The sequence below is a fragment of the Mchenga conophoros genome, linkage group LG11 (assembly GCF_057382185.1).
Source record: "Mchenga conophoros isolate Kocher_MC1m ecotype Shallow Benthic linkage group LG11, M_conophoros_male_GT1.1, whole genome shotgun sequence".
Taxonomy (NCBI): Eukaryota; Metazoa; Chordata; class Actinopteri; order Cichliformes; family Cichlidae; genus Mchenga; species Mchenga conophoros.
In genome coordinates this window covers 25,263,596-25,544,855 of record NC_140536.1, presented here as the reverse complement: position 1 = coordinate 25,544,855, position 281,260 = coordinate 25,263,596, and the positions used below count along the sequence as shown (strand labels likewise).

At 41.3% G+C, this 281,260-nt stretch overlaps 24 protein-coding genes and 1 long non-coding RNA gene across 41 annotated transcripts in view; 11 read left to right on the top strand and 14 right to left on the bottom strand.

The window, feature by feature from the left end:
- The window catches only part of cacng8b (calcium channel, voltage-dependent, gamma subunit 8b), a 28,457-nt gene extending 7,854 nt beyond the window's left edge, over positions 1-20,603 (top strand). Inside the window, exons 2-6 of the mRNA XM_085291870.1 lie at positions 10,601-10,890; positions 11,688-11,912; positions 14,780-14,863; positions 17,296-17,436; positions 18,768-20,603. Of these exons, the coding sequence (XP_085147996.1) occupies positions 11,690-11,912; positions 14,780-14,863; positions 17,296-17,436; positions 18,768-19,570 (1,251 nt within the window). The 5' untranslated portion in view covers positions 10,601-10,890; positions 11,688-11,689 and the 3' untranslated portion in view covers positions 19,571-20,603. The remainder of the gene's footprint in view (positions 1-10,600; positions 10,891-11,687; positions 11,913-14,779; positions 14,864-17,295; positions 17,437-18,767) is intronic.
- Positions 20,604-29,670: 9,067 nt separating this feature from the next.
- Positions 29,671-38,580, bottom strand: cacng6b (calcium channel, voltage-dependent, gamma subunit 6b). Its single transcript, XM_085291869.1, has 5 exons — positions 38,469-38,580; positions 36,172-36,884; positions 33,600-33,674; positions 32,032-32,169; positions 29,671-31,913 (listed from the first exon to the last, which is right to left on the bottom strand). The coding sequence occupies exons 2-5, from the start codon at positions 36,527-36,529 to the stop codon at positions 31,693-31,695; spliced, it is 792 nt and encodes a 263-aa protein (XP_085147995.1). The 5' UTR covers positions 36,530-36,884; positions 38,469-38,580; the 3' UTR covers positions 29,671-31,692.
- Positions 38,581-43,603: 5,023 nt separating this feature from the next.
- u2af2a (U2 small nuclear RNA auxiliary factor 2a) lies at positions 43,604-52,487 on the bottom strand. 4 transcript variants are annotated; one of them, XM_085291865.1, is made up of 12 exons: positions 51,887-52,487; positions 50,525-50,666; positions 49,114-49,149; positions 48,734-48,837; positions 48,210-48,361; positions 47,964-48,080; positions 47,703-47,859; positions 47,523-47,602; positions 46,939-47,061; positions 46,766-46,852; positions 45,805-46,053; positions 43,604-45,705 (listed from the first exon to the last, which is right to left on the bottom strand). In XM_085291865.1, the coding sequence occupies exons 1-12, from the start codon at positions 51,933-51,935 to the stop codon at positions 45,571-45,573; spliced, it is 1,431 nt and encodes a 476-aa protein (XP_085147991.1). In that variant the 5' UTR covers positions 51,936-52,487; the 3' UTR covers positions 43,604-45,570. The 4 variants fall into 4 exon arrangements, with proteins under 4 accessions (XP_085147991.1, XP_085147992.1, XP_085147993.1 ...); XM_085291866.1 differs by having other exon boundaries at positions 47,721-47,859; positions 51,887-52,486; XM_085291867.1 differs by lacking the exon at positions 49,114-49,149.
- Positions 52,488-53,625: 1,138 nt separating this feature from the next.
- Positions 53,626-58,419, bottom strand: ccdc106a (coiled-coil domain containing 106a). 3 transcript variants are annotated; one of them, XM_085291859.1, is made up of 8 exons: positions 58,264-58,419; positions 57,753-57,845; positions 57,565-57,663; positions 57,225-57,446; positions 56,960-57,016; positions 56,568-56,846; positions 56,280-56,444; positions 53,626-55,581 (listed from the first exon to the last, which is right to left on the bottom strand). In XM_085291859.1, the coding sequence occupies exons 2-8, from the start codon at positions 57,820-57,822 to the stop codon at positions 55,265-55,267; spliced, it is 1,209 nt and encodes a 402-aa protein (XP_085147985.1). In that variant the 5' UTR covers positions 57,823-57,845; positions 58,264-58,419; the 3' UTR covers positions 53,626-55,264. The 3 variants fall into 3 exon arrangements, with proteins under 3 accessions (XP_085147985.1, XP_085147987.1, XP_085147986.1); XM_085291861.1 differs by having other exon boundaries at positions 57,753-57,840; positions 58,264-58,396; XM_085291860.1 differs by having other exon boundaries at positions 57,753-58,400.
- On the top strand, positions 58,292-60,390 carry LOC146564238 (transmembrane protein 238-like). Its single transcript, XM_085291863.1, has 3 exons — positions 58,292-58,478; positions 58,695-58,830; positions 59,558-60,390. The coding sequence occupies exon 3, from the start codon at positions 59,560-59,562 to the stop codon at positions 59,887-59,889; it is 330 nt and encodes a 109-aa protein (XP_085147989.1). The 5' UTR covers positions 58,292-58,478; positions 58,695-58,830; positions 59,558-59,559; the 3' UTR covers positions 59,890-60,390.
- Positions 60,377-72,386, bottom strand: LOC146564237 (C-Jun-amino-terminal kinase-interacting protein 4). Of its 3 annotated transcripts, XM_085291857.1 has the most exons (29): positions 72,164-72,385; positions 71,107-71,224; positions 70,867-71,002; positions 70,570-70,764; positions 70,361-70,481; positions 69,227-69,297; positions 69,054-69,118; positions 68,490-68,562; positions 68,212-68,381; positions 67,833-68,092; positions 67,383-67,440; positions 67,034-67,186; positions 66,898-66,940; positions 66,677-66,804; positions 66,491-66,544; positions 65,935-66,075; positions 65,203-65,335; positions 64,844-64,930; positions 64,298-64,345; positions 64,012-64,153; positions 63,806-63,848; positions 63,591-63,671; positions 63,416-63,483; positions 63,149-63,297; positions 62,880-63,051; positions 62,097-62,210; positions 61,907-62,005; positions 61,698-61,787; positions 60,377-61,591 (listed from the first exon to the last, which is right to left on the bottom strand). In XM_085291857.1, the coding sequence occupies exons 3-29, from the start codon at positions 70,963-70,965 to the stop codon at positions 61,473-61,475; spliced, it is 2,976 nt and encodes a 991-aa protein (XP_085147983.1). In that variant the 5' UTR covers positions 70,966-71,002; positions 71,107-71,224; positions 72,164-72,385; the 3' UTR covers positions 60,377-61,472. The 3 variants fall into 3 exon arrangements, with proteins under 3 accessions (XP_085147983.1, XP_085147984.1, XP_085147982.1); XM_085291858.1 differs by having other exon boundaries at positions 60,377-61,588; positions 70,867-71,224; positions 72,164-72,386; XM_085291856.1 differs by having other exon boundaries at positions 70,867-71,224; positions 72,164-72,384.
- A 1,574-nt stretch (positions 72,387-73,960) lies between these two features.
- On the bottom strand, positions 73,961-76,844 carry LOC146564236 (uncharacterized). Its single transcript, XM_085291862.1, has 2 exons — positions 76,309-76,844; positions 73,961-75,674 (listed from the first exon to the last, which is right to left on the bottom strand). Exon 2 carries the CDS (start codon positions 75,605-75,607, stop codon positions 75,173-75,175), a length of 435 nt encoding a protein of 144 aa, XP_085147988.1. The 5' UTR covers positions 75,608-75,674; positions 76,309-76,844; the 3' UTR covers positions 73,961-75,172.
- Positions 76,845-77,348: 504 nt separating this feature from the next.
- On the bottom strand, positions 77,349-90,162 carry LOC146564234 (germ cell-specific gene 1-like protein). 2 transcript variants are annotated; one of them, XM_085291854.1, is made up of 7 exons: positions 90,092-90,162; positions 87,778-88,472; positions 84,518-84,700; positions 84,339-84,386; positions 84,078-84,230; positions 83,826-83,937; positions 77,349-83,725 (listed from the first exon to the last, which is right to left on the bottom strand). In XM_085291854.1, the coding sequence occupies exons 2-7, from the start codon at positions 87,971-87,973 to the stop codon at positions 83,353-83,355; spliced, it is 1,065 nt and encodes a 354-aa protein (XP_085147980.1). In that variant the 5' UTR covers positions 87,974-88,472; positions 90,092-90,162; the 3' UTR covers positions 77,349-83,352. The 2 variants fall into 2 exon arrangements, with proteins under 2 accessions (XP_085147980.1, XP_085147979.1); XM_085291853.1 differs by lacking the exon at positions 90,092-90,162 and adding an exon at positions 89,854-90,077.
- Positions 78,675-82,248, top strand: LOC146564235 (visinin-like). The gene is made up of 4 exons (XM_085291855.1): positions 78,675-78,830; positions 78,925-79,466; positions 81,333-81,444; positions 81,833-82,248. The coding sequence occupies exons 2-4, from the start codon at positions 79,086-79,088 to the stop codon at positions 81,919-81,921; spliced, it is 582 nt and encodes a 193-aa protein (XP_085147981.1). The 5' UTR covers positions 78,675-78,830; positions 78,925-79,085; the 3' UTR covers positions 81,922-82,248.
- Positions 90,163-90,449: 287 nt separating the features above from the next.
- Positions 90,450-95,062, bottom strand: atg12 (ATG12 autophagy related 12 homolog (S. cerevisiae)). The gene is made up of 4 exons (XM_085291852.1): positions 94,932-95,062; positions 92,685-92,821; positions 92,516-92,578; positions 90,450-90,657 (listed from the first exon to the last, which is right to left on the bottom strand). Exons 1-4 carry the CDS (start codon positions 95,023-95,025, stop codon positions 90,598-90,600), a joined length of 354 nt encoding a protein of 117 aa, XP_085147978.1. The 5' UTR covers positions 95,026-95,062; the 3' UTR covers positions 90,450-90,597.
- An 8-nt stretch (positions 95,063-95,070) lies between these two features.
- On the top strand, positions 95,071-98,140 carry isoc2 (isochorismatase domain containing 2). The gene is made up of 7 exons (XM_085291850.1): positions 95,071-95,228; positions 95,412-95,524; positions 95,888-96,012; positions 96,102-96,314; positions 96,882-96,952; positions 97,074-97,191; positions 98,004-98,140. Coding segments are annotated over exons 2-7 (594 nt in total). The 5' UTR covers positions 95,071-95,228; positions 95,412-95,523; the 3' UTR covers positions 98,070-98,140.
- Positions 98,141-98,280: 140 nt separating this feature from the next.
- foxj2 (forkhead box J2) lies at positions 98,281-104,920 on the top strand. The gene is made up of 10 exons (XM_085291849.1): positions 98,281-98,622; positions 98,936-99,302; positions 99,415-99,489; positions 99,589-99,681; positions 100,253-100,411; positions 100,500-101,001; positions 101,091-101,252; positions 101,345-101,446; positions 102,597-102,932; positions 103,250-104,920. The coding sequence occupies exons 2-10, from the start codon at positions 98,979-98,981 to the stop codon at positions 103,360-103,362; spliced, it is 1,866 nt and encodes a 621-aa protein (XP_085147975.1). The 5' UTR covers positions 98,281-98,622; positions 98,936-98,978; the 3' UTR covers positions 103,363-104,920.
- On the bottom strand, positions 104,476-122,095 carry epn1a (epsin 1a). Of its 7 annotated transcripts, none has more exons than XM_085291845.1 (15): positions 122,002-122,077; positions 121,212-121,261; positions 121,009-121,054; positions 117,446-117,606; positions 117,080-117,181; positions 116,546-116,704; positions 115,091-115,219; positions 114,640-114,760; positions 114,378-114,535; positions 114,140-114,211; positions 112,864-112,947; positions 111,354-111,633; positions 110,555-110,719; positions 110,077-110,319; positions 104,476-106,530 (listed from the first exon to the last, which is right to left on the bottom strand). In XM_085291845.1, exons 5-15 carry the CDS (start codon positions 117,146-117,148, stop codon positions 106,064-106,066), a joined length of 1,947 nt encoding a protein of 648 aa, XP_085147971.1. In that variant the 5' UTR covers positions 117,149-117,181; positions 117,446-117,606; positions 121,009-121,054; positions 121,212-121,261; positions 122,002-122,077; the 3' UTR covers positions 104,476-106,063. The 7 variants fall into 7 exon arrangements, with proteins under 7 accessions (XP_085147971.1, XP_085147972.1, XP_085147967.1 ...); XM_085291846.1 differs by lacking the exon at positions 122,002-122,077 and adding an exon at positions 121,774-121,995; XM_085291841.1 differs by lacking the exon at positions 121,212-121,261 and having other exon boundaries at positions 122,002-122,095.
- A 9,322-nt stretch (positions 122,096-131,417) lies between these two features.
- On the top strand, positions 131,418-136,167 carry sbk3 (SH3 domain binding kinase family, member 3). The gene is made up of 4 exons (XM_085291840.1): positions 131,418-131,785; positions 133,451-133,598; positions 133,996-134,198; positions 135,117-136,167. Exons 1-4 carry the CDS (start codon positions 131,780-131,782, stop codon positions 135,900-135,902), a joined length of 1,143 nt encoding a protein of 380 aa, XP_085147966.1. The 5' UTR covers positions 131,418-131,779; the 3' UTR covers positions 135,903-136,167.
- Positions 136,168-140,452: 4,285 nt separating this feature from the next.
- Positions 140,453-143,935, top strand: mfap5 (microfibril associated protein 5). The gene is made up of 7 exons (XM_085291839.1): positions 140,453-140,565; positions 141,503-141,577; positions 141,689-141,721; positions 141,816-141,842; positions 141,923-142,010; positions 142,821-142,894; positions 143,388-143,935. The coding sequence occupies exons 2-7, from the start codon at positions 141,535-141,537 to the stop codon at positions 143,498-143,500; spliced, it is 378 nt and encodes a 125-aa protein (XP_085147965.1). The 5' UTR covers positions 140,453-140,565; positions 141,503-141,534; the 3' UTR covers positions 143,501-143,935.
- Positions 143,936-144,008: 73 nt separating this feature from the next.
- Positions 144,009-152,085, bottom strand: LOC146564227 (adaptin ear-binding coat-associated protein 1-like). The gene is made up of 7 exons (XM_085291837.1): positions 151,900-152,085; positions 150,874-150,974; positions 148,777-148,881; positions 148,226-148,307; positions 147,994-148,102; positions 147,647-147,794; positions 144,009-145,599 (listed from the first exon to the last, which is right to left on the bottom strand). Exons 1-7 carry the CDS (start codon positions 151,998-152,000, stop codon positions 145,487-145,489), a joined length of 759 nt encoding a protein of 252 aa, XP_085147963.1. The 5' UTR covers positions 152,001-152,085; the 3' UTR covers positions 144,009-145,486.
- Positions 151,853-158,048, top strand: LOC146564225 (uncharacterized). The gene is made up of 4 exons (XR_014894411.1): positions 151,853-151,951; positions 153,196-153,303; positions 153,516-153,592; positions 157,913-158,048. It is a non-coding gene; the product is annotated as an uncharacterized LOC146564225 (long non-coding RNA).
- aicda (activation-induced cytidine deaminase) lies at positions 152,506-153,952 on the bottom strand. Its single transcript, XM_085291838.1, has 4 exons — positions 153,503-153,952; positions 153,110-153,392; positions 152,856-152,968; positions 152,506-152,742 (listed from the first exon to the last, which is right to left on the bottom strand). Exons 1-4 carry the CDS (start codon positions 153,665-153,667, stop codon positions 152,692-152,694), a joined length of 612 nt encoding a protein of 203 aa, XP_085147964.1. The 5' UTR covers positions 153,668-153,952; the 3' UTR covers positions 152,506-152,691.
- Positions 157,413-159,435, bottom strand: nat14 (N-acetyltransferase 14 (GCN5-related, putative)). Of its 2 annotated transcripts, none has more exons than XM_085291836.1 (4): positions 159,244-159,435; positions 158,641-158,854; positions 158,227-158,532; positions 157,413-158,143 (listed from the first exon to the last, which is right to left on the bottom strand). In XM_085291836.1, exons 2-4 carry the CDS (start codon positions 158,719-158,721, stop codon positions 157,700-157,702), a joined length of 831 nt encoding a protein of 276 aa, XP_085147962.1. In that variant the 5' UTR covers positions 158,722-158,854; positions 159,244-159,435; the 3' UTR covers positions 157,413-157,699. The 2 variants fall into 2 exon arrangements, with proteins under 2 accessions (XP_085147962.1, XP_085147961.1); XM_085291835.1 differs by having other exon boundaries at positions 158,641-158,808.
- Positions 159,436-162,044: 2,609 nt separating this feature from the next.
- On the bottom strand, positions 162,045-172,307 carry znf628 (zinc finger protein 628). Its single transcript, XM_085291834.1, has 9 exons — positions 172,175-172,307; positions 171,158-171,722; positions 168,524-168,596; positions 167,498-168,436; positions 166,715-166,885; positions 165,420-165,753; positions 165,116-165,270; positions 164,482-164,724; positions 162,045-164,377 (listed from the first exon to the last, which is right to left on the bottom strand). The coding sequence occupies exons 2-9, from the start codon at positions 171,541-171,543 to the stop codon at positions 162,380-162,382; spliced, it is 4,299 nt and encodes a 1,432-aa protein (XP_085147960.1). The 5' UTR covers positions 171,544-171,722; positions 172,175-172,307; the 3' UTR covers positions 162,045-162,379.
- Positions 172,308-172,700: 393 nt separating this feature from the next.
- Positions 172,701-178,958, bottom strand: il11a (interleukin 11a). Its single transcript, XM_085291833.1, has 5 exons — positions 178,278-178,958; positions 177,369-177,526; positions 174,645-174,740; positions 174,360-174,521; positions 172,701-174,261 (listed from the first exon to the last, which is right to left on the bottom strand). Exons 1-5 carry the CDS (start codon positions 178,282-178,284, stop codon positions 174,082-174,084), a joined length of 603 nt encoding a protein of 200 aa, XP_085147959.1. The 5' UTR covers positions 178,285-178,958; the 3' UTR covers positions 172,701-174,081.
- An 11,480-nt stretch (positions 178,959-190,438) lies between these two features.
- On the bottom strand, positions 190,439-198,767 carry rasip1 (Ras interacting protein 1). The gene is made up of 16 exons (XM_085291832.1): positions 198,502-198,767; positions 197,707-197,828; positions 197,009-197,460; positions 196,575-196,835; positions 196,224-196,465; positions 195,980-196,144; positions 195,246-195,450; positions 194,701-194,999; positions 194,434-194,595; positions 193,470-193,510; positions 193,037-193,191; positions 192,776-192,888; positions 191,684-191,978; positions 191,313-191,476; positions 191,084-191,225; positions 190,439-190,981 (listed from the first exon to the last, which is right to left on the bottom strand). The coding sequence occupies exons 2-16, from the start codon at positions 197,826-197,828 to the stop codon at positions 190,803-190,805; spliced, it is 2,997 nt and encodes a 998-aa protein (XP_085147958.1). The 5' UTR covers positions 198,502-198,767; the 3' UTR covers positions 190,439-190,802.
- A 2,297-nt stretch (positions 198,768-201,064) lies between these two features.
- Positions 201,065-204,133, top strand: cox6b2 (cytochrome c oxidase subunit 6B2). Of its 2 annotated transcripts, none has more exons than XM_085291829.1 (4): positions 201,065-201,188; positions 201,599-201,768; positions 203,305-203,405; positions 203,776-204,133. In XM_085291829.1, exons 2-4 carry the CDS (start codon positions 201,663-201,665, stop codon positions 203,827-203,829), a joined length of 261 nt encoding a protein of 86 aa, XP_085147955.1. In that variant the 5' UTR covers positions 201,065-201,188; positions 201,599-201,662; the 3' UTR covers positions 203,830-204,133. The 2 variants fall into 2 exon arrangements, with proteins under 2 accessions (XP_085147955.1, XP_085147956.1); XM_085291830.1 differs by lacking the exon at positions 201,065-201,188 and adding an exon at positions 201,226-201,246.
- A 17,312-nt stretch (positions 204,134-221,445) lies between these two features.
- On the top strand, positions 221,446-232,484 carry slc2a3b (solute carrier family 2 member 3b). Its single transcript, XM_085291828.1, has 12 exons — positions 221,446-221,664; positions 222,118-222,186; positions 222,325-222,440; positions 225,927-226,031; positions 226,556-226,716; positions 226,823-227,063; positions 227,453-227,615; positions 227,803-227,990; positions 229,731-229,835; positions 229,931-230,032; positions 230,127-230,330; positions 230,442-232,484. Exons 3-12 carry the CDS (start codon positions 222,417-222,419, stop codon positions 230,691-230,693), a joined length of 1,545 nt encoding a protein of 514 aa, XP_085147954.1. The 5' UTR covers positions 221,446-221,664; positions 222,118-222,186; positions 222,325-222,416; the 3' UTR covers positions 230,694-232,484.
- A 2,186-nt stretch (positions 232,485-234,670) lies between these two features.
- Positions 234,671-278,136, top strand: ephb6 (eph receptor B6). Its single transcript, XM_085291827.1, has 19 exons — positions 234,671-234,770; positions 245,635-245,699; positions 251,633-251,905; positions 255,960-256,129; positions 256,217-256,512; positions 266,868-267,023; positions 267,426-267,697; positions 268,050-268,131; positions 268,806-268,930; positions 270,348-270,510; positions 272,092-272,206; positions 272,293-272,348; positions 272,599-272,715; positions 272,809-273,056; positions 273,149-273,367; positions 273,458-273,607; positions 274,684-274,868; positions 274,980-275,138; positions 276,649-278,136. The coding sequence occupies exons 1-19, from the start codon at positions 234,713-234,715 to the stop codon at positions 276,752-276,754; spliced, it is 3,015 nt and encodes a 1,004-aa protein (XP_085147953.1). The 5' UTR covers positions 234,671-234,712; the 3' UTR covers positions 276,755-278,136.
- The last annotated feature ends 3,124 nt before the right edge of the window (positions 278,137-281,260 follow it).

Sequence of the window (281,260 nt, the reverse complement as noted above, 5' to 3'; positions counted from 1 at the left end):
GCCACTGCCTCCTCAGGCACTTCTGCTCAGACAGGCAAAGCCTTGGTCACATGGAGTCAGAGGATCTTAGCAGACTCTTCACGAGGGCTTAATGGCAGTTCAGCTACACTTTAAAGTACCTTTTAAAGATGACCTATTTTATGCATTTGTTGTCATCATTTTGACAGTTGTGGGTGTTAAAGGCCGCATATGTGCTTGGTTCGTTTGCATGTGGATTTCTTCCTATTTTTCTTTTTTTTTCCCTGTGCATTCACGAGTGTGTTTCTGCATGTGAGCGTGCAAAGATGTAAATGTGCGCCTGCCAGATGTGGGAGCTCAGCAATGAGCTCAGGTGTGTAGCTCTTTCTCATGATTAAGGGGAAAAATCACTGCGGCTACCAAAAGTCACTGCTCTGAATATTTGTGCATGTTTTCCTAATGTTCACTGCCGCCATCAGCACCTCAGAATAGAATACTCGGCTTGTATTTTTAGATCTGCCATCATAAGTAGGCCTAGTGCATGTTTTTGGTCAAGCACTCACTTTTGGTCAAGCACTCACTGTTAGCTTATGTCATTTTCAATAACTACAGTCCCGATTCTGGTCCTGTGGAGACCAGACATAATTCTTCTTTCCATGTGATACCCTTGTGTGTGTGTGTGTGTGTGTGTGTGTGTGTGTGTGTGTGTGTGTGTGTAGATGCTGCACTGAAAACTTCCACACTCGCCCATGCAGGACCACTGCCTTTCACATGTGTGGAAAAACTTATTACGGCTGTCATCATTTATTCAACAAGCAGTTTGGTAGCTGATTTATGCAATGAATAGCTAATGGAGCAGCTGCTACAAAATTCAAATCTCCTGTGTGATTTATGGCTGTGTTATTAGCGCCACAACTCATTGGGCATGCTTGTATTTCATACAAGCAAGGTGGCCTGCCTTGCTGGGAATGAGTCACACAGGTAGATCTGATTATATCTGAAGTTTTTTTTTTAGGCAAGTGAGAGCCTGGTTCTGTAATGGTCCCTGCAGCCGCTTGCTTCCAAAGCCTTTGTTTCTGCAGTAAGTCCAGCTACAGCTAATTGCCCCTAGCTAGCAACATACAATGAAGGCATCACTGTGAGGGTGTTAGGTCCGGGATGCTCAGATTTATGGCAAAGGGGAATGTGTATATTACATCCACACAAACTCCAGTACTATCCAGAATTTATCACCACTCCTGCAATCATTTGCTATTACGACCAGTGTGAACATTATTGCCGAGAAGAGTGGCTCTGAACCCACTATTTCATAATGTAAAAAAGGTGATGCTGCAGTGCACTCTTATGACATCGTCAGGCTTGCAACAGTTTAAAAAAGGATCAGAATTGAGCTACAGGTACTATCTTATTTATTTCTCACATTCTTCATCCTTCAACCTGGCACCTGCATTAAGCACGGTACACAATGGCCGCTGACAGTGTGTATTTGAGATTCAGGTCTGCTATGTTAGTTGTGGTTAATGTTGCTTTGATCTGCTAGCCTCAAGCAGGGGTGAGGAGAGAGTTAGAGGTCTGGCTAAGCTCACCTCTTTCATATTCAAACTCCCCCCTCCTCCTTTTTTTGTATTCCTCAGCTCAGATCAGCACTGAGTCAAGTGAAATCGCTTGTCAGATCTTGCGCAGCCCCCTTGGGAGCCACAGAGGGCATTTGTACAGATTTCTGCACATATGCAGTAGGACCCCACAGGACCTGCAAACAGAACTAAATGTGTAAAATCTTTTGTCCACATTAACGTTTGAACTAATCACTGTGACGCAACTATTGAAATAATACTGCCACTGTTAATTATCCACTATTTCCTCAGGGTGCAGTTAGAAAATCTTGGCCTTTAGAAGTCATCTACTCTTCAACCAAAAAACATATACAGACTTTCTATATATGCCACAAGGCACTTGAGTGCATTGTGGCCTAAACTTGAGTGCACTCCACCTGTGAGCCCTCCTGGCCTAAATGAATTATAAACAGACATTAAGCTTGCATTGGTGCATCATAAATCATTTTAACCTTGTTATCTTACACAGAAATGATAACAACAGACCTGTCCATATCTTAATAAAATACACAAAATCCTTCTGCCTGCCTGTCTGTCTGCGAACTTCTACCAAGTCAGAAGTTGAGCAGCCAAACTTGGCACACAGGTACATCATAGACTCCTCAAGGTTCTTCTATATCTATATCATGTGTCACTATAATTTTATTCCAATAACATTTAAGAATTTTGATCCACAAAACCTGAAGTAAACATGATATATTATGACATCAACGTGTTTTCTGCCAACCACCTAACAATGTAGTAGAATTGCAGAGCATACACTACTCCAACATGTGCTCATTACATTCCAAATCTGTATCTCTAAATATCCAGAGCAACAACACATCTGACATTTCCTATCATGATATAAATTTTACTTTTTGATGAGAGAGAATACTTTACATCCAGCTTGGTGTAGGTGGACTGCTGCTGTTGCTGACAGCTGTTGCCCACTGCAAGTATTCCAAAGAGCAATTATGGGACAAACTATATTAAAATACGTTAATTCTTGATTTACAGAACATCCTGTTACTGAAAATGTAGCCTACGGTTTTTAGAATACATACTTTGTTGGTTGTTGCCTCGTTGCCCTGTGATTGGAATGTTGTCTCTTTGATTTTTTATTTTATTTTATGAAATGCAGTCATGCGGACAGTTTGTAAAGGTTAAGTAAGTTAGACTTAGAAATCTCGTTTAGGTTGGGTAAGTTCAAAGTAGTAAAGATGCCCAGTTTGTTGCAGATGGTGTATTCTTTCGGTAACACTTTGCAATACGGCTCGTTACTACGGGTTTAATTTTCCTGCAATAAAAAGGGAGTTCGATGGATTTTATTCAAAATTACATTGTAATTATATTTACATGAAAATATATAAAGGCATTACACAAGAATAAGAGGGTAACAAGTCAAACAAACCAGAAATTATATTGCAAGTAAATGTATGTAGTGCATAAGTAATTGTAAGTACTGGATAATTTCCCAGTAATGTAGACAAAGATGTACAATAAACAAACAATATTTTCCCATCTTACATTTTGGGGCAAGGTCCATATTATGTAGTGACTTCATCTTTCCTAACTTCCAGCTATTTTGCAAGGAGAGTGACACAAATTATACTGTATGTAATTTTAAGTAATGTGTGTTTACCTTTGAGCAAATGCAATATTTTCCCATTTTATGTCGGGAATACACCATATTATGGAGTGACTTAACTTTACCTTTTACGTCTTTATTTTTTTTACATCATTATTTAATATTCATTTAGCTAATGTGCATGATGAATTTTGTGTTATGCAGCTGTCCTTTTTTACTTACACTGTTCTTAAAATTACTTCAAATACAATGTGTGTCTCCTTTCTTATAAAATACCCAGAAGTTAAGCCACTTTATAATACTGAAAAGTCTTATTCTTTCCCCATCTCGCATCGTAATTATGCTGATGTATTACCACACTTAAAATAACTTAAGCTTACAGTATAATTTGTATTTCTTTTCCTGCAAAATACCTGCATGTGTTGTTACGTATGCAGTACTTAAAATGACTTACGCACTACTGAAATTTACCTACAATATAATTTTTTCTTGGTTTCCTGTAAAAAGCTGACTGAGCCCCTTAATCTAGTTTACTACCTTTAAGTTTGTCCATCTAAACATTATTACAATGTTATTTACATGGAACAGCAAAATACATGGAAATTCCATTTAATTACAGAAGAATTATGTCTTTGGTTGCAGGCTGTATTATAAAGTGTTACCGTTCTTTCTGCTGCAAAAATGGGTTAACTCTGGCATGTAACTGATGTCCCACTTGTGTCAGTAACACAGTAGATCATCGAGTGTATGGATCGGCCAATCAGCAGTCAAGAGTACAACCCCAGTGCTTGCAAGATTAACAACACTGTCAGTTGCAAATGTCTGCTGACAAAAGACTCTGCAGAGCTCAACACTGACCACTAGGGGGTGGATGCTGTAGCCTCAAAATTATATCATGATATTTGCAATAATGGTATTTATCACTAATGATAATGATATTTATGATGATATAGAAAAGCAATACTGATTACATGATATATTAATGATTGCAGTTTGCAATACAGCAATATGTATTAGTGTAAACAAAACAAAAGATATATTCCATTGATGAAAGACTGCCTAAATCAAACTGTGAATCTGTTGCTGCAAAGTTTCAGCAGCACCACCAGAGTTATAGTCAAACAGTAGCATGTAGCCAGTTCACAGAGCTCAGGTAGTGTTTTCAGTGGAGAAGTAAAAGTGTTAACATAACTGTTTAACACTTTAACAGTAACTAACCTTGTAAGGCTTCAGGAGCCGCACAATATTGTCACATAATATAACTGAAAAAAAAATTTCAGCCTGGGATGTTACATCTTGGGTCAAGGTTTTTAAAGCTGTTTAAGACCATCACCATATAATGTCATCAATATTTCCCATCCACTGTTTGCTCTTTCTGTCATTTGGAGTGCAACTAACCAGAGTTACAGAGATTAATTATTTACTCTGTGGTTTGTTAGGATCTTCTTCTCACATGCCATCATAGCCTGCTTATGCTCGACATTGTGTTTTTGCCTCAAGTGTTGAAACAAGTTTGTTGTTTCCATCTTTAACAAACAGTTTTGGGGGGAAAAGTATTGGAAAATATCTTGCAAATTGTTGAAGTAGTGCTTGGTTATGATTACTACCTTTTTAGGTAGAAATGATCATTCTGCCTAAAAAGAAAGGCTGGTGTGGTGCACAAGGGCGTGTAAATGCATGCCATCCCTATATTTAAATTATATTGTTATATGACACTTTTATTTTACGTAAAAGTTTATACCGGTATTTTTACAGACAATAGAAATTCCACTTTTATAAGTTCTCCATTTCCACAAGTGAACTTGCTGTTTGTACCTTCCTTACACTGAAAAAAGCTCTGTAAAGTTACAATATAACGTACCATTGTGTTTTTTCTGTATTTTCTAACCAGACATTGAATTTTTTAAAAAAGATAATACTGGTTGTCAGTTGTATCGTGACCATAAAAAAAATATTTGGATCAAAAAAGAAGAAAAACAAAGCAAAAAAAAAACTTTAAAGGACCGAACTTAATTATTTTAATGGTGAAGGAACTACTCCTTAAATAACCAACTGTGAGTCTCTAATTCCATAGCAGTTGAATTGACTCCTTTTCATTATCGTAGGGTTTGTGATTAATGTGATTAATAATAGTGTTGTATAATAACAGTACGTAGGTTTTTTTTGTCAATAATCAGGCCGTAAAGTAATATAGCCTGGTTATGGTACAGTGCTTCGCTCCTGAATGCAATCACCGCTCTGATGGTTTTTGAGGTTTTGTGATCAATAAGTGACATGATGCTACAGGGTTTAAACATTTCCACAGTAACAGCAACTCCCATCAGTCAGAGATTATATCAGTTTAGGATTGTAGGTAGAGTAGTTCTTTTCTGCAACATTTCAAATTAAATGCATTTTTGTCAAAGATTGTTAACATAATACGGACTTGTTGTTTCCACAGGAGCACAAAGCATTGTGGTGTCATAGCTTATAATAAGTCTACTTTGCATGGTTACAGCAGTATGGCTCATTATCAAAATGCCAAAGTGGGGTTTCATAGAGCAACAAAATCCCTGCATGGAGGAGGTTTTTGGTAGAGACAGTGTTATTGCAGTCTCTTTTTTTATTGTTTTACCTGATACAACCTAGCCTAAATCAGTATATGTTTCCCCAAAATACAAAGTCTTCTCATTTTAAACTGCAAAAGAAGCATGTCATGTTCACATACCCTTTTAACTACACCATAAAGACTTTTTTAAAAAAAGCAAGACTCCTGTTAGCCTAAAGAAAAGTTACAATGCCTTCTCCCTTATCTGACCTTGAACCCCTTTAATATTTTTTGTGCAGCTCTTTAATTTTTTTTCATGGCCTCTTGTTCTTTCACGCTCTCTTGCTCTAGCTTCTGTGCCATTCTCTTCTTTCCCCTCTTTCTTAATTATTGCTGGAAAATAGAAATTACAGATAATTAAATGACAATTATGATCTCCGCCCACGCAGGGGAGTTTTTACTCGGGAGAGTAACTTTGTAGGTTATTCTTAAGGTCATTCATTACATGGAGTCAAAGACTATACACACACACACACACATACACGTACACACAGATTAGATACTGTATTTTTACGCCTTGGAGATAGTGTAATCCCTTCTAGAAATTTATTTTCCACAGGGAGAGGCAGCATGTTGATAGGGTTGGAAGGTCATACGGCACACTCACACACACACACAATCACTTTCGCTTGTTTGCTTACACATATTCAACCACAGTGTATAAATAATAAGCCACACTGTGGTGGTGTCATTTGACAGTTTACATAATAAGATGCCTGAAAGCAGAGATACAAGGCTAACTGTCTAACCAAAGGGAGCTGAGGGGAACATTGCTGGGATTCAATAAGATTGGACTAGACCCATCCTCAGAAGCACTGGAGAGAAAATGTGCACACACACACACACACACACCGTTTCTCCTTCCATGTCTCTTTTTCTGTCTCTGAGGCAACCTATTTTGATCACGGTGCCATATTGCATCATCAAATATTAACAGACTTGACTGCACTGCATTATGTCTGCTAAATAATGTTTGCTGAATAATGTGTGCTGCTTCATCCTACTCTCGTGTTTGTTTCAAAACCCATCATACAAAGACGCTGAGAAAAGGAAATACTTCCTGTGCCCTCGGTAACGGATGCCGTTTAGTCTTTATTCATGTGTATTTATGAGCGTGCGTGTGTGTGTGTGACCCAGAGCATCTGTGTTGCTGTGGTCACACATTTATCTATTGATAAAGCTTTAGCACGCTCGTCCTTCTGCCCCGGCCTCAGAGTCAACACGCCGTTAGTGTCTTGAAATATCTGCCTTATTTCTGCCTCTTTCTTTCCCATCTCTGCCCCTTTCTCCCTCTGTCTCCCCCCACTACCCCCCTCGCTCGATGCTGATCCAGACTTTGGAATTCAATGTTGCTATGGTAACAATGTCGGGTTGGTCCTCCCTGCCTCCCCCTCTTGCTCCTCTTATTCAGAGTAGATGCAGTTTCCTTGCTCTGGATTCATTCTCTCTTTAACCTTTAAAGCTGTCCCTCCTGTGACTACACTTTCTGTAAACAGTGTTAAAACACACAACAGAGCAGAGCTGAAAATGGAAAAACTAATTTGGCCATAACCCTAAGCATGGAAAATAAATCATAACTCATGTCATACACTTCACTTCCATTAATTTACAAACCGTCGACATTCCTGAATGCCACACAGGTCTGTTAGGCAGCAGTCGAGCTAAATGCTAACATCAGCATGCCTCACGGTGTAGCGATGGGATTTCCGGCTCTTTCGGCTCGGCTCACTAAAAAGAGCCGGTTCTTTCGGCTCCGAACCGGCTCTTCGGGTTATTTTGTTGCTTTAATTAATTTATTATTACCAATAATATAAAATTATGCACAAAATGAATTACTAATGTAAAAAAAAAGTGGTTTAATTTATATATGTTTATATATAAATATATGTGGTGGCCCCTAGACCTAGAGACAAAGCACGTACAAACTCCAAAACACATTTCTAGCGTTAACTGAACTTCCAAAACAGAGCTACCTAGATCACTTAAATTACACAATTGAAGGCATATGTGTATTGTTTGTGTATTTATACACAAGCACACATATATAATCAAATAATTTAAAAAAATGTTCATTTACCTGTTACTACCACACACCAAATCCGGTCGTTGGTACTTGCTGGCTTGTGTAGCCACTAGGTAACAAAAACTCAACACTGCGCCCTAGCATCCTGGAGCACTTCTTTTGTCTTTTGTACGTGTTTTGGAGTTTTTATGTTCTTCTGAGTTTTTACGTGTTTTGGAGTTTGTACGTGCTTCAGAGTTCGTACGTGTTTTGAAGTTTGTATGGGCTTTGTCTCGAGGGGCCATCGTAGATAGACTTTTATTTATTCACTCCACATAAAATGCAATAAATAAATCATATAATACAAAAAACAACTATTTATATTTCAACTTTTAATTATTTAAAATTTCAGCTTTTTCCTTTTAAACAAATTTAAAGTGAAACAACACAAAACACTGCAAACCACAACACAATTAAATATAAATTAAAATATGAAAACAAAAAGAAGATGAACATTCTCTGTCATATGGGCCTGCATGAATAAACTTTCTGAATCCTTTAGCATCTGCAACTGAAAATAGTTGTGGTTGATTACTATACCTTTCTAATGTGAGGTTGTTGTCCCTGGCTCTCTTTCTCTGCCTCTCCCTCCCGCTCTGTTCCTGTGCTACTGCAAGTGTAACTACTGCCCCTCTCCCTCTTCCCAGCGCAAAGCACAAGGCTCACGTGCGGAGTGAAGCGGAAAAAAGTGCGAGAGAGGGTGAGAGAAAGAAAAAAAACCCCACAGCTCGCGATAAGGAGCCGGCTCGCGTCATTCACGTCAAAGATCCGGCTCTAAGAGCCATTTCGTTTGCGACGACACATCACTATCACGGTGACAGTGTGCCGATTTCAAGTACATAAAATGTTGTTTCACCATTTTTAATTTCAGATTCAATAACCAAGGTTGGAGTGCTAATTTATCCATGAATGCTAACAAGTAAATGGCCTGTATTTGTATAGTCCCTAAGGACCCAAAGCGCTTTACACTACATTCAGTCATTCACACACACTGGTGATGGCAAGCTACATTGTAGCCACAGCTACCCTTGGGCGCACTGACAGAGGCGAGGCTGCAGGACACTAGCACCACCGGGCCCTCTGACCACCACCAGTAGGCAACAGGTGAGGTGTCTTGCCCAAAGACACAACGACCAAGACTGTCGGAGCTGGGGCTCGAACTGGCAACCTTCCGAATACAGGACAAACTGCCAACTCTTGAGCCATGATCGCCCCACGCTTAGCTAGCTGAGTGCATATCACATACACCTGCTAACTGTGATGTGTAATTAAATAAACATAAGACATTCACTCACCAAAGGGGATGCACAGAATTTTTGGGAGGTCCATTAGTACAATTAAATATATAAAAGGCCAAACTGTAAAGAGGTCAAGCTCAGTGAATTAAAAACAAATTGGTGAATCCCAGCAGAAGAAGCTAGCAGTTAGCATTGGCTAGTTAAGGCAGCCATGGCGCTAATAAATAAACTTTAAGCCTGAATAGACTGAATAAACAGGTGAGCTGAATACTTTGTTGATGTTAGAGGTCAGAATAGAATGGCCAGACCACTTCAGGATAATAGGAAGGCAGCCAAAGTTCAAACTGTTGCCTTCCACTTGTTACAAGCACGGTATACAGAAGAGCATTTCTGATAACACAACATCTCAAACCTTCAAGAAAATGTGCTACAACAGCTGAAGACCACACCAAGTGCCATTCATGTCAGCTAAGAACATGAAACTGAGGCTACAAATCCCACAGGCTCATCAAAATTAGACAGTAGAAGATTAGAAAAACATTGCTGCAACATTCAGAAGGTAAGGTGAGAATTTGACATTAGCAGTGTGAAAGTATAAATAGTAAATTAAGTGGTTCTTGTAGACCACCCTTCTGTTCTACTCAAAGTGCTTTATACAACATGGCACATTCACTCATTCATACAAGTATTGTTTGCTACACATAAGTGCGTTCTATCTAACATACTCCATGGAAGACATGGGAGAGCCACTTGGGGTTCAGTATCTTTCCCAAGGATACTGAGACATGCAGACTGGAGACCAGAGGAGCCAGGGATCGAAACACCAACCTTCCGATTGGCCTCCTGAGCTACAGCCACCCACTGATAAATTATTAAGTATTAATGGTTCAGGCTGCTGCTGGTGGTGGGATAATGTTGTGGGGGATATTTTCTTGGCACACACCAGCTTTAAGAAGGTCCAACCCATTACTCTCGAGATGGACCTTACAAATAGGCTGGTGAATGTATAACGTTGTTGTAGAGCTGTGCATTTGAGGAACTGCATGTTTCTATTTCAATCCACAGAGGTTGCGACTTGGTTCCAAGCAAATATTGAGCATATTATAAATCTTACTTGGGATAACTTAAATTAATTCATAATAACTTAAAGAATTTTATGGAAGTCTTCCCAAATGACCACATGCCAACAGAAATATCATTTTCCTCAAATATAAGGATACGAAGGATACCCTAGCCCTAACCCTACTGTTGAGCTGGCAAAATGAAATTTTAATTTAAGGAAAGTAATGTAATGTGCCACATTTACTTTTTTCATAATATGTCGTTGACCCAAAAATCACAGCAACAATAAGAGTCCATTTACTAATTTAGTCCTAATTTATACAGCTCTTTGTTATCCATGATACCAGCTAAAAAGTCTTATAGATGCACATGTGAAAAGAAGTTAAATACAACAATGGCTCATGTCAACCGTTACATAATAGCCCTCATCTGCAGAGTCATGACTTAATATTTACTGCTGTACATAAATTTAATACAGTGCAATATATTTCTGTCTTTGTTCATGTGCAGCATCAGAGCAGTGACCATGGACTTCTATCTGCAAGTTTCCTGCTAACAGCAGACGAGCAGAGGGCGGGACAACCGTCCACAACTTCCACCAGCACAAACTTTCCAGTGAGTCGAAAAGAAAGAGAGAGAAAGAGACAGAGGCAAGAGAGAGGACAAGAGCAAGAAGGAGAGAGGAGAGCGGGTGAACACAGTCGATGGATGCTGTCCGGATCGAGGGGACAGCACGTTCTTCACTGACGAGGAAAAGAAAGATTTCAAAATTGAGTCGAAGGATAGAAACTCGCCGTCAGGTAGGTCTCACTTTGTCACTCTCTGCACCGTCAGGTTTAGCACATTTGTGTCTGTGAAAAGGAAACTTTTAACACAACAGAAATATCTGTGGAGGTAACTCTGCGATACTGAGACAACTTTCTGTCTTTCACACTTGCCTGGTTCAATGTGAAAGGCTGTAAGTGAATTATGTAATGTGTGAGTGTATACATGGATGTTTGTATGTAAGAGGTTCACCAACATTGCCTCTGTAATAGAAGTAGGTGCAAGGTGATCCCATGTTTCATCTGCTGTGTGTGTGTGTGTGTGTGTGTGTGTGTGTGTGTGTGTGTGTGTGTGTGTGTGTGTGTGTGTGTGTGTGTGTGTGTGTGTGTGTGTGTGTGTGTGCATCGAGCCCTGCTGATACCGAGGGGGAGAACATTGTCAGGGTCATGAATATGGAGTAGACTGAGTTTGGGAGGGTGAGATCTGTTGTGCTTCACATCAATTCTGTCTTGTTAAGCAGAGTCAGCAGAGTCATCAAACTCTCCTCCAAGGACACATCATAGAGCCACTTATGCACCTCCCACATCCGCCTACACCTCGCGCTCATCTTTTCTCATCGCCTCCCTCTCTCCCTCCCACCGGTGCCCCTCGCCTCCTCCTGCTCCTCATCATCTCACCTTGTTTGTTTGCTGTCTTTTTTAATAAACTGCACTTTGTTAAGTTCTTCCTTGTTCTCCTACTCTTCGATAAATGCTTTTTATTTGCACTCCTGATGCCCACTCTCTCCAACTTCTCACTCACCTCTTCCTCCACTTTCTGGTTTCCCTTAAAGGCATGGTGTGTGAGAAGGGGATCCAGATCCTTCTCACCACCGTGGGGGCATTCGCTGCCTTCGGCCTGATGACGGTGGCAATAGGCACGGACTACTGGCTGTACTCCCGTGCCCTCATCTGCAACAGCACAGCCAACGTGACCCAGGATGACCCTCATAATAAGGACAAGAAGGACCCTGGTGCTCTCACCCACTCCGGTCTATGGAGAATATGCTGCTTGGAAGGTAACAAAAGAGCTTTCATCGACAGGAATCTGTGTGCGGGATTTGGACTTAAGTAGACGCATGTTTGAAAAAGTTTGAAGTTTATAGCTACTTTCTGGATCTTTAGGTTCATATTCAACTGAGAGATATAATAGAGTTGCAGGGTGGAAGGGCACTCACAGTATTGTGTGACTTTAAGTTATGGTCGTGGCGGTTTCAGACTGGATGCTGTGCAGGCAGCAGATGAATTGAACCACTGTTTAAATCACATTAATCACTGCACGCAGTAATTTTGATACTCTGTTTATTATACTGTATTTATTGGCTCTTTTTTTAATTTTCTATATTCAAATATTTAACCTTCAAGCTGGTGGCCTGAAACCCGCTCCTGAGGTCCAACGAGACAATCGTATCTCATTGAAATGTTAAAGCTTATAAATGGGAGTACATTTCCCATTATTCAGTCACATATTTTTAATAGTATGCATTGTTCTTCTGTTAAATGGGATCAGAGTCTAACAGCAAGAACCTCTCACTTGACTTTAGAAAAACTTTGTTCAGGAGGGCGCAGCACTGCAGCAGCACCAACATACACATTTCATTTGTATTTGGTCGACCGTGCCACAGGGCCAAAAAAAACAATTTTGCATAATTGCAATATAATTACGTGATACTGAAGCGTAACCCTCATCCAAAATAATCCATTAATCATTGTCTGTGATTCAGGATGCATTCATTCAAGTCAATTGCTGAAACAAAAGCCTCTGTTCACCCATCGGCTTCTCATTTCAAGTGGCGGAAGATACAGAATCTGGCAGCAACCATCTCTCAATCTTCACTTCTTGTGTCACTGCAACACAAGCTGCTAATTCATTATACATTACACTGCCTGCCTGACACTCTACAGTAAAAGCTGGGATGGAGTTAACAGTGAAGAAGCAAAGGGGTGGTGTGAGTTTGCGATCTGTGCCTTTGCTCACATGCAGACTGAGGTAAAAGCTTTTTTTTGTCTCCGGGAAAACCGCTTGGCTCTCTTTATAAAGCATCCCTGGCCCATCCTGGGCTTGGTCATTGTACAAAGCTAATTTGTCCTCATCTCTAAGCTTCCTGATAGCAAAGCAGCCAATTAGAGATAAGCTCTAGCCCTTGCAGCTCTGCTGCAGTGCACCCCCACCCACTCTTTCCCTCACCGCTCTCTCTCTCAGTTTTTTCCACTTGCTATCTCTCTGCCTTCCTCCCCCAAACATTTTTACATTTCATCTTTCACTGGTTTGTCCTCATCTTTGCCTCCTTGTAGTTTCCTCTCGTTTTCAGCCTTTTCTGCTGCAGTAAAGCTGACAGAGTCTTGGCGTGGCTTAGAGGTCAAGTATCCTTGATGTCTGTGGAGTATTCAGCCAAGATAGATGCTCAGTAGTTGTGCAGTGATGCAGTGAGGTGTAGAAGGGGTGGAAATGCAGGACATGCTAGCTCCAAAAGATTTATGCCTGCAGGTGGGTGGCACATTGTGCTGTGGATATAGACGTGTCCTGTCCTCTTCTCCCCTCTGCAGACTCATTCAAGGTGGGGTTGCACTGACTTACCAGTCAATGAAGATTTTATCTGTCTGTGTGATTTTTTGTTAGATAATTCCACAAATGTGTGAGCCCGATACTGAACATGTCAGCTGCCAGAGTCACTTAGCACAGCTGTGTTTGAGGTCATGTAGTGAGATAATATTGGAAGCACGTTCACATACACTCATTGAATACTTTATTCAGTTGCCCCTTTTGTCTTCAGAGCTACCTTAATTATTTCCTGGCACAAATTCAACAAGGTGCTGGAAATGTTCCTCTGAAATGTTGCTCCATATTGGAATGACAGCGTCACACAGCTGATGGGAATCCATGAAATGAATTGAGAGATGTATATATTGGTTGTAATGAGGTTTATTACACGAAGCAGTCCTCTGTCCTCTCATATCAATGAAGCATTTTCACCTAAAGAACTGCTGCACATTGGATGTTTTCTGTTTTTAAGACAATTCTCTGTAAATCCTAGAGATGATTGTGTAGGAAAATCCCAGCAGATCAGCAGTTTCTGAAATACTGACTAGCCTATTTGGCTACTGAAACGTTTTATTCACTCTCTCTGCCTCTTAGGGCAGCAGACCACATGAACCAGTGTTTCTAAAACTAACTCTTACATTTATATAAGACTATAGATATAGAATACTCTAAGAACGTGTGTGCATAAGGTGGTATTTTCACAGTCCTGGATTTGTGGTTTAATAAAGGACGATGGAAAATGCCAACATAGACTAATGCAGGGTTTCAAAAATGCCTGATCCATGTGGCTCATCCAGTATTTCCCTCCCATTGTACCACCATCTGTTTCTTTACAGACCTACCTGTGGAAATGTAGGAGCACTGAGAGACCATCTCACCCCACATCTGTTCGTCTCTCCCTCAGTCTGTGTCTCTTAATTTCATCACTCCACCTTTCTCAAAATCCATCCACCAACAACAGTGGTGGGCTGTCATCATCGTTCCGTGCGTCCCTCCGTTCGTCTGTCTGTCTACATTCAAGACCCCGCCGGGTAGTTATCGGTCTGCCTGTGTGTCTGCTTGTATGTATTTACGTTGTGCCTGTGCGTTCACTGTGTTTGTGACATTACTAACATAAGCTGTAATTACAACGAGAGTCATTAACCTCGATGATGTTCCTAAACAATATACCCAAATTTACCATTCAGCGCATTTGCTTGGATTCATTTTCAAATCACGGTACAACATTTTCCAGGTCAATCAGTCTTTTCATCAAGAGGATAGAAACTGTTCTCATAAGGCTTCAGCTTTGAGTTGTTGCCTTTTGTTGAGTCTGGTCACCATTTTTCTTCTTGTCTGTCTCAGGAGTGAAGAGAGGAGTGTGCTCTCAGATTAACCACTTCCCAGAGGATGCAGACTTTGACCATGATGGGGCAGAGTACGTCCTACGTAAGTTATTACCTGAAGTGCCAGATGTGGGTGATGTAGAGGGGGAACAAAAAAACAACCTGAAAACAAATTAAGAGCAAAGTATAAAATGATGCCTTGATGCTTTAAACTTGGCGTTTTATTGCTCATTCTCTCAATCACATTAAGAAATAAACACGTGACAAGGTTTACAAAGCCATGAGAGAAGGGGTGCCCTAGTTCATGCTCAATGCCCTGCAGACATGTCTTTCTGCACTGATATGATGCATGTGTGCCCGTGCATACGTAAAGAAAAGCTTGTGCTCTGTTTACAATGTTGCAGAGGCATTTTGCTGGCATTTAGGTGGCATTTTCTCTCCTGTGGCCTAGTTGTCCTAGATGAGAGAGGCGTGTTAATGTGTGTGTGTGTGTGTGTGTGTGTGTGTGTGTGTGTGTGTGTGTGTGTGTGTGTGTGTGTGTGTGTGTGTGTGTGTGGTTGGCAGACCTCCTGAAAGGACCGGGGGCCACATGGGAAGGGTTTGATTCAGTTGGGTGCCTAGAACTGAGTAATTAATTTCCTCAAAAAAGTATTCTGTGTATTTTATTTAAAGCAAATTTCAACATATTTAATTATTTCATAGCATTTTTACCCATTTTTCTCACATTTTCTAAGCCTTGGTTAACAAGGACATAGAATGTTTTTCTCCACCTGTCACTACAGTAGGAGCACAGAAACAGGTTGGCTATAATTTCTTCCTTGTAATCCTTATAGGGAAATATGCTTCTTACAGTTTCAATGTTAGATGATCATATTAAGCATAGCGAAAGAAATCCCAGTGAGCCAAAAGGTCAGGGGTCAGACAGCACTAAACGCTTGGTTTCCAATGGGTTTTCTACTCTTGTGTCGAGTTGATGTCAGCTCAGAACGATTTTCCTTATATTTCTTATTTTAACATGGCTTAGGTTACCATGCCATACCACTTTATTTATAAAGCACTACAGTGCTGATCAAAGTGCTGCACAATAACAGCAAACATAAAAGACCAAAGGGTAAAAGTTAGAGAACACACTGGGTCAAAGGCCATGGCGTAAAAATGTGTCTGTAAACAAGAGTTAAAAACAGCAAGTGAAGGAGACTGCCTGAAGTGCGATGGCAAATTGTTCCACATACATGGAGCCGCAGCTGTGAAAGCTCTATCGTCTTTGAGTTTGTGTTGCATCTTTGTAACAAGCGAAGTCGTCTGGTCTGCTAACCTGAGAGAACGAGACGGGATGTAAGGATGTAACAGCGCACACAGCTGAAACGGGGGAAACAACCACTTAGAGAATTAAAAACAAATAAAAGGATTTTAAAGTGGATTTGTAAAGGCTCTGGAAGCCAGTGTAGAGAAACTAAAATTGGAGTGTTATTGGTTGCACCAGATAAAAATCTAGTGTTCTGCACCAGTTGTAGGAGGTGCAAAGGAGCGTGAAGTCAAGCTAATTCCTATGAAAAGTGCATTGCAGTAATCGAGATGAGACGTAATAAAAGCATGTATTAATGTTTCAAGGTTTGCATATGGACAGGAGAGGCTTGATTTGTGACAGCAGCCTCAAGTGGAAAAGGCAGGAATTAGACACTGTGTTCCCATGAGGATCGAACTATAGAGAATGATTCATTTTCACACCTAAATTAGTGAATTAGTGATTAGTGAATTTCTTATATAAGGTCAAGAAGAAAATGTGACACAGGAGGTGCATTTGGTGCCACTGGAACAACATAACTTCTGTCTTGCTCTCATTAAAATTTGGAAAATTTAATCAATAAGCCAGTTAAGGAAAGGCTGGACAGGACATGCACCAATGTGTTTCACTATAAAAATAAACTTGACAGTCATAACAGTTAAAGCAAATATTATGTGTCTGGAAAATAGTGCCAAGTGGGTACAAAGAGAAAGATGAAGGTCCAAAAATGGAGCCTTGTGGTACTTTTTTCAGACAGAGAATAAATGTTTTCTTTAAATGTGAAAGTGCTACAAATGAGCATAAAAGATTTAGTCCTAGTTGTCGTAGTGCCAGGATGCACAATAAACACTCTCTGAGCACCTACTTTGTCAAAAACACATCAGAAGAGCAATTTGTAAATTTGCCTGCAGCACAGGCACAACAATTGCATGCTGATTTAATGAAGAAGCCAATCACAGTTGCAACAATGATCTTATTTTTTGTATAGGGTTTTTCTAACAGACCTATTTCAGAATAAAATGCTTGTGATACTCTGTTAGAAAACCTATGACATAATTGACTGTTCTGTCCTGTATACAAGAGCTAAATAACTTGTGCTTATTTAGGTAATTTGATTATATTACACAAACTTTATCAAAAGCAAGTTTTGATCTGGTGAAAATCTTCTATTCATTAAGTTTCTTGATGTCATGTTGCACAGTAATAGCTTTTTGCTTGTTTCATTTACTCTTCATCTTCCATTCTTTTAGGGGTAGTCAGGGCTTCCAACATCTTCCCCATCCTTAGTGCCATCCTTCTGCTGATGGGAGGAGTTTGCATTGCTGCTAGTCGTTTCTATAAAAGCAAAAGGAATATTATCCTGGGGGCAGGGATCCTCTTCGTGGCTGCAGGTAAGTGAGGACTGTTTTACGTAACTCTGTATGTAGCTCAGTATCTGTGCTTGTGTGCACATGTCTTCATGTATTTATCTACACTGCTATAAAAAAATTACAGGAACACATTTTTATAGTAGTGCCAAGTCAGTTACACCTCTGGGATATTGATCTGGTCGGTTAAGTAGCAGAGGGGGTTGTTAATCAGTTTCATCTCTTTTGGAGTTAATGAAATTAACACGGATGCACTAGAGGGACAACAGTGAGACAATCCCCTAGAGAGGAAATTACATTTTTCCCTCCTTATTTTTCCTGACTGTTTTTTCACTAGTTTTGCATTTTGCTAGGGTCAAAAATTACCTACAGCAGGCCTCTAGTGTGAATGTGCCTGACCAAATAATCAAAAACAGGCTTCGTGAGGGTGGCCTCGGGGCCTGACATTGTCTAGTGGGCCCTGTCCTCACTGTTCAGCGCTGTGGAGCCCGATTTGGTTAGCATTTGACATAGAATACTAGAATTTGCAGGTCCATCATGGGCACCATGTGCTTTTCATAGATCAGACCAGATTCACCCTAAACACATGAGAGATGTGAAAGGGTCTGGAGAAGAACGTTATGCTGCCTGTAATAGCATTCAGCATGACTGTTTTGGTGGTGGATCAGTGATGGTCTGGGGAGGCGTATCCATGGAGGGATGCAAGGACCTCTACAAGCTAGGCAACAGCACCCTGACTGCCATTGGGTATCAGGATATAGTCCTTGGGTCCACTGTCAGGCCATATGCTGGTGCAGTGGGTCCTGGGATCGTCCTGGTACATGACAATGCTCATCTGCTGAGAGCATGGAGGCAGTTCCTGGAGGATGAAGGAATTGATACCATTAACTGGCTCCCACCATCACTTGATCTAAATCCGGTAGATTTAATGTGTGTGACATTCTGTTTCAGTCCTGCATCATTTTTTCACTTTGGTTTTGCAGTGTCTTTGAATTCAGCTCTCTGTAGGATGACAATTTTCTTTTCCTTGAAATGATGTAGGATCCGTTTGTACCTATTGCATTACCCAGTCCATATCAGTGTAGATATCCTGCATTTTTTTCCATTGAGATCTGATTGTTTTTAAATGGTTGTTATACCTTTTTTTAGCAGGGTAGATGTGTGAACAGTGTTCTGGAGAATATCATGTGGCACAACAGTTTCTATGCTTTGTTTGGGGGTGCCTGTCGCTGCCAAATTAATGGCTACCTGTTGTTTTTATTAACAAATGTCAGACAAATTTATGTATTAGCACTGTATGCAGGCCCATGTTTGTGTACATCTTTTATAAATATCGTATTTCTGTGCTGTCGCAGGTCTGAGCAACATAATTGGTGTGATTGTCTACATCTCGGCTGCGCTGGGGGACATTTCTCCGAAGAAGGATGAAGATAAGAAATGGCAGTACTCCTATGGTTGGTCCTTTTACTTTGGAGGCCTTTCCTTCATTATGGCTGAAATGGTGGGGGTGCTGGCTGTCAACATCTACATCGAGAAGAACAAGGAGCTCCGCTGCCGTTCTCGCACCGACATTTTCAAAAGTACCACGCACGCCATGCTCCGCCTGCCCAGCTACCGCTTCCGCCGCCGCTCTCGCTCCTCATCCCGTTCGACTGACCCTTCCCGCTCCCGAGACCCCTCGCCTGTGGGGGGAGGTGGAGGAAAGAACTTCGGGCTGCCCCCCTCTGCACTACTTTCCCAGGGCCCCATTTCAGTGTCCACTCTACCCAACCCGCACTCTCGCTCCCACACAGCCCTGGCTGGAGGAGACATCTCCCTGTACACGTTGTCCCGTGACCCCAAGTTGGGAGGGTTGCCGCCCATGTATGGAACGGTGGACAGGGCCACGCTCTACCAGCTCCACAACTGCTTTCCAAAGGATGGAGGCGTAGGGGGAGGGGGGGTGATGATGAGCGGCACTCTCCCATCACTCAAGTCCCACAACCCTTCCAATTCTTCCAACTCCAATCCACCAATTCCCAACTCTGTGGGCTCTGGCCCTCCGCCCTTCACCTCATCCACAGTCGACAGGGAGCGAGGGATGGGGACTCTGGACAGGCTGAAGGGAGACAGGGAGAGCAACTCTAACACCCTCAATAGAAAAACAACACCTGTTTAGAGGAAGGGTATTAGAGGGGTAGGTGAGGAGGGAGGAGGATGGGTAGTAAAGAAAGAGGGAAGCCAGAAAGGAGCACTGCAGGCTCAACAGGAGGTAGAAACACAGGTAAAACGCTACATCTCTCCCTCCATGTTCACTGTTATTTAGTCTACTCAATCTCACTGAGGATAAAAAGAAGAGTAATAACAGAGCGATAATAACAACAACAATGAACTTTCACAATAAAACTATTTTGATATTTTAATGTGCTAGAAATGATTTATTTTGTTAATGATCAAACGCAATTAACCTTGGGCTATTATGAAAATGTTTCACATAATTTTTGTGCAATATTACCGCTAATTTAACCAGGCCATCATTGATGTAAAATTGTTGTTGTGATTATTCTTAGAGTTATTACAGGCTAGCTGTATGTGCAAACACTATAATTTAGAATGAAATTTTAATTTTCACATTTTCTTTTCCTTTATGACTTTTACTGTGAATCTCTTCCATGCAGAGCCACTGGGACTAACAGTGAGCTGTAATATGTCAGTGTCCAGCATGAGTGTGCACAATAACGTGGGAGAATGAGAGCCTGTATAATTATTTTTTCTTTTTTAACCCAAATGTTGTATGATTTTCATTTATATGATGAAGTCAGATGTGAATACTGTAAATTGTCTTCCAATATTGATACTGAAAGAAATGCAACAATAATGTGAGTGACTGCGACAGCTCACCAACTTCATTGTTATTATGAGTCTGAGTTTTCTATGGGCCTCTGTTAGTCTTATTTCCATTCTAATCAGTGTGAACAGTAGTAATTGTAGCTCTAGTCGTGTTGAAGATGTTTGTTCTTGGGCATTAACAGAACCTCTGCTCAGACGTAGCAGGAAAAAAAAAAAGAGACATAGAATTACACATTTGTACAGAATCAGGTGAAGGTTGCTGCCTGAGGAGAAAAACAAAACAAAAAAAAGCAGATTTTTTTCTATGAAAAGTCCCAAAGTGACACATGCAAATCATCATTTTCAGTGGCAAAAAAGAAAAACACTCTGTATATGTGGGTTAAAGGGTTTAAAAAAGATACCTGTACATTGTAATTATGCATACATATATTTGTAACGTCTATAGACATGTTTCTCGGGACCACTGTTCAAAATGGGTATGCATTTTGGAACGAGCCGGTTTGGCTTAAGTGTTTTGCTCCCAGTGCCGTCCCTGGACTCTTGTCGGGTGGTTTCAACCGCCAACCCTGGCCCGCCATATCTGCCCGTTTACGGCCACACGATCAGTGTTTTCCCTACTTTATCACCAATGGCGGCTTCACCACAGACAACCCCTTAAGCTCCCCAAAGATTCCTTTCACTGTGCTTCCCCAGTAACTCCTGAGTCTGAACTCTGCGCTGTTTATGTGGATGAGAATGTAGACACATGTAACACCCAGCCATCCCACCCTCTTCCAAACTGTCCCGAGTGACTGCAGATCTAGGTGGAAACTGTGGATTCACCTGCTACGTGGTATAATGAAGAAACAAAAACAATGACCAGATGCTTCCAGATTATTTTCATTTCGTTGATTTCATTTCAGAAAAAGAAAAAAATGTGATTAAAAATGCACACAGATAGCATTTATGTGGGCAATATGAATAGTATGTAGTTGAGAATAGATATATCTAGATAAATGATTATGGTTTATCTAAATGTGTGATAAACTTAAAACACTGTATTGCACGAAGTTTATAAAAAAAAACAATAACAGAAATATTTACAGAGTGCTGTCTTTTTTTTCCTTTTTTTGTTGTTCAGTAGAACCTCCAAATTGACTGAAAAAAAAAGGTGGAATATTCTGGTTTTTTACCCGAGTAAATGAAGCAATACAATATTTTACAAATACTGCACTAAAAAAAAGTCCTGCAGTTAATTTGTGTTTCATGTTCTTTCTCCTGTTGTTGCGCTACAGTAGAAGGCTGTGAAAAAACACAGTTGAATCATAAAGATTCAGATTTAATTCCGTTCATATTCAGTGCATATTCATATATAAAATTATTTAGTTTATTTTAATTTGTTATGGTGGTTGACAAAAACAAGTTAATTAGGCATTAACTTGATAGACACTTTATTATGTTGTCAACTCAAGTATCTAATCAGCCAGTCACATGGCAGAAATTCAGTGCATTTAGGCATACAGATATCAGCGAGACAACCTGCTGAAGTTCAAATCGAGCTTCAGAATGGGGAAGAAAGGCAATTTAAGTAACTTTGAAAGTGGCATGGTTGCTGTTGTCAGTCTGTTTCAGAAAATGCTGATCTACTGGGATTTTCCCACACAACCACCTCTAGCGTTTACAGAGAATGGTCTGCAGGTATGCAGGTGAAAGGTATGCAGAGGAGCATCTCTGAACATGCATCATGCCAAACCTTGAAGCAGATGGGCAACAGTAGCTAAACGCAGCACTGAGTATGACTCCTGTCAGTTAAGACTCTCCAGTCCATATAAGTGGATCAAAAAGTTATAAAAACAACAACAACAAGAGTTCCCTATAGACAACTTACACCGTGACCTGCAATTTGGCAGAGGTCATGGACCTTATACCTGAGAGCAATCATCAACTTCTGTTTCAGACTCACCTAAATATTGTGCGGAGGATAACTGCTGATTATGAAAGCTGGGGTGCTGGGTGAGACCAAGTGGTTTTCAGTTGTTCTGAGTTGAGTCTGCAGATTTCAAGATTAGTAGTGAGACTATGTTCATCTTTTCTTTTTCTTTTCCTTTTCTTGGGCTCACCATTGTGAATTCAGCCCCCAGGGACAGGCTGTAAAGATGGAGTTCTGCTGTAACGTCTTAGGGAGAATATTCCATCTTCTTAACTGTAGGGCATACGAGTGTGACACCTCGTGCTGGCTCAGAGTGCACTAAAAAGCGCAAAATTTCTTGGCTAGACAAACACAACCTTTTTTATTTTTTTATTGTGTGGATGCTTTAAGCATCCACACTATTGAGTTCCTGTTTCTCTTTATTCTTTATACTTTATTATTATTCCAGTTGCTTCCGTACACTTTTTGGCACTTAACTACTTCCACAATTTTCAGCCGATTTTCACCGTTCAAATTTTAAACTATTCTGCTATTTTTGCTCTTTCTTGCTATGATTTTTGCTATTTTTAACTATTATACTTTTTAAAATATTCCACTTTTTTCCTTTAATTTGTCCCATTGAAATGAATGGGAAACTTCTGCAATTCTGCTAAAATTTGCTTGTTTTTGAAACTTAACTACTTCCTCATATTTTCACCTAGAACAACCATTCAAACTTTAAAATGTTCATAAATTATTGGGCTATTCAGGTATGATTCAGCTTTTTTAAATCTTTTACTGTTTTACTTTTATGCCTCTTAAAGTTTTGAGTTGGAAAATTGTGATTTTTCACAAAATACATGCGTTGTTATGGTTGCTATGCTCTTGGCTTCCAGTGTGTCACTGAAGCTTTTGCAGTCTTCTCTTCATGTCCGAACAACTGTTTGCTACTTGCTCAATTTTCACTCAACTTCCACAAATTATACATCAAAACGTAGGTATTTTTGCTGGCTTTCAGGAAATGTCACTATCATTGTTGTGGGATTTATAGAATTTTCGCAAATCTCCTCAGACCAACACAATGTCAGAAAACTCTCCATATAAAGTGAATGGAGAGCTTGTTCAAAATCACCGCTGGATTTCTGTAATGAGAGGCATATTCGAATCGTCATATCTCCTTAACGAAGCAAAGTTAAGACATGAGGCTTGTCCCCGAATATCTTCAGACACCCCTGACGCTCACAATTCAAGAATTTCTTTCTCACCTATTACCGTTCTGAAATGAGTTGGACTTGTTTGAGGGTAGGAAATTTGTCCTTCGCTCAGATTTCTTCAGATTTCAAACTGTGGAAATGAACCACTTTTTTCTCTCGTCATAACTTTTTGTTGGATTTCCACAGAGACCTGAAAATTTCCATGATTGTTCACCAAAGCCTGCTGTCTCTTACGGTGAAAGAATGATATCGATACTCCAAATAGATTTAGAGTTAGAAAGCGTTGTTTGAGGGCAAGTCAAGGCAGTTTTTGCTTCGCTCTGCTCAGTTATGGTGCATTAGAAGTCTAATATCTTTAATAATTCATATTTTAATGATAAATTGTTAACACTGGAAGATTCCCCCATCTCTTCTGAACAAAACGGTGTAAGAATGACCGCTCTAGCCCCTACGGTTAGGAAATTATGGTCATTTGTTTGAGGGGAGTCCTCACTATGAGAAATAGGCTGCAATAATCCTGTGCCTCTCTGTCCTGCGTGTGTAAAAAGATGCACCTGTTTTGGCGGGAAAACGTAAACAGCCACTCTGATTGGTGGATTTAAATTCGGCAGCTCTCTCCCTCTGTGTCTGTGTGTGTGTGTGTGTGTGTGTGTGTGTGTGTGTGTGTGTGTGTGTGTGTGTGTGTGTTTAGTGGGAGAGAGAGGACCCTGCCCTTATTTGACAGCATGTCATTGTAGGATTTAAATTGAACATAGTTAGACTGGTTGACTGGATTAGAGCCTGTGTTTGTGTGTCCCTCTGTGCATTTGTGTTTCAATAAGTTATTACTATTCTGCTAAATCATAGTATTTCTGGTACTTTTCGGTACTTGTGCTAAATACAGTATTTCTGCTAAATCATACTATTTCTGCTTTTCATAGGATTTATGCCTAATATAGTATTTCTGCTAAATTATAGTATTTCTGCTATTTTATAGGATTTGTGCCTAACATAGTATTTCTGCTAAATTATAGTATTTCTGCTTTTTATAGGATTTGTGCCTAACATAGTATTTCTGCTAAATTATAGTATTTCTGCTTTTTATACTATTTGTTCTAAATTATAGTATTTCTGCTTTTTATAGGATTTGTGCCTAACATAGTATTTCTGCTAAATTATAGTATTTCTGCTTTTTATACTATTTGTTCTAAATTATAGTATTTCTGCTTTTTATAGGATTTGTGCTTAATATAGTATTTCTGCTAAATTATAGTTTTTCTTCTTTTTATAGTATTTGTGCTAAAACATAGTATTTCTACTAAATGTAGTATTTATGCTTAATAATAGTATTTCTATATATTTCTGCCAGGTCCCCAGGCAGCCAATCCTCTGTGAGGACTGAGACATTCAAATTTTCAAATCAGGGCCTGCACAGTTTCCCAGCCAATCAAATAAGTGTCCTGAGGCATTCAAATTTGCATATTGGGGCCTTCGTGGCTTCTAAGCCAGCCAATCATATCTGAGGGCTGAGGAATTCAAATCCACAAATCAGGGCCTGCACGGCTTCCCAGCCAGCCAATCACATATGTGGTCTCAGGCATTCAAATTTGCATATTGGGGAATTCGTGGCTTCTAAGTCAACAAGTCATCCATGTCATATATCTCTAAAAATTCATATTTTAATATTAAATTGTCAACACTTGAAGATTCCCCCATCTCTTCTGAACAAAACGGTGTAAGAATGACCGTTCTAGCCCCTACGGTTAGGAAATTACGGTCATTTGTTTGAGGGGAGTCGTCACTATGAGAAATAGACTGCAAAAATCCTGTGTCTCTCTGTGCTGCTGCGTGTGTAAACAGATGCACCTGTTTTGGTGGGGAAAAGTGCACAGCCTCTCTGATTGGTGGATTCAAATTCACCAGCTCCCAGGCTGACCTAGAAACTTACTTCTCTCTCCCTGTGTGTGTGTGTGTGTGTGTGTGTGTGTGTGTGTGTGTGTGTGTGTGTGTGTGTGTGACAGAGAGAGAGAGAGAGAGAGAAAGGCTTTTAATGGGATGATCTTATTCTAAGATTTAAATTCAATATATTTAGACTGGTTGACTGAATTGGATCTTGTGTGTGTGTCTCTCTGTGCATGTGTGTTTCCTCATGTGTACATATTTGTGATTGTGTGGCTGTAATAAATTTTTTTGCAGATTTTTGTCATTTAACAAGTATATTTGAGGGACCCTCAGCATGTTCAGCATTTTTTCAGCTGTCCATTTTGCTTTTCCAATTTTTCTGTTTAACTTATTACTATTGTGCTAAATCATACTGTTTCTGCTATTTTATAAGATTTGTGCTTAATATACTATTTCTGCTTTTATAGGATTTGTGCTTAATATAGTATTTCTGCTAAATGTAGTATTTATGCTTAATCATACTATTTCTGCTTTTCATAGTATTTGTGCTTAATATAGTATTTCTGCTAAATTTAGTATTTCTGATTAATTATAGTATTTCTACTAAATCATAGTACAGTATTTCTGCTTTTTATGGGATTTGTGCTAAAACAAAGTATTTCTACTAAATGTAGTATTTGTGCTTAATCATACCATTTCTGCTTTTTATAGGATTTGTGCTTAATATAGTATTTCTGCTAAATTATAGTATTTCTGCCAAATTATAATATTTGTGCTAAAACATAGTCTCAATTTAAAATTACAATATTCATAGTTCATCACAGTGTCTCTGGTAAATCACAATATTTCTGCTCTGTTGTACTATTTTTCTAAATCATAGTGTTTCTGTAATGTTTAAGTATTTTTGGCTAAATATATTCTTTCTGTTATCTTATACTATTTCTCCTAAATTCTTGTATTTTTGAGAAGTTATCATGTTTCTGGTAAGTTATAATATTTCTGCTAAATTCTGCTATGCTATTGTATTTCTGCCAAGTATTATGTTTCCTCTAAGATATTGCAGTTCTGCTAAGTTATTCCATTTTAGCAAACTTCTTTTGCTTCTGCAAAGTTTTTACAATTTCTGCAACTTTTCAGCTTTTTCAGCTACTTTTTGCATACAGCTTCAGCTTTAAGCATCCACACTGCATTTTCGCAGGAAATGCAAATTTTTCTAGTTTATTTTATTCTTCTTGCCTGTCCCGTTTGGCTCTTTTGCCATCAGAATTATTGTCTAAAGGCAAAGAAAGATGCCCAATGGATTTACTTTACCAAATTGACCATCCCAGCCTTGCCATAATGGTCCATTTGATTCACCTTTTATTGTTTATTTTATTTTCACTTGCTGAATACGGGACAGACTTGACTGGCGGAAAGAAGGGGGAGAAAGAAAGAGGGAAAGAGAAACAGCTGAGAAGAGGGACGGGGAAGAAGGGCAAAAAACAAAAACCAACAGAATGGGCAGAAAAAAAATGCATATATCAATCACCTGGATCACCTGTTGAGAAAGAAAAAAGAAAACAAGCAGAAGAGAACAAGAGTAATAGAATAAACAACATCACAATGATATATGGGAATATGACAGTAAATACTAAATATTAAACATTATTGTGCAGCACATAAGATCAACAGAACACAGTGTGCTTTGAGGTAGGAGCCAAAAAGGGTGTAGTTTGTGGGTGTGATCACCCGTGTGTACACCTGTGAGCATGGACGCGCTTGTTTTTTGTTTTTTAAAAGGTTCCTTCATGTAATAATCTGCTAGAGGGTGTGGGGGGGCCACAGCCCCGTCCTCCAGGGCATGAAGCAGGTATGGAGGAGATCAAGACTCCAGACATCCAGAGGCCCCCAGAACACAAGAGACCAAGGAAGACCAACAGAGGGGCAGCCGTGCCACTGTCCCACTCAGAGTGCACTAAAAAGCGCAAAATTTCTTGGCTAGACAAACACAACCTTTGCTCACCACCAGATTTGGCTCCTTGCAACTTCATCCACTTCCCAAAAAGGAAAATCAAGTTGAAGGATCCCCATTTTGACACACTGGAAGAAATCCAGCACCCACTGCAGAGAAACAAGTGCCAAGAGACACAGTGGTACTTGTAAGGAACAATCTAAAAACAGAATGCTGCTGAAAACCACCCAGAAGTGCACCAAACTATGACCTTGAAAGTGAGATCTGCAAGTCTAGTTCATGACTGAGAATGGACTTCTCAGTTAACTAGAAGATCCTTTTTTGCACTTAATACTTTGAAATAAGCGAATATTTGCATAATTTTAAAAAAAATATTTTTTCAATTACAGCTAAGGAGAGCAATTGATTTTTCTGCTCACTCTGCAAGTGACAAAATGGTAAAATGCCAAAGCTTGGCCAGTTACATTGTTGCAGAGTTGAAGTTAGTACTTCACCGTATCATTAGAGAGCTAAAAAATTAAGGAGAACCCAGCTTTCATCTCTACACCATCATGACTGTCACCGAGCTCCAAGTGTTGTGCGACAGTTTGGCACGTTACATCACATGCCTCCACTGAACGTGTCTTGAAGCCAGTAGTCTGAACACGATGTGAGCATATTCAACTGTTTGGTCAAGAGACCATTTCACAAACTCTGATCCATATCAAAGTAATCTAAAAAAAGTGCCATGAGATAAGGTATTTACAACAACATTTACTTAAAGCATCAAAACTAAAGGTACTCATGATGGCCTCTGTCACTTTTATGTTATGAAATAGTTGGATTATTATCATACTGCGATTGTGATGGACATTCTGACAGATGAGGTCAGACAAGAGTCTCTGAGGACTGTGATGTTTGCAGATGACAATGTGATTTGAAGTAGGAGTAGGGACCAGGTGGAAGAGAACCTGGTGACGCGGAGGTATGCTCAAGAGAGAAGAAGAATGAAATTTAGTAGAAGTAAGACTACATGCGTGTGAATGAGAGCTAGACAGAAAAGGTAAAGTTGCAAGGAGATGTAGTGAAGGTGGAGGTGAGTTTAAATACCATGCAAAGCAGCATATAGAGCACAAAAAAAAGGTGAAGAAGAGGGTGTAAGCAGGGTGGAGTGGATGGAAACGGGTGTCAGGGTGGTTAGTGGCAGAATTATAGCAGCAAGAGTGAAAGTTTATAAAACAGTATTAAGACCTGCTATGATCTATGTTTTGAAGACAGTGGCACTGACCAAAAGACAGGAAACTCGAGGTGGCAGATTTGAAGATGTTAAGATTTTCACTAAGCGTGACCAGAATGGCCAGGATTAGAAATGAGAAAATCAGAGGGAGCAGTTAGGTTGAGTAGTTGACAAGTTAGACACGCAAAGTTAGGATGGTTTGGAAATGTTCACATAAGGAATAGTGGATAAATTGGACAAAAGATGTTTAAGATAGAGCTTCTAGGCAGGAAGAAAACAGGAAGACCACAGAGAAGATTTATGGATGTGTTGTGAAGGATATGAAGAGTGTTGGTATGACAGGGGAGGATGCTAGGGATAGGCTGAGATGGAGGCAGGTGAGACCCCTCAAGCGAGCAGCCGAAAGACGAAGAAGAAGGATTATTATCGTCATCCTTTAACTAACATACAGGCGCAATTTTAATGCTGCAGTTTAATCTGCTAAAGCCAGATTTAACTGTTTGACGTATTGGAGCAATCGTTGCATTATTTTCCATAAATATTTGGTAGAGTAGAATTTTAAAGTGAGTGCAGTACATTACAGCAACTGTGATATTTCACCACTTGTCAATAACACACACAGTTTGTCATAAACACTGCTCTTAGTAGTTACTGTGGCTCAAGGACTCTTAGCTAATGTTTTGTTTGCTGTGATCCTAAAACGATTTCAACCTTCCCTGTCAGTCTTGAGGCTCCTAATATTTGCAAATATATGGATAGTGCCAGATGGGTGGTACTTGCCAGAGAAGATAATGAGAAGAGCAACTGAAAGTTAATTCACTGAGCCCTACCTCCAAATAACTTTTTTCCGCCTCATAGGGCCATCTGGTACCTCATGCACGTTTTTTGCATGAACGATTACAAAATACTGTAAAGGTGTGCTTCGGTCACTACTCTCCTCAGAGGGATGCAGAGGAGTGGCAGCTCAAAGACTCCCATTACTGACAAGAGATGATACTCCAGATGCATTAGAGCAGGAGGAAGCAGTGACATCCTTGACAAGGGGCCTGAGAATCCTAGAAGTGCTCCAGCACCCTGAGGATTAGTGAGTGTCTTTCCCTGCATATTATCATACTTACTGCAACGTAGCTGCAGTCACAATAAGGATGACTGTGATGAAACATTTAAGGAGAGGGACTGCCAAAGCAAACAAATCTACTGCACAAGCACCATTAACAGTTTATCATATATATCATATAGATACATATATATTTATATATACAATCAATAATGACAGCCCTTCATCATTTCATGCTCTTTTACTTGTCACATTCAGTCTACAGGTCCATCATAAAGAATTCCAGGAAGCATTTCTCCATTTACAAACACGTAACAAGTGCCTACGAACCACTTTTCATGCAGTCTCAGTAGAACTATTAAACAGCTATATATACAACCCGGATAGTGTGTCATGTGGATTCAGTTTCTGCCCACTGGGGAGGTAAAAACATGTGAGTCTACATGCACACATGCATGCATGGGAATGTATGTGACTGCCAGGATGTCAAGTAGTCTCTAGAGAGATGAGTGTGAAGATTTGTTATTTCTGAGATAATCAGTCGGTTTTTGGATGGAGCAAAAAACTCGGGTGGCATGCTGGCGGTGACGCAGTGAGGTCGGGGTGGCAGAACGAGACGGGGAGGCCCCATAGGTATGAGGATAGGGGTACATAGTTAAAATTCAAGTATTAAGTTTCCCAACCTCTGCAGTGAAATGCATTGCGATGAGCTCTGGCCTAATTATAGAGGAGTGGAGTCTGGGGGAGGGGGGTGTTTGGCAGAGGGGTTAAGAGTCACTCTGCAAAGGGGTGAAAATGGGTGAATGTCAAATTGGAGGGCAGACATGGTGTCGTGCCAGCAGAACAAAGGAAGGCAGCTATTTTATGTCAAATCGTTTTAATAATAACCAATAGTGGTGCCATATACTGAGCACAGTTTACATACTGTAAACCAATGTTTCCTGTTTGAGACGTTAGCATCCTATGACAAAAATAAATTGTATTTACTGCATTGCACATAGAGTGATTAGAGACAACACCACAAGCATTGACCATTCATAAAGCACAAAACAAATCCTTTTATATACACAGGACGCATGCCCACATACTTCTCTGATATCAACATAGTGTTTCATCTGTTTCATTCAACTTACATTCATCTGCTACACTGAAGCAGCATTTACACAAGTGTAAAACACAGGTAATAAAATAAATAGTAATACATAAAATATTAAGATTTAAAAAGCTTAACAGAATTTCCTGCATGTACATGTAATCATATAACATGTACATGATATAATTACTAGCGCTATCAAAACAAAGCATTTGCTACTGTTTAATGTTGATATATGTCAATTTAAGCATGATATAAATAGAAATAAAAAATAACAATATTAAGCAGCCTGATTCCAAAGTTTTCACTTGTTTATTTATAATTCGAACAGATTAAAGTCCAAATTTGGTTTTGCTATTGCATTATTTTGTGTCACATGCTTCCAAGAACAGCAAGCGGAGATTAGAAAGTCAGTTGACATTAGTAGGCATGAGAAATGAGTGAGTGTGTAGATCAACAAAACATTTTCCCCTTATCTTAAATTATTGTTATACCAATCTAGGTCATGTAAACGTTCTAACTTGTGTCATGATCTAACCTAACTGTGCCCTCATCAAACTTAAACTATGGTGTAATGTAATGAATTCTTCAAATGCACAGCTAAATATTGTAATTTTGCCAATAGTCACATCAGAAAACATTAGTATGAGAAGAGTTTCTCCAGGGCATGGACTACACTGTATATTCTAATTTAACTGTGTTTTTAGGGAGAGGTGAGCTTTCATACAAAGCAGACTATGAACATTTTCAAACCTCAAAAAAAAAGTCTTAGCAATTAAAAAGAAAAGCATCTGCACGACTTATCCCAGTATAAAGGTTGGGTTTATATGTTTGTACAGCTACAGGCGGACTAACAAACCTATTTGTGACGCAGGTTTGAGTAAATACTAAAAAAGTCAGCAGTAGCCCCGTCAGTCATTCGATTTTATGCTAAAATGAACAAAAGCACTTCGTTGCAAAATCTACCTCTGCAGGCCATGCTGTGTTGTGTATGTGTTGTTGACTCCCTTTCATAAATTTAAGACCAAGTTAGTATGGCTTCTCTGGCAAAACCAATGCCAAGAGCAAGCTTGACATCACAGCTGTCAGAAATCAATTTCTCCTTCCTCATAAGCAAAGACGTCGTGAATACTGTGTGCAGCATCGGAGGGCTAGGTGTCGCTGTTCTTGTGTGGAAAACATTTCTGCCATGGGCTGAAAGGAAGAGCGAGAATGATGAAGAGGACGCCTCCAAAAATAAGAATGCCTCCCGCTGAGCCCACGCAGGCCACAGACCAGGACAGTTCATGGTGTAAAGGTATGGAGTGGTCACTGGACAGTAAGGCCAGCACAGACTGGTGGAATATGAGGACAGAGAGCAGGACCAGTACACCTGCATGAGAAGATAAAAAAGTAACAGTAACATTTAAAAGTTCAATCAGCAGTTACAATCCTTAAAATACTCATGAAAATATTGTCCTAGCATGACTAAAAAAAGAGTCACATCCCACCTGATAGGATGAAGCAGAAGGAGGCTGGCTTAAGAAAGAATTGCACTCCTTTGCTGAGCGACATGGCGATGCATATGGAGCCCATCACCATCATGGTCAGACTCAAAAGGGCCAAGACAGCTGCTGCTAGATTCAGACCTGTGAGGGAGAGCAGCGAGAAATAACAAAATATAAAGCGCAGATGTTCAGAAGTGCATGCAGAAAGAAATCTGCAGCACAAAAGATGGAGGAATTATTGTGAGGTCTGGAAACTAGTTATGTTACACCACCTCACACATGTTTGATTCCTCTGGGATTTTGGTTAAATCTGGATTTTTGTTAAAGAACAAAAATGATGTCATCTGTGCTCCTTCCTGTACTGGCTCTGCTTAAAACAGATTTTCCTGGCATTCCAAACCTGAACAGGTGCGACCCCAAAAAATAGCCTGTGCCAATTGTGCTGTTTTTGTTTTGTTTTTTTGATTCTCCAACACGTGGATATTATTTCATTAATAAAAGCATTGCAGATAACAGGAATGGTCATAGTTGGTCAATTCCTTCCGTCAGAGTAACGAGTAACATCACAGACTAGCCACCTCTTATTATCATTTTTTATTCTCTTTTTAAACAAATAAATAAAATCATATAAATATGTAACTCTACATACTTGTGAGTAATTTCAACAGAATTTCTGTTATTACTGTAGCCCAGTTGCAGTACTTTCGTAGCCCACCCCAGTCAACACTTTAGGAATCTATGCTTTGAAAAATTGCCACAAAGTTAGCATAAACTGTAAACACAGTACAAAATAGATATGCTAGCTTCCCGGTAGCTCAGAACCTAAAATGTACTTTTCTGTAATAACCAGCAGGGGGCGACTCGACTCTTCTGGATGCAAGAAGATTTGTGGTTGTGCCTATGGGTAAATGACCATCAGCTTCCTTTCCTATTTGACCTCTGTAAAAAAATTACTGAAACGTTTATGGGCTCACTCACTAGTTTCGGGTCATATTGAGTAAAAATTAAGTACATTTTGTAAATTAAGGTCACTGTTAAAGTCAGAAAGGGTTAGATGGGATATGCTCATTGGCTAATGACTTATGATTGAGAAGTGGTATACCCTTACTTATTTTTCACAGGACTGTGCATATCTGTTGGTGTGATTATGTCAAGTCTACTGTGCAGCCACTGACAGCAAATCTTTCCCACAGCTCATATGTCAAATGCCGCCTTCTCTTTAACCATATCAGCAAGCAAATTTTCAAAACAGCCTCTGCTCACAACTTACGACCAAAAGATAAAAATGACTGATGTTTGCTGTGATGTAAGTAGCCTATTAATTCTCATCCAGCTTATCTCCAAACTACACTGAAACCAGTGGCTCCCTGGGCAGCACAGCAAACACATTAATCAGTCTGATAGCTTATGGCTTGCTTTGGAAAAGGGGTGGCAGTGGAAGTTAATGGTCTAAAACATGCAAAAACCACCAGTACGGTCCTGTGAGCACCGCAGTGAGCATCTTTATTGAAAGAAGAAGCTGCTGGTGTAACTGCTAATGTGTATGTCCAGGGGAAGGTGTAACATCTCACTCTTCTTAGTTGTCTTCTTGAATATGACTGCATTCTCCCCAGAGGTGAAGAATTTGAAGTAAGTACAGTTGGATTCTGTGGGCATAAAGAAGAGATCAGACAAAGAAACACACGTGCACCCACGCGCTCGCACACGCACTTACACACTCACTCTCCTATGGACGACTTCTTGTCTTCTCTGATGTGCCTACTATGCATCCATGCACTCTGTCCTTCCAGGCATCATTCCTATTTATATCGAGCATTAGCTGGAATACCCAGAGACACACACCTCTTCGCACACAAACACACACACATACGCACACTCCAGCACTGCACATATGGTGCCGCCAAAGAGGGTGAGAGACAGCAAAACACTAAGGGTGGATGGCAGAGGGGAGAAATAGTGGTAGACAGAGAGAAGGGGCAGATGGAGGCTAATGAAGGGACATGGCTACAGAAGACGGGAAGAGGATGTGCCGGGTGAAAAAGAAGGAGGAAGATGCGAGAAGTATGGATACAGGCTCAGAGGATGAGAGCGGTGAAAAGGAGGAGTGAGTTGCTGGCAGATGGAAGGGTGGTGAGTGAAGGGAAAGAGAGAGGGTAGCCGCAGATGGAGAAGGAGGTGAGACGAGCGAGCAGGAGATGTCAAGAGGGGGGGGGGAAACACAGGGGGGTTAGTTAATACTGCATTAGTTATACACTCTCACTCGGTCCCTGCCTGTCCCCCCTCGTTTCCCCTTCTCTATATTTAGACAAAAACTGTGAAGTAGTCAGATTCCGTTTGGCTTCACAAGTGCATAGTGATGACTTTCACCCACTGAGAATTATGTGCTCCAAGATGACCACGTGCATGTGCACACACACACACACACACACACACACACACACACACACACACACACACATATTCTGACATCCTTCCTCACCACACAAATATAGCTGTGGCTGAGGGCATTTGCAAACATTTTTTAATGAAGCAGACCGTCCATTTGTCAACCATACTGATTTTGTAACACATTATGCTATCACAGTCAACTGGTTTTGCTCCCACTACCCCCGCTGAGACTGTAATTATTGAGCCGCCATGTTTCTCTCCAGCAGGCAGCGAAGATGGATAGCTGGTGTCGGGATGACAGACACGGCATCGTCAGGCCGCACTTTGAGCGGGACGGGAGCCAGAGGCATGTAAACAGGGATGTGAAATGGGGAACCATAGATGGCAAAAACATTTGTTTTCCTGCAAACATGATGAGCCCACGGCCATCTGTGACAGGCGGCGTGGGCCAACAGTGTTGGGACGTGTGATGAAGATTGTCAGAAGCATACTGGCTTCTCTCAAACACCAACAGAGCATCTTGGAATCATATCTGCCAGCTCGAAGCAGTCAAAAAGGCACAAAAGATAAATTAGCAAAGGTTAGATAAATAATCCTTGAAAACTGGATCATTAAGTTGTATATGTGAACCACTTGTGTCTCTGAAATTTAAAGAGACTTTGTGATTTCTTCAGACCGCTGCTGGGTCCTGGCAGAATCCACGAGACATGTGTGATTCCAGGAGCAAGTCTTTCTCCTCCAGTACCTGCCTCTTTCCATCTCCAGACTCACTTTTCAGACAGAAATAGGTCATTGTGCAGATAATCGGCGCACTCCGGAGAACATAACCATGGTCAAGTTGAATAAAGTGCTTTTAGAAAGAACCTGTCACTACTCTAAACATGAATGTCCGTCAGCACAATAAACCTCTGGTTTGCCCCTTTATCACCTGTCTGCACTCTTGGTAAAACAGGAGATGATTCGATGCTTAGTCAGGAGAAAATATTAATATTAATAATGCCCTGTTACACAGATCATGTTATGACTGCCAACAAATATGCTGTATATTGTATCTGCATGCTGCTGTGTGTTGGTCCAGCAGGATCCAAACTGATAAAGCACCACTGTGTTTATGCACTTGAATGCATTTTCACGCTTTATACTTTTTAATGATTCAATTTGCACATTATCTGTAGGATGACCTAGATACATACTGTATCTACACAAGCGGCTTCAGATACCCAACTCTCATTATTCCTTTGCAAATCCACACAAGTGTACATACACACAAGGAATACATTTATTTTTAAATCTATATCAAAACTCAGAAAAATGTTGCTCAGAAAAATGAAGACTGTTCGCGTTGGATGCAAATGACTTTTTTAAACAAAGTGGCAACAGAGCTTTTTTCAGCCTCTTATGAGTTCAGATACAAATGTATTCCCAGGGGGCATACATTATGTCAGCTATGACAGCTCACTCTTATTTTACAACATTTGTCATGGCACAGAAAACCTACAGTGATTAAGGGTGATGTCAGCAACTTCTTTCCACAAACAGTCTCTGACCCCTTGCTGTTAATCCACTTTGATACCGATACACATACTGTAACATGGTGGCAGCTTCAATTCAGACTTGCAAGGAAAGCAGACAGGGAGTTAAACACAAAATAGTCCCTGCAGAAACTCACCAGCTCATCTTGTGCAGATCAAACAGATTTACACAAATTCACACAGACACACACACACACACACACACACCACTCTGAGGTCTCACCTCCAGGTAGATCAGCAGGACCACAGCTTGTCCTCTCTGGGTCTATTTCATCCACCCGTAGGGTGCGGATGCAGCCCTTCCAAAGGCCGTAATGGGCCAGCTGGCAGGTCTGGTTGCCGCTGAAATTCTTTGGTTGGGCCAGCTCCACCCAAAACTCTGTCCCCATGCCGAGCACCGTGAGGGTCACACCGACGATAGAGACAAAGAAAGCCAGCTTGATCTTTCCCTCCTGGCTGTCGCTCAACTTGTGGATCCGCCTCTGTCCTCTACCACCTTTCATTCCAGCCAAACCTCCACTCTGTCCTACCACCCCTGTGCGACCCTCCTCATCCTGTTGTACAAAGAAGTTGGACCACATACTGATCTAAAGTGGCCAGAACCGAAGAAGTACAGGGGATGGGACGGGACACCTCAAATGAAGATTAGAGAAGCAGATAATAGATGAAAAGTGTTTTAATTAGAATCAAATAATGAGATGTTTTAGGTTCGGAAGGCGAAAGTTTGCAAGAGAGCTATCAGTTGTCCTGTGATGGACGGGAAAATTGAGCAAAAGCAGTGAGAAGATCAAGTAAAAATAAATGGGCTGGACATAAGAGATATGAATAGAACTACTGTGAAGTGGAGAGGGGGGCAGATGAAGTGAGGTAATGACAAAATGGGATAGATGGAGGCAAGGACCAGGAGAGCTGTCTGTCTGTTTTCCGTCCAGGCTTCTGAAAAAGAGAGATGAAACAGGAAGATGAAAGAGTAGCCAGCATATGCTTCACCAGAGCAAAATCCTTTCATCACCAGCGTAATATTTAATTTCCAACAGCTTTATCAGCATCTACAGTATTCCCTCCCTAAAAGCCATATGAAATGCTCTCAGCCAACAATAGATAAGCCATATGGCAGATTTTGCAGGAGATGTAGAAACAATTCGACTGGAAGAGCTACTGGAGTAGGTTTGTGCAAGGTCAAGGTGAGAGATAACACCGTAGTGTCACACCGGACCACCCAGCTTCCAATTTCCCAGATGAGTTGACAACCCATCGTCTCTCTGAGCAGGTACACTATCTCTGGCTTAGACACAGATCCCCTTTGATCTGAGGGGATAATGGATTGCCACAAATACCTCTCAGGCTGCATTACTTATACCAGGAAAACTGGGAATATGTAGCAGCGGCTGTGCACTTGCACATGTGTGCTTCAGCACGAGTTTGGTCCCAGCTTACAGAGACTTTCAACTGTGAGCGAGGGACCTTTGGAGCGATTTAAACAAAGTGAGTGACGGGGCACAACGGTGTCGATGGTCTGCACGAGAGGTGATAATTCAATCCTGAACCCTCTGACAGAGAGAGGGGGCTATAGTAATTAACTCTGCTGTGAGGTCCAACAGGTCACAGAGTGGAGGCGAGAGGCCTGGCCAGTTAGGAAAGCAGCACCAGCAGGCCACGCACAGTTGGCGAATCACCTAATTCAGAGCTTTGGGCTGACAGCATCAGAGGTTTTATTTAGGCAACATGTGCAAAGTCTCACCGCAAAGCCTTTGTCTTTGATACTTTGTAGTATGTGAGGAGACATAATAATAAACATAATAAACATGTAACAAAAAACATTTCATTGTCATTTAGTCGTGCTGCGTGTCGTCTGCCCCGCAATAATCACAATAATAACAATTCAGTAAGAGCAGACAGCATTTACACAGAGCATGAGAAGATGGTTCTGCAATGTCAATAAACAATAATATCAGCTTATCAACAAGCACTAAGTGACAGTTGGGGTAAAAATCATTTTATAGCTAACAAAAGGCAGGTACATACGTGTGACTAGTGAACCAAAGGTATGGAATAGCAACCGTGCATTAAAATAACCCTCCAACATTAACTGTAATAGAGGACATCAATACTGCAGCTGCTGACAGCCAAATTAGTGGTCATAGAATTACAAACCTTGATCACATTACATTCATATTAACCACAGTGTGATCAGACGGCTCAGAGGAGCCAAGCTGCTCTCAGGGTGGGCGACACAAACAAGTGCTTACTTTGCAGTAAGTGAAGGATTATCCTTAGCAGGGTATATAGAGCATGTATACAAAGTTATATACTATAATGCAACGAAAACTTTGGTGCAGTAGCCTAAATTCTAAAGCGTCTGAACACAGGATATAACTTCATGCTGCATTTTCTGTCGTGAAAATTAGAAATTCTCTCTACTGCTTGACCGGTGACAGCCACCGCCACCTGTGTGACACGTGGGCGTAAGAAAGCAACAGCTGGCTAATGCACTTGATTGAAAAGAAGAATAAATCTGACCTGTGTCGTGTGTGTTGTTCAGCTCGAGAGGAAGAGAAGCATGAAACTTAATAGAGGGGGGAGAGCAGTGATGTGAGAGTGAGTGTGAGAGAGAGAGAGTGAGAGAGAGAGAGAGAGAGAGAGAGAGAGAGGGGAAAGGGGTGGGAGAGAGGAACGTAAGAGTTATGGAAAGTGAGTGTAAAGGAGTAGAGGTGGGGGATGTGAAGGGGGTTGGAGTCTGGTTGGTTAATGCTGTTGCCCATTAAATGCGTGTGCATCTGTGTGTGTGTGTGGGTGGGTGTGTGTCTGGTGTTTGGCCCCCAGACTGTGCTTACACCTCACGTTTAATCTCAACAGCATCCAGCTCATGCTCCATAAATGTTTCAAATTTTAAATCAGCAAGGAAAGTTGCTGCAGGGTGGTCCGCTCACATGATGACAAGCCTGCCAGCATGATAAAAAACATCTCTGTATCTGCGACAGCCTTGCTGTTTGTGTGTGTGTGTGCGTCTATTTCGGACAGCCACCTGTTAATGACATTAAGTAAGAGTGAAGGAGGAGACTGTGTTTATATGAGAGGGACCAGAACAGCATTTTACAGCAACACAATACACTGTGAAGAGGTGAAAATCTAACAGAGAGACAGATTGAAAGTGTACTCGGGGTTTAAAAAGAGCCACAGCATGCAGGGACGCATATAGAAGGGGGAAAAAAGACGTATGAGAACAGGAGATAAAAGGGGAGTAAAAACTGTAAGGGAATGCTGAAGTCTGAGGCAGCTGCCGAAATGGACAACACTGGCTGAAATGAAGCGGTACAGAGAGGAAAATGAGAATGTGCAGCCCCCATTTCATTCCTCACTGAACAAGGTCCAGGGAGACTTCAGAGGCTCAGGCTGATCTTGTGGAAAGCTTTTCTCGTGGCCCATCCCTGCTTGGCCGTTCCACAGTTTAGGTTACATACGTGGCACAGCGAGAGAGAGAGAGAGAGGGAGGGAGGCCAAACCCTGCAGCCAGCAACACTAAGGGAGGGCGGGGATGGGTGGGGGATGCAAACCGAGAGTGAGTCGGGGACAGAAACACATAACAGGAGACAATTGCAGAAAAGGGACAAAGTAGGCCGCAGGCTGTGACAGGGAAATAAACACCTGGAATGTCCAAAAAAGTCAAACTCTGCTTCTCTTTTCCTTTTTTCAGTCTGCAGACGGCCTCTTCAGACAGAGGTCACATGCTAAATGCGTGACATCCATGATAGATTAATTAATGTGGAGGACAGCTATCTGTTTTAAGGCACACATGTGTGCCAATTCTTTAAAATCGCTTCCTCTAATTACACACACCACCACTGCTCATCCATCATATAAGATAGATCCAAAGTGTCCACAGGCAGTTGGAGGCCATCAATATTCTACATTATGCTGATGTGAACAGTCTTGTTCATATGTCTTGTAGTGCCCCTGTCAGCAGTGCTGATTTATGCTTGTACTGTACGCTCATGTATGCACTCATGCGCATGCCGTTCACACTTATGATTACAGCTACAGAAAATTCTTAGTTTCATGCTGCTAAGTAGTACTGACTAAGAGTATTTGCCCACTTGAAGCATCTGATGATTTTCCTACTACGAACAATCCTGCAAAAAGCTTTAAAACTCAATAATGAACTTGATAAAACAAAAAAAAGGGACTGCAGAAGTATCCTGAGTATCCGGTAAGGGAAAGGGGGGACTTTTATATCTGTTCACCTGCTGGTTAACACAAATATATAATCAACCAATCACATGGCCAGTGAGCGGTAGTTCTCTGGGTGTCTCTGCGTTGTTGATGCCAGAGGTCAGAGGAGAACTGCCAGACTGTTTCGACCTGACAGGAAGGCAACAGTAAGTCAGATAAGTTCCCGTTACAATCAACGTATGCAGAAAAGCATTTCTGATGGAACAACAGATCGGACCTTGAAGCAAATTCAATGTACCACTGTGTCACATAAAGAGATACAGGTTCCTTCTATTAGGTAGTAAATTGTTGTTAATCAATCTAATTTTTGAACAGATCAACGAGTAACTGATCTGATACGATGCTCTATGATATCTTCCTGGAGAAAAAGACACATTTTTATTAACAGCAGCTGTCAAGGCAGATGCCACTGAGACAGCAAAAGATAAACTGACCTTTTGGTATACGCCTGGAGATCACTGAGAGCGATGTGGACAGTTAGGAAAAAACCCTCAATCTTTTCAGGGGTAAGACTTAATAACTAGATTAAAGTAAAAAATTAATGTTCAGTCATACTGCTGGATGGCTTTTATTAAGATATATTAATGTATGTGTCTTGGTACACATTAACAGCTATACACCAAATCTATATGTGCACTTAAACTTTTAATAAGTGGTGCTGAAAGGTCTCGAGAGCCTTTTAACACCACAAGGGCAGGGTAGTTTCTCTTTTCCAGCATGCAAAGGATTTGTTTGACGTCACTCTTTCGACTGACCAATGCTGGGAACAATGGGAAAGTGCAAGAAAGTCAATGAAGTTATAAGAAGGAGAACTGCAGATTTAGAGAAGTTGTGAAGGTCTCTTGAAGCTATTTCCAAAAAAACATTCCAAGATCATCCATTATTTTAAACATGTAAATGTAAGTACAAGTAATTCAGGTATATCAGCACATTTCCACGGTCCACATTCTTCATCTTCACCTCGAATCAACAGCAAGATGGCTGAAACTTGGACACTGTTGGGTCAATAATCAAAAGCATGTTCAGGAACAACCCGAACAAAAGCAAACCAAAAGTGGTTTTGAAAAGCAGGCTAACATTAGCTAATGCTAAACTAAGCCATGCTAATGGACTTACCAAAGCCCTGAACTCAACCCTATTGTATATTTGTGTATTTATGCTTAAAAGGTGTCTGTGCCAGGAAACCAACCAATTTTAATGAACTCTACCAATTCTGCCAAGTAGAGTAGTAAAATATCCAACCACAAAATGCGAGAAGCTTGTTGATGGATGTTGATGGAATTTACTAATAGACCAAATATTAATATGATGGATGTATATATCTGATGCCGTATATTCCCACCCGGGAAAAAGAACAGTTCAAAGTGGTCATTAAAAGCCCATAATTACCATAACATTGATGAATGAATGTATGTAAACTACAACTATAAATTCCCAAATTTCATCACCACCATTACCTTATACATTAATTCATGCATCCTGGGATAAGCTGCCTGCAGTCTTTGTGCAGTTTACATGTTCTGTTTAGTAACAGTTATGTTACTCTGTAGATTCATATTTTAAAGTTCCAGTTTCCTGCCCATTGACCCTTTTCTAAATGATAAACACTACAAATATGGCTTGTCTGCATTGCATTAATGTTTGATCTCTTCTATTGCAAATCATTGACATTTTTACACAGGTGGAAGAACATCAACAGGACACATTTCTACTAATGTTTTTGACATGTACGTATTATTAAGTTCTTTCTTGTGAGGTGTTTACTTCGTCTAACCTCCTGTGGATTAAATACAAACTGGATCATGTACTCAATGTGTCCATTCTATTCCACTGTTGCACTCTCCCACTGCTGCAGTGTTCTATCTTTTTGAATGAAGATCAATGGGGATGCACTGCCTAGAATGACAATGACCATCACCAGAGTCTTGCATCCGCCACTAGAGGGAGATAATGTATTAACAAGCCTTTACTGCAGCGTTAGGCCTGGGGAGGGCATACAATGCACTTGAGAGAGGGCTGCCAATAACATTCAGCGGCTTTCATGACAGACAGCCATCTCTAAAAGACTCAGGGTCAGCTCTCCATTTTTGCTCCAGTGGACATGGTTTCAACTGCATGAGAGAGCTGCTGATTTACCTTTGTCCTGAGGGAACTACTGGGTAGTGAGTGTTGCATCAGAGGCCCTGCTGCTGCTGGGTTTTGTGCAGTGAGGTGCAGCGATGCAGATAGAGATGGGTAGTATAGAGCTGACACAGGACATTATTGCATGACAGAGTGTAGTTGCTTTCCTGTAACCATTTTACATGAAATCCAGGCTGAATAAGACAATCCAGCTTTTGCTCTGCCTTACTCTTTGTACCTTGTGAGATGTAGAAAAATAAATGGGTTAATTGGAAGAACATAAATGACTTGGCTCAAAATAAGCCTGAATCTATCATCAAGATTGATATGATTCAGTTGGATTTTTTATATATATGAAAACTATATGCTCACGGTCACTTTATTAAGTACACCTGTTCTAATCACTCATGGCAGCAACTCAGTGCATTTAAAGCTTGAGAACGTGGTCAGGATGACCTGCTGAAGTTGAAGCTGAGCATCAGAGGAATGGGAAGACAGGCAATCAGTCACTTGTTACAAGCGAGCTATGCAGAAGAGCATTTGTCAATGCAAAACACACAGAACGATGAAGCAGAAGAGCTATAGCAGCCGAAGAGCATGCTCCTCTCTGTTAGCTAAAAACAGGAAAATGAGGCTACAATTTACACCTAGATTGAACAATAGAAGACTGGAAAAACATTGTCTCGTCTGGATTTCTACTTCAACATTCGTTTGGTAGGATCAGAATTGGGCTTAAACATAAAAAAGATCCGGTCTTGTACAAGAGGTTCAGGCTGTCTGGGTGTGGTGTAATAGTGTGGGGATATTTTCTTGGCATACTTTGGACCCCTTAGAAGCAACTGAGCTTCAATTAAATGCCACAGTATTCCCAAATATTGTTGTCCATCCCTTTATATCTATTCACTTTTGATGACTTCTTCCAGCAGGTTGACACACCATGTCACAAAGCTCAAATCATCACAAACTGGCTGCTTGAACGCAACTATCAGGTCAGTATGAATCAAAATCTCTGAAGAATGCTTCAAGCATCTTGTTGAATCTATACCATGAAGAACTGAGGCAGTTGTGGCCCCTGTGTGTGACCAATGTTTATACTACTCTTACGTAAAAGTCAGTCTAGTGACTGTGAAATAGCACCATCATTTGGACATTACCAATAACTACAGTTTGATTAATTATGCTATCAGGTCAGTAAAGCTGACTGTAGCTCCAGTCTACTCCATCTCCATTATTAACTGTGCTACGGTGTGGTGAATGGATGTGGGCGTGCACAGGAAAAGGAAGCACAAAGGGAAGAAAAGCAGTCATGTAAATTCATGTTTTAATCAACATTTGAAAACAAACTGGACAAATGAAAGACTGCTTCTGCTTTTATAAACTATGTGTGGCTTTTAGGTTTTAAATCATTTAAGAAATCACATTTTTTTCCAGAGAAAAAGAAACTAAAAGACACTTAAAAAAAGAAAGAAAAGAAAAGCAGATTTTCAGAAAGTAAGGAGTAACATCTCTAAAGTGTTATCACTGACACAGTCTCTCTTTCAGCGCTGTAAAGCAAACCAAAGGATCAAATGAAAGCACAGTCTCAAGCCCATACAGTTTGAACATGTGGTCCTCAGAGGATACAGGGCAGAAGATGAGGGAGATGAGCGATAAGCAGATTGTGTCTACGTACACAGGGACTGTTTTCTATCAACCCAACCGCTGACCTCAGATTTAGTGAAATTACCAAATAGTTCAACAGCAGAAAAATGACTAACAGTGAACACTAAAATTTAAAAATCAGGTTACTTTATTTGTTTTCCCTAAATAATCTCCTCAAAGCCCCCAAATTTCTGAAGGAGATTGTAGTATTAGTTTTACTTTTAACTCTGATTTTAATTTTTTGAAAGACAAATCTGGCATTTTGTGATTTTAGTTTCACTCTGCAGTACAACATGAGTCGTGGGTATTAGTCTCATGTTTATTTGGTCTTGTCAGAGGTGAGACGCTGCACAAACAAACAACTGGGTCCAACACATCTTACATCCCAAATCTGCTGGGAAACAAGGAAAAATGTGAGCTGGCTGAAGGACAAGACAGTAACATACATGAATATATAGACATCATTGGTAGAGGGGTAAGCCATATTTCTTTCAATAGCAAATTGACATGTAATAACATTAAGGCTTGTTGGTAAGGAAGAAATATATATCCCCCCATGAAATCCCCTCCCAATCTGTCTTTATTGTCTCTTAAACTAAATCAGGGCTGAACTGCTGAGACGAAACAATCTCACCTTTAAAATGCTGTTCACAAAAGATGGACGTGACAGAAGTTGCAAAAATTTGAACAAAAACAAGAAAGCGCATAATTTTAAAAAAAAAAAAATTCTTTTTTTTTGCAGTTTGTGTTATTCTAAGGGACTGAATGCAGGGTGATATTACAGCTGAAATCAGTGAAGCTACACACAGTATCAGAACAATTACAGTTGACATTCAGATAGAGTCCAATCAGACAACAGATTTTCTAGAGATCATCCTGAAGGGTGGGGGGCAGCAGTCTGATGAAAATGAAGGAACATAAGGAAAGGACAGAGTCCAGACAGGGGGTGGAGGAAAAAAATAATAATAAGAGTGTTCTTTTGCCTTTCTAATGATGACAGAAAAGCTGAAGTGGATGTTACAACTACTGTGTATCTACACTGGATGGTCAAATGAAAATGCCCTCCCATCTTCCTCTCCATCTCCCCAAAACCTCCCTGTCACATTTTTTTTTTTTACCCCCCAACCAGAATCTTCCAGTAAGTGCCCTACCGCGGCTCCTTCCTAATGTACTTAAAACAGGCTAACTCCATTTAAATACAAACCTTAAAGTGTGGCACCCCCCCTCCCACCCAGAAATGACATCCCTGTCTCACAAAGTATAAAAAATGTTCGCCCAACCCCTGGACCTATTATTAGACACTTTTTTTTTTCTCAAAAATCTTTAACTTGCCCACCCACCCAGCGACACCACTAGCAACCAAACCTAGCCCCCTTTTATTATGTACTGAAAACAAACCCCATAAATTCTCCTCCTCCATTTCCAATTCTGTCTTAACTGCTGAATATTTCGTGAAGATCTCCAATGATAATCTGGATATCACCACTGCCAAACAAATAATACTCCCAGATCGACCTGCAACGTTGCGCTACACACACACACACAAAAAAAAATAAAAATCACTTTGGGGGCTGATTTGGAAACTGGCAGTGCACACCCTCCCCATTCCCCTCTTCTCGTCATGCGCCCTCTACCAGAAATCCCGGCGGTGATAGGCGTCTGGATCGCAGTATTTGGTCACCACCACCCTGTTGGCAAACTTCCTGCCTGTCAGCCCCTGCATGGCCTTCTGGGAGTCAAAAACTGATGTGAACTCCACAAAGATCTGAAATTTTTTTAAAAAGATTAAAAAAAAAAAAAGCAGTGAGGGCTTGTAACATCTCACAGCATTGTTTACCACAAGTCAAATGTAAACGGCTCCTACCTTGCCGGTTCCAGGCACTTCCAGGCCATCGACAGGTCGAGGTATCTCAATGCTTTTAACTTGGCCGTACTTGCTGCACTCATCCCTGACGTCCTCCACAATCTCCTCGTACTCTTCGTCATCCAACAGCTCTTCAGGGGCCACCATGTTCATCAGGCACAACACCTCCGTGGGCAGACCGCCCATCTGAGTCACGGAGCTGTTCAGACCTGGCACCTGCAGCGTCACTGGAGTCTGGTTTATACTCGACTGGAAGGAGACACACAAAGGTTGGATGAGGCATTTTATAGCACAGCTTTCTCTACATTTTACAGTAAACTGTATAAAGCCAACAATTTAATATTCTTTACATCCATTTTCACAGCTAAAAAAAAAAACAAACAAACAAACTACTGGCCACTGCCACCCACCAGACAAACAATCTCAGTCCAGCTTAAACTCAGTTTGGTCTCCAATCACCGTTTTCGTAAGTGTGGTTGCAGCTTTAACCCTAGGTAGTGTCGGCTGCTGGTTCATAAAATATTGAGAAAATGTGTTTTCGGGTGAACACGTTTTAACTGATTTCATGCAGAGCTTCAGTCAGCAGTATTTCATTGGCCATAGCCGATTAGTAATAAATACGATCTGTTTCATATTTTATTATTATTGTACCGTATCCAATTGAATCCGAATGGATGTACTACACAGAGATTAGTTCAGGCAGTGATAAGGAAAGTGCTGCTACATGCATTTTTCCTGCTTTTATTATAAAATAATAATTATAAAATAATAATAAAAGCAGGGGGAGGCAACTAAAAATGTACTACATTTAGATGTGCACTTGTAAATGGTTAAATTTAAGAGTAACTTCATGAATTGCTGGAGAAGAGTGGCCAAACAATCTTTATGCATTTTACACTCTCTAAAAGAGCATCGATCCTCCCACCACCCGCTGTCATCTGTCCAGCTCCTGGACACTTACCAGAGTTGCGTTCTTCGATCCCACACTGGCTCTTTGCACCAGAAGCTTCTTGTCTCCCAGCTGCATGCCGTTCAGTCCAGCAATAGCCTATAATGACATAACAACGTTGAAAACCATGCCTTCAAAAACTCATACTACAGAGATAGCATTGTATATTCTGTTGGACTGGTTACCTGGTCATTAAGGTTGACATCAACATATTCACAAAAGGCATATCCTTTGGATAGGCCTGTGGCGCTGTCCTTCACCAGGTTAAAAGCCTTCAGAGGGCCAAATGACGTCAACAGCTCTTTCACCTAGCACACATGATGCATAAAGGTCACTGCAAGGCATTTCCAATGGTTTCCAACAGGTCTCATGAACACCAGACACTCCCAACATGACACCACTGTTCAAGATGTGTTACTGGGTAACATGACAGCAAACATAAAAAGAATAACACAATGCTCCTTCTCTTTCGCTTCTTCCAACAGTAAGTATAGTGTCTCTATGTTTCAATACTAGTGGAAATTATATGCCGATGTATGCACATTTTTTTTTCAGAAAAGCACAAGAAAGAACAGAGTACACTCTGGGGTTCTTTAACCTTTAGTCATGTGAGAAATACAGGACTCAAAGTATAACAGAATGCAATGTAGTGTTGTTTGGGCCATTTTGCAAGGTGAGTGTGTAAGTGTATTGTGCAGAACAATTGATACTGAACAAGCTGTACTGCACTTATAAGAAAATATGAGCTGTTTAAGGCACAAACACTGACCTGGTCATCATTCAGGTAGTTAGGCAAGCCACCAATGAAGAGCTTGTGAGCAGAGTCTGGGACTACTGTGGACACCACACCTGCAGGAGCAGCAACAGACAGAAACATTAATGGAGAAATTGAGTTCACACAGATTACAATTTGCTGAGAATTGTGCCAGAAGTAATTAGAGTTAAAAACCATTAATTGTCTGTATACCAGGCACATAGACACTGGGGTTCTCGCTCATGCCGGGCAGGGGCTGGTAATCGTGGGGACGGCGAATCTTAAGACTCTGGCCTTGAAAGATGATGCCATCAAAGGCCATTGCCTGTGTTGTTTCATCCACAGAACGGAACTACACAAGACAAAAGATGGCTGACTTCAAAACTGCGTATTTTAATAAGGTTTTAGTATTATACCAAGAGAGAACAATCAGTGTTCATGGGAAAATTGACTCACCTCAAGGAAGGCAAAGTTCTTATCCTGATTGATCTGTACTGCAAGAACGGGATTGCCGGGGGCCTGAGTAAGACCACCCAAACGCATCTGGGCATTAAAGAAGTCCATCATTGACTCCTAAACATAAGGGAGGGGAAAAAATAATAGATTGTGTTAATTTGCACAATAACAACCAAACACAAGTATAAATTACTGCAGGATGTTTATAGGGCAGGAGCCAAAGTCAAATGCTGTCCTGTTACTCACCTCTGTGATACCAAAGGGGATATTGCCCACATAGAGCCGACGAGCCTGTCGGGTCATCTGGCTACCCACTACAGGTACTGGGGTTGGAGTAACAGCCAGGCCATCTGGAGTCATGGTCGGCAGGAGGGCTGTAGCTGGGATCTGGCCTGCAGCTGGAGCGTGAAGACAGGAAATATTTAACAACCTCATTCTGTTGTTTCAATAAAGCCATGTGGCAGATTAATACGCACATAAACGTGGAACTATTATGCTCATTTCTATTCTTCATATTTTGCATTTTTGGATTCCATTAATCATTTTTCATCTTAAGCTGGGCCTTGGTATAGCCCCTTAGTTCTACTATGTTTCTGTTAAGGGTGAAAACGGGTAATTTTACACACACTGACTATGTTTAAAATATGATGGGAAAATAAGGAAGAGCATAATAGATCCACTTTAAAGGTGTCTTTCATTCAAGTAAGGCAGAATCAAATATTGTAGTAAACATATAAATAGATGAGACGAGAAGGAAAATGGATGGTTACCTTGCATGGCTTTGTACTGCATGGGAGTGATGTGTTCAAAACCAGGTGGAGGGACATCCCAGTACTTCTTCACCTTCTTCTTCTTCTCACGGTGGGGAGAACGGCTGTTTGAGGAACACACAATCATCATGTAACATATCTCTCATTAGCTCACACTGGACTACTACAGGAAACGATGGTTTGATTTCAGAAATGAACAAAACAGACTACATTTCAATCACAACACTGTAAAACTCATGTTAAAGATGATAAAAGGGATAGAAAACCCTCATCCAGGCAGTTATTTACATACTAAACGGTAGACAGAATCTAAGAAGATAATTAAAATCCAGTTGCTGCAGTAATGCACAAACCAGCTTTGTGTTAGTTTGCTGTATTACCTTCCAGCATTGTCCTGGGGGAAGCTGGATGGTGAGCTGAAATGACATCGGAAGGGTTTCACATTTCTCTCAAATAATAAACACATTAACCAACATTTCCACTTGACAAAATTAGAGCTTCCATTTTGAATACAAGTCAGTCACTAAGTGAGCCTCACAGCTGGCACGAATTCAAACTATTAATGAGGCAATGAAAGCATAAATTACATCGTTAAAAATTGAGGAGCCAGATATTACATCTTTTTAACTACTCACACTGCATATCTGCAAGTAACGCGTTTTATACTGGTACCGAGAAAGAAAAGAGTCAAGCAGCAGTCAAGCAAAGAGGTCACATTCACAGCCAATAAGAAGCAGGAAACTGGAAAACTTTGCAGAAGTCCGCAAGAGAGTGAACATAATGAAGCAGTCACAAAGGAGATGTGTGACTTCAAATGAGAAGTTATTGTATATAAATGCAATCCAAAGGTGAAAGTGAAGGAAAGACTGGCTAATCGTGAGCATAAACACATACGGTTATGTGTTGCCCCGTCAACAGGCAAGCTTTCATCTCTTTGGTATCAAAGATGATGTTCTTAGAAGAACGGACAATTTTCCCACAGCAAGAAGCTTAACGAGATTTGATCAAAGACTGCAGATCAGGCTTGTCACGAGAAAAAGTGGGAGCACATTTCAGAGACACCCGATATTATGCAACTTCAGAGTGAATATGCAAATAATCTACGTTTCAGAAAAGATTCTTTCTGGAGTTTTATTAATAGACCTGAAATTCTTTTTAAAAAACAGTTTTGACTCTTGATATTCTGCATGATGAGTTCCACAGTCGACAGGAAGTGGCAGAAGCTCATTGCCTAAGCTAGTTTTTAGTTCTGATTAATGTGTTTAAGTGCATTTGTTGTCCTGAACAGCAACACAATATGCTATTAAGACAGAAAAACCAAACAAACAAACAAAAGAAAAAGAACAGATGACAGCAAAAGCCAGGAAGGAGAGGGCTGCATTTTGCAAACATAACAAATTTTTATAGTGTCAGTTTTTTGTGCGCATGTGCTTGAGTTTGGAATTTGCAGCCACCTACTGTGCGGCACGATGTCAGTGCAAAGTCGAGGGTGTTTAGACAAGCTGGTGTTTCAACACATTTGTATTGCATATATATAGGGCAATTTAAAACTTCAAAAATTTAGTGTTTACATGTTTGTGAGATCCAAGTTTACTTGGACTCACAAGTAGCTTTCATCATTGTACTAAGAAGGTGTCCAGAGGTTAATATAATCTGATCTATTCTTTGCAGATGCTTTATTTTCGGCCAGTGTGATGACTATACAATGTACACTACATTCCAGTATAGTGGGGCGATTCTTGATGCAACACAGTAGCTTTGACTGCTTGTTGGCCCAGATGTGGTACTAACCTGCGTCTGTGTCTCCGCTCCTTACTGTCTCCACGGCGGTCTCTGCTGCGTCTGTCCCTGTCTCTGCTCCTCCTCTTCCTCTCTCTGCTGCGACTGCGGGACGAGGACCGACGGTGGTGGCGGTTCTCTTTGTCCCTTTCAGCTGTAGGAATTAAATATTAAGTGTTTAATAACTTGCATGACTGCACATAAATGGGATACATAGCTAGCTGGGGATATACACCAATTAGCCACAGCATTAAAACCAGTGAGAGGTGACACTTAACACTGATCATCTTGTGGATGTTTAATTGAAATGTACAATCCACATCCAACTACACCTCGTTCCCACTGCCTTGCACTCCTAGATAGCAAAAGAAAAAAAAAAAAACTGCAAGGGCCATGAAGAATGGCTCAAAGGATTAACACAGCCTCAAAACTGCATCATAACAATTTGAAAGAGTATTTGTAGGATCCATTCAGACAAGCTGGATACAGAATATCCACTCACAACCTACAGGACCCAAAAAGATCCACTGCTCCCTGTCTATGGTTGAACAAAAAGCCCATGTCCATAGGCCACAAGGTATTTCTGAAGCCCTATGGAGACCACACAATATTAGTCCTGTGTACCGTATGGGTGTACACATAGCTTAATTTACAGATTGGTAAAATAAACCAAATAAACTTTACATAGACATAAGACCATAAGCCTTGTAGTGCTATACAGCAGGATATTTGAAATTATAAGGAAATGCTAAAGTGGTTACGTTAGCATTTTATAAATAAATACTGGTTATGGTAGCATTTTAAAAACAAGACCACAGCTTTTATAGATTAATAACGTGAATAACAGCTCGTAGAATTTAATAAACCCCATCCACTACACGGATGCAGCTCATAGTGTGCGTGTATCTATACAAATCTACCTTGAAAACGGTCTGTGTCGGATAAGTTTTTTTTTTAACTGGTACAGTTACTGGTTGTGTGTCGAAAAGTTAGAGGTAATAATCTAGTAGTAATAGTAATCTGGATTAGAAACGTTCAGTGCACGCAACAGCTGCAAAGAATGAATGCTAGCTGCACCAATTATTCAGTCAGCTGGTCTTGACTCATGATATAAACTTACAATGCTTTAAAGAAACAGTAACCTTTATTTAGTTTGTATTTGGTTACCGGTAAACTTACAGAAAAGTCGGAAAAATGCTCATCCAACAGAATAAAATGACGAGCAATATTCCCGTAAAACTGTAGGCTAGTAATTTGCTAATACTGTTCCAGTAAATAGACATGGCCACAGTAGGATACACTGATGGCGGCCTGTACAAACAAAGGCACCATTGGCGTTTCTAAATGCTGATGCAAAAAGAAAAAGTGATTTACCTTGTTTGTTTTCAGATAACTGTCTTTCGAATTCGTCGAAGTCCGACATCTCTCTGCTGAAGCCTGCTACGCTTTCGGAGATTGCGTTGCTCAGTTGGCGGTGGCTAGCTTAAGCTAGCAACAAAGTGAACAACACTTTTAAAAACAAGTGTCTTGCAGATGCAGCTCCGGAAAGTTAGCCTCGACTAGTAGCTTACCTAACGACAGATTTATCGAAAATGTTTAACTAGAACATATATTAGCGGCAAAGTATTTGTTTACAACGTAACAGCAGAATCATTGATAAAGAAAACGTGTTCGCATGGGTTAGCCTGCTAACGTTAGCTAACTAGCTTGTAGCAAAGTCCAGAAGAATAGTGGGCCCGTGGCTCCTAGCTAGCTACCAACGCCGAATGAATGAGCTTCTTTTCGGAGCCCAAAGCGGATCCGGGGAGTTAATGATCCACGGGAGCCAGTTGTTCGGCTTTACAAGACAAATATATGCGCTTTCAAATATTTCGAAGCTAGAGAAAACAATTAAGACTTCGGTATGCCCGCTTTTTTTGCTCCGTCTCCCTGGAGCTCCGTGACACAGGAAGTTGATGAATGCCTTGTTTCCGGTGAGTGAGAAAGAAGAGACGCTCCGGTGTCCGTTTTCGCTTGTTTTTTATTCTTTTCCCATCAGAGTTAATTTATCTGCTAAGGACATGCTGAGTCCCAAAGTGTCAAAGTTTTATTTTGTAGTTCAAGTGAAGATGAAACCTTTAACTTCAGTCTTAAACTGCTTTTTTTTTTTTTACTTCTTCCTTAGGGGTCGCCACAGGCCTCCATATCACTCTCTCTTCTTACCTTCAACATCAGCCCAACACTTGAAATAATCCCACCCACACTCTGAACCCATCTGTCACTCCTACTGCAAACCTGACTGCTGTCTTGTCTTCTGGCTCAGGACCTGGACAACTTGCTGTAATTACTGAAATCATGAATTCTACCAAAAAATCCTAAAGCAAAACATTCTGTCCATAAGTTTGTGCCCTGAGGCTTACTTGGGTTATGGAGCAGGGCAATGATCTGAAACACACCAGTAAGTCCACCTCTAAAAAAGTTTTGGAGTGGCCTATTTAAAGTCTGGATTTAAATGTGATTGAGATGCTTTGGTATGACCTTAAACAAGTCATTTCTGCTGCAAAACTTTCCAAGGTGGCTGAATTAAAACAATTTGGCAAACAACAGTGGGCCAAAATTCCTCCACAGCGATGTGAATGAGTCAGTGCCAGTTATTGCAAACACTTGATTGCAGTTCTTTTTTCCCCTTAATAAATGAAATATTGTATTTACTTGGGTTGTCTTTGGCTAGTATTAAAACATTTTTAATGATCTAAAACACGCAAGTCTGACAAATGTGCAAAAAACTAAGAACCGAAGAAGAGGGAAACACTTTTTCACAGCACTGTGAGCTTTGACAATCACACTCACCCGTTTTCACCCATTTAAACATCAATTTGGAACTTTTTGGACTGACATGTTGGACAGTATCAAAGCAGTAAAAATGAGGAAATATCTTTGGAAAAATTATCCTCCATCCCTTCAGTCGAATCTCTGAGACATAGAAGCTGGTCTGGTATCTGGTGGTACCACAATAACTTACTAAGACATTTTATCACCTATTTATTGTAACCTGACGTCTCCTCACATCTTACCCAGCACCAGCAATGCAACAAATCCATTAAAGTAGAAATAAAATTAGAAGTTCGCACTACTTATCAGAAATGAAATCTTTTAATTAGTATTATGTTTTAACAGTAGAGTTCATGAGTCATAAACAGTGGAGCTGTGCAATTTTACAGACAAATAAATCTACATTTTCGTATGAAATCTATGCTGTAATGAATTCTGAGTCTTACTATACATTAGGTGAATAATACGTTACATTATTTAAACACTGCACACTGGTATGACCTTTAAAAGGCTCTGCAGCAGATTCACTGTCTGCTCTTTAGCTCCACAACCAAACACTAAAATGGCTTGAGTTCCACAAATTGGAGTACTTATCACTGTTAGGAAAACAGGTTATTGAGATATGAGGTCACAGTATTCCACTGTAACTTAGTCTGTTTTATTCTAACAGAACTTACTGTCTCACTTCACTGGAACACACACTATACATTACTGTACATTATAGTCAATGTGTGTGCCACTTTGAAATGTAAAAGATCCCTATAAACTACAGCTCACTGAAGATCTCTTTAACATGCACTTGCAGCGGCATCGAGAAAGCATTGAGAAGGAATAAAACATCTTTTGTCATCATGAGAAAGCTGCTTTTGCTAAAGTTGTAAGTGACACTGTAAAAATGTTTCACAATTTTTCACAAGGAACCAAAAGTTACACAATGTTACAGAAAACCAGTATAGTAATAATCATTTTAAAGGCTCCAAAACCGTATTTTACAAAAATGTGTTAGTGTCACAATGCATTACAGAAGCCTCGGTATCAGAAGCATAAGAAATGACATCTACTGTAATTTAGTGCAGGTCATGTACAAAAAAGGATTAGTGCACTCCTCAGTGAAACAACAGAGTAATGCAGACACAAGAGCAGCTGGAAGTCATATTACTATTATTACTAACCCTTAAGCAACCAAGATATTTTAATGACTAACATGACAGAGTGGTCATTTATGACCCTATTATTGATATTTACCATACCTAAGCGGTTTAGATATTCTAATTTGTTCCAAGGTCAGATCCACCAAAGCTTTATGCCATAGTTGGCTGGTTTAGAAGGAATGCATTGCCTGAAACTCCACCTGCCTCTGAAATCTACCAAGTGTTCATTCATGCTGCAAAATGATCTTGACAGTAAAACACTGAACCCGTAACCTCTAGCTGATTCAGATTTTGTAAACAGAAAAGGAAACAACAGTGCAGCTCTGCACAATAAAAGCTGAGCCCTAAATGAGGTAAGCTAAAGACGCTCATTTAAGTACTGAAAAAAGCAGTCTCCTCTATAATCCTGGTAAAGACACATTGTTTTTCACCAAATCTGGATCACACAGACATACCCTCCTGGCCTCAACAACAGAAGCGTGTTTTTTTTCTTTCTGTCTGCAGCAGGCACCCCACATCCTCAATACCCACTGCAGTGAAGATTTGTCGAAGGACAAACAACAAACGTGTAGGATGTTTGTAAAAGTAACACGTGAAGGGTTTGTCCCAGGTTACATGGCCACAACCAGATTGCTGAGATAGCAAAATAATAATAAATAATAACAATAAAATGATCTTAATATTGTTTCTTGGGAGTGAGCTAGCCAGCAGAACCTAACTGCCTTTCCTTTTACTACTCAAACCACAGTTGTTGTTTAGAGAGATCTCCCATTATTCTCTCTTTCTTTCCTTAGTGTCTGAACCTGTAGGAGATGGGCAGAAGCAGGTTATTCTTCTTCAGGGCTTGGACTCTGTTAAGTGTCTCTTCATCCAGGGCAGTGTAGCAGCGCCGGGCATAATCCAGCAGCTTCTCCTTGGATGGATCGAACTCCCCCACCTCTGCCACCTTCTCTGGGGCGACTAGCAGCAGCTCAGCAATGGGCGTGGTAGACGCCACTGTGTTGCGGTCAACGCCATGAATTTGGAAGGCTTTGGACATATTTTTTAGTCGCTGGTATGTAAGTAGGATCTTCTTGTAACGGAAAAGCACTCCAGCAGCATCTTTCACTGAAGAAGAAAAACACACAGGTGAGTCAGCTACAATCTCATGAGCATTGTGGTAACTCATGACCATAGTATGTAAAAGACAGATTAAACAGCCAGGATGTAACACAGCGGTTTGTGAAATACTATTTTTAACCATTAACTTGACATTTTTGTGGCCAGATGTCACAAATCTGACTGAGAAAGAGAGGGCAGTGCACACTCACACCACAGGTAGCGACTTGTACGTCAAAAGGCATCCACACACTAAATCATAACTACATTTTATCATCTATTGTATTTTAAATGGGACCACATTTTACAGAATTAACCTAATGCTGTATTAAACAAGATTAGAAACTAACGATTGAAACTATCAGCTCATCAGGAATCAAGTGTATTCTTTTTATGGGTTAAATTTTTTCAACCAGGAGTTGCAGCCTGCTGGTCATTAGAAAGAACACAGATTTAAGACACCCAGTATCGTAGTCCCTCGGTCTTGGACCCAAGGCTTTTGTGATTTGCTATCAGTTTTGTGATTTGTTGCACTTCATGTTGTGTGTTTTGTTGTTTTAATCACCTCTTGGTTTCAGTTAGTTTGCTCCTGCTCTGCTCTGTCTTTATGTTTTGTTAATCAGTCAACAACACCCAAAAGCCATGTCCAGCTTTTATATACAGTCAGTATTAAGGACACTGCAATGTTGAGATTTTCCCTTCCTCACCTCTTTGTCGCTCTCTTGGAGGTCTGAAGACCCGCCTTCTTTTTAACTGTCTGTTGCTGTTAATGGCGTCTGACATCACATCTTCCCCTGATATCATTTCCTCCTCCTCAATGTAGCTATCCTGCTCAAGATACTCATCTGATTCTCCCAATAGTGAAAGGGAATCTGACGAGACAAAAATGTTCTATTTAACTAAACCCAATAGTTAAAAGACAACATGTATAAAGCACTGATTGCATTCAGTTAATTACGGTGATTCAAAGCTTTATGCCGTGTCATGTATATTACCTGGACGTACGTTGCTATGCCCACTCATTTCATTCATGGATGACCTTGCAGCACTGCTACTGTTGCCACTGCTGCCACTGGCTGTACTGGAAGTACTATGGCTATGGCCTTGCAGAATGGCTTGGGATTGTGTGGAGTTGAAGAGAGCATTCATAGATGCAAGCTGATTGGTCAATGGACTGGACACGTGGTTTTTCGAAGTCACCATAGTTGGAGGACCAGGCCTTCGCTGCATAAAGTGACGTGAGGGGAAATGCTGAGAGTCGGTCTTCTGTTGTTCTACAAAAAGAAGGAAACCTGAGAATCTGCAAGCTAAGCCCAAATATATGAAATAAAGTATAACATTAACAGGCTGTTTGGGTATGTCTAATTATGACTTTTCAAATTTTTACCAGCAGGACGATCTTCCTCTCTTCTTGCCCTCCAGTTAAATCGTCTTGATTCATATCCTTAAGAGAAAAAAATAACAAGAGATAAAAAATTATTTTTGATTCTAATAGACTTGCTAAAAAATCAGTTTCTCGTTGACCAACTAACATTAATGAACCCATCTTCTCCCCCAGTGACAGATAGGATAGCTGCCAGTCCCCTACATGGATTAACCACGGGTAAAACTGTTGGATGTGTTATTAACTCACACCTGCCCCCTGTCCTCACCATTACTGTATTGGCTCTGACTCTGCTCCTGTCCATGGCTCTTTGTGGAAAAGATGAAGCGGTCCAGCTGGCAACGGAGAAAGTCCCTCTCCTCTTCCAAGTCCTCAATTCTTTTCTGAAGCCAAGAGTTTTTCTCTAGAGAGATCTGCAGCTGGGTCCGCAGGTTGGTGATCACCATGTAGGAATTGTTGACTGGAGATGGTCCAGCAGATGACGGTGACTCTGAAGAGTATCGATGGATAGTTAGTCTGGCCAATAACTAATAATGCACATCAACAGATTGTGTGTATGGAATTAAGTTATTGTAGAGTAGATTTAAAGTATTGATGCGGATGTTCACCATCAAAATTTTGATCACTCTGGTTAAAAAATCCCTGCTGCTCAAAGTTGCCCTCCTCATAGGGGATGGAAATTTCATAGGCGTCCTCATTTTTTGGCGCTGAGAAGAGACAACGTAAACAAATTAATTATCATGCTTGACCCAAAGACAGGACGGCCATATGTGCTGGGACCACTTCTAAATCTTACTCTGCAGGTGGAGTGAGCCTGCGTGGCTCTTGGATGTGGACGCAGCATCATTCCTGTTTCCGTCTTCCATCTCACACCACAGACAAACCTTTGCTTGGTGCACAGTTTAAAAGGTGTCTTCAGTGACTTTGTTACATTTAGCGATGATGTGCTCACATTTATCTAAACAGCTACAGCTCACCGGAAACCTTTCACAACGTGGGGGTGTTGTGCTTTATGCATACGCAGTGAGCCTACAAAGCATAGCTAATTTTATCACACAGCTCTCTCCCATGCAATTAGAAATTAAAACAGTGAAACTGATTGTATTACTCAAACATAAGTTTGTAGCGCCCTGCTACGGCGCTCAGAAGAGAGCCCTATGTTAGCGTCCTGTAATATTAGCACAAAAAATTAGCTACAATATAAAATTACAATCCATTTCTTTCTGCACCCTCAAGTTTAATGATTTCACTCTCACATTGTTAAAATCCCCGAGTTACGAATATCATCTGCAGAAACTGTTACATACCACTTTATGTTTGTAATAACTTAGTCTTGCACATGTAATAAGACGTTATAACTCCGTCATATCTCCATTTCACCAGTTCGTCGGCTAGCTAACAAGCTAACAATAACAATTATCGGGGTTTTTTTTTTCTACCGAGACTCTGACGTCACTTCCGGATGACCGCCCGCTGCAGATACTTTTATTTTAGGAAAAGTGTTGGGGTTTTTTGAACGACGGTATTTAATGCGTGTGTATAGTTAAATATATAAGTAAATATAAACGTTTAGGTATATTTATATAAAATGTATATATTATTTGAAGATATTTGGGAAACCTTTTACTTTTAAACTCATGTTTCTTGACAAAATGTTACTTGTAAAAAAACAAAAATAAAATACCGTAACTTCCACTCACTTGTTTCGAAACATTTCATTGTTTTTCCTCTGGTGTAGGACAGGACAGGTTGAACAGGTGACGAGGTGTCAGGTTTCAGCTTTGTCTACTGGTCGCTTCTGACAAACTGTATGCGGAAGGACAACAAAAGCGTAGAAACATTTGACTTTTAAGTACTCAACAACGTAGAAGGGGGTAAGTGTTCTGTTTTGAGTTTGTGTGTTTTTTGTTTGGTAAAATGTTTTTTTTAGCTCATGTAAACAGTAAAATCTGTTTGTAAAAGGCGTTAAAGGCGCATCCACAGGTGTTATAAGTGTGGCATGGCCGGTGTAAACAGTGCTATCAACATTACTCCCATTTTTACACACACACACACATATATATATATATATATATATATATATATATATATATACACACACATTTTTTTATATTGTTAGCTTCTTTTAAAATTCTTTTTAGGTAGAGATGTGTGAAAATCAATAATATTAATGGATTGGATTTATATAGCGCTTTTCAAGGCATCCAAAGCGCTTTACAATGCCACTATTCATTCACTCTCACATTCACACACTGGTGGAGGCAGCTACGGTTGTAGCCACAGCTGCCCTGGGGCAGACTGACAGAAGCGAGGCTGCCATATCGCGCCATCGGCCCCTCTGGCCAACACCAGTAGGCAAGTAGGGTAAAGTGTCTTGCCCAAGGACACAACGACCAGGACAAAGAGCCCGGGCATCGAACCGGCGATCTTCCGGTTACAGATACGCTTCCCAACCCCCTGAGCCACGGTCGCCCCAATAATATGTTGTAAATATGACTTTGTTTAAATATTTTATGTATCTATTTTTAACAATGGAGTCAAAAGATATAAAAGCTGATATGTTAAAAGAACAAGCTTCCCTCCCTCTCTCTTTCAGTGCAGTAATGGCACCGAAGTATGATGGGTTGTCCCACTGTAAGCTGGCTCTGGTGTTTGCTGTGCTGATGGACCTGCTCGGTGTGATATCCCTGCTGCTGGGGGTCTTTGCCCCACTGGAGATCAAAGGTCAAGACTTTGGGGATCTGCTGGTGTACTCGGGAGCTCTGCTGGTGCTGTTTTCCCTAGCAGGCTGGGTCATGTGGTACAGTGGAAACATTGAGGGTCTAACCTCCAAAATAGAGCTTGGTGGAGTTGTGGGTGGAGCTGTGGACAGACTTGCCCGCAACCTGAGTCGCAGGATACGGCTGCCCAGGACCCAAAGCAGTCCATCGTAGGTAGAGAAGCCTCACTGGACCAAAGACTAACTGACTTGGGCTGTCCTTATTTAGGCAGCAGGCCAGACTGCCTGAGGCAAAGGAGTGTCATTACTGTTTGACTCTTTACAAATACTTCCTTTGCTGACACCACCTCATTTACTTAAAAACGATCTGTTGTGCTATTTTCTATAAGGAAAACTATGTTTGTTTCATCTTTACATAATATATAAAAGGAATAATTTATAGAGGTTGAAGACATGAATCTGCAACATTGTCTCACAGTGCTAATTGAAAATTATTCATTCATTTACTTGTGTCATATTGCTGGACCAGATTATGGCAGCAGAATCACTCAAAGCTAAGGATTGTACATTATTGTTATTAAAATGCCTTCAGCTGTTAATCATATTTGCACAAGGTTGAGTCAAAACATAATTTCAAAGAAGGATACAGAGCCGCTACGACATCAACATGTGTGCACAAACTGCATATAAATACTGCAAAGGACATTTGAAAGATTTTATCTCCCTTATTTTACAAGGAAAACAAGAACAGAAATCCAAACATAACTGAAATTAAAAGAATTGCATAACATCCAAAGGAAGACGTCAAGCAAACAGCCAATTGAGAAAATAAAACATTTTTAACAACAGCTTCTGAAGTTGTTCCTTTAAGCGAGGGGATATCGGATATATTTTCAATACAGACACCTCAAGCACTGTGAACAGGTAGAAATTGAGTTAACACTCATGGCAGGAATACCCAAAAAATATACATCACAAAAGATGGAGCTTTAATAAGACAATAAAATGTCTGATTGTGTTTATGGTGCGAGACCAAAAATCTGTCTCCAGTTCACAATTAACAACAAAGTATGTACACAGCAGCTACGAGAGAAGCCACATCACCAGCTTATATGTTTTTGATGCATGCACGACTCCTCTCTACATTTTTTTCCCCACCAAGCAAAGGAAAAATGTATAATTCAGTTGACAGTCAGCAATACTGCATTGATTTTTAGGGCAAAGGTATTGATCTATTAACCACCAGGGAGCTGAATTACTGACCAGTTATACAGCAGTGATATAAAATGAGATGAAGGCACACGGGAAGGTTTCACCATCCATTAGGATAATTATATATATATATATATATATATAAAATATATATGAGTACATATATATATATATAAAAATATAAATGAGGTAAACAAGTATGATTCATATCTTTAAATGGTATTTTATTGCTACCACACTAAGATGTTGGTTCATTCAGTTCCACGAAAGACCCGTTTCAATGCTTTGAGTCTGCTCCATCTTCATCATAGGTGAGAAGCATGGAACAGTTACCTCCTTTCCATCAATGCAGTGCTGGTGCTGAGGGAACAAGAGAGCTGCCAGAATTCCAGCAGGTTTAAACCTGGGATAAGTTGGGATAAACTGAGTCAGAAGAATTTCTTGCATTAGTCCCTCTCACACTCTCACACAGCTGCTGACATCAGTGGTTCAAACTTCAGGTACAGAAATATATTTAGTTGGTGTTGCTTCTAGATTGGGTACCAGCACTGCGCTGAAGGAAAAGGACGTGTGAGATGAAAAAGCTCAGAGTGCAGGGTTAGGCACAGGTGGTGTGGGAGTCTGCCAGATGATCATGTGACTACGTTCAGATCGCTGTGGCGTGGCTTGGGACACCTCTTCCGAGTCATCGCTTGCATCATCTCCTGGAAACAAAGAGGACTTTGTCAGCCTTTAAATAGACCAAGTAGTGCACAAATGATGCAATGGATGAGACAGACTTAAGTACAGTTTTATTATTCTTCAGCTTACCAATTCGAAAGTTGATGTAGCCCTCTCCTCCACTGAGGATAAGCTGAGCAGTAGTGACATGGCTGCTGCCAGGATTGGTGATCAAACAACCTGACAGGCACAAACATTTTTTTGTGGTCACTCAAACACAAAAAATAACATGCATGTGCAATCTGAAGCGTCTCACTTAATTGTTAAGAAGTTACATGTAATGCCTATCTAACTCTTACCGGGTGCAGCAATGATGAATCTGACAACTTGTCTATGTCCATGGTAACACAGCTGGGCAGATGCAGTGGAGCAATAAGGGATAGAAACATCCTCTGAAGCTGCAGAGAGTTCGTAATATGGTTAATAGTACATAGAGACCATTTATGGCCAAATAACTTTAAGTTCCAGGCATTCTTAAGCTAAACATACTTATGGACAAAGGGATGGAGAAAATGGCACCACCTCCTGTGCCCACCCACAAACGGCCACAGATAACAGTGAGAGAGGAGATCTGGAGAGGTGAGAGTGTCAGGAAGGGCTGGCCTGTGGAGAGAGAGAGAAAACTGGTTAGCAAAGCTGTGAGATTAAAGTTAAAGTGGTCGGTTACAAAACAAAATGTATGTAAAACAAAAATAATGAATAAAATATACACACAGTACTCTGCATCCCTTATTGCTTTATATTTTCTTCAGAAAATGGGGAAAAGGGGCATCAATCTATTGAAACGTACATACATGGAAATATTGTACATAAGGCAAAAAAGTGTACAAGCTTCAAAGTCAATATTTGGTGTGACCACCTTATATGGCGACAAATTACAAGAAAGCTTCTAAGAGAGTTCATTACTACATAGGACCTGTTGCCACTGACTTTCAGTTCAGTTTATGTGTAATTTGGCACATTTAGCCTTTCAAATAGCCAATGTCAAAAGAGAAATATCTTCAGAAAGCCTTCAGAAAAACTATTGCTCAAGACTGATTAAAAAAGTACAACAAAGTCTGGCTCTTTGGAAGCAAAATTTAAAGAGATGTATTACTTTTTTTTCCCAGTTACCAAATAAGAAATGATAGTAATAAATGTTCCCATTACTGTAGTCCATCAAATGATTTTTTTGCTCTAGTAGCTGCTCAGTAACAACACTTAAGTCATACATACAGGTATATGTATTGTAAGAAAAACAAAAAAAACAACAAACAAAAACGGTTCGACTACCTAATGTTTTAGTGACCAAAGCTGCAAAGTCAACTTCCTGTAGTGGCCGTCCTGTGGACCAGTCAAACAGCCTGAGGATTGGGTCCAGTCGGCAGGAAGTCCAAACCCCACTTCCACCAGCGCACAGAAAGCGAACCTGCTGTTCACTGCGCTCAGAGACTGAGAATGTTTGCTATAAAGTAGGATAAGGAATAAAGAGAGTGAGTTAAAGATATGGTAAGAATGAGACACAATAAACAATAATAGGTATCATTTCCTCTGTTTCTTACCTCCACCTTCTTGCTTTCAGTGTCTACCACGTAGATTTTGTTCCAGTATCCCACCCACAAGCGGCCGCCTTTTGCAAGGCAACAACGAATGGGCTGCACAGGATTTGATCCAAGAGGCATCAAAGAGTGTGACTGCAGATTCCAGCCATCTATTAATCACACGACTCATTGCATCATTATTCATTTCACTCACTTATGCAAATCAAACAAAATGAAGAAATTAATTAGCCGAGACAGCTGGATGTAAGTTTGAAACAAATCCATTACCTGTACTGTGTGAGAAAAAAGCCAAAGTCCCATCACCTAAACCAGCAATGACCTGACCCTGTGAATACCTGTGAGAGCGAGTCAACACAAAGTAGATCGTTTTCAATTCTGCTTAGAGACTTCAAGGTAACTCATCTCGTGTTACAACATCCAAATGCAAATGGACAGAACTCACGTGAGAGAATGAACACTCTCAGAGAGGGATACAGACCGCAGACAGAGGCTTCTGCCAGCAGAGGCCAAATGCACCAGTATACTGTGAGAGAAGGACAATGGGAGAAAGGAGCCAAGGGAAGAAGAGGCAGTCTGTGATAAACTAACAGACAAAAAAGTCTTTTAATTGTTTAGATGATATTTACTGTCGTAAACTGCTTATTCAGCTGGCACTACCTTCCTTCCTGAGTTCCAATCCACACAGTTCCTGCAGTGTTACCTTAAATAACAAGACAGACAGGCCCTGTCAGAGCTAAGTAAGCAATGTTGATTTCCAAGCGTTTCCAGTAAAACAGCACGGTAACAGGGGATAATAGAAGTACAGAATACACTCGACAAGTCATCTGTGGGCAGCTGCTGCAGCCCATTGTACCAGCACTGACCTATGGGAGGCACAGCACAGATGCAGAGGGCAGGAGCTGTGGGAGGGAGGCTGAACTGATCCAGAACTGTGTTGGAGCGTGCTGGATCAATCACTGTAATATCACTGCAGGAGGCAGGGCCAGAAACTACCCACACAGAACACTGGCAGAAAAGGGGTGGATATGAAGTTTGAAAAGATGAATGGCATGAACCAATTTGTGCCTCGACAAGTGTTAGTCATGGTTGGGTGATCATAATTAGAGGATGACTGTAGCTGCTTCTTAACTAGGATTATGACAAACTTACTGTGGCTTCGCCAGAGATCTCAGATGGGACTGCGACTGCACACTTAAGCTGAAGGGAACAGAAGTAGCTTTGAATTCATGGTTAAAAACAAAAAACATCTTGTGCATTAAACAGTGCTGTGCAAAAGTTTTGAGCCACCCTTAATTTCTTTACATTTTGCAAGGAAACTGGGTAGTAGTCTTCAGGAATAGTTCTCCAGGCATATTGAAGGACCTTCAAGGCTCTTCTTTAGATGACAGCTGCCTTTTCTTCTGTTCTCTGTCAAGATGATCCCATGCACCCCTTCAATAATGTTGTGGCCCGGGCTCTGGTGAGGCCAATGTGTATATTTGGGACCATGGTCATGTTGAAAAATGAAGGTATTGCCAATTAGACACTTTCCAGATCGTATGACATGGTGGATCAAAATCTTGTGGTACTTTTCTGGGTTCATATTTCCATCCATTTTTTTTAAAAAAAAAAGGTCCCCGAAACCACTGAGTGACATCCAGTGGGGTAGTTCAAGACTTCTGCACAGAAAATAAGCCTCCTTTGAGTGACATTTACCTTGGCAGTCGATTCTTTGTGATCCAGCAGTCTGAGCTGCATTAGAACAGGCACGTCTTTAGGCTCTGGTACTGGTTCACTGGAGTCCTACAGTAATTAACAATATTTTTACCGGAGTATTGCTTGTATAGTGATCTGCACAGTAAATATCCATATTGTGCAAAAAAAAAGTCTTGAATGAAAGCCAGACATTATTTTATTTTTTTTTTTTTATTGGTATAGTTACTATTTTCATTGTTTTAGTATTTTAACTATATAGACTCAATAACAGCAACAGGAAGCTTTTTATTCCACTGTTTCCTATTTATTCTCTATAGCACGTCACTATTTATTTGTATATAGAAATGTGGTTCTACTACCTGTGTGTTTGCTAGTGGCAGGCTCCAGCCATGTAACTGCCGCTTTCCCAGAGTTCCCCAAATCTGGGAGCGAATTTCTCTGTAGATTTCCCTCTTCCTGACACGTGGTGAAAGAGCAGCAGGAGAAGCAGACCTAGACAAAATGATTCTGGCATTTATCAGCTTCACATTAAATATGTTTTATTTTTTTAAGTGAAATACATAGAGCCACGGTAGGACAAAGAGCCTTCACTGTTAGTATCTTGCATTTCATTTACTTAATAATTTGGAAAGTGGAAAGAAGTACCCGAGGCCGGTGCAAGAGTTTGGACACTCCTGTTTCAGTACTTAGTGACCTCTCCTGTGGCCGAGGCAAACACTTGTTGTATATAAATAGAAAGTGTCTATTTATGATTTTCATCCAATGTTTCCAGCTTATCGCTTAAAATTCTGAGATATTCTTAGGCTGTCTTGTGAAGCGTGCTTATGAATTTCCCACAGATATAAAGGGAACGGATAATTTTTCATGTCTGATTCTTATTTCACTTGCATTAGCAAGTAGCTGAACCCCAACCGTGAATGAAAAATATTTATTGACAATGAGGTAATCAGCTAGGCCAGACTCTGTAGTTCAGAGAAGACCTCACTCAGATCCAATCTCTATTTTTCTCACTTGCATTTTGTCTAAATCTTTGCACACAACTGCTGAAAAACACATAAGCAGGAGTAACTTATTAAGAGACAGATGCTTACTCAGCCTGAGTTCGACTGATGGTTGGTGGTTGTGGAGAGCCCAGAGCAGTGCGACTGAGTGATGGGGAAGGTCGCAGAGCTGATATGGAAGCAGGAGGTGAAACTAATGGTTCCTTGGACCGGCCAAAGAAGCGGTTGAATCTTTAATTGAAGAAAAAATGAACAATTCTAAGTATTTTAACCATGAACAAATATACACTTCTTAATTTCAGCCCACCTAATGCCAGGTGCATTTAGTAACACCACAACACCAAAACATTTGTCCCTCTCCTGCATTTTAACTGACGCCTTTTCACTTTTATGTAATGGTTCTCATCTCGTGTTGTTTTCTGCACTTCTTGGCAACTGCTAGCTGAATGCTCAGCCAATGTGACTGCACAGCTGCAATGATGATCCTGGACTAACACTGTTATGAAGATGTCAGCTCAGATATCAGATCATGCGGCTTGCACCACCCACCTCTGTTTGGGTTATAAGAGCTTCAACATCATCTTAAGGTACAGGAGGATGGGTGTGTAACAAGTCGTAAATTATTTTCAAAGACAGATTTACTTACTTTCTCCAAACACTTGACCTTCTTTCTTCTGAAAATCTCTCCTCCTTTGTTGCTCTAAAGAAAAAGTAATAGATGAGGTTGGAGGCAAAGATTTGAGCCACTGATGTTACACGAGTTGTTGTAATCACACAACAGATTCTCAAATGTAACAATTTTTTAAATCTTCAAAAAAGGCACAAAAGTTACCTGAGTGTCTGACTGCGTCTAACCGCCTCCTGCAGTTCAAACAGACGCTGCTTATACTGGTTCTTCTCCATGACCACGCGAGCCATTTCAGAACGGGAAAAGTTACGCATGGATGCTGGCTGAGACACCTGAAGGGGAAAATAAATTAATCCATCAAACCATCTATGAGCAGCTAGAAAGGCAGTGAAGACTACACCTACAGATAGTACATCACAGCTTACATCAGAATCCTCAGACTGACAAGTTTCCAGTTCTTTCCGAAGTCTGTAAAATAAAGGGCGAGATTATTGTCAGAACGTGTATGTAATAACAACAATGAACAGGTTATTTATTGAACAGCTGAATGATCCTCTTCACCTCTTAGTTTCCTCCTCCTTCTCCTTCACCCGCCCCTCCAATCGGGAGAGTGTTTCCCGAAGAGTTTCCACTTCCAGTTTAAGAGCTGAACGCTCATCTGTCAGCTCCACTACCCGAGATATCAAAGTCTTACGAGCAGTTTCAACCAATTCACTGAGAAAAAGGAAGTATAGCATCAGATATAAAACTCAGAATTATGGTGGAAAAGAAAAACAGTGGTTAATCATATTAGATAATACAAAGCTTTCTGTTGGTATTTGGCGAAGTAAGAAATCCAAGTGTTTGGAAACTCCCCATGTCCTCAACGAATCACAATAGACTAGTCATAGAAAATAAACTGAGGACTCACTGGGTGACTTTCAGTTCCTCATACTGAGAAAGAATCTCCTCAGACTGGTCTACGCTGCCTAAAAACACACACAAAAAAATCAAACTGCGTGAATGCACATGCAAACAGACAAGTACTGAAATTAATACATTTCTAACCTGTATTAAGGACTATTTAACCTGCATTCATGTTTAAGAAGAAATCAGGACATGAGATTTTGTAGAATAGGAAAAGGGGAAGTAAAACTTTGTAAAACACATACTTGAACTTAATATAAGTAGAGTATAAATAGTCTCCCAACAGAGCCTGATTATTTTTGGATACCAACTTTCTGTCACTTCTTTTGCCTCGGATCACTTTGTGTTTCAAAGAAGCAGCAAAGATTCTATGTTTGTGACATTTATTTCTTTAAAACTCAAAAAAGCAACTCAGGAATGCAGATCTTAACAAAAAAAACAAACTTGCATTTACCTCTGACACTGGCCCCTCGGTCTACACTCTCCACATAATCGCGGCTCAGCTCAGACAGTTCAGAGAATACAGAGTCAGTGTTGCGGAGCTCCCACTCTATACTATCCTCGTCCTCTACCTCCTCTCCCTCATCCTTTTTGTCCGCCTCTTCTCCTTTTTCTTCTTCTACTTTGCTCTGCCCCAACTCATTCATCTCGTCCTTGAAGCTGATCTCCAGCTCACCTTTTAAAGGTTCTTCAGTGTCAGGTTTAACTGGGGTGCTGAAAAATTTGGAGGTGGTTGATACAATATGTGTGCGAGCAGATGAATTCAAGTAAATGTTGGCTTAGTTAATAAATATAAAGCTGAAATAAATCAGTTAATGCTTTCAGGTTAGTACCTTGCATTTACACAGCCATTAAAATGTGCCAACTCAGGAGTGGAGTTTATGATGTCAATGACAAACTGATTTGTGGAAGGCTTTGCAGCTTTATCGACCTGTTTTTCTTTCTTGGCCATGAGATCTTCCAAACAGGGGGGACCAGACTTTGAATGTGGTCTTTTAATCATCTGTAAAAGAAAAAAAACAAAACAAAACAGAACACGTAAGCTACATCTTTGGCAAAATCTCGAATTAGAAATTTGGAAGATGGTCATTTTAGGTGCAAAGCCATTTACCTTTTCAGTAACACTGGGTTCTGGCAAGACCTGATGTGACGGAAAGTCAGCATTCCTGGAACGCACATGATTCCTAAACGCAACAACTCAGTTTATGCTTTTTTAAATCCTCTTATTTTTCACCATGTTCTTGCAACGGTGTTTCTAAAATATATCCTGTGACTTTAAAAAAAAAAAAAAATTTCTAGTTAATAATCTTTTACTAATCACTTTCCACAAATATTGCATTTAACAACAATAAAGGTAGAGAATTTGCGAGTATCTTGCCAAATGCAACTAAAAAGCTGAAGTTAACGCTACAAAGTAGCTTCAGGTTTTCATTTTCAGTCACATGTGGTATACACTGTACTTGATATCCCTTTCAAACAAAGAAATACCACCAACCTGCTGTCAGAAATGCCAGAAGCATTCAACATTTAGTTTAATATTACAACAGGCTGAGAGTTTTTCATTTTGCGCATGGCTACAACACGATTCACAATAAGGCTGCTGCTACTTAAAGTCTTCCTGTGTGATACTTTATGCAGAATAGCAAATGTGTTTTAGCATAATGTTGAAAAGAACCTTAAAGGAGAATCTCTTTCAGACTCCTTCCTCTTTTCCAAAAGTTCCCGATATGTCAGGGCCAACTAAAAAAAAAAGAAAAGAACATCAGCTACATGTAAGAAACCTGACGACTTAAGAATAAGACAGTGGTTACTGAGCATACGCATGGAGGTTAACCAAAAATATCTGACCTTGTTGTGGGTATTTCTCAGTGCGCTCAGTTCTCTACTGAGATTTGCCTTCTGTTCCTCCAAGGCCACCACTGCAAGAAAACAGAAGGCATGTAAGAACAGAATACAGTCTAGACACCTAAAACTAGACTTGAGTTGCTCTTTGGCATTTATTCCTGATACACACCAGTAAGCCACAACTTTTAAACCACTGACATTTGAAGTGAAAATTGTGCTCTGTGGGAAAACTTTGCACCTTCACATTTATTTTTGTGTAATGTGATTTATTTCAGGGCAATGTCCTCTACTAAAGAAATTGTCTCGAAATGGCTAGAGAAACACAGAAAGAAGGGACTGATGTGGCCTTTAAACCTCCCAAATCCTGAATACAAGCCTATTCCATTGTGCAAACCATATTCAAATGTCCATCAATCCACCTTCTTTAGTTTATCCAATTCAGAGTCATAAGGGGGAGGGGGTGCAGCCTATTCCTTCTGTCATGGGGTGAGAGGCAAGATAAACCCTGTATAAGTCACCAGTCTGTCACAGGGGTCACATATAGAGACAAACAACTATTCAAACACCTACGGGCAATTTCAAATCAGCATTTAAGCTAACATGCGTATCTTTGGACTGTGGGAGGAACCCAGAACACCTGGAGAGAATCCACAGAGTCACAGGAAGAACTTGCAGGCTGCACCACCATGTCACCCCTGGATGGCAAACCCACACAATCTGCTGCCAACCTCATTGTGCGTGACTCTTTGTACACAGCAAAGACAGGATAAACTCAAAAGAAAAAACAGAAATGAAACCAAACAACTAAACGTCCTGGAGAAAACTGTGCATGAGAGCCCCACAAACCTGATTAACATGTTAAAATTATAACCCCCGAGTAGTCATTACTGCATTGTTACTGCATGAATCTAAGACTTTATTTTGATCTCAATACGCCTGTACAGTTGTGCTGCTGTCATGTTGACAGTATCTGTCCACAGACATATGAACACCAGCTAAAAATCCTCAAATTGCCTTTGCAGTAGCTTCTACTGCAGTAGAGGTTTCCAGAAACATATTTTATCAACAGAGACCGACGTACAGGGTCAAAACAATACCAGTGACATTACTGTTGCTGGTAAATATTCAAATACGCACACTGATCAGCTTGTTGTCTTGCTTTCTTCTCTAGATCTCTCTCTCGCCGTTCTCGCTCCTTTTCCCTGCCCCTCATGGCTCTCCTCTCCTGTTCAATTTGGTCATCCAACTCAAGATACCTCTTAAGAAAAGAAAAAGACTTGAACAGTGAAATGCCTGCTTTTACAATAAAACCTGCAATAGCACACCTTCACAGTATCATGACTCACCTCTTGACTTTCTTTCCTCAGTGTTTTCTCTGCATGATATCGCTCGAGCAGCTCTTCTCGTTCAGCTTTCTCCCTCTCAGCCTCTTCCTCCCTGTCTCTCAGCTGTGCTTTGCAGCTGGCCAGGCCCTCCAGTACCCACACAAATATGGGTACCAGAGACTCCACCACGCTTTCACCATGGATCTCAATAACAGTCTGTGATAGAGTAAAGCAGCAGAGAGAGAAAACAGGTATCTGTGACCACATGTAAATAATATTTCCACCCAGATCAACATAACATATTGTTCTCATTCTTACCTGTAATTCTGAATACAGCTTTCCTGCCTCTTCACTCACAATGTTTGGGTCCGGCTCCACCTCCCCGGTCCCACAAAGCACTCTCTCACTGTACTCCATCAGCCAAAGATTTTTTTCTTTTTTTTCGCTACCTCTGCTGCAACACAGTTGCCAAAAGCTCAAAACCAAAAGCAAACAGATCTGTGAGTCGATGGTGTGTTACAGTTTCTCACTAACAACTCGTTTGTCTAGGTTCTTAACCTTTCTCCCAACACTAGCACCTCCCATTCTCCACATGTTCATTCATACAGCAGCATCCTCGAAGACTTCACTTTCTATAGAGGTTTATCTGATGTCTGGAGGTGTTTTAGAGTCCATCCTGCAGAAAAAAGGAAGGAAAAGGTCATGTCACTTTCTTTAGAGATGATTTAACTGGAAGTGCACTGTCAGCTGTTTTGGCCATTTTCCCTTTTCAGCATTACTATAACCTTGGAAGTGACACAACACAATCATTTGGTTTTCTTGTATTCCGGTATGATTCTTTGAACTTTTTTGAGACCATGAAGCAGGCTATTAGGTTTTGATCAATTAAATATTAAAAGAAATAAGAAAAGGAAGCTATTTCCTGGTTTTGGTGTATTTTCTATTTTTAAACGCTTTGTTTTGCACTTTTACTCAGCTAAAACGTCTGCTTTCACACCAAATAAATTGATCTTAATCTATAATAGTTTCCCCAGTAGTTCAACCTTGGGATCAATAATAATTAAAAAAAACCCTTATAAATCACAACTAAACTATAGATACCTAATGTGATGTTGTCCGTTTCCTTGGTTTTCCAGGCTATAGCACAAGACACAACTATGTTCTGTGAACTAGCAAATAGAGCGAAGAATCACATACTTCATATTTGACTTTAAAGTCGAGTTGTGTGCTTCAAACTGCTGACATTTCACCTCAGTACGGTGAGGCTTTCTGTTAATTATTTATATGGATCTAATGAGGATAATACCATAGCATGCAGACCAAGTGACCTCCTGTGTGTGTGTTTTTAAAAGCTCCACAAATAGCACCAACTAAGCAAACATGACAGACTATGACAGCGATAGGTTTTATTATTCGACTCCTTACTCTAATTATTAATACTCTCGGTAAGCATTACTAGACCTAACAGACTCGAATCGGCATACTGTATAAATAAGTAAGAAGCCTGACAGTGGACACCTTGAGAGTTCGTTAGCAGTAGGTTCACAAAGTTGAAATCTAGCCAAAAATAAAGCCGTGTTTCTTCAGTTGTTCGGCTGCCGTTTTACAAACTTACCTTAGCGCCTGACTTCCTCACAACTTTCATTTTACTGCCCCAAAATAAGGAAACTCCAGCCGTCTTTTTCTTCGGGACGATATCAATTACACATAAACGAGTTTAAAGAAGGGGGTGTTGCTCGAATTTGACGTGCGCAGACATGTCCTCAGATTGACCAATGCGAGCGCTGTAACTGTTTGCTCTAACCAATGGACGGTTAAATGGGCGGGACATTGTTAGTTTTGTTTTCGAGAGGAGGAAAAAAAACGGTTTCCTGAAACTTGAGCGACGACACGTGACCAAGGAGTTTGCAGCGGACTGTCAGGTGATCTGAGGAAAGCACGTTCGAATCCGAAACCTGTCGAAATACCTTACATTCCTGAGAACAGCTCAATCTCTTTTCCCATGTTGCCACAAGTGGTTGGAACAGTTTACCGCAATGTTTGTGAGCGAATCATTAAAATAAAAACATTACAGATGTGATGTCAAATTAAAAAGTCGAAAGAGATGAAGTGTCTTTAAGGGATATTTGTGCAGGGATCTCTTTCCTAGTGAGATGGGGAAAAACAATCATGCAAACGTGTTTAATATTACACCGACGAAACTAAAGTAAAACTACTGCAAACTTGCAAAAGCTAGAATTGTCTTAGGATAAAGTACAGTTAGTTTTCCTTCCACTAGATGGCGATATTCTAAAAAAAAAAAAGAAAAAAAGAATAATAATTCAAATACTTAATATTTAAGGAAAATGTGCTTAACCTGAATGTATATCAATCGGGTACAGTTAATTGGACTCGATTTTATTAAATGTAACTTTAAACATTGTTCTTGTGTAACAAAACTAAAGGGAAAATGAAGGTAAATCAGTTAAGTCAGTATTTTGGGCAGTATTGGTCCCTCAGTACATTTCATGTTCATTGTATGTGGTTAGAGCTTTGTTATGTTTGTTTGTTTTGCTGTTTTTGTTTTCTCACAACTTTTTTACATTTGCTTTTACAAGCATAAAAGAACATTACACTTCCTCAGTGTCAATGAAAAGAAGCTACGGAAACAAAAACAAAGCCTTTCGGAGTTTTGTCCTTCCTTTTTTTATTTTTGTAAAGTATTATACTATACCTGGATGATCATGAATCCTATCTGCAGGATGTCCATCATGCAGCTACCTTCACTTTAAAATGCCTGCTCCATGAACCTTAACAGGTAAATGATATTTTACAAGGTAAATTCAGCAAAAAATTAACAATACATTTAAACTCTCACGTTAGACAGTCACAGAAACCTAATATCCGAAGTCCTGTCCCTCTTTTTGTCAGAAGATAGTCAGAGTGTTACTATACAAACATTTTTAATTGTGCTAGCCTCCTAGCTAGCTCTACAGGATTAAAATAATTAGTTGAATAATTCATCAAATTGCAAATTTTAGAGTTGACTAAAACAAAATGACTATGTGACTTTGTGTTCCATGAAATTCCCACGATATGGTCATTTTCTTTGACTAAATAAAATATTGATAAAAACAACCTGAATTGCATTGTTGGATATCAAGTATTTCATTGCTTTTGTTTATTTTTTAATGTTATTTGTGATATTAAATTAATTTTCTAAACTTTGTTTTGCACTTTATTAAGTTAGCTTAACTGTCCCTGTCTAGCTAACTTCTGTGGGTCTTACTGGTGATATAGTTTCTCTTTCACTTTTTTTTTCCTTTTCAGGTCAGTGAGCAGCAAAGACATATGGGCACATCACATGAGAAGCACAGGTCTGAAATATAACATTTATTTTGTACTTTATTTATTCTCGTTACAGTAGCCAAAACATTAAACATAACCTACAACAAAAAATTACAAATCAAGCAGGAAAGCTCAATAAAATCAAATATGATCTGACCAAAAATACAAAATAAAGGACCCCAGTGAACACAAATCTTAGAAAAATAATATACAATTTAAAATTATATTTAGTATTTTATTGTCACACACACTCCTGAGACTCCCAAAAAAGAATTAACAACTTTTTTTCTGTGTATTAGTAACTCCAGTGCTTTTTATAGTCTACCTTACTTCTGTTGGTCTGCACTTTTATGAATCATGCTCACTGTGATTTGTAAATTTGTCTGGTTACTAGTAACTTTCACTAAACCCTCAAATGACATTTGTGGTGCTTAAAGTTAAAAAAAAAATCATAAAAGGCAAAATACTAAGGATAATGTAGCTCAGGATAATCCCCATATCTGATCCTAAAAGATACGTAGACAGGAAGGTCTCTGTTATCCCAGCAACATTGTGAAAGGCTTTGGGTTATCCTCACTAACCAGTGTTTCTATAAAGATGTCGTCCTGCTGAGTTTTTAATATCAAGTTTGGGTGCAAATACAAAACCTAAAAGGTATCTGCATGCATGGGACCCACTAGGTTAAAATGAGCAATGTCCTGTATTCTGTTGTAATAAAACCCTGTCTCTCTCTTCCTTTTTTTGATTCTCTCACATTTTACCCAGTCCAATTATTGCATTCTGTTTATGCTCTGTGCACACATTACAAGCTGCAGGAGTGAAAAAAAAAAACCATTACAAGGAAAATAATTAGTGGGATTAAACATTTATATTCATAATTTTAATTAAGTGTAAGTAGCACAATGTGCATAATGTAGTCGAATAGTGTTACATTATTGGCTTATTATTATTAATGTGACATGAACCACTGCTCAAGACGAAACTCATTTTCACTGCTTTTTTTTTAGATTTACAAAGCAACAAGTCATAAGCATAAGCAATAACATATGTTGATCATTAAGAAGAACTTTGCCAGCCTACACGGCTCAATTAGAATACAAAACTACAATATTAGTGTGTAAAATTTTAATGACTGTAAGTTGAAATAAAATGCCTCAAAACTGAATAACTGCATTTCTACATTATTTAGATTAAAGATACCTAATAAGTAGTGGTACAGAGTTGGGTTGGAATGGTGATAATTTATTTCTAAAAGATCAGAGATCTTTTTTCCTTAATGTCTGTCATTAAACACTGTTTATACTGTGACTTTTTTTATTACCCTACCACTCTCTACAAGAACTTCTTTCCCATGCTGTCTCACTTCTTTTGTCATCTGTCTTTTTCTCTTGGTTAGGAGGTGAATTGTTGCCACACCCACCACCACCACAAAACTGAGGGCCAGTATCACAAGCCCCAGTCCCAGCAAATGAGAGGTTCCCCCTTTATAGAAGTTCAGCTGGTCCCACAGCCCCACAGCCAGGCAGCTGAAGCCGATGAGAGTTCCCCAAAATCCAAAAGCTAGCATGCAGGATCCACAAGACAGTTCAACGCCTCCAGTAACCACAGTGACGCCCGCCACTGACACAACTCCTCCTGGTAAGGTCACGGTTTCCGATTTAGACCCGTATCTCACAGTAGAGGTGACATCTGATAAAGTTGAAGGATCAAGGGTTTCCATTTTGGACGCCATGGTCTGTTTTTATTGCTTGGTAGATGGCCAAGAGGGCTTTTTACATGTAGCTTCTTCTCTCTTCTTTCTACGATATCACACATAGTCTTGATTAGAAAACCCCCCACTTTGCTTTCATGTCTGGTATCAGTTATGCAGCTTCAAGTTTAAAATAAATCATCCCAAGCTGTCGGTATAAACTTTATATAATTATATACTGTGTCAAATTCCCATCAGTGTGTTTGAGCTTTCCTTGAAATAACTGAACCTGTTTAGGCAGGCAACCAGAAGAAAACGTCCAAAGCTTATAGGATCTGTATTTTATAATGATAGCCATACATATTATACACATTTCATGAAAAAGCCTTAACTGATGACCGATGTGTATTTTGTGGCTGTAAAGTATAATATGCATCGATCAATTCACTGCAGGCTCAGTGAATTAAATGTAAACTAGCTCAGTACACACTTTTTTAAAGATTGGACATTGTTTTAATCTGATAATCGAAACAACCTTTCACACACGCGTTTGTCACGTCAGGTTTTCTACCAGTATTTGTAACTGTAACTCTTTACTTTTTTAATTGAGTGGACCTGAATATTAGGATATAAAAGCTTTTTATTCTAGAAAGCCAAATGAATTGTTAATATTTGTAATTTTAGACAGCCAAAAAAGTCCATTTTTTTCTCTTTTTTTACATTTTAAGTGTAACATTTCTTACCTCAGTCTTGATCCAGGAGCTTAGACGTCAGAGGAAACTTTATAAAAGTGAAGGTCCTTAAATAAAGTCTTAAAGTAAGTATCTTTTAAATATGAAACTCTCTATGATTAGACACTAAAGGCACTCCTGACTTCTCTCTGGACAGTGGGTGTAGAAATGGGCGCCAGCGGCAAAGTGCTTTTCTGAAATACATCACCTACTCGAGGCCTTGCAAAATTGTGGACGCAATCATCAAGACTTCCGTCACAGCATGTTTGTTCCCCTCTTTCCTTGTGTTTAGTAGGAAGCTGTCGTCTGTCATTACGCGTCATTATGAGCCATTACCAGATATTTATCTGGAAACAACTCCCTTCCTCCTTTCCTCTTGCTTTCAGTCTTAAGATTTGAGTTGCGTCCCACCAAGGCACTGTTTGGACTAAGATTTTTTTTTTTTTTCTTTAAACGTTTTCCTGTTTGGCATTCCTATTTCTCGAATTATTTTCTCAGTGCTGTTACATCTCAAACTTTATACTCGTACTCAACTTTGAAATGTTATTGGGGAATTTCAATCCTGAGCCTGTCTATATTAAAACAGAACTATAGGTCAACACAAATTCAAGTTATAAACGATTAACTTCAAGACAACCTTGTTTCAGAGATCTGTTACCAAATGTAGATAGTAATTAATAAGGCTGATCCTTCATTGACAGATTAAGTGTTGCAGATTTATAGAATACGTCAGTACTGACGTTTCACAGGTCAGTGCTGTAACACATGCGACACTTGATACAGCCCATTAATACCATATAATGCTGCCAAGTAGGAGGTTGTCACTGACCTAATTGTGGATATTTATAGTCATGTTATTTTCTGATACAAATAAACCTTCGAGTTTTCATTGTTTATGTTACTGTATGTGCATGTGTTCCTGCCTGTGAAAGAAATACAGATTTAATGTTGCAAAGCAATGTTAAAACTTCTTTATTAAGTTCTGACAGAATCCTAATTAATCTAAGATGCCAAACGCCCATGTTACCGATATTTTTACGCACTCTCTCCCCCAAGTGGAAAAACATCTCAAGAGTAGCTACAAATCCTTGCTCGTTCTGGCTCTAGCAATTAGCCCAAACAAGAGTAGAGATCACATGTCAGGGATTGTTCTGTAGAGAAGGGGTAATTCAGTTGACCGTCACCCTTATAGGATGAAGACGGGGGTAATTGGCTATTCTCTGGCTTGTGTAGGAGAGGGCGGGGCTTGACTAATCCAGTTAGCAAATTATAGTTTAAACATAAAAAATGAATTATTGATTATCATACAGGGAAATACATGTCCTAAATACGATAAGTGCATGCTGCTTTCATCTCTGGTGTTTATGTGTGTTTCTTATACGTGTGCATAACTCATGAAGTCTCCTTTACACATGCTATGTTGGTCTGAAACAACACCTAAGACAATCAAGATAATACTTTCGCTCTAATTAAAGTAGACACAAAGTAAACAGACTAATGACGTAAATGTGGCAGCCAAAGTGTCATGAAGTGAGTTTGTTATACTGATAATACCTGATAGCCTCCAATGAGAACATAGCTGTTGGCAATGAATATGGAAACGACAAGAAAAAGTAAATCGGAGCTGAGTTACAAGAGACTAGACAGAAAAGAGTTTCTATCAGAAAAAAATTCAAGTGAAGTCATCAGTGTGTGTTTTGTTAGTGTGCAGTTCAGTAAGCCTTTAAAACATGAAAGTACCTTATGGCGGAGAAAAGAGAATGTAAGTCATGTCCGCAACTATTAATGTTGAGATTAAAGAAATTCATACAGTCAAAAAAACATGTAAAAAAACAAAACAAAGTTTAGCTAGGTAATATAAACCTAAACTAGTGACTCAAAGGAAAGCAGTACTGTAGGACAGGAAGGAGGACGTGCACAGACGGGGTCGGCAGTGATATTAAGGGCGCAGGTGGGATTGGACGTAGACGTGGGTTGCTGGGGGAGTTAAAATTGCCTGGACAGATGGTGGAGTGGCTTTCAGTGCTCAATCAAACCTATTGAAGGTCATAACTAAAACAGCAGACAGAATTTTCTGAAACGCACCTGAAGCTTTGTTCACAGTTTGCTAGAAAGCACCTACTCACTTTTTGGTGAGTTTACCGAAGTAACGTTTGGCTCCCAGAGTGAACTGTAACTTACAGTTGGATGCACTAAAGTTCTGTTTATCGGTTCATATTCAGCAATTTAGTACTAGTAAATTAGTGAGTACAAGACTAACAGGGACAAATTGATTGCCAGAGTTCATAAGTAATTTAGCAGGGGTATAAACGTACACTAGAGCTTTCCGGAATTTTCAAACAGACAATAGATAAAATTAGGATCTGGGGTTGCAATTTGGTCAAATGCTCATCCACCTTAAATCCCGCATTAACAGACTTAACCTAGTCAACTCGTGTAGGATGTGCTTTCCCCGCCCGCCTATATCTTTCACTGTCTTACTGTCGAGAGAGACACTCGGTTCCTCAGCCATCATCTGCTCACACAACACACTGGTAAGGTTTCTGTACATTTTGCACATTTTAACAAGCAAGTTGTTATTAATTTAAAGTTAAGTGAATTATATCACAATTCAAAATTATATTTCAGATTTCTGCTTGGTTTTTGACATCGAGAGAAGACATCAAGCCAGTAAGCAATAATAGTTTGGAAAAAGAAGAGTCATTTGACACCAGAGAAGAAAGCCTATCAAGTGGCATATCCCAGCCAAGCAGTTTAACACATTGCAAAGATATTAAAAAGAAACTACAATGGGAAATGCAACCAGTAGCGCGATATCAAAGGAGATCCTGGAGGACCTGAAGCTCACCACAAAATTTACTGAGCAAGAAATCTCCCAGTGGTACGAGAACTTTCAGAAGCAGTGTCCATCAGGACGCATCTCACCAGGGGAGTTTGAGGAAATCTATGAGCGCTTCTTCCCTGACAGTGATCCTAAGAGCTACGCAAGGCATGTGTTTCGCTCCTTTGACACCAACGATGACGGCACCTTAGACTTCAAGGAGTACATCATTGCACTACATATGACCTCCACTGGGAGGACAACCCGAAAACTGGAGTGGGCCTTCTCCCTGTTTGATGTAGACAAGAACGGATACATCACCAAGGCAGAAGTGAAAGAAATATGCCAGGTGAGCGTGGTTCAGTTTATAAAAGCGACATTGATGAATGGATGAGTGGCTTTAATGGTTCTAGTGTGACAGCAAGCAGTTAATGTTAACTCATATCCCGTCAGAAAGAGATTCATTTTAAACATTGATCTTTTTTTCTTATTCTGGTTTTTATTAATCCCCAAGCCCCCAAAAACCTAAAGTGTTATTTTTCTTTCGCTATAACAACTTTGTAAATCAGAAGTTCAAACTATTCTCCCAGCCGTGGTTTCAGTGAGGAGGGAACGGAGATGTCCGATTAAATTTATTGGATTAACTGACATAAGGCAACATAACGCAAAACCTTACATTAATGCCTGTTATTGAATCTAATGTTTTTGCTTTTTTTCTATGTTTAACTGGTTTAACTCTGTAACATTAGGTCAACTAGCATTATTAATGGATTATTTTGTTAGGTTATCTCCTTATTTTGTCCACGTTCTGCAAAATCCATTAAAGCTGTGTTGCTGTTAACTAAGAATTTACTATTCTTCTCATGGTATGTAGGTCTCAGTCTTAATTGGCAGCCCTATTAGCCAGTCTATTTGAGCCTAAAACTCCTGATAATCTTGGCGATTACAGGTTTAGCCTGCAGACAATATAGGGAGCCCTACTCCTGAGCAGAGCTACTCTTAAGTTCCACTCCTAAACAAGAGATTACTCATCATCTCGATTCTAATCCACGGCTGTTTTACTTGTGAGACTGCCACTGTGGACTGAAGACTGTACTATAATAAATGTTATGAAACTTATGGAGGTTTTACACTTTTCTATATTCTCTCTTCAGACAAATGATATGGAATTGTAAGAGGTTTAGACAGATGAGCCAAGAATCCATCTGGCATTGTAATGGGATTGAATTCCTGGCCAACTGGCTTGAGTCCATAAGCACCATGTTTACAGCACACTGCATAAAATAGCTGCATTTTAAAGCCCCAATAGCAGTTCAAAAACTTACTATAAGATGAGATTCTTTCCGGTCTGTAAAACACTGAGGTAGAGGTCGACAAATACAAATTTACTGTGTGGTAAAAGGATACACCGCCTCCATTTTCCAGAAAGTATTCTTATGTAATGTATAAATAATATGTTAAATTAGAAAACATAAGTGAAAAAGGTGGAAATGCCTCAAAACCAGCCCGCAAGTACACTGTTCTGACATGTTAGACAAATCCTTAAAGACTGCAAGTGTGATTTATTTTAAGGAAACCAGCTGCTTAATTTTATTTTTATGACTTCACAACCTTGATGTCTGTCAGCGTAGATCACAGTCTGAAGTCTAAACTGTACTGACCATAACATCAGAGCAGGGGCGAGATTGAGGGATAGTCCAGGGAAAAGAGATGACATCTTGGTGTTTGGCCTGTGGCCTGAGTCTTGGCACTAATCCATGTTAATCTAGGTGTCTTAAATGTGGGAGATGAGTGCTCCCTCTCTAAGTGGGACACAAACTTAAAGGCCTGAACCTAAAGTGCACACTCAGGAGGTTTACACTCAGTTAGTCATTCAGTCCACTGTCTGAGAGATGACAGGAGAGTTGCCCTATGAAATGCTGTAGCTTGTTTGAATATTTATGTATTTGTAATAAAAGGATTTTGCAATTTGTATAAATAGTCTATGTTTAAAAACTATAAAAAAAAATACTGGCCTCCATATTTTCACTACAATACCAGTAACTCCAAATATGCACAAGACATTAATAAATTAACTGAAGAAGGCTGTTAGCATCCTCAGTTTTACTAGTGCTTACATATTCTTTGGTCAGTATCCATCTGCTTTATGTACTGTGCTGGTGATGAGAAAAATCATGCAGCATTACTTTCCATCTTATACCCAACCCCCTCTCAGGCCTTGTTTAAGCTGATCCCCAAAGAGGACCTCAGCAAACTACCAGATGATGAGAACACACCCGAGAAGAGAGCCACCAAGCTGTGGGGCTGCTTTGAAAAGAAAGACAATGGTAGGACGTGTAGTGGTAGTGCTTCTGCTCAGAGGGAGATAATATCAATGGAAGCCTCTGCTACCTTTCTTTAGCTGATGTTCCAGCATCCTGTGGGGGAGATTACATTTTACAATCAGCTGTTTGGCTTAACAGTAATACAAGGATTAATCCACCTGGGGGCAAGTCTCCACTTACAGGATCACTTGTGTCACGCAAGCTTTATTACAAATCATTGGCCCAAAAACATCTTAAGTTATACATCACATGCTACTGTGTACCAAGCACACGAGATAAGAACATGTTGTTTAGATAACAATAATCCATCCTCGTGTTATCTCACTTTCCTGGCTTGTTTTGTACTTATACGTTTCTCGTCTTAACTCCTTATTTTTTCCTCCCTTCACAGATCGACTGGCTGAAGGAGAGTTCATTACAGGAGTGATCGAAAATGAGAACGCAATGCGTCTGATCCATTACGAACCAATAAAACATTAAATCCCTTCTCATTCCTACGTTTCTCCTCTTGGACCCCTTTACAGTTTTTATTAAACTATTTTTCTTTTTTTAAAAACCCACTTTTCCCTCTTCTTTCTCTCTCCGTATCAGATGTTTTCTCCGTCCTCTTCCTTAAATTCTCGGCCCCTCTGTAAATAAGCATTCCTACAGTTTCTGTACATTTGTGTGTTACACATACTTATACACATTAAGTATCATACTTAATTATTAGCTTGTTATGCTTTTCTTGTTTTTTAGAAATTTGAAATGTCCTCCAGTATTGTAATTTACTCACTTGTACAAAAAAATTAAAGATTTTATCATTCATCTGGGCTTTGGAAATCTATTTATCTTATCTCTCCTGGAAAACAATTAAATCTCCTTTGACCTAGAAACATACTGCATATTAAAATGCTGGTAGTTGATAAAAATTTCACTTTAGGTTTTACTTTTTCAGTTGTATTAATCCCTGACAGTAAATCCAGGATTACCTCAAATGTATAACCTACAAAAATTAAAGGTAAATTTAACTACTTGTTTTTGACTTTTGTAAAAAAACAAAACAAAAAAACCTCAGTACTTATACAATTTTATCTCAAACATAGTATATGACAGGAGCTAAATGCAGTTTTTTAGAGCGTTGTTTTCCTGAAACTGGTGTCTCGGTGTTGCAGATATTAGTGTGTGCAGGCAATTCTTTCCAACTTTCATCCTGACCCCCCCACATGCTGCTCCCCTCTTGCTTCACTCTCCTCCCTCTATTCCTCCTCCCTTCCATCCAACTCGGGATTACTGGTTTACACATAATCTTCTGTTCAACATCAGAGAGCAGACTTTTCAAAATCTCTGTAATCTTTCCATCTCTATTGGTTTGTCTGTGCATCTCCAGAGAGGCTGTGCTTGTGGTAGCTTCTGCTATACATGAATTGCATTAAAACATTTTGTCTCTCAAAAGTTTCTGACCAAAGAAGTTTAAAAAAGGAAACATGTTTATGAGCAGCATGTTTCTCTATAGAACGTGCTGTTCTTTCAGGAATACACGCATCGTCCTCTGAAACGAACTGATCGCTAAGATGATGCTTTTCAAGTTAATATATAAACAATAGAATAGAGGAAGCATTTCTTTCCATTTGCAAACAAAGTCATACATTTCTTTCCTACTATGAGGCACTGAGAAATACCCAGAAAAATGCAGGCTTGCATGTGAACGAGATACATACACAGATACATACGTTGTAGGCTTAGCGTTTTGATATGTGTGGATTTCTTTGGACCTTGAGCCCAATCAGTACATCCCATGTTCACAGAGAGTCAAAGTGGACGACAAGAAAGAAAGGATGTGTCTGCTTACATTGACCTTCTCCACCTTAGTTAAAGTGTCTTTCCTTTTCAGATTTTCAGCCCTTTCAGTTGATACGTGTTACTGATTCGCTAACAAGGTGAATCAACTCGGTCCATGGCTTCCCCCATCTCATCCATCTCTCTCTCACAGTCCTCACACCCCTCAGGGCCACAGCCTCCTACTAAAACCAAAGTTGGTACATCCCCATTTCCCACTCCGACTACGCTGCCATTTGGAGCCCACGCCACATCAATCATCCCATCTGGACATTGCAATAGGCCACTGACAGAGTAGAGCCCTCCCCCTGGGACCACCTCGTCATAGGATGGAGCGTGAGTGGTGGCTCTGGCTTCCTCTAAACGTAGTCTCTGTCTGCGGCGAAGCTCGATGATGGTCTTTGTGTATGAGTTGAGCGTGACGACAGCAGCTCCCATGCAGCAGCTGAAGGACACCCAGGCGAGACTAGGAGCAGGGAATTTAACATAGTTAGGAGATGAGAAATATCAAGCTTGTAGTGAAACATTAAGTCCCGACGAAAGCTTAAATCATATCTGGCACCTACGCAAATGACCAGCCGTAGTCCCAGGATTGAGGCCTCCAGTCCTTGGGGCCCACAATTACTGTCATCTGAAACACTGTGGTGAACATCATATGTGCCACCATCCCAAGAAGACCTACACAGGAGGTGAAACAGACAAACTTAATCCAACATAAACCGGAAAGATCAGAGGAACATGCAATAAAATAGATATATCTGAATATGCACACGCGGGTTACAAAATAATGTAAAAGTGAGCATTAGACTGAGTCTGACCTGATAACACAGTGCAGATAGCTGCATAGGCATTGATTTTTAGTGAGTGCATCTCTTTATGGGAACACAAGACTTCCAGCCACATGAGTAAGAACCCCATTCCCAGCAGACCGATGTATGTAAACTCAGAAACAACTGACAGCCAGAGCACACCTGCAACATGTCAACAACAGTGTGAGCACACTGTCACAAGCTAACTTTTAATCAAATGGCAACATGGCAATATTAAGGCAGGAGACTGTTAAGCAGTTCACATCTCACCTTGAGTTTCTCCTGGAGTTAAGTCTATAAAGCTGCGACACTTCTCCCCTGCCAACAAAACGTCATGATTTAAGGATAAAGTTTTGTAGTTGAAAGTGAAAAACATCAGCTTTGATTAACAATCCAAGTCGAAACCAAACGGCAACCAAAAAAATGAACTGCCCAGGTGTGCCTCTTACCATCACTGTGTTTTTCACAGCTTTCCCAGAAGCCCGTGTGGAAGTATCTAAAAGCAAACTTGTCTTCGCCCGTCTCCCATATGTAGTGGACAGCGTTGGCCAGCTGCCTTTGTCTGATCTTAGCCAGCTCCTCTCTCCTGGCTGGAGATAGCGTGCGGTTGTATGGGTTCTGAGTGGGACTCTCTGAGAGGGTGACAGTGGAAAAAAGCAAATTTAAGGTTCGGTTCTGCACCTGCTCATTCTTAATGTGGTCAGAGTATAATCCAGCCTTCACTAGGGGTACGTTCTGTCTCCATGTAGTTTCTCAACATATGATGCAAACATTTAACAAATTCAGGAAATGTTGTTGGTGAGGCGTGAGTATTAACAGCGGATCCACTGACTGTCAAACACACAATGCAAGAAAAGGCAGTGAGAACATATAAATGACGAGGGAGTTAGACAGCAGAATAGCGGGTATCAAATTGAGGGGTAAGCATGTAAAAGTATGTGTCGTTAAAAAGAGAATGGTTAGGGGTAAACACAAAAGTCCTGCAAGTCTGCTAATTATACCAGTGCCTCAAAATCAGCAAGCCTCTGTGTACATGCAGTCTTGTCAGTGTTCACTATGATGTGCCAAACACGTCCTGAGGTTTAGAAGCATAAGGGAGAGTTAAATGGACGCACTGTACATAGTAAAAATGAAATATTTCTGTGTGAGTTCACAAAGCACGTGTAGTGTCAAAGATGATTGTTATATGCAATAAGAGCTGTCAACAACGAAACCTTTAGAAATAACCTCACACCCCACAGATTAATACTAAGCCATAACTGAGTACACTGTGGAACAAAGGTATTGGGGGGAAAGGAGATTAAAAGCAAGGACAATTGCTTTCTAACAGTTCAGTGTCAGAAAGCCTCATCCACTTTATTGTGTAAGCCGATCCAGCACCGCAAACAATCTCAGTGTGCCTGAGGAGCAGATTTGAATTCTCTAGATACTGTTTAACTTAGGATAGAAGCATAGCCTCAAAAAGCACCTAGGCATGAAGGTTCAATCTTAAACTTTAAAAACGTGGTTTCACATAACAGTGTTACCTAAGACTCCACCTGTTGAGCTTTTTTCCTTTCAGCAGAGCTTTCTTTTCAGCAAACTTCCCCCAGATGGAGTTTACTTCAGATGAAGCAGATGGAGTTTGCTTCAAGCAGAGCTGCCTCCATCTGCTTTACATGAAGCGTTCCTGAACACTGAGAACCAGAGAGAAGCTCCAGAAAAAATTAAAATTATTTTGACAAATCTGTCTAATCAAATCAAATCTTATCTATTGTCTATAAATGATAGAAATCCCTAATTAAATCCTATTTTATTGTATTGCGTTGGCGATTATACAACCTACTGCAATAAAACGCAATGAAAGACAGCATGTTTGCTTTTGAAGGTGTATCATAAGGCTGTGGCTATGATTGGCTGTACCTTTCTACTTACAGTTAAGACTTTCAAATCAACCCAGGCTCTTCAAGTGGCTAAATGCCAAGATAATATCACAACTGTTTACACAAGAATGAATCCAAGGATTTTTGCTGTTACAAGCAAATTGTGACATGTCTGTGAACGTGATGCAGCAGACTCTGGATTAGTCACCAGTGTATTTTCCCAACTTCTGTGCAGCACAGAAGTCGACTCCGATTTGATTGTTTGCTTTTTCTTTTAGTCCAAGTCAAAACCTGATGTTCTTAAATACTCCTGAACACTACTATGAAGCATAAGCATTTCCACATGGTTCCACATTTCATGGAATGTCTAAAGGTCAAAGGACGATGCACTTTGACACTGAATTTCTGCTGACGCCCTAAAGATTTAGTGATGCTATTTCAAAACTATACTATAAAATATGATGACTCACAGATCATAAAAGCATAAGTCTTAATAAACAGGTACACGATAAAAGGTTAAAGGTTACCAAAAAGCAATGCGATGAAAAAAATATTTGTCCCGTACTGATTTCTTTTTTCTTTTCTTTTTTTTTTTGCATTTTGGTCACACTTACATGTTTCATCGAACAAATAATAACATTAGACTAAGATAACCTGAGCAAATAAAAATGGATACAGTTTTTAATTGATGATTTAATTTATTAAAGGGAAAAAGTTATCCAAACCTACCTGCCCTTATGTGGAAAAAGTAATTGTGCCCTAAATCAAATAACTAGTTGTGTAACCCTTGGCAACGAAAACTGCAATCATCATTTGCCACGATTGAATTTTGAACTTTGACTAGGCCACTTCAAAACTTTTATTTTGTTTTGGGGTTTTTGGAGCCATTACTGATATGTTTTATTGTCCTGCTGCATAAGCAAAAATTCAAACTGATGGCCGGACATTCTCCTTTAGGACTTTCTAATAAAGAGCAGAATTTATTGTCCCATCAGTTACACCAAACCGTCCAGGTCCTGAAGCAGCAAAGCAATCCCAGACCATCACACTACCACCACCACGTCTGACTGTTGGTGTGATGTTCTATTTATGAAATGCTGTGTTAGTTTTACTCCACATGTAACAGGATTCAAACCTTCAAAAAAGTCCCAGCATTGTCTCATTAGTTCACATCATATTATCCCTAAGGTCTCGGGGCTCATCTAAAGTTTTTCTTTGCCGAATGAGAGATGAGCCCTTGTGTTTTTTTGGTCAGCAGGAGGTTTTCTCCGTGGAACTTGGAACTAACACTGACCTTAACTGAGAGACGTGAGGCCTGCAGTTCTTTAGATGTCGTTCTAGGTTCTTTTGTGACCTCTACAATGAGTCGCTGATGTGCTCTTGGAGTAATTTTAGTAAGCTGGCCACTCCTGGGAAGCTTCACCACTGTTCCAAGTGTTCTCCATTTGTGGATAATGATCTCACTGTAGTTCACTGGCACTCCAAAGCCTTAGAAATTGCTTTGTAACCCTTTCTAGACTGATAGATGTCAATGTGTTGGCTTTTGAGATCTTTTAGCCTTCTTCACTTTATTGACAGGAGCTATTTAAATGATCTCTTGATTCAGGTTTTGATAGCTTTTAACAAGTGAAATTAGCATCTGAAAACGGCATTGTGTTCACTCTGGTTATCTTTGTATAATATATAAAAGTTTGTCTGATCTGAGATATTTAAGTCTAACAAATATCCAAACAACTAAGAAATCGGGAAGGGAGTAAACTCCTTTTGACGATGACACTGTAAGTGTATGTACAATACATTAACAGTAAATAAATACAGAACTCCTTTGGATATGTTGAGTTTCCTACCTGTGGTGTAAGGCTCACTGTTGTTTTGACCACAGTTCTTCATTTTGACAGGCGACAGGCAGAGGGGCTTGACCACCTTGTGAGTGCCCTCACACCAGTAGGAGGTGCAGAGAGCCAGGATAGAGAGGGCCAGAGCCAAAGAGGTCAAGGTGAGGGAGAGCAGGGAGCGAGAGCGACGGGACATGCGTTCCAGCATGGCCACGCGGGAGAAGATGGAGGTACGGGTGGGGTCAGATATAGAGAGAGGAAGGTCAAAGTAAGACAAACAGGGGACAGAACGGGACAAGGCACACGCGAATAGCAGGACAGAAGGTATGAAAACAGCCACAGATGGAGCTGAGAGGGTGGGACAGATGCTTTGTGGGGGTTTTAAGAGGTTATGGGCGGCCAGGTTTAAAAAGAAAACAAATAAAAACGTGATGTAACAGTAAAGAAAGAAGATAAGAAAACAGATGGGGAACGATATTGTAAAGTCAGTGGGATTAATAGAAAGGAAGATAAAGAAAGAGAGAGAGCAGGGAGCACGACAAGATGCTCTGATTTTGATACACGTGGGAAAGAGGGACAGAAGGAACAAAAAAATGAACAAGAGGAGATTTAGGTGGATGATTTGGGCACAGTGGGAGAGAACCGAGGGATTCCAGGATATTACTCTTTGTTGCCCTGACTTCTTCAGTATGAGGAGCGATTGATTCCTGCGGGAACAGATACAGACATGCGTCCTCTGAAATCAACACTCGAAGCCCTTTTTTCCTGTATTAGATCAATTCAACTGTATCAAAAAAGCATCTACAAATACTAGAATTTATTAATAAAACTTGTATGTCTAAAGAGGACATCAAAATAGATTCCTGAACTTATTATTTTGCAAAAAAAGTTAAATGAAATTGAGAGCAAGTGAGCATAAAAAAGAAAACAGAGGGTAAAAGGAAATTGCCCATATAATGAAATCTAGCTTTACACTGTCAATCACTGCCTGAAGTCACATAAGTCCTCCAGCTGTTTAAAGGGGGGTTGTGAAAGGCTGAGTAATGTGTACTTTCCTGTGACCCCGGCTAACATCTCTGTGCTTCCTGATTAACGCACTCAAGCCCGAGCCTGCCGCTCATTATAAACTGTGGGCCTTAAGTGGAAGGCACGATGCAGGGGAGCAAAACACTAGATTACTTTTTTGATGAAATTATAGATAAGCCAGAGATCTAAATGAAATTTTACACGTAATCCCTGGAAATCTGCTTTAATCTGTTTTTGTTAGGTGTGTTTTAGTGTGAAGTACACTTTGACCATGTCTGCTGCCAATCTTTCTCTCATGCAATGTCCCCCTGTCAGTTCACAGCCCCTGAAACATAACACAGATTAAATCAGGTGAATGTAGCACATCACTCATCCCTTAGCATGGTTTCTGTCATCTGTACTGCTGGAAATAAAACTCCATCAGTATGATAATACGCTTAATGACCATTGGAGTGTTACTGAGGCAGTTAAAGCCAATGCTCAGCAGAGATAAGGCTTTCCTAAATACTTGCATTGCGTTTATTCTCAGATGTACATTATGTCCTTTCAGAACTGCACATCTTTTAAGCACTGTTTGTTTAGATTACCGCTCAGCGCGTCACACCATCACAGAGATGCCAGTTTAATTCATTCAGCACTGAAACAATTACCCCACAAAGCACCTTGATAATCTGTGTGAAAGTCTACCTCTGCATATTACTGATGGTTTAACAGCAGCCAGTGACCAAGTATTGATATTTATAAGATTATGTTTGAAATGGTTACTCTTAGCATGAACCTTACCATGTCGACTGTTGCTAAGACAATAAATATTTTCAGCCTTTACACGTCAGTAACTAGCTGATGCATCATTTTCCAGCTTGCTCAATTTTTGCAGACGTCCATCCAAAATAGCTCGTTCAGTTTTCGTTCACAAATGACAGATTTAATTGAACACTCAGTGTAATAACGACGTTTTTTTGCTATGTGTAAATATTAAAGAAATTATGTTTTTGCGATTGCTGATGAAGAATCCACAAATGACTTCAGAACAAATTATTTTTAAATAAGTAAAATACCTACCAGACTTTGTTCTCGCCCTCTGTAGTCTTTCATGTCCATCATAAAACATATTTCACTGCCTTGCAGTGAACTTACATTGTGGTTTTTCTCTGCCTTCTTGATAAGCCCTTAATCAAAAAGCTCGTTCATAACTTTAGTTCAGCTGCTCCATCTTGAATACCCTCTCTGTTGCTACTCTCTTCATCTTTTCTCTGTGCATCAGCTTTCCTTCTCCAGTGTGAGCATCAGTGGTCCTTACCTCTCCGGCTGCAAGCCCCGTGTAATCCTCCTCCGATGGAGATGCGAACCAATGGAGTGACTGCATGTCTGTCTCCAAGCCACTCTACTCCCTTTACTGTATTTCTTGGTAATTTATGACACAAACCCACCCTGAATCATGTAATCCCTCTAAGTCCATCTGTTACTATAGTGCCCCCTCTCTTCCCGTGTCTGTCCCTTTTCAGCGGTGGCCTTCACTAACCCTCCCTAAACTTTAAGCAGCAGTTTAAGTTCCACTGCATTACAGCTCTATTTTATTATTTTTATTAACATTATAGTACCTTATGTACATTTCCCCAGATTAGCAACAGAACAAAAAACAAGAACAGTGTCAAGACTTTTATGATATACACAATAATTTATTTACAGTGTATTTACAAAAAAACCTGTAAGACAGCAAACAGCAAAGGGGAAAGACAACACTATGTTGTCGTGTTTTGAAGTTAAGGATGGGGATAGGAGGGAAAATGTAGTTGTAGAAAGCAGCTAACCCCAGGCTTGAGATTTACAATAATGTAGAATCAGCTTGCCATCACTTCCAAAACACTGAAAGACAAAAAGACGGGAATACAAACGTTGAAGTTAAACTGTCAAACACAGGAGTGAGCTGTCAACAAAGTCTAAAATCAGTGTTAACTGCTGTTGTGACATCAGAAAGGACCTTTTAACTAGATATTGATCTAGCAGTGAGAGCAGAGAGGTGATCAGCCAACCACTGATCTAGACTTTGACGTTTTTACTGTTACTTGTTAAGACATTTACCAGTGCTCAAGGATTTAAGATTATGTCACAGAAGGCTTGTCTCTTATTGCACCCTCTGCTGGTAGAAGCTCTGCATGACCTGTCCAGTCACACAGGCTGAACCTGCAGAAACAGTTAGGTCTAGAAGTTTCATACGTTTTTGGACATTGACCGTTTTCTCCCCTCTGTTAATTTTGCATCTATACTCCACCACAGTGGATTTTAAATCAAGAAAACAAGATGTGATTGAAGTGCAGATGTCCAGCATTAGTTTAAGGGGTTCAACAGAAGTTTTCATTAACTGCCTAGGAACCACAATGATTTTTATACAAAGACTTCCAGAGTAATCACCAGGTGAAGCAGGTTCCCTTGTTATTTAACAACAAATTAAGTAGATAAAAGATCTGGAGTTATTTCCAAGTGTTGAACATGCATTTGGCAGCTTTAACTGGAACTCTCGATAAGATGTCCAAACAGTAGTTTCATGCAAGTAAAGGAACCTTCATTAGGCTGGAAAAACAAAGTAATGCCATCAGAGAGACAGCAAAAATTTTTAGGAGTGGTTAAGTTAACAATCTGGCTCATTCTTAAAAAGGGAGGAATCTGGTCAGGCAACACCAAATGGCCTGAAAAAACACAGACAACAACTCAAGTGGATAAAGCAGTAGCATTGTTCAGGTCCACAAGCAAGAGACCGTTTCATGAATAGAAATATAGAGGCTTTACAATAACATGTAAACCCCTCAAGAACAAGAAGGTCTGATTAGATTCATTTGTATCAGAACAATGGGAAGAGAAAAGTATGGAGAAGGAAAGAACAGCTCACGAAGCATATGACATTATCTGGTGGAGGAAATGCCAGTGGAAGCTGGGCACTGGTGTTTACTGATGATGTCACTGCTGGTAGAAGGAGCAGGACAAATTGTGAAGTGTGCAGGGTTACACTCTCTGCTCAGAGTCAGCTAAATGCTTCAAAACTGTGCAGACAGCACTTCACAGTCCAAATGGATAATGACCCAAAACGTACTGCAAAAGCGACTCAAGAGTTTCTCACGGCCAAGAAATTAGATATACTTCAATAGCCATGTCAGTGGCCTCATGTCAACCTGATAGAGCAGATTTTCAGTTATTGGTTGTGGAGAGAACCACAATGAAGCAGCAACTGGCTGCAGTAAAGGTCAAAACGCTTAAGAGAGGAAACGCAGCATTTAGTGAGGTCTCTGGGTTCTAGAGCTCAGGCAGTCTCTGACTACAAAGGATTTTCTTTCAATTACTAAAAACAATACTTATATTTAAAATGATGTTCATTTGTCCAATTAATTTTGCGCCTCTGAAAATGGATTCTGTATTAAAAAAACAACAAAAACAAAAAGAAAAAAACTCTTGAGTTAAAGCTGAAAGTCTGCACTTTAGTCACATTTTGATGGTTTGAGTTAAAAATTAATTGAGCTGATGTACAGAGGCAAAAAGAAGTGTCCAAAGAAGTTTGGACCCAGTTAAATACTTGCCTAACACTAGTGCTACTGATGTAATATTTCAGTGAAGACCAACTCGGTCTGTAACTCCAGACTGTGCGCTATTAAATTAATAAAACAACAGGGAACATAATGTTGTTGATAAACTGTATGTCTGTGTGTGCTGCCCCATTTAAAACTACACTCACATCAAAGAGGACCCCTACTTCTTGATCCGGTGAGGGGGCAAAAGACTGGTTAACATAGATGAACTGAGAAAAGAAAAAAAAGATTTAGTTTTCATAATTGGTTTTTAAATCATGTCCATTATAAGACTTCAAAAATTAACAAGCTGGTAGAAAAAAATGTCATGCTTACTAGTTGTTCATTGGCATCAAGCTTGAGGAAGCGAGATATGAATTGTGAAAGAGACTGTACTGTTCTCCCCCTGTCCACTGCCCACTTCTTTGTTTTCATTATAGGAGTGTCTCCCACTGCCTTCAACAGCACATCGACTATAAAAATGAAGAAAACAAAACTGAAAGTTATTCAACATTGTTGCAACGCCGACTGGCACAGGCAAATCTCAACTTGAATTTACAGTGGAATTTCTGGGAAGGTGCAGTCACTGATGCATAGACACTACATTATACCATGGTGGAAAAACAAAAACACTGTAAAGGCAAACCCTCATCCCAAGTAAACATCTACCTATGCAACTAAGCCAGTGCTGCACAGAGTTCAAAAATGTTACTGTAATATTTTCCCCCAATAGTGTTTTGGTGAAATATCAAACACTCCCCTGTGGAAATTTTAATTTCATATTGCTCTAGGTGTTGTTATTTTTTGTGATGTGTTTAATGTGGAATGTGCACAATAACCGCCTTTAACTTCTTGTCTTCGTGTGCTTTCACATCAGCTTTTCTGAAGGGCAGAACCCCCCCCCCCCCAAAAAAAAAACCCAAACAGTGCCTAAGCTTAAACATAACCTCTAATAGTAATATAAACAACATTCAACACCCAGATCTAATTCAATTACTAAAATCTAGTTATAAGTTACTATGACCTCATTCATTTGTTTCATTAAATTTTAGGCAGGGTATTGCAAAATTGAAATTAGATGTCTGGCTACATACAGACTAAGCTGTCTCTTTACCTCATTTTAATTTAAATTTCTGTTGTGGTATTTGTGCAAATTAGTCCTGCAAAACTACGCAGGTTAAGTGAGTTATTATCTTTACTTTTCTTATTTTCTTTACTCTTGAATGTTTCCAGTGCAGTAGGTCTCAAAAAAGAAAAATATGCATATATTTAACGTTATTTCCGTAGTTATAATTGATATAACATCTGCAAACTCCTAATTTTGTTCATTAGACTGTCTACTCATATTTCTGGTAAATCCAGCAGGAAGGTTGAAGGAAAGTAGCATTTTCTTCCCTTTTGTGACTAAGAAGTTCATGTTAAAAAGTATTATAGTCATTTTATTTTGCATTAGCTATATATCATTCAAAAATAGTTGCTGTTTGTCTCTTATTACCTATTATTATTACTTTCATTAGTATGTTCTTAGTATGGAACTTTGAACTGCTTGAATTGTTTTTTGTAGAACAAGGAAATATTCAGATCTTTTTAGATCAGTCCCAAACTACAGATATTGACTGACTTTTATGGCAAGAGAGGCCAGTGAAAACATCTGGCTTATCTTTTATAGTTTTTCGATGTTCAAACATCGCCTAAGTGAGTATCCTGGGAGTGGATTGATGGACAATTTATTAAAACAAATATATCTTTAAAAGTATTTGATTTATGAAGCTAATATTTTAACAGCAGTGGTTTGTATATATATGAAAACTTTGGAGCTTAACATTTTTAGGCAAATGGAGACAGTTGAGCAGCAAATGTAAAAAAAAATTATGAATTGAGATGGAATGTTCTATTTTTAGTGGTATGTTCAAAGTAATCGCACATCGGGAGCCAACAGAAAAAGTTATGTTTTTAGAGGTCATATTATAAAGTGATATCAATCTTTCAAAGCCTTTTAATTTCCCCTTTGTGTAGATCAGAAGATCAGTAGTAGCTGTTGTTATTCCTTTTGCAGTCCAGGATTCGACTCTATAAACTATTTTATTAGGTTTAAACTCACAGTCGTAGGCACACCATGCAAGTTTTATATATTCTAGTTTATGTTCTCTTCTTAACATATCCCAGATTTTCAGCTCCATGGATTTTGTGACATTTTAAGAGATTTGAGCCAAGTGTAGCTCCTTAAGAGCCTTGTTGCATTTGCACGCAGAATATGTTGCTATTGAGACGACTGGTTAGTATATTTGATCAAATATGGCAAAACAGAGACTTTCTGTGAACTATGTAACATATAAGAATACAAAATACATGTAATGTTTATTAGCATTAGCTTCAGCTGTTCCCCAAACCGGCAGTACCACTTGCTAGAAAACGACGCGCTTATTGGCTGAAGAGAGAACATGCTTCCACCCTAGTGGCCGACTTTCACTGTCAATCATATTGTACGTCACACATCCGGATGTGTTTTCTTTAGCATTAGCAACAGTCATCAGAAACACAATTGTTTTCCCGTAACTGAGAAGTTATTTTCCGCTCTCTTACTTTTCTTCTTCTCGTCATTTGTCGTCGAGTCGTCTGACGGCGGCTGTGTTTCTTCTTTCTGCGTCTCTGTTGGGGACTCTGCAGTGTCAGACATCTTTGGTTCACCACTCCGGGTTACTTTATGGTTTCCAACCACCTCAACATTTGCTCAGCAGCGGCGGCTATTGGCGCAAAAGAAGCGTCAATCTCTACAGCTCGCAATACTATTGGTCAATAATCGCTCCCAGGAAGGCAGCGCCTGTCAAAGAAAGGCTGAAGCCGAAGTTGAACTCCGTGGTCTTCTTAGCTTCGTGCTAGGTTAGTTTTTATTTTTTACATCCGACTATAGATGCTAATATATTAACTCTTTAATAACAAATATACTTATTTATTATTAGTTAATATGATTACATATACGCAATTTTGTCTGCAATATTAAATTCGGTCGTTCTTTTTTCTATTACAAGTAAGACATGTAAATATTTTATTTGGTTTACACAGGCGACGTCACATGGGAAATAATACTTTAACCTGACAGTTAAAGTTTCTGCAGTCCCCTTCAGCCTGTTACCCACTACTCTCTACCTCACCTCTGGACTATTAAAGCAACAAGAGTAAGTGACATTTCTTATGCTTTAATTCGCTAAAACGAGCCATGATCTTAGCAAATTCCTTTGAGTCTAGCTGTTTTTGAGTTGTCACTGGTGCCTTTGTTATCAAAACAGTGCAATATCAAAGAAGGAAATAATGTCCTACAAGGAAGAAAACGCACCATTTTAGACTCATGCTGACAGGTTAGCTAGAGTCTACGATTGTCCAAATAATGGTTAAAGACTGCAACAAGCAGCTGTGCTACAGTTGTAAGCTATAAAACTTATAAAGTTTCACCTTTATAAATTTTACTTCAAATCTCTCTGATGATAGTACAAGATGGTATTAAATCTACCTGAATGCCTTCTGTGACCTTGCTCTTGTAGTGGCAAACATTGGCAGGCTCTCCACCAAGGATGCAGTGCTTTTCCTGTGCGATATGCAGGAGAAGTTCAGACCCAACATCTTCCAGTTCACCAACATTGTCAGCAATGCAGCCAGACTGCTCCAGGTTGGTTCTCCTCATCAGCACAGTTGTCGAGGATGAATAATTTGGAGAGTCTGAATCAGATTTGCCAGGTTTCTCCTCTTCTCTGACAGGCCAGTCGTATCCTGGGCATCCCCCCCATTTTGACAGAGCAATATCCTAAAGGTCTTGGGCCCACAGTACCAGAGCTGGGAGCTGAGGACCTAAAGGCCCATGCTAAAACTTCATTCACCATGATGATAGAGGAGGTGCAGAAGGAGCTGGAGGCCCTGGGGAACCCCAAACAAGCCATACTGTGTGGAATAGAGGCTCACGCCTGTATCGCTGTAAGACACAAATGGGATTCAGCATCTGCGCCGTTAAAACGAAACAAAATCTTTCCATTGACTTGGGTATTTTGAATAGAGTGACATTCAGTATCTGTTATTCTGAGCATACAATTATTCAATGAGGCACCAACTCTTTCATATTTTTCAAATGTATATTTTATATGCGAAGCATAGTTGTAGTTATCAGGAGACAATTATATGGAGACGTTAGTCTTCAACTGGATTCTCTAACATGCACAAACAATGCATGTCACATCAGTATGTGTCTTATCAGTTGTTCCACAAAAGAAGCAACAAGCAGTTTATCTGTGACCTGGAGAAATGACATAAATATAATAATTTAAGGTGCACTTGGATGCATGCAAGATATTGTATCTTTATAATGTGGGCTAAGTGTTAAGTTTTAATCACAAAAACAGAGTGGTGGAGGTAATGATGTTAGGTGATTATTAATTTATTACACTGTCATTAAGTAACATAAATATGTAATTTTGTAACTGTGTTTGACTGAGTTTGCAGTTTTAGTTGACAAATAGAAAACTTTCCTCCTTGTCTTTTGCTCAGTGCACAGCTTTTGATCTGCTCGAGAAGGGGATAGAGGTTCATATTGTAGCTGACGCCGTGTCATCCAGAAGGTATCGGTGTATTTGAACAGTATTTTTTCATTGCAGTAAGAGATGTCACACACACGGAATGAGTGTGCCTTGGGGAAGTTACATGTGCACTTTACTATAACGTTTTCACTTCCCTCCTCAGCCAAACGGATCGTTTGTTTGCTCTGTCACGACTGAAACAGAGCGGAGCATACCTCACCACCACAGAGGCTGTTCTGCTGCAGCTGGTTCAAGATGCCAAACACCCCAACTTCAAGGAGGTACCTGCTACAGATGCTTCCTGTCGCCCTCCTGACTCAGTATTGTTTAGCTTAGTTTATTCAGTCAACACATATTAGATTCCATAAACAGTTGGTGGTCAATGTACAAAACAGACACTGAACAGGCTTAACCCCCTAAAGAAAACCAAACAAAAAAATGAGCAAAATACACATTTCTGTGTTTATATCATCATTATTAAAGTAATTACACAATAACTACAATATTAACACAAATTCCTTTAATGTTTTTTTTAATCCTTTTCTTTGGTGAGAAAAAAGAAATACACTTCAATCTGTTGCCAGTAAACCTAATTAGTTACAAAATGTTCCTCCAGCTGTTTTAATTCCAACCCTTTGTTTTCCCTCATCCCAGCTTTTTGGAGACAGTTTGCTATCATCAAATTCAAAATTACTTTATTCTTTTCTTGCAGTGATACAGCATGTCAGTTTAAATGTTTGATGATGTCTATGCTCAGACATGCATAAGATAATGTTTTGGCATTCAGGGGCTGAATAAAAAAAAAAAAAAGGGAAAATTCAAACAGAGCTAAACATTAAAGTCACACAAAACAGACAAAAACACAAACAAAAACCAGGTGTAACAGAAATGGCCCATGCACGCTCTCCCCCACTCTCTCACACACACAAACACACACACAATAAGCTGTTGTGAGTGGTAATAATTTGCGACTTATCCCCACTGACCTTTTGTTGTAAAGGGTGCAGCAATCAGACACCTGTTTTTGCGCGTGTGAACATGCCAAAATTTATACGATTACATGGCTAACCCACGTCGTAAACTGTGTTGACAGATTCAGAAGCTTCTGGCGCATCCGTCTCCTGACACCGGCCTCCTTGCTTTCTTCAGCGCTCTGTAAAGAGACCCATGTCCTACCATTGTGTCCCACTGTAAAGAGCTGTACCAATAAAGCGATGCTGCTACTTTAAATCTGCTCTGTGTGTGTTTGTGTATATGAATCAGACCCTTGTACCTTGCATAACAGCTTGGACTTGTCTTAGTGGAAAATTCAGGTGCATTATCTGTAACCAGAACCTGACAGGCAGAGAAAAGGCTGGTGAAAGAGTAAAGAGGTGGAACCAGCTCCCAGAGGCGGTGCATAGAGTGATATCACGCAGGAGGAGGAGTGAGTGACGTAATTCTGGTAAACCAGAAAGGGAGGGGAAGCAAAGAGAGGGAGGGAGAGCGAAAAAGGAAGCTGTCGGATAAGTTTTTTGTGTGTATATTTCTCCAAAGTTACACAAACTTTCACTAGCCGAAGGTATGACTGCAGCCCTGCGGGGACCGACATGCTGAGGACAGAGACCTGAAGGAGAGGACGTACAGCAGTTTGTTAGCAGCTGTGCACAGCTGATGACAACATAAGCCATTAACACTTCTGAAGGCCTTGGGCCTCGAGTGACCATACAGAGGTAAGTAAGTCATTCTTCCTTCTCAGAAAACAACACAAGTAGTTGGAATTGGCAAACATATGTACCTATAGTCATGCTATGGCTTTGCTGGTGAGTGGAAAGTTTCCTGAGCAGCACAAAGTGTCTTCTGTCTGAACTTACTGGTGTGTAATAGACGCTAGTTGGGAAGTACAGGAACAGGACTGCTGACACAGTTACAGGCAGAGGGAAATCCTCTGTGGGAGTGCTCAGTGTTTTGACTGCCTACTATATTCAGAGTAAGCAAAATGTAAAAAGACTTGTTGATCCAGTACTTTCTCTTCTGATCCTTCAGAGCCTGGACTGAGAAAAAAAACAAAACAAACTAAAACTGAAAAATGTCCTCTGACTTGGACTCCAGTCTTACCAGTATTGACTGGTTGCCCCAGCTGGGAATCAGCAGCCTGCGCTCTGGGAAAGAGAGAAGAGGAGGAGGGGAGAAGGAGAAGAAAAAAGACAGAGGGAGGGAGAAAGGAGACTTTCTACCCTCAGTGCCGGACCCCTCCCCTTCTAACTGTAAAGGGAAACCCCCTCACAGCTATGCTACTCTAATCGCCATGGCAATAGCCGCTGCACCTGAGAGGAAACTGAGTTTAAATGACATTTACACCTGGATCAGTGACACTTTCCCCTACTACAGCCGGGCGGGCCGCGGATGGAAAGTAAGCTACAACATATTATCAGTGTGGGCGAGCAGTAATAATATGTCACTAAAGTGTAGTCAGTGTAACATCTGCTTTACTGGACATTCCTGACACATGTCATTCCCAACAGAATTCCATTCGACACAATCTGTCCCTTAATAAATGCTTCAGGAAAGTTCCTCGACCGCAGAACGACCCTGGCAAGGTGAGTTACTTCTACCTACTGTTGGAGTTTTCATCATTTGAGATTGATGACTGTTTAAAAAAAAGAGCATGAATTCACAAACCTGTGGTGTCTTTCCAGGGTTCCTATTGGACAATGGATGGACCTTCAGACGGACATCAAGTGAGGGCACCTAAACGTTCCTATCCTGAAGAGGACGAGGAGAGAGAGGATGTATGTTTTTGGTTTTCGGGGTGTTTTTTTGTGACAAACCTTTATTCTCCACCTGTCAAATACATAATGAGACCACATAAAGTGCAAACACAGATGTAAATTATAGCCCATTAACGCTTAAAACTCTTAACCAAACCTCAAGCATGTGGCAGATTATTAAAACCGCCACATTTTTCTAATTATGCCATTATTTGCAATGTGTGAGAACATTAAGATGGACTAAGATATCAGTTTTGGTATGGCTACGTCCTATGAAAAGAAGTGTACCAATGTGCTTCCCCGGGTCTTTAAAAGTTCAGCTTCCGGGCCCCTCCCCAGTGGAGCCAACTCCCAGTTTGGATTTAGGAGACAAACAGCATCTCTAGTTTTAAGATTAGACTGAGCAAACTTTCTTTTTTGATAAAAGCTGAGAGCCAAAAGGGAGTTGGGTTTTTTTTTTTGAAAGGAGGTAATTTCTGGCTGTAGTGGAGGTGCTCAGTCTTATTTAACATTTAATATATATATTAGCCTGCAGGATATTGACAACTTTTTTTTTGTTGCTGTTGAAAGTATTTATGCTGTGCTGTTACAGGTTCCTCAACTGCAGGAACTAAAAGCAGAGACGGGGCTCTCTCCTCGTCAGCCTCAATCAGCTTCACACACAGACCAACAGCTCTTTAACTCAGAGTCACTTGGAGGCATCCAGCAGCAGTCACCACAGTCTGCCTCCCTCTCTCCTCCCCCATGCAAAGTACAGTCACTTTCTCACTCCTTTTATAAGGTTTACTTTAATTAAACAACACCTTGCTCTTCATAACACCTTATTCTTATCTTTACAGCAACCATCTCCCTACATGCCCACCTCTGTCTCCAGTCTCCCTGTCCCTCATCCATCCGTCTCGCCATCAGCGGTGCTCCCACCTGCAGCCCCTATGTCATCCATCACTTCTTTCCCACCTTCTCACCCACCTGGCCCCACTTTCTCCATCCCCCCTGCTTCTGCTACACCTCTGGCTCCTGCCAACATGTCTACAGCGTCTCCAGCTGCTCCCTCCTTCTCTGACGCTGCGCTGTCTTTTCCTGTGACTTCAGACCCTGTGTCTGTTCCCGCTTTCTCCTGCGCGCCTGATCTGACAGCTGTTCCCATTTGCATCGTCTCGGGACCCAATCACTCATCCGAACTGACTGTCCCATCATCAGCCGTCGCCCCTCCCGTCGTTTCAGTAAACCCCCCTACTGATCCCTTGCTGCGTTTCACCTTTGACGAGCTCAACTTACCTGATCTGTATGCGTCTTTCAAGTCTCTGTTCAGGACAGTGCGCGAGAGGGGAGGCTCGCAGTGTAAGTGGCATGTGTGTATCTGTGTTTTGACTCTGTACAGTTTAGATTCTGCATAGATGGATTGAAGGAATTGCCTCTTTTCTTTCCAGCGGATATAGTTCCCCTGGTGATCCCAAATAATGACATTACCCCACTTCACACTCCAACTCTGCTACCCATGTCCCCCCATCCTGCAACCGCACAAATTGCACCACCTGCATTGGCTGCACCAGCTGCACATCCTGCCGACACTGAGCGCATTTCACAATTAAGTAAGTCTCATGCGACTTTCTCAAACCAGAAATGCATAAACTGTATAAAAGTTCAATGCTTCTAAAGTTGCCTTCTTGCCTTCCACTTGTAGCGGTGCCAGCTGACTGGTTCAGTAACCCAGATTCTCTGAAGGAGAGTTTCCGCATTGCCAGCAACTTAGACTGGGCAAACATAGACCTCACTGGTCACCCAGGTCTGTTTTGTTCTTGTTTAAATGGGCACATTAATCAATCATCAGGGTTCATAGATCTGTGGAGTTTAGAGTCGTGAGGACATGGGTAAAAATGTTTAATCAGCCAGTTAATAGAGTGATTGGAATTCAGTCATTTTGATCATTAATTCATCATTTAATTTAATCATTATTATTATTATTATTTATTTAGTCTTTTCTGGTTTCACCTTTATCTTTGTCACATGTAACACTGAAGTATTTAGTTTTGTATTTTGGAGTGATGGCTACATAAAGCGAGCAGTTAGAAGATTTCACAGCAGGCCTGTAAAAAGGAGATTAGGCAATTTTTCAGAAATGATCAGCTGATTAGTAAAAGTAATTATTGTCCTAGATTACAGTCCTCTTTCACTGCGACCATTTACATGAAATAGTGGTTAAACACAGACATGTTTCAGTGCTACGTACATTGGCAGGAAAACAAAAGATTGCAAAGAGTCCTCTGAAAAACCATGCACACATTTACAACTTCCATAGGATAAATATCATCCCTACACTTTTAATCAAATACACTTGATTAACTGATCCTAATCAAACATTCAGTCAATCTCACAAACTTCCAAGAAGTGGATGTCCCAGCAAATCCCCCCCCAGGTGCAAGACTCAAGAACTCTGAGAACTACATCTCAGGCTCTACTGGCCTCAGGATGTTAAATGTTAAAGTTCACGGCTGTAAAATCTGAAAAACACTGAACAAGTATGGCTTGTTTAGAAGAGCTGCCAGGAGAAAGAGTCTTCCCTCTAAAAAGAACATGACAACTCAGCTTATGAATGAAGAACCAAGGTTCAGTCAGACTTCAACCTGACTGAAAGGCTGTTTCATGTTAAATGGCTGCTGTGAAAAATGGCTGTCTGCAGACTGTGTGCAAGTTATTATTAAGCCAAGAAACAAGAGTTGTCGTAGCTATATTCCTCCAGTGTTTTTATTGTCATTTGGGCGGCCTGACTCTTTAGAAGTTAGACAAGCACATCATGCACACTAAACAATCAATCCAATCCATTGAAAGCTTTTCTGTATTTTGTAAAGAAAGGCCTGTGATGTTTCATATTGTTCTTAAAAAGCCACAGACTGGACCTTCGTGCTCTGATCTGCTGTTTCATTTTATATTTGCAGACCTTGTTCAGAGCATGAGACAGGCAGAGCTCTGCGACTGGGCTCTGGACCCGGCGGTCTTCACTTCCCTCTGCGACTCTCTGAACCGCTTCTTCACTCAGAAAGGCATGATCACCCCTGGGAATAACTCCCCTGTAGCCCCTGGTGCCCCTCAACCCTTACCAGCCTTTAACTTCAACCCACCCCCTACCCTCTCCAGCCTCACTCAGCCCTCACCCCTTCCCTACCCTTCAATAGCTCCCCCTGCCAATGGTGCACAACCACCGCGGCGGGCTCTGCCCATGCAGGGACCAGGTCTTCAGAGACCACAGCTAACACAGCCTGCAAGCACAGCCGGTGAGACCTGGACTTAAAAACATATTTTCTTCTTTACTTTTATGAAATAAGACAGGATGGGTTCATATTTTCCCCAAGCCTGTTTTAGAATAATCTTCCAGATCAGTGACATGTTTCTGCTATGAGAGCTATTTATGGAAACACTGAATTAAAAACAGTTTTTCTCCTAAGATTGAACAGAAATTGTTATAAATCTGGACAGCAGGTTTTGTCTGTTTAAAAGAAGTTGTTTAGATAGAAAAATATGATTTGACATTCTCTCACTTCCTTCTTGTTATATACTCAGTCCATGTGTCCTCTTTTTTTTTCCTTCTCAGCTGGGATTCATCCTCAGCCGATGACGCCACGACAGCGTCCCCCACTAAAGAATCTGCACAGCAACAGTGAGGAGATCCAGGACGACTTTGACTGGGACTCTCTGATTGTTTGACCCTCTCGCTCTGTGTGGAAACCCCAAAATGTTTTTGAGAAAATACTCTACTCTTTGCAGAAGCTGTCTCACTCTGTTGTACATGTTTAAAGCTTCTCTGACAGCAAGTATGGGATCGAGTTTGTCACATATGACTGAATGCCCCCCGAGGTTCAAATAGTTATTTTTTCAATATTACTCAAATTCATATGCTGTAATACTGTTTGTTTAGCGTATCCTATGTAGGTAGTTGGGAGGCTGGTGTCTATTGGATTGTAAAACACAGAACTGTGTAAAGGTCTTGAGCCTCACCTCATCTTTTTATGTTTTTCTTCCAAGGAGCCAGGCTTTTGTAAAAGTGCTCCTGAGCAGTAGTTCTCCAAGATTTCTGAAGGTCTTTCAGAGCTTTTCTTTGGACATTGGCTGCTTTTTTTTTGTTTTTGATAACTCGTTTTCAGCCAAGTCCTTGTACCTGACCATTTTCAGAGGAATGTTTTTTTTGTTTTTGGTTTAGCTACTTAACACTGACCTTTAAATCATTAAAAAGACACCAAACTCAAGGGATGAACCAGTGTTGCCTACACATAACTTATAAAGAACTCAATTTAAGTTGCATCTTTAGGCTCTTTGTTACTTGCTGCCTGTCACAGATAGGGATGGGTATCGTTTAGGTTTTATCCGATACCAGTGCCAAACCGGTACTTTTGAAACAGTGCCGGTGCTTAAACGGTGCTCAAACCGGTGCTTAAAGAATGGAGAACACAAAATTGGTCCGAAAACCTCTCATGTTCAGCTGTTTTTTTGTAAAAAGATATCAATGTTAGCCTTTTCTGCAGCTATGGGGCCTATATGCTATCACTCTTGGTTGGAAGCAGTGCTTAAACAATGGAAAAAACACAAACTTTGTCCAAAACCTCTCATGTTTAGCTGTTTTCCACTTTTTCTTTGGTTATTTTAGCCTTTTTGGCCAGGGTGAAGGGAGTATCTGCCATCAAACAAGAAGACAGCCGCATGTAACTACGACGGTGTTTGCTAGTTCACCTTACATGCATTAATGCACTCATTTCCCATCTTCCTACTCAAATAATGAAACAAGATTTTAGTCACATTGGAAGAACGAAAAAGCAAAAGACATTTCGTGTTTTTGTTTTATTTCATAAATTTCTTCTGATTTTTTTCCATTTTACTTTTCAAATGTGAATGTTCACAGTCAACACCACACAAAATTCCACCTTACCCGATAAAAGAGATATTCTTCTTGTTGATATAAAATAACAATAAATTCATCAAACTAAATTAAAAGAACAGCATGAAAAGCATATTGTCGAGTCCCAGTTTTATCTCCTTCCATTTGCTGAAATAATTGTCTTTTTTTGTTTATTTCTTATTTTTAAAGAAGCATCAGTTGCCGTCCCTCTCCAAAGGAAAGGGGGATGAAACACAAGGACAGTGCTGCTCTAGGACACCTGCATGCCAGGAATCCCATATGAAATGTGTGATTAAGAAAAACTGCTTTTAATTACTGAAAAGAAGAGTGTGAAATATGATTGGCAGGGAAAAAACAAAACAAAAAAACAAAGGTGACCCTTACAACACCTCATTTGAAATCCCCACATTACATCTTATTATTACAACTTCCAAAAGCAAAAATAATCAATGTGGATTCTTCCTTTCTGAGTCACTGAAATGAGATCGGACACGGGGGGGGAAAAAAAAATGGAGACAGACACATACAAAGACATGAACATTTGAACAATTGCGTACTTGCACACTCAAAAATGAGCATTTGTGTTCTCATTCGCACTTTGCCACACACACACACACACACACACACACACACACACACACACACACACACACACACTTTCAACGAACATCACTCCCTCCCTCCCCCCATTGGATCACAGATGTCAGAGCTCTTTAGGTTTTCTACAGTAACCAGGAAGAAGCAGAATAGGGAAAAAAGGGGGGGGGAAAGGCATTTGATCTAGATGGCATCATCACACAATCCTCCTTGTTTATTTGTTCCCAAAAAGTTGGAAAAAATAAATTACATTTACCATTAAATTAAAAGTGAAACAATTTGACCACATTGTGCCTGAAATGTTAATGCAGGTTGTTCAGCCCGTATCTCAGTCTACAGTTCATTAAAAATAGCTCTTCATGCACTCGTTTCATTTCAGTGATTCAGTGTTTGTCTTCATCCTAGAGGGAGAGAAGAGGAAGAGGCAGGTACAACAGTTTCTTTGTCCAGTTTGTTAGTGGCTGTCTCCTCATCCTCCCTCTCTCCCAGTGCAGTAATGTTAGAATAGAGACACTACTGAAAAAGCCTCGAGGTATCACAGACTTACCTTCATTTCAAGACAGGACTGAAAGGACCAAAAATGAAAAACAAAAACAAATACATGAAGTACGATACAGAACAGAATTAAAACAAAATAAATAGATCTCTATTTCCCACCCGTAAAATAACCCGTGAAATGAAAGGACTAAATAAACGAAATAATTATTCTGAAATGAAATAATGCTTTCAAAAAAGGAAAAGATGAAACATTTTTTTGATTTCGTTTTTGTTTGTTTGTTTGTTTTCTTTAAATATAGAGATGTAGACATTTTTCTTTTTGGACACAAATTGCATTGGTGAGGGGGGGGGGGTGACTGAAGGGGGCAGCAGGTATGACAGAGGAGGCTGAAAGGTGAGCCAAGTAGTGGTGACACTTCCTCAAAGAAGAAATGGGTTGGTGCTTGTGCCCGTCGTTCCTCCACCTCCCACTGATCCTCCAGCACCCATCACCCCTCCTGGTCCTGTGGGCCCACCCAAAATCAGCTGAGGAGGTGGTGCGACTCCAGGTCCCATCAGACCTGAGCCTGGGGGTGCCATTGGGGAGAGCCCGCTGTACGGCATGCTCATGGGGCTGGGCTGCATCATGCCCAGGCCCATTCCCGGAGCCCCCATTCCCATACTCATTGGCACCATGCCCATTCCTGGTTGCACCATGCCCAGCATGGGATTGGGAGGCACAGGACTGGTGCGGAGGCCGCTAAGGCCGAGTGAGGAGGGCTGAGGTGAGATGGAGGTCATAGGAGGAGCCACCCCAAAAGGGTTGGATGATGCAGGTGTTGGAGAAACCCCCCTACTGGAAATGGTACTGCCCGGAGTCACTGCCATGCCAGTAGCAGGAGATGAACCTGGGACAGAAGAAACACGTACACGGGATAAATCAAAGTTCACTCGTCTAACACATTTTTAATTTAATGTTATTATTAACATTGGCACAGTTTAATGTGGAGCTGGAGGCTGTGGAGTTGTATTAAACATGCAGACGATCTGTTAACGTAGTCTGATATCAGAATGGTTAAATTACAAATACAGCTTTCTAAAGGCTGACGGCAGCTGTCATATTTTACATGGAAGGAACAACTTGCAGCAGACAGAGTGAGTCTAAAGGGGGGCAGGGGTGTACTAGACCATATTCATTACAAGGCTTTCATAACATTTTTCAGATTGAAAGTGAAATGATATAAAAAAAATATTTAGATTGCATTAATATTTAAAAAAAATAAAAAATAAAAGTTTTTTTTCATGAGCCATTAAACTGACCCGAGGGTTGTTAGGTTGGTCAGTGAATTATTGTTAATATTAATTAACGTCTATACCAGGGGTCGGCAACCCTGGGCACGCTTGCCAGCTGGGTTAACTGATGGCATGGCCATAAGTGGACTGGCCATCGGGATACCGGACATTTGCTTGATGGGTCAATGGTGATTTTTCATTTTTATGGGCCGATTATTATTATTTTTTTGTAACAGCATAAACAATGAATGGTGGTGGATTGGCCAGATGCTGGCCGATGTGTAAAAATAACTCAGTTGTTTGGTGGTTGCTGTGGCAGAGGATCCACAGAGGCCAGCAGGTGGATGAGCGAAAGGGGAAGCAGGAGGAGGAGAGACCCGAGGCGGCCGCCGGTCCGAGTGTCAGGTGAACTGAACTTCCGATAAGAAGTTATGACCTGCAGTCTATCTGGGTCAGATATAAACCAAGTTTAGGTGTAGTTTATTTTCGTTGGGCTTACTTTTTACCGTCAGTTACAATAACTCATACTGCGTACTAGCTAGCATGACTGAGTTTCTATACAGCTGGGTGGGTGCTATGATGTTACTGATAGTGAACTTTATTTTATTCATAAGGTTAGTTAGTAGAGAAAAACAGAATCGTCTCGTATTCAGAGAAAATATTACACGTTTCATATGGAGCTGAAAAGAAACAAAGTTTGTCCCGTAAAGACACAAAGCTGGAGTTATTCTGGGTCTATACGCTGCACAGCTGCCTCGTCTCTCATTCTCTCCCTCTCCCTCTCCTGTTGCTACTCCAATCATGAAACTGATCAGTGATCAGCTTTTCTCTCGTTTGTTTTTTGTCCCAGTCCAGCCCTGGGCACGACATGCAGTGAATTAATCTGAGAAGGTGCATTCAAATAAATGGCCGGGCCAGCGGTGCACATCGCAAATTAGCTCACATAGACACAGTAGTTGTGCCGCTTCTTATTGATGGTATCTTAGCTAACAACCCCAACTACCAGATTCAACTTGTAATTGGCTAAAAATAACGTAGCCTACCGGTGAGAGGGACGTTGCTAGCTTTCCACATTCTGACACTTCAAAAGCTTCAGGAGCTGTCTGCTCAGCGCAGCATCAGCACCATGGAAATACATGGCTACCTCCGTAGACTTGAGACAGAATTCACAATAGGTTTTCTGGACTTTCAGGTGTATGGACCAATGTTTTCTTTTCTGATCAAACCAGAAAGCTTTAATGAGCAGCTGGATTTGTCTCGCATTAACTGGCTGAGTTAATGCCAGTTAATGCAACATTGAAATGCAGCTGATTGAACTGGAAAGCTTGACTCCGTGGGGGTTAAAGTTTGCAGAACTACGAACGCAGCTGGAATCCACAGCTGTGCGTGTTCATGGAACTTGCATTTTCACCTGCTGGACATCACTACCTGACAGGTTTAACTGTCTTCAGAACATTGCAGAGGTCTTATTGACAGATTTTGGCTCTACATACTGTATCTGTGTGAGCAGATTTTCTCTCACACGAATAGTGTCCTCAGGTAGCCGTCTGAATGCTGGACACTCGGAGACCTGTGTCTCTGAGTGGGAGACCAGAAATCACATTAACATGTGTGTCTCTGCATTAACAAACATGCCATATTGGCCCAGTTAATTTTTCTTATCATTGTTGTGAGGAGACCATAAATAGCATTTGCATTTCTGTTGTACAGTTCATTTGCTGTTATGAAGTTCTTGTTATGGATAAAAAGTGTCTGTTTTTTGTTTCAAAATAGCTGATAACTATTCGCTGATAGCTGCCAACATCTACAAACAAATATAATTTTACAAAGTGGTTCTATATAGTGTGAAACTGTTAATATAGAGCGTTATTAAATTTATTGCTAATGCAATCATATGGCACATTGACTTCTGAGGAAAGTTTAGACGGCACACATCATCAGAAAGGTTGCCTACCCCTGGTCTATATCATAACATCATCCTTATTAACATCAGAAAGCCTTTAAGACATAGTAAAGATACATTTTTACTGGCTTAGTTCACATAGCCAGATATATTAAGATATATATGCAATGATCTTTCACAGTATTTGAGATTATTATATATTTTTTGCAATTAAGAAAATGTTTTTTTTAAAAAAAAAAAAAAAAAAAAAAAAAACTAAATGTGAATATGGCACGCACATACAATTAAAAGGGTTGCGTTTTGTCTTTGCTTTGCTAACAGACGTTTTATGGAATTAATTTTTAATACATTGCACTTTCTAAAAGAGCAGTTCATTCTGAAACTTTGTGTTTTTTGCCATTATTGTCTGTGTTTGGTCGGTAACGATGTGTGGATTGTGATTAAGAAGAAGTTTCTCGTTATCGAATCAGAAAATGCCACAAACGTTATTTGTAAACCACAATAATGAATAAAAGAATGGAGACAGTTTGACATCTCCGAGTTAAAATCTCGCAGAGAAGATTAAATCAATTTTCGCCATGTTAACCTAGAAGTTTTAAAATTTTAGCAAACAAAAAAGCAAAACAATATTTTGGACTTCAGCCTGGTTTCTGCATGTTGATCAGATATTATGATATTGTGACATGTGCATGAAAGTGAGGCAAATGCAAAAAAAATAAATAAATAAAAATGAAGAGACGGGAGCTGAATTAGTAAACTGATCGACCAAATTAATCAGAAACCACTGTGATAATCATTTTACATCTTCATTTTGTTTTTATTTCCCTGACAAGCATGTTTTAAATTCATTTTTCATCTTTCAAATAAAATACTCATATTTTGTTTCAGTCCCACAAAATAAAGGTGGAAACGCAAACATTTGCTCTTACATTTTACTTTTACAGTTACTCAAATTTTAATTTTACATTTAAACAAATAAGTTATATATTTTCTACTGATTTATTAACTCAATGATTTTCTTTCCTTTTTCAATTTCTGTAAATGCTTCCATAGGCTGATAAAAGGTACGCCCCTAAAGTTTGCAAAGCCCCATTACACAGCAGTTTCATGTTAATGTCAGTCATTTTCATATAAATGCTTACAGAAATTCATGAATATCCCAGGCTCTCCCTAAATACGAGTCACAGGAATTCAGAGAGACTGAATTTGTCTTTCTGGACACAAAATGTCGAGCTCATGAAGTTCAGCTGTAACTAACCTGTGTTCTGAAGGAAGGGGTTGTGTGCTGATGAGGACGAGATAGAGGGAGGCGGTGGCTGTTTGGGTTTGGGTTTAGACGGCACCAGAGAATCGAGATCCACCAGTGCTGCGTTGGGGCCCAGGAAGGACTCGGGAGTCTTCCGAACAGGAAGTGAAGAACCAAGAGAGGACAGGTCAAAGGGTACCGGTGAGCCTGTGCTGTCAGCGCCTGCTCCTGAAGATCCTAGTTGCTCTGGATCTCCTAAGCGAGGTAATGAGGAGCAGAAAGAGTAAATCAGACTCTTAAAAACGCACTCATAACAGCAAAAAACAATATCCGAGTACATACTCACACAAAGGAGGATGAAATGTTAGACAGGACAGCTGCTGAGTGCATGCATTTGGAAATTTGTGTGCAAAATATGTCAATTCTGTTTACAATTTTGCGCCAGAACCCGAGCATGTGAGAGTTCACGTAGTTTTAAGTGTCAATGTACCTGTGCCGTTAGTGTGTTTGGCGGAGCCACTCCAGATGTCAGAGGTGATAGGGTCAGAGGCAGGGACAGGCCCGTCCTTTGCCCAGGGGTCTACTGGCCCCCCGGAGGAGGAAGTGCTGGGAGGCAATGGAGGACCCCAGGGGTCAGCACTGGGGGGGGTCACAGCTACAGGGGAGGGAAGGACACGCAAGGGAGGGGAGGGTTAACACAACACCTTACAGGTACAACTCACAATAAGGCGGGGACAGGAAGCTGGGCTGGGCAACAACAGAGGTGTTTCTCTCTCCTCAACCTCTCCATTGTTAACTTTCCAGGAGGACTGATGCAACTGACAGCCACATTACTTACTCCTAAAGATAATCTGAAACTTATCGGAGGTAAAGGAGAGATAAGAAGCAACCTTATACATTTAAAAAAATAAAAATAAATAATAGATAAATAACTGAAAAAGGCATACAGAGGGCAAGAGAAGAGAAAGCTCTGGTTGAGACAGCCACAGTCAGTCCTGAGTAAAAACAAGAGGATAAAAATCCCTGGTTTAGACACAGAGGGGGAATGGCATGCTTGCTTTCATCACTACAAAGAGAAAGCATGTATAGACGGATGAAAAGATCAGCTATGACAGCATGGTGACATGTATGAGGGGAAATGCAACCGTGGAGTGAAGGGGAGAAAAAGTCTCCACATCCTCTTTCACCCACAGAGACAAGGTTCTGTTTTAATCACCAGCAACAAGTACAGTCCCACCCACCTGACTGCCGACAGAGGTCAAACATGACCACGGGTCGAAGATCCTTACCTGAGCTTCCCCAGGGGTCGACGTTGTTTACTTTGTTGGACGATTCACCCCATGGATCTGGAGGAGGAGCTATAACAGGCGGAGCTCCCCCACCCCAAGGATCAGAGCTTGTAGGGGATGTGGGTGATGCTACCCCCCATGGATCTGTGGTGGCTGTGCCCCACGGGCCCGAGGCGGCAGAGGCAGAAACTGTGGGTAGAGGTGAGGGCCCGGCGGAGCTCACGACAGGAGCAGCAGGGGTCCCCCAGGGGTCCACAGCACTCAGCTCCATCAGAGCGCTCTGTACAAGAGAACATTTAATGAATTAATGCTTGCACAGCTGATGGACATCATTACACACGGTTCACTATGCCAGCACATTTATCATTTTCTATCAGTCTTATTAGCCTGTTCTCTCTCTCGGGCATTCATCAATAGTGCTGATGAGATGTAAAACCACAGAAGGAGAATTGTTGGCATCTCTCCTCTGTCAGCACCAACTTTTCTTTCACTGTTTTTTGCACATTTTTAAAATTATTTATTACTTGAGTTGGGACTTAAATGAAAGTGATTTCAATCTTTGTTTCAAAAGTTTAGTTTTCCAAATAGTTTAGGGAAGTAAGCCTTAACCAAACTGCTCACTGTGTGGGCGGTTAAAGGCCTTCTTCCTCTCCATTGTTTTTGCAGAGGCTTCCATTTTTCTTATGCGTGTTTGGTCTTTTTAAGCAACTATTTTACATGAATAAAATTGGGATAATCTCAAATGTTGGCTTGTATGAACCAAGGATCAGGGGAGTAGAACCTCAGGTGACATTCTGAGGTTAGATAATAGTGTTCTGATAAAGGAGAAAATTGAAAATTAGAAATATTAATTAATTTATTATTAAAAATAATAATAGCTGTTAGTTATGCTTTGAAGACCATCTGCAGTCTCAACAAAGATGCCTTTTTGGTGGAAAATTCTGGCAACGGCTGAACTGATTTTTATTACTGTAGAGGAGAAAAAAACTGAATGAAAGCACAAAGGTATCTCACATTTCAGAGAATGATTAATGTGTCTTAAGCTCTGAAACTTGAAAGACCTGAAGGGTTGTGTAACACTGAGGAGTAGCTTTGGACCCAAAGCTTTCTTACGAACGAGCGGATTATTGCATCAGTCATGATAAAATCTACGCACTGTGCGTTTTATGGAGCACAATGTGTCTCCCCAGTACAATGAAAACCTTGTGTGTTTCCAAGCTTCATGCAAATTTGAATCCTTAGCAACACTGCTTACACATGAAGTCAAATAAGACACCTGATAATGCTTTCACGTACCATCTGCTTTTTTCTTTTTGCTGAACAGTCCATCTGTATTTTACCAACACTTTTAGTATCTGAAAGTTTTCACTTCAAGTCAAGTCACACTTTGTTAATCAGACACACAGCTAAAAAAGCTGAATTTACTCATGGAGACACACACAGACCCAAGTAAAGCAGATGATCCAATGCAGCTTATCTATATTCATTAAAACAAAACAAAAACACCCACCTCTTCTGGTTTTGGTTTCTCCCTCTTGCTCTCCTCAATAGCCATCTGCAGTCTCAGGTCATCACCTCTGCGCAGCCGCTCCTCCTGCCAATCACAAACACACAATTATATCCATCAGCAAACTCCAAAAACGCACCACAGGCACAGATTCATTAAATCCACACTGAAGGTCAGTATGAGCGAAAGAGGAAACCCTAACCTTTAATCATGATTCAAAGGCAAAAGATAAGGCTGTTCACACAATGTGTGTGAAGAGCTTGTAATTTTTACACAGCTTAACACAATTTAGATTACAAGCGCTGTCACGCGGCATCCTAAAACTGAAGACGGTGGCAGGAAGATGTCTTAGACATGGGTAGGCAAAACGGCTCCTGAGAGGGAGGATACAGGTGCAAAAGCAGCTGTGGTTCGTTTGTTTGCTATCAAATGCTGCCATGGTGAATACTCCAACTGCTGTGTGGGTTTTAACTGCCTGCACCAACAATGGTATCAGTTCGGTAGCTGCGCACAGCAGAGCTTCTTTATCACCTGAAGGACAAAACTTTTATAGTAGAAATAGAAAGCCTTTTATATGAAATCAATAACAATTAATTTCAGCTCAGATGGAGATCTTGAACATCAACTTAAGATCCTGCCTATTGCCACCTTTATTCTAACACATTTCACTGAGGACTGACAGCATAACACAGACTTATCTGCAAGACAACAGATCGTCTTTAATGCCAGTAAGCAACATTAACATTAAATCTGAAAGGCTAAACTAGTCTAGTTTTACAGTAAGTGCAGGACTGCAAACACTTGATGCAGACAAACAAGGTTAGCACTCAGTAAACACAGAAACAGGAAGTTACAACAGCAGGAGGGTGTTAGAGGTTAGGAAAGAAATGTTTCAAATCAAGACTAGGGTTAAGTGCATGCTATCAGAGACGGCAATGAGAAAGAAAGAATAATCAATACTTGCAAGCCACTCATTGTTAATAAATTATGGCAAATATTTGCAAGTGACATGCAAATTCTAGATGGCAGATGATTAATTTGTTAGGTGCACGTTTTTCTTGCAGTTTTAACACATCTTGATGAGGTTCTGAAAAGCGCCTCTTAGGATGCGACTTTTTAAACTGAATTACTGCAACAGGATTACTGCAAATACGAGCATTAATTCATTTTTTCTTGATCGATCAATACTTGACATTTGCTTGAGAAATTCCATTTGACAGAAAGACAGATAGTTGATGACTGGCTCTCCAGCCAGCTGGACACACTCTCTGCCCCTGACCTGTTGGTGAATCTCTTTGCTGAGTGTGAGTGCATAGCGGAGCTCTGCATCCTCCAGAGGGTCCGTGCTATTCTGGGGGAGTTCAGGGGTTAAATGGTGAGAGCAAAGCTAGGTGTGCTGCATGTACAATATTTGTAAAGCCTTTGTGTACATAAGTGACGTGTACATTAGACTGACTGCAAACTTATCTGAAGTAAAGGACCAGTAAGCTTAGCTCAACAGGTCTACTTGGTGTTACCTGCTCTGCCTCTTCTTTACTCATAGCCAAAGCCAGCTGGAGCTGCAGATCTTCTTCTCCAGAGCTCTGTGGCCAAGCCTGCTCACTATCAGCACCCCCAGAATGTGAGCCCAGCGACAGGCTGCCCCCCAGGCTGGGTGCTGAGGGGGCTGAGGAGGCTAAAGTGGAGATAAATATGCACAGAAGGGACCAAACCCTCTTATAAATACTGCAACTGTGACCACTGGATCAGTCTGTTAACTACTTAGAGTAGGTGTCTCACCACTGGAGGTCTGTGCCATCTTCTCTTTGGTTTTCAGGGCGTGGATCCTCTCCTCTCTTAGTCTCTCTTCATCTTTTAACAGCGTCACCAACTGTTTGGCTTTCTCTCGAACATTCACACCCTGGAAAAACAAAGCGAACCACTGTTAATTTAATACATAACATAAAACAGATACAAAATCAAGTATAAAAGCAGTTACTTACACAGCATACTGTATTGATTTAAAAAATGTTTTAACTCAAGCAAAGCTCATTTATCAACAACCAATAAAACTTTTATGGCTGGCTTTGTGTAGTTGCACAACAGGTCAGAGACACCTAGTCAAACATGCTGCTTGTAGTTTAGTCAAGGACGTTTTACAGAGTGCGCCTGCATTCCACAAACGTGGACTTTAATCACCACTGACTTCTCCTTTCCATTCAGCTTTGAATGCATGGGTGTGTCTGTGTACCTGGTCTTTGCCATCTCGGTCTATGTACTGGAAATCCTTGAGGGTCTGGACTGCGTAAATGTTCTCTCGGCACTGCTGGGCAACACGTTCTGAACCAGTTTTGATCAGGTACTCCATAAGAGTCATAGCCTAGAGAAAATGGAGAGAACTGTAAATTTTCAAATACAAAAATTCCCAAAAAGAAAATAAACATCTTACACACAAAAATAAAAACAAATATTTGAGCTTTCGGTTTTTAAATCCCACACATAATTACTGACCATCTCTGTACTACAGACATAACTACGCCATGGATTCCCATCCAAAGCCCCAAACCTTTTTAGGTGGCAATTATTCCCTGCTGCAGACACTCAGACATTGCGGATAAGTAGTTATTCCTGGAAAACTTTTTTTAAAGGGCACATAGGTAGTGCACTCTTTGGTAATGTCCTGTAAACAAACCTGCGCAGTCATAGAAAAAGAAAAAAGAAAAAGAAAAAGAAAACAGAACTGCACACAGCTTCAAGCAAAATGTCTGATGGGAGACTTTTTGTTGCTTGGACCCAAGCAGCGCACTTGCAGACACTGAAACTACAAAACATCTAAGGGTGATGTGTCTACCAAGCAGTTTTTTAAAGACTATGGCTGTGCAATTAGGTGAACCTTAATTTCGGTTTCCACGACTTATTAACACAAGCTGATTCTGATAGAAAGATTATTATGCTGCACTCTGTTTTGGACATTCCTTTCCTTTACTGTAACCTCTATATAAAAGTCCACATTTACTTCCAGCCAGGCAGCAGATTTAGTTTGGTTCACATTTATTTCTTTATTTAGTTTTTCAGTTGAATTAAAGTTAATGGAAATACACTTGTATAAAAGACATCATTCTTCTTTTACGTTTAGTCAGTCGATTTTTGCAAAACCAAAAATTAATTGTAATCTTACTATTTAATACAATAATTGTGACTATGAATTCTCCTATAATTGAGGCACTTTCCTTCCAAAGGTCTGTAAGAATTGTGCCATATTTTTACACATTTCAAAAAGGCTGCGTTCGCCACTGTCAGCTTTTACCAAGGCACCTAATGAAGGAGGGGTGGCATAAATACTATGTCAACCAATAGTCACAGTGGTGCTCTGTGTGTGTAAATACCACGAGATTAGTATGAAAATAATACTTGCAGGAACATTTTGGGTCTCTCGGTTAAGCAAAAAGACAGAAATATGCAGAAAAAAAAAAAAGGTTGCACACTGCAAAGTCCCAGATTCGCCCTTTTTATTAAACCAGATATCTGATGAACTGTTCCAAACAACTTACTTTTAAATATTCACAATTTAAGTAGCATGCTTTATTTCCTTTGGATGAAATAATGAGATAATGATATGCTATATTTTGGAGTTTTCCCATTGTGTTTACGGTCTTGTGTTTAATCTGTATTGTTATTCCCCAACTTCACTTCTGGACTCACAAACCTTGTACACATGTCTCCAATTCTTGCCGTGGTCATTGAGGCGCTTCCACACCATGCTCATGATTTCCGAGAAGGCCACGACATTGTAGGTAAGATCAGCGATCTCTGACATAAGGGAGCTGCTGGGGCCCCATGGGTCATTCGACGTTGCCTCCCTAACCTGGACACAAGAACACACAAAAGGGATAAACCATTAATTATTCCACTCAAACCGACTGAGATGGGAATTATTTCAGACATTACTTTGTGACATGTTGGTGCACAGTGTTCTGAGTAACAAAATAAATTCAATCAGATCACAAGCTGCAGAGAATAATGAATGGGTACAATATGATTAGATTAGCTCATTCTCTACATAACAAGGGGAAGAGTGAGGAGGTTCTCCAAAGAAATATTAGATTATCGGAATCCGCATAATCTCATCATCTGTGTGGCAGAGATGCATTTGCTACACTTAAGTCCTAGATACAAAATGGGAATGTGTGCAGAAAATGAAACAGAAGAAGAAAAGCCAGCTAAGAAGCCAAGAGACAACCTTGATTTCAGCCTCTGAATAGTTGTGGACGATGTTCTTTACTTGTCGCCGTAGCGATGAGGTCGACATGGCAACGGTCTGGCCACTGAGCTCTGTTGAAATCTGAACAGCAGATGGGCAAGACGAAATGTAAAGTATAGTTAGTACAATACAAATAATACAAGTTTATTTCCAGCGCACACAAATCAACAAGACTTACAACCAATAAAACAACCAGCAAGAAAGACGATGAAGACTTGAAGTGTGCGTATACAAGAGTCTGAAAGAAAGAGCAGCAGACTTTAAGAAGAACAATCAGTGAGTGGAAGATGGCATTGGTAACCCAAATCAGCATCAAACGAGGAATAAAGACAATATCATGCACACCTGTTACACAAGACTGATGCAGGAAAAGGGTCTCTCCTCTTGGTATATTGCCGTTCCTCTATCTTGGCTGCCACTCATTCATGGAGTGCTTTGTCTCGGTTTGTCTGTTTCTTCCCGTGGCAACATTGGGTCCCAAAACCACAGACTAAGGGGGATGAAAACTAGGGAGCAGGATTGAGATTAATGTAAGTGTAAATGCATTGTGACTTGGATACTTCTGCTACAGCACAGCAAGCAGCCTTAAACTTAATCTGTCACTAAATCTAAAGTAACCATTTATAAAAATTTTAAAAAAACAAAAGGACAAAGGAGATATTCAGCAACAAATATCACATGATCTGTTGCTGATCCACACATGCTTCACAGAGACACAACTTATCAGTTACAAGCTTTTTCTCTTATTAGAGCAAACAGCTTAAAAATAGGAATGCAGTCATTTTAAATATGACCATCTGACTGAAAGCTAATACAGGTTGTCTTTTTATTTACTTGTCAAGTGAAGAGAAACATTACAATCTAACTATAAATAATTATTCAGTGAGTTTTAAAGTCTGTTTTCTCTTCTTTACATCTTCTTTGAAGATTTACCCCAGGCCAAACTGATAAATAATGTTTACTGACAATGTTAAATTCCATCTTTAGAAGCAAAAAATAAAAGTAATCAGTAAAAAGAGCAAGAAAGTGTGAATGAAAACAAAGTAAATTTATGACAGAAATGTAGCAGTGAATTTAACTGGATGCGATTTTACAGAAAAAGATGGCGTTCACACTTTCAGGCAAACCATTTTGGCTCCTCAACCTTGATTCCTTAACAAAGTCAATAATTTAGTTTTCACATCTAAACATCTAGGCAACTTCCAGCTTCACACCAGACTAAATTTATACAAGAGTTGCACTAAGATAAATATTTTAGAAGGGATCCGTTTACTTAACTTCAGGTACTCTAATCATTACACTGCCACAAACTTTAATCTTGAACCCATATTTGCAGGCCTCAAGAGCAGAACCACGGATTATTAAAAACAACATATCATCAACCAGTGCTGACACTAATCAGAGACAGAGTCACGTATGGATGTCAAGAAAATGACACGCATGGTTAAAACAAACTATAAACTTGAGACGGATTTTAAATGAGTATTTTAATTCGAAGAGATTGATACCCACAAGTGTGGGAAACCTTATGGTGCAATAACGTATAGTTTCTGTTTTGCAACACCACTGACAGTTCCTGAATTTGGTCTAAGAAAAAAAAAACAAAAAACCATGGACTTATTCTGTTTGCTGATGGAGAAAGAAAAAAGGCACGCAGAATGATTTTTGTGGATCAACAGCACATCCCTCACTACCTGCTGAGCTTTTTTTAGTATCCGATTGCTCACGCATCAGGTTGAAACACTGTTGCTGACCAGATGCAAGCTCTCACTGCCACAATCTGCATTTTCCTTGCGTAACAGATGCTACCTCAGCTTGTGCCACAAAAATACAGTCAGGTCCATAAGTATTTGGACACCGACAGAAGCACTGAAGGGGCTAGCTACACTTTTCTGATGTGAACAGAGGCAAAATTACAAAAACTATCACTCTCAAAACACTTATGGATCTAACTGAATAAAGGCAATAAAACAGATCAAAATAAAGGAAGCACATTGTCTTTCCTTTATAATATAATAAATATCAAATTTTCCCCACCCACTGTATGAGGACCTTCCCCCAGGTGGCAAACCAGCACTGGCAAGAAACATTGCCGCTCTTTCCGTTTCTCCAGATTCAAGCAGATCCTTCTTCATACTGAACCAATAAAGTAAAGAAACTGACTTCTACAAACAGCATGCTGGTTACAAACTTGAGATTAGTTAAAGAACGAAAGAAAAATAAGATTTTAGCTCTGACTGCTTGTTACTTATTAAAATAAGTTGTAACTTGCAGTAATAAATCAACCTGCTGACAATGTTTAAACCAGTGGTTCCCAAATAGTGTGGCTGGATAAAAAAAAATGATTACTGTAACTGCACAAGAAGTAACCAATGAAATTCAAATGTACTACATTAGTTGACATGAAATGACCTGATTGAGAGTGAGGAGGATCAAATTTGCACAGTGGTAAAACTGATCACTTTTTTGTATAGAGAAAAACACATACAACCACTTCAAGATCAAGAACTGTTAGGAGGAAAAAAAAAATACAAAAAAATATACTTTTTTATAGCTTCAGCTGGACTGGGATGTTAATAGGCCTTTATTTTCTGTAAGGTATTAACAAATGTGAACGCTGTGCCACACAAGCAAGACACACCTGAAAACCAGATCTTGAGAGAAACTCCGACTACTAAGTTGCATGTTTGTGGAGCTTACTGGAGACCAAAAAAAAAATAAAAAATAAAAAATTGTAGGTGTCACACTTAAAAGTGCTTTCATCTGACACAACAGCTAAAACAGTCATTCACACCATTTTAGCTGACATAAAGGCTAGTTTCTGCAGATATAAACACTGGTTTAAAGTTTGAAAACTGCTGGGTCATTCCATCACAAAACAAAGTGGGCCTTCTGCTCGAACATCGCAGATATCCCTAAAAATGAGATGGTCCAAAGTTTGGATTTATATTAATATATGAAATACTTCTCTAGCTTACACTTTGAAATTTGGGACCATGTTTGAATGAGCATACCTCAGCAAATATTAAAGATAAATACCTGAAATTTACTATATCAAATGATGAATCGGGATCTGTAATTTCAGACAAATACAGAGTATTTTCTAACTAAAATATGGAGGGGGAAAATGAAAGCCATCTTGTAAATTCCCATGTTTATTCACATACTGATAAAAAAAAAAATTAAAAAAAAAAATCACATTGCAAAAGCCAACTATTAATAATTTCTGAGTGATATATAATTTTATTTCACAATTACACAAAATGAAATGTGTAGAATATTGTTTTGACATGAAATTCTTAGTTAATTCATAATCCAAATATAGTAAATTTATAGTTTCCAGAGTTTCAACTGAGAAAATTTTGTTAAATACATGCACGTTCTTAATTTTCAAGACCTACTGCCCTGTATGACTCAGGTTAGGTTTAAAATATACAAAGAATATTAAAAATGCAATGAAAATGTACAAAAAAAGACAGGCACATCGGACAAGGTTGAGCAGAAAATGTTCTTAACAATTGGATGATTTAGGATGGTTTGGCCCCAGTGTCACGTTCAAAAATGCCTTCATCTGACCACACAGCTAAAACTGTCATTCACACCATTTCAGCTGTGTGAAAACCATTCGATTACACATTTTAAATGGATTTTAAATGGCACAAACTTAAAGCCTTTAGTTTGGATACTATATGAAAAACATAACCGTTCCAAAGATCATTAAGTGTTTTACATGAGCCTGACAGCTATAAGGGGTTCAGATTTGTAGGTCAGATAAACATGAGAGCATGTTGCATAACTGAACAGAAAGCAACCATTGCAAAAGTCAGTTCAGAGACTCCTGAAGCCCAGTGCCAAAGTTCAGACACGCCAGCTAATCCGTGATAACCATGATAAGTGACATAACATACCTTTTATATAGCTCCTCTTCTCGGATATCGTCAGTCTGAAGCCACACTGAAGGGAAAAAGATCCCCCACAAAGTTTCATCAGAAGCACTACAGTACACACTTTATCAGCCTCAAGCGCCAAAAATACACAGATCTCTCACTTATATCACATACAGAACAAGCGATAAACGATCTGCTGTAGCGTTTATTTACTCATAACTCACGTCACAGGAAGCTGCTCTATATGAAGGATGGATTGTATGGTTGAAGCCAACTAAAAAAGGCGAAAAGCAGGCATAAGTGTTAACTGATTTATTCCTCCTATCACTCATATCCAGCTAACACTGCACAGCCTCCCGAAGACGTGACCCCCACCCAGATAACGTTAACGACCCTGCCAGGCAGATGCTGAGCTCCCTGTCACACCTATTAAGATAGCAGGCTAACTAAATGACATGTTAGCAACCAAACTGTCATCTAACGTTTTTCTAGCTGCAAGCAAACGATAATGCCCGCTGTAAAATGGCACACACGGGTATTAAGCGAACATTTTTATGTCGCAGAGGCTTAATTTATCGACTAAAGCTGAGCACCAAACTCTCTTATTCCCAGCTAAGCTAATCGAAACTGTTTGCGACCACTTTGCTATCAAAAAGTCTGGGTGTAGTACTAACAGGTGCACGGAGGGGTTTAGTTAGGCACAAAAAAGCGGGGTAACTAAACAGAACGAGTCGCTCCTGTCCCAGCGCTGAATTACCCCAAAATCGATAAAAAGGTGAAGGTTACCTGCCACTTTGACTGATAAAAGAAATCACTTTGCTGCTGTTGCTGTTCGGACACATTAGCCAGCTAGCCTGGTAGCAGTTAGCTGTTGCTAGTTCGCTACATGACTGGCAGACCGTATGAGCTCCAGCTTCACGTCCTGCTTTGGGACACTACTGAATACACGCATTCAAGAGTCGAAAAAGGCTGACAACCCGGCACAATAAATATCTAAAATAAATGTCTACTGACCCTGCTGTAGCTTGAATGTACGAGGAGATGGCCGAATTTCCGCTTCCGTTCTCGCCTACAGGAAAGACCGCACCCCCTGTAGCTTTGTTTTCCTGTGATGGTAGTAGGAGACTCATGAATTATTAATTGAATGAAATGAAAGTCTCAAATAAAGAGACATCGAAATGATTGTTTATTACAGTTTAATACGTAATACGGGGTACGTTTTTACATCTGAGATAAATTTCCTCTTTAATATTCATTTTGTGTCAAAGGGAAGAACTCACATCCTCTTTTTTGTCATTATTTTTGATTTGGGAGACGTTTGTTCCACGTTTTCCAGACTTCTCAGAGATTAAAAAAAAAAAGATTTTGTGTGGCTAATAGAAAAGAAAACTGTTTGATACTATACAAGGTGTCTCTCTGGTTTCATTTTTAAAAATCCTAGATGAGGAACTCGTTTTACTATTGGCAAGAAAATGGAGAACTTGCCCCTGATTTTATATTTTTACATTGTGATAGGAGGTTTAATATTAGACAAAGATTACCCAAAGAAACACAAAATGCAGTTTTTAAATGATGATTTCATTCATTAGGGTAATCCAAACCTAGCTGGCCCCTCCTCAGTAAAGGAACTGTTAATTAATGTGAACAACATTTTTTTTTTAGAAAGCACAGTTCAGTTTCTTTAGCTGTCTCCAGGACTGATTATTGCCAGCCTGTTGATTCGAGAAATCACTTAAATCGTTCCTGTCTGACCAAGTGAAATAGGCTAAAAGATCCCAAAAAGGAAAGCTTCACACCACAACCTAAAGAAATAGCTGAGAAACACAGTCATCAACATCAATCAGTCTGGAAAGAGTTACAAAGCCATTTCTAAGACTTTGGGACTCCAGTGAACCATGGTGAGAGCCATTATCTACAAATGGAAAAAAAAAAGTGGAATAGTGGTGAAGCTTTCCAGGAGTGGTCAGCCAACCAAAATTAGTCTAAGAGCACATTAATGACTCACTCAAGATGTCACAAAGGAAGTAAAACTAACAAAGCATTTCATAAAAGAACATCATACCATCATTCAAACATGGTCGTTTTAATGTGATGGTCTGGGGCTGCTTTTCTGGTTCAGGGCCTGGGCGACTCGCCATAATTGATGGAACCATGAATTCTGCTCTCTACCAGAAAATCCTGAAGGAGAACATCCAGCCATTAATTTATACCCTGAAACTCAAAGTGAATTTGGGTTATGCACCAGGACAAAGCTCCGAAACACACCAGCAAGCCTACCTCTGACGCAAGAAAATAAAGGTTTTAGAGTGGCCTAGACAAAGTCCAGATTTAAATCACATCGAGATGCTTTGACCTGACCATAAACAATTCATTCATGCTTGAAAACCCCTCTACTGTGGCTGACTTAAAACAATTCTGAGACGATAAATGGTCCAAAATTCTTCTACAGTGATGTGAAAGATTCATTGCCGATTATTGAAAATGACTGATTGCAGTTCTTCCTGCCAAGGGTGGCCCAACCCTTAGCTTTAAGGGGCAATAATTTTTTTCACATAGGGGCAGATAGGTTTGGATAGCTTTTTTTGCCCTTAATAAACCAAACCATCATTTAAAAAATGCATTTTATATTTGCTCGGGATATTGTTATCTAATGTTAAAATTTGTTAAACAAGGACTCTGGCCAAAATAACATCTCTGATGGACAGAGTCTCCCACCCCATGCATGTAAATGTTGCTGAACTGCAGAGCTCCTTCAGTGAGAGACTGCTGCATCCTAGATGCATGAAGGAGCGTTTCCGCAGGTCCTTCCTCCCTGCAGCTGTCAGACTGTACAATCAGAACGGCTCCCAACAAACACAGATGTTTACATCTGCGCTGTAACTGCAATAATTTAATCAACCGATTTGCACTACAACCTGGTTTGCCTCTTATCTGTAGTTATTTTTATTTAATTTAATAACTGTACAGTACTCTGTTTATAGCAACCATTGTCCATATGTTAAATTGTGTATGTTTCTGTCCTGTGTACTGTTTGTTTGTATATGTGTCTTTCTGGCTGCTGTTACAACCAAATTTCCCCTTGTGGGACAATTAAAGGATTATTCTATTCTATTCTATTCTATTCTATTCTATTCTATTCTATTCTATTCTTGTTTGACGATTTTGAAACATGTAAGTAAACTGTAAAACCTAATATTGTGCTTAATTAAAAACATTAAGTAGACTGAACTCAGTTTTTGTCAGCTTGTTAGAATTCAGTTTAAGTTACCAGCAGCTTTTGTTAAAAAAAAAAAAGCTGATTAATAACTCTAACTTTATTTGAATTGGCTTAAATTAGGAAAATTTAAGCTGGAAATTTTGCTTTTCAGTGGTGCAATGTAACTAAGTTAATTTACTCTGTGCTGTACTTAAGTAGGTTACATCTCACAGGCAGCTTACTTTACTTGAGTGTCTGGCCTTTTATGCCTCTCTCTATTGCTGCCTCTCTATGGATATTTTATATTTTACTTCATTATCTGACAGTTTATACTACTGTTGGAATTTTGTATGTAAAACATACAAATAAGTCACCCAACTAAAATCATTAATTATTAATTAGTTCATATATTTTTGATCGTTTTTTCTTGTTGACCTTTTTTTTTTTTTGTAGTTTGTTATGTTTTTGTTTCTAGATAAAAAACAAAGAAGTAGATTGAGAGAGTGTATCTCAGGTCAATACAAATGCCCTCATAATTAAAAAAAAAAAAACAAACATATGAAATGGTCATTTTATTTTTGTTTTAATGGTCATTTTATTTTGCGTGATTGGTGGTGCCTGTTTTGTGGTGGTAATCCCAGAAGGGAGCCATCAAGCTGAAGGAGGAGTCCTATTGGGCTTGGTCAGCCATCAAGTGGTGGTCTCCAGCTGGCAATGGAGCAGTTCACAGCTGAGTGTGAAGTGTCGGGAATGAGAAGGCCTGGACTGAGAAACAAACTATCCTTAGAACTATTACAATATACCAAGCTTCTGTGTTTAAATGCAAAACAAATATGTTGTTTGAGCTACAGACTGCACTTATGGCTGAACAATAAATACATTTTATATTTATTAATGTTACTTGCAGTACAAAGTTATGGGAAGCCTAAGTTTAGTTTCAGAATAATTATATCTGAGACCTTGTTTTATTGTAAGGTTATTCAAGTTTAAAATTGTGTAAAAATAAATATAACATTTCAATTTGATAATATTTAAATAACTCAAGCTACAATGGTTGCAGTATACTTGTTTGTTGTTCAGCAGAATGGTGTCCAGCATGTTGGCTGAAATACTGTTTTTGCATTTAAAAATAAAAGTTGGGCTGATTTTAATTGCATTACAAGAAGTGTTTTTAATTATGCTTACATACAACAACACTTAATATGAACACCGTATAAGAAATTTCTTAAGCTCCAGGATGATAAAACATAATTTGTTTAGTTTAGTTTAGTTACACTCAATTTTTATGAAAGCAAAATTTAAAGTTCTCACAAATTGTGATTTAATTTAGTTGATTTTTGTCAGTGGATAAATATTTAGTATTGCTCACTCAGAAAACTCAAGTTATACAGGAGAGGTGGAGGAAGATCTCAGCCTGGGTGTTTATTGTCTTATGTAGTCTGGAAGATGAGTGGATGGTGGGGTGGGTGCAGTTTTCTCTGTGGTGGGGTTGGGTGGACTGTCCACTGCCCACTGGGCCCCGGTCTGGATGGGCCTGGGCCCCCTTTCCCTGGCGGAGTATGGGGGTGCCTACTGGGGTCAGCGGGGGAGCTGGCCCCAGGGAGGGGTCACTTGCCCCTCCCTTCCTTCCCTCCCCATCTCCAGCTGCCTCCCCCTTCCCGCTCCACCACATCCACCCACACATGCAGGACCTTGGAGTAGGGGTATGTCACCAGGGTGCAGAGGAGGCTCCCCCCCCCCCCCCCCCCCCCTCTGTCCCCTTCTGGCTGCCTCTGCCTCAATTTTATCCCACAACTTAGACATTCACATTACTCACACTCTCATTACACATACATATAGGATCTTGGGGGTGGGCACGATGCACGGAGTCCAAAGTACCATCAGGGTGTACACCCCACCCATGGCATCGTTGCCCACCTCTCAAAGTTAAATACACGTAGACATTGAGGGCTAGCAGGAGGGACCATGCGCTTACCTGCTGCTCTCTGGCAGGTAGCTCCATGCCCTCCTGGGTTTTAAATGCACCTTAGAACACATATGCATCAACACTACAATGAGCGGGTGGAGGGAGGTTTGGAGTCTTCTCTCACCCCCATTCTCTGCGGCCTGCTGGAGCGGGGGGGGGGGGGGGGGGGGGGGGGCTAGGAGGAGGAGTTGGCCGTCCGACTGCGGTCTGGAGTGTGGGGCCTCCCTGCTGCTGCGGAGTCGGGGCGGTCTGCCTCCCCCCACCGCAGGGAAAAGGGTAACACCACCTGGGTCTGGGTGCAGTTCCCCCCTCCAGGGGCAAGGGTACCTAGACCCGGTTCGTAGAGTACGCTTGGGGAGTGTGATCGTGTGTACAGCGTCTCTTTATGTCTGTCTCCACGTTGGTTGAGTGTGGAGTAAGTGCATATGAGAGCATGAGGGGGGGAATGGATGTTTGTATATGTGTGTGCCTGTATGTCTGTGTCTATATGTCAGGTTGGGTGTCAGGCGCCACCTCTCTGGGGACATCTCAGGCCCTCCAAGGTTTGGAGGCCTATCTCCCCCTACCACCACTTCCCCTGCCAGTGGCGGACTCCCTCAGACATCGGTGCGTTGGTGGTTCTTTGTGTCCGGGGATGGGCATCCGGGTACACACCGGCTCACTCCTTGGCGGCCGCTTATCGGGGCCTGGAGCCTGGGGCTCGCTCGGGCCACTTCGGAGGTGGGGTGCCCCCGGCCTCTCAGCCTGGGGCTCGGTCACTCAGGCGCAGCTGGCTGCCGGCGGAGCTCACGGGCGCGTCACTGCAACTCCCCCTGGCTTCTGCTCCGCGGCTGCTGAGTGAGCCCTCATCTGGGACTCTCCTCAGCTCTTTCCGGGACAGTGGCGCGGCTGCCCCTCTGTTGGTCTTCCTTGGTCTCTTGTGTTCTGAGGGCCTCTGGATGTCTGGAGTTTTGATCTCCTCCATACCTACTTCATGCCCTGGAGGACGGGCTGTGGCCCCCCCACACCCTCAGGCAGATCATTACATGAAGGAACCTTTTAAAAAAAACCAAAAAAACAAGCGCGTCCATGCTCACAGGTGTACACACGGGTGATCACACCCACAAACTACACCCTTTTTGGCTCCTACCTCAAAGCACACTGTGTTCTGTTGATCTTATGTGCTGCACAATAATGTTTAATATTTAGTATTTACTGTCATATTCCCATATATCATTGTGATGCTGTTTATTCTATTACTCTTGTTCTCTTCTGCTTGTTTTCTTTTTTCTTTCTCAGCAGGTGATCCAGGTGATTGATATATGCATTTTTTTTCCCTTTTTTTTTCTCTGCCCGTTCTGTTGGTTTTTGTCTTTTGCCCTTCTCCTCCGTCCCTCTTCTCAGCTGTTTCTCTTTCCCTCTTTCTTTCTCCCCTTCTTTCCCCCAGTCAAGTCTGTCCCGTATTCAGTAAGTGAAAATAAAATAAACAATAAAAGGTGAATCAAATGGACCATTACGGCAAGGCTGGGATGGTCAGTTTGGTAAAGTAAATCCGTTGGGCATCTTCCTTTGCCTTTAGACAACAATTCTGATGGCAAAAGAGCCAAACGGGACAGGCCAAAAAAAAAGAAAAAAAGAAAAAAAAGAAAACTCAAGTTATTTTTAGTACTGTGTACCCACAATGAACAAGTTGTCCTGCCTTAGTTATCTTAAGTAAGCTTTACTACTTTTTTTTTTTAAGTTCTGGAAACGAATTTGATTTTATGGTGTATTAAAAAAAATAAGCACAAAAAAAATCAGGAAAGGAACAAATTATTTATTTATTTATTTAACAGCGCATCATTTAAGTAAAATTCCAAAGACTCTATTTTGATGTTGTGTTTAACTGAAGCTTCTTGTCAGAGTGAGAAGACCCATAAGCACACTGATGATGTGAAAAATATTGAGAAATATTTGAGCAGGAAGTATTTCACTTCTTAATGAATGAAAACATGAAAAGTGACACCATAAATTGAGTAAATCTTAAGATTTAACGTGCAGCAACAATTTCTGCCCAAAACTGCAATGACCCTCACCGTCCACAGAGAGGCATCCTCGAACTATCTGGTGTGACACCAGACCAGCGTTGCCTTCCCTGGGACCATGAAAAATACCCCGCAAGCCTCTTGGATCAGAACAACAGCTGGCATGCATGTGTGTTACAAGTTCCCCTTTAATCCTTCATCTCTTTATCCCTTTATCTTTCCCTTCTCTCCAGGGAGGAGGGGATTGAAGAAAACATTGCAGCGTGACTCAAGCAAACTATATGACTGTAATGTAATGTTACTCTGCTTTGGAAACACTAATCTTATGAGGACAAGCAAAATGCCGGCGATTATAACAAGTATAAATTATTCTGACAGGTGTCGTTCCACTATTATGTCACACTGAAACTTTATTTAGTATTTCCTCTGTGCCCACTCCCCCAAGAGGAGAGGATTGTTACTTTGTTTTAAAAGAAAGACCTGGACTCAGCCTGAGGAGGGGCTTTTGAAGAGGAGGAATCAAACAAACTAACACCGAAGCTCTCACGAGATGCTCTTTTGAAAGTCTGTGCTGTCACTTTCTGGATGTAAATAACATTCATCACTGTGGTTTCTTGTCTGACAAATGAACTCTCAGATCTGTTTCTGTTCATTTTATGTCTAGTTATTTATTTATTACTAAAAAAAACCGTTTTTTTTCTGAGTAGGTATTTGTTTTTAGGCTCAACCCTGCAACATTGTGTACGTATCAGGTCCTTTTGTCACAATCACTTGAATTAATAATTTATCATCATGCTAAAATTGCCTTTTGTATTAGTCTGTATAAGTTTGTTTTGTTGGCCTCTTTTGAGCTCCTGGCTATTCAGTAAATGCAGTTGCTTCCATTTATTTATTCATTCCTGTTTTGCCGATGAGTGAGGAGATGGCAAACCAGTTTCTTTGAAAACTGTACTTGTAATACATTGCTTATCGGCTGCTCAGTACCTGACTATTACTTTGCCACAAGACAAACTGACTAAAAGATACTGCATCAACTCAAGACTAACTGAAGTGATTCATTTTTTAGGCACTTTCATTTTATTATGAACTAGAGCGAGGTTAGAGAGAGAGAAAGAGACACAACGATTCACACTCACATTGACATCTATGGCCAATTTAGCATCATCAGTTAACTTGGCATGCTTGCTAACAGGTCTTTGGACTGTGGGAGAAACGCACAGAGGGAGAACATGCAAACAGATTAAAAAAAAACCCCCATCTCTGTTAGCTGGAGTCTCAAACACAGGACCTTCTTGTCGTGAGAAGACTGTGTTACTGAGATAAACCCATCAAATATTGCTCCAGTTGTCTCAGAGGTGAGAGGTTTTTCCTCTTTGTTTAGACTGTATCAGAGTCGCTTTGCATGGTTTTGCATACTCAATCTTGGTGAAACACCTCATTTTCATCCGCTGCCTGAAACAAGCAGCTTTAGCTTGTCGTTAAACTAACCTTATTTTGTCTGGCTGCCACAACAGTCCCGTGCCCATATTAAGACATCACTGTGACATCACAGAGATTCAGCAATAGAAAAAAATGTCATAACCCAAACCTTTAGTGCAACCTTTGGCTCATGTAGAAACATTTAGCCATGTTTAATATGAACTTTTATCAGTGAAACAGGAAATAAGGACAAAATGTCGTACCCATAGATGAAAAAATAAAATAATAAGGAAACACAAACATACCAAGTTGTAACAGGATTCTTTTATTTCAAAATGCATATAAGAAAGTCAGGCTGTGTTGTGAGGTGACTGTGCACTATTTCTGTTTCTGAAGCCTGACATAAATGATTTGGTTAAGATGATGTGATTACCATCATTATCATACTTATCAAACCCCAGTGGATAAGGGCACTGACATCCTGGAAGAGACTGCTTTCATTAGCATGGAAATGTGTCATTGCAGGATGAAGGTGACGCTGGACTATTTGTACTAATTTGCACTCACCCATTCCTCTGGGAGACAAGAAGACTAACCCGTGCCAGAAAAGATCCCAACCAGAGCATAACTCCAGCACTGCAGGAGTTATAATAAGCACAGAACATTCCCTCAAAGAACATGGAACCTGGACAAATGGGGCCCACTTTGTGTATATATATTTATCTACTGTATATTATGTAATGTGCCAGTAAAGCAAAGCTGAAAGTTTGTGTGAAACATCATCAGCAACAAAGTGGGCAATCTGTTTGCATTTTGTACATGCATGCCTTACACACAGTATTTGTGAATGAAACTGAATGCATCTTGGCATCAAAATGAGAGCAGTAAGAGTTTTGTTGGTGGAGTGGGCAAGTTGGTTGTCACAGCAGAGGCCAAAGAGCCTTGTGGTACATGCACAAACATGCAGCCCGTCGGTGATGACCAGCTGAACACAAGCAGTGGTGTTAGTAACCTGAGAAGGGACTGGCCCGTTGTGATAGCAGCCAGTGTTTGTGTTACATAATGCACAGCCAACAATCCAGTGGCAAGAATATGTCTGTAGTATGTAGTACCAGGGGAAATCTATCTGAGCAGACCGAAAGAGGAGGAGGGTGTTGAAGCTATGGGAGCTGGAGGAAAGGCCTGACCTACAGCTGGTGTTAAGTAGGAAATAAAGCTGGCATTTAGATCAAGTGCAGAATTAAGTTTTATGTTTTTCTTTTAACGCAAGGTCTCAGATCTTCTTAATATGAGTCTGATGATTAATATGTGCTTGAAAAGAGAGTAAGTCAGATAGCATTGTGTAACAAGAAGAGGAATTATGATGACCAATGAAAACCTTCATTTATGGATGTGATGATTATATTTTAGTCGATTTTAATTTTGATCAATTTTAAATGCCTCCATCAGAAAGTGGCAGATATCAAGGATAAGGAAGAGAGAACATCAATATTTAAAAATAAAATGCTCTGTAACTATATGCTGTAATCCCAGTAAGATTCAGGGATCATGGATACAGCTTGTTGGCCTATTCCAATCATTCCAGCATACCTGTTGATTAAAAGAGGAATCCTATACTGTGTGTGGATTTCACTGACTCAGACAGGCTGAGAGGGTGAGAAAGAGACATGGAAGGAAAACGAGGGGGTACAAGGTGAATGACAGCTGAGGAGAGGGGAGGCAGGAGAGCGATGGGTTAATGTGGTCAGGCTGACTGACAGATTGGAAGAGGTGGGATATTAGCAGTGCTGTGCAGTAGAGAGGGGCACACGGGGAGTAGGAGGTTTGAAATGCCTTGTAGCTGGTTCGTGCGTATTTGCCAGCATAACAGGCCAGAGGCGGAGAGAGCGGGAGTCTTGGCACAAGAGTAGGAAAAGAGAGGGAGGGAGTTAAGCATGTGTCTCATGGGGAGAAACACACAGCCAATATCCTGGTCTCCAGTAAACATCTATAAGCCTCCTTTATAAAGTCAGCTGTGCTACTGCATGGAACAAGGGAGCCAAGGCAAAAATATCCACTTTGATTATCAGTCTAGCTGCAAACATTCAGTAGATCTTCAGCCTGAACAGCAGCTCCCTAACAGGAGCCTGTCAAGTTTTCAAAGTCTCTTTGATTAGATGCTGAAAAGAGCAGAGAAAACTGAGTAGAGATCATCCAACTGAGCAGAAAATGACAGTAAGTATTGCACATTATTCCTGTCCATCCAAACCTTTACATTTAGTTTTCAGATACATATTTGTGACTTTAATCAAACTCATAATGTCAACATGTGAGTGCAGGAAAAACTACTGTCAAGAAAACAGTAATATCGTGCACATGCAGACCGTTTGCAGGTTTTCTGTAATGCCTTAATGATTTGCCTCTAGCTGATGGGATGGCATGCAGACGTTGCATGAATACACTGATGACTTTTTACTACAGCATTTCTCTTTGGCTTCAGACTGTATCATTAAGTGGTGTTTTCAACTCCCGATGCTTGACACTTCTAATGGACTTCAAATTAGTTAGTGATGAGCTACATTAAGACATTATAACACTTACTGCTTTGTGCCAAAGAGCTTTTAATTAATAATCACCTTAGTGACTTAGGACATGGCAAGTATCAGCATACAACCAGTGTCTTAGATGCTTCTGTGTGATTAATGTGTAGGAGTCACTCAGCTAAACTGTGACCTAGATAAAATAAATGATAGTCATTTTCACTTAAGCACGCGTGGAATGAGGAGCACCAAAAGAATCTGACAATGCGATAACTTCAACTCGTGTTAACAGCTCCTGGAACGAAATCCCACTGAGGCTTAAACTCGTGGAAATGTGCTTAAAAACATTTCAACATTTTGCTTTCATGCATGTGGAAGCTGTCTGAAATGTCATGTTTGATCCTCCTTGTGATATAAAATGTTTTAGTTGCGGCAGAGCAGAGTCTGTTGTTGCACCTGCAGCATTAATCTGTGCAGTATCAGTCCTCAAACGGGCCATCATTAGTCTGTTTAAAATACAGCTCATCTGCACAACGTCGTGCTCGCAGGCTGGTCAAAACCTGTTTTTTTCCAGTATTGGCTGCACATCAAGTCTATCAGTTTCCTTAAAAATGACTCAAAGCTGAAATTAATCAATTTTCCAACCATTTGGAATGATTGTAAGTGATTGGAAATGTTTTTCTGTAACAGTAATCAGGCTTATTATATTAATTCAAACCAGAAATATTGATTGGTACCAGCACAGCAAATACTACTAGGTGTTTGCAGGGACGTCACAGTTACACAACATGTGGAAGGTCAAGAATAAAAATATGTTATCCTTCTGGAGTCTCTTTATCTTTTGCGTTAAGCTCTTGTCTTAGTTGTTCACACCCGTCCTGGTGTTATAGGCTATGTGGTGGCGGATCTACTTCAAAGTAAATCATCATGCGTGAGACTTCATGAAGCAACGAATAACAATAGGGATGAACACTAAATCACGCTGCCAAATGTTCTGATCATCCTGATAAGACATCCTGATGTCTGGAGTGTCTATATACCCCAACATGTTCCAGTATTTTCTGCCAAATGTTTGCTGGGATGGCACAAACATCTTAAACTTAAATAGTAAGCCAATAAACTTGCATAGAATTAAAAAAAAAAAAAGATTTTTACTATTGCAGCTAATGTGATGTGTGAGGTTTGAAGTCCCGAGGTCTTGTCATGCCCGAGGTTCAGGTAACGCATCTGAACGTGCTCCCTCAGATTCAGACTTCATTCTCTGAAGTTATCTATCAATAACATCAACACATGCTGCTCAAGCTGCGGCTCTTATTTCATCAATTTGGATTTATGTGTGTGTGCTTTCATATGTTCCCAGGCTGCAGCAGCTCAGGAACTCGACGAGCTATGTTTCCTCTCGGCGCAATCCATGCCCAATCTGAAAGTTTCTGAACACTTTCGGATGGTGAAGCTCCTGGGAGAAGGATCCTATGGGAAAGTCATGCTGGCTGTGCACAGAAAGAGAGGTTAGTGCAAGACTCAGTTCAGTGGGAGCTTCTTTAACTAAACATTTTTCCATTTTTTTTAAACTCGCTGCCTATCTGAAGTATTTGCAAAAGTGTCCCTGAGCACCTCAGACTCAGTTTTCCTTCTAGTAAAGAAACCACATGTTTTTTGTGGGGTCAGCTCTGCAGTAACGTGAGAACAGATCCTTCTTTATTCTGTTGCTCTAATGAAGAGCTTTCTTACATTCTCTCGGATAAAGTTGCTGCAACTGGGGTGTAGACGTGAAATATGGTCTCCCCAAAGGGGAAGTTATATTTGTTCACAGTGATGGACAACACTCACATGCCACAGGTGGTGAGATTATTTATAAGGGAATTTTAAAGCTAATTAGATCTCATCTTGGTTTACTCTCATCAGGAACTCCTATGGCTCTGAAGTTCTTCCCTCGTCAGTCTACCTCGCTCACCTCTTTCCTGCGTGAATACAATCTGTCCCTATCTTACTGCACCCATCCGTCTCTGACACGAGCCCTGGGCATCTTCTTCTCCACGCCATCCTACTATGTGTTTGCCCAGCAAGCCGGTCTGTACGGTGACCTCTACAGTGTTATAGTGTCCGAGGTCAGTTTGGCTGACGTGTGGCATGAAAGAAACTATATGCACGCCCTACTAATACAACAGAAAACATATACAGCAGCAAAACTTAATACAAATGTTATACAAGCTGATATGTTTTTGCTTCATAAACCCCAGAATCCCAATATTCCAGTCATTTTATCCAAAGAACTAAAAAGCTATTACAGCTATTACAGCCTACACAGTTTATTACTTTCAATAGAATCACAGTATTGTTGTTTAAGTGTTCCTGCTGTAGTCTCCAAATATTATTGTATAATATAACTACATGTCCTCACTCACATCACCTACCCTGAATTCAGTTTCTTCTCCTTCTTAGACTATGACATATCAGCTAAAAAACACTGCAGTATTCGATACTTTAACAAAAACCCTGAAGGTGAACAGTGACCAGGTGTGATGAATCACTGCAGGAGTCTATAGCTAAACCTTAACATTCATCTCAGCCACACAAACTGCATCACATCACAAGATGTGCAGCAGCATGCACAGTGTTTAACTGTATTCATGAAGATTGGCATATTATTCCACAAATTTTCCTTTACTCTTTTGGGAGTTTGTACTTGTTGAGCGCTCATTTCTAAAAGTTTAAACATAAGACATGCTTGATAACAGCTTCCAGCTCACCTACTTCCCTGTTTGTGTCTCTGCCAATAACACAATGAAGCGCTGATAAGAATAAGAACAGCCCGCTCTCACTCAATGAAGAGAGAGTACATGAAGTTAAACAGGGATTTCCAAATGCGTCACCAACCAGTTAAGATTTTGTTGTCTTAGTGCCAGTAACACAGTCCTCCTATCAGACTCCACTTGGCCTAATTGTCTTATAAAATATTATATAAAAAATAATAATAACTGTCTGATATTGGGCCACCACTCAATCATACTGTCTGTCTGTTTCAGGCAGGGGTGAATGAGGACTGCGTGCAGAGGGTGATGTCCCAGCTGAGCGGTGCAGTTACACACCTCCACTCTCTGGGCTTTGTCCACCGTGACATCAAACCTGAGAACATCTTCCTCTGTGACAGCTCCTGTCGCTGGGTCAAACTCGGGGACTTTGGCCTCGCCCGAGCCATCGGCACCACCGTTCGAGCTGTCTGGTACGAGTCGCCTTTCTGCACGCCTGAGGTGGAACCTGCCAAGGAGGCCGAGAAGGAGATGGAGAGAAGGCGGACTGAAGGAACTGAAGAAGAGGTAGAAGACATCTGGATATCAGTAGAGCCCTGCATTGACAGCTGGGCTCTTGGTGTGCTCGTCTACTGCCTGCTAACTGGCTGCTTCCCCTGGGAGGAGAGCACTCACGATGATCGTGGCTACCGAAAATATAAGGAGTGGTTTGACCGTGAGGCCAAACGTGACGAGAAAATGCGAGATGGCGAGTGGAGGGGTGAGGAGGACGCTGATGATTACATTATTATGGAGAGAAAACAAAGAGACAATCCTCCTCCTTCACAGTTTGAGGGCCTCAGCCCATTAGTGATGACTCTGTTGAAGGAGCTACTCCACCCTGAGCCCAAACACAGAGGGACTCCAGAGGAGATCCTGAGCTATCTGGGAGGGCCGTGGCTGATGGAGACAGAGAGAGAGGAGAAGAGGAAAGCAGAGGAGGCGGAGAAGGAAGCCAGAAAAATGAGGGAGAGAGGGGGGGTAGAAGAAGAGCTTCTCAGGGAAGGAAGGGGGGAGAGATAAACTTTGTCTTTATGAAACTGTTTAAGCGTTTTCATATTTTTATAAGTACCCTTAATACTCAAAGTGCAACTTCATTGTACATATTTCTGTTTGTGAACGTTTGTAAATATGTGTGTTTGTGTGAAAATAATACAAGAAAAGTGTGATGTCTGAACAAAAAGCTGTATTATAATGCTATTAAAGACTTGTGTTGGAATGTTGGTTTATGCAAAATAAATCAGTGGTGTTGCATGTGTTATATAAGTAGCAAGTCAGGCTGACAATAAAGAGGATTTGCAGATGATGATGGTTCAGATAAAAGCTACATTTGAAGACACTACAAAGCACCCTAGACTTTATTCTGTTTAGACAGCATTGCATACAGCACGTAGAAAAGCACATCTATGGAAATTATGACATCTTGGATGTGGTGTTGAAGCAACAGGTGCAGCAGAACAGCAGGAGCACATCTAAAATTGGACTAACAATACAGTCTGACAGCGATACCAGCATGATCTTCTTTCGTGCTGGAGTGATGAAAATCACAGGCATGGCACCTATACTAGGAGAGAAAAGGATTTTAGGGCTAAAATAACCCCTTCATGCTGTTCTCAGTGATGCCCACTGTAGGTGATGTACTGACAATGAAACACACCTCATGGGAAATCTGCAAGTGGCTAGTTGGCCTCAGTATGGATTCAGGAGAGAGCTGTCCTGTATCTGTCAGAGAGAATAATTACTTGTTGAAAGATCACCTGCAAGCCTGCATACAGAACCCTCCGAAATGGATTAAAAAACACGACGCAGTCCTCACCCTGCTAGATATTAAATGGTGCAAGGACTATTTAATGTGGAGCAAATGTACCATTTGGACTGGATCCCTGCTGGTAGCGAGCTGCTAATGCGCTGTGCGTGAGTGTGTGCATGCTGGTGGGGCCTGCGCTAACCCCTGCTAAGGACCACTCCAGATGGATTTATAAATAGACTTCTGGGCCATCTATTTACAAACCATGCAAATCATCACCTCCCTCTGACTATCTGCACTTCACAGCCTTCCAAACGCAAAAGTCAGGCTGCCTTGGCGCCCACAGGCCTGTAGCAGCACAATCTGATGGAACACTTTGACCCATCTTGCCCATTTACCCTCATCTCGTTTTATCTCTGGCCCTTGTGCAGATTACTTTTCCCTTTCTTCTGCTGTGCCACTTGGACCTGGTCTTTCCCTTTCATCTTTGCAATTACAGTCAGATCTGTTTTCTTCACACTTGACGGCTGTCATTCCCTCACTCTACTTACTTCTTTTTTTAATCTCGGATCACGGCCGCGTATCAGCTGTGTCACACAATACCAAATGTTTACGTGAAAACATTTGTTATCTCCTTTAGCAATGGTGGTTTGGGATTTACTGGTTTCTGGGAACCAAAGCTCATGTGACACTCAGATTGGGCGTTAAAGGAGGACCTCAGCCTGACAAATGGAAACACATGGTGCAGACTGCTGAGACAATCGAGTGCCAACACAAAGATGCTGATCGAGGTGCAAATCTATTGGAGGTTCAGAAGGACAGATAGCGGGGATGATGAAAACAGGAGAAACAAGGACAGCTACACATGTGGACTACTGCTGAATTGCTGAACCAAGCTGGAGATGCAGCTTAGTTTATTTTAACTCACGTATGTACTTCCAAGTCACATGTCATGACAGACCTTTGAACATTTGTCAAGTTGAAAGACACACTCCCACGTCCAGAAACCAAAGAAGCTAGTATTTAGATGTCAGCGCCATTGAGATTGCGTGTTACCAATATTGCATGAAGCACACTTTAGCTGGAAAGTTTAAACTCTGTAAAGGTCTACATCATCACATTCGCTGCCTTCAAGCTACCTGCTTATTTTTCATCCTTTACATTATACAGCGTTTGCCTTCTTTCTGACTCTGAGAGGACATGCATTAGTGTTTTTAAAAGTGCATTTTTTACAAAGGTGAGACAGAGGGCACAGAGAAAACCAGCCTGAAAACTCCACACTATGTAACAGATATTTAGACAGATATCTGATGAAGGTTTTCACCTGTCACCAGAATGAGGTCTGCAAAAATGCACGGCGATATAAGAGCCAGATTAATTGACCAAATTAAATGTTCATATAGCCAAATGAACGAAATGTACCCCAACTTGGAAGCCAAACCCTCTGCCCATCATGGCCTAATATTTCCACTGCAACTTTTTCTCCCACCTGGCAGCATCTTACAGCTCAGCAGGTTTAATTACTTAAACAGGACTGGCAGAGGTGATTCTGGCTGACTGGGAGAACCTGAGATTATCAGTTTTGAACAGCGAGAAGCATCAATGAGCCACACTGGATCTAGTTTAGAAAACGAAGTGCTTAAGTGTGCTGCGCTGCTGGTTTTCGTGCACAGGAAACACAGCAGTACTAGAAAAAAACAAAAATCTATCAGCTGGTTGAAATCCAGAGACTGTAAGTGAGACGAAGAGCGAAGGTGAAGCATGTTGGGGTGAAAGAGAGGAGAGAGGGTATGTATTGCATTGCCGGCATGCCTCATGCAATGCCATACAACTAATAAACAACTAGAGTTTTTATCATGTGTTTACAGTCAGGCATGTTTTGCCTTAACCATTGCTGGTCCTTCTTGCTCAGCACCTGACCCCTTTAATCCTCTTTTTTGTCTTCATTTTAGCTTTACTTTGTAGCTCCTGCTACAGAAGTGTAGACCGAGGGGCAGTTGGATACGTTCGCAGGACTGATCGTGCTTATTGGCTCCTCTCCTCGTCTCTTTTGCTTACACTGCCTCTATCTGTCAAGCTGTCATCATCCTCACCCTGTCGACCTTGTTAGGGGCATCCCGCAGGCTCAACCTGGAGTCCGTGTAGCCCCAATATGTCAAGGGAGATGATGAGTGTGTCCCTATTGAGCTGACTTGGCCCACCACATGGTGAGAGCCAGTAAGACTTTGTAGCTTCAAGAGTATGCGTAGCAATATTTATATTGGTCAACTTCGTAGAAGCCAAAGAAGAGTCAAGTTTCACCAAAGCTGCTATAAAGGTCACAATGAAAGAAAGCTTTCAACACAATGAGACAAAGGGTCTGGAACAGTGGCCTTCATCTACACGGATAAGACAACTCTGAACGATAGCTTAGGTATGTAATGAACTGTAGTCCACAGATGACAAGTTTATATACAGTAATAAAAAATGTCCACTCCCTGTCTAACTTGTGGTCTTCCAAGCAATTGTGATGCATCTCTTTGTTTCGAAAGAGAACAAACAGCGAGCTGCGTGAGCTGATGACAGAGTGTAAGTACTTTGGGCTTATCGGGGATGAGAAACCATCTTTGGAGCTACATGTTGTTATTTTCTTGAGAGCATTCATGATTAATTCTTACCTGTGTAATCTGTAAATACAGACAAGGTCGATCGCCTTTAACTTCAGGCAATAAATTAAATAAAGGTCATAACATGATCCATTTCTCATATAACTTTAATTAAGTTAATTGTTTTCTACATCTTGCTAGTATTGGGTTGGAACTCCTTTTGCAAGCAGAACTGCCTCAATGAAGACAGTTTGAAATGATCTGAGCTTTGTGACATTCTGTGATGTGGTCATAAAGGCATGGAGATGATCAACAACAACAACAACAACAACAACAACACTCAGTTAGGCTGTGCTTGCGCTTGGTACTAAGGAACCCACAGTGTACCAAGAAAATATTTCCAACACTATTAATACCATTGATATAAGACAGGAGGGATTCATGCCTTCATGTTGTTTATCATAATCATGATCATTAATATGCAAATTGTCACGATGATTGATCATTCACCATTGATCAATGGCCACGAGAGCATCCTTACCTGAATGATTGAGCATGCGTCAAGACGATTGTCTGTTAATGGGAGGCACCACTTTCTTATGTGGATTGCTCCATCTGCTGGCTGTACCAAGTATTGCAAAAGTCAGATTTGGAGCTCATTCTTGACTGTTAATTTGTGAAATAACTACAAACATATGCCAGGAAATAAATGGCTCATGTTTACAGCCTTCTCATTTGTCACAGGAATACAAGAGGAAATATTAAATTAAAGCTTTTTCTATCTCTTTTATCTTTGTGTGTGCTTTTTCAAGCAAATACAAAGAAAATGAGTTGTTGAGCGTGTCTGTAACTCCTGTGCTCAATCTACCTTTATTCAGAGAAGGATAACTGCTGATGTATGCTGATGAAACAGTGAAACACGGGGAAGTAAAAATATATAAAGATGCACTACTGTGCAAAGGTTCAGGTAGCTTTAGTTCTTATCCATCACATGGAGGCCCCCTGAACTTACTCTGCATCCTAACAGTCATAAAGACCCACCTTTAGATTTGAGAATAATACAGTCCAGTAGACTGTTTACCTTTACAAAGTAAAGTGAGTATAGCGTGTTATCACAGCAATATAATTGGATACTAACCATCAGATATGACGACAAAGGCAGAAGATTTTATCAAATCGAGACATGAAAATAGCAAAAAGCATGAAAAGTGCCAGGGGAAGGAGGACAGGGGGAAGAGGAGAGGGAGGAGGAAGCAGAGGAGGAGAAGGAGGGTGCAGGAGAGGGAAGGAGGGGAAAAGAAGAGAAGACAAAAGATTCATAAAACTAAAGCAGTTGTGGACGACAGCAAAAGTTGTGAGTACAAGTTATGTTTCTTTTTCCACCTGATTTGTACACATTCTGTAGGAATTACACAGAAGAACATCTTCAGACTCAGGATAACTCACAGCCAAAGACATTAACTGGGTGATACATCCTTCTGATTAGATGTAAACACAAGTTAGGAGGAGAATGCCTGACTAGTTAACTAACTTAGTCAAAAAGGCTTTGTAGACGAGTGAAGGGTTGATTGCATGCGAAGTTCAGCAGACATAAAGAGTGAAAAAACTCTCACAAACGAGCCAACAGAGACAAACAAGCAGCTAAAGCAGAAAAATGCAGTGTTTTCAACTGAGTGATTGCAAATGTGTGACTCTGGGATGTATCGCTGCTGAAAGGACAAGATGTGGAAAAAAAAAACCACCATCGAGTTCAGATTGGCTGGCGATGATTGTACAGTTGGAAAGCGGCGATATGTTCTCTGAAAATAAAGCTGGGAAAGAATGTGAGAGCGTAACAGAGGAGGGGTGGAGGGGTTTCTCAAATAGGCCACACACAAAAAACACATTCTTTTGCGAGAACTCACATCTTGGACTCCAAAGTTACTGTGACACATCAGGAGAGGAATGGTGCAGGGCGGGAGATGAGAGAGGGAAGGGGGGGGGGAAGGAGGAAGGAAATCAGGCATCACTTATCTGTTTACAAGGAGTCCAATAAATACTAGAATAAATAAATGTAGGAAAAATGACATCAGAGGCTCTTGTGCGACACTGTGCTACACATCTGTGTTTTCAGCTGATGCAAAACTCTAAGGAAAACATTACCCTGAGCTGAAATGTTGTTAGCATTTATGTAATGGGATTAAAGGAAACATAAACAGTTAAGGAATTAGAAAAAAAAATCATAGTGAGGATATTGAGCAGTTCCACTCTGTGAAATCATCCCGACTCTTTTCCTCTTCGGTTTCCTGCAGCTCGTAAAGTTCACCCCTTACAAGCTGAAGGAATGGGCAGCCTCCCAGTGGTCCTGCTCCTCTGCAGTTTCCAGGGTAACGTTACCAAACAGGACACACAAATCAACTTGTTTAATTATGGTTGAGTCGCTGTGTGTTTGCTTTTATGCTGCAAACCTCTCCCCTCATGCGGTTTCTGTTCCACAGCACTCACGGTTATAGCCCAAACTCAGCCAACTGGTAAAGCCCTTTTACTTTTGATAATGATGACAGACGTCTGCTACTCTTTGAGTTTTTCTCATTTATTCTTTTTCTTTTCTTTCCTCACTTCTAGAAGCACCTGGGAACGCCATACCAACCGGTGAGTATCTCCACTTTTAGGACTTTTGTGATTTACACAATATCAACATGACATGTGTCTCCGCTGTTATCACTCTGCAGAATGTAGGGAGGAGACGTATCCTTGCACCAGGATGTACTCAGTTCACAAGCCCATCAAGAGATGTATTGGTAGTCTTTGTCTCTACAGGTGATCTGCAAATCCTCTACAACACACTTTTAATTAGTCTTTTTTCCAGAAAAAGGACTTACTTATTTTTAAAAACTGAGCAGTAAAGGTCTTACTTTTTCTTCAGTGTTTTAACGACAGGTGGTGAAAGAAAACAAGGAAATGGTCTTGAGCAACAGTTCTCCAGGCTTTTCTTTGGACATTTTGGCTGTTTTTTCACACATTTTCAGTCCAGTCCTCGCACCTGATCATTTTTAGAGGACTTTTATTTTTTGGTTGTTAAGCCACTTAACGCCGACCCATGAGTCATTCAATCATAAAAAGGCACCTGACTCAAGGGATGAACCACTATTGTGTCTAAACATAACAGACAGCTCAGCAAAGCAGCTTTAAATTGCATCTTTAGTCACTTTGTTACCAGCAGCCTGTCACGAAAACACATAATTTGTTGCCATTTCTGTAATTTAATCTATGCCAAAGATAACATCGTTTGACGGGCATAAAATAGTATTTTTGCACCGACAGGGTGATTCCCAAAGAGGTATTCCCTGAAAATGACAGCTTCATCTTTGCATCAGTACAAGTAGTAAAGAGCTTTGAATGTCCTTCAAGAAGCCTGGAAAACTACTACTGAAGACTACTTAAATGATATGTTAACAGACACAGCTAGAAGTATAAAGTACTACAAATAGCGTCCTTAATTATTAGTACAATATTTGTGTAACAGTATTGAGCTCACAAGACTTTCATTACTGAACACAGTTACCCTGTCAGCCTGTATCAGTATATCCATCCTCATAATGTTCATGTTTTACCCCGGTGCTCTCGCAGCCTCCCTCGTGTTTATGTGATCAACAAAGAGATCTGTGTGAGGACAGTGTGCCGTGAGGATGAGTATCTGAAAGGTGAATTAGTCTTAATGTATACACAGGTGACAAATTAAAGGAAAAGACAACACTGGAGCAGCTTCATTGCTCCTTGGCAGTGATTCTCTAAAACAAATAACCAAAAAAATATAATTTGTTCCCTCAGTTGATGATGCCAAAGAGTGCAGTTTAACAAGTTGGTACATTCATCAGCTTGATTTTGAGGGTAAAAACCAAATAAATCGCCAATAATAATAATAATAATAATAATATATTTGCTGATGCTGTAACGCTCACTTTTATTTTATTAAAATTAAACTTGGATCTTTTGTTTAATAGATGAAGAATGATAAAAATGACAGCAGGTATGAACCACACCACAGCAGGTCAGAGCCACAGGATTCCTCCACTGCAGGGCTCAGGTTTCGCCTTTCATTTGTCACCTGTCTGTATAAAGGAACAGTGATCTTACAGTCCATGAAAATATGCATACAAATAAATAACCATTTTTTCCCCTTTCTTTACATTACAGCTGAATTATGCAGAGAGTTGTCTGGGTGGCCCAGACGTATCCAGAGGTCATCCAATAGCAAACGTTGTCGCAATCGTCGTGGCAACCCCCAAACCTGGGCAAACAAAGCCTGATCTTGCCTAGAATGGGCCCGTGACCACCGGGTGACGATGGTGCGACCCATGGGCGTCGTCATCGAAAACAGCCAATAAAAACACCATAAATCCGCTGCGCCACACCTGAGGGTCTCTTTCCTTTTCTTTCACGCGAGCACACACACACACACACACACACACGTGTGCTGAGTCATATCTACATATGTTTATGTATTCGTCCTTTTACTGTGTGAGTATTTCATTTCGTCCGTGTGTATTGGACACAGGTCATGTCTTCCATGGTTTACGATCCATTTGAGGTACTGCAGTAATGGGCCTATAGGAGCACTGAGTCACTTAATCGTATAAGAAACAAAGTAAAACAAAGACCCACTCTGTTGTGGATTGTAAGGTACACACTGACCGTTCAGTATTATGTGCACTATTGTAACCAATAAAATATAATGGAAGTTGTTCACGAGATTATTTATTTTTTTACTACTCAATTTAAAGAAGAAGAAAAAAAAACAACAACCACAAAAGAAAGTTATGGCCATTAAGTGTTTTCTTTATAGTTTTCTTTGCATATTCATTTGCACACACACTTACGGTTTGAATAACAGGTAACATCTGGGAGAAATAATTTAGACAATAAACAAACACTGACAAGCATCCTTGGGGCTTTACACTCACACACACTCTGTTCTCTGATCCATTATCACACCACTTTCCACTGCACATCTGTTACAACACATGTGCGTGTGATATCATTTTTTACATAATCCATCTCTGGGTACACAACAATATCACAACAAAACACTGCATCAAACACGGACTATCTTATTTCCACGTTGCATTTGTCTGCATCACAATACCGCTGATAGCTTAACACCTTGATATGGAACTGGAGTTCACATTTAACTCATCTGTACAGCACAACACGCTGTGCTTGAGCACGACCCGATCGCCCTTCTCATAAACACTTACGGAGACAGAAACACAGAGCGATTCACTGACGAGGAGAGAGGCCGTGACCTAAATGACTCACCAGTCACAACTTTAACAGCTGTGCTGAGTGAAGATGACATAACACGGACTAAATCATCTCTGCTTCCCCCCTGAGGCAAAGATAAAAGCACTTGATGCCTCTCCTTCTTTTGCTTACACCCTCTCCCATCCAGCATTCCTGCTTCCAAGTGTCCTGATTTATGGTTAAAACAATGCGCGCGGCTCCCGCGGCCCGTCCCCGGTGGAATATGTGTTTGACAGCTGCAGAACCGCAAGAGCCGAGCAGAGAGTGCTAAAGAGCACGGCCGCTCTGTAAATCAGCTGCGACTTAACAGGAGTCTTTCAAGTAAAATCCTTATGCGGTAAACGTTGCAATAAACTGAAGCTAGCATGAGCCAATCATGGCGTTCACTGCGGATTTCATGAATTACTAACTACACAGACAGATGCGACCGTCAGTCAGTGCATATAATCAGTCCCGCTGCTGGAGACTTGGAGAAACAGGACGTAGACCAACAACAATAATTACAAACCACTTACAATATATGTATATACACATTTAAAATAAATATTCTCTGTACATTTAAGTCATTCATGAACATTTCATTAGATTTCAGTAGATCATTAGATGTTGATGACAAGATTATGCCTCCCTTGATATTCCTATTGTGTATCATTAGCAAATAAAACACTGTAAGAACGGGAAAATTGGCGGAATAAACTGTTACAGGGCGAATCTAGACAAATACAGAGTCCAAGCAGATGGAGTGAATGATGGGGATGCAGAGCCTGCTGAATATGTCAAGTTGGCCCGCAGCTGTAGCTGTAAGCGTAATTAAGACGGTGCTGTGAGGTCAGAACAAAGTAGGAGGAATTCAAGAGAAATAAAACTACGACAGGGGCTTACCCTGCTTGGCAGGGAGAGATACGGGACCCCGTAATCGGGAAAAGAAAGTTGCAAAAAGTGCTGCATAAATTTACAGAGAAAAGGGAGAAAAAAACAGGGGGACTCTCTCCTCACTTCGGGGATGCAGAATCAAAGTCTCCCCACAGGTCAGAGCTGCCTGTCGAGGTGGGGTTGGGTGGAGCCACAGAGTTGGAGTTACTGGAGTCCAGGTCTAGCAAACACCCTGGCAGTTTGAAATCAAAGAAAAAGAGAGACGCACATCTGAAACTTTAATACACGTCATATGTTATAATCTGCAAACAAATTGTCTTTTTGAGGGATTAAAAAAGTTATCTGAATGTCAATACAAGGATTTCTCAAATAATACATCAGCTCTAAGCAATCGATAAAAATATAATTTCACCAGATAACAAAAAAATATTGTCCTACAACTTTTACTTACAGTGGTATTCGCACTATTTTCCAGTTTACCCTGGTGGTATCAGTGATGCACACGGTTTCAGTTTTATGCACTGAGCTTTCTAGATCTCGACCTCTGAAACTTCTGCCGCCACCCAAACACAATGGTGGTAAAGTATTGAAAATTTCCACTTGAAACTCAAAACTAGTGAGTCTTTTCCCACATTTACTCTGGACAAACCACACACACCGCGCCACTAACAGGACAATGATTTCAGATAGACAAGCTTTTGGAATGTTTTTCAGTGCTTTAAACACACATTCACCTCTGCTCTATACAGATGGCGGAGGAAATCTTACACAGGCATCTACAAATCTTAATACACGAAACCGAAACCGCGCGCATGATTAGATACCACTAGAAGAGTGTAGAAAACCATGACACAGTTTAGCTCTGTAAACATCTATGCTACAGAAGCTACAGGAAACACTATTTTCTAAATGAAAGATATTTAAAAAAAATATGTGTCATAGTTTTGGATAATAGACCTGCGCAACACTGTACTCACTACATCAACTATGAAGACTGACTTGTGCTTCAATGGAAACAGACAAGCTCAAGGAACTAATCTTCAACACTCTGATTCATTTCTGGAAGCATTTTTTTTTCAGTTTGACTTCTGCTTTAAGCAGGTCAGATCCCCCACTGTAAATGAAAAAGCAGCGCCCAAACTCGAAGCATTAATGGAGTAATAAGGTTCACCTTCATTTGCACTATAAATCAAAAAAACTGCTTCTGACATAAATTAAAAACTGGGCTCAACCAGCAAACTGCACAGATTCACGACCTTCACATTAACCCCTGAAATACACCTGCCGCTTGTCTGTGAGACTGTGTCTCGAGTGCGGTTTTCTGTTGCCTTTAGCACGGCTTCAAATCACAACAGGAGAGTTTCAGAAAACTGTGCATGTGGTCTATTATTTTGAAAAGTGGCCAGATTTCTATACCTGACTTCCTGCCCTCCTTATTGGCTCTGTGCAGCTTGACAGTCGTTCTATAAAAAAACTGACCCGATGCTATTTTAAGTATCGCAGACCAGAGCTGCTGCGCTGCACCTGGTGGAATTGCAAGCATCATTTTGAGCGTAGTAGTGACACAGAATTAAGTCAAATGTAAGCGATGAAGAAGCCTATGCGGTGTTTAAAAAAAATTCACAACTTGAAACTCTTTAGGACTGTGCACAGATTTGTCATGTTATAAAACTGAAAGTGAACAGCATTTCATTTCAACCGGGATGTTCTACCTTGAGTAGAACTTTTAACCAGCTCCTTAAAGCCCTACTTTTCTACAGAGTAACCGCATCAGTAATTTCCATCCACATATGCTCCTCCTGTCATATGGAGTATAGCCAGCGACTCATGTGACTCATTTGTTTTACTTTTGGGCTGCACATCACCAGCTGCTAGCATCTCCACCTTTGCAGCCTTCTTGAACTCAACGATCTGTTTTTGCCTCGAGTGGTGAAATAAGTTTGTTGCTTCCATTGTGCTGTGTTTGGAGTTCAGTGAAGTAGCTCCCTCTTTTACTAAATCATCATCGGAAGCTGACATGCGACTCTCGCAGTCAGACATGCCTGGGCTTGTTTTCTTATTGTGCATGCTAGGGAATGTAAACACATGGCGCCGCTCTATCGCTGATATCACGATACGACGCTTTTAAATCACGTAAAAATTTATTCCGGTATCATACTGGACGATATGATATACCGCAGCCCTAGTTCTGAAACCTCCTTTATATCTTTTCTTAACCTCATAACATTGTAAATTGAGGTGAAGATTAAACATGGGGTTGTTGTTGGACTGTTACATACCAGAGTCACTTCCTCCTGCTGATGGTTGTGTGTTATGATTTGTTGATCTGGAAGAAGGGGGTGGAGCCAGTTTGCCCCCAGGGGGAGGCGGAAGGAGCCCAAAGCCGCCTGAACTCTGTGGACGAGACCTGTCCTTCTTTTTCGATTGCTAGATAAGATATAGATGGAAGGAAACAAAATCTGTGCATGAATGAGGGTATATCCAGTATGATTGATGCTTTTTTAAACCTAGCAGTAAATATATGCGATGCAATGCATTTGAGCTTGACAGAGACATATTTGTACAGCTTTGAAAAAGGCCTGAACACCACACTAGTACTATGAAACTCTATGAAAATAAATAATACCCCAATGTTCAGAGTAATGGTCTGTCCTTCTTTGAAGCCCAGGTCCAGCTTTGGAGTGGAGTCTGGAGCCTGAGCCTGCTTGCTAAATTCAGTTTCCTGTTTCACCCACCTGTAGAAAGCAAGGGAGGAAAGCAGTGATACAAAAATGTATCTTAGGAAACACTAAAGGAAAAAATACACTGACAACTCAATTAGTCATGATTAGAGCTGTGTTCACAGAGCAGCTTCATACTTAAAGTGGTCCTGAAGTGCGACATTGAAGTCGAAGGCATCGCTTCGGTCTCCAAACCCAATGCCTATGAATGCAGTGCGGCCTTTGAGAAAAAAACACAAAGACAACAATCAAGTTACAGCAGTAATAACAAACAAAATAAACCCACAGGTCTCTCAGAATGACCTGCACACCGTAGCACAAACTGGCTGAAAATGTGCTGTACAGAAACAGAACTTCTGTAATGATCACTGTCCCTGCATTACTTTAAAAATGAAGACCTTTAAAATAAAAATCAGGACTGAACGAAATTTGAATTATGTAATAAAGTTTTGTCTTTGCAAAACAAATTATGGATACAGCTACTCCACAGTTCAGTAATCTCTAAAACAGACAGTATGTGATTCTATAAAAAATATTTTAAAGGCTTTAAAAAAATACCCAACATTCTTTAATTTAAATTTATTAGACTTTAAAAAAAAACCCACATCAATCTGGATAATGTCCTTGTATCCTGTTCAAACACATTTTTTTTCAATATTTTATGGCTTAGCAATAATTGTTTTACCCACCGTTGTCGTCCATGATGCGCAGCACAAAGTAACGGCTTGAGTCGCTAACTGTTTCCATTGCAACTCCAGGATACTCGTCCACTGGTGCTTGGGCAAAAAGCTCCCCTGAAAAGATATGTGTTCGTTATCAGCTTGGCAAAACAGTCTGAAGGTTTGATGGAAAATGCCACGAGGTAAAGGACAGATGTGAAGGAGAATAATTAAATAAGTGTGGAGCTGGTGAGAATCTGACTGCACTCACAAAAGTCTCTTAAACAATGTGACGATGACATCATTGATGTCGACTGTGTTGAAACTACAGGGCCCTGAAGATGGACTACAAAAAGCTTATTTTAGATACTCACCTATAGCTTTGTATGTTGCAATATGTTTCAGGTGGTTTTAAATAAACAGGAATATATAGCCTATAAAGTCAGTAAAAATCCCGGTCATACTCAGATTAGTTGGTCATCATGTCCTCACTTACTTTAATAAAGGTTTATGTGATTCAGGTCAGATGAATTCATGATAATCTTAAAGGCAGCAATACAACAACGGATATACAGTCCTATGCAAACATCCTGAGTATCCCTCATCATTTCTTTATATTATCAAAATCTGATGGTACTTCTTTGTTTTCATAATTCAATCGATTTGGACAAGTTCACCAACATCATTGGCTGAAATGCAGCCCCAAACCATGGCAGAGTCTTCTACACGTTTTGGAGATGGCTGTTGTACCTCCTCCGTACATACTGATGACTTGAACTGCAAATTTCAGGTCTTTGCTGTAGTTTTTCCTCTTAAGGACAAGGCTTTCTGTTCATCTGCTTTAGACAGTGTCTTACACCTCCCACTTTTTCTTTTTTCCTCTACTCTCATCCAGTTTACTCATTTTTTAAGGATACACTACACACCATGCTGACATAGGCCAAATTTTTGGGAATCACCTTGCTGGTACAAAAAATACTATTTTGTGCTCTCCAACGGTGTTATTTTTGGCATTTACTGTAGATTTAACTAAAGACATGGGAACAAATTATGTGTTTTTGTGACAAAGTGCCTAAAGGTACAAATTAAACTGGGTTCTTTCCTAAGTGTTATGTGTAGACACAACACTGGTTTGTCACTTGAGTCAGGTGTCTTTTTTTATGCTTGAATGAGTCACAGGTCAATGTTAAGCAGCTTAACAAACAAACAGAAAAAAAACATTTCTCTGAAAATGGTCAGGTACAGGGACTGGACCGAAAATGAACCAAAAAGTAGTCAATGTCCATAAAAAACAACAACAACTTTTGCATGGTACTATAACGTATTCAAGCTCAATTACTGTAAACCTTAAACTCACTTTGGTCATTTTAATACAGCTATGAATCTCTTTCACATTGTGTCTTCTCCCCATCACCCCCAGTTGGTCGCAGCAGATGGCTGCTCCTACCTGGGCCTGGTTTCTTCCAGCTAAAAGGGAGTTTTTCCTTCCCACTGTCACCAAATCTTTGCTCAAAATGGGTTAGTTGATTGGTGGGATTTACACTGCATTATTGTAGGTACTTTACCTTATAATATAAAGCACCTTGAGGTGTTTGTTCTTGTGTTTTAGAGTTAGATAAATAAAACTGAATTGAATAATCTTGATTTTCTAAATGATTTACTTCATGATGAAGATTTTATCACAGCAGTTCTGTGTCCACATTTAAAGGCTGCTATTCCAGGTTCAAAACATATCATCAGGTTATGTTAATTCAAATTTACACGATCTGCATCACCTATTTGTTATTCTGATTGTTCTGCAGGACATTACTTGTATCCTATGCTGAAGGAGGTAGTAAATAAACCACCTTTCTTTAGGATTTAAAGAATCAGACCAGAACTTGTAATTGTTGCCATGTTACGTGAATGGAAAACAAAAGGTGTATTTTACAGAAAACAAGGACATTAAGTTTCTAAAAAATGCACTGATGCAGCCTCCAGACTGCTCACTCGGCTGCAGGCTGGGTCACCTTGGAATCGATGAGTAACAGAGGGGCAGGGTGACAAACAGGAGACTATACAGTGAAGTGATTTACAGCAGCGACAGCCCGGTAAACAATGGCGCTGCCCTGTCTGCTCGTCTCTCACCAGAGACTTTGTCTTCCAATTTCACGTAGGCTACTTTGCCCCGGGCCGTCACACGCATGCGTCCCGTCCAGTCAGGAGCATCCAGCTTCCAATCAGCAGCCCTAAGACACGCACACACACACAGAGGTAGATGTTGTGATGTAGGTGAATTGTTGACAGTTTACTCAGACTGATGTTGACAGAGGAGGTGAATAAGCAAGACACAGGAAAGTTACTGTTATGATTTGTCATACTCAGACACACTCATTTTCTACGTGTGCAAAACGTGAATAAGACATTTCACTGAGACATGGGGATGAAATATTACATCATCACCCTTACTCACAATACATATGGTCAGCGGTTAACCAATCCTGTGGCTCATGGGACCTGAGGCACATGCTACTGTTTGGTTGGTGTAATGTCCAGTCAGAAGCAGCTGCAGCAGGTCATGCTGAAGGACCAGCCAATGAAAAATGGGGTAAACAAACCAATATCGACCTCTTTATAACATATGCATTATCTGCACAGTAAAGACATAACAATGGATTGAGGTGACCACATTGGCTATGAGCCAGGACATCCCATGTTTAACCCCTTGACATGGAGCAACATCAAACAATGTTCAAGCGTCCTTGAGGAGGACTCTAGCCTCTCTGCAGCCTCAGGATTGCTCTTCTGTTTGTACTTAAACGACAAACTAGCGAAATTAGGACGTGTAGCACGCTGTTCTCAGCTGATAGCTGATTTTAAGTGCCAGATCTCTCCTGATGTGTCACAGGATGAAAGCACGAACACAGACAAACCGAGAGGGATGTAGCCGATCCGATACAGTCGTTGTTAAGTGGGCTAACAGGGCCCAGTACAACCCTATGACCTTGTAAATACACACCCAAAAACAACCTGCTCATAAACTACCGCCGCCGCTACGTGAGGCTTCGTGACTAGCGGATGAGCTGGGTAGGTTGGTAGGCAGGTCGCTGAGGCAACGGCTTCTAAAGGCAGCAGCAAGCGAGCGCTGGGTCAGAAACCTCCCCCATCCCTCACCTGATAGCCCGGTTAGATGTTCTCGGTGGGATTCGGTAAACGTTGACTTCAGGTTTGACACAGAGGATCGACTCATATTCGAACTGACCATCAGTCGCCATCTTGACTTTTACTCAGTCGGAGTACGCCGGTGGCGGTGATGGTGACGGTGTGGTGTGTCCGCGCCGCGTTAACGGCTATTTGACCGTAATAGACGGTGTATTTGCGCATAAGCGGGTCCCTCTGCGCCATTGCTACCGACACGTTGCTACATTAAAGGGGTGTTACGCACACATTTTCTACGCTAGATCAAAAGGAACAAATCAAATGATTAATAGCTCTTGGTTGTATTATGGGATTGTTTTCGGTTTAACTTAAAAATTTTGATATTAAGCCTTTGCTGCTTTGATTACGACCTTTGTTTTTCGACTTTATTGCCAGAGTACAGTTTAAATGTGAAAAACTATTCCAGTACAGTTGTGGGTTATGGTAGCTACTACCTACCGGTAGTTAGCTTATCGGCCCAGAATAATTGGTACTATAAAACTATAACATTAATAATGATTACCGTTCGCAATCAATAACACAATCCAGTATCTGATTGTAAAGTACTTTATTTGACTTCGCTACAGATACAGCAAGCAGCAGCTACCCAATGTTACAAGCCTTGCCACAACTTGAAAGCATTTTTTTCTCAGTTTTTCTAATTCTCAGTTTAGCTCTTGTAGTGATGGTCCAACACCAACATATCTTTTTCTCATCATACTTAATAATAGACTTAATGCTAACTTCAGAGGCAGCCACAGGTTTGTTTTACAGTCCAAGAAGCTTGAAGGCATCTCTTAAATCTTCTGTGTCACAGGGCTGAAAGAGAAAAGGCAGAACAGGACATTATTATCATTCTGAACACATCATTATTTCGATTGGCCTCATCCTGCTTGCCTGAGGGAAAATATGTTGTGTGTTACATGTTATACCTGGAGGATGCGGTTGAGTTTTCTGGCCAGACGTACTGAGTTTCGATGCAGATCTTCCCAGGCCTTAAATTTGCTTTGCTGAGCCACAAAAGTCTGCCAGCAGTAGAAGAAGTCTTAAAACAATTAGCAAAATAAATAATTGTTACTGACATCCAGGAAAGGACTATTTTAGGGAATAGTGCACAACTCTAAAGTCAAATATGTCTCTACTTTTTCTGTTTATCGCCCACATATGCATAAATTCATTCATCCACCTTTGTAACTCATGACTGTGATGTGCACGCCGACTTTTTTAAGCAGCCTGAGACCCTCTCTTTCACGACTGTCCTCCATGTCACAGAAGTAAAGACGAGAGACAAAGATCCTGAGGCGAAGGTTGGGTGTCTGTTTGAGGAACTGGGCCAGTCTGGAAGAGCAGTTTGCACAGGGAGACCAGGAGCAGAACCAGGTGATAGAGTAGCTGACCCTCCTCTCCCCATGAAATCCATACCCAGATAGACCAGGGCATAATGTACTAAGGTGGCGCAGGAACAGCAGCTGCAGAGAAAAATAAGAATAAAATAATCATTATACAGCCTTCATTCAATTGCTGTTTTCTCTCTTGCTACTGAGCAGACCCTTTTCATATCTTCTCCCACTTTACCTACCTCTACATGGCAGCCATTGCGATTGCGGAGGTGTCCAAAGTCAAAGGACAAGGAGTCAGGCCCTACTCGTCTTTTTACTACAAAACAGAGGTATGTTTCATGCCGGCCCCTTGCCCAGCGCACATTCTTGTAATGATAGAGGAACTTTTTTCTGGGCAAAAGCATACTGAAATAAAGGGAGAAAACATTAAAGAGCACACTGCAGTAGACACAGCACAGATTAAAAAAAAAACAAGATACAATTTAAAAGCACGCTATGTTGAATTTATCAGTCAACATTTCAGTGCAAAAGGTGTGGCAGCTTTGTGGTGTCAGAAAGTTTCCCTAGTCATTCGCACAATTAATAATTTTACACCACTAAGGTCTGAGACTAATTCTTATTACTACTTAGATGAGTCGCTCATTAATACAAGTTTTATCTCTTAAGTTAGCACAAGTAATGCATGCAAAACCTGTGGTTAACCAAACACAAGTGATGGACAGTCAGAAAGCGGCTTACGTTCACTCACAAACCTTTTCTCACTCTCAGTTTCACGACTTTTAGTGAAAGCAGGACAGTTATTCATCACTTGTTAATACTGAAACCCTGATATAACTCACGAGTAAAGGGTCATAATTATTGAAACAGATTTCCAATGACAAATCTTATAATGGCATCAAAAGTATCGTAGCGTGGTAAAAGAACTATAAAAAAAGCGTTCTTTTTTTTCTTAATTAAATAGTTTGCACGCACAATTTGGTCAAATAGTTGTTGTTTGGAACGATAAATGCAACATATAAATATAATATATCCATTTTGCTCACCTGTCTAGCTTTGCAATCATTTCAAAAGACGCGCTTTGCCACTCGTCGGGCTTGGGTAGCATAAAGGAAGGTAAATGAGAAAGAGTGAAAGTGTGTTTGTGTGTGTGTATGTGTGTGTGTGTGTGTGTGTGTGTGTGTGTGTGTGTGTTGGGGGGTTAAAGGGAGGGAACTGAGAAGATATACCTCTAAACATAAACATCCTGCATACAACACAAGGCAGCATCTGGTTGGACAGAATGATTTTTCAAAGATAATTTGGGGAGGCGTGATACAGAAGAGACGGCTGGATTACACCGTGCTGCTGCTAAGCAATTAAAGTTGTAATTGGATTACTCACTGGCCAAATGTTTTCTTTTTGAATGCTTCGTGGTTCTTATGTTTATTTAAAGAATTTGACATCTGTTTAAACAATGATTAAAGTGAAACCATTCTTTTGGTGAAAGGCAATAAAGGAATTTTATTGGAGGGGGAGATTACACAACGCAGATTTTAAAAAATAATCCGAGTGACCACACATGAGAGGAGCGTTTGACGTGATTTGTAACCTTTGGAGTTTTTACAGACGTCAGTAAATGGAGCCAACTGGATGGAACTTTCCAGACACTTAAGACTCATGCAGTCACAGGCTCTCAACTGTTTGTTTTTGCCATATCATCAAGTAAAAGCTTCCAGATACCGTCTCACCTTGATTTACAGTGCTATTCAGTCTTTTCCACCTAGCTGGTCCCCCCTCCCCACTTCCTCAGGGGCCCCAAGATTTGGTGGAGTTACAGGCGTTCCCAGACGTAACACGTACTTTGTATTTTCATCTGGGTTTTCCCAAACTGTGTCAGGATGGGAGCAGACCTGTAATCGACCCACCTCGTCCTACGTGCCTGCCGGACTGGCTGGCCAGCTGACCAACCACAGCGTGTGGATAAATCGCACTCACAAGCCTTTGAACCTTCAGATGCTGTCATCGGTTCGGTGCCAAATCAGGATGTCTATTATTTTGCTTCTTTTTTGCTCAGTCTGTTTTAGCTTGGGCCCAGTCTGCTCACTCAGTGGCACTGCATGCAGGCATCCTGCTTTCCCATGACTCCCCTCACCCTCTCATGCACTCTGTGGTTTGGGGAATTCACCGTTTCCCAGGGTGGCTGTTTTTGGCGCTCATCTGTGTGTGTATGTGTGCAAGCATGTGTGTGTTGGCCATCTGTATGAGCATGTCATTAACACAGTCTATATGTTATACATCATCTGGAACAAATTTATCTAATTTATCCTGTGATTGTGTGGTGCCCCCAAATTTAGAGTGATTCATGTGTGTGTGTGTGTGTGTCTACATGCACTGAACAACCTCACATCATATTGCATTACTCTGACAGCGCACTAAGCCTAATGTCTCTGCACATTTGATCTTGAGCGCATGTGTCTTTTCTGGACTTCAAGAGGCTGATCAAATGCCAAACTATATGTAACCACTTCCCAACCACCTCTCTGGGTTTGACCACAGTTGACCAAGGTCATCTCACAGTCACTCATGAACACTCATGCGTGCACTACCACCCCTCCTGTGCACTGTATGAATGTGTGTGTGTGTGTGCTGGAGTAGTACCGTATGGCCAGACATGCATTTAAACCGTAGTCGAGGATGGGGGGGACCGGGTGTAAGAAATGCCAAGTCATACTTTCCGAAACCCACCCGCCCACACCCTGCTCATGCGCGCACAGGCACACACACACATACACACTCACACAGCCATACCGTGCAGACGCATATGACCACAGTCACAAACAGACTTTCTTTCCAGTGTGTGAACTCACATCTGTTTCCTGACAACAATAATAGCTACAGATCAGGCGGGTAGAGGCCCAGCTTACAGGTGTCTACTGTTTGGCAGTCACGTGGAAACAACCTGATGATGACCGAGAAGTGTCACAAGTAAAGACTACAGCTTTTACAAGGCGAAAATGCCCTGACCACACACTTACTCTTGCATGCTACAACACCGCTGTGTTACTAGGTGTTTCAGCTTTGTCATTTAAGTTAATTAAAGGACGGCGATTTTCCACTATGGCTTGGCTTGCATGATTTAGCAGCAAAGTATAGGCCTATATTTGCCTTCACATCAGGTGTGATATGCCTCCTTCCCACACACATTAACACTGCACAAACATCCTGTGGTGTTTATGTGTGGCAGATTGATGCTATACTGACATCGTCTGAGGTTAGCAGTGGGGTAGACTCGCAATGCAAGCGTGAGGGCTGCTAACCATATTAAGGTTAGCCTCAAGCAGGGGGGTTGTGTGCATTTCCCCACTTAGTCATATAAACTGCCATTCACCTGCAAACCACACACATGCTCAAGTCATAATATCTATGTATAACTTTTACATAGCGTGCTACAATCTCCATACAAATGAAAGCATAACTGATTTTGATTAAATCTTTGTAATAACTCAGTATTTTGGGGATGCAGCTAATAGCTACTTTCTGCAGAATGAATCTACATGTAGTATTTTAGTGATAACGTAAATTTAAATGGAAAAAAACAAAAAATCCTTGCATTTATGATGCTGTGACCCACAATAGCTTCTAATTTTAAAAAAAGATAATACAGTTTCTAGTGTATAAATTAAAATGAATGAAAGTGGAAAATAATGATTTATTTCCTCTTCATTAAGGAAATATAATGTATAATTGAACAAGAACGCATTGTTAAAGCACTATATATTTTATCAATTAACACTAGCATTAAAGTATGCACTCTCTTTGCGATTGATAACTTTACCATCGCCTAAAATATAACATAGAAAACTAAAAGTGGAAGAAAACGTTATTGAGGTTGTGCTGTTTTTGCAGCCTCATCGACCCACAAGCTATTACGAAGGTGAGCAGCGGCAGTCAGGGAGTGCAGAGATAAAAGTAGATAAATTCTGCATATTCACGAAACCGCACATACTTCCTATACAGTAACTGTACAGCCTCCTACACATCTGTTTGGTTTCACACAAAGAAATGCGTGCAGTCTCACACACTCACACACACACGCGCGCACACACACGCACCTTTTACAGTGTTGATTTTGCTTAAGAAAAGGAACTGCACAAACACAGCTAACAGATATGAAATGTAGTTATTACTTTATTACAAATGCTCAGAGAACAGCACAGCTGAGGCATGATCATGCAATCTTTGAATGATTAAATAAAGAATCCGTTTTTCATCTAAATGAAAATGACGAGATGATAAAAAATAAACTCAAAACAATGAATCCTCGGGATAGCAGCACACTCAATAAATAATCGAATAAATAACACAAAGATTACAAAAATGAAATACTTGAACATGCTGCCGCAGAAATCAGACGCACTTCTTTACCTTTTAAACTGCACGTGTCCATTAAAACTCAATCACAAGTCTTTGTAATACACTTTAGTGAGGGGGTAGCCCAGGAAGCCTCTCTCAGGACTCTCTTGTTTCAGTTCCATATCATCTTCATCACTAGTTTCCACCCCAAGCTGGCGATAACCCAGTTTCCTGAAGAAGGCTTCCCCCAACTTTGAGGGGTAAGGGACGTGTGCATACACTCTGTGTGCCCCTGTCTCCCTCTCTCTCTGCTCCAGGCTTTGGACAAGCAGCCGACCGAGGCCCTCCCTGCGGTACCAGGAGCCTGTCACCAGCCTGCAAATCCTGCTGATGCCCGCTCGTGTCTCGCCCTCCCGGAAGATGCAGCCCAGGATATCTCCCTCACACTCTGCCAGCCAGACCTGCCCTGCTGCCTGCTCCCTCTCTGGAGTGATCTTTTCTGTTGTCGTCTCTTTGTCCTTGTCTTTGGATCCAGCTCGGCGCTTTGGCTGAACAGAAGTAATATTTAGCAACTAGTCTTAAATAAAAACTGCTCCAAAAAAAGTGAATTTAAGCAAGTCAACAGACTAACCTTTTTTGTAAATGGTGTCTTGCCACTGATCCGGCAGTAGGGATTCTGCAGGGTGTCATCCTGTGCCTCTCTGTAGCTGCTACCCACATAGTCCCAGTAGGGCCGGCTGCTGCCCAGGACCCCGGTTGACCGCGGCATGGTGATTTTGAGAAAGACAATTAACAGGAAGACAGGTATAGCAAGGGCCAGGATGAAAGAGTGGACAAGGCAGCGCAGAATTGAGGAAAACACAGCCAGGATGAAAAGGCAGAGTGGGCGAGTGAGGATGTGGAGGATGAGACGATTTTCCGTGCCCTCGCAGCCCTCCTGCAAAGAAATTCATGCACTTTTTAAAAAAATAAAGGGCACTAACCTCAAAAGGATTTGACTTAATACCCAACATGATGAAGCCCAAAGCATTGTCTAAATACAAACCTTGATAAGGGCTTTCACAATTTCGATGTCCTCCTCCTTCATCCTCTTTATCACCACCTGGTCAAGCTCCAGCCTCACCATATTTAGGCTTTTTGCTCAAACAGCTGGCCTGCTCCAACGCTGTCTTACGTTGCAAACTTCAGCATCCACACCGTCTGCACAGGGAGCCTTGAAGAGGAGTGGATGGATAGGAGGATGTAATTCTGGTGAAACGCTTGTGGATGATTTTGTTGGACAGTAAGATACTGGTTAGTGTTTTTTTAAACACATAGTATGACAAACGTGACGTAGTTAAAATAGGTCAATACATTTCAAAACTATGAAATGGACTAGACTTCGCTTCCACTGAGCCAGTAGTTGCATTGTAACAGCACACCCACGCTGGCTCCAAGCAACAAAGGCAGATGGAGATTATGGGGGATTTGCAGCCTGCAGCACCGTTTTTCAGTACTGTATAATTCACATACATCAAGCTTTCGTCTTTACATTTAACAGAGATCATCAAAGGTACACTCGAAAGCGAAAAGACCTGGTTCAAATCCTTATATGGTTATTACGAAGTGCTGCGGTCTCCTGACACATTTAACCCCCAGATTCGCTTACCTTCTGCACAGAGTACCTCAGATCAAGCTGAAAGGTGGGAAACGCGCTCTGTGCGTTTCTGTTGGTTTTTAGCCCGTGTACGTTTGGTACGTTTCACTGAATGACCATCATATGTTTTCTTGCAGAAAGAAGGGAATTATGAATACAAGCTTACTCTATTTTATGCCCGTTATACGCTTTCAATGTGGCTGCCTACGCCATTTGCGTACGTAAAACTTACACTGCGCAACTGTTACGTGAATAGCGAAAGCAACGTGACAGCGCTGCGTACGTCTGGTGGCCGCTGTGACGTCAACCAAGTTCCAGTCTGGATGGAGTTACAGTGGCAAAGTCGCTGCTGTATGCCACTTTATTAGGTACACCTGTTTAACTGCTTCTTAATGCAAGTATTAAACCAGTCAAGCCCATGGCACCAACTCAATGCATTTAGGTCTGTAGGCATGGCCAAAACTACAGCCAGGCTGGTTTAAGCATTTCGGAAAACTGCTGATCTACTGAGATTTTCTCTCGCACGCACTTAGGGTTTACAGAGAATGGTTTGAAAAAGAGAAAATATCCCGTGCGCGGCACTTGAATGAAAATGCCCTGTTGATGCCAGATATCAGAGAAGAATAATCAGACCTCATGAAGCTGACAGGAAGGCAAAAGTCAAATAAACCACTTGTCATGATTGAGGCATGCAGCATGTCTGAATGAACAAGTCAAACCTCGAAGCAGATGGTATACAGCAGCAGAATTCCACACCAGGTGCCACTCCTGTTAGTTAAGAACAGGAAACCGAGGCTACAGTTCACACAGACTCACCAAAACCGGACAATAGATGATTGGAAAAAAGTTGTGTGGTCCGGTGAGTCTTGATTTCTGCTGGAACATTCAGATGAGATGGTATGCAGAGGTTGGTGTAAATAATATGATCTTGTGGAACCCTCCTGCCTTGTATGTACAGTTCAGTCTGGAGGTGGTGGTGTAATGGTGTGGGGTATATTTCGTTTGTATACTTAGTTCTTTAGTAACAAATAAATGGTAAATGATCTGGTTCTTATTAACTCCAAGCAGTCAAAGCATTTTACAACTGCTTGCCTCATTTACCCATTTGCACCCATTCACACAGAGTGTTAGTATCTACCTGAGTATTATTGTTGACCATGTCCATCTACTAAAGACCGATCTTTGTTGTGCGGGAAAATACAACAAAGCTCAAATCGTATCAAACTGTTTTATTCATCAGTGTTATGGATGAGCCTCACGGATCCAGTCCAATCCCAGTAAAGTCACTTTGCCTTCTCAGCTGAATTCTCCTGATACAGTCCAACTATAAGTTACATTGATTCATACTATTTTGTGATAAAAAACTTAAAGACCAAAAGTTATTACAGTGCAACCTCAGTTTAATACACCAAGCGGTGCAAGTCCAAAGCTAGGAAGATTATGATGGACCTCTCCCATCCCAACAATGGACTCTTCTCACTGTTGAGGTCTGGGAAGCGCTTCCGCTCCCTTAAGGCCAAAACAGAGAGAATGAGGAGGAGCTTCTTCCCCCAGGCTATTCGGGCCCTGAACCAGGTGTAGGACTGGACTCTCCCACACACGTCACTATAAGACTGGACTCTCACACACATCACATCACCACACGCACAACCACACATTTCCTATAATCCTATAATTTATAATCTTTATAATCTTTATAATCTCTTCTGCTATTTGCACATTCTTTCCTGTAAATTCCTAAGTTAATTTGTAAATTTTGTAGTAAACTGTAAATTGTAAATATTGTAAAACTTTTCTTCTGTCATTTAATGGTCGGGCATTGTACAGCTACAAGGATTTCACCCCCATGTCATACTGTGTATGGTTGTGACAAATAAAATTTGAATTTGAATAATTATTCAGTTCAAAGTAGTTTAGTGTAGCAATCCTGGTGCGGATGAGCGGATGATTTATTGCAAGTCACGTTTTGGGAAGTAACTCTCATGTCTCACTAACACCATAAGCAGGTCATTCATCAACGTGTGCTAGTGTTAAAGCATGACACTACTTGAAAATATGGATATTGTGTGTTCACAATCAACTGCCCATTTCTGCAGCTGGAGCATATCATTTTTAAAAGCAAAAATTTGAAATAGCAAAGTGACTTTAGCCAAATGACCCTCATCAAAGTTGATTGCCCATCACATTTATGTGGACTGTTGCTGACCCTGACAGTGAGTTCAGTGCACTCAAATGGCCCCCAACAGTCACCAGATCTCAATCCAACAGAGCACCTTTGTGGCGGAACAGGAGGTTTACATCATGCATCCGATGAATCTGCAGATGCTATCTGTGATGCATTTTTGTGATGCAAAATCTCTGAGGAATGTTTCCAGCACCTTGTTGAATCTGTGCCACAAAGATTTAAGGCTGTGCTGAAGTCAAAAGAGGGTCTAACTCAGTACTTGCAAGGTATATCTAAGAAATAGTCGTGTGAGTGTATAATCAAAGGCTATTTGTGGTGCTGCGATGTGGGCTTTTACTATTACTTTAAAAAAAAAGGGTTGCTCTTATTAATTTTATGCCTTTAGTGGTGGCATGCAGTCCATGAACTGAAATGAATTTGACACCTGACCAGTCATCCTGCCTTGTGGCTTGTATGTACCTCAGAAATGGACGTGCTTAACTCTGGATGTATCCCTGAACTGAAACTAAACAGCAGGTGAAATACAACTAAACAATATTAACACACTCTTTGTTCAACATTTTGTTTGTTGGGATGTGGACACCCTACCTACAAGTAGTAAAAATAATTAAAAATCCAAATGACAAAAGGTATTAACAGATTTATTAATTATTAGTTACTATTAACATTGTGAAGAAAGTAGGCAATATACAACATTTATTCACAAAAAACATATTTACTTAATAAAACTGCCAACGACAGTATCATTTAAACTAATCTTTAGGAATATTCTGAGGTCCATGTACAGCCTATTTAAATGTATAACATTTGGCATGGCATTACAACACAGTACTCATCTAACTGCATGTCCTCGCTCACTTGCATGAGAACTCAACTGACTATAAAGTGCTAACAAACAGCCCACAAAAAGTGAGGCATTTACTCATACATACGCTTTATTCGTCTCTAACATGCACACCGTTCTCAGTTAGAGAACTGCACCTCTTTAGGTTTAGAGCTAGGTCCATTCAGTGCGTCTTCCTCTGAGCTGACTGCAGAGTTCACTTCCTTTGTAGACTTTTCCTTGGCCTCTGCTGTTACACCTTCATATTTCACCTCGCTACTTTGTGGGATCTCCCCGTCCCCTTCTCTCTCCATTCCCCCTTCTCTTAAGCTGCTGGTGCTGACTTCAATTATTACAATTTCATCTCCACTTTCCAGCTGAAAGATACTTTCCATTCCTCCTCCACCCTCAGTAACTGTGCCACTTCCAGTACTGCAACCTCGGCCCTCCTCTCCTATCATTCCTCCTTCACCTTCTATCAGGGCTATCATCTGCATGCCTTCCTCAGTTTCCTGTTCCAGCTTGGTCTCACCCCCCAGCTCAAACACCACCTCCTGCCCATTAAGGGGTACTAAGCCTTGGGTAGATGTGCACGAAAGCTGCAGGCTGTTGTCCTGCCCTTGGCTGAAGGTAGCACTGGTTGAACCACTATCCTGTGTGTCAGTGTGGAAATGAAGGACATACGACTCCCCCTGGCTGCCATCCCCTCCCGATTGTCTCCCATCCTGCTTTTCTCCACTCCATTCTTGCAGGAGTGACATCATCCCTCCCTTATCTACCCCTTTTTCCTCTTCACCTGGCACATCTGTCTTGAACTGCAGCACGAGTGACTTTCCCTCTCCACCCATTCCTTCATCGATTGCCTCCCCAGATGAATTCCCTTCAAACTGCAGCACGTATGACTCCCCGGCCTCCCCGATATTCATCCCCTCCTTTGCCTGTTCTTCATTATCAAAACACAACACAAACTCTTTCCCTGACAAAGTTTCCCCAGTCCTCATTTGCTCCACAGTGGAATGAGGTTTCCTTTCTGCAGGGACAGGAGCAGAATCTGATGCTGCAGCTACTGTGGTGGCTGGTGTAACCATGGTAACAGTCGGCAAGGGTCCTGAGGTATCCGCTATGGGGGCTACAGTGGCAGGGGATGACAGAGTCGGGGTAATGGTGTCAGATGTTGTGGGTAGAGAAGATGAGTTTGTGGTAGTATTAGCAGCAGTAACAGTCTGGGTGCCACTGGTCACATTAGAGTTTGTTACTGCAGCAGCTCCGCCTGCAGTGTGACTGACTGGGGTTGGGGCTGATTTCAGAAGTGTAGCTTTTGGTTTGCGCCCCCGTCTGCCTCGTGCAGTCCGTGTGCTCTTCCCCAGTATCGGCTTCGTAAGTAGGGAGCTGGCTGAGAGGTTGTGCATTGGTGTGGCAACTGGAGTGTGTGCATTGTTACTGTTGTTAGTAATTATGATTTGTTGTTGCTGTGATACAGATGGAAACTGGGGTATCTGAGTCTGGTTTTGGTTAAGCACAGGCTGGAATGCTTGGATAGTCTGAAGCATGGGGAGGGACTGAGGCTCTGGAGCTGGTGGAGGGTTGTTTGCTGTGGGGAGGAGAATCAGACTGGACTGGCTGCCGTTGTTGGAGGGGCACTGCAAGAGGAGGAAGTTTTGAGGCTGGGACCGTTGCGGTGGTGGCGGAGGAGGTGGTGGCTGGACTGGCGTAGGCGTTGACAGAGGAATGAGCTGCAGGCCGCTTGCTGTCTGTATCATGAAGTAGTTCTGGGAGGTGTTGGGGGGAATATTAAGTGCTGGTTGGGATACAATCAGACTGCCATTGTTTCCTGAGGCTTCCAGGGTGATGGGGTTCAGCAGGGTTGTGGTGGTGGTTACTCCTCCAACACTGGCTTTCACAGCCACGCCGTCTTTACCTCCACCACCTGGGCATGGCAGGGAAACGCCAGTGCCGTGGGTGCGGATATGCCTCTGCAAGTAGGAGTGCATGACAAACTCCTTCGAGCAGTAGGGGCATTTGTAGTCCTTGCGTGAGGAGTGTGTGCGAAGGTGGAGTTGAAGGTTGGAGGAATGAGTAAAACTCTTACTGCAGTGGGTGCACTGAAAAGGTCTCTCGCCTGAATGCGTGCGTTCATGCTGCTCTCAGAAAAATAGTAACCAAAAAAAAGAAAAGAAAAGAAGTTATGAAATCAGTTGATAAAACTGAACATTTTATAACATGACACTGCAGCTGCACTGACCTGTTTCAGATTTGACGTCTGGGAGAAGGACTTGGAGCAGATGGAGCACGTATGAGGCCGCAGACCAGAGTGCATCTGACTGTGTCTGCGCAGGCAGCTGGTGTTCTTGAAGGACTTGCCGCACTCTTTACACACATATGGCCTCTCACCTGTGTGCTGCCGCAAGTGGTACTGGTAGTGGGAGCTCCACTTGAAGGTGAGTGGGCAGTGAGGGCACTGAAATGCCCGTACACCTGTATGCACCTAGGTAAGATATATGTTAAAAAAGGGGGGAGTTAATTTTTAGTGTCCTACCAAAAGAAGAATCTAGAACTGAGCTTGACAAAGAGTGGAAGTCATCACAGGGAACATCAAAATATGAACGCTTGTTACAACTGAAGCACTGAGTGACAGTGACTTTAGTCATGAGAGACCAATAACTTACACCATATTTTTTTTCCTTTTGCTGTTTGCATTTGTCTGATGTAGACTGCATTCATCTCCAGAGGTAATTACATGAGAGCTAAAATACCTAATCAAGTGGAATGTAGAGTTTCACACAGACCACAATCAAGAAACCTCACATCAAGAAAATTATTTTGGTAATTAAAACCTTATTTGATTTATTTGAGTGGAACAGAAGAGTGAGCCTTACCCGCTGATGGATAGAGAGCAGTGATGATCTCTTGAAGCTCTTTCCACACTCCGTGCAGCGGTAGGGCCTTTCCCCAGTGTGATCCCTCATGTGGTATTTCAACCCTGATGAACCTTTGAAGGCTTTTCCACACTCTGAACAGCGGTATGGCCTTTCTGTGTGAACATGTGAGACACGAGTTTAAAAATAACAACAACAAAAAGAACAGCAGAATAAGGAGTTCTTTAAAAAAATAGAAAAAAAAAAGAGACTGAATATCAGCACAGTTTTATGCCTCATCTGCTTTCTTTCTAATTATCTTTACCTCCAGCAGGAGTGCTCTTGCTAGATCCCGTCTTTTTGTGGGCTTTGGTTGGTTTTGCTGGCTGCTCCTCTTGTTCCTCTCCAACGGCTATGATGTCGACATGAATCTCCCTCTGGTCCTCCTGCTGCTTGTCAGCCTGGCTCGGAGAAGAGGGAAGCGGGAGAGACAAGGAAAGCGATGGAGGGCACACGATTTCGGCCTCTGCCTCAGCCAGGAGACGCTGCTCGGGAGTGTGGGAGTGTTGGTGTGTGAGGAGCGAGGAGAGAAGAGGGAAAGAGCGGTCGCAGGCAGAGCAGCTGAACTGGGAACGGGACTGTGATGAAAGAGAGTGCATCTGGAGGGAAAAAAAAAAGAAAATGAAAACAGGAGGTAGTTCATTTGATAGTTGTTGTTTTTTTTTTATTAGAAAGCACTGATCTAAATAAATATTAGTACATTATAGAAAATGCAGAACCCAGAGAGCAATGCACACAGTTCACTCAGAAACTGCCTTGAACACAAGCTATGAAGACTTTCATAATGTTGTGATGCCACAACTCTTTAGTCCCACCTACACCAACGATCCAACTTTTTTCCTTTTTGGCACTGCCAGCTCTGACTCTAAAACATCTCAGCCACAAGAAAAGCAATAAATGACACTAAATTTCCTGTTGCTTACTGCAAGACCATGTAAGAGTCTTCGTGCACTCCAATGCGCTACTTTTATTTTTGGTGGCAATGTTCCCTCAGCAGGAAAAGAAAACATTCTTGGAGGAAATCGGAACTTATGGAAACTCGAAGACCAGTTTCAGACCAATAAACAAGGACTGGGAGTGGGGTGCATTTTTTTCCCTATATCACCTACAGTGCCACTTAAAATTAGTTGGATTATTTCTTAGCATTCCCAAACACAAACGAGTGAAAAATTAGCTAAAAATTAATGTACTATTGGAAATGGTAACACAACTGCAGGAAAACATTGTGTTTTATCTAACATAGTGACTTCAGCATGACTGCATCACTGTACTGAGTTGGATTGTGGTTTTAAATGTGTGCGATTTGGACTTTTTTTGTTACCGACAGTTCATAGAGAGCTGGAGGGCTCTTTTGGAAAGGCCTGTTAGATTTCATGTAGAGCTACAGACACAGCATGGGCATGATAAAACAATCCATAAAAGTCCCATTCTTGATATATGACACACTTATACTAACACTAACAAAAGGACCTTTAAGATGGATAAATGTTAGTCTTGCTGTAGGTTTTGTAATCTGTACAAAAGTGTTAGTAGTAGAACAGTTGCAACAGTCATTCTCACCAGTGATACATGTCTATTGAGGCCTCCGCTCGTCTTAAAGGTCTTATTGCAGTAGCCACATGACAGCCCTGCCCATGTGGTTCTGGCCTCTGGCTGAACGGTCTCAGAGCTCTGAGTCACCTCAGTGAAGCTCTGTAACAGGTCAAACTGGGCCTGGGTGGTGCCGACATTCTGAGGACAAACCAAAGGAAGTAGTAATACATATCAAAAATATATGTCCTCAAACTGAACTCATTGGCTTTATAGGGACTTTTATTTGCTCCAATTCAAAGTATATTTTAATTAAGAGTACTTATACTTCTGCCCCACATTACATAAAAAACAGAAGCTACACTATCTAACAGGGAAAACCTTTTGAATTCACGCCAGTTTATTTTGCATACCACTGGGTTCATGTTAACAATGCTTGTTTGGGTGTTGATCATTTGTGGCCTTCACACACCAACATCATGTTCAGACGACACATAAGCTGCAGCAACAGTTACAGGATGAGCCAATCGCAAAGTTTGTTGCAAAAACCTGTGTCAGCCTATGAGTTGACTGACAGCGGTTTCAAGTGCACAACCAACAATTCATGGTTATCACAGTTTTTCTGCCTAACGCCCTATTTCAAATCGGTTCTACCACTATTATGAATGTGTTTCTACTATTTGTAGGATCTAAATTGGGCTTAATTGTACAACTACAAATTTTAAAGCATTTAAAGAAATGTGTGATGTTGGCAGTTTTTGAGATAAATATTTTTATGCAATGTGCATTTATCCGTTTGAACCCATCACTTACTGCATTGCTGCCATCTACTCCCTCTGACAATCCAAGGAGCACCTCTGTCGTGTGTCCACTTTCAGCCACTGTGGTAGTTTCCACCACCTCCTCAAAGTCAGCAAGCAGGTGTCCAGCTCCCACCAGCCCATCCCCAACTTCCATCCCAGAGCCGACCCCTGCCCCTCCACCAACCCCATCTTCCTCTGGAGCCATGTGAATGGCCTGGTGCTCCTCTAGGTCTGTCCGTGTGCCAAAAGTGTGGCTGCAGCTGCCACAGCTGTACAAGAGCACACTGGCTCCGGTGTCTGTACTCAGGTGAACCTCTGTCCCAATGGCTCTAGATGTGCACATGTTCTCCCCAGAAGAAGTGAGGGTGAGCTGGGGGAGAAGGCCTGGATTCTGGCCAGAGGAAGTGGTTGACAGGAACACTTCTTCCATCCCCACCCCAACTCCATCAGTTCCTTCCTGGCTCACAAATCCCACCATGTCTGTCAACATTGATGATGTCACTTCCTCTCCCCCCACCACCACCTCCACTACCTCATTTCTCTTCCTTGCATCCTCGCCCCTCTTTCCCTCTTTCCCACCTGCGTTTAGGTTGGAGTGCGAGTTCTTGTGCAGGGCCAGGTTTGACGAATGAGTAAAGCTTCGTCCACACTCACCGCAGATGTAGGGCCTCTCGCCTGTATGTATCCTCATGTGCTGCCTCAGGTTGGTGGACTGCGTGAAGGATTTGTTACACACTGTGCAGGTGTAAGGTTTGAGACCGAGATGGACATTCTTGTGTCTCCGCAGACTGCTCGAGTTCTTGAAGGCCTTCGGACAAGTGTCACACGGGTATGGGCATTCTCCTGTGTGTTGGCGCAGGTGATACTGGTAGTGAGAACTCCATTTAAAAGTAAGGGGGCAGTAGGGACACAAGAAGGTACGCACTCCAGTGTGGACACTCTGGTGGACCTGGGCAGAAACCGATATGGTGAAATATCTCATTTGTAAACATTGAAAAAAACAAACAAACAAAAAAAACCTTTTTTGGCGTCTCACCTGGAGAAGAGAAGAGCGTTTGAAGGCTTTGCCGCAGTCCTGACATTTATAAGGCTTCTCCCCTGAGTGTGACCTGCAAAATAAAGGTAACTATTCAGGAGGAAAACATGGTTAATCATATGACATCATTATTTGTGCAAAATACAATCAAACCCATATCTAAGTAATTTCTTTTGCTATGCATCGTATAGTATAACATCTTGTTTTATGTCAGAAATTAGCTCTTTATTTTACATTGAAATTTGCCTTTTTGACACTTTCCATCAACCTGACTGTGGCCCGATTTAAGATGTGAAAAAGGAAGGCTGGGAGGTGCTGGTTAGATTGTATGTCTTCCTGCTGATATTCAGTCCTCTTCTCATTCATTCCCTAATCACTCACTGCTTCTGATTAATCTCCTGGTCAGTTCTAGTAAACTGGGTTTATTAAATATTGTTTACATGACATGCTATTCCTGTATTCCTGATCGCAGGAATTAAAATATTAATGGATCTGTATTTTAGCTGTAGAAGCCAATTGACTGCAGAACGTCTTCTGTATTTGAAATGTACATCATCGAGTTAGATATGAGATGGCGAACATGAAAACACCATCAGGATTGAAACAAAGACGTAGCAGACAATTCTTGAATCCCCTGTTATAGAGTTAGTCCATTAGGGTTTTTGGACAGCGACATAATTTGGTATTTTTGCCTCTGTACACTTCCACAGTGGATTTTAACTCGTGATAAATTAAACAGATAAAATATTTGGAGTTGATCACAAGTGCTGAATTTGCACTTCGTAGCTTTTCACTGGATATCCTAATAGAATAGGTTCAAAGAGATGGCGATGGAAGTGAAGGAGGCCATCATTAGACCGAAACGAATAAAATAAATCTGATGGATTAAATAAACTTTGGGAGTGGCCAAATCAACAATTTTGTTCATTCTTCAAAAGAAGGAATGCATTGGCCAACTCAGTAACACCAAAAAGCCTGAAAGAAATCCAAAGCCAGCTAAAGTTCATGATGACAGAATTTCCATGGTTACAAAAACAACTTCACAACATCCAACCAAGGAGGTGTGTCATTGTCAAAGTCCACAATCATGGGATGCCTTTATGAACAGAGCGTTCACAACAGGGTGCAAACCCCTCATTACACTCAGGAGGTCACATTAGATTAAAAAAAAATAAAAAATCTAAATGAGCCTTCACCATTCTGGGGAAAAAAAAAACAACCCTAGATGACACTGAGAAGAAGAGAAAAAGCTGTGATCTGAGGTTTACCACATTATCTGTAAAACATGGTGGAGGAAATGTTATGGGATGAGCCGGTGTTCTGGGAATCCATCCTACCTGACAAACCATCCTATTCGTTGTTTGTGCGCATGCGCACAACACGAAATTAAGTGGCGAACCGTCCTACCTTTGTGAATGTGACCTACAAGCATACTTTAACAGCTAAAATTTAGTCGCAAAACGTCCTACCTTTGTTAATCTGAGCTAGAAGCATATTTTAACAGCTAAAATTCAGTGGCGAACCATCCTACCTTTGTGAATATGAAGCGCCTTGAGGCGACTTTTGTTGTGATTTGGCGCTATATAAATAAAATTGAATTGAATTGAATTGAATTGAATATGAGCTAAAAGCATACTTTAACAGGTAAAATGAAGTGCCAAACCATGCTATCTTTGTGAATGTTACCTACAAGCATACTTTGACGGGTAAAATGAAGTGGCAAACCGTCCTGGCTTTATAATTATGAGCTACAGGCATACTCTGATGGGCAAAGTTAAGTGGCAAACCATCATACCCACTTAAATTTGTGCTGGAATTACTCTGTGACAGCAGAAATATGCATAAACTACTTACGGTAGGACGTTTTCCCAAAGTAGGATGGTTTGTCAGAATACCGGGTCACTAGTGTTTATTGATAATATGACTGCTGATTGAAGAAAAAGGGTGATTTTTTTTTTTTTGCTTAGCAGACTCCACCTTTGGCAAACATATTTAATGAGGACACATTGAGATGTGCAGGTGAGGGAGGTTAAATGACTAAATTTGTTAGTGCAGAACCGTATTAGCCTTAAAAGACAAAACTGTAACAGTATCAAACTTAATGATATAACAGCCAAATACGGATATCGGCTGATATTAGCCTTGTTGACTCATACCAACATATATGCATTTACATTTGCCTTTTGTGGTTTTTTGGGGTGACTAAATGTTCAAACATAGCATAAAGAGCAAGGAGATGCTGATCTTTTTATGAAACACAGTTTTGGGTTTGTTTTTTTTACTCCTCCTGGTACAAAGACTGGAATTATTAACAGAAGAAAACAAACTGGAAAACATCACTGGTATCTGCTAACAGCTAAAATGTTCAATTCAATTTTATTTATGTAGCACCAAATCACAACAACAGATGCTTTAAGGTGCTTCATATTGTAAGGTAAAGGCTCTACAAAAATATAGAGAAAACCCCAACAATCAGATGACTGCCTATGAGATAGCACTTGGTGACAGTGAGAAGGAAAAACAACCCTTTAACCGGAAGAAAGCTACAGCAAAACATTATTTTAGACATCAGAACTGGTCATGAACTTCCTAATATGTGAATCCTCAATATTAATATAATTTTAGTGTGGGTACCGTTGGTGATAGAGCAGAGCAGAGGAGCCCTTGAAGGCCTTGGGACAGAGGTTGCAGCGGTAGGGCCTTTCATTGTTGTGGCTCCGCAGGTGGTGGGTCAGCCTGGATGACCACCTGAAGCTCTTGCCACAGTCCAGACACTGGAAGGGATGATCCGTCTGCTCTGGCTGCGGGACTGACCCGGACACTGACGATGACACCATGTCCAGAACCACTTCCTCGCCACCTTCTACTCCCCCTTTTTCTCCCTCCACCAGCTCCCCTCTCTCCCGTTCATCCTCGCCATCCTCCCCCGAACCAAGAAGAGACGGGAAAGGTGAGAGGGACGTGGTGGACTGAGCTGGCAAAAGCTCTGCTTGGACGACTAGGGCCACTGAGTTGGCCATTACCAGATCAACCTGGTGGCAGATGATGGTTTTCCTTAGAGGCAGAGGGGTGGGTGGGATCAGTTTGTGTGCGGCATCATGGTTTTTCTTTCATCTTTTCTTCTGTGCCTTCATAAATTCCTTCGCTGCTGGCCACTGTAGCACCAGCTGTCATCCCAAGCAGTGAAATGAGGGCAAGTCTGAGATAAAAGGAGATGGAAATAAATACAGTATTACAACATTATAACAGTTGGTACCAAAGCTCCCTTTAAATTTCCCTCCCTCCCTCCCATCTCTGAAGCTGGTCCTCCCTCCCCGCTGTCTTTCCTCCGGCCGTCAGTCCGTGTGCGCTGTATCTCCACACTGGCGCACGGTTTCTGTCCTTCCCCGCAGTGCGGTGCTTGTTAGCACCACAAACCAGCGGCTACAGCAAAGTTACACACCGAGCTACTCCATAACTGTCCCAATGTCTTCCGACGAGCTCTTGCAATCCAGCAGTTAAAGCAGACACACACACAGATTCTTTGGCGAATTAACAAAAACAGTTAGTGGCCTGCTTTTAAAGCTAACCAAGCCTCCGGCTCAGTGCGGAACAGCTTCTTTTAACTGCTCGCCATGAATGTGCATGAATGCGGGCTGAGGCCGTACTCACCGCGGGTACTTAACTCATCTTAAAGCTATATTGTTGATCATATGAAAAGAAACTGGGTGCTGCAGTGCTAATCCACACAACCTTAACAATAAACACAGCACAAACTAACAGCAGTTCTCCACCCAATGCCGCCTTTCAAGAACAGCGGCAGCGATTGGCTGATACGTACAATAGATGAGCTACTCCCATTGGCTGGGGGCTTGAACAGACAGGTTGACGTTCTTACCAGAAAACATTTAGAAAATCAAAATTTGGCGTAAGCTAGTTATTAGTAAAGGATCCATACTCCAAGATGCTCCAAATTAATCTAAAAGCTTTTTTCACATTCGAGCTCAACATTTATCAGTTTTTGCCTCGACTCTTCTGCACAGACTGTTGGGTAATGTAGTTTCTGAGTGTGCACCCCCTCAAAAAACGTCCATCTGTCACACAGTTCATATTACAGGTGTGGTAGTAGGCCACGCATATTTAAAGACACACAAAAACCAGTGTGCACATTCTGAAGTTTTTATTTCACCAAGGCACATATTTCACATTGAGGCCAATTAGTGTGTGTAAGAGGCATTTTGATGTTACAACAATAATTTAAACGTGATGGTATAATAATAGCGAATAAGAATAAAAACTGTATAAAAGTACAAAAGGACAGGAGACTTGCTCCACTGCAGCACAAAATAAATAGTTCCACCAAGTTACTTAAATAAATAGTCAATACTGTAACAAATACTAGAATAGGAATGAATAAAAATTATAGTGATAAAATTGGTCATCTACAGTATGTTGTAGAAAACGACATAATACACAAAAGCACTGTATACAACATTTACATTCTTGTACATTTATGTACACCTGTACAGAACATAGTGTCACAATACATAGTATTTTAAGGCTTTGGGTGTTTAACTAAAAACAAAAACAAAAAAATCCCCAAACTTTTCTACACCAAAGCACAGGTTCAAAATCAGCCATCCCACTCTTAGGAAGGGCCAATCCCGACAAGTTTGTGCAAAGAATCTAATCAGAATCATCAGTGCTTAGCAACAGGGCACATTCATATGACTTTACCACAATGTTAACTACGCCTCCACGTGCAGAACACAAGGGAAGCAGGCACTGAAAACACAAATGTGACTGTGGTACGAAAGAAAGGATTCGCTTTTCTTCAAATACCATCCTAACGTGGAAGAAATAAAGTAAAATGAATTTGATAAGGAATTGATAAATTAATGTGTCATGTGGAATATTTTACCATGGCTGGAGATGACATTATGAGCTTTTGAAACGTATACTTTAAGGGCCCTATAAATAAGGAATAGTGAAGGCCTAGGCTGCCCCAAATGCATGCTACATCTACTGGAAGAATTATCATCTGAAGAAAAATAAAAATGTAAAAGTAAATTAAGCTGATTTATACAAATGTCATTATCAGAGCTATCAGTTCAGGAAGTGCTACAGTGTTTGTTTTTTGTTTTTTGTTTTTGTTTTTGGGTTCAGTGAGACACAAGAGAAAGGGAAAGATTACAGAAATGTGGGCAAATGAGTTCACGTTAGTACAGAAATAAGATAAATAAATAAAAATTAAATAAATAACTAACATTCAATAAATAAATAAATACATAAATAACACAGTCATGACATGACGGTTTCTTGACATAATCATTGGAGTTAAACTGGAACTTGAGCTGGAATCGATGGTTGTAACTGGCTGCATTGTGGTGCATCCTCAATGGCTCTGATGGAAAGACACATTCCTCAACACACATGCTGACACACAGGTTGATATTTGGGCCTCTTTAGGGATGCTGTCAACTACAGTGCACACTGACATGGTCTTGTTTCCCTTTTGATGGGGACGGAAGTCCATGTATTCTCACTGGCTCTGCAGCCCCCTTTTACTTTCTGTATCATCATTGGACTGCAGTGACCTTGGGCTTAAGGCTGAGGAAGGCTCTGTACGCCCAGTCACAGAAGAGCTTGAAGTGCTGAAGAAGCTCATTGGTGGACTGCAGGACATCAAACTGATAGGGGAGGTGAGGGGGGAGGGAGGGGGTCGCCGGACTGAGCCTTGGTGCTTCAACTCTCAGCATCTGTGGAGGAGAAGACGGGCAAACACACGGATTAGAAAGCTCAATCACAGCGGCGGTGGCGCGCGCTGAGAATCGAACAGACAAACTCAGCTCCTCACCTGACGGTGCAGCAGAGTGATGAGAGATTTCATCTCTCTGATCATCTCCACCAGCTTGGGCACTGCAGGGTGGTGGTGCTTCTTCGACACTCTGTTGAGCCACTCAAAGTGGTGCTCGTACAGCTTCAGGTCGGAATGAAGCTGTGAGAGCGTGGGCTTCAGCTGGAAACAACGCAAAAATACTTCAGAGACTTAGCATGGGAGTGTCGAAACAGGCCAGCTCCCCGCCCCCTCTCTCTCTTTTTCGCCACATGCACACACACAAATACATTATCAGAGCATTACCTCAAGATTGTTGAGGTCATGGGCTGATCTGTTGCTCATTTCTGGCAGAGACTTGAACCTGTGGGGCTCCACTTCTGAGTCAAATGCATGCTCCTTCTGAAAGAGAAAACAAGACACAGAGCAGCCCCTTAGCAATTTACATCAGCGCAATTTTACTCATCCTGAAACAAGTCACGGCAGCATGAGGAAAGTATTAGTCTAGCATCTTGATTGGGTGCCTGTTTTCTGCACTTAGAGACAGTAGCTCTCACTGAGGGGAGTGTGGTCGATCGGGTCAGTGTGAGTTCACCCACATTCAGCCTCCCCAAATGTCAACAATAAGAGAAAATGAGCTGAACCCACAGGATGTTTTCTGCTGGGAGTGTGGATAACAACATACGCAGTGACTAAGAAAGCTCCAAGTGGGACAGACAACACAGGCCTGCGGGGAAACTCCAGGGTCACAGCTATAAAAAGAAAGAATGACGCAGTGCCGCTGCCCAGCTCAGCCTGTGTAGTGCCCACTTTGACCAGCAGAGGGGGATAAACAACCTAATGCCAGGTTTATGGGATTCTGCTTTGGAAGGGCAGCTGAGCTCATCAGTAGTGCAATTTAGTATTAAAGACGTAGGCCTATTTTAGTAATGAATAGGGACAAATAGAGATGAGTGAAGTGGTATGCGTCATTTCTAATCAGCAGAGGAACATAACAACATTAGAATAATGATTGCTGAGAAATGTTTTGTATAAACAAGTTGAGTGCGCTTATTGCTTCCTTAACCTGTTGTTCTGTGCTTCCCTTGCATTACTTGTTGTTCGCTTCCACTTGTTTTTGTTGATGTTTTTGGAGATAAATGTCCTGTATTGTCTCTCCATCAGCCCTTTATAAGAGCTCACTTATGTCTGTGGTCCAATGTTTTGTCTCCGCTGCCGTTTTCTCCCCTGCTGTCCCTTACTTCCCCCGTCCCTCGCCTCTCCCTGTGTCTCATACCAGGTGCACAGGCACATGCAACATGACGTGCACATGTGCATGCACGCACACACACACACACACACACACACACACACACACACACACACACACACACACACACACACACACACACACACACACACACCACCGGCTTGTCATCTAGTTGTTTCTCTGATCTCTCTTCATCTCTTGTGGTTTTTGCCCCATCTTTCTCAGCCTTTAATTCTGCCTCTTATCCCAGTTTCTCTCGCTCTCTTCATCCCAGACCATGACCTCACCCGACAGAACCTAGCATCCAACCTTTTTCTTCCTGAATGCAAATACTGGAATGTGATAAATCTTTTTGATTTTTATCAAGTCACTTTGCTGTGGCGACCGAAAGCAAAACACTAAACACCGCACCTACACTACCACGGCTATTTACAGAGCCCTCAATGCACACACACACGGCCACAAAAATGCATACAGACAAACGCATGCACACACGTATACACATTTGTATGTATGCAAGTGTGCACAGACTCATACACAGGCACACTGGAAAACCTGGGCCCATATAGAACTATGTTTATACACATACGCACATTTCTCCCTCTTTAAAGCATCAGTTTCATTGCTCTTTTGCAGGGACTTTCCATGGATTCCCATTCTATTTATCTTTCCTAACTTTGTCCTCTTTTTAGTGGAATTCCACACAAAAAGGGGGGGGGGAATTAAAAATAAATCCCCAGTGTTAGTGAACACTGTCTAACACTGTTTCGGATGCCCTTTGATAATCCTGGTGTGCTCACATCTGGATTTCAGATTGTGATGCTACTACACAATGACTATAACATTATTTCAAAGCACAAACACAAACACACACGCAAACACTTTCTCAACACTGCTGGACAAGACTAGAGAGAGTATGTGGCTATTTCTAATTTTATCTCCTGAACAAAAGAGTTTAAAGATTTGCATAATGCAAAAATAGAATCAATATCAGCCATGTGTAACCAAAGATCCAGAGATATGATGCCGTTTTCTTTTCACCTGTTAAAACACAGTGTTGATACACAATCACCTGTCGGATCCAAATCTTGTCTAAGTTCTCAAATCTGATTTCCCTACTAACTCGACTGTCATCGCAATAGGATTTCGGGCCAGACTTGTCGCATTTAATTGGGGAGAGAAGCTCAACACTTCACCAACCGCCGACCATAAACATGTTTCTGTGTAAACAAGCATGCGATACACGCTGCTGTCATTTCACAGACGGCGTGCTTGCCTGTTTTTGTAGCTGGATGGAGGTAGATTTAATTTCACTGCACCTCCACTGGCACCTTCTTTGCCACCAAGTCTTAATGCAACCGCCACCAGGGGAGGTGACCAGGCACACCGGCATGCTGCTGAGTCAGACCGCCTCTCCCGTGTGGATTAAAAGTGAGATCACTGAGTCAAATCCCCCCCGAGACGTTTGTTGCCCCGTGTAAGCATGCAGATGGACTCGTGAAAGCAGCTTAAGGTGGACTAAAGCCCCGAGCAAACCTGGTATGCGTTTGCACAATAGTGCGTGATGCAAAGTGGGTGCAGTTTAATGTGTGAGGTTACCTAAACCGAAAGCTAACATTAGCACCCAAATCCAATTAGTAAAAGATCAGTCTGTGGTGTAATGACCAGCATCGTCTTCCAATTCAATTAGCACGGGGTGGTCAGGGCCTCGCAGCCTCCACTCCCGATGTCAGAGGCTGATTGGTAAACCTAATGGTCTTGAGGACAGCTTCATCACTTACCAGCAGTTCTGTGGTGAGTTTCATTAGATTTTTGGTCTGATTGGACAGTTTATCCAAGTCACTGGGTCGCCGCTGTGGCACCGGAGAGGCAGACGTGAACACGGGCAGCTGAGCCAATAGCAGCGAGAAGAGGAGAGATGAGGAGGAGTCGAGCAGCACTGCAGGGGTAGAACAAAACGGAAGCAATTAGTGGAGAGGCGCTGTCATCTCGCCATAATGATAATGGCCTCGGGGCACGGCTGTCAGCTTTAGGGGAAGATATTGCACCATGATATAAACAATAGCTCCAGACTTGGCAAGAAGAATCCTGAAGAGCTTCAGAGTCATGTTTTCACAGGCTGAATGCAAATCATTAAAACATTAAATGCCAGGCTTTGACACAGAATAGCTCCATTTCATCTTTACCATAAGCAAGGCAATGAATGCCGCTGATTGTCACACCTGCAACTCGATAGGTACGTGAGCCGGTGGTATAAATTATATAGACCAAGTCAAGCCAAGTCAACTCTCCTAACAGTAAGCTCATTCATTCTTGTCCTTTCAAGTTCAAGTACAAGGTAGACTAAGTATTAAAAGGGAACCACAGTGGTGTTGAGATGATGAATGCTTGATAATTACAGGTGAACCACAAGAATCGCAGCCAAAATAACACTGCAGAAGCATCTGAGCTCTTCGTCCCAGAGCAACTTTAACAGAATTAAGTTGCCCAAATCTTCAGTCGAGCAATAAAGAAGCAGTTGCTTAGATTTTCTGATCTCTAAATAATTTAACCTGTGCACAGTGGGGGGGGGAAGCAACTTTTTAACAACAACAACAAAAAACTAACAAAAATTTTTTAGAACAAAGCTGATTAAAAATGAGAAACATTTATAAGATTTTTTTTTAACCCACAGTCATATAATCACTTACATTTCATATTGGTTCGGATCCAAGAGATAGGCAAACCAGCAGAAAAACGGAGGCAAATAAATAAATAAATAGAAAATTAATAAATAAATTGAACTCCGGAAACGGTCACGTGCTCCGGTTTCTTCTTGCTCACTCTTCTGTCAGAGTGAGGAGGAAAGTTGTCAGGACACACTGGATGAGAGAGCGCAGAGTGATGAGTGCGAGCACTCAGACGGCAAAGTCAGAAAGTTAAAGGTAAAAAAAAAAAAGCGAATATCGTCAAACTTTCTTTTTTCAGTAAAGTTTGAGAGGAGCCCCTGCAGTCTTTATAGAGTGCTGAAGGCAGAGAAGCACTTTGGCAGTTTGGAGAGAGACAGAGAGAGAGGCTACAGAAATGCAGAGAGAGGGATGCGAGTGTGGTAAGTCCAATTTTTGCGCGCAGTGAAGTGTTTAGGCTTGTTTAAAACTTCCTTTATAAAGACGTCGGGCCTATGACACATCGGCAGTGACTCACTTCATTCATAAAAACACACACACGCAGACACACGCTCTCTCTCCCTCTCCCTCCTCTCTCTCTCTCTCTCTCGCCCTCTCTCTCGCCCTCTCTCTCCCTTTCCTCCTCCCCTCCCTTCTGCCCTGTCTCCCTTTGCGAAACTTTAAAAAAATGTTCCGTTGTTTTTTTCCCCCTCTATCACTTTCTCTCTATCCTATCCTATCCTGTCCTGTCCCTATCTCCGGCACTTCCTCCGTCGCATCTCGCTACCTGCCCCAATCAGTCGCATCTACCTCTTTCTATCTTTCCATCGCCAAATCTCTTCCCCCCTAACTCTCTATCACTGCAGATGTTTTAAAAAGCCCATTGTTTTCATGTGTATCAGTATATCTTATGTAACCATGTATCTTTTCGAGCCTCTACACTCTAGTTTTACCTGTCCTATCTTTTTCTTGCGTGCTGGTGTGTTTTTGTGTTTTTTTTCCTGTTATACTTCAGGGGGAAATGTCACAGAAATTGTGCTCCTGCTTGTGGTTTAGGCTACACACGTCACATTCCCAGTACAGTATTATGGCTAATACCTTTTAGCAAACACCTTTTTCTCCTGTATTTCTTTTCCTCCTTTTTTTTTTTACCCCTTGCTATTTTTTTCAGAGCCCCTCTTGAGACAGCAGCCTGTTATTTCCACTGCCCCCCCACCCCCTCTCTTTTTTTCACTTCTTCTCTCCCTCTCCAGGGTGAAGGAAAGAGTGAGAGACTACGGATAGGAGCAGGAGAGGTGCTGTCCAGACCAGAAGGGGCCTCTCAAAGTGTTGCATAGAAACAGTGAGCGGACACACGCCACAGGAGTGTCGAGGCGGTGGTGGGTTATTTGTGTTTGTGTTTGGGTCAACATCATATAGAGACAGATGCATGTGGATGTGTCACAGAAAGGAGGATTCAGCTCTAATAAACCAAAACAGTCTTTTTCTGGCACCAAAACGCACATGCTGATGCATGCAGAAACATCACAGACTCACTACTCCAACTTGTTTGTGTCTCTTTTTCGTACAAACACACACACACACACACACACACACACACACACACACACACACACACACACACACACACACATACAGAGCGGGGCAGCCTGGAAACACTCAGTCAGGTGCAGTAAAGCGTGGCCCACTGTTGCAAAAGGGCAAAAATGAGTTTCCAGTCATCACATTTGGGACAGCTAATGCATCATACTGTACACACACTGTAAAGTAAATCACAAGGGAATCTCACTCAGACATACACAAAGGGAGGAAAAAAGGGAGAACGCGAGAGAAGGAAGGAGAGACGGGAGAGAGAGCGGGGAAAAGGAAGAAAGCGTTTTTGAGTCTGGGTGTGAGATTAGGAGACCCTCATTCACAGACATACACTCATGGTGTGGTTAGAAAATAATTAGTGGTGGGCTTTGTATGCGCACACTTGCACACTCATGCACATATACACACAGAGTTGCCAGTCCAGCGGTGGGCCTACACAGACAAACAAACACCCTCCAAATGATGAGGGCCCGGTGGCAACGAGTGGGTGGCGGAGTTGTTGTGGTGAAAAAGGGTCATGCTCTGTTTTCTCAGGTCAACAGTAGAAAAAAAAAAGCAGGGAAAGGAGGAGAGCAGGGGGAAGGAGCAGAAGAAATAGATGAGTGCGGTTGGACGTAGGGAGATATTGACACACTCGCTCTTTTTAATTTCCCACATCAAAGGGACGTTTGAAGACACAGCTGGGGAGAGAAGAAAAGAAAGAGTGAAGTTAGTCACTCTCCCTCATTCCCTCTCCGGGCTGCCTCTTATGATGGGGGTCTCCTGGGTGGTTCTGAAGCACTGTTAGGCCATCCGCCAGCACTGATCACTCACACACTATGACACAGGGAGTGCGTCTGTGTGCGTTTGTGCACGTGGGAGTGTGCACACGTGCATCGATGTCAGTGTGCAAAGTTTAAAAAGAAAAAGAAAAAGCTCTGTATCTTTGTTTAGACGTTTGCTTTTCGTGTGTGAGAGCGAGCACAGAGCGGTGCATGTTGGAAAAGGGGGAATCCAGGGTTTGTGTAAATGGGTGTGCATACAGTATATGTGTGTAATTATGGGTATGCGGTGGTACAAGTGCGGTGTCTGTATAACATGCATGAGCGTTTGCGTGCGCGTCTGTGCGTGAGAGTGTGTTTGTGTGTGGCCTTCATATGCTACCCATTACATCACCAATCTGTGTAAACCACCACAGGAGGAGAAACAGAGTGAGACACTCAGACTACGACCTCAAAGACATCAGAGAGGAAGGGGAACCTGTGACAGAGCCTGCCAGCCTGCCTCGCTGCCAGACAAACTTTACTCACACAAGCTTCTCTCACTTCGCCTGTACTTTACACTGGGTTTGCTGTGCGCCATGACATGTACTCGCACTTCTATGCTTTCTTCGAATCACTCGAATGCCTCGCTCACTTCTCTCACATTTTGCTTCGTTGTTAATCCACACAGCTGCTCAAATCATTAGTCATTTAAAAAAGAAAAAAAAAACCTATCAAATTCAGGAGTGTGTGTATTTTTGTAACATCCTGCAATAAACTGACAGGGAAAAGCTTGAAGAGTAGATCTTTTAATGTGGGATTTTTTTGTTCAATGTTTACTTTAGTGTGCTTTGTGGTTGTACTTTGATTATGAGAACAAATACCAAATCAGCCCATTCTGTTAATGTTGGTTTTCCCATAAATGTTTATTGCCGTGGGTCAATATCCAGGTCCAGGTGGGTGAAAAAGTAGTCTTTGTGGATTTTAGGGTTACGTCTCATGTTCTGCTTGCCTCAGTGTCATAAGTAAACAGTGAAGACGCTGGCCGTGACGCAACTCTGCTCCGATGGTAAAAGGGATTATGGGAGAAGAAGTAGTAATAAATTCACCATTTTTATGTTGCACCCTCATTTCCTCTTGGGAATTCCAACGGGGCCTGAAAAAACAAACCAGGAGATTACGTTCAAAGGGGAAACCAAATGTCCGACCCATTACTGTTAATATTTATCCTCCTATAACAGTACGCTTTCAAGTTTCCCTGTGACCTCCTCAACCTCCTGTCTTCTTCCTCTTTCCTCCGCCATTCTGTCCTTCATTCATTTTCTCCAGCTTGCTCCCAGTTGGGGGACTCCAGCGGGGTATCCTATCCTACCTATCACTATCACTGCTCCATCCCGCTTCTTTCCTCTGCTTAACCCCTGTTACTGTACCTCAACCTACGTCAGAGAGCGAGTGAGTGTGCTAATAGTTCTGGGGGGAAAGAAGAAATAGTGACACACAGAAAGGGGGCTGCAGTCATTGGGCTATAAAGTGACGTCTCTGACTTTCTTTGTCCATGTCAAAGATCAGCTTTAATGTGCTCTTGCGCTTTTTTAAAAACAGCTATCAGACAGAAGGGGCTTCTTTCAAGTCCCCACATCTCTGGCAAGCTCTTATTTGAGAAAACTCCCTGCAGACGCGATTTACAAATTACGCGTGTCAATTGCTCTCTTCCTTTTCCATTTGAGCAGCCCACTCAAGACAGATATGGCTGTTGTGCATCTACTGCTTTGCCTTTTTTATTCGCCCATTAAAGGAGCATATTAACCAGCATCATTATGGCAGGTTTCCTCCGCTGGCTTAGTTCACAGAGCCGTGCAAAAGGGCAGGATGCAGTGATGAAAGGGAGAGCATGAAGCAGACGTCTCTCCCTGGCAGAAAGTTGGGGAGCCAGAACGTTTAAATCAACTCTCTATTAAGCACACTTTTACAAGGGTCATTTTGTTTGGAAACCAAACTCTATGGTATGTGACAAAACACAGTGTATGTGTGTGTATGTGCATGCATGTGTAGCGGGCAGACTCAACCGAAACCCTCTCCCTCGCTGACTCTGTGTTGCTCACCTGCTCACGTTCACCACCTCCCCAGCTCTCTCTCACTGCTTCCAAGCATTTATGCGTCTGCCAGTGAGGAAATCGCGAGCTGAAGGAACAGGTCACAGAAGGAGTATGAGAAGGAGAAGACGAGGGGCGGGAGGGGTGGTGGGGTGTACAGCAGGAAGTAAGCAACCCACGCACAAGGAACTTTTTACTGTGCAAACACTCTTTCCATCTACCCTGCTTGCTTCCTTCATCTCAGACTGGTGTTAATACACTGGAGAGCCCAGGCCTGTCTCAGAGCTCCCGCTTTCTCCTCCGGTTCTCCCTCCCGCTCCTCTCACTCTCATTCTCAGTCGCCTTAAACATTCTTTCCTCTCCTGTCATGGTGTGTCCTGTCTGCGTCCCGCTCTCTCCTCATCTCTTCCTCCCCTCAAAGTGCTTCCCCTCAGCTCCCCCTCGCTTTCTCTTTCACTCACTCGCTACCTTCCCCTTCACCTCTGATCTCCCTGTTTTCTATGACAGTGCAGAGAAAGATCCGTGAAATAGTGCTCGAGCAAATTTTTATTCACCAGCCCGACATATCACTCCACCGCTGACTCCATGCAGAGGTTTGTTTGTTTTGTTTTTTTCAAGTAAAGGAATAAAAAGAGGGGAGTGAAAGTGAAGCTCCTATTTTTGGTGCATTCCTTGGTGCTTGCAGAGTAGTTACCCCAGAGACCTTACTTGTGCATTCGCTGTCTCTTTGTCAGGATTGCACCACTTCTGTGGTGAGTTACTACATCTATGTGAGATGTGTACTCAATCAAAGCTGACCACTACTTACCGGCGCGCAGTGCGTCTGCGTCAGTCACACATTCAGCCTGTCGTCGTGTTATTCTACCGAAGCTGAGAGCTGCTGACAAACACACAGGGGAAACTGGGAAGGGTGTAAGTGAATGTGCGGTGGTGGGGGAGCGGGGGGCAGCAGAGGTTGCTGAGACGATGGGGAAAGAGTGAGGGGCGCAAGCAGACAAAAGCAAGAGGACTTGCGTGACGTCACAGTTTACCCTAGAGAGCAACTTTGTCAACGTGACATGACCTTAGTCACACTGGGGGAGGCGGGAGGATGCCCTTTTGCAGACAGATGGACACCTACATACACATTGACACATATGCTTACGTCTGTTCACACCAGCATTTAAAACTATTTATAGGCCACTATCCCCTTTAACCTGACAAGGTCCGGCTGTTTCTCTGAATGCTGACGCATTTCAGGTCCCTTCATCACTTGCCATTCATTAAATTAACGCTCATTACACACTGACAATCGTAAATCAACCTCCCACAACAATGATAGCAGATAACACAACTTATAAGAGAGCACATGGGCAGCTCGTTCTCCTGAACACTTCCTGTGCGTCAGCCATAGAGAGTGTGTAAATTTCATCATAAATGAGAGCAAACACAGGAAAGGAAGTTTCATATCCGCATGTTGTCAATGTTTATGTTTTGAAGCAGAGTACGTAAAGGGATTGGGAGCCGAGGACAACTGGTTTAGAGAGTATATTTGAAAATGTCTGGAAATCAAGAAAGACTTCTCTCCACATTCAGTAGGCTGCGCTTTGACCGCACAGGGAGGGGAGGTGGACCTCAAGTTCACTGAAATGTCAACTTTGGTTTGAAGTGACTTTGACTAAAAGCAGTGCAAACACAGCACAGAAGATACACTGTCGTCCGTCTTAGATTCAAATTTCAGCGGTTGTTGTGTTGCTGTTTGTTTTTCTTCTCTTTTCTTTTTTTGTGTATTCTCCAAGGAACAAAAACATTTACTGTAAATGTTTATTTAAAATGTGAACTGTCTATCCCCCATACTTCTTGGACATGCTATCTTATCTCTGGAATAGTGAGAGTAAGATATGGAAGTAATGTGTTTGCGTGCATTCTTCTTAACCACCCTTATCATTATCTCCAGCTGACAAGTTTGACGGCCATCTTTTCCTTGCACATCTGCACATCCTTGTCACAGCCCCCGGTGTCTCTCGAGTTTTATTTTCTTGACCTTTGTTCATCGTGGGAATGCAAAAAAAAATAAATAAATAAAAAGCTCAGTTTAGGATGCAGTTTGAGAACCATTTGTATCATTGAGGTCTATGACTAAGAGGAACGACATGAAAGTTATTCTAATCTCTCTATAATTATTCAGACTGTTTATGTGCACTTTGACCCCCCTGCTGTTTCCAATTACCCATAAACTGCTCTTTCGGGAGACATTTAAATGCCTTGCATGTCTCCTTTTTTTCAATAACATTTTCTGAGTCAAGGACTTAGAAATGAAAGCTATCCAGAATTTTCTATTTTTGGCACAGAGTTCACACACATTGACAGCAGCCCCCCTCCACCACCACTACCCACCGCTTCATTCTTTTTATGTCACCTCCTTCTCCTCATCCTCTTTCTGTTCATCAATCACACTGTCCATCCTCATCAAAAGCAAACCCCTGGATGTACGAATGATGTTAGTTTGCATCAGCGCCTGCCTTGCATTGCTGACACCCTTGCGGCTGGCTGGACCTCCAGCAGTGCCAGGAAGTATGCTAAGAATGCAAGGAATGGCCCAGTGAACGATAAGTAGGAAATTCCCTGCAGTAGACTGGACTAAATGCCCAAAAGCAACCGGGGTCAAGGACATTCATCTGGGATAATAAATGACGATAAAAGGTGGGATTGGAAAAGACGGAAGAAGGAAATCTAGACTGACGTAGGTCTAGGCTATGACTCTAAAACTGTGAACAAAGGCAGTGGCTTTATTAGGAGGCCGAGAGAGAGGATGAAGAAAAGGATGGGGCCATGACACACATAAAGAGACAAGAAAGGGACAGGAGGGGTTGGGATGACTGGATCGAGATAGGTGGGACACTAATAGGGAAAAGGGCAAATTAACAGAGGAAGAGGTGGATTTGAAAAAACAAAGTGGTACCATGGAAAAGAATGACTGAATAAAGATAGCAAGACGTAAATCACTCTATCGTTCATTGAAAGGGTGCTGAACGAGATCGAGAGCTGGCTGTGGGGCAGGAAGAGGGCGTTCAGATAGAGGCATGTCACAGGAAAGATAAAGCTCTTTAATCAGCCCTGATTGGGTGACTGTGACTGGGAAGAGGACACACACCTCACAGACCGATTTCTTGCTGGTGAACCCTTCGGTTTGACTGACACCGCCTCTGTATGACTCACTCACCTGACTTTTTCTTGCCATCTCCCACGCAGTGGCATGTGCAGAGGCTTTCAAACATGGTTTAAACAGCGAGCGCAACATTGCCAAACCCTGATCCAGATTAGCCTCCCGTCTGTAGTGACCTACTAAATGCGACTTTACATCAGCTTCTTCTAACGAGCCTACACCCCTTTTGTCTGGCTGCTGTTTTTCTGAACAGCCAGGTGGTAATTGTTTTGAGTTGCCAAATTGCGACTGGAGGGATTAGATTACCTACCACCGGGGTAGTACCCCCCTCCTTGTTTCCCCATTTTCCCCAGATTACATCAGAACAGAAGCACCTTCATTTGTGAGTAAGCACATACCTCACAGATGCACGGGAGGCCAAAAACATGTCAGATGTGTTAGAATACAAAGGAGATAATGGGATATATGAAACAGGGCAGGAAGTGTAAACAGTCCTTCCTGTGTATGTTTTTTTTATTCAACTCAATGGAAAGATAAGAGATGTAGAAGATGGTTGATGGGGATCTAGTTTCTGTTCATGCATGCTAGTGTGTGCCTGTATATGTGCTTCTGCATGTTTGCTTATTGTTCCTATCTGGCCTAAACCCAGTCTTTTCTGTATTCAGATCATAAATAACAACCTAGAAGGAAATGAAACATTAAAAAACTCCCAAGGGTGTCTTATCTTGTATGACATTGATTCATTCCTGTAATATCATGATCATAGCATAGACCTTGGCCAGATATAATAACAAAATTGAGACAGATAAACAGTATTCTCAGCCACAATCTGGGCTTTCTCTTTCAAAAGCTATGTATTAATTAATCTTCAAAGTAAGAAGCATTCTTGCTTGACAAAGCAGGTCATTTAAATTGGCAGTCAGAAAATACTTTCCTAGACCAGGTCAACATTGTAAAGCTTAATGGAGACACAGTAAGTAAAGACCAAGATGAGATGAGATGAGAGCCAATACATGAGACTCCATTTGTACTTTATGGTGTGGTTGTGCAGGGTCGGGATTGGATCCAGTGAATGTGGACAGTTATGCTTTTCTCTCGTATGTTTAGTTCAAAACCTCATAAAATGACTCGGTGCGGTTCTCTGGCTTTTCGACCCATCTGAAACAGCTGACACAAGGCTGATAAGTGGGTGTGTGAGTTTTGAGGTGAAGCAGTGAAAGGCTCAGGCAGACAAGGAGGAGTTTTTCTTTTCTTTTTCTCATTAACTCCATTAAAAAGAACCCCTGGGAAGTTTGGACGACTGACAGCTGAGGTGGAGCCTGCGGCAACCAAGCAGGAGGGAGAGTGTTTTCATGTGTTTATGTGTGTGTTTTCCTTCACTCCTGGGACTTATATATATACATACATATATGTGGCTGCAGGTCTGTCTCTCAGGCCCTGAGCTGAGTGTGATGGGGGTTCACTCAGGGGTATAAGACCAGGCCTGGGGACGACCTGTGGAACACCCTCATTATCCTCCAGGCAGCGATGCTTTTGAGGTGTGGTCCCCCCGCCACCCTTCACCCCCAATGTGCCGAATCAGTGGAAGGCAGAAACCCAGAGAGTATCCCTGACACTAATATGGAAAAAAGCCTGTTTGGAGTGAATATAAGGGCAAATATTATTCTTCCTGAGCGTAACCACGGCGAGCACCTCTGACCTGGCAGTGAAAGTGCTGAAACAAAAAGCCCAAAGACTTTTTCTGCTCCATCAAAGCAGCGCTACATAAAATAAACATGGCCATCAGATTACCACGCTGAACACGGGGCCGCGTTAGCCCGCGCCGGCCGCCCTGCCGCCCAACCCCATGGCTCTATGGGAGTTAAGTGTGGGGTCCGCTCAGTCAACACCATGACGCAAAATGGAACAAGCCTCTGACAGAAGCCCCAGGCTGGTGGAATAAGGCCCCTGCCCACAGGCCCCCTGGCCCGGGAGAAACATACTGAATAAGAACGAAAGCGAGAGAGAGAAGCAGGAAAACAGAAGGAAAGAAGAAAGGAGAAGGGAAGAGGTAGATGAGGGCATTTTGGTAAAGAGGAAAACACCACCAATTCCAAATTTGTACCTCTCTCTCAAATTGAACAGCACGTGCATGAAGGCAAAAGCTGCTTGAGAGAACCAGCAGCAGCAGCCTAGGACAGACAGCCGCCAGTGGAGAGAAGGCCGCGGCAGGGCAGGACAGGGCAGGGTAAGATACAGTGGTTGGTGGTGGTGGTTGTAGCTGCCAGAGAGACTGTGAGGCTTACCTGGCTAGTCCTACTAACAGTGGACAGCCTCAGCTCGGTGGATCTGACCTCACAGGGGTTCCTTTATATCACGGCCTATGCCTGTGTGCATTTGTGTGTAGGTGCATGCATGCATGCACCAAAAAAAAGAAAGAAGAAGAAGTTTATGTGTTTATGTGAGGAGTTCACGTTTGGGTGATGTAACTAGGAGAAAACAAATCTGTCCCTTGAGCTTTTCTCTTGGCCTTGTAATCACCCCACTGAGGCTCTGCTGTCTGGTTCATCATCAGTCTCCCCATCACCAACCTCAGCTTCAGCCTGTCGTCTGTCTGCGTCTCACAGATGTCCCTCCAAGCATCCCTGACCTTCTCCTCAGTTATCTCAAACCCCACACAGATTCTTACATCCCCCAGTCTGTCTTTTTTGTTGTCTCTGACAGGGACATGCACATTATTCCACTTTCAGCTGACTTCACGCTACAACTACCTTTAGTTTGAACTTGAACCTCACAAGTCTCATTTCTTTGTCCTATATGAGTGATCCAGTAGTCAGCATTTTCTGCCCTTTTTGCCTGACATATGACCTGAAAAACCTTCTTATACTGTAGGTTTTAGGATGACGCAAGGCTCAGGTAAAGTGCTACCAGATCGCAAATAGATACTGACGCTGTGCCATGTTGTAGCTGTTAGCGTTAAGTGTGAGAGCCACAGGCTTTTTCACTCCTGTGTGTACAACAATGAGCACAATCACTGTGGTCCACTGGGCCTCACACCAGCAGCATTGCGTTACCACCCGTGCCTCCCTACTGTTCTCCTTTTCTTTTCATCCTTCCCTCCTTTTCTCCTCTGACTCAGCCGTTTTGTAGGAAACTCCGTCCCTTTGAAGAAGGGAAGTATCTTTCATTACTCGACAGCAGGGAGAGAGAAAGAGATGATAGGGACGGAATAACTGCCCCATTGTCTTCACCCCCTCCATCCATCCACCAATGATAATTGTGTCGGGCTAATTACAGAGAGCTGCAACAACAGGTGTGGGGCTGTGCACCTGGGTAAAGAAGTGTACTTAGTCCTTGTGTGTGTGTCAGACAGAAAAAAAGAAAAAAAAGAAAAGAGTTGTGCGTCTCTGTGTGACTACGCAATTCTGGGAGAAAGTGGGGCTGACATGCACAGTTTGTTAGTGATTGAGATCACAGAAAACCTTGTGTGTGTCACATCCTTACAAAACCTCACTTGTTAGTGATAGTACTCAGACACTGGTCACCGCATTGTATCACAGACTACTGTATTATCACACAATGAGCACGGACCTATACCAGTCTGTCTTCCATCTGTGTTTAATTATAAAGCTACAAACTACATCTGTATGGCATTACTGGAAAGTTTAAATTAGCACACAACGCAGTCTCACTCTCACTCATACGCCACATTGAATTTCAAATGAGAGTGATTACAATCACCTAATTGATGAATTTAACCACAGGGGGCCTCTCCTCATGATTCATAATCTATAACTGGTCTATTTCAGTGGCATGTTTTTCAGTGTCGGCACAGTAAGAAAGCGGGGGAACAGAACCAGTGGCAACAGTAATGATGTAAGCAGGGGTCTCCCACGGGACTGATGTGTTTTTGGAAATTCTTTGGCTTTTTACCGTAAAGGAACTCATCTAAGAAGCTGACCGGAAGAAAGGAAGCCATTTGGATGGACGCCAAAGGAGGAGCGTGATAACTTTCTCTGAGACGTCACAGAGCTTCATACTCAAAATAAAGAAAGTTGGGAACTGTTTTCTAAAGACGTTTGGCTGACCCCGCAGTTAAATTGACTGGATATTGCCAAACTGGAACAGACGCACTTTCAAGTTACTCACTCTCAATGATGATATCACCTGTCTGCTGTCTACTCACGAGAACTTCTTGCTGTTTTGTGCTTAATGAGCTGGACTTTTTCTTCAGGGACCCAGGGGGATCGCACCACATTAATGAAAAAGGAAACCCTACACACCAGGAGTGAAAACTCACTCCTGCTTTTAAGTAACCAGCTTTGGCCTTTACAACAGCTCACCTTGGTAAAGGTAACCTTTGTGTGCGATGATCACAGTCTCATTTGCTCGCTGAGTCATGACCCCTGCGTAAAATGATGCCATTATTACAGGAAATGAGAATGTGCTTTGGATCAGTCGATAATGCAGTTGTACGGTCACCTCCTTAGTCAGGCAGTTCTACCTGCAGACTCATCGGTTAACCTACAAGTGGAGTGAGTCCTGCATCGCCACCTTGTGGAATGTTTCTTTGGTGTAGAAGCAAAGGTGTGTGCCAAGCCCCAGGGGCCCCGCTGTGGGAAACAAGCTTGTCAAAGACCATGCGGAAACTGTAAGTCTTTTAGGCTTGAATTCAGCATTTTATTAAAAACAAGTAGTTTGAAAACATACACGGAAGCCAAGGAAAACAGCCACGTAAAGCACAACACTATGTTACCTAACAGACATGGGGTTTTGCTCCTTGCTTTCAAACAAATCCTATAAAGGCATGACAGAGCTAGTACATTTATTTAGCTAGACAATATCTAAGTGAATAAATGAGATGATATGAAGTGTGAGGAAAACCAACAACCAGCCAATAAAAATACAGAAAGCATGTCCAGTTTGCATTATTTTCTGGTGTCCAGTTTGATGTTTTTGGTGATATCCTTTTTTTTTTTACTTCTATGAGACATTAATACAGAGACATATAAGGGCTTCCTCAGAGCCGAGTCCTCTGATTGGCTGGGAGCTCATCCTGGTCGAGTCCCCACAAGAAGGTGCGGAGACGTGTAACTTCTTTTTGTAGCTCAGGGCTTGGGATTGGCTGGGAGAGGTCAAGGCGTGGTGTCTCATTTGGCAGGATAAGAGGAGGATGGTCCAAAAAGCTCTCAAAGATGTCTGAAAAATGAGAAAAGGTTGAGAAACAGTTTACTTGACATATAATGCCACTATTCATTATAGTTATTAAATGTTCAATCATAAGCCCTTTTGATTTATTACCTCCACTGAGTTCAGTGCCTGGCGGAGGGGCCCAGGATGCTGGTGGAGCTCTGCTGGGTCCCAGCTTGTAATGGGTGAGCAGGTGGTGCAACTGAGAAGGACTTAACAAAGCATGTTCTTCCTGTAGACTGGCCCAGGATGACTTGGAGATAAGAAGTTAATGGAGGAGATGTTAGATGGCATTCTAGGAGAGGGCTCAAAGGGCATGTTGTACATGCAGCTGTGTTACCTGGATGAGTCGAGTCTTGGGAATACACAGGAAGTTGACTGTGACTGACAGTTTCTTCATAAACTCTGAGGCGATGTCTCCTAATCCTGCACCCTGTAGCCAGTCCAGAACCAGGTCTAGGTTTGTTCGGATCTGTACTGCTCTGGACCATGAAAACAGTCCGTCTGAAAAGAGGGGGAGAGGATGTTGGAGAAAACAGAAAAAACATTTGAAAAAAGCTAATTTTGTTTGTTTTATCAGGAGTAAAGCAGTGAGTCTTCCTTTTATCCAAAAGGTCACTTTTATCATCTCTAGCTTCAGTTTTTACAAAGTGATACCGTATTTATTGCTGAATTAACCACACAGGATTTCTTTGCCCCGTGCCTTCTCACCTCTCTCCAGCAAAGTATTGAGCAAGGAGGTATTGGTGAAGAAGAAGAGGTAGCCGAAGGTTTGCGAGGTGAGCGGTGGGGAAAGACATGCCTCCCGTGACAGCATCAGGGAACAGCGATACACTTCCACAAGTCCAGCAACCTTGGGCGGCAAGGTGGACACATCATCTACCTCTTCTTCTCCTCCTCTTTTCTCTTCTCCCTCTGCAGCCTGAGCTCCATCCTTCTCTTTCTCCTTCTCCTCGCTGGAAAATGGGTTGGTGTCCAGAAGGGCTGGAAGAAGGGAGTACAGTGTCTTTGTGGACAGAAAGAGAAAAAAAAGTAAGTTCATTTTTATATTAAAAATATTATAAAAATCCGGAAATGATGGATGTTGAATGGACAGTATAAACTGGAATGAATTAAGTGGAAGAAGATGTTAAGATGATTTGTAGCAACACTTGAAGTGATGGCTATCACAATAGTTTGTACAGGTCCAGATCTCTGACCTTGGTGACTTTTCCTCTAGCGCCATCATCAGGTTAAGCTTTTAATCTTGTGCTCATAAGCAAATGCACAACTATACAACACTAATGACACTTCTGTTAAACTCACTTTCACTTTGTGCTAAATCATAGATTGGATCATGCTGGGACTCTTAGTGAAGATGACTAACATGCTAAAAATTACACCATCAACATGCTTGCATCGGCTTTCTGGACATGTTATCCTCTAGTATTGCTATTTCCATGTCAGTATGTTCCAATTCAATACAGGTTTTCCACACAAAGCCAAAAAAGTATGATTTCACAAATGAGTACATCCTAAGTATGGTCTCAGAATGCAATGCACAAAGGGACTGGAGGAGCTGCATGCAGCTGGAGAAAATTAAAATCAATTGTGGGTGGTGGTGAGCTTGTTCCAGAAAGGAACAGTTTTTATGTCTTAAGAAAGTAATTTGTGCTGTCTCTCGGTGAGGTTAAATAGAAGTGGCTATCCGGAGTTACAGTTTAAAAGGGCATGCAACATTACACATAAAATGGTAACGTTGATTTGAAGCCAAAGCACATCGGAGTATGTGGACCGCTGTATCTGGCTTTTTTTCCACTTTACCTTGGTAAGGTGATACACACACTGCTGGAAGGTGTGCATAATGACATCATCCAGCTGTGCCAGAGCTTCTGAGCAGGTGTCCATATCAGCTGTCAAAACTGGATCCCCAGGGGCTTCAAAGAAACAATCATTATGATCAATTCCAGGCTCAGTGTCAGCTTTGATTTCTCTGTTTAGCTTTGCCAAATTCCTGTGCCAGCTTATACGTTTGATCTTCTAAAGGTCCCCCCCGGCCTTCTGTTGTTTTCCAGTTATTCTCACCTTCAAACTCCCATTCTTTCTCCATCACTTCTACTTTAACCTGGAAGAAGTTGAGGAGCTCCGTGGCATTTGACATCCAGAACATGAGAGGTCGAAGGTCAGATGACAGTTTCTGGACGTTTGGCGTGCTTATCTCTCCTTCTTGCTCTGTTGAACTGGACAACACATTTAAGTAATTCCAAAGTTATGTTTGCTATCAAGTATTGTGAACATTCCCCTGTCAGGTTTGTGTTTGTGCACTAAAAGCAAAACGCTCCATACTGAAGTAAAAATAGACTGAGTTATTATTATCTAGCTATATTCGAGACAATGCTTCCATCATACCACAAAAATTTACCAAAGACATAACAGCACAGGCACAAATGTATCATGAATCACTCAGCTGGAAATCTCTAAACAGAGGAAACATTACGTAGAACATAAATATTCTTACTTTTGCGTGGGATGCTTATCCCCAAATTCCTTAATGTTATCCTGCAAAGATAGTTGGAAACAGAAGAGACGAGACTTAGTGTGGGGGTGGAGGAGGGGGAGTGGAGTCTAGCCCTGCAGCCTGGACAGTTAGAGCAGATTTTCCAGCGGGAGGGAAGTGACATCAGCCCATCCTCACTCCTGCTCACAAGCCAGTAGGCCACAATGAAGGGCATATGTCTGTCTGCTGGTTTTTCTGTCTGACTTAATGTGGCATTCTCAATCTGCCTACCTGAGGTTTATCTGCCAGACTTGTTTAAGTGTGGTCACGACCATACTGTCATTAAATATAAAAAACTTAACATTTGTTCCATAGATGAGCCACTCTCTGACTTCCTCCAACATATTATTAATTCACACGTCACAGATATGATTATATATGTTGTATTTTTTTAATTACACAAGCAGCATGACCCTTTGGAAAGCAATGTCTCCCAGTTGGTCCATTAATTTTGTCCAAGTTATCTTAACAGCTGGTGAATTGATGGCCTTGAGCTTTGGTCTAGAGACTCATGGTCCCCAGTGGATGAATCCTTCTGAATTTGCTGATCCTTTGAATGTTTTATTGACACTAAGACGGAAAATGGAAAGACTGGAACGATAAATTGAATTCAGGTGCGCAAAGTAGGTTTGAAATAGTAATAAGTAATTTATTTCAGTGGGCAACAGATATAAAAGAATACACCAACATGAATCAGCTCGCACCTTCTTTTCACTGGGAGGCTGAGATTGTTGTGTTTTAGTGACATATTTTGACACCCATCTCCTGACTTTTTATGTAATGCCATTTAAAGTTTTAATTTTGTCCAATACTTTGGTTTATGACCAGCAAATGCTAAATTGAGGATTGCAAAAACAAGATGTGAACAAGTAACAATACCAAACATGACATCAAGCTATTGTTTTTGTTTGTTTGTGTTACTTACCCACACAATTTCTTTTATTAGATTGGCTGACTTGAGCAATATCTGTGGTAGGAGAGCAGGGTCCAGGTGTTTGGAGGCATGATCTATCATGATTGACAGGAGATAAGCAGGAGCTAAAGGCCCGCCTCCAGAGTCTGGAGAGGAATTTCTGGAGATGATCTCCTATGAGAAAAGTAAAGGATCAACACATATATGTATAAATAAAAGTTTATTTCGACTAGATAACTACAGTCAGACTATAAGAAGTCTGCTATTTTCCCTTCTTACCTGTAACAAGGAATCGGCGTGACGAGAATGGAATTTCAACACGGCCTCAGTGGAGCCCAGGTACTGCCTCAGAGCTTCCTGTCTGTCCACCAACCCTGAAGGGCAGCAGGTGGTGGAGGCATCAGTCTGCCATGGCAAGGTCAGTGCCAGCGGTGGAGGCGGAGTCACACGAGGGTCACGATACAAGAAAAGAAAGTGGTTCCCCAGACCAATCACATCGCCCGGCTTTAGGACCGTCTCCCTGTAAAGGGCCACTCCATTGTGTGTAACTGCACCTCCTCTGAAAGGTCGCATCAGGGCTGGGATAAAATTCATAAAATATTATTGAGTTTAAATTTACCCACCAGTTTATGACAGTCATGTCAAGGTAAATTATTCCCTCTGAACTAGCATTTGACAAAAATGGAGAGGAAGAATCCTCTTTTAACAGGAATAACATTGAGAACAATGATGTCCTACTTTGGATGAACAATCTACCTTCTCTAGTTTTGTATTTTCTGCAAGAGAGTGCAGCAAGATTCTAACGATGATCTGTGCCGGTGTACCTTGTCCAGTGGGTGTCTCTGGAACAGCGGAGTCTCTCCGGACTAGTAAGTGTCTAGCCAAAAGGTCAGGAGCAGACAGGAACGTGTCCACCTTCAGCGGCCTCTTCCCCTTCCTCTCTCTTTCTCTATCCTTCTCTCTCTCCCTTATTGTGGGTTTCCTTCCAAACACATGCATATGTCCCGACATGATGTACAAAACAAAATCCTACACAAAACACACAGTGGATCAGTGAGTCAGGGAGGTCTGTTATCTTTTAAGTGTTATGGTTTATATCAATCTTCTATCAGATGTTAAGCCAAACAGAAGGCAGTCGATAAGGAATGAAGTGTGTCACAGTTTGTTACAATGGAGACCTGTGTGAGGTCATTGTGTGAGATGAAGTGATGTACACAGGGGGGTTTTGTGCATTTGATGGATACATTTTCTGGCATTGTGCTGCTCAGAGGCTGTTTTGTGCTGGGTGGTGAATGGGAGAAGCGTGTAGAGGGATGGAAACCCTGATGGTATGTGGCGATTACAGACATGCAGGTATGATGTAATGCACAGGGTGCGTGCACGCGTGTGCACAACTCCACTACAGCCATGCCTGCGCTTTTGCTAATGCGCACATGAGAGCGCATGTCAACGAGTACGTTGCTGTTTATGTGTGTTTATGTGTTTACATGATGTACGTGTGCGTGGGTGTTGTTTGCGAGAATTTGTATGGGCGATACCATCTGTCAGCATGTCTTGCCTTGCTCTGATCGTAACCCTGCAGCAACAGGAAGTAAGGCCGGTCTGTAGGTGGAAGGATCAGACTTTGTGACATCACTTCCAGGTCACAGCTGGAATAATCCTTCTCATCCTCTGCCGGCTGGTTTGTCCATCCAACCTTCCCTTCAGCTTTCGACGCCCTGATCTGCAGAAATGGTTTATGATGGTTAGAAGACCGAACGTGTGGTCAGTTCAGCTTCTACTTACTGCAGCCTTCTCTTTACCTCTCCTGGCTGTGGGTTGATCATGCTCACAATGTTCTTCCTGTCATGCACCCCTGCGCTGTTGTTAGGCCGGTTTCCAGAACCGCGGGGGTCGTTGCTGACGTGATTGCCTTGGCGACGTCGCAGACTGAGGTTCATGTCGCTGATGCTCCTCCTCAGCTCTGTGTTCCTTCCACGGTGACCCCGTTCGCCCTCCTCTGCTCCGCCACCTGATGACATCCTGCTCCGCCGCCAGCGCACACCTGTTGCCCAGACAACCCAAGTATCAATCAGCTTTGCCCTGTGCTGTGCATAAATGGTCAATTTTTTCTTTTCTTGCCACTGTACCTATCTGCTGCATCTCATACGTACCTTGGTAGTTCTCTCCCTCCCTCTCACGCTCCTTCTCCCTCTCTAACTCTTCTCTCTCATAGTCTTCCTTCCTTTGGATTTCAAAGCGCCGCTCAAATCCATCCTTAGGCCGCCACATGTCCACTAACAACAAAGGACATTCCCACGGGGCAACGCTTCTCCGGCACTCTGTCTCCCATTTGATAGCTCCATCTGGCTGCTGGATGGGCTTTCCAATGACATCACACAATAGGAAGTCTTCAGGGCTGTGTTTCTGGAGAACTAGAAAGTAATGGAGGAAAGGGGGAATGAGGGGGAGGGTAATTATTTTTCCATAACACTGCTATTTATGTTTATATAAAGTCATTCCCAATTGGTAAAAAATTTTTAAGCAAACAATTCCTAGTCATGGATCGCAGCAGAGGTCCAAATGAGCCAAAATTTCCCTTTCATACCTGCGTCATCTGTCTCCTCCCGCTCTCTTTCAGTGTAGCGAGTGATGACCTGGGCAATGAGTTGCCTAGCTGTGGAGTGTATGTTGGCCAGCAGGGAGCGATAATTGGCTCCACTGGAGAGTGCATCTCCATAGATTTTGATCAGGCCTGGGGCAGAGGAAGAAGCAGGGGGCAAGTAGTGGTGGGAGGAGGGGGCTGCCGAATGAGCCCAAACTTCTCTCTCCTTCTCTCCCACTGCCCGGTCCCGGTCACTGTTGGAACGCCCCCGTAAGAAGAGATGGGAAAGGCGCTTAGCACGGGACTGGGGTGCAGCAGGCCGCGGCCTGAGGAAGGCCGGGGAAGGAGATGGGGATGGGGTAGGGGAAGCCAGCGAGGGGGTGGAGTTAGAAAGGGAAGAGGAAGGAGCAGAGGGGGCCTCGTGGAGAGAGGCTGCGTCAGAGCTGGTAGTCGACCTGGAAACAACAGAGGAGGGAAGACAGATGGAGGAGAGAGGAAGCAGAAAGGAAGGGACAAGTCAGCTGTGAGTTATGACTGACAAACAACAAGGACTAAAATAAATGGAAGACATGAATACAAATGACAGTGGAAGTGAGATAAGATAAGATCAATACACAAACTAATTCTACATGCAGGACACAAGTTGGAACAAAACTAAAAGATTAATTTAAAAAAAGCGAATTAAAGAAGTTTAGACCAACTTGACAGAGAGCGCGCTGGGCCAACGACCACCAAGCTTTGCAAAGTGTTTCCTGGGGGAGTTGATCCACAAACCCACTGGGAAATGGAGTTTTCTGAATCGAGGACTGCCAGATCCCTCCATCTGACCGAGAAGAATTCAGATATTAAAGGGCAATTCTCTCTAAAATCAACTTAATAACTCATCTTTTTATAAGATATATAAACATTAGGTTTCCCTTAATAATATTTCTCTGCACCATACCAAAGGCTGTGTGTCACCAGTGCCAGGATATAAACAATATAACAATAGAATGATGTCAACCTTCAAAAATATCAACAGGATACCTACAGCAGGTTGTCAACATGGTAAAAACAAATGAAAAGACATTAGCCCTCCCTACAGCCCCTGAAAATCCCAGTGTGTTTTCCTATCCTCAAACAGGAAGTGTGTTTTGTAGGACTCAGGTCCAGCTGTCGCAGTGACAGGGAAAAACCCACTCCAAAGGTCACTGCCTGTCCAATTCTCTGTAACACTTCTATTTAACCTACCATCACAATTTAGGATAACATGTTTTCTTTTAGCTACGATTAGAATTTTGAGATAAAGGCTAGTACTATGTTGAAAATGAGTTCCTTTTTAAAGTTGTTCCCTCAGACACGCCATTTCTCGACATGCGTCCACACCTAAAATCTGTTATTGGTATTCTAGGCAGAAAGGCCTCCTCTCCTAGAAAACCATGTTGGGATATTTTCACAGAATTCTAAATACTACAAGAAAGAAATTACTCAAATTATTTGGTTTTGAACAAACTTACCCACAGTTACTTCAAATCCTTTTTATAGTGTGTTTTGATTATCCTTTGCCACCAAAATGCCAATGCGCAGCTCAAAGTACCCTAAAAAATGTGCGCTCGTCCTTCTCCTCAGGATGAAAATCCATTTTCTAAAGGCCTCGGCTCCTTAAAAATGGACAAAGGTATCTTTAATTCTAATAATTCTTTTTTCTTCTGTTAAAGAAAATGCCCCTTTACATTAGTTTTTTACTCTAAGTGGCTGCTACCTCCCTCTCTGGCTCTCGGGCGCTCTGGGTCTATAGATAGAGAAACCAACCCATTGTTCTAAGTGACAGAATTTCCTTCCTTTGCTTTGGACAACACCTATATCCTGACTGAGTGAGAAAGAGAGGCAGAGATTGGTAGAAGTGAGAGAACGGTAAATTTACACACACAAACACACACATGGGTGTTTGGCACCCTGTTGGGAATATAATATACTGTATTGTACTCTGCACAAAACAATCTCGATATCTATCTTTTTGCCCATCTGAGTTAAATGAAAATGTCACAGAATAAAGCTAAATTATATGAAAAAGCCTTAATGGGTTTAAAAGACTATTTTTGATTTAAACCAGGTACTGTGACGTGATTTATGATGAGAAAGACTATCACAGTGCTCAACAAAATGCAAGGAAGTTTGAAGTTTTGCTGAAAAGAGGATGAAGGAAATGCACACAGTGAGACAGGAAGCTAGAGCGAGACACCTGTGATCTTTGACCTGGTCTTCAACAGGAAGATGTTGATGGAAAGAGAAACTGTCACAGTCATCATAAAGGGCTAATAAAGTTTGTCCCATTACAAAGACTCCTCCACCATTTCCAAGTTCTTACCATGACTAAAAGAGAAAATAATATATTACTTATGATTAAATGTTAAATTTCCTGTTATTGTCACTACCAGTGAAGTGATATGAAAATTTCGTATTGTTTGCGAAACAGAGGAGTACTGTATGTATTACCTATGCTCACCGGTCACTTCATTAGGCACACCTGTCCAACTGCTTGTTAGTGCATGTGGTGCTGATGTTCAAACTGAGCATCAGAATGAGGAAGAAAATGTGAAAAGGGTGTTAAATGATTTTAAATATTTCAGAAGGTGTTGATTTGCTGGGATTTTCCCACACAACCATCTCTAGGGTTTACAGAAAATGGTCCAAAAAAAGAGAAAATATCCAGTGAGCAGTAGCTCTCTGGGTGAACATCCTTTGCTGCCTTCTTGTCAGAGGTCGAAAGAAAATGGCCAGAATGCTTTGAGCTGATAGGAAGGCACTAGTAACTCAAATAACCCCCTTTCTCAACCAAGATATGCAGAAAAGCATCTCTGAAAGCACAACATGTCAACCTTGAAGCAGAAGAGCCACAGCAACAAATCACCACAACACGTGCTACTCCTGTCAGATAAGAACAGGAAACTGAGGCTACAGTTTACAACAAAATTAGAACACAAAAGATTGGAAAAATATTGTTTGGTCTGATAAGTCTCAATTTCTTCTCCGACATTCATGGTAAAATCAGAATTTGGTGTAAACAACATGAAAGAACACCTTGTATCAATCGTTCATGCTGCTGCTGTTGCAATATGGCAGATGTTTTCTTGGGACACGTTAGACCTTTTAGTACCAACTGATCATCATTTAAACGCCGTGTCCATGTCTATCCTATTAAGACGCCAGTCTACCCATCTTCTGATGGATGCTTCAAGCAGGATAACACACCTTGGTCAAATCATCACAAAGGTCAAATCATCTCAAACTGGCTTCTTGAACATGGCAATGAGTTCAAGTGTACTCAGATGCCCTCCACAGTCACCAGATCTCAAATAGAGCACCTTTGTGATGTGGTGGAACAGGAGATTCACATCCGTGCAGCTGACAAATCTGCAGGATCTGTGTGATGCTGTCATCACGATGTGGACCAGACTCTCTGAGGAATTTTTCCAGCACCTTGTTGAATCAAAGGGAGCCCAACCCTAGCAACATATAAGTAGTGAAGTATTTAGTGGGTATATATGCAAGATATCTAAGAGCAACCAAAACATTAAAAGAAGAAGATGTCACCAAAAAAATAAAATAAAATAATAATACTGGGTTAAGCTATGCTTTGAAAAATTTGCTCTTAATAGGTTACATATTTTCTTCTGTTTATCATGTCACAGTGTCGGAAACTCTGGGAGGGGGCAGCAAAATATGGGTACAAATATGGGTACAAATTAAGAGCAGAAACACGTATCTGATTTTTTAAGGATATCTGGGGTCTGGCATTGATTTAATCTGAGGTCTAAGTGACTTGGAACCAAACAGCCTTAAAGGCAAGAAGGTGAGGTCATCTTTTGATCCAAAATCTGGAAATATTATGTCGCAGAATGAAAACCACCGCTTTCCCTCAAGCAGCAACAAATCCGGAGGTCACACGGGGGGAAGCAAATAAATAAATATATAATAAACTTCTTCTTTGACCCTTGACTCTTCTTATTTCGCTGTATGTTAACTTTTTACCTCTGAAAAAAACATAAATACAATTATTATACAAATACGTGACTGTTAAAGATTAAACGCTGTCGTAAATAAACAGGACGGATTTGATTACGGCGATATCCCAGCGTGCCTTGCGCGTCGGAGAGGAAGGACAATTTTTTCTAGAGAGGACACGTTGAAGAAGCGTCCCAAGGTTAGCTTCGTAACTTCGTAGTATGCTGTTCTAATCCTAACCTTTTGAACCTTTAAAGGTGTCTTTCCAGCGTTTTTTTTGTCGTTTAAAACGGTTTAAGTGCTGCGTGTTAATTACGGCCGTATACACACAGATTAACTCGTTAGCTTTGAGCTAACGGCTAGCGATAACCTATTGCCTGAGTTATTTTGTGTGATTACGTTGACTGGGCTCATTTGTATACCGACCTGTGTGCTTATGACAATAGATTTATATACTCAAAACATGTAATTTGTGTGTATCTGAATTAGTAACAATAAGACTGTAAACGTCTAGTAGCTCGGTTAACTAACGTTGTTCCCTCTGTGATAGCTAACACTAGTTAAATGTCTCGTTTGTCTTACACCTTTTTATTCCTGTTTCCCCTGCAGGCTAACCTAGGCCGTGCCCTGTTTCAACATCGTTTAAACCTCCCACTGACTGAAGGATAGAAAAATGGCCGAAGCCGTGTCAGATAAGATCAAGAACTACAAGACGGCTCCGTTTGACGCCCGATTCCCAAACACCAACCAGACCAGAAACTGCTTCCAAAACTACCTGGGTGAGGACTGCTGTGCTGTGATCACACATTATCATACAGTAACCCGACCAGAACGGTCTTAACACAACAGGACATGCACTTCACATGCGCGTATGGGGCTAATTTTAGTACTGTGCAAAAACACTTTTTATTTCTTCACTTTGTGCTATGGAAATGGGAAATGTGAGCAGTTCATTGGAACATGTAAACAAACACGGAAATACAGTATTTAAGGTTAAAAAAATGATACGCTTTTCTTCCCCCCCCCCCCCCGTGTGTCCCTTGTTGACAGTCGGTCCAGATGCATCTGTCAAGTCTTTGTTTGATGTTTCCTTTCTCAAGGACATGATACTGGTCATTTGCTGTAGAAAATAGTAGAAAATTTAAAAGGTCTGGTTCTTAGATGTAACTTTAAAAATGGGAATCAGTGACTGGTGCTAGTAACAAAGTGCCAAAAATGCAATCTGAAATTGGTTCTTTGCTGAGTTGTTGTTATGTGTGGATGCAACACTGGTTCCTCCCTTGACCTTTTTAATGCTTTTATAGGTCAGTGTTCGTTGGCTAAACAAAGAAACCAAAAAAATATTCCTCTGGAAATGTTCATGTACAAGGACTGGACTAATAATGAGCGAAAAGCAGCCAATGTCAAAAGAAACTTTGAAAGGTCTTCAGAAAGGCTGCAGAACTGTTACTCAAGACAACTTTAAAAATGACAAAGTCTGACTCCTTGGAAGCAAAATATAAATAAATGGAGGGGGAGAGACTGATGACTGGAATTGGTACTCTTAATTCATGCATAATTTTCAAACTTCCCTATATGAGTCTCACAAAGTATACATTATAAAGCCCAATGTTACACTAGTATCACTATGCCTTCACTGTGTAACACAATCCATCCAAGTATAATGATATGCTATATGTTATACTTGGATCGCTATGTTTTTTTAACTGATATGTAAAAACTTCTTAGCGATTAGTACTTAAATTAATCCTGAAAGGATTTTTTTTTTTTTTAGTGAAGAGCGAGTATGTTGAGTAAAAGATACTTGACTTGGTGACAAGACCGCCAAACATTCTTTAAAAGTTCACTCGCTCTCAGATGTGGACTTTAAACCTTTTTGTAAATAAACCATAACAAAACTTTACTTAATATTAACATTCTAACCTGATTGTTTTCTGGCTGTTATCTTTCTGTGTTCTCTTTTTTTCAGATAAATGTGTTAGATAAAAAAAAAATAGATAAAAATCAGTGCAATAACAGCAGCTGCTGCACTGGACAGACAATAGGTATTGTTATTCAGGAAGTTGAAACATATCAAACAAATCCTGAAGAGAAGGACAAAAAAGACATATTCCCCTCCTCCAAGCATTCAGTGTTCATATTAGGTACTTCAGCAATGTAAACACCAGTTCAGCTTAAAATGATGTTTTATGTAAACAGAAAAGCTTTAACCTGTTTTCACAATGAGCTCTTAGTTTTGCTTCATGCCGGTACTATTTGTCTTCAAGAAGACTTTTATCATTTAAGTAAACCCTGTACCGTTTTTGTTCTTGCAGACTTCCACAGGTGCAACAAAGCTCTGTCAGCCAAAGGCCAGGAAGTTTCTCCATGTGAGTGGTACCAGAAGGTTTACAAGAGCCTCTGCCCTATGAGCTGGGTAAGTTTAAGAAGAAACTGCAGATGTCTCTGACTGCCACAGTTTGTTTCCCTGTACTTCCAGTGTTTTGTTTTTTTGTTTTTTTTCTTCTGAATGACTGTTCTGGAGTAAACAGGAGTTTGGGGCTCTTTAACCACATTAGGCTTTTGCGTTTCATCACATTTACTGTTGTGACACAAAGTTCTCACTGCTGCATGTGTTGCAGTCAAAGCTGGAAACCTTGTTTGCAGTTGATGTTTTGAAACAGTTTCCACATCACATGTAACTTGTGTGAGACTGTTGTGTCTCATCACCATTTCCAAGGCTAATAATGCTGCTGGTAGGCGTAAGTTACACTTAAGCCTCATGTTTTCTTTAATGTCTCCTGCAGGTTTCTAAATGGGATGAGCAGATAGAAAACGGAAGTTTCCCTGGAAAGATCTGAACTAACCCGTCATGACAGGTGGCTGCAAGACTATTACTTGCAACCTCTTTCATCTGCCTACAAATGTCTTTACAACTGTTACCCTTTCATTATTAGCACTGGTCTTACAAACTAAAAACACGCACAACAAGCACAGTTTTAAAGCTTAAACATGTGTTTCCTGCCTCTGTTATAAACTGGTCTTTAGTGTGGTTGATTTAATAAATACCAGTGCAGCTTTATTTCAGGAAGTTGTTCAGTATTCTGCTGTCTTGGATTGACTTGTGAGTCACCAGAGAGCAAATAAATCAATTTCACAAATCAATTGTGAGTTCTTTCTTTTTTTTTTGCCATCTGTAATTTAAAACGATCGTGTTATTATCAAAAAAGTTCATTCTTTTATTATTTCTCAGCATTTAAAATCAGTAAGCTGAATAAATTGAGTGCGCTCCTACAACTACATTTAGAGTGTAATTATGTCTAAAATGTGAACACAGAAGTCAATAACTAATGAACAAAAATGCTCTAAAGCTTTATCTGACAAAAACTTCTGTTCACATTGGCCTTGTTACATATCTGCCTGCTTTCGTCTTAAAGTTCACTTGAATATCAGTAGCAGGTTTTCAGTTCTGTTATTTAGTATCAGCAAGGCCTTCATGAGTAACTAAGTTCATTTAATCCTCTCAGATATATTCGTTACCCTCAGCAAAATGCTGATGCGGTCTTGTCACCCAGGGCGAACACCTAAATTTGAATGTGATAACTTAAGAAAGCTGGGATGTAGGATTTTCACATTGATACCATAGGTGCATCTACTACAGATCTCTGAGGAGTTTAAATCTCGGTAACCTCGACCTGGTAGACTGAATGGTAGCACCCACTGTTATTTATCAACTTTTCTTTTTGTTTCCACGGAGTGGCAGGAGCACTGAGGTCAGAGGCTGATTTTGTTGAAACCACCCTTTTTACCACAAGGGTGCACTATTGTCACTCGCTGTATAAAATAGTTAAAATAATTGGACCCTACATTATTTGTTTTAGTCAATTTGGAACAGTTTTTATACCAAACCACAGTAAAAACACCTGAAGTGTCATTCTCTGGCTTGGAATTTGATTACTTTCCCTAATGTGATCCAAATTATATGAAAATATACTGCTGTATAGGTGCTAAATGTAATCAGAATGCTTCAGATCCATTGGCATGAGTCAGATCAAGGAGGATGGTGGCTTTAGGGAATCCCAATTTGTACTACCTCTGTATATAGATAGATAGATAGAGATATACAATAGATAATATAGGACAAAGGTTCAAGGGGTAACTTGGCACCGTCTTCAGTTGTGTTCCCACTAAATTTGTCCAGGTTCCCTTGAAGACATCAACCTATCATTTTCTTAAGGATTGTTCCAGACAGTGTAAGAATAAAGCAGCACAGGTGTGGTCATATACACTGCAAATAATGCATGGAACAGAGGTCAGAGGGTTACTTGACAAGGATCACAAGATCTGTGACAGGACTGTGATTCAGTGGATTGCTCTGTTGCCTCATAACAAGAAGGTTCCTGCTTCAAATCTGAGTCGCAATTTCAGTGAGTGTCGGAAACTCATTGAAATCCCACATGAAAGGTTTCATACCACTGCTTTGAACACACACTTTGAAGTTTGCACGAGTTTTTAAAATTTTATTTATTTTTAAATCCACGTCTGTTTGTGTTTGGCAAAACTGAACATCATATCCTGTAATAATAGATATTTTACTCCAAAATAAGTGTTTTTAGATATCAAATAAACTCTTCTCTGAGTGGTATTCCACCTATTCAGGAAACATTCATTGTTCATTGACTCATGTTTTATTCCCTGTTGAAGACCTGTGTGCCAAAATGTGTTTCTTTTAACCTTGCTGTGCAAATAAAGGCATTTTAGTCTTATTTCAAAAAGGGAGAGCCTGGAACTTAAAAAATGTATCCCTTCCAAAGTGCGCCTCACATAGAAGTGAGTTGAATGGAGGATGTGGTCCTTCTCTTATAGTTGGCCCAGATCAAAACTGACCAGAGGATACAATAAAGGCATGTAAGAGTCATTGGCTAGTGATGTAGAAAGAGACTGTATGGGGTGTATTGGTGCATAGCTGGTGCTACACCCAAATTTATGTCATAAACTGAACTGTGTAGCATGCGGAAGTTACACCAGGAATGGATTTCATCAGAGGTGGGTGTGCACCAACTGAACTCCCCCTGAGAGGGAAGTGCGAGACGTTTTAATGAACGGGTGACTGAAACCCCAATAAATTAATCAAGAAGGTTACAATGAGAACTTTATCAATCCTGACGTAAGCTTGTAGAAAATATACGCTTAATCATCTAAAGTTAAACATGATATCTGCTCAAAATTGACTTGACTTGACTGAAAAAAGTGTATGAAACATAAACCTTGTTATTATAATTATTTATAAGTTTGTAACAGCCTCTGCTCAATAAATATCAGCTAAATGAATAAGTAGGAGTGTTTACAATCGTTAGTAAAAAAAATGCTCTTTTGGATCAATAGCAAATCTGAAACATGAGGTGGCAGTGTTGCACTAGTTAGTGTACTATCCCTCCACAGTCTGTCAGATCTTTGCAGTAAAAGAAATTACTTCATAACCCACATGACCCACAATCTTAACATTAATAACCTATGTTCACCCACAGCTAAAAAGCTAAAAAGCATTGATGCCCAAAGGGAGATATATGAAATGTTATCTTTAGTATGGAGCCATGCTACTGGAATAAATGCAGAATGTGGTTTGACAATTTTCTGTAATAAGCAAGGCCTTTCCTGTGTTGCAGCATACGTGGTTCCTTAACTAGTTAAGGATTCAAATGGTTTACTTATCAGGATATAAATATAATCATCTGTCCGGTCTTAAAATCAGGAAAATACTACCTCAGAAAAACACATGAAATACCAGCAATTGGTTTCTGTATGAGTTTATCAGAGTCTTAGATCACTGTGTGGAAATGTTGCCCCACTCTTCTTTATAGTGTTGCTTCAGTTTACTGAAGTCTGGAGGCATTAGTTCTCTTAAGATATTGCTACAGTATTTCAGTCAGGTTGAGGTCTGGCCTTTGTCATTGATTCTCTTCTTTTCAGCCATTATCTTGTAGATTTGTTGCTGTGGATGAGTTCACTGGGTTCATTGTCCTTTTGCACGACCTCAGTTTTGGTGAAGCTTTAGTTGTCGGACAGATGGCCTCACATTTGACTCTTTAATACTTTGGTATATTTAGGAATTCATGGACAACTCAGTGACCACAAGCTGCCCCTCTAAATCACCACCATGATTGATAATAATTAATAATCATGCATAATCGTTCTTTTTAATGTAGCTACTTTGAAGTATTTTGTTCCCAAGCATTTGCACCATTAAACCTCCTAAGTAGGATAATAACTTTCACATGAGTAAAGAGTCTAAATCTTGCCAGCTACTATATACAAAATGATGTTCTTCCATAACACACCACTTTTCGTGCAATACGCTTGTTTAGGACACAATGCTTTACCTAAAAAAAAAATACCCCTAGCAATGTTTTCTGACATTTATTTCCCCCGTTGAATGTTTTTCCTGGCAGTATGGATTAGAGGATGTGTTAGATAAGTATTCAAGAATTTTATCAAATCTAAGGTACACACACACAAGGTCCACCTGTTCAAAAAGGCACATCTAAAGGCCAGTCTTATGTTCTAAGGTGAACGTCTAAATAATTCAGAGAAGGCTGGGGGGAAAGTGTTGTGGTCAGATGAAACATATAATGAGCTTTTTGGCACTAAGTCAACTCAGTGTGTTTGGAGGAAAAGAAATGATATGACCCAAAGAACACCACCCAACAGTCAAACATGGAGGTGGAAACATTATTTTTTGGGGCTGTTTCTCTGCCAAGGGTACAGGAGGACTTCACCATATTGAGGGGCCAATGGACATGTGGAGGAAAAGCTACTTCTCTCAGCCAGAATACTGAAGATAGGTCATGGATGGGTCATCCAGCATGACAATGGTCAAAAAGATACTGTCAAGACAACCAAGGAGTGACTACAGAAGAAGAAGCACATTGAGGTCATGGGAATGGCGTTTCCGTATCCCTATCCTGAGGAACACTGTGGGGGGAGCTGAAGCTTCAAGTTCCTAAGCAGCAGCCAAGAGACCTACATGATCAAACAAGTTTCTATAGACAAGTGGGCCAAAGTCCCTCCTGAAATGTGGGTAAACCTGGTGACCAACTACAAGAAATGTCTCAGCAACAACGGTTTCTCCCACAATTACTGAATCATGCTTTGCTTTGTGGATCAAATACTTATTATTTATTTATGGTTAATATTCTGGTTGATATTTCTTTGGAAGTGAGGAAAATTGTAAATTCAGCAGGGGAAATAATAATGTATTTAAGAAATTCTTAGACAAAATGCAGCAGCTGCATGGAGAAAACTACGCCCATCTTTCAGTAACTTGTAGAAACACCTTAGAAGCAAATGGTTTCTGTATGACTTTAGACTGTTGGGTCACTGTGGGGGAAATGTTGCCCTACTCTTCTTTACAGTGTTGCTTCAGTTCATTGACATTTGCAGGCATTTGTTCATGCATAGCTTTCTTAACGTCCTGCTACAGTATTTCAGACCGTTTGAGTTCTGGACTTTGACTGGGCCACTGCAACATCTGGATTCTTTACTTTTTCAGCCCCTCTTGCTTAGATTTTCTGCTATGCTTGGGATCATTGTCCTGTTGCATGACACAGTTTAAGTAAAGCTTTGGTTGTCAGACAGATGGCCTCACATTTGACTCTAGAATATTTTGATATACAGGGGAATTCATGGTTTACTCAGTGACCCTCCAAATCAGTAACCTGCCTCCATCATGACTGGCAGGTGGAATGAGGTGTTTGTGTGGTTATGCCGTGTTTGGCGCTGTGCATCGTGGTCAAACATCTCCACTTTGTTCTTGTCTGTCCAAAGCATATCTACAGGAAAGGGCAGAGCAGGCTGTACCTGCCGCAGAGACTCAGGTTGTTTGGAGTGGAGGGCCCACTCCTGAAGATCTTCTATGACTCTGTGGTGGCCTCAGCCATCTTTTACGGTGTGGTCTGCTGGGGTGGCAGCATCTCTGCCGGGGACAGGAAGAGACTGAACAGGCTGATTAAAAGGGCCAGCTCTGTTCTAGGATGCCCTCTGGACCCAGTGGAGGTGGTGAGTGGCAGGAGAATGGCGGCTAAGCTGTCATCCCTGTTGGACAACATCTCCCACCCCATGCAGGAGACTGTGACAGCACTGAGCAGCTCCTTCAGTGGCAGGCTGCGGCACCCACGGTGTGGGACGGAGAGATTTCACAGGTCTTTCCTCCCCACTGCTGTCAGACTCCACAACAAAGACTATAACTGATCAAACACACACATCCACACGTGCAGTAACAGTAAGTGCAATACTCTTTTCTGACATCATTGTATTTTTACTCAGTTGGATACAGCATTTGTATTCTAATTTTGTCCTATTGTATATTTTATTCTATTGTATATAGTATTTTATTTTTATTTTATTCTGTACAGTTGTGTACTGTATTTATTCTTATTGTATTCTAATTTTTGCTTCATAACTTTTGTACTGTCCACTTCCTGCTGTGACAAAACAAATTTCCCATGTGTGGGACTAATAAAGGTTATCTTATCTCATCTTATATTGTTCCAGAGATCTTGTAATACATTCAGATGAAACTTTGCAAACCTAAGTTGTGCTAACATGTTCTTTTTAGAGACAAGAGGCTTACTCCAGGATGTAGTTTTTCAGTTTTTCTGACTGTACTGTCATAAACTTTAACATTTAAAATGCTAAGTTTTAATTCAAATACAGTGGGGCAAAAAAGTATTTAGTCAGCCACCGATTGTGCAAGTTCCCCCACTTAAAATGATGACAGAGGTCAGTAATTTGCACCAGAGGTACACTTCAACTGTGAGAGACAGAATGTGAAAAAAAAATCCATGAATCCACATGGTAGGATTTGTAAAGAATTTATTCATAAATCAGGGTGGAAAATAAGTATTTGGTCACCTCAAACAAGGAAAATCTCTGGCTCTCACAGACCTGTAACGTCTTCTGTACGAAGCTTTTCTGTCCCCCACTCGTTACCTGTATGAATGGCACCTGTTTGAACTCATCATCTGTATAAAAGACACCTGTCCACAGCCTCAAACAGTCAGACTCCAAACTCCGCCATGGCCAAGACCAAAGAGCTTTCGAAGGACACCAGGAAAAGTATTGTAGACCTGCACCAGACTGGGAAGAGTGAATCTACAATAGGCAAGCAGCTTGGTGTGAAAAAATCAACTGTGGGAGCAATCATCAGAAAATGGAAGACATACAAGACCACTGATAATCTCCCTCGATCTGGGGCTCCACGCAAGATCTCATCCCGTGGGGTCAAAATGATCATGAGAACGGTGAGCAAAGATCCCAGAACCACACGGGGGGACCTGGTGAATGACCTGCAGAGAGCTGGGACCAAAGTAACAAAGGTCACCATCAGTAACACACTACAACGGCAGGGAATCAAATCCCGCAGTGCCAGACGTGTTCCGCTGCTGAAGCCAGTGCATGTCCAGGCCCGTCTGAAGTTTGCCAGAGAGCACATGGATGATACAGCAGAGGATTGGGAGAATGTCATGTGGTCAGATGAAACCAAAGTAGAACTTTTTGGTATAAACTCAACTCGTCGTGTTTGGAGGAAGAAGAATACTGAGTTGCATCCCAAGAACACCATACCTACTGTGAAGCATGGGGGTGGAAACATCATGCTATGGGGCTGTTTTTCTGCCAAGGGGACAGGACGACTGATCCGTGTTAAGGACAGAATGAATGGGGCCATGTATCGTGAGATTTTGAGCCAAAACCTCCTTCCATCAGTGAGAACTTTGAAGATGAAACGAGGCTGGGTCTTCCAACATGACAATGATCCAAAACACACCGCCCGGGCAACAAAGGAGTGGCTCCGTAAGAAGCATTTGAAAGTCCTGGAGTGGCCTAGCCAGTCTCCAGACCTCAACCCCATAGAAAATCTGTGGCGGGAGTTGAAAGTCCGTGTTGCTCGGCGACAGCCCCAAAACATCACTGCTCTCGAGAAGATCTGCATGGAGGAATGGGCCAAAATACCAGCTACTGTGTGTGCAAACCTGGTAAAGACCTATAGTAAACGTTTGACTGCCCCACTGTAAATGTAATTTATATAGCACCAAATCACAGCAACTGTTGCCTCAAAGTGCTTTAGATCAGTTAGCCAAATGCATATGATTATCAGCACCTGGTTGCTACTTGTTTTCAGCATTGTTTTCATGGATTCAGCAAGGTGCTGGAAACATTCATCAGATTTTGAATGTGTAGGTTTGCTCACTTATAAAAAAAAAAAAAAAGTTCAAATCCTTATTTTACTCAGTCCTGGGTTTTTAAAATCTAGACTGTAATTAATTTGGAAGTGAGCAAACTTACAAATTCAGGCTCAAGTAAACATTTTGCCACCTGCTTACGACACTATACACAGTAACTGATACCACATTTTGCAAGAAGTGTTGTAAGCTACCTTTATTGTTTTCAACATGCTGCTACAGAAAATGGAAGAAATGAAATTGTTTCATAACTTCTACTTTTCAAATGAACTGCATTACAAACCAAGACTGTCAGAACAAAACTGAAACTAATTTTCTGATGGAAGACAAATTCAAAAACATAAGTTAATGTTTTTAAACCGTTGGCAATATCTACGAAGCACAAACACAATTTTGGTGGAATTAACTTCCTTCTATAGACAAACAGCGAGTTCTGATGGTGTAAATCATTAAGTGTTTAGCATCCCCGGTTGAAAAGATGGTCTCGCAAATTGATGGTTCAGAATCCTTTTATTAACTTAAACAGCCGTGTATGTGAACACACCGTAAGAGCTACAACATACAGACTAAAAGGCTATTAGTAAATCAAACAGTGTGTTACCTTTAACCTTTTGACTTATTCATTAATCACAAAGTAATTATCTTTAACTTTACATAACTGTTGCATCTTCAAAAAATAAAAAAATACAATAAGTGAGACTTACAATGAAGTATCGTTGCACTGGTTTACTGAACCTTTCTTTCAGGGCATGTACCGAACATCAGTATCCATTTTCTACTGCCTCCTACAGGACACACTCTTCTTCCACTTCCTTACACATTAATGTAACACAGAACTAATACTGCCTCTCCTGGCATTACCATTGTAACGACACACTCATTCTGTTTCTTTCAGAAGAATAACAGGAACTTAGGATGTAGGTATCTATGAATAATAACTATTATGCATACTCATATATTTATATAACCTACTAATTTCTTGCGATACCACAATAACATATCGTTAGCTTCATAGCATAATTGCCTAAGTCATTTGACTAAGTCAATGACTTAGGCACTTATGCTATGAAGCTAACGATATAACAGTGAAACAAATTTTGCATGTAAGTGAAATCGTTGCATCGCTGCCTAAACATGACGAGGTATGTTAGCACCCTCTAGTGGGTGAAAACTTAGCCTTTATCCTTAGTAGCGGTCAGCAGCTATATGCTCCGTAAAACAACAAAGTACATATCCACAGGACAAACTTTGTTACAAACCTTGTTCCCTCATCAACCAGGTGCTAAGAAACTGCTCAGTGTTGCACCTTAATAGCCGTTCTTTTTCCAATTCCCGTCCATTAACCATAGAGCACACCTTCTCTCTACTAGTGATGTGTCGGTCGTGAACGAAATGGCTCTTAGAGCCGCCTCCTTATTGCGAGCCGTGGTTTGTTTGTTTTTTGTTTTTTTTTTCCCTCTTTCTCTCACTCTCTCGCACTTTTTTCTATGAGGTGCCGTAAGGGACATTATTACTGAAACGCTCTCACACACACTACTGAAATTTTAGCTCTCACACACACAACTGAAACGCTCTCACACACACTACTGAAATTTTAGCTCTCACACACACTACTGAAGCGCTCTCACACACACTACTGAAATTTTAGCTCTCACACACACTACTGAAATTTTAGCTCTCACACACACTACTGAAACGCTCTCACACACACTACTGAAATGCTCTCACACACACAACTGAAACCAGAGGCATTTCCGCTGAGCAGGAAGTTGTTTCCTGACAAGGAAACTGATGGAAAAAGTGGTATATTTCAAAACACTACAAGGATGTCTACTCAGCAACCTGCTAGTACAGCAGTCCCCAACCTTTTTTGCGCCACGTAAACGATATAAAATAAAAAAAATGATAAATACCATGAAAACCATGAATAGAAATGTTTTCGAATTTTTGTGGAGGAATAAAACCCATTACATAGAAAGATCTCAGCCTGTGAAGGGATACAATAAAGGTGGTATCAAAACTCCAGAATTAGAATTTATGGTTGGCACCCTTAGAATTAAATGGTTAAAATCTTGTCTGTCACAGCCAGACTCTACTTAGCTCCACATCCCATGATTCTTGTTTAATAAAATAATATACAGGATTAGACTTTATTTTGAAATGTGATTTTGCGGCAAATAAAATCCCCATAAAGATATCAAACTTTCCAAAACAGACGTTGCATTTTTGGGAAAATGAGATTTACCCACAACTTCTCCCCATAATTCAACCTTATGGAATAATAGGGTAATAACACTTAATCAAAAATCAATTTTCAAGAGTGACTGATTTGAACAAAAATATTATATTCATAACAGATTTGTTGGATGATAACGGTGTCATTCTAAGTTACACAGACTTTTCAGAAAAATATTGTCTAAACTGTTCTCAAAGAGAATATAACAAATTTTGTGAACTGGTCCCACTGCCTCTGCTTCATTTGATTAAAATTTTTATGATATACAATAATTTCTCATCAGTGCTCCCAAATTTATTGCTAGGGCAATGTCAGCTGTTTGATAAAAATGCAATAAGAAAATTGTTACTAGTTTCTTCAAAGACAAAATATTTCATAGTTACAACAAAATGGTTACATGGCATGGTTCTAATTTAGTTATTTCATATACACTGGATAAAGCATACTAAAAATTTATGAAATAGCCTATTCTACCTAAAGTTAAAGAAACACACTTTAAACAAAACTAATACTGTGGCAGAATTTCTAAAAAAAGAGATTTGGCTTTGAGGTGGATCAGTGTTCTTTTTGTACTGATGAAAATGAAACCCTAGAACATCTTTTTTTTCCTATGCCCTATCACACAATGTATTTGGTGCAACTTAAAAAATTGGATTTCCCTAAATATTAATGATGTGCCACTGTTTGAATTACATCATAATTTTTTTTATATGGATCATCTAGCATTGGATGTCTCAGACATTATTAACATCATCATACTTTTGAGTAAATATCATATCCATTGTGCTAAATGGAGGAACGCTAAGCCTTCTCTCCCTGGTTTTATTGATGATTTTAAGATATCCTTTTCTTTGCTAAAAAAGACAAAAAGCACATATGCCAAAAAAAATAACCAGGATAATGCACGTCTCCCGCTATTCTAAATTTTGACTTATGCTGAGGCTAATATATTGTTAAGTAATGCAGCTGTCTCACTAAGGTCCAGAATCGATTTGTTCCACGATTCGATTCAATTCAATTCGATTTGATTATGGGGAATTTTGACAGTCAGAAATATTATAATTCAGATCAGTACATTTTCATATATTTTTGTATTTAAAAAAAAGGAAGCTGACACATGCAAGACTTTATCAAAGGTGTGAGCATCACAGCAGATGCCTTTGTGTCAAAGTAGCTGAAGATAAAACACATAAAAACATGAAGGTGGTTTTCCTGGCCTGGGATTTTATAATATTCTGCAGTACATCAAAAACGAAAGAAAACCATTAATCAACATATGAACGTTACCTCTGACATTACAGCGGTTGTATTAGAGACACGGCTAAGGTTTTGCATTTTGCATAATTTTAAAAAGTTTAAATTTGTTCAGTATTCAACGGCAGAAATTAGGTTTTCTTTTCGGAAGTATGTAAAATGAAGAAAAAAAAAAACAGCAGCCGACTGCGCTGTAAACAACAGTAGACTTGTGCCTAACAAGCAAGCGAATAATACAGAAAACTGATTTTTAGACGGGAAACTGTTCTTGAAGTACAGAGAGAGAGAAAGAGAGAGAGAGAGGGCTGTGCATGACGTGCGATTTTATCGTGGTGGAAGCAAAACAGTGAGGGAATTCATGACGATGTTTATGTGAAGCGCAGTTTGGATCTTCTTTTGCTGCTGGTTCAGTCAATATTGTTTGGAGAGAGATAAAACTAACAGCTTTAGAATTGCTGCAAAAACGGCGTGAAAACAAAGCGCGGACCTGCCGACAGATCAGAGTCAGCGAGCTGTCGGCTTTCAGCCCCGACCGTGTCCGTGCTGTCGGGTGAGAAAGGCGACATCTCACTGATTCTGATCCGCGGGTTGCGCTGTGTGTTGTGTACCTGCTCTCATTTACTGTCTTAGCTGTTTGGTGGTTGTTGAAATTTTGTGAGGTTTCACCAGAGATTCTGGCATTTCGGGCAAAATAAATTTATATTAAAAAAAACGATTCAGGATTTTAATGAATCGATTTCACGTTATCCAAGCCAGAATCGATTTTAATCGATGAATCGATTATAAAAACCCACCCCTAACTAACACCATACATAGCACTGATTCCCAGCTGCGCTGAGACCCGAATTGTTTGCAGTGTGTGCCACGATTGCAGTGTCGCTAAGCGGGGTGTGATGGGTTGCAGTATTGTTATTTTCGCACAGTTTGTGTGGTAAGTCTCATGTGCAGCTGGGATATCAGCAGGATGTGTTGTAAGTTCTGTCTGGAATTGACTGGGAATTATTATGTCTAACTCATGTAATAAATAAACGATCAATTTATTTCTTTGCCACGTTTACTCATCCCTTGTCCTCGGTTACAAACTGAAATGCCTTCCTGTTTAACTGAAATGCCTTCCTGTTTAACTGAAACGCCTTCCTGTTCAACTGAAATGTCTTGGTTTTTCAGTTGTGTGTGTGAGAGCTCAAATTTCAGTAGTGTGTGTGAGAGCGTTTCAGTAGTGTGTGTGAGAGCGTTTCAGTAGTGTGTGTGAGAGCGTTTCAGTTGTGTGTGTGCTAAAATTTCAGTAGTGTGTGTGAGAGCGTTTCAGTAGTGTGTGTGAGAGCGTTTCAGTTGTGTGTGTGCTAAAATTTCAGTAGTGTGTGTGAGAGCGTTTCAGTAGTGTGTGTGAGAGCGTTTCAGTAGTGTGTGTGAGAGCGTTTCAGTTGTGTGTGTGTGAGAGCGTTTCAGTAGTGTGCGTGAGAGCATTTCAGTAGTGTGTGTGAGAGCGTTTCAGTTGTGTGTGTGTGAGAGCGTTTCAGTTGTGTGTGTGAGAGCGTTTCAGTAGTGTGTGTGAGAGCTAAAATTTCAGTAGTGTGTGTGAGAGCGTTTCAGTAGTGTGTGTGAGAGCGTTTCAGTAGTGTGTGTGAGAGCGTTTCAGTTGTGTGTGTGCTAAAATTTCAGTAGTGTGTGTGAGAGCTAAAATTTCAGTAGTGTGTGTGAGAGCGTTTCAGTTGTGTGTGTGAGAGCTAAAATTTCAGTAGTGTGTGTGAGAGCGTTTCAGTTGTGTGTGTGAGAGCTAAAATTTCAGTAGTGTGTGTGAGAGCGTTTCAGTTGTGTGTGTGTGTGAGAGCGTTTCAGTAGTGTGTGTGAGAGCGTTTCAGTAGTGTGTGTGAGAGCTAAAATTTCAGTAGTGTGTGTGAGAGCATTTCAGTAGTGTGTGTGAGAGCGTTTCAGTAGTGTGTGTGAGAGCGTTTCAGTAGTGTGTGTGAGAGCTAAAATTTCAGTAGTGTGTGTGAGAGCGTTTCAGTTGTGTGTGTGAGAGCATTTCAGTAGTGTGTGTGAGAGCATTTCAGTAGTGTGTGTGAGAGCGTTTCAGTAGTGTGTGTGAGAGCGTTTCAGTAGTGTGTGTGAGAGCTAAAATTTCAGTAGTGTGTGTGAGAGCGTTTCAGTTGTGTGTGTGTGTGAGAGCGTTTCAGTAGTGTGTGTGAGAGCGTTCCAGTAGTGTGTGTGAGAGCTAAAATTTCAGTAGTGTGTGTGAGAGCGTTTCAGTAGTGTGTGTGAGAGCTAAAATTTCAGTAGTGTGTGTGAGAGCGTTTCAGTTGTGTGTGTGTGTGAGAGCGTTTCAGTAGTGTGTGTGAGAGCGTTTCAGTAGTGTGTGTGAGAGCTAAAATTTCAGTAGTGTGTGTGAGAGCGTTTCAGTTGTGTGTGTGAGAGCGTTTCAGTAGTGTGTGTGAGAGCTAAAATTTCAGTAGTGTGTGTGAGAGCGTTTCAGTTGTGTGTGTGAGAGCTAAAATTTCAGTAGTGTGTGTGTGAGAGCATTTCAGTAGTGTGTGTGAGAGCGTTTCAGTAGTGTGTGTGAGAGCGTTTCAGTTGTGTGTGTGAGAGCGTTTCAGTTGTGTGTGTGAGAGCGTTTCAGTAGTGTGTGTGAGAGCTAAAATTTCAGTAGTGTGTGTGAGAGCGTTTCAGTAGTGTGTGTGGGAGCTAAAATTTCAGTAGTGTGTGTGAGAGCGTTTCAGTAGTGTGTGTGAGAGCGTTTCAGTTGTGTGTGTGCTAAAATTTCAGTAGTGTGTGTGAGAGCGTTTCAGTAGTGTGTGTGAGAGCTAAAATTTCAGTAGTGTGCGTGAGAGCGTTTCAGTTGTGTGTGTGCTAAAATTTCAGTAGTGTGTGTGAGAGCGTTTCAGTAGTGTGTGTGAGAGCTAAAATTTCAGTAGTGTGTGTGAGAGCGTTTCAGTAGTGTGTGTGAGAGCTAAAATTTCAGTAGTGTGTGTGAGAGCGTTTCAGTTGTGTGTGTGTGAGAGCGTTTCAGTAGTGTGTGTGAGAGCGTTTCAGTAGTGTGTGTGAGAGCTAAAATTTCAGTAGTGTGTGTGAGAGCGTTTCAGTAGTGTGTGTGAGAGCTAAAATTTCAGTAGTGTGTGTGAGAGCGTTTCAGTTGTGTGTGTGTGAGAGCGTTTCAGTAGTGTGTGTGAGAGCGTTTCAGTAGTGTGTGTGAGAGCGTTTCAGTAGTGTGTGTAAGAGCTAAAATTTCAGTAGTGTGTGTGAGAGCGTTTCAGTAGTGTGTGTGAGAGCTAAAATTTCAGTAGTGTGTGTGAGAGCGTTTCAGTAGTGTGTGTGAGAGCGTTTCAGTAGTGTGTGTGAGAGCTAAAATTTCAGTAGTGTGTGTGAGAGCGTTTCAGTAGTGTGTGTGAGAGCGTTTCAGTTGTGTGTGTGTGTGAGAGCGTTTCAGTAATAATGTCCCTTACGGCACCTCATAAGGGAGAGAGAGAGAGAACGAGCCAGGGACAACAACGTCACATTAGAAAGGTATAGTAATCATCCACAACTATTTTCAGTTGCAGATGATAAAGGATTCAGAAAGTTTATTCATGCAGGTCCATATGACAGAGAATATGCATCTTCTTTTTGTTTTCATATTATAATTTATATTTAATTGTGTTGTGGTTTGCAGTGTTTTGTGTTGTTTCACTTTAAATTTGTTTAAAAGGAAAAAGCTGAAAATGTAAATAGTTAAAAGCTGAACTGTGAATACTTGATTTTTGTAATATATGATTTATTACATTTTATGTGGAGTGAATAAATAAAAGTATATTTACGATGGCCCCTAGAGACAAAGCACGTACAAACTCCAATACATGTAAAAACTCCAAAACACGTACAAAACACAACAGAAATGCTCCAGGATGCTAGGGCGCAGAGTTTTTGTTACCTAGTGGCTACACAAGCCAGGAAGTACCAACGACTGGATTTGGTGTGTGGTAGTAACAGGTAACATTTTTTAAAATTATTTGAATATATGTATGTGTGCTTGTGTATAAATACACAAACCATACACATATGCTTTCAATTGTGTAATTTAAATGATCTAGGTAGCTCTGTTTTGGAAGTTCAGTTAATGCTAGAAATGTCATGAAACGCTGTGTGGCAGGCAGGAGATGAGGACTCAAAGTGCAGGACTCAGACTCAGGGGATGAACTCAAAAATCACAGCTCTATTTGCTGGCAGGAAAAAAAAACATACAAACTAAACTGGGAAACAACAAACTAAAACTCACAGTGAGACACAGGGAGATCCACACAGCATGAGGGACGACACGACACTGACTCAGAGAAACACAGGGTTTAAATACACTGGGAAGTAACGAGGGGAATGAGACACAGAAGGAGAGCACAGCTGGAGGAAATCAGAACCTACGAGACAAGGAAGGGTAAACTGAACACATTCACATAAGACACGGACCTTCAAAGTAAAGTACAATATTACAAAAATCACAAAGAACTAAAAACGCTGGGTCAGGGGACCCAGGACCCTGACAAGAAATGTGCTTTGGAATTTGTACGTGCTTTGTTTCTAGGGGCCACCACATATATTTTTATATAAACATATATAAATAAAACCACTTTTTTTTTACATTAGTAATTCCTTTTGTGCATAATTTTATATTATTGTTAATAATAAATTAATTAAAGCAACAAAACAACCTGAAGAGCCGGTTCGGAGCCGAAAGAGCCGGAAATCTCATCACTACTCTCTGTGCATTAAAACTCGCGCTTCTGCTATATGGTTTACACCACTTGATTTACGGCACCTTGTCGCTCTGTGACTTTCAAAATAAAAGCATCCACTGGGTCCAAGCTCCAACAATATAATAGCCACTCATAAGTTTACAAAACACTTTACAAAATATTAATGAGGTCATTTACAAAGTGTTAGCGCGAAGGGTTGATTTAAGATGGATTAGACAAATTTCCAGGAAATTATTGTAAGTTAGCATTATGAACGGTATCTCTTCTCAAATCTGTGATAGCAAGTCAGGCTGAGCGAGACTTTATTTCCTTCTTCACTATCACTCATCTGGTTGCTCAGATATTTTATAATTTGCTCACTCAGACTAAATTACTAGAGAAGATGCTGCAGCTTTTCCTTACTAATTGAACCAGCAGAAGAAGAGATGCTGGCAGGTGTGGTTTTAGAAGCACAAACAGTATTTTTACAAGCCCTTAAGGCACTGAAAGGCTTGAACCTGAATATCTGCACGTTGCCATTTTAACTTCCTGTTTTAGCATTTACTTATTTCGAGATCAATAGTTGTGATTCCTCAGTAGGCTAAAAGGGAAGAAGCCACCCACGTGAAAAAGAAAAACCTTGACATTTAGTCACTGTCACAACTGAAGTGACGCCACAAGTCAAAGTCGAGAAAACTATATCACAGCTTAGTGTTGGAGGACGGGAGGAGGACGGGATATCCAAAACACTGATGCCCATTAAACTTATTGGCTTTAAGGTATTTTCCAAATGAAAAAAAAATGTTAAAACATAACTCATGTTTAAGTCCTTTTTTGGGTTTGGCCTGTGTGAATAATAGTGTTCTCATGCAATGCAGGATTTCCTCAATTCCTAAACAGTGCGTAATGGCGGCTTCATAAAAACCACAGGCATGAGTTCATAATCTTAAAATAAACTGACTGTCAGAAAGCTTTGAAGACATTGTTTAAAACTTACTTCATTGTTTGTTTGTTTTGGTAATTATCAGAAACCACTGCAGGTGGTAGCTAACACAATAAAATTTTACCTTTCACTAAAACTACCTCATCACCTCAAACTGACCTTTGAGGTGACTTTGATTTGGACTGTTTGTAATAATATATTGAAATTTTTGTTCTTAAGAAAGAAAGAAAGAAAGAAAGAAAGGGACCAGTGGCGTATCCATAATTGGGGTATAGGGTGGCACCGACCTCCTCTGGTGTCTCTTCCACAACTAGTGCTATTTTATTTCTACGTGCTCAATCTCAATGTCAGTCTTACAACTACAGTAGACTAGCGTTGTTATATAACTTTTACTGAACTATGTTGTTATTGTACAGTGACACCAACAAATGTAAGGTTTAGCTTTGGCTTCCTCCCAAAGTCCAGAGACATGCAGTTAGCAGGGTTTGATTAACTGATGATTCTAAATTGATCATAGGTGTGAATGTGAGAGTGAGTAATTGTCTGTCTCTCTCTGTTTACCTTGTGACAGACTCCAGGGGGAAAAAAATATTAAAGTAATGTAATTAGTTAAGATCAGATAGTTAGATGTGATCATTCAGTTCCTTTTAATTTAGGTACATTAAAGTATTTTGATCCTAAACAACCAATCAATACCAGGGGCACTGGAAGCACTTGGTGATGTAATTAAGACACACCAAATCTAAATTATCAAAACAAAAGAAACCAGGATGCGTTTTCGCTCTCACGTTTTCTAGAGAATTTGCTAAATTCCAGACTGAGATTTGATGGACTGTCAAGATTAAAGCTGATGAAGAATTACGGGTGGATTGGGGGGTTGTTAACCACCCACTGAGCCGGTCTCATGATTTCTGCATGACCGGGCTTTGTATCTGAGTTCTGGGCACACTGCCTTTTGTTTTCGGTGGGCGGCCGACCGAACCAGCACAGAGCCTCTTTTCACCGTTTGCTCGCCCATCACTCCGCTCCGCACGCGGTCAGGAGCACATAGACCCCATCCACCCCTTTGTCTCTCTCTCTGCAGCTGAGCGGAAGCTCGGCTGTGCGATTTCCTAACAAGTGATCGGCCCAGATCGGAAACTACGCATCGTGTGCTTTCGTCAACAATGAGTAAGACAGGGCAACGTGCCGCCAAGCGCGTCTAGGTTTCTTTAAAACACACCCCGATAGGAAGGCGGACTTAATTTTGAAGATACATAAGAGGTGTAGACACGAGGTTTATTATAAACTGGATACACAGAGGCTGGCACAAACCCAACAAAGCGGTAAAACTTTAATTTTAAAACTTGCTTTGCTGATTCATTTATGTGATTTAGTTCTGTAAAGAGATTTACTTTGCTTGGACTTCATTGTTATATTCTTTAGTGATACTGCTCGTATAAAAGTGTTAAAATAGCCTGTTGGGTGTAAACATTTTTAACTTTAATCCGGGCATCAGTTCAGCATCATCTCCGGCTCCATCGCATCACATGGGTTATTATAATGTTCTCTGTAGACGTCACTGATGCGTTATTTTGTGCTTTATATGGATAAGAAAAAAAATATGGATAAGAAATAAGGCAGGGCAGTAATTTAATTGGGAAAGATGAGGTTATATCAGTTTTTTCACTCTTTATAACTTTAAAACTGGGGAGCGAACATGTGGAGGGTGAACAGAGTGAAATAGAGGGAGGGACTTACTGTCATTGCTCTAACACATTCTCCATCACAACTGACAGATTCACACAGTGCCGAGAAGTGTCTCAACTGCCTGCGCATAGACTCTCCCTTAACAGAATCCATTAGGGGTATGTACTTTATAGCTCTTAATATATATAAGAGGCTTCTTTTCTTTGTAAACCTCAAGATCCATAAAGATTGTCTGATTCTGGATTTTGATCAAAATATGTTAATGTGTGTGTTTGCTTTGCTTATTGTTTTTTTAGGTTTTCCTGCTGACTGCTTGCACACAGGTGTGCGCATAAAGAATTAAGACTCCCGCTGTCCTTTCTGCGAACATCAAACAGAAGAGATCAGGATGCAGCATCTGGATGATGACAAGGTGAACATCATAGTCTTTCGCTTATGCTCTCGTATAAGTGTCGCTGGTATTGTTTTCATTGGCATTCATTTTCATTATCAGAAATCAATTTGAACCTTTTTGACAATGAGCCACATGCGTTACGCTGGAACGGATGCTGAGTTTCACTACAAAAAACCACCAAAGGATGAGTTTATGTGAGGCAAGTCAGAGTGAGCCTTATACAATAGACCTGCTGGTTTTCTGTATTTTTCCATGTTGGCAAAAGCAGGAGTGGTGGATGAGAGTTGAGCACGTCAGGACATGAGTAAGAGAGTGTGATTGGGAGTCGAGACTGTTGGCTGGCAAGTCTGAACTTGAGCATGTCATAGTTCCTTGTTTTTATTGCGTCCTGACTTGGAGAGAGGTGGGATGAGGGCATAGCAGTTCGACTGCAACCTTCTTATAACAATGGCACAATGTTTTGATACGTGCAGCACAGAGGAGTTAGTGTTATTGCTCATATAAATGAGCTTAATGCACCTGCTTCCCTGCTACCTCTGAACTTAGCATTTTGCAAAGCATAGCTGCGGTTTCTCTTTTGTAAGACGTTTCTTGCAGTTACTTCATTTTCATGGTTATTTCCTAACTTTTTTCTTTACATAATCTTGGACAGGGCAGACAATTGCAAGATAGTATGAATGTGGAAGCTGAATTCTGCTTTCCGATTTTTATTATTATTTTAAGACAGGCTTCAATCTAGTCTAACTGCATGTACTTATTAATATTTTATTACTAAATGATTAATGTGAGAGGAAAGATCAGTCAGCAGTAAGACAAGAATTTAAGAGAGTCGAGTTCAGAAGGCGAAGTTCAAGCAGCTGCAGACTGATGCTTTCTTTTTTTCTTTTAGCTGAATCCTTAGTTGCAAACCAAAGTTGGACTGGTATGCAAATTCTACTCCAAAGTCATTAAAGAAAAATAGATATTGAGCAACACTGTGGGCTTGGCTGCTGATGTTACTAGTAACCTACAAATGGCACATGCATAAACAAACATGTGAATGCATGACTGTACAACCGCATGCCTCGGGACAAGTCGATACAACCTAGAGTCAGATGCGTTATGGTTGTAAGATTTGTAATGCTCCGCGCTCAGCTGGACACGCCCCAGTAAGAGGGGATTTTTTTAAGGGTGATTTTAAAGTCACATCTTAGGTAACACACACGTTTACACATGCACCCAGGAGCACCCGCTACACTCAGCCTCCATCTCCTCCACAATCGGACACACATTACTCATTTGCTCTTCAGATCACGCAGTGCTAATGTCACTGTTATTCTCAAAAATGAGGTCACTTCCAACATTTTTACCTTTTCTTCCCTCGCATCTAAAAGTCTCAGTTTGAATTAGAACTAACATGAATTGTGAAATTGTCTTTAGTTCACCAACGTATGTCCTCATTAAAAGCAGGACTGACTGCAACCGCACAGACCCCACACATTATTGAATGTCACAAATAGCTAATTCCCTAACACTTGTACATTCAGCTTGTTTTAAGCGGTGATATCTCAGTGAGAAGCAGAGCAGCGTGCAGCCTCAGTCTCAGTGAAATATTGTCACTTATCAGCCCTCTGTCTTTATTTGGTTCATCAGTTCCTCTTGCATGCATGTTTCATTCTGAGCCATGCGATATTTTTGATAACTACAGCACACTGGATATGAGTGCTATAAAGTACTGTCATGTGGCAGTTTAAGATAACTACATTGCACCAGCATTTTCCTGTTTTGGTGATAGTACAGGCATTTGGTTTCCTGTAAAAATGTAGCATTTGAAAGAAGGCTTAACCACATGCAAAAACGGGCAGCTTGTTTGAGGCAGTCTGTGAGCATGTGATGGCTGCACTTACAGCCACACAGTGGTAATACCCACCATGTTAGTGTAGAGGCTTATAAGTAATATTGCATTCACATTTCTTTCTTTAAATATAGGAATTTATTTACAGAACAATAAATAACTGGTTTTGGTTTAGAATTCATTCACATATCCACATAACGCTGCATTCTAAAATAAGTGCGCACATTTTAGTTTACACTGTTATGTATGATTAATCTTTTGTTTTCTGAGTTACCTTAGTTGCAGCTGTTCCAGTCCCTTGATTAAGGAGCCAAGAGGTGGAAAAGGGGCGGAGCGAGCTTTAAAGGAAGGCTACAAATTGGTTCACGCCATAACTCAGGACCATGGGGGGGAATTGGAGTTCATTATGTTTGGTTTAGTTAGGTTTTGTGTGTTTTACCCCTTTTCCTGTTTTTGTGGGCTGATCAGCCACTATTTAAGTTTCCCCTTTGTCTCATTAAGTTAGGTCAGTTTGTTTGAGTTATCAGTTGTGTTGTTAACTTTGAGTAGAGTTTTGTTAGTTTGACCTCTTTTATGGGCCCAAGATTTTGATTCTTTTTGCATGAGTTAACCAATTATGTTTTTTGGGTTAAATAAAAAATCGTTTTTTGGACTTTAACCTGTGCCTAAGTTTCCTTCACTGCTCGGTCCATCACAGAGCAGCTGTTTAGAAGTCAATGTTGCTAATATTGAGGCACTCTGTTCTCAAAAACTTTCAAGATGTTTAATCTGTCCAGACAGTAATATCATGTATGATAAATGGACAAGTCTGTGTGCTTATCTTGGCAGGACTGTTTCTAAAAGTGTCTGTTTTTGACTTGACAAACTGTACAAAACAGGCTCCTAATCCATCTGATGAATGTTTCACGGATGCTGCTTAGTCGAGTTAATGTTGCATAAGCAGCAGATTTCAAAACTAGATGGATTAAACTTGATTAACATGGATTTCCTTTCATTAATGAGCCTGTTTGGACATTAGCATTTGCTCATTAGATCGGAGACATGAAGGAAAGCTTTTGCAACAGTTCTTAGAGATTGTTATGTAACAATCTGTAAGGATGTAATCGTTAGGTTAGTTTTAAAGTCAAACCAAAACTTGGATCGAGAGTCACATTTTCTCTTTATGCTGCCCACACGCAGCATGACTGAAGTTTGGCGTCATTTAAACCTCAGTTCTCCTTAGCAGAATGACTTTACATATTGGAAATGTCACTCCTCAAGCAAACCGTGCCAGTGTAAGGGATTAATGTGAGGTGTATTAGCTTGTTAGTATGTGCTAAGCCCATTTTAATTCTGAAACAAGCAGGAGCAAACACTCCCAAGAGGATTCAGACTTAGTCTCTCAGGGTGTCTTTAGCTACTTATCAGGGAAATACCTCAGAGCCACAAATCATGGTGCTTTGTTGCATTGCAGCGGGCCTACAGTTACTAATGCAGCGATGCGAAAACAAGAAGCGAGAAAAGATGGAGAAAGGCTCATTGTTTGTAATTACCAGTGTGACTGTAAACAACGAAAGCTTTGTAGAGCCCAGAAGAGGACATTCAAACTGAGGGACTGATTGGAGAGAGGCTTCATCTGCAATTTATTGTGGCGATAGATAATAACTCTGTGTTTTCTCCTCTTTCAACAGCCCAAGAAGAAGTTGACGCCTTACCTTCTCTACTGCGTTTCAACAGCAGTCATCGGCTCCCTACAATTTGGCTACAACACCGGCGTCATCAATGCACCCGAGCAGGTGTGTGATTGATTGAGTTCATGCACAGTTTTTCCTACGTTTTCAAAAATGATAACTGGACTGGTTCTTATGTAGTGCCTTATGTAACATGTCACATTCATCCATTCACACACATTCATACAAGCACTTTTTTTCTAAGTGCTTTCTACTTTCACACTCTTGTTAAAAATTGTGAGCAACTAGGGATTGTCCAAGAATACCTTGGCATGCAGACTGGAGCACCAGCCTTACGATTAGTTATCGTATCGTTAGTTACACGATTATCATTTAATTAAGGTGTGTCGACCCAGGGTGATATCTAAAACCTGCAGGACACCGGCCCTTGAGGCCTGGAGTTGGATGCCCCTGACCTACATGTCTGCTCTCATTTGTATGCTCTCATGAGGATGGTAAAAGTTATACTGCCCCCATGTGGAAGAGTTAAAAACACCCCCTAAGTGCCACTACATCTGGTAGACTTTACTGATGTTTCATGAAATAATAATAATCTTAACACTCCAACCTTTTTTTGTTTGTTTTTTCAGAAACTGCGGACATTTTTCTCTAATGTGTCTCAGAGCCGATACGGGGAGCCTTTTCAGTCACAGACAATTACTCTGGTCTGGAGTTTTGCTGTGGCCATCTTTAGCGTGGGAGGCATGATCGGGTCCTTCTCTGTTGGAGCAGTGGTTAACAAATTTGGCAGGTGAGAAAATCAAAGATAAACACTGTGGTGGTGCGACCAAACGATCTACTACTGAGAGTGCGATACAGACTCTGATTTCACTTCTGTTTTTGTGTCTTACTACCAGGCGAAAGTCCATGCTGATGAACAACATCCTGGCTCTACTGGGTGGCGGTATGATGGGACTGGCGACTCTGAGTCAATCTTTTGAGATGGTCATAATTGGCCGGTTCATCATCGGTGTGTTCTGCGGTCTATGCACGGGTCTGACGCCCATGTACGTGGGCGAGATCTCTCCCACCGCTGTCCGCGGAGCCTTCGGCACGCTGCACCAGCTGGGTGTAGTTATTGGCATCCTGGTGGCACAGGTACACAAACACGCTCAACACTAAACATGCAAACCGACATAATAATCTTTTCCTTTTTATAGAAGGTCACATTTACTCTCAACAGGTACCGAAATTTAGATGAGCATAAATAAACGAAACACATCCTGTTTTATAAGCCGTGTGTAACGGTGTGTATAATGAAAGAGGAAACAGACACTGCTCTGATAAAAGGCAGTGTAGCTAAAAACACTGGAGAGCTCACACTTTTCTGCACGTACCTGTGTGTGTGTGTGTGTGTGTGTGTGTGTGTGTGTGTCTGTGTACTCATAGCTGAAAGAGAAGAATTTCATATACAAGGAGTAAATTGGCTCAAATGGGTCAATTTTATGCACCTCGTTCCCTCATTATTTTTGCTGTGTGTTCCTCAGATCTTTGGTCTGGAGTTTTTGCTGGGCTCAGACACTCTGTGGCCTCTCCTGCTCGCTCTGACTATCCTGCCTGCCGTACTGCAGACAATCATGCTGCCCTTTTGCCCTGAAAGCCCTCGCTACCTCTTCATTGTTCTCAAACAAGAGGAGGAGGCTAGAAAAGGTCAGTCTTAAGTCAGTTTGCATACTTACAAACCAAGTTGGCAACGTCGGGTTAGTGAGACCGACTCTGACTGATTTTTAATGATGTGTGGGAAACTTTACTTTGTTATATAACGCTCCGAGCTGCTTTTTTCTTACTTATACTTACCTCCTCCTCCTATTTCTTTGATCTGTTTTACTTTTTGTAGCTCTGGTGCGTCTGCGTGGCACTGAAGACGTGGATGATGACATTCAAGAGATGAAGGAAGAAGGGATGAAGATGGCCATGGAAAAGAAAGTGACCATCTTAGAACTGTTCCGCTCGCCAAACTATCGCCAGCCAATCATTATCGCTATTATCCTGCAGCTCTCCCAGCAGCTGTCTGGCATCAACGCTGTGAGTAGACATCACATCCTATAATACAGCGACGTGATAGGGATATATTTAGCACATGTCAAACTGGGAGAAAGTGTAATGTGAGAAAAGCAATGTTTAACGTTAGCCACGAATGCTTAAAGGAGCATTCATTGAAATTGCACAAATGTTTTTGACAAGCACGTAAGAAGATGTGCTTCTTGGCTTCAGGCAATGTTAGATTGAGTTGAATAATTTGAGGCTGATTGGAAGAAGATAAGCACAGTGGTATTTAATAGCTATTTTGTTAATAAGGTCATGTAACCGGGCTGACTAAATTCATTAGCAGCTGCTGTGTCTGACCTGACAATCACTGTGAAGGAGCCTGGAGCTAAAGGCTGCAACATAACCCATATCACTCACCAGAAAGACGCTGGTGCAGTTTCACACGCTGCTACGTGTATTGTTTTTTGTGCAACCGTTCCAAAACGTATATTTATCAGATTTTTTATAGTCAAATGACTACACGTGGAGAATTTCCACTCAACTCTGCCTTGCATCCTTGCACTTTCACTGCTCTCAGCAACCTTGTTTCCAGCCTCAGCAGGAGGAAAGAAACTATTAAAGCCACTGTGTGACGACTGTAGCTGCTGAGCATAAAGGAGAATTTTGTTACAAGAGAATCAGATAATATATCAGGGGTTAGTGATGAGGCAAAAAAAGAGAGAGAGAGAGAGAGGAAAAAACTGAGTGTAATAGAAAATAAACAGAAATGTATGAGTAAATAAACATATCCATCCATCCATCCATCTTCATCCGTTTTATCTGAGGCTGGGTCGTGGGGGCAGCAGCCTAAGCAAAGAGGCCCAGACCTCCCTCTCCCCAGCCACCTCCTCCAGCTTATCCGGGGGAACACCAAGGCATTCCCAGGCCAGCCGAGAGATATAATCTCTCCAGCATGTCCTGGGTGTGCCCCGGGGCCTCCTCCCGGTGGGACATGCCTGGAACACCTCACCCAGGAGGCGCCCAGGGGGCATCCTTGTCAGATGCCCGAACCACCTCAGCTGGCTCCTTTCGATGTGGAGCAGCAGCGGCTCTACTCTGAGCCCCTCCCAGATGGCCAAACTTCTCACCCTATCTGTAAGGGAGAGGCCAGCCACCCTTCGGAGGAAGCTCATTTCTGCCGCTTGTATCCGCGATCTCGTTCTTTCGATCACTACCCACAGCTCGTGGCCATAGGTGAGGGTAGGGACGTAGATCGACCGGTAAATTGAGAGCTTCGCTTTTACACTCAGCTCCCTCTTCACCACGACAGACCGGTGCAGCATCTGCATTACTGCAGCTGCAGCCCCAATCCGTCTGTCGATCTCCGGCTCCCTTCTCCTATCACTCGCGAAAAAGACCCCGAGATACTTGAACTCCTCCACTTGGGGCAGGAACTCATCCCCGACCCGGAAATAAACACATAATTACAAAAACTTACAATATGATTAAAAAAAACTGACAAAACTTTCTGTTAGTCTTGTTGTGATGGAAAAGAAAAATACCCTAAATATGATAGTATTAATTAAGTGTTCACATTGTTTCACTTCTTTTCATGTTGCTAGACTCAAATGCAAGTCTTGCTCCAAATCTGCAGCATCAACTTCAACTGTTTGTTTTTTTTTTTGATCTGCCAAAAATCTAAAACAAACTGATGCATGTGCAATCAAATCATGTTCTGAGCACTTTTTATTAATCAGAATCAATATTAACTGACTTTTCCTTCATTTCCTCTTTCAGGTCTTTTACTACTCCACAGGCATCTTTAGTAACGCTGGTGTATCTGAGCCCATCTACGCCACCATCGGCGCTGGAGTCGTCAACACAGTGTTTACTGTTGTCTCTGTAAGTGTCTGAGTGCGCAGGTGGTTTCGTTAATTTAGTACAGGTTAAATATTACGTTGAATGTCAGTTGATAATTGTGTTTCTTTGAACTCCAGCTCTTCCTGGTTGAACGGGCGGGACGCAGGACGTTGCACCTGATTGGACTGGCTGGAATGGCCATCTGCGCCCTGATCATGACCATCTCCCTGTCCTTAGTGGTGAGTTCGTCATTGTAAAATAAAAATGAGAAGCCAGCCTATTGCTGCTGCATTACATCTTTTCCTCATGCTCTCTGTTTCTTTCTCTGAGCAGAAGACCACCCCATCTCTAAGTTATCTGGCAATTGTGGCTGTGTTTGGCTTTGTTGCCAGTTTTGAGATGGGTCCAGGTCCCATCCCCTGGTTCATCGTGGCTGAGCTCTTCTCCCAGGGGCCCCGACCTGCAGCCATGGCCGTCTCTGGTTTCTCAAACTGGACTGCCAACTTCCTGGTGGGGCTGGGTTTCCCTAGACTGGAGGTATTTTTCACATTTATCATCCCTGCAGAAAATGTTCACATTCACACACATGTACAAATAATAGTCGTCTTCCAGTTTGTCTCATAACAAACATCCCTCTGATTTTCCCAGGAAATTTGTGGCCCTTACGTCTTCATCATCTTCATGGTCCTCCTCATCCTGTTCTTCATCTTCACCTACCTACGAGTCCCTGAGACAAAAGGGAGGACCTTTGACGACATTGCACAGGGATTCGCCGCCAGGGTGGAAAAACCCTCCCACTCCCCGGTGCCTGAGGCAGTTGTGGTTGAAAACAAAGAGCCTGCACCGATGTCCCCCACAGAAAAAGTTCCCATGGTGAATCTTCCTTCAGAAGCAAAATGAAAAACTGTAGAAGATACGAAGGAAGATTTGGTGCAAAACAAAGCAGACAAACATGGGCCTTGCACATAGCTAGTGTAAAAGTTCTATTATTATATATACTATTTTATATTTACATATTAAGTTATATTGCATAAGTCAGAAATAATGAAAGGTGTGTGTTTGGAAGAAGCCATTTCAGTGTACTAATGCAAAAAAAAAAAGTTTTGGTATTTTATATGTGTGCTTTTAAAGTGCCTTTTTAAAAAAATGAAAGAGTGTTTTTAAAGATCACTCCCAGCTAGAAATGCTTAATTAATGGACTGAATTCCTCTTTAATCCTGCTTTAAACACGGTCTACACTTAAATGAATTACCAGTATTTAAGGTTTGTTGACATTTCCGGTGCCAGCTCCCATCCTTTTTTACCTTATAAGAGGATCAGCATATGTTCTGTGTGAGGTCTTCAGCTACCAACAGTGTTAAAAGGTTGCAGGATTTGGGGGTTTATGTATTGAGGTCAAGCTTGAAAAGACGGATTTGGAGTTCGGTTGTTTGACCCCCCAAAAAGAAAAGATTGACTTGCTGTCCTCTCTGAAATGCCTTGAGGCAGAAAAAAAGCACTGAGGGGGGTTTAGCAGCAGTTCCTCTCCACTTCAGGTCCATATAGATTTTGAATAAATATATTTATGTATGTAGAAAACAAAGACTTCCTCTCATCCAGCAGTAGCACCACATACCCTGACAGCAGAGGATGTCTCTGCTTGTCCGCTGTTTGGATGCGACAGCTTTTGTGCCGAGAAAGAAACAAAACAAGGCGAGTTCTGTAAGCCGGAGCCGTCTGCATCAAATGTAATATTTGTATGAGGATGAGAGAGACGTAGTCCAGCACCGCCAAGCCTGAACAAAGCCTCTTTAAGGCTTCTCAAAAAAACAAAAGCTTACCTCTTTAGTTTGCAGATTTCACTGCAGGGTACAAAGTAGAACGAGAAAAAAAAAAATGCTGGCGTTTACAGCTCAGATTGGATTTTAGAAACTCAGGTGGCCAACTGTGTATGTTTATAGCTCCCAACTGTTACAGCACAGAAAGGATATTTATCCACCACTGCACTTGAAACTCTTTCCACATCTGTAGAGCATTTGAGAGAAGCAGCTATTGCAAAGTAGGTCGTAAAATAAAATACAGTTTTAAAGCAGTGTTTTAAAGTATTTGCTAGTGTGAAACTGTTACCTCATTTGAGGGATGTGTAGAAGCACATTGTGGTCTACTGATAACTAAACACACATCTCAGTCAAAACAGGTCATTACACACGCTTGACGATGTTGAATTAAAAAAACACTACGTGAATTGTATTTATTTTAGAACCGAAGAGTCGTTGTTTGCATTTGTTTCTAACTGTTTGAAATGATGTGAATATATTGTAAAGGCTCCAGTTACTGCACACTGATCAGCTGCTGCAGCACATGATGTGTCGGTGTTTGCAGAGCAGCATCTTCTTCTGGGTGTGCACAAACTGATGAGCTTAACAGGGTTATGTTAGCACTTTGGCAGTCAGACTACTGAATAATGATTGCGCATACTGTTTGCGCCCGTTACATGTAAATGTGTCGCACGTGCTCGAGAGGTGTGCGGTTTTCACCTGTCCTGTGAAACCTGTTACTTCCACCTTGATTTTTCTTGCACTCTGCACTCCTAGTGTCACTGTATCAGATGCAGTTGTGTTGCTTTGCAGTTTTCACATTTTTAATATGTATATTTTGCTCTTTTGTTATCTCTTTTTTTGTTTGTGTAAATAAACAGAAACACTTAGCCAAGTTGAGCGTGTGTCAGAGTTAGAGATGACCTTTGCTGCTCTGCATTTCGTTGGCTTAGAGAAACCAAGAAGAAAAAGTTTTACATGTTTCAAGGGAAAAGCGCCACCTGACTAATGAGCGTGAACATGATAAGTTTTGTGAGTTTATAAGGCCACAAGTCAAAGCCAGTTAGTTATCATGAATGTTTAATGTTAACTGTCGCTCCGTGGTAATCCATCGGGCAACCACTTCTCCACTGCAGCGTTTCCTTCTCGTTTCGCTGTGGAAAAACCTCAGTGAGCTGTGAGGCGCGGTATTACAACACAAGCCACGAGCGCCGCTGTTGATGAATCGGGTTTAAATAATACATTTGGGTGTTGTGTTGACATTTTTGTTACGAGCTCAAAAATCAAATCAGAAGACGCAGAGGGAACTTCCTGTGATCTGTTTTTAAATCACTGATCTCGTGTTTGTGAGGTCACATCCAAAGGGACTCGCTTTTCAGAATAGCAAAAAGACACTGATTACGATGCTTCATTTAGAATTTGCTCGCAGACAAAACTGAGGCGAAAGTTGATATTAAAGGTTTTCGTCATTAGTCTTGTAATACATTATCCGTCTTCAGTTTAAGCTGCGATCATGGCTCAAATTTCCATAATGCTTTGACAGATGAAGAATCTGCTGAGTACCTGTGGGCTACAGATATTTTACATCCCACTATTTGTTTACGTGCCTGCATCACACTGAATTCATTAAAAGCTGTTAGCGACTCCAGTTTTCCATGATTTCTAAGCAGATTAATCATTTATTCACAATGATCGGAGTCACACTGAATCGGGTCTGTGTGGCAGACTAAACCCCATACCTGTGCTCCAAAAGGGTGATCTCATTTCTAAGCACCTATATGTGGACAACCAGACTGAGATTGAAATTTCTCCCCTAGTGGGGCACACAAGTCAATTGTAGATGTTTACATATTTGTCTGACAAGCACAAAGGTGCCCAGTTTGATTCCATGAGGACACACAAATCCCTTGGCTGTTGTGTCAGAGGGCCATCTGGCATAAAAATCTGCTAAATCCAAGATGTAAAGCTACCTGCTCTGAGTGAAAGCTGAAATTACCCTTTTCCCTTCTTTGCTTATATCAAAAATTTTCTGACGATGGACAAGATAAGCTTCAGTCTGATTGGTCGCTTTAGCTATACAATATAATCTTCCATTTCCTGTTTGGCTTTACCTTGTGTACCTCAGCCCATCGAAGAAGCACACAGCCTTTGGTAAGGGGCCCCCCGGCTGGCTGGGAATGGTGCCATCTAACTGTGTCAAACCCACACAGCACATCTCCCTGCAAGAGTCCACAGCAGTTACTCACAGCAGTGAACTGGAGCATGAAAGCCCATCAACAAGCTGCAGTACTGCAGACTGGCCAGCTAGTGGCGTGCACAGACCAGAAGGGCTGCTCAGATGTGTGTGTGTGCGCCTGAGTGTGAGTCTGCATACTGTCTGGATGAGCTGTCCTATGAGGCGAGGAGTGTGTCTGAGAGAGTAGGGTGGTGGTTGTGGTGGAGGGGTGTTAGAGCATGAAGCCACATGAAGGATGGCGAGCGTCCCAAAAAACATGTCTAAATGATATTCATTTTCCATAAAGGCTGAGCTGAGTGAGATCAAGAAAAACAGCAAAAAAATAAAAAGTTGGTCACTCTCACATGCCACAGCTTGAAAAAATGCGGGTTAGCACAGTGTCCAGACATGAGAGGGATGCCACAGCCTGCCAGCCAGCATTGCAATGGACGCCGTTAGTCGTGTCTAGACAGCTGTTTTAAAGACCAGAAAAACTTGTTTATTAATTCTCTCCCTTCGCTCTCTGTCACTCTCTTGTTGGCTCTCCTCTCTGTCTTTGTTTCTCCCATATAAGAAAATAAACCCTCTCTCCCACTTTCCTCCTCTCACTCGTTCTCTCCTCCTGTCTCTGTGACAACGGTGTTTTGTTTACTTCCTCACTTGGCAGCGTACTTATTGTATCTGCTGCTCTGTAAATATTTTTCTGCTTCCCTCATCCATTCATCCATCCACCCCCCATCCTCTCTCTCTCTTTTTCTTAGATAAAGGGAGCAAACAGACTCCACCCCCTCTCCACCCCCCCCCCCCCCCCACCTCTTGCTCTGTCACACACACTCACTCTATCTCCCTCTTTCTCTTTCATACTCTCTCCCTCCCTCTCTCCCTGTCAGTGTCATTCTGTAGTGGAGATGTGGAGTGTCTTTCTGTCTCTCTGTCTGTTTTTCCAGCCTAACTCAGCTGAGGAAGGTAAGAACCAAACTTTTGATTGCATTTATTCACGTCAAACCTGTGACTGCACGCGCGTGTATGTGTGTATGTGTGTGTGTGTGTGGTCATAAAGCTTGATGGCGTGTTTGTACAGCGCTCTCATCACGTTCCTGAAACAAGTCCACAAGTGAAGGATGGGCACTTAGTATGCAACTGTTATAGCTCTCTAAGAACAAGCTTCTGTGGGAATTAATGGGACTTTGACAATGTGTGAAACTGTGGCACATTAGTCTGCCACGCTACGAGTCAAGCCACCCTGGATTATGAGTCCTCCACCTGCACCTTGGGACCCCCGGAATAATTACCAGCTTTACCCCTGCTTAGAAAGCCCTTAGTTTTCTGGGCTCTGTGTTGTGTCTCAAAGCAACAGTGCACGTGAATATGCATGCAGATGCTTGTGTGCACCACTGTAGAAGCACATCAGATAGTAGTTTGTTGGCACGGAAGGGCCAGGTGCGTGCCAGGACCTATCAAGATCCGGCAACAAAAGGATATGGAAATAAGGCAGAAGACAAATGAATATTAAGCCGCATAACCCCTTCTCTTTGCTATGCACTCGGTGACCTACCACCCCCCTCCCGTGTCACACATGATCTCATGGATGTGACAGCCGCAGGCCCCCTCTTCTTCTTATCATTGCCCCCCCCCCCCTTTTTTTTTTTTCTTCTGCACTGGTGTCCTTAAAGCGTGTCTCCTGTTTCTCCTGTTTCTCCAGTTCTCTCCTGGTAACTTTTAATGCTTTGCTTACATAAATGGAAAGAATGTATGCCTTAAAAAGTGCAAGACTGAGTGACTGTTTGTGTGTCTGAGAGAGAGAGAAAGAGAAAGAGAGCGAGTGACAGACAGTCTAAAAAGATGGATAATTAAGTGAGACTCCATCTATGAAGTGTTCTGTCAGATCAGAGTGGGCTGACTTGAGAAACCTGCAAAAACATGATGACTCAAACTGGCTTTGTGTGTGTGTATATATATATATATATATATATAGCCAAACACACACACACACACACACACACACACACACACACACACACACACATATATGTATATATACATATAAGTGTATATACATACATGTGTATATATACATATATGTGTGTGTGTGTGTGTGTGCGTCTCCATATGTGTTTGGCTATAGATGCATACATGCCTTTAGATTTGGCCTATACATAGCTCCCGCTCCTACACCCTGTCCCCAGCACTAGAGAGGGTGTCAGCAGTCAGCACGCAATTACTTTCAAAGGATATGTCTCTATGTTGCAAAGAGCTGCACCTGTTCGCGCTCATCTTCTTCTTTGGCTTTAGTTTACTGCGAGGTGTGTGTCAGTAATAGTCTGTTACAGTGGTAACTTATATGTCAGCCTCACGCCGTGGATTTGAGCCGCGCTTGTAACAGATGGCTTGGACTAAGATGAGACAGAATGACTGCGAGGAGAGAGGCCGGGCAGTGTAACGAGCCCATACTGACTCTGTGTAATTGAAACAGAGCTCGACATAATACAGTATTTACCCAGTAGCATGGGCGTCCCTATAAATCCACATGAAGTGAAACATCCAGTTACATCGTGAATGGACGGTTTGGCATCTGCCTCAGCTTTCGTCGCAGCAAATGACGTCTGGACCGGCTGGATATAGCTGCACGTTAACTATTTTTAAAGTCGTTCTTTCTATTGTGAAATGGGAGCCATCTGCTTTTCAAGTACACTATATCTGCATCAAAAATCCGAATTATTGTCTATTTTTATGTCACAAGATATGAGGAAGTGTCATTTTTTTCAATAGTTTCCTCTAGGTTAAAAAAAACCTAAATCTTTGCCGCTTCTCATGAAGACAAATCACAAGTGAGCGACAACTGATTTGCATCTCTCAAATGCAGCCATGTGTAAGTGTTGCTCCATTCGCCCACATGCATTGTTGATGTGGCGCCTCTGAACCTTACGAATCTGTGTTGAGGATTGCGTGTTCACTTTGGATTAACACCTCACACCCAAGGAAGGGCCTGAACGGGAGACACACCTGATGCCCCTCCGGCCCTTTCTGTCATAGACGAGCGGAGTTGCAGCGATGCTCACTGAACTATGCAGTTCCAGGAATTAACCTTGCACTGTTAGTTAAACTTGTTTCATGCCTTGAAAAGGTAATCTCTTCTGAATATCACCAGATGGCAACAGGCTGCTCAAAAAATGTATCGATTTTTTATTTTAACGACAACATTGATTAATGAATTCATGCATTTCTCTCAACGTAAAATAAAACGTTTCTTCTATAATTCTACTTAATTACATTTCTGAAAAAAATGCAATATATTTTAACTCCCTACACTTAATTCCATTCAATTCCATTTTATTTCTATAGCTCCAAATCTAATACGTATTGTAAGGTAAAGAGGTAGAGGAAGATATTACAGAGAAAACACCAGCAATCAGACTACGCCCTATGAGCAAGCACTTCCCAACACTGAGAAGGAAAAACTCAGAAACCGAAGTAGGCTCAGGGAGGGGCAGCCATAACCTGCCATCGGTTGGGAGTGAGGATGGGCGGAGCCTATCCCAACCATCATAGGGTGAGTGGACGGGTTGTCAGTCTATTGCAGGGCTTCACATAAAGATTTTACAAAAAAAACCCTTATGATGTTATAAAATATCTCCCTAAATTTTTGCATAACTTTTTACAAAAAAAGCAGCCAGCTGTTACCACTTTACCAAATAGCACCATTTAAATATCACATCTGAAACATTTCAATGTCAAAAAACTAATTTGTACAGAAAGACTTTGTTTCATCGCCCTTCAAATGTGCTGTGAATCTACCACTAACCTACACCAGCACTATAAAAGTATAAAAACCTACTGTCTCCCTGTTGGTTACGTTTTGAGTTAGCTATCCTTCTCCTTCTTCTTTTTCTTTCTTCGGCTGCTCCCTTTAGGGGTTGGCACAGTGCATCATCTCCTTTCATCTCACCCTATCCCTAGCATCCTCCTCTGTCACACCAACCCTCTGCATGTCCGCTTTCACTACAGCCATCGTCCTTTTCCTTCTGTCTTTGTCCAGTATATCCACTATCTTTCCTCTGCACATGTCCGAACCATCGCAGGCTTGCCTCTCTGACTTCATCTTCTCATCCCTCTCTACCTTCAGCCAACAGTAGCGCAGTTTCCACCGGCAGCCACTGTTTTGATTTCTTTATGCTATTCTGCTTTCTTGCCTCTCTTTACTTTGTTGGGTTCTTTTGCTTTTACCTGTTTAACTTTGGAAGTTGTTGTCACCTTTGTTTGACTTTGACTTTTGCCTCGTTCCTGTGACTGTCATTATTCTCTGCACCTATTTCTGATTTCCACTTCCCTTATTACACTGTGAAGCATTGTCATAGCATCTGTCAATCTTGCCTGGCTCCCTATGATGGCCTTTTGGATATCGGTTTGTTTTCATTTTGGACTTTTATTTTTTGGGAGTTGGACTGCCAGCTAAATAAAGGTCCATTTTTGTCATTTGGTGTCTGCCTGGGTCCTGCATTTTGGTCCTGCTTTCAAATACTGTGACAGCTACATCATTACAATGCTGCTTACAGACTGATGCATCAGTATTATGGATGTAATGATGTAAGAGGCCATTTTTCTGCAAGTAAGATCCTTTTAGATAGCCACTCTATACATACTGCTTTACTGCTGCTTTAAATTAAATAAAGGACATGAATCCTTCTTGAAACACCAGACTGCATAAATTTAAAGCCATGTTGACATTCTCACTCTAAGGTCATCTGGGCCATCGTTCCTGCTGTCTCTGGTTTTAACTGGGTATTAATTAGGCAGAGTGCCCTCCCTATCCCAGGCGTAATAAGCCACTCTTTCAGGACATGATCAAATAGAGAAAGTGTGATAAGAAAATAAATGGCATGCTTGTCACAGTGGGAGTGCTGCAGAACGGATGCCGCGAAAAAGCCCTCAGCAGCTTCTTGCGCCCGTCCTTCCATCCTGCATGTGCACGGGGCTGCAGTAACCAAGAAATCACATGCTGGTGGGAAGTGGAGGACTCAACTCAACCCATCATTGACACTACAACACTTAACTGTGACCCAGCTTTATTTTTAGTTCCAGCATGCTGAGAGCTTTGTAATGACATTAGGCCACTTTTATTAAAATGAATGACACATCTGCCATTTGTGATATAAGAGGTTCAGCCAAGACTCTCCGCTTTGAGCCAGGCAATGTCGTGGCAGATAGCGTCACAGATAATACGCCTGTGTGGACAGGCAACGAGTTAGAGCCAAAAAAAATAAAAAAATACTAAAAGATGAACACGTGGCATGGGCTGCTGTAACACTGGAATGCAGTTTTTAGTTTTGAATTTCACATTAAAGCAGTTGCCTGGCAGTTTGGGTGCTGGCACCAACCGAACGGACAGAGAGCTGAGTTAGGCTGTTGAAGGCTTCACTAATGAGAAATGACACAGTGGGTTTGAATTAAACTGATCTCTTGCATTCCTTCATCTGGCAGCGGTGAGGGTTGAGGGTTGAGGGTGGAGAAGATGATGTTTGCGGCTTCTGTTTTTGGTGGTAACTGAATATCTATTAATGGAGGAGTCAAGCCTGTTTAGAAGAAACTTTTACGCTTTTGTCTTTGTACACATTACTCCACTCGAGTGAATTATTATCCTTTTAACAACCAACATGCCACTAGCAAAACATTTAGCGTTTGGGTGAGGGGTAGGGTTTATGTTGGGTTAATGTCCCCCACTTTTTATAGTACTTTTACTTATTTGGATTAAGTGAAAACTATTTAAAATTGAAGCTGTTATGCCAAAATAATTATATGAAACTTTATTTGAAAGGTGACATTTGCCTATTTAACAAAGCTCAACTCTAACTATACCCCTAGCATTCGTCACTTTTGACCTGGTGGATGAGTAAAAACTTGTATCACGATTGTTTTTGTCTTTCCAAAACGTTGAAATTCTCAGACAAAAGTGAACAAGTGAAATATCTCTGATCTGCTCCTGACTTTAAAATCAAGTCCTTTGATCAAAGAAGAGGAGAAAGTTACACCTGAGTTATACCTCGGTAGTGGAGTTGGCAACATGTTTAATCGTGTGCTGGTTGAGGATGACGTTTAGTCATATTTCTGCATGTCAAATACTTTTTGCAATTATGACATATCTATGGCACAGATCCATCCATTCATTTCCTTCTGCTTACCTAATTCAGGGCTGCTGGAGCCTTTCCCTGCTGTTACAGGGTGAGATGCAGGGTGGCATGGCGGTGTGGTGGTTAGCACTGTCAGCTCACAGCAACAAGGTTCTGGGTTTGAATCAAGATTGGAGGCTTGCTGCGTGGAGTTTGCACATTCTCCCCAGCTTCTTCCACAACACAAAGAGCTGCATGGGTTTACCATGGGCAACCTCAGGTGTGAATGTGAACGTAGATTAAACACAAAAAATATAAAATTATTAGATACAGACATAAAGAAAGAGTAAATACTTTTAACTTAGTAGGTTATACCTTTATCTGCTCTTGTCACAATACTGAGGTTATAAAATTGATGCCACCCTCATGTCTGCACTGCAGACATTAAATCAGAACCTGCAGATGCTTGCCTTAGTGCCACACAGACACACAGGAAACTGCTACCCTGGCCTTGAAATACAACATGCCAGACCCACAGTATATCAATCCTGAAAGATCTAGCCAAAAATAAAGGCTAGATCATAACAAATCCTTTGTTATTAGGTTTTGAGAACTGGCACGCAGATTTTACCCACCTTCCACCTTCATTGCTAAGCTAAGCTAAGTGGCAGTTTGTGTCTCCTATTTAACACCAGACATAAGAGTCAGTCTCCACATTTAAATTTAGTTCACTTACAATTTATTTAGTCATATATTCCTTACCACCTTCAGATTTGGAGGCCTTTGTCGGACCATTTCTGTGACTTTCTGAAACTGACAATACAATATTCTCACCCACTTCACACTGTGATTGGCCAGCTATGAAGAAGTGTGAAAGTAAGCTGGGTTTGAACTTCTTTCCCAAGCTTACTTTTTTTCATTTGTTACAGCTCTTTGTGGCACTTTCAGTGTGAAGAACAAAGTGAAACACTATGAATCTCTTCCAGGAATGTTGAGAGACCCATTAACGTCACCATCTTGGTTTTTGGAGCTAGAACTGACTATATTTAGAGTGCTAAGTTATCAAGTACCGCTAGCTAGCTAGCTTAGCAATGTGCATCCATAGACTGTATGGATACCTTAAAGATACCTGATTAGTGCGAGCTAAATAAATAAAACATTAGGATTTCACTCATCAAAACTGGAGCACAGACTTCTTCTTAACTGTCAGATAATTGTTCTAAAAACATGTAAAAGGCCCAAACAGCACAAACACAACAAAAGTCCAATTTAGTTAGCTGAGGTGACACATTGGCTGCATAACTGCTAGAAAATAAAAGCAAATACATTTTAAACTGGAAAATTTGAAAAAAAAAGTCCATCCAGCTGTTGTGTTTTGCACCAGCCTGTAACATGTTTATTTGGACATTTTAACATGGCGTCTGTGAGGATTCAGTCACGTTTGGAGTCAGCCATTTGAGCTGCACTTTTTGGCACTTTGTGCTGGCTTCATTTTTTCAACTGCAGTGGTTGCTGCTTGCCACCATCCCACTAATGCCTGTTATTTCAATCTGCCTGCGAGCTTGCCTGAACAACTAAAACAGGTTTTTATTGCAACAAGATTGACAGAAAGCAAATAACTGTTTCTCTCAAGAAGTCAAACTATAATTTTAAAATCTTCATGTCTGCCAGTTTTACTTTAGCAAACATGCTGTAATCAAGACAGAGAGTCAGTTGTTTTGATGTGTCCTCCTACCTGTGCCTGTTGCTGCCTGCACGTAGGGATTGATCATCTAACCTGGTTGTTTGTGCTCTTTGGTGCAGCTGCGCTTTCATTCAGTTTTTTTGAGATAACGCCCTTTGACATGTGCATGCTTATTTCTGGAGACATGTTAATCCCCTTCCTTCCTTTCGTCCAACCTCCTCCTGCTCGCTTTCTGACTTGGCGTATCACTCTCTCACTGTGGTTGTTTGTAATGAGGGTTTGGTAAGGGCCTTGTCCTTGACTGACTGTCTGTGGGAGGGAGCATCTGGAGTGTATCAAGAAAGGGTGGAGATGGGTGGATGAGTGGACAAAAGACAAAACACAAGCTGACCGCTGCTCAAAACGCTTGCAGGCACTGTGGGAATTTTTTTGTGTGTGTGTGTGCATGAGTGTGTTTCTGTAACGTGTTGTTACCTGTGAGCTCGCTGACTATGTCTTCTCTGCTGGTGCATTCACTTTGGTGTTAAGGCATAATTTACACTCGGATCCCTCTAGTAGGCATTAATATTTACAGCAAATTTCTTTTCAGAGTGAGTCAGGAGGGGCTCCACTGCCTTGCAAAATTTGGCGTTGAAGTAGCATACATCTGCTGTCGAAGAGGCGTGACATGAACAATGGCACTACACTTAGCACTGGAGAGTGTCGGTGTATGCATGGCTGCACAGAGAGGAAAAGTGTTGGACTCAGAGAAATGGATGGAGAGAGCAGAGAGGGTCACTCAGCTGAAGTGAGCACTCCAGTGGCGGAGGGGACATTCATGAACTAATGCAGGTCACCTCTATAACAAGGCAGAAGAGCATTTACACCCACACCGTGGACAGAAAGAGAGGGGGAAAGAGCAAAAGAAACACATTCATATGCGCAAACACAATCCCGCCAGCCTCTCCTTCCATAATGATGCTTTGTCTACTATATTGTCTCCCCCTTTTCTCTCTCTGAGTATCAAACCACTTTCCACACAAACAGCAGAGCTGCCATCAGTAACGGAGAAGAGTGTTTCTCTTTATCTGACAGACCCTACTGTCACATTTTGGAGGAATAATATCCACATGCAAAGAGGAGGAGGATACAAGGGACAAGGGACAAAATGGAGGTAGAGTTATCAAGCAGAGCGAGTAAAAAAAATCAGAGTGGAACAGGAGGACGTAAGAGGCCAGCGTGCATTAACGCAGCACTCAGGCTCAGATTGCAGACTCAGCACTTCGTCAAACTGTCAGGGACAAACTTCGAGCATCTCAGCCATCGGATGGACCAATAACGGAGATGCTGTAGTGCTCTGCGCACATGGAGTGGGCTGTCTGAGAGTTAAATAAAGGGGCTTTTACTGCCAAGTGGACCTGCCAGTAAATGTCCCTCTCTTTTGTTCATGGTTGTCTCACGCACACACAAACAGACGCGCACCAGAGCCACGGTGCCCAAGCTCCAACTAATCTTTGAAAGGTGTGCATAACACACCACTTCAATGCTAATCTTAGGATGTCATGGTGAATTATTCAACATGCTAATGTCACGCAACGAGACATGCATGAAGCACTTTGAACGCTCCTCCATGTAATCTTCATGTACAGGTTTATCCCGGGAAGAAAGAGCGGAGGCGATGTAAGGACCTCTGTCCCCAAGGCCCAGCGACAAGAAACTAAATAGTAGAGGCATAAATATTAATGTCAAAAATTGTTTGCTCCGTGTTATTTATGCATGACTGTGCCCTGAAGCAGAAGGTTAATTGAATTTGGAATGACACTTTTGCAGCATTTGTGTCTGTTGCTTATCTGATATAAATCAAATGGTGCTTAATGAGGTCACATATAACATGTTAGTCAATCTGACAAACTGAAGATTATTTTTCACAGGGCCAAGAAACTAATCAATAATGAGTTTGCATGCCATCACGCACAGCTGGAATTGTACACCGTTTCCAGCTAGAGTCAAACAAAGCATGAAAGGTGTCTCACTGGTGGATACTGTCAAAATTCGGAGGTTTAAGCATCCCTGGCTTGGTGAGTTTAGCTTTCTTCCTTTAGCTTATTTTATCCCAATTGCCTCCAAAATTCCACTAGCCAAGCTTCCCAGACGTGCGCGGCACTAAAAACTGTTTATTCTGATGCCTGTGGCTGCATATAATCCTTAGCTGTCACAGTCTATTTGTATTCTCTTCTTGATACAATTCATATCACTCCAAATCCTGGAGCACTTCCATGGAAAAATGTGTGAATTTACTAAGAGTGACATAAAGACCAGCCAGTGGGTGAAAACGGATAGACAGGCTGAGGGGTTTGGAAAGGGGGGGAAAAGAGAGGAGGGAAAGGAAGGCTTGAAGCACAGATTTGCGGGGTGTCCATCTGTGACTATAATCCGAAAAAATCTGTTTACAGAGCAGTCAGAGAACAGTAGGGGTGGGGTCGATTCATGTCATGAGCCACAAATAATATAGTTTTCTTATTATTTGTTTTATTTATTGGGGCATGCGGCAGGATTGAGTGTGCTCACGGTGCCACTGGGTACTTCTGTGTTTGACTGACAGAAGGAGAGAGACACAATGTATCTATTGGTGTTTTGGTGGACCGGGGAACCTTTTCAAATGCCCGTGTGCGAGTGCTGATTATGTAGATAATATTTTTCCGCCACCCTTTGTCTGGTTGTCAGCGAGAGAGGCAGGAAAAAAGAGAGGCCCCTTTTCTCTGGTGAATTATTGTGTGACACGCAATGGAAGCAAAAACATAAAAATTGTATAACGACAATGAGAAGAATTACTTATTTGTAAACAGAGGCGAATGCCGCCGGCCTCCCACAATGTCTCGTGTGTATACGTGTCTACAGCCCTTTAGTTGATTAGCGTTGTGCTTGATGCAATCAGGCACTGAGCGTTTTCCTCCATTACCTCCATCTGTGCAAGCATCCAAATCTGAAGTCTGATGTTTTTGGTACCTCTGCGTACACGACAAACTTTGGCCCGCGTTCAGTCGGTGGCTCTTGAACAGCACCGAGCGCAGACTGTGCCAGACTGAAGGAGCGGCAGCCACCACGGTTTTGGAATGCTAATGGAAAATTCAAGGGCTTCAGTTTTTGTGTGGGAAGCTGCCATGTGTCAGCACGCAACACTCAGCATTAAAGTCACTTTGCATGTGTGTGTCTGTGTGTGTAATTTCTTTGCCAGCTTGCTTTTTGAAGCACTTAAAGCAAATTATGGGAAAACACACTCCAGCATAAAACTCATATGCTATTCTTGTGCTTTCGCTCTTGATCAGGGTTAATGAGCAAAACCTGCAACAAAAGAGGAACACAGAACATATTAACCCCCCCGAAACATGACGAAGGTTCCCTTTGGGACAAGCTATGAAAAGCATCAGCACGGCAAGTTTCAACAAATCGTGACAGTAACTGTTATGGCCTTTTAAAGTTGGGAAATTTGACCTTTAATCACAGTGCCCCATCAGGTCAATCAGTTTAATTTTTCAAACACCAGAATAGTGTGCCAGAGTGCATCATCACTTTATAGCAGTCATTAAATTTGACAGATGCACACAGCTGGAGCTCTCCTGGATTTTATTGGATGTGGTGGGAGAAAAATCAAAGAAAATGGGACTAATGGTTCCAACAACTTGTGGTATTTTACAAAAGGAAAAAAAAGGATTAATTATACAACCGCCTTCAAAAGGGATACTCTGCAAAGTGCTTTTCTGCTTCAGTTTCACTGGAGCAAATCCGTGTTTTATATGTTTTTATGGCCTCACAGCCTCACACACTATTTGGTTTTCAGTCCTTCAGAGAATATCTCATGATTACAAATTCTGTTTAACAGTCACTTAGCTTTTATAGCACCGACTCCATTTCTCAGTTAAATCCTTGAGCTGAAATCAAAGTTTAAACTGAAAGCTCGCGCACACGTCTGCCTGTTGTCTTTGCGTTAAAATGAAAGCATACGCAACTGTTTCCTGTCTGTTTTTTCTAACCTTATCTTTGTCTCTGCTTCTTCGTCCCACAGTGATGCTGCTGGACACAACAGAGTCTACCTCAGAGCTGGGCTGGATCACCTATCCAGATACGGGGGTAAGCAGGGAGCTGAGTGTCAATGCGTTTTCCAGCTGTTGCAGCATTAAAGCCATCTGTAGAATGTGTTATACACGTGTCGCACATGCTGATGTTTGAAGTGTCGGGTTATAATCGCATTGTTAGTCGGGCCTTGTGCTGTAATGCTAATGAGGGCTTAAAACAGGATGCTATGAAATAATACATTTAGTTTTATAACGTTTTTCATCATTCTGTCAGGCAGCTGGTGGTAAAGTTTAGACATTAAATCGATAATGGTGATAAATGGTACAGGACTGCAACTGATATTCGTTTTAATACTGATCGATTTGCTGTTTACACTCTGGATTTATTGCTCGGCACATGCGGGTTAGAAAATAATGGAAAGCCAAGGATGTTCATTGAACAACAAGAAAATCTTGATTGATTTTCAAAATTCATTAGATGCCAGTCACTAAACTCAGATAAAAGTCTTTTGGGTGAGGTTGAACAGATTGAAGATATTGGAAATGTCAGATCTGTAGACATGTCGTGGTTTTGTTTTGTCTGTGTTGTGTTTTGGTTTGTTACGCTGGCTGGTTTTGTGGTTCTTCCAGTTTCTCTGGTCTGTCATCACATATTAATGTTACCTTTCATGTTTCAGTGTTAGCCACTTATCGTTCATTTCTTTCTTTTGTGCCTCGAAGGTGAGTTTTCTCCAGAGTCTTGCTCTAGTTTTACTTCCTGTTCCGTTCATGCCTTTGGGCTTTTATTCCCCAACCTCATCATGCATCCACCGTGGATTGTTTCCACCTGTGTCCTTCTATCACCTGTGCCTTGTTATTCAGTATATTAGGTTTGAGCTACTGTACATTCAGTTAATAAAACACTTTAAGACCAGAACAACAAACATATGCAGACGACTGCCTTCATGAATGATCAGTTTGTTTGGTTATCAACATCTGTTGATGAATGTAATCCACTCCCCACCATCTTTTCACTTTCACACATAAAAATCAAGCATGGATGGGGCTTTCTGGGACTTTTTGAATAGTGGAGAGATTAGAGTGACTGAGATGTGCAGCAGGCCTCCACAACAGCACTTGGAGTTTACAGAAGTCGCAGATCAAAGATTATTAAGAATTAGGTTATAAATGCTTTATGTTTAGTTATGGCTTGAGGTAAGGATTATTATCTTCCTGAATGGCTGGCATATGTCACTGGTAATGCCTCAAGTGCGCTGAACACAGTCTTAGACGGGGCAGGAACCCACCTTTCCTTTAAGATAACCTTGAAGGTCTAAATGCTCCCCCAATTCTTTTTATCTGTTGTTCTACTCCACTGTGTGTGTGTGTGTGTGTGTGTGTGTGTGTGTGTGTGTCGTCATTCATAATTAAACTTCTCAGATTGAGCCGTAGATCTCCCATCTCCCTTTTGAGTTGATTTGTATTCAAGGTTGTTGCTTTGCCTTGAGCTGTGTAAATATATGTGTGTGTGTGTGTGTATGGAGGTTTGGGGGAGGAAGGAGGAGGTCACTTGCGTGACTGTGCGAGGGTCAACTCCTGGGGGCCAATCCGATTGTTAAATTCATTCATTTCTTTGTGATTGCATCTCAGTTCTAATACAGCTCGTAGTTACACCCTTCCTACTGAAACACTACAATGATGCATCTATTAGACTCCGTTTGAAATGGACATCACCTGTTCAACCACAACAGGCTGAATGCTAAACATTTATTTGTTACTTTTGGCAAAAAAAAAACCAAACAAACAAAACAAAACTGAGTTGACTCTTGTGACCAGCTATTGTCAGGATGGAGTCTAATAGCTACTAACCAACATCTGGCAGGAATACATTACCACCCTCGCCTGGCCTCCAGTGTCAGAGCATAATTGTACATGATGTTTGAATAATTAGGGCCTCATGTGTGTTAGGAACTTGTGAACCATGATGCCAGCTGCTAATAGGAGAGCATCCAATTGTGTTTGAATGTGTGTGTGTGTGTGTGCATGAGCAAGTCAAGCATGAGAAGTGCTTCTGAGATGGAGATATGGTTATTTGACCCGGGGCATCAAGCTGAGAGAAGTAGAAAGACAGACCAAGAAAGGGGGATAGAGCGAGAGAGGTTGTGTGTGTGTCTTTGTGTGTGTGTGTGTTTTCTTTTTTAACCCCTTCCACACACCCCATCTCTACTTTTGCTTTAGGGTCTGTGGATATTCTTTAATGTGTTTTCTCTCTTCCTGCGCTTTCTTTCTTTCTTTCTTTCTTTCTTTCCCATTTTTACAATGTACTGACAAGCATCTTCATCTCTGCCTGTTTTTCCTCCCTCTTTTAATTTTTTCTCCCTTTGCCCTTCACAGCCACAGAGCCACTGGGTCTTTGCCTCATTTTTTTTCTTTTTATCCCCCAAGTCAGTCTCCACTCTGGCCCTTATTTTTCTTCAGTGTCAAACCAGCAGAGACTTCTAGTCTCACTGCAGACTTTCCTTTTTATTTTTTTCCACCCTCCTGTTATTTTCACTCCCCGCTCTTCGTTTTTGTGTATAAATATGCGCATGTGCCTTTCTCTGCTTGCGTGTATCTGTGTCTGTGTGTCCACGGTTGTGTCCGAGGCCCTGCCCCTCCCTGTCCTCTGTCACTGCAGAGGTTGCGTGGCTCTCTGGCATTTCGGTTCAAATTAAATCACAAAGATGAGTCGTCCCTATAACGATTCATCCGCCCCCTACTCCCCAATCTGGCCCGTTTTTTTCCCTCCTCTTTTTCTTTCTTCCTTTATAAGAGAGGAAGAAAACAAGATGTGGAAAAATAGGGAAGGGGGCAGGAGACAAAGGGGGAGTGAGGTGGGGGTGTAGGGTCAGAAAACAAATGAAAGCTGTGTTTTTTTCACAAAGGTACAGAAGCGAGCTGCACGCGATGCCACACACGAACAACGGCGGCTTCTCTTTCCACCTAAAAGTCCCTGCCTGGCCACATACTCAGCATAGCTTTTACCGCACCCACCGCCGCGTGTCACAAAAAATGCTCATACACTCTTTCTGTTTGCTATTTTTCCCACATTTGAGCTCGGTGTGATCCAACTCTTTCGTCCGTTTTCCCTCATACACTGGTCTGACAGAGTGAACCAAAGCCTGAGAGAGAGAAAACTGCCCTTTCACTCCATTAGACTGACAGCGACTCCGGCTCTTTCTATCTCCTCACTGATCTTATCATTATTTCAGCTGGACCAAATATGAATGCATTCTCTCATGGTGCGATGCTCAGTAGATTTCTGTTCACACTGGCTGTCAGAGCCACACAGAGAAAGAGACATGAGCATGCAGAGATACACTAACATGCACAAACAGTGATTCACACACTCTAAATACACCCTGATAGGGTGTCAGGACCTTTTGTCCTCTTGCCATTGTCATAGGGAGAATAATGATGATGAGGCCTAATACATAATTCCTCTGTGTTACAACAGAAAAGACCCTGCTTGTCACTCAGGGCTACACAGGCTTAAAGCAGATCCTTTTCATCCTTCAACGCAACGCACTGTATAATTGGTGAAACTAAACCCTGCGACTACATTAACATTTTGTCTCATCTTACAAAGTCTCATCCAGAGCCTTGTCTCCGGGCTGCTCCATTTTCTCCATGTGCGACTCTCTTTTACTCACATCCATTTGCGCATCTACCGTGGATTCATCTTCCCGAAAAATGCAACAAAATCTGCTGATTTTATTGCACAACAGCTGCCCTAAGTCAGGCACACAAGTGTCTGCCACCTGTCACATGTGAACAATGGCGCACATGCAAATGCCAAAACTAGTGCAAGAGAAAAAAAACAAGCACATGTCACTGTATAATACGCATTAATTGTTATTATAATACAGCATTATACTACTGTAACATATTAAAATTGCAAAGTGCCAGCATCGCCCGTGAACTTCTTTCTTTCCTTTAGATATGTCAAGGCATGAAAAAAAAGTTTCTCTTTCAGATGTGTCTCTGATAATTCGGCCTCCACCTCGGAGCAACAGCTGCAAATAGAATTTATTTTTCATCTGAGCGTCGAAGAAATTCTAGCATCAATATGTCTTTTCACAGGCGTCCTTGTTGCTCTGTATTTCGTACTTTGTACTAAGGAAATGGTCCACTGACATTATCTTCTGTTGATTAACAAATATAATCAGTGCAGACTTTTTGAAACCATACATTGATTATCCTTTTTTTTAACATGAAGGATGACGGTCATCGCTTCAGTCCAATATCTCAACAAAGTTTGGGTGAATGAAAGTACAGAAATCCATACTCCCCAAAACTTCACAGCTGAAATGACTGGTTAATGCTGCAGTCACACCAGGGAAAACAGTGGCTGAAGACCAGAAGTACAACAACTGTGACGATAAAATTATGACCTTAATACATTTGGTTGCTTTGAAGATGGGGACCAGGTCATCTTTAGAGTGACTTTGGTGTGTCAAGAAGGTGATTTAAAAAGGTCTGCTATCAGTTTGCAACAGAATGGAGTCAAGTTGGCAGTTACATGCAGTTTGTTTGTGATATGACATCGATGAACTGTGACTTGTATTGTGTACATACACAAGTCGAATCAGAACCTCACAGATCTGAAACAGAAATTTAGAAATTCCTCCACAAACAGAGACGCAGATGCTGCAAAACTGCAAAATCACACTTTGCACACTTGCTTTGATATAGGAATATAACCAGAATACAACTGGTGCAGTCTAACCCGGACTGAATGCAACATGTTGGGAATCTGTCTGCGTTTATAAATTAGGTCAGAATTACTTCCAAACCTTCGCCAATCTGAGAGTGAATGTAATCAGTCCAAGTCCTGACCATGAGTGTTTGGAGACAGGTTCATTACATGCATTAATTATTATCACATTTGATAAACCTTACTATAATGATCATATATAATGAGCATATATATATGTCTGCATCTATCCTCAATAGGTGGACCAATCTGATCTTCACATACAATCCCAGTTCTTGTATATATTATGTTTATTTCAGCAACTTTAAGCATGTTTAGTTTTCACTCATGAGGACAAGACTATAACATTTAAATTTGTTGCAAGAATCCGTAATGCAATTTTCATCAATAATAACTATGTAGATCCCTTGTTGTCAGGTCACAATCAGGTTCTGCAACATTTAAAACCATGTATACAGCACAATTTCCAAAAATACTTCAGTGTAGAGACATTAAAAATGCAAAAAAAACAAACAAAAAAACATTAAAAAGACGGTGCAGTTGAATATGTCAGTTAATGATAGCTTTTCTGTGTAATGTCATCATGCTACCATGCTAGAATAAGTACCAAATAATAGCTAGCTAGTATGCCAATGTAAGCATTTAGGTAAAAGTGCTGCTGTGCATCAGTCTTGTTAAATGTCACTTTTAAGCACCACAAACAGGCAAAAATCACCAAAACACTAAAGTCTCAAAGGCTTCACCACAGTGAGAGCTGAACCGTCCCTGTTAACACAGTTTTGTCTTCACCACCTGAAACATGTTGCTCTAAATGAAAGGCTGGAGCTGTTTAATTAAATTACTGTTCTTTTAATCATTGATTAAGTAATTAGAGAGCCTACTCTGCAGCACTATAGAGACGACCTAGATCAGTAAGGACAGGGAACAAAAGCTTTTCCTGTGATATTACAGCAAAAACAAAAAACAAAAAAACAACTGCTCTATCAGACTTATCTCAAGTAGCCTCCATAGAGAACACCCAGTGAAGGACAAGGCTGATGTCAGCAACAGCAGCAATATGTTCAATATTTACCTTGTAAAATGTAAACCGCCTTCTAAGTCATGAGTAAGATTCATGGCTGTGGAAAAGTCATAAACATACCGGCGTTTTAACAGTTTATACAGGCCTATTCTGGAGCCCTGTGCTTATAGTTTTATTTCTGTTTTGCTGAGGTCAGTTTACACAAGCTCATAATATTGTTTCTGTCTTCCAGTGGGATGAGGTCAGCGTCCTGGATGACCGAGGGAAGCTCATACGAACCTTTGAAGTCTGCAATATCAACCAAAATCCCCGTCAGCAGGACAACTGGTTGGCTACTCCTTTCCTGTACCGCCACTCGGCTCCACGGGTGTTCGTCACGTTGCGTTTTTCTGTGCGAGACTGCGCGAGCCTGCGTTCACCGTCGCCCGCCTGCAGGGAGACACTCACTCTATACTACAAGCAGGCCGACTCCCAGAGGGAGCTGGAGAGGACTTGGGTAGCTGAGGTAAGGTGACACACTGGATGAGCTGCGATGATGCATTTGATTCTAAAGATGATGTATTATACTGTTGTTAATTTTCTGTCAAATAGTTTTACAGTGGTGGCTACTCATATTAAACATGGGCAGCTTCAATCATATGGGAGCCAAAAGCTCAGCTTCAGGCTGCTCTGAGTGTTTAGCTTCAGGAAGTTTTTACTAGAAGTTGGCAGATCGAGCCAAATGTCCCTGGATTGATACTCGCGTGAAAGCATCGGTACTTCGTTTCTTTCCCATGAGTTCAGTATGTAGCACACTGTGTGTTGTGTTAAATAAATTATTTATTTATACATGCACTATGAAAAAAGTATGAACATTTTTTTTTGTGTTGACTGTCACATTTATTTATAGCCTATAGCACATTTAAACAACAGAAATTCACCCGAGGCGCTTTAGAGATGGGCACATTTTCATCTCAGGTCTTCAAAAAAACTGAGTTTCAAAATACATGAAAACCTCAAAGGTGCATTTTCTTGTGTTAACTCTTTGAAAATCACAGTGGTCTTTAAAATATTCAGAATTTGCAAATTGATGATGTTTCATTTCATAAATCATGAGACACTCCTCTCCCCTAAATATCCTGCGTTTATAGCTTAAAAGTGTCCTTACTGGTATTTGTTTTGGCAGTGCTGGTCTTAGTTTAATTGTGAGGGATAGCCAATCAGAAGAAAGTTGGCTTAAAAGGAGAAGCGCTAAAAACTGATTGTTTCAGACAGAGGATGGACTGATAGGCTGCACCAAGATCCAGGATATGATAAATATAATTATTTTGAAATGTGAACAATGCAAAGCTACATTATCAGAGTTCAAGAATAATAATCTGGAGTTGGAAAAGGGCCCTTAAAGTGTTTGTGGTTAGCACCAGAACCTAGCAAAAGAAAAGTTCTAAAAGAAAAGCTAATCTGATGGCTAAATTCAAAGCATGTGCACCACATGGGCTAAAATGTCCTTAGCAGCACATGTTTGACTTCTAGCTAGCTGGTAGGACTGCATGTCATGTCACGGCTGTCTCCTGCTGTGTTTCCTGTCTGTCTCTACTGCACGGGGCTCAAAAATGACAAAAAGATGAAGAAAGGTTTCTCCTCTGATGGGCATGTTTTGAAATTTTGTTGCCTAAGCTTGTGCCACTCGTGCATTAGCCTAAATTCAGGTCACAGGGCTTAACATCCTCACAAGCCCAACAATTAATTTGGCAGCAAACACTCACCCAGTTCTGGCAGTATTTCTAGAAACACTCTTCTAACATCTGGATATAAACAAACTCATCTGATCTTGGAAAAAAAAAGAAACTAGCAGCAACCCAAGTGATGGACTCTAACCTAGACATTTTTAATAAAACTAAGCTTCGATTGAAAATAATCCACCTGTAAGTAATGTTAAAAAAAAAAAAAGCCAAATTGTAGTGTTAAATAAATTACATATGTAGTATTAAACAGACTAAATATGGCAACTGTAACAACAGTGAGTATTTATTGAGGCTTTTGTGTTTTATAACTGGTAATTAAAGATTTCAGGTTGGGGTTTGATGGTCACATGAAAAAGAAAGTTTTCATGTGACTCTGTGTAGTCCTGTAGAAACAGTGCACCCAGAAGACGTAAGAGTTGCAGCAAGGCTGCAAGTCAAATGTATTTGATTAATTGCTCAACAACAAGTGCGAGCAGCTCAATAAAAACAGATGTTTTGGCAGTTTACTGCTCTAGAGCATTCAGGTGTGTGCTAAGATAACGTCGCAATCTTCTCAGGAGTGGATGTTCCAGCAAGTTCGAGGTCAGACCATGCAATGCTCAGAGAAATGGCAAAAACCCAAGAACTACATCTCTGAATCTACAGGCCTCAGCTAGTTAAAGTTCATGACATTTGATCAAGAAAAAGACAGAATACTGGCTTGTTTAGAAGGATTCCCAGGAGAAAAGGCTCTTGTCTAAGCTCGGCTCAGGTCTGCAAAGTTACATGTGAATAAACCGCAAGACTTCTGTCTTGTCACATCCTTTGAATAGGGCAGCTGTCAAGCATGGTGGAGGAGGGGTGATGATTTGGGCTTGTTTTATGGCCAAAAGGCCTGGGTACCTTGCGGCCATTAAGTCGAACATTAATTTCTTTGTATAGCAAATAGTTTGAGAATCAAATGTAAGACAGATGTAGCTTAGCCCAAACTGTGTTATGCAGCAGAACAGAGATCTCAAGCACAGCAGCAAATCTACAACAGAATGGCTGAAAGTGAAAAGAATCAAAGTGTCGTAATGGCCAAGTCAAAGTCCAGGTCTGAAATGCTGTGGAGGGACCTGAACAGAGCTGCCTGCAAATCTTAATAAACTGAAGTAATGTTGTAAAGAATAATGGGGCAAAATTCCTCCACAATCATGAGCGAGACAGAAAACAGTTACCTGTTAGCACGGTGGCACAGTGGTTAGCACTGTTTAGGTGTGAATGCGGGAGTGAATGTGAGCACGAATGGTTGTCTGTCTCTGTGTGTTAGCCCTGCGACAGACTGGTGACCTGTCCAGGGTGTACCCCGCCTCTCGCCCCATGACAGTTGGGATAGGCTCCAGCGCCCCCCGTGGAAGCGAATGGATGGATAGATGGATGTTTTTCACTGACTCCATCAGTGTTGTTTATTCTAACTTTATTCTTTTGCATATTTCATCCAGATGAAATATACATTGATACATTAGATAGAAACTATCAAGACTTTTACGTTACATTCAATAAACATACTGTATCTCTAAATAAGTAAACCACATATAATAGACTAACAATGACAGATTAGGACGATAAACAGCCTGTTAAGTCTTCCTAATCACAGATTTCCCCACTTGAAACTCTTTCACCACTTTATCTAGTTTTTACTCTAGCACTTAGCAGTTTTATACAAATGTAATAGTGGGTTTACAAAGCTTGTTGCAAGGCAGTCACGTCACAGTTTGCGTGCACTAATCCTAACATGCTGGGCTGCAGACTGCACTGAGATATCCTGTTGTTTGTTTTGGTTTGGTTTTGCTGCTCAGCATCCTCCAAGAACTACACAAACACATCAACTGGAAATATAAAAAGTTGAGTAACTAATCTCTAATTGAGTCTCATATGGCCACAGTTGATTTGAACAAGTGTTAAATCCTGACTTTTTGTCACCGCTTGCTGCAAGGCCACCTGCAGACGGAGTCATTAAACTCGAGCTGTGTTGGTGATTGATTGTTATTCCCCTAATGCTCCATCAAAACAATGAATCCTATCATGTCCCATGGTACTGAGCAATTGTATAATCACTGATTGGTGAAGAAAAAGTGACACCATCCTCAGACTACACTGGTGCGAAGCACAATCTAGTGTCACTGTGGTCTCCATAAATGTCACTTCAGCCCCACTAATTACATCCTTAACACATACAATGAACGTTTTCTACGGAGTGCGGAAAAATCTCTGAACCCCATGTGTTGTCAGTGAAGACTGACACTTCCCATATGATTTATTTATTTATTTAAGCACTTAGCGTTGTTGGTGTTGTTTAATTTAGTGCTTTTCCTCTGCTGCTTTTCGAGCTACTGAGTCTGTGAATTGCCTGAACTACATCAGGAGACATCAGTGGGAGGGATTCTCTGTTTGTATAGATGAATGCGTTTCTCCTTGGGGAAGTCAAATGCTTTTTAAAAATGCAAATCAAAGCCTGATGAGGAATCAGAGGAGGGCTTTAGAAGAGCAGGAAGCAGTGCAGAGATGAAAGTCTTTGCAGGGACTTCAGCACGAATCCCCACTGGGACCTGCACAGATCTTAAGTCAGTGATTACACTGCATACTAAACTACTTCATAGTATGCATATGCCTGCGACTAAAAAAGCACGATCTGAGCTTATCTTTAATCTTACCATGTGTTTCCAGACCATATTTATATGTAAACCAGTGCCTCCATAATTTCCCCCTTGTTTACTTGATGTCAGCCACACTCTCTTTAAGCTATTTTGTTTCCTCCTGACCAATAATTATCCTTTTTTTCTTGGTCTCCTGTCTAATTTGTGTTTTCTCCAGCCATCGAGCGGGGAGAGGGAGACCAGGGAGGGCTGGGTAAAGATCGACACCATCGCAGCCGATAAGAGTTTTTCCAAGGTGGAGCCCAGCTCACCTCACCAGTATCAGCCCAACAGATACAGCCGTATCAACATTAAGACACGCAGCTTTGCTCCCCTCACACGCAAAGGGTAATCATTTCTGTACGACACTTTGTTTCTCACGATTTAAAAGCATCACTAAACCTTATGAATGCTCTCTGACCCCCTTCTTCTTAGATTTGTCTTGGCCGTCGTCGACAGCGGAGCTTGCGTTTCCCTCATGGGGGTGTCTATTTTCTACCGCCGCTGTCCAGCCACGAGCCTCTACCTAGCTTCGTATCCACCGACTCCCTCGGGTGCCGAGCCAACTGCTTTAGTGCCTGTGACTGGGACGTGTGTCCCTCACAGTAAGGCACAAGGAGACACGCCCCCTCGCATGCACTGCAATGCTGAAGGAGAGTGGATGGTGCCCGTCGGTGGATGCGTCTGTGATGAAGGTTATGAGCCGAACCTCAATGGATCTGCCTGTCTGGGTGAGTCCGGTGGACACCGTTCAGGTTGACGGACACTAAAGAAATCAATGCTTCTTTGATGCAAAGCTTAGACATATGCTTTTATAAATGTCACAGAGCTGTGAGAGACAGATTTTAAAAAAGGTCAAAATCGCAGATATTCTTTTATTTTTTCATATATTCTCTTAGTTGCTTGAATGGGACAAACATGATCTATTAAAGTAATCGTGTGGTGTTTCGGGTAATGCGCTTATTCAAAGCTGGCTGCCTGGCAGGACTCCAGGAGGTCACTGTGGCTGGTGAAGAAAAAATCTTGCTCGAAACATCTGATAAACCCACAAACTGCTGTTGCAATGCTTTGGTTCTAAACGTATAAAACTTAAGCTCCAGGCTTGATTTCCTGCCAGCTCTCTTTTCTTTTTCTTTCTTTTTTTGTGATATTTGTTGAGATAAGCATCTGGATCAATACTGAATGGAGCTGCTGTCACCCCGATACTCTGCTGTGCTTGATGTAGAGACCAGAAGGAGATGAGGGCAGACAGGTCAGGTCAGGATAAGATGAGACGAAGAAGGACGAGACAATCCAAGCAATGCATCTGGAGGGATTTAACAACTGCATCAGGACTTTTAAGGAAAAATACAGAGAAACTGTTAAATCAGAGGTGCTATATTGACTGTTTACTCTTCCAGTGACTTTCAGTGGAGAGGCAGAGAGACAAAGGAGAGGCAGGCCGATAATACTGAGGTCAGCATTTGCAAAACTGGTCAAAAAGTGTTGCGCTTTTAAAAGTGGGTGTAAATAGTAGGGGCAAGAAGTGGGGAAAAATTTGATAGATGTCCAGACGGACACGAAGGGATGCAGGGAGAGAGCAAGAGGAGGGAGAGAGGGAGAGAGTCATAGAGAGAGAACTGTGACACATTTAGGTCATAGCGATGTAATGGCCACTCGTCTGTGAACAAGTGACAGAAACCGCAGGGGGAGAGAGAGAGTGGAGGGAAAATAGGGAGACGTGGAAGGAGAATGAAAGATAGGAGGATGCAAGTTAATGACTTTAAAGAGCTGAGCAGGCAAAAAAGTACCAAGGGCGTGACGGCAGGGCTGTGCGACTGTCTTTGTGCGAATGTGTGAGTACACACAAGCGTATCTCGCCGGGACGCCGATGCTCACCCCGTCCACATACGTCTGAGGATTACAGTCAAAAAACTGTATTCTCACAGGAATTTCAACGGCTGTAATTCCTCAAGTCTAACTAATGGCAGCGCAATTAATCCTCCAGTCCTGCCAAGTCAGCTGTGAAATGTGTTCATGCTCTTTTTGCTTTACATCTGCACCCGACCTGCCACTTGCGTTTGTCTCTGTTTGATTGATAACTACTGACAAATCACTCCTCGAAGCTGCTCGGCTGCCGGAGCGAAGACTTTTCCAGTGACTGTCTCTGACTGATCAAACACGTTGCGGCTTTCTTTCTTTCCTTTCTTTTTTTAATGATTATGTTTTGTTGGTCACTTCACTGACTAATGATGTGGATTGGCATTGTTGTCCTCTCTGCCTCCCTGGGAACGTCGAGAAAAGAGGCAGATGGTTAACTGCCAATGCAGCCGTCAACGATTATTAACAGTAGCCGATCCTTGTTCTCTTTGGAAACTGGAGCATGAACTTCCTTAACTCTAACAACTTGTACATTTTGTTCTTGTTTAAATTAAACATCAAGGCTGTTTAATAGTAACGCAAAGTGAGCAAATTATCAGCTGTGCTGCACTGAATTATTGGTTTGAAGCTGTGTTTTTTTTATGCTGCTGGCACTTTAAATACAGGGAAAAGCACTTTAAGAAGTTGACTGACACTAATTTACACTGCCTTCAAGTGTCCAGTCTTAACTAATATGCCCATGCATTTCATTAAATGCATTTCATTTTAATTTTCACAAAAATTTGCATTACACTTGCTATTTAAACTCCTACAATGTAAATGAATGCTGTTGGAAATCCACCTGACAACCACACACTCAGGCTTGTCACCTCAAGCAAGACATCGTTTTTAGGGGCACGTAGGAGATTATCAGATCCCACCTCTCAGTCTCATGGGAAAATTACGATCGGTGTTAAATGATTGCCTTTAACCACATGCAGCACTAATAGCTTTTTATTTTTAGATCCAAGGCAAGATCATGCATTCCTTTATTTGCAAAACCAGATTAATATGGCAAGGACGTACGTTTCTTAAGTGTGGTCCATATGCATTTGCACTGCATGGCTTCATGGATGTTCATTTTTTGAAAGATTTGATAACACTATTAAATGGATTGCTAAAAAATTTGCACACACCTGACTAAATAGTGGGTTTTTTTTTTTTTCAAATGAGAGGACAAAAGAAAACGAAAGAATAGTTTTTAAAACTCCTTTAAAAGTTTTTTTTCGTATAGATATAGTTTTGTACAGTGCCACTAGTCACTCATATGAGGTGCAATCAAAAAGGTTAGAGGCTGGGCCTGTAGGCAGAAACTATAAAAAAAAATATGCCTCCTATCTGCTTCAAGGTTGTAATCTTGTGCAGTAAAATATGTTTTGATTGGAAGACCTGTTCTGGCCACTTACAGGTGTGCAATCGCTGCACACACTGGATCTTGACCACTGTGTCAAAAAAAGCACTTCAAGTCAAATTTCATTGTGGAAAAAGGGGAAGAGCTTGTAGGGAGCCACAGCCTTTGAATAGGGCAGATGATGAGTACTGGTCTTGGTTGATTTCAGTCCTGATGTGCTTTCTTTGCGCTGCAGACTGCAGCTTTTTCTAAAAGTCTCTGTTTATAACTGCATCTCTCATTCCTGGTGATGATCCTTTAAAAGAAGGTCAGGTCAGTTTGACTGTGAAGTTGATGGTGCAGCTTGAGATCTGTGGCAGAGTCACAGATGCATATGTTTAAGTTATTTTATTTTTCTGCCAGGCAGCATCAGGACGTTTTTCTCCTTTGACATTTGCATCCCACAAGGGAGACAGAGACGTAGAGAGGACAGGCAGAAACATGACCGAGCATAAGCCACAGTTACACCTGTTCAGCCAAACATGAAACAGTTCTGTAGTTTGAGGCAGCTTGAGTTGGTCCCTGCTGGATGTGCATCATCCTCAGATACACACCTTCTGCTTGAGTCCCCTTAAGCGACTGTTGATGGTTTAGGACAAAGATTATTGTGGCGGATGCTCAGATGGAGCTTTGAGCTTACTTGAAGCCATGTTGATATTTTATGTGGCGTGAGACTACGTCCTGAAATATTCAACATGTCAGTTTGTCCTGATTTTTTGCCCAGAGCCCTTACTCTCAGCACAGACACATCCACCAACTACCCCGAGGCAGGTTGTGGTGAGAAACAAGAACATTTGGCCAGGGGAGGACGTACGAGTGCAAGTGTGACATTATTTTGAGTCTGCTTTAGTCCCAAACAGACACTCTTCACCAAATAACAAAGTAGATAATCGTCTCATAGAATATACCGACTACATTTTCCCAGTTGCAGTTGTGTCCCCTTCTTCATCAAGCCCTCAGTAAGCCTACTCATCAGCAGCGCTGGAATTCAATTGATTTTCCAGTCTATTAGTACTGAGAGAAACACAGTTGAGTGAAATGATCAATGACGTACTGTATCGACTGGGCTGTAGGGTGTTGACATGCAGCGGTGATAAATCAGCTTGAATACATACACATCATATCAAATCAATCGCTACATGAGTCAAAACTCTTTATGATGGTGTTCATTATATTTCACAGGGCAGTTCGGTGGAGAAATTACAATCATTTTTTTAAACATTCATGTGAAATGGGGATGCCGGGCTCTCAAAAACTGTCACGTGAATCCGCACATCCTCCAGCTTTATGAAACGTTATCACAGCAAATTTCAGAGTTCAGTTCATTGCCACTTCTCCTTTTTCAGTAAAAAAGCCACTGTACACTTTCTGCTTGGCACCAAACAGGCATGTAGACACACTTAGGGGCAGTCTGGCAAACCTATTGGAGCATTTAGCAGCTAAAAAGCCTGGAAAAGGCCTCCTGGGAAATGGTTAAAAAAAACAGCAAAAACAGAGCAGAAGAGACAGAAACATGACTGCAAATTGCTAAATGTGGATAGTAATAACTAAAAAAAATGTTTTGAAAGAAATAAAATGATCCCTGTTAAGTCAGAAACGGTGCTGAGCTGTCATGATTATTAGGCTGAGAGCTCAAATCTTACAGGGGCAGATGCAGGCCCAGGGAAGAGGAAACAAGACGTCAGCACGCTGAAAATTGAATGTGTGAAGGTCTTAGGTAAATATCACAGCTCCAGCAGCTCCAGCAGCTCCAACAGCTCCACCTACAATTAGGGTCATTTGCATTATGTAACATCCATTTTTAGTGCACACTGTTGTCTTTTGAATCAGTTTACATCAGCTCGACAAAGAGTGTGCAGGTCAAAAGGTTGCCTCGTTAAACTGCACGATGTTCACCGTGGGAGCGACGGTGAATCCTGAATCCTTCCAAGATTTCTGTGAACATGCAGGATTTGCCTAATGCAGTAATTTGTCAAGATATGTAAGAGGGAGTCTTCAAATCATTTTCTTTGTCGCTGCATCAGCGGTGAAAATCCAACAAAGGATTATTTTGCTTTCACGTGTGGTAGAGTGCTGCTGGAGCTTACGAGGAAGAGAGACAATATTAGAGCACACGATTCAGTGTGTGTCTTGTTTTCAGGATCCACTAAATTACCGAATGTAGTCTGTTGTGTGGTCGCATCTGTGACTGTTGTGTGTTTGTGTGCGTGCGTTTGTTGTGCGTCTGAGCGAGAGAGAGAGAGAGAAACAGAGAGAGATTATGCTGGGAGCCAAAAGAGGGAATGAGTGCATGAAAGAGGGAGAGGAAGAGGAAAAAAAGACAGAAATTGGGTCAGTGATCTACATACCAACGTACAATGTTAACATCAAATTACTCAGCTCGTGGCTTTCTTATTTCTGCTTGTGTTTATCTCTTTATCTCTTTAGAAAATAAATGCAGTTTTCAGTCATCCTTCTTGCCTAATCTCGTTCTCTTTCCATGCAGCCTTTGTCAAATTAATCCCTATCCCCATACGCCCGCCCATCCGTCTATCAGTAAATACATACACGCTTGCATGTAAACATCAATGCACTGTGGCAATAGCACACGAATAACACACCCGGTCGTGTTTGTTGTGAGTTAGTTTCATAAATGATGCCACAAACTGACCTTATGACCTTAATCTCATCCCTGACTGCTTTCAGAGCAGTTTGCTGTTTTAAAATGACCCGCAAATTAAGAAAAACATGACATATAAAAGTTGGCTCCTGTTTATATGCAGTACCTTCACACACTGCCCTCTTCCCATCACTCCTTTTCATTTCATTGCCCTTCATTTAGTAATCCACTGGATTATGATAAAAACATGGCAGGGATTTTTGAAGCAAGACTTAAAGGTATTATATATTTAAAAATAAGACCTCAGTTTTTTCTTTGTGTAAAGTTAGGGTGAAGCTGTAAGCACATCGGTATTCACATTTTCAGCTCGTCTATTGTTTGTTTGCGAACGGTCCCTTTTCAAAATGCTAATTGCTTATTTCCATCTATCAAAAGCACAAAGTTTTAACTGTACTTAAGCAGAAAATCCTTACCTTTGGTTCGAAAAGATGAAAAACAAATAAATTATCAAAGTGTGTGTAGTCGGAGATTAATTTTCTGACGCTTAATCGTGTCATCTTTTCAGTTTTCAGTCACCTCAACAAACGAGCGATATTTATATCTGTCATTGCCAGAGACGCTCGTTTGTTTTGTTGGCAGGGCTCGCTGGGACTTTGCTGTGTGCACTTTTGCACACTTGTAATGTAAAGGCATCTGTGACTGAGCTTATAATGGTGGTACGCTTTCTGTTTTATTGCTGGGTGGGTGACTGAGAGAGGGATGCAGATCAAGCAAGAGGGCAGAGGGCTCTGCACGTTCATTGGCTGCTCAAATCGGGCGGATGCGGGAGAGGAGGGGGAGGGGAAGGAGGAGGAGGAGGGGGTTGAGGGAGCTCATAACGCTGGTGATGAGAGGCTTTGTAGCAAAGTCATGTTTCATGTCAGTGCTGTAGGAGAACACGTCTGCTAATGTGCATCTGGGACATAAAAGATGGAGGAAGTTATATTCCTCTCTATTCCTCTGTTGTCGCCCTCCTGCTGCTTTCCACTTTCAATTTCCTCATTGTCACCCATCATCTCAGGCTTATATACATAATTCTGCTGTTCATCCTACAGCTGTCTCAGTCCATCCGTCTCCATGTTCACTTCTTCCCCAGTTTGGTTTCTCTCTTTGTTGTCTTCGCATTATTTTAGTCCCCCTTCCTTTTTCTCACTTCACACCTGTTTGAAAGCAAGGTGCGCTCTCAGAGACAAGTGAGAACACAGGAAGCCTTTTATCTGTTTATTCTCCACTTTTTTTTTCCACTTTGTGCCTTCTTATCTTCCCCTCCCACACTGCTGCACCAGCGCCAAGCATGCATAAATGCATCCGTGCGCTCTTTTAGCACGTCAAGTTTAAGACATGCTACGCATTCTTGACAAGGTTATATAAGCGAGGTCAGGGGTTTGCTCCCACTGATGCCCTCGCTCTCATTCTCCAACTCCGAGGGTACTGTAAGGCTCCAAAAACATATGAAACTGCTGGGTCATGTTTTTTGGTTTTTAGTGTGCCATTTGCACTCAACAATACAAGAGGTTGTCTGTCTGAGGATACGCACATACTCTACATTTAGCTTTCAGACAAAGGGAGCACATTTTGAACGATGCAACCTTTAGCCGACACTCCTTTAATGGCACTCACATGCCCACACACACTCGCAGTGTAAAAATGGCAGCAGACCAACCTGGAGGCTGTGGACTCAAAATCCTCATAAGTACGAGCACTCGAGGCTCAGGCTGGCAGCAGCATGAAGTCATGTGTCAGTCACCTTGACCTCAGCGGTCAGTTGACATTAACAACTGGCAGATTTCACAGATTTTTCTGTCATATAACACAGCCTGCAGGTTCAAATGGTATTTGTTTGTGTGCGTGCGTGCGTGTTAGTGTGCGTATGAGAGAGAAAGAGCGAGAGAAATAATCAATTTATGCTTGAATGTGACTTGATTTGACAGTTCCAATGGATTATGAATTCCAGCACATGATTCCTGAATACATATGAGGACAGTAGGCCTTTTTATTAAAAAAAGGCCAATAAAATGTTTTAATAGGGAAATATTTGCCTAGGAATGAAGTGGTCCTGTTACGGTAATGTGCTAAAGTCTTGAGAAAACCCTTGTTTCTTTATTTTTTGCTTGGAGAATGAGGAATGCGTGCAGCGAATTATTGAAATGTGTCCAAACATACACGGAAATTTGTTATATAAGGGAACAAGAGAGCTTGTACAGTTCTAACAAATAAGCATTGAAAGTTAATAATTGGTATGACCACACAGCCTAAACTCTCTTAGGAAAGTTTTCAGGAATCGTTCTCCGGGCTTCATGAAGGACATTCAAAGCTCTTCTTTGGATGTTGGCTGCCTTTTTGTTCTGGTCTCTGTCAAGATGATCTCACAGTGCTTCAATAATGTTAAGGTCAATGTAGAGGCCAATCCACGACTAATAGCATTACATTGTGTATTTTTCTATCCAGGTATGCTTTTACTGCACAGTGCTAGTTTGTTTGGGATCATTGTCATTGCCAATGAAACACTTACTAGGTCATTTTGCATGGTGTATCATATTTTTCTGTGTTCATAATTCTGTCAATTTTGACCATGACAGAGCCTCCACCTCGTTTTAGAGATGGCTGCAGACACTGGTTGTTGTACCTGTCTCTATTCTATGTTGATAATTTGAACCAAAAATCACAAATTTTGATTCATCACTCCATAAGACCTGTTAGCACTGATCTTAATTTCAGTTCTTGTGCAATTAGGCCTTAACACCCACCCCTTTACTGAGACCATTTTTGTTCTATTCTTCAATTTGTTTCTATCGCAGGGGTCAGATTCATCTCTCAGATCCTGTGTCAGCTCTTCATGCTGTAGATAGTTTTTTAGACCTGTCACTTCTCACTTTGTCATTTATTTTTCCAGTTTACTCAAAAGTTTTGAGGACACATCGCACACATTGCAGCTCTACTTTATTTAATCCAACAAATTGTGCTTTCTTTGCCATTTTTAAAGATTCATCTAAAGAAACAGGAAAAGAATTATGCTTTTGTGACAGGCCAGGATGAGCAAATTGCCTAACGATACAATTTAAAATAGATTCCTTGTGAAATTATCTCTTATGTGTAGACACAACACTGGTCAATCCCTTGACTTTGGTGCCTTTTTGTACTTGATTCATAGGTCGGTGTTAAGTGGCTTAATAAGCAAAAAAATATTCCTCTAAAAATGGCTTGGTATGTACAAGGACTGGAGTGAAAAAAAACAACCAGCGTGCAAAGAAAAACCTTGAAAGAGAACTAATGCTCAAGATAACTTTACAGAAATTACAGGAAAATCTGGCTCGTTTTTAAGAAAATATAAAGAAATTAGGAGTGGCTCATTATATAAGGCACCGTACTGTAGAAGGATTGTTTAGTACTTAATAAATATCTTTACACAGTTCTGCCGCAACTTTAGAATCACAATCCTAATATTGTGTTGGCCTCCCTCGTGCTGCTGAAATAGCTCTGATCCATCGAGGCGTGGGCTTCACGAGACTTCTGAAGGTGTCGTGTGGTATCAGGCACCAGACGTTAGCATCAGATCCTTGAAGTTCGGTAGGGTGAAAGTGAATCTGTCACACTGATACAGGCTACACAGCACCTTGAACTCCTTTACATATTCCTCAAATACTGGGTGCATTACTCTGCTGAAAGAGACCACCGTCGTCAGACAAAAACTGCTGCCATGAAGGGATTACAGAGGTTATTGTTAGGTAGGTCAAGAACGATCTTCCACGCTTGAGTTGCGATATTAACTCAGACAAGTTAGACAAGTTAAAAAACTTTAAAGGAGTGTTTTAACACTTAGGGAAAATATTTTCTACTCTTACTTGCTAGAAGGGCTGACACCACTCTCTCTGCTGCTCTTTGTACGATAAATACAAATCATATAAGCAGTCGGTTAGGCCAGGTTAGCATAAATACTGCAAAAGGAGAATAAAAACATCCAATTCTGTCCAAAGTGAGACAAATCTGCCCTACAGCAGCCTTACAGCTCACAAATCAACACACTCAAACTCCTAATTATGGTGTGTATAAATATTTATCATTAATTGCTTTTACCACATGAGACTGTGGCTAAACCGTCTCCTCCTGTTTACAGTCTTTATGCTGAAGTAAACGAACGCTTCTGTAAGTAATATCATCATATTGCTTATTGTCCAGGAGGAGAGTGGTGCAGATGAGGTAAATAAGTCAACCTCCACCTTCAAAACGCTCACTATGACCTTTCGTGTGTGTCTTTGTGTGTGTGTATGTGACTGTCGGTTTGCTGGCCACTTCCTCTATAAACAAAAGTTAATGATAGTTCTGGGTTAAGCCAACAACAAACAAGAGACCGCTGCCTTTCAGATGAACTTTTGAACCAATGGGAACCACAAGCCAAGCTGAAATTGATGCTTAACCCCAAACCAGTTACTGCAGTTTGATTTTGTTCTGGACAAAATGAGGGGAGCAATAAAAAGGGATTAAGTAAGAGGGTTTTTTTGTTTGTTTTTTTGATATTCGTGACTTCTGAGCTGCACATAATACAGATCGCAAAGACCTTACATAAAACAAAATCTGAATTGTCTGAATAATGCCAGATGTTCAATTTAAACTACGTCACACATGATGTACACGTGCACTTTCAGTGAACCTGTGAGTATTAGCTGCACCTTGCAATCAGAGTTGACAAAGCAATCTTAACTGAAGGTCCGCTTGCTGAGGTCTTCCCAAGTTTTCGCTTTGAATGTCATGCAGATTACTTTCCATTATCTACTTCAACAGTGCACTGACAACTGAGCTTTGAGAAAGACGGTGTGATATCACTGAAAGGTCCAGAAGAAGCTAGTCTGAGCGCAAAAGATATTTGGTCAGCTGAACTTTTATTAATGTATTTCAGCGACAAATCCAAGTGCTGGCTATTCTTAACTGGCTTGAATGTTATCAGTGTGTTATTTTCTGACCATATAAAAAAAAAATAGTGGTATGTGCATCTGAGCCCAAATTTAAGCTTGTTTCTTTAACAGCAGCTGCAGCATTTCATAGTTTAAACCTGCAAACTCATAGCAGTGAACACCGCTAATGGAGCAGTGATCACTTTATTTATATAACCGCAAGCTGTTAATAAAACACAACCTTTCTTCTGTCTTCATGTCTCCTTACAGCCTGTCCTGTGGGCTACTTTAAGTCTATTTCAGGCTCTATTCCCTGCACTGTGTGCCCATCCAACAGCCGAACCAGCCATGAGGGATCGAGTGTGTGTGAATGTCGCAGCGGCTTTTACCGGGCCGCCAGCGATGCCAACTCTTCTGCCTGCACAAGTGAGCTTTGTCTGTTTGTTTGTTTACGCCTGGCTCCTCTGCGAGGCGTTCAAGGGGCCTCATTGGAGTCATTTGTCATTTGCTCAGACTGTGAGAACCGAGATACACAGTCAATGGAACAAAATCCTTTTGCTTTTAAAGACTATTTTAATCTTTAAATTGCACCAACAGAAAAACCTGTTAAGAATGAAACTTTCCTACGCTCGTTCATACGAAATTGCCTCACCATCAAACTATTTTATAAAGTTCTTTCCATTACTTTTCATTGCATAAATGTCTTTGCCAGCCTGCAGGTTCTTTCATATCTTAAACATTTTACCAGATGCTTCCATCTTAGAGTCCACCGCTTGCATTATGTATGTCAAACTCCTCCCATTCTCCCCATCTCTGCTTTCTCCGCAGCTCCTCCGTCTGCTCCTGTCTCTCTGACCTGGGAGTATGAGAGCGGCGATGGTGGGGTTTCCTTGAGGTGGCGCCCTCCGGTGGACATGGGAGGCCGAAGTGAGGTGTGGTACGGGGTGGTGTGTCGCATCTGTCCGTCACCGACCTTCACCAACTCGGCTTTGTGCTCTTGGTGTGGGGAGGGCGTCACCTTCAGCCCCTCCCAGACCAACCTGAAACAAACCAAGGTCACCCTCAACAACCTGCTGACCAGGGTCACGTATCTCATACAGGTGCTGTGGAAAAACAGAAGATTCTTCCTTGTCTTATCTCACTCAAAGTTTGAAGCACTTCCTGGACCCACAGATGAGATGAATCCACTGTGCTCTATTATTTTATTATAAGTGCCGCATCAGTAAATACACACCAACATTTAATATTTAGTTCGGCATACCTTGACTAAAGCATCGCTTATTCCTTATTCATAATGGACAGATATTTCCCCATTTCCTGGCGTTTGTTGACCTGTCATAGTGGACGCTGCACGTGTCTGTCTTTGTTTCTCAAACGTTGAAGCGTGTCATAAATATAAATGGGGAGAAAAAGGCTTTGAAATTCACATCTGTGTGTTCTTGGTATTGACAGGTGCAAGCCATGAATGAAGTGTCAGCTTTGAGTCCTTTCCCAGTTCGATACTCAAGCATCAATTTCACTACGAGCCAGTCAGGTGAGAACAGGACGGAGACGATGAAAAAGATGAGATGAAAGAGGAAGAGACGCTCTGATGATGACGTTTGCGTAGATTGTGTGTGTGTGTGTGTGTGTGTGTGTGTGTCAGTTTTCTCTCCCCCTCCTCCTCCCCTCTCTTTCGGTCTCTTTGCTCCATGTTTTCTGCTCCTGCTCTCTGAACGGGAGGTTGCTCGAGGTTACAAAATCCTGTCAGATCCCATTATGGTCACTGTGGAGGAAGAAAGGGACAAATGAGAGATGGGAAGACAAAGAGACGGAGAGAAAGAAAGATGAAAGCAGATGAGTGGGCAAAGGAGAGGAGAATGGGGCATTGTGCACACCAAGTACACCATTATACAATTTTCCATGAAACCGATCAAGACTGGCTCGGAGGTTCAATGAGCTCACATTATCTAAAATCTTCCTGTGAGTGCTCTCAGAGCTTATTGATCAAATGAATGGAATGCCAGAAAGTTCCCTTTAACTGCTCCCAGCTCACTGAGTGAAACTAGATCCTGACTGGTGCACCATAAAAACTCCTACTTCACTTTTACGCTCAACTGAATTCTGTCTACATGTTTTGTAACACTGCCCTCATGTGGGCACTGTCACTTGTGAACTAACAGCTCTCCTGTTTTAACGTGCTCAAGTATCGTCTCTTGTCACCCACAGTTCCCAGTACCGTTCCTATGATGCACCAGCTGAGCCGGGCCCCGGACTCCATCACTCTGTCGTGGCCTCAGCCAGACAGGCCTAATGGAGACATCCTGGAGTATCAGCTCAGATACTATGACAAGGTATGTTCAGTGAAGTCACACATACCGGCAGAAGGTTTCAGCATTCGTTTTTCAGTTTGATAGCAGCTGGTTGTGAGGGGACGTCACAACCTCTCTTACAAAACCAAGTTATTTGGTTACGAAATGGTTGTGATGAGACAGATGCAGTATCAACTCTATGGACTGGTTTTGCCATAAACATGTTTTTAACACAAATATCTAATCAGCCAATTACGTGAAGCTCAGCACGTTTAGGTATGTAGACGTGGTCAAGATAACCAGCTGAAATTCAAACTGAGCATCAGGATGAGGAAGAAAGGTGAATTCAGTGACTTTGAACGTGGCAGGGTTTTTAGAAATTAAAGAGAGTGGTTCAAAAAAGGGCAGCACGGTGGCACGGTGGTTGGCACCGTTGCCGCACAGCAAGAAGGTCCTGAGTTCAATTCCACCATCAGGCCGGGGTCTTTCTGTGTGGAGTTTGCATGTTCTCCTCATGTTTGCGTGGGTTCCCTCCGGGTACTCCGGCTTCCTCCCACCGTCCAAAGACATGCAACTTGTGGGGATAGGTTAATTGGATAATCCAAATTGTCACTAGGTGTGAATGTGCGAATGAATGTGAGTGCGAATGGTTGTCTGTCCCTGTGTGTTAGCCCTGCGACAGACTGGTGACCTGTCCAGGGTGTACCCTGCCTCTCGCCCTATGACAGCTGGGATAGGCTCCAGCGCCCCCCGCGACCCTGAAAAGGATAAGCGGAAGCGAATGGATGGATGGATGGTTCAAAAAAGAGAAAAGATCAGGTTTTCTGGGTGAAAATGTCTTGCTGATCCCAGAAGTCAAAGGAGAATAGTCAAACTCCTTGATGCTGATTGGAAAGTAACATCATCCCAAATAACCACCTGTTGCAGCCTTGGTATGCAGAGAGCATCTCTGAATACACATCAAATCTGTAGCAGAAGACCATCTTGTACTGGATGGTGAGCTTTTATGGGCCTCTTGACTTTCACCGTGACTACAAGCATCTCTCTACCTACCCGACGTGTGGTGTATTCTTTATTAGTGAGCTGGCCTGTTTTCACAGCAGTGAGCATGATCTTGCTGTTTTGACTGCAGCCTGTCTTACTCTTCCAGTATTACCAGAATTATTTAGATTTCTTTGTTTAACTGACAAAATTATAATGTACAAAAATGTGCTAGAAACTACAAGAAGAACATTAACTCGTGTTCACAATGGCCAGCCTGCGCAGGCAACAAGATGTTTTATAATGGAACCATTTTTTCCACCATAACACAGTATGGCATTCAAACAACAAAACAACGGTGGTTTAAGTGTTCACTGGGTAAATACACACAAAGGCATCCTTTACTGAACATACTGGCCGTGATTGTACACAAAACAAACTGAGCCCAAACAACAGACCCTTCCTCTCTGTTCGTCAGGGTTCAGACGTGGACAGCGCATTGACTGTGTACAGTGAGACTAACACAGTGACCGTCAAGTCTCTGATTCCCGGCTCCATCTACGCCTTCCAGATCAGAGCTCGAAATGAGCGAGGCTACGGACCCTACAGCAACACCATCTACTTCACGACGCTGCCTCTAGGTAATGCACACAGTCATTAATTTTTTTATAGTTTAAGAAAAAAGTATATATTCTGTTATTGTATGGTCTGTCCCTTACAATAGAAAGCATGTTGAGGCAACTGTTGTTGTGATTTGATGCTATATAAATACAACTGAATTGAACTGATTTGAAATGATTATAGAAAACTGTCAAAAGATCATATTGGCATAAGCATTAAAATAAATGCACATGCTGTTGTTTGAGTGTGGGTGTGCACAACTGTACTTAGTACAAAAACAAGCATTTACAAAGGAAAAACAGACAAAAGCTGGGGCAGCTTTCAATTACTGTAACTGCAGTTACATTCATCTCAGTGAAGTTGCATTACTATATGTAATACAAAGCTTAGCGGTTAATATAAGGCCTTACCATTCACATAAAAAATAGTAAGAGTAAGACCAGAGGAAGATGTCAGGATAGCATGATAAATTCAGGATAGCAGTTAGAGAAACTAGGGAACAAAGAATAAACTGTGAATCATTTTCAGTGCACTTTATTTTGCTCAATGTAAACTTAATCATGTAGAAATGAGAAGACTGTGTTGCAAACCAGAAGCACAAAACCAGCTATCAGCGACTAGATGTGATATAATTAGAAAAAGTGGACACACCAGGGTAGCAAAATTAAAGGTGATAATAATCAAAGACAGCGAGACAGGAGGGGAAAGAATCGAAGCGCAGGAGAGAAATGACTGCCAAAATAAAAGAGTAAGTTAGAAACCGGAGCTAAAGAGTGAGCAGACACAGGACGTTGAGACAGGAACTATTGAAGGAACACTTCTAAACTCTAAAACTGACTAAATTAAAACAAGAACTAAAGGCTCCAAAAATCCTCAAAAATAAAAAAGACATAACAAAACTCTGAACACCTGAAAAAGAAAGAATTCAACCTCAAAAACCCACAATTAGAACCGGGATGGTGCCACTAGAAGGGCCAAAGTTACACTATATGGATACATGTCCTGGGCCACCTACAGATTTCACCTGCAGCAGCTGCTTGGCCATGGAAACCCACACCGTGAACCAGTTTCTGTGTTGGTGTTAACGTCAGAGGTTTGAAACTCAGCAGTTATTGAATCAGCAGAAAGGTGCGTCTCAGTGACCTTGTGCTATAACTTAACATGGTCTGCCACTTCCTGCCCGAGCTGCTGTGGTTCCTGAGCGTATTCACTTCGCAATAATACAACTTACCGTTGATTGTGGAATAGCTAGGAGGAATAAGTTCCCACGCTCGACCTCAGTGGGGCATTTAGAATGACCTATGCTTTTACAGATGTTTCTAAAAACAGGCTGCATGGCTGCACCTGTGGGAATAGGATTGAAAACACCTGAATTCAAAAATTAAGAGGTTAAACACCTCGGTATGAACACAGCAAACATCTCTCTGTAGTTATTTTGTCATTTTTAATACTAAGAAAACATCTCTGCCTCAGTATTAACATCAATATCAAACTTTCAAATAGAACATATATCGCTGTAACTAAAGATAAAGTGGTCTGTATATCCAAAAAAAGCACATCTGAACTTGATAGCTGAAGGTGTTTCATTTTCTCTCCCGCAGAGGAGCATTCACAGCAAATCCAGACCCGGCTTCCTCTGCTGGTGGGCTCAGTCATGGGTGGGGCCGCGTTTCTCCTTGTCGTGGCAGCCATTGTGGTTGTGGTGGTGTTTCGCAGGTTGGTTGTGGTATAAATGCCATAACAGATGAATGCATGTATGTTTTAATCTGGTATTTCAGTTTTTGACTGCTTTTACATGGCAGTAAGAGGAGGGAGAGTCCATACAGTGACCGACTCCAGAGGTACATCAGTAACAGAGGTGAGTGAAATATAATAAAATGAATTATTTATTTTGGGATTCATTGTTTTTTTACAGGAAAAAAATAAAGATGCTCTATATGTTTATTATTAAATGAATAATACAAAGAAATGCTATCTGTGTGTAAAGTAAAGCTCATCAGCTTTGCATTATAAAAGATCATTTTTACCTTGTTTTTGGGATTACATGTCTAAAGTAAAGGACTAAAAGTTCTGAATCAGTTTTTCAAAAGTAGATTTCTTGTTCCCAGGTGGAGTTAAGTATTACGTTGACCCATCCACTTATGAGGACCCTAGCGAGGCCGTCAAAGAATTTGCCCGTGAGATCGACCCAACTCACCTCAAGATCGAGGAGGTGATTGGTGCAGGTACGTTTCATGGTCTCCTTTCTTTTAAATCTTGCTGTTGTTACATGCTGGCAGCAGCACAGTGTAATCTCCTCCGTGTTTATTCCATTACAGCCCAATTTGGCGAGGTTTCTCGTGGTCGTTACCATCCGCTGGGTCGCAGGGAAGTGCTGGTAGCAGTGAAGACTCTGCGCTGGGGGGCATCAGACAGAGAGAAGGGGATGTTCCTCAGTGAAGCAGGAGTCCTGGGACAGTTTGACCACCCCAATGTCCTGAAACTAGAGGGTGTTATCACCCGTACCCCTCCAGAGAGGATCATCACTGAGTTCATGGAGAACGGGCCCCTGGATGCCTTCCTCAGGGTGAGAAAAACAACGCACTGTCAGGAATTCCTGCACATGTTACACCACACTGGAGACTTTTTTTTCTCCATCATGTCTCTTAATTTCTTCAGGAGAACGAAGGTCAGTTCAGTGTCCTCCAGCTTGTCGGGATGCTCAGGGGAGTTGGAGCAGGGATGCGTTACCTCTCTGAGAGAAACTTTGTTCACCGAGACCTGGCGGCCAGGAACGTGTTGGTCAACTCCAACCTGGTCTGTAAAGTATCTGATTTTGGCCTCTCCAGGCTTATGAGGGGCTTGGACCACAACATACCAACTTACACTGCCTCACTGGTAGGTTAGAAGGGAAGGAGCGCCTTTTAGCTTGGTTTCCATCATCACTGAGTGACTGTATATGTTTTTTGCTCTGTTTTCATCTATCAGGGCAGTAAGATTCCTGTGAGATGGACGGCACCTGAAGCATTTCAGCATCGCAAGTTCAGCTCAGCTAGTGATGTCTGGAGCTTTGGAATACTGATGTGGGAAGTTATGTCCTACGGAGAGCGTCCGTACTGGGACATGAGCAATCAAGAGGTGAGTATGAAGAAAAATGTTTCCTGAATTGTTAAAGAAGCAAATGTGCAAAACCCTTGCTATAGTGCACTTATCTTTATTATGGTGTAACAATATACAGTTAACTTGAATTACTGCTTTGCTGTTGTGTTCTTCCATTAACTTGTCAGGTGGCAATTTACATCTGAGTTTTTTAAAAGTCTTATAATACATAATTTAATAAAGTGTTCAAGAAATTACATATCAACAAAAGCAATTCAGTATTGGACTAAAGGGTGCCCTCTGCTCATGTTTTAAATATTAGACAGAAAAGTGTATTTAACATTATGATGTCAAAGTGAAGCTGACTTTTGACCTTTGGGATTTTCTTTTCATATTTTGCATATAAGTTCTTCAGATACATCCAAAAACGTGACATCAAAGTGATCTTGAACTTCATCTTCGAGTACAAACGGATATTTGCACCATAAATATTCCTTCCAGCTGTTCCTGAGCTATAGCATTCATATCATTCATAAGAATGAGGTGCTCATGAAGTCAATAAATGGGATCACAGTGATCTAATCAAGTCCTTCTTTAGCCCAAATTAAAGTTTCGCCAAGCTCATGGATTAGGCATTATTATCTGCCTTTCTCAGCCAATGTGAAGTTTTTAACAAAAAATCTCCTAAATTTTGCATTCAGTGCATCATGTAGCAATAAAGTACCAATAAAATCAAATCACTACCGACGCTGACAGATGCAGAAAATACTGTATCTGCAAAATAAAGATGAATTTGTGCTGTGTAAATCATATTTTAAATGCTTAAGCTGTTAAAACAGCCTTCATTATGTACAATATTTCAGTAATCTAGAGGAATAAACGTATTATTACACAAATGTGGCCCTCCAGTACTTAAATGTACTTTCCTCCCCCTCCTCCTGTTACACAACAGGCATATTTAAACGGTGACAAAATGCCAAACTGATGAAATTTGCATAATTTTCTCTTAGTCATTCTTGAAAGCTCTGAGAGATCTGTGACCTTTCATGGAGGCTAATTGCACAAGACTCCATCTGCCCTACTTCTGTCTGATGCCTTCCTCTTTGTGTCTGCAGGTGATGAAGGCAGTAGCAGATCAGTACCGTCTCCCGGCCCCCCACAACTGCCCCCCTGCCCTCCACTCTCTAATGCTTCAGTGCTGGCAGGCCGAGCGGGCAGACCGACCAGGTTTCGACTCAGTCCTGTCTTCTCTGGATCGACTCATCAGGCACCCTGCGTCCCTCAAAGCTGAGCCAACTCGGTGAGACGCCAGCTCCTGGCAAACGCACCTGCAAAGCATATCCGAGGCAGCAGGTGATGCACAATCTGCTGCAGTTATGGATTCTTGTGCTCTCATTTTTGACATTTACAGAAGCTGCTCCCAGCCGCTGCTCAGCCCCACTCCCACAGACTTATCGTCAGTGGTGACAGTCAGTGATTGGCTGAAAGCGCTGAGGATGGAGAGGTATCAGGATGAGTTTGATCGAGCGCACCTGGACACATTAGACAGCGTCAGCAAGCTTACGATGGAGTGAGTATGCATGGATAGTTACAAACGTAAAAATACAGAAAAATATATCAAACATTTTTAAAGCTGGCTTCTTGACTTAAGATTTAATTAGATCAGTCATTAATTTAATTTTAGCTATGTCATGAGTATTATCAAGCACACCAGCCACCTGGTATCCACTGAATCCTCAAGTCGAGTTGTCGCATAGTGGTAAAGAGCCCAGTGGGCCGACGCACTTTTAGACTGTGCCAGAAGCACTGGCAGCCTTTTTGTTCATTTTCATTACTGTATTTCCCTATCAAATCTCTTTATGCAACTGGACCCTCCCCAATCTTTGCTGTGCTCTTACACACCTTATTGAACAGAGTTTAGTGTGAAAGAAGAGCTGAAAAGGTGGCGCTGAAAGCTAAGAGAGACAAAGAAAGAGAAGCTAGAAATAGATACAGGAAATGTCAAATTGAGCAACATGTTAGCTGTCAGGGCAATTGCTGCTGCGCCGTCAACAGTAGTAATGTACCAGCAACAAGCAGTAATGAGCCTTCATAGACACAGGAGGCAGCTGTAGCACTAGCTGTGGAGAAGCTGTGCAGGCGGAGGGACACCAGTCCCAAAAACAGAGTGAGAGACAGACAGAGGGAAATGAAATTAGAATAATAAGAAAATAGAAGAAGGGAGAGAGAGAGAGAGACACGATAGACCGACTGCAACAAAAGTGACAAGGCCGATTTTTTTTTTGTGCATTTCAGTGCACAAAAACATTTCAGAGCAGCCCTGCATACTGGTGCTTGGTCAGGACCTGTAGGTGTCTCATTGCAACTCACTGAGCACTCCATTAGTGTTATGAAACAGACACCATAAGATAAAGGTGCTCTGATGGTGCAACTGATGAGGGACAAATAGCCGAGAGGATTTTGCAGTTTTTGTAGGTATCTGATAACCAAAACAAGTCACCATAAGATAAGGAAAGGAGAAACTTCTGCAACCTGCAGATTTAATTCTTTAAACAATCTTAGAATAGAATAGAGACAGAATGGTGGGCCAGTAGTTAGCACGAGGGTCCAAGAAGGTCCAAGAGGAACGAATGCATGAAGAACCCATGCTTGAGCTCCGATTTCAACCATCATCATAAAACTTTGTAGATTACACCTGTGTGCTTCGCACAGGTTTTTTGTTGATCTCAAAAGTTTTTCTTCCATCCATCCATCCATCCATCCATCCATCCATCTTCATCCGCTTTATCCGAGGCCGGGTCGCAGGGGCAGCAGCCTAAGCAAAAAGGATGGATGGATGGATGGATGGATGGATGGATGGACTTTGGCAACAGTAGGATGGGAAAATTGATGCTGAATCATCCTGGTAAGGAAATTCCAGAAAGTTGTATTTTCAGTGGGAGAAAATGCAAAGTCCAGGTGAACTGACTCAACTTTCTGGGATAATCCAAACTGTTAGAAAATTACCTTGGTAATTTTATGTTGCTCTTACACATTGATTTTGTCAAGATTTGAATATTGTTGTCTGAACTCTCTTTCAGAGACGTCCAGGATCTCGGCGTGAACCTGCTGGGACACCAGAGGAAGATCGTCAGTGCAGCCCAGCAGCTCAGGGCTCACCTGACACAGGGGCAGGTGGAGGTCTGAAACCTACCAGCAATACACCCTGTGCTGTGGATTTATGGGCTTCACATTCCTTTGCTTGTTGCGTCCAGTTTCGGCAACATTTTATTTGGATGGTGCACATTTTAACCGTAACAAAAAAGAGAGCGAGATAATCAGCTAACAGTGCCACTCTGTCTATTCTGATATACCTGACACTGCAACCAGAAGCAGTGAGAAAAGACTTTCTCAGCCAGTCATTCAAGACGACTAACAGAAGAGAGATACACTACAGGAGCTGCGGCCCAACTCAAAGTGAGGCTAGAAAGTTGCTGACAAGGAGGACTTTAAAGATTCCTCTATGTTTTTCCACTAGATTTCACTTTATTGTTGTCTGCCTTCTCCTCTCCTCCCCCCTCTGCAGTCCAATCTCTCCCTTCCTCCTCCTCTACTCACCTTGCCTGAAATGCTTCTGTTTCCTCTGTGCTCAATAAAACCACAAAAGTATTTTTTGTTAAAGTATCTAGGGAGATCTCTCCTCACAAAGAATTGCGTGAAGACAATCAAAGCCTTTTTCTATTTTTTTTTTTTGAGTTATTTGTAAAGTTGTATCACTTCCTCTCCACTTTAAATGCCAAATGCTAAACAATCAGTGTTACCTAGCAGCTAATGAATCACCTAATGAGGTGTTACCGTTAGCTGTCAGAAAAATGTATAGGTTGTTCAGTGTTACAGCAAATACTATGAACCACCAGTCCAAAGTCGGTACTGCAGATCCTTAAAGTTATATAGCAATCACTGCCATAATATTGGGAAAATCAAACCTAAGCACGAAAAGGCTTTTAATAAATGTAAGCCATGTTTTGTTTTGTTTTTTTTAATCCGCCTTTAGAAGACATATCCAAGGTCTGAGAGCTGCCCTGTTTGTGCAACTCACTGTAGAGCCTCTCAGTGACAGCAGAGCTCACTTACTCTAAAACACTTAACAAACTTCACCTCAGCTGCAAACACGAGCTTCTGCCTGCGCTGGACACAGAAGCTAACAGCACCCACCTTTACAGTATGTCTGCATTTCACACTTCACCTCTTTTGTTTGATTGCTAGAGTAACGACACTGAGTCATTGGAGCATTGTGAATGTGTGAAATGAGCAAGATGGACAAAATCTGATCTGATTTACACTTGAAGGAAGGAAGCAAAATGCTTTGTAGGTAGCTGCCCGTATGTCTGTGTGCTGTATATGAAACTCTGTTATTGCGTACATGCTGTACATGATGTGTGTGAGTGAGTGTGTCTGTGTGTGCATGTGTGTGTGCGCGCGCGTGTGAGACAAGTGTGTCAGGCTACACACATTTATAGGTGTTTACTTGTATGAATGTTCACCACTGTTCCGTAATTGTGCAAATTTGTAAAATAAATATGATTTTATTTAAAGAAGGAGTCTCCTGCATTTTCTTTCTCATCCGTTCTGCTCTTATATAAAAATAATAATTATCTGGAAACAGTTGTGATATTAAATATGACTTGCAAAAAGAAAATAATGAATATAGTCATTTTCAGGAGGCAAATGAATGCTTCAGTTCAGAAGACGCAAGCATGACACCACCCACACATGCAAACACCACAAAGCATATGTTTTGAATCCTGAGACTAAACCATTGTTAATATACACTTTGGCAAGTCGTAAGTTTACATATGCTCATCATGGGCATTAATGTGTGTGAATGTATGTGTGAATGGGTGGATGACAGGTTGTGTAAAGCGCTTTGGGGTCCTTAGGGACTAGAAAAGCGCTATACAAATACAGGCCATTTACCATTTAATGTCATGTAATTTAGTCATCGTGATCTTTAATAAACCCTGGGTCAAAAGGATACATATAGGTTCAAATATATACATACATTTACTTAAATCTAATACTCATTGGAAGATCCGAGGAACTCTGTGAAGATCTAAGGAGAGCTGTGAAAGTTTAGAGTTATTTCTAAACAACCGCAGATTACAAGATCGTCAAAAACAACCTATACGTTAGTACAAATTATTCAGCTGTGTCAACAATTTGCCAAGGTCTGGAAGGAGACATAAAGTGTCACCCTCAGATGAAAGGAAATTAGTTGGTATGCTCAGGATTAACCCACGAGCCACCGAGCCTCAAGCATGCCATGAACCAGGGATAGCTGGAACACCGGTGTCACAGTGGACAGCGATGCCGTGAACTCAGAGGGTGCCGACTAAGAAAGAAACCTGTTTCTAAAATCAGCACCTTAAAAATTGACTGAAACTTGCAGCTGGACAAAGGTTTTATGGTCAGACAAGACAAAGATTGAGCTGGCCGCAATGACAAGAGCCATGTTTGGAGAAGAAACAGTGAAGCATCGTGCTCTGGGACTGTTTTGCTTAACAATAGTAATTCTTGTTTAATTTTGACTGATGTGAATTTGACATGATGGCAGTAATAAAGAATGAGCAACACAAATTGCCCATATAACCAAGAAGAAAGAATATATGATAGATTTTTCTTGTTTAACATCATGTTTGGTGCAAAAGATGTGAGACAGAGGAAGAAAATCAGGTTGCAGCCACGGGGAAGGATAATGAAAGAAAGGTGCAAATTACTCATGAGTTCATGGATTGGCACCTTTAAGTTTTTCTTAGATATGTTACATTATGACATTTATTTTCAAACTTTACTTTTTCAAATATAAAACTAATACTGTATTATACATTATGGTTGTGGTAGCTTTATTTACCTTCTCAAAGGAGCCAAACAGTACATACAGCATGACAGCAGTCTGCATGGTTTTTGACCAAGAATAGTTTATAGAAACAAGTTATCTATCTGTCATGGTCAAACAATAGTGTCGGAAGATTGTGTAACAAAAGATAAACACAAGTGGCATGTCACGGTCATGGACAAAGCAACAGAATGACTAACATGGTCACAGATTTACATATTTATGGTCACATTTCGCTTGAAAAAATATGTAAACATTTCCCCTGGTTTGAACAAGGCTCACCTTGTTCCGCTAATATCACCTTCACAGTGTCCAAAAGTGAACTTCTCGAACTCCTCGCACTTCACGTTCCACACATCAGCAGGTTTGTGTGAAATCAGAGTTAGAGATCTGCTGGGATCAGCAGTAATCCAAGAACAGAAACAGGTCTCCCACATGTCCCAGTGGTGCTGATATCAGAGCAGATCTGGACTGATATAAAGACTACACAAACCTCCATGTCATGGCTGCCAGAGTAATCTGGCTGGCGCCTTGCTGTATTTTACTGTATATATATTTTTCATACTGCAGAGCATTGCATCCCAATGTCAAACTGCGGGATAATTATAACAATATTTACACCAACAAAACTTTACTTTAGGAATTATCATCCACAGACAGCTTTAAGATCTTTTCAACTTCATGCATTTTCTATTCTTTTACATTGCAGAGTAAAATTACACATCTATGTGGTAACTATTAACAGCTGTTATTTTTGCAGACTAGGATTTTACGTTAAAAATTTTACAATGGTACAAAATTAAGTCTTTACTGAAACTGTTCTTAAATTAAAGCACAAAAGCAACATCAGCGAAAGATACACAACAAAACCATTTACAGACCTTCCAATGAATTCAGATTTTTTTTTCCCTTTTCAATTGCAAATAATTTGAACTATTGACTTTAGGATCTATCACCCTAATGAAACTGCTGTTCTTAGAGTTTCTCGTGGCATTTTAGTGAAGAGAGATGCAGATGAAAACGTTGTTCAGCTACATTTGACACAATTCGTCATGGTATTTTGATTGACAGGTTAGCAACATGGCTGGGCATCTCTGGATCAGACTTAAAATGTTTTTAATTCTTATTTCCAGACAGAACTTACTCAGTTGCTGCTGACAGCTTGGCGTCCTCATTTGCAACTTTGTGCTATGGTGTGTCCCAAGGTTCTGTTTTGGGACCTGTTCTGTTTGCACTGTATTTGCTATCTCCAAAAAGTTGATTCTGTTCATCTGGACGTAGCGTTTTGTGGGAGAAACGTTTCATCACTCATCCAAGTGACTTCTTCAGTCTCAGCTGACTGCAGGTTTCCCCAAATCTTATAAACAGTACATTTGGATAATGACTGAAACCAGCCCACTGAGGAACAATGGGCTGGGAGGTCAGTTCCTTAATCTTAATTATGCAAATTCTCATGACCACTGATCAAAACCCACTGATCAATGGCCATGAGTACCATTCACAGAGAGTTGGGGAATGGCTGCAATCACAGCATTGTAAGATGGTGACAGATGTACCCTTAGGCCCCCTCCTCGACTCAGAGATGGTCTTTCCCTTTTCAAGTAAATGGTCTCCTTGACTCCGCACTCAAACCAGCGTTCCTCCCTGTCCAGGATGTGTACATCCTCATCATTGAAAGAGTGTCCACTGGCCTGTTGGTGTAAATAGACTGCAGGGTCCTGGCCTGACGAGGTAGCTCCTCTGTGTTGTGCCATCCGCTTTGCCAGAGGTTGTTTGGTTTCCCCGATGTATAAATCCTGGCAATCCTTCTGGCACTT

Bases quoted from the DNA above. Each gene is read 5' to 3' on its own strand.
- cacng6b (XM_085291869.1), bottom strand. From the start codon at position 36,529: ATGTGGTCCAACTTCTTTGTACAACAGGATGAGGAGGGTCGCACAGGG. The intron at 32,170-33,599 runs GTGAGATGTTAC...TCTCCCTCACAG, and splicing joins CAAGAAGACAACTAAGAAGA to GTCTGAATCTAGCAGCAGCT. The intron at 31,914-32,031 runs GTGGGATGTGAC...CTTCTCATGCAG, and splicing joins CTTCTGCTTCATCCTATCAG to GTGTACTGGTCCTGCTCTCT.
- u2af2a (XM_085291865.1), bottom strand. From the start codon at position 51,935: ATGTCGGACTTCGACGAATTCGAAAGACAGTTATCTGAAAACAAACAA. The intron at 50,667-51,886 runs GTAAATCACTTT...TAATTCCTACAG, and splicing joins GTTATCTGAAAACAAACAAG to CTGAAAGGGACAAAGAGAAC. The intron at 48,362-48,733 runs GTAACCATCCAT...TTCACGCTCCAG, and splicing joins GCAGTACAAAGCCATGCAAG to CTGCAGGCCAGATCCCAGCT.
- ccdc106a (XM_085291859.1), bottom strand. From the start codon at position 57,822: ATGGAAGACGGAAACAGGAATGATGCTGCGTCCACATCCAAGAGCCAC. The intron at 57,017-57,224 runs GTGAGGACAGGG...TTTTCTCTTAAG, and splicing joins TCAGAGCCAATACAGTAATG to GATATGAATCAAGACGATTT. The intron at 55,582-56,279 runs GTGAGGAAGGGA...TTTCTTCTTCAG, and splicing joins TCCAAGAGAGCGACAAAGAG to TGAAAGATGCTGCTGGAGTG.
- LOC146564238 (XM_085291863.1), top strand. From the start codon at position 59,560: ATGGCACCGAAGTATGATGGGTTGTCCCACTGTAAGCTGGCTCTGGTG.
- LOC146564237 (XM_085291857.1), bottom strand. From the start codon at position 70,965: ATGGAGTACAGTGAGAGAGTGCTTTGTGGGACCGGGGAGGTGGAGCCG. The intron at 69,119-69,226 runs GTCAGATATTTT...TTTTTTTTTTAG, and splicing joins TGAGAAATACCCACAACAAG to TTGGCCCTGACATATCGGGA. The intron at 67,441-67,832 runs GTAAATGCAAGT...GTGTGTTTTTAG, and splicing joins CCGAGGGGCCAGTGTCAGAG to GCAGCGTAGACCAGTCTGAG.
- LOC146564236 (XM_085291862.1), bottom strand. From the start codon at position 75,607: ATGGCGTCCAAAATGGAAACCCTTGATCCTTCAACTTTATCAGATGTC.
- LOC146564235 (XM_085291855.1), top strand. From the start codon at position 79,086: ATGGGAAATGCAACCAGTAGCGCGATATCAAAGGAGATCCTGGAGGAC. The intron at 79,467-81,332 runs GTGAGCGTGGTT...ACCCCCTCTCAG, and splicing joins AAGTGAAAGAAATATGCCAG to GCCTTGTTTAAGCTGATCCC. The intron at 81,445-81,832 runs GTAGGACGTGTA...CTCCCTTCACAG, and splicing joins CTTTGAAAAGAAAGACAATG to ATCGACTGGCTGAAGGAGAG.
- LOC146564234 (XM_085291854.1), bottom strand. From the start codon at position 87,973: ATGCTGGAACGCATGTCCCGTCGCTCTCGCTCCCTGCTCTCCCTCACC. The intron at 84,701-87,777 runs GTAGGAAACTCA...TCACCCTCTCAG, and splicing joins CAGTGAGCCTTACACCACAG to AGAGTCCCACTCAGAACCCA. The intron at 83,726-83,825 runs GTAGGTGCCAGA...CCCTGCTCCTAG, and splicing joins GACTACGGCTGGTCATTTGC to TCTCGCCTGGGTGTCCTTCA.
- atg12 (XM_085291852.1), bottom strand. From the start codon at position 95,025: ATGTCTGACACTGCAGAGTCCCCAACAGAGACGCAGAAAGAAGAAACA. The intron at 92,822-94,931 runs GTAAGAGAGCGG...TCATTTTTATAG, and splicing joins AAATGACGAGAAGAAGAAAA to TCGATGTGCTGTTGAAGGCA. The intron at 90,658-92,515 runs GTGAGTGTAGTT...TTTGTCTTTCAG, and splicing joins AAGTAGGGGTCCTCTTTGAT to TGTTTTGGAAGTGATGGCAA.
- isoc2 (XM_085291850.1), top strand. The intron at 96,013-96,101 runs GTTGGTTCTCCT...CTTCTCTGACAG, and splicing joins ATGCAGCCAGACTGCTCCAG to GCCAGTCGTATCCTGGGCAT. The intron at 97,192-98,003 runs GTACCTGCTACA...CTGTGTTGACAG, and splicing joins AACACCCCAACTTCAAGGAG to ATTCAGAAGCTTCTGGCGCA.
- foxj2 (XM_085291849.1), top strand. From the start codon at position 98,979: ATGTCCTCTGACTTGGACTCCAGTCTTACCAGTATTGACTGGTTGCCC. The intron at 99,490-99,588 runs GTGAGTTACTTC...GTGTCTTTCCAG, and splicing joins CGCAGAACGACCCTGGCAAG to GGTTCCTATTGGACAATGGA. The intron at 101,253-101,344 runs GTAAGTCTCATG...TTCCACTTGTAG, and splicing joins TGAGCGCATTTCACAATTAA to CGGTGCCAGCTGACTGGTTC.
- epn1a (XM_085291841.1), bottom strand. From the start codon at position 117,148: ATGTCGACCTCATCGCTACGGCGACAAGTAAAGAACATCGTCCACAAC. The intron at 111,634-112,863 runs GTGGGTGTTTTT...TCTCTTGTACAG, and splicing joins AGAAACCAAAACCAGAAGAG to AGCGCTCTGATGGAGCTGAG. The intron at 110,720-111,353 runs GTAAGGATCTTC...CCTCCCCTGTAG, and splicing joins CGACCCCTGGGGAAGCTCAG to CTGTGACCCCCCCCAGTGCT.
- sbk3 (XM_085291840.1), top strand. The intron at 133,599-133,995 runs GTTAGTGCAAGA...TACTCTCATCAG, and splicing joins GGCTGTGCACAGAAAGAGAG to GAACTCCTATGGCTCTGAAG. The intron at 134,199-135,116 runs GTCAGTTTGGCT...TGTCTGTTTCAG, and splicing joins ACAGTGTTATAGTGTCCGAG to GCAGGGGTGAATGAGGACTG.
- mfap5 (XM_085291839.1), top strand. From the start codon at position 141,535: ATGGGCAGCCTCCCAGTGGTCCTGCTCCTCTGCAGTTTCCAGG. The intron at 141,722-141,815 runs GTAAAGCCCTTT...CCTCACTTCTAG, and splicing joins AGCCCAAACTCAGCCAACTG to AAGCACCTGGGAACGCCATA. The intron at 142,011-142,820 runs GTGATCTGCAAA...GTGCTCTCGCAG, and splicing joins GGTAGTCTTTGTCTCTACAG to CCTCCCTCGTGTTTATGTGA.
- LOC146564227 (XM_085291837.1), bottom strand. From the start codon at position 152,000: ATGGCGACTGATGGTCAGTTCGAATATGAGTCGATCCTCTGTGTCAAA. The intron at 150,975-151,899 runs GTGAGGGATGGG...TGCGTGTCTTAG, and splicing joins ACATCTAACCGGGCTATCAG to GGCTGCTGATTGGAAGCTGG. The intron at 148,103-148,225 runs GTATGAAGCTGC...TGCTTTCTACAG, and splicing joins GCACTTCAGGACCACTTTAA to GTGGGTGAAACAGGAAACTG.
- aicda (XM_085291838.1), bottom strand. From the start codon at position 153,667: ATGCTTTTGCCCAGAAAAAAGTTCCTCTATCATTACAAGAATGTGCGC. The intron at 153,393-153,502 runs GTAGGTAAAGTG...TTTTCTCTGCAG, and splicing joins GCAATGGCTGCCATGTAGAG to CTGCTGTTCCTGCGCCACCT. The intron at 152,969-153,109 runs GTGGATGAATGA...AATTGTTTTAAG, and splicing joins CACAGTCATGAGTTACAAAG to ACTTCTTCTACTGCTGGCAG.
- nat14 (XM_085291836.1), bottom strand. From the start codon at position 158,721: ATGGTGAGGCTGGAGCTTGACCAGGTGGTGATAAAGAGGATGAAGGAG. The intron at 158,533-158,640 runs GTTTGTATTTAG...ATTTCTTTGCAG, and splicing joins TTGTGAAAGCCCTTATCAAG to GAGGGCTGCGAGGGCACGGA. The intron at 158,144-158,226 runs GTTAGTCTGTTG...ACTTCTGTTCAG, and splicing joins AGACACCATTTACAAAAAAG to CCAAAGCGCCGAGCTGGATC.
- znf628 (XM_085291834.1), bottom strand. From the start codon at position 171,543: ATGGCCAACTCAGTGGCCCTAGTCGTCCAAGCAGAGCTTTTGCCAGCT. The intron at 166,886-167,497 runs GTAAGTGATGGG...GTTTGTCCTCAG, and splicing joins GAGTAGATGGCAGCAATGCA to AATGTCGGCACCACCCAGGC. The intron at 165,271-165,419 runs GTAAAGATAATT...ATGTTCACACAG, and splicing joins CAAGAGCACTCCTGCTGGAG to AAAGGCCATACCGCTGTTCA.
- il11a (XM_085291833.1), bottom strand. The intron at 174,741-177,368 runs GTAAGTGATGAA...TTTCTCTTTCAG, and splicing joins AACTCACCACAGAACTGCTG to AAGGAGCATGCATTTGACTC. The intron at 174,262-174,359 runs GTGAGGAGCTGA...TCTCCTCCACAG, and splicing joins TCACTCTGCTGCACCGTCAG to ATGCTGAGAGTTGAAGCACC.
- rasip1 (XM_085291832.1), bottom strand. From the start codon at position 197,828: ATGGAGGGATCTGGCAGTCCTCGATTCAGAAAACTCCATTTCCCAGTG. The intron at 196,466-196,574 runs GTACGTATGAGA...TCTGGGCAACAG, and splicing joins GGAGGGAGAGAACTACCAAG to GTGTGCGCTGGCGGCGGAGC. The intron at 190,982-191,083 runs GTAATAAATCAA...CTCATTTTTCAG, and splicing joins AGGCACTGAACTCAGTGGAG to ACATCTTTGAGAGCTTTTTG.
- cox6b2 (XM_085291829.1), top strand. From the start codon at position 201,663: ATGGCCGAAGCCGTGTCAGATAAGATCAAGAACTACAAGACGGCTCCG. The intron at 201,769-203,304 runs GTGAGGACTGCT...TTGTTCTTGCAG, and splicing joins CTGCTTCCAAAACTACCTGG to ACTTCCACAGGTGCAACAAA. The intron at 203,406-203,775 runs GTAAGTTTAAGA...TGTCTCCTGCAG, and splicing joins GCCTCTGCCCTATGAGCTGG to GTTTCTAAATGGGATGAGCA.
- slc2a3b (XM_085291828.1), top strand. From the start codon at position 222,417: ATGCAGCATCTGGATGATGACAAG. The intron at 229,836-229,930 runs GTAAGTGTCTGA...TTTGAACTCCAG, and splicing joins CAGTGTTTACTGTTGTCTCT to CTCTTCCTGGTTGAACGGGC. The intron at 230,033-230,126 runs GTGAGTTCGTCA...TTCTCTGAGCAG, and splicing joins CCATCTCCCTGTCCTTAGTG to AAGACCACCCCATCTCTAAG.
- ephb6 (XM_085291827.1), top strand. From the start codon at position 234,713: ATGTGGAGTGTCTTTCTGTCTCTCTGTCTGTTTTTCCAGCCTAACTCA. The intron at 267,024-267,425 runs GTGAGCTTTGTC...CTTTCTCCGCAG, and splicing joins CAACTCTTCTGCCTGCACAA to CTCCTCCGTCTGCTCCTGTC. The intron at 272,207-272,292 runs GTTGGTTGTGGT...TTTACATGGCAG, and splicing joins GTTGTGGTGGTGTTTCGCAG to TAAGAGGAGGGAGAGTCCAT.